The 288,358-nt window shown below is 49.9% G+C and overlaps 5 protein-coding genes across 13 annotated transcripts; 4 read left to right on the plus strand and 1 right to left on the minus strand.

Moving 5' to 3' along the window:
• The first annotated feature begins 1,060 nt into the window (after positions 1-1,060).
• LOC144735825 (uncharacterized) lies at positions 1,061-20,900 on the plus strand. 3 transcript variants are annotated; one of them, XM_078618354.1, is made up of 10 exons: positions 1,061-1,181; positions 2,338-2,649; positions 3,964-4,245; positions 5,683-5,742; positions 6,943-7,002; positions 7,932-8,038; positions 9,684-9,812; positions 12,312-12,450; positions 15,878-15,924; positions 18,809-20,900. In XM_078618354.1, the coding sequence occupies exons 1-10, from the start codon at positions 1,118-1,120 to the stop codon at positions 18,848-18,850; spliced, it is 1,242 nt and encodes a 413-aa protein (XP_078474480.1). In that variant the 5' UTR covers positions 1,061-1,117; the 3' UTR covers positions 18,851-20,900. The 3 variants fall into 3 exon arrangements, with proteins under 3 accessions (XP_078474480.1, XP_078474481.1, XP_078474482.1); XM_078618355.1 differs by lacking the exon at positions 6,943-7,002 and having other exon boundaries at positions 1,063-1,181; XM_078618356.1 differs by lacking the exons at positions 5,683-5,742; positions 6,943-7,002 and having other exon boundaries at positions 1,064-1,181.
• Positions 20,164-65,698, minus strand: HDX (highly divergent homeobox). 7 transcript variants are annotated; one of them, XM_078618346.1, is made up of 18 exons: positions 65,611-65,698; positions 61,450-61,555; positions 55,805-55,951; positions 54,929-55,372; positions 53,207-53,370; positions 51,392-51,609; positions 46,544-46,978; positions 45,494-45,597; positions 43,449-43,577; positions 40,353-40,415; positions 36,862-37,008; positions 35,127-35,918; positions 34,455-34,550; positions 31,535-31,624; positions 30,056-30,133; positions 27,740-27,829; positions 24,884-24,964; positions 20,164-23,774 (listed from the first exon to the last, which is right to left on the minus strand). In XM_078618346.1, the coding sequence occupies exons 2-18, from the start codon at positions 61,465-61,467 to the stop codon at positions 23,691-23,693; spliced, it is 3,180 nt and encodes a 1,059-aa protein (XP_078474472.1). In that variant the 5' UTR covers positions 61,468-61,555; positions 65,611-65,698; the 3' UTR covers positions 20,164-23,690. The 7 variants fall into 7 exon arrangements, with proteins under 7 accessions (XP_078474472.1, XP_078474471.1, XP_078474475.1 ...); XM_078618345.1 differs by lacking the exon at positions 65,611-65,698 and adding an exon at positions 64,098-64,333; XM_078618349.1 differs by lacking the exon at positions 65,611-65,698 and adding an exon at positions 64,098-64,333 and having other exon boundaries at positions 24,884-25,001.
• Positions 64,454-97,471, plus strand: LOC144735806 (connector enhancer of kinase suppressor of ras 3-like). Its single transcript, XM_078618327.1, has 10 exons — positions 64,454-65,004; positions 66,785-66,948; positions 71,225-71,412; positions 74,164-74,296; positions 77,155-77,196; positions 86,796-86,915; positions 91,632-91,691; positions 93,560-93,628; positions 95,703-96,029; positions 97,337-97,471. The coding sequence occupies exons 1-10, from the start codon at positions 64,881-64,883 to the stop codon at positions 97,469-97,471; spliced, it is 1,362 nt and encodes a 453-aa protein (XP_078474453.1). The 5' UTR covers positions 64,454-64,880.
• Positions 97,472-98,254: 783 nt separating this feature from the next.
• On the plus strand, positions 98,255-125,024 carry LOC144735826 (interactor protein for cytohesin exchange factors 1-like). The gene is made up of 15 exons (XM_078618357.1): positions 98,255-98,652; positions 99,135-99,200; positions 101,365-101,468; positions 102,792-102,826; positions 104,022-104,067; positions 111,281-111,331; positions 111,962-112,010; positions 114,587-114,753; positions 116,420-116,493; positions 118,097-118,168; positions 119,722-119,783; positions 120,469-120,560; positions 121,110-121,821; positions 122,792-122,976; positions 123,611-125,024. The coding sequence occupies exons 2-15, from the start codon at positions 99,173-99,175 to the stop codon at positions 123,821-123,823; spliced, it is 1,890 nt and encodes a 629-aa protein (XP_078474483.1). The 5' UTR covers positions 98,255-98,652; positions 99,135-99,172; the 3' UTR covers positions 123,824-125,024.
• Positions 125,025-186,992: 61,968 nt separating this feature from the next.
• Positions 186,993-188,093, plus strand: LOC144735854 (oligodendrocyte transcription factor 2-like). Its single transcript, XM_078618394.1, has one exon. The coding sequence runs from the start codon at positions 186,993-186,995 to the stop codon at positions 188,091-188,093; it is 1,101 nt and encodes a 366-aa protein (XP_078474520.1).
• The last annotated feature ends 100,265 nt before the right edge of the window (positions 188,094-288,358 follow it).

The raw sequence follows: 288,358 nt of genomic DNA on the forward strand, positions 1-288,358 counted from the left end.
ATTAAAAAAACGTATTAAATGCTGTGTGTAAAAATCCCAATGTGGTGCAATTCAACAATAGCAACCATAAGACAATTTAGATTAACCATATGCTTTCGAATCACCAAAATAAAGCTATAAAAACAATGTAACAACAGTATTCATAGGAACTGTGATTCAAAATTTAACAATAAACGATATAGATAGCACGTACGACCAAACTTGCAGCCTTAGCTGGCATCATGACACTCCCAGTGTATGATGTGTGAGTGAGTGGTAGTGTGAGTGAGTGTATGATGTGTGAGTCAGTGTATAATGTGTGAGTGAGTGTATGATGAGTGAGTCATTGTATGATGTGTGAGTGAGTCAGTGGTAGTGTGAGTGTATGATGTGTGAGTGAGTCAGTGTATGATGTGTGAGTGTATGATGAGTAAGTCAGTGTATGATGTGTGAGTGAGTCAGTGGTAGTGTGAGTGAGTGTATGATGTGTGAGTGAGTCAGTGGTAGTGTGAGTGAGTCAGTGGTAGTGTGAGTGAGTGTATGATGTGTGAGTGAGTCAGCCGCTGGGAGCGCGCACCTCAGGCGGCCATCTTTTTTTTCATCATCCGTCGCCCCCCCCCCCCCCCCGGCTCTGTCAGCCCCCCCTGGCTCCATCGGCCCCCCCGGCTCCGTCGCCCCCCCCCCCCCTCTGTCGGCCCCCCCGGCCCCCTCATGAACGGCCCCGCATGCCGCTAATAGGAGCGTGCCCCGGGAGCGCGCGCCTCAGGTGGCCATCTTGCTTTGGATGTGACCCTCCAGCCAGCAAACCAGCGAGCAAAACTTATTTGTGTGAGTGTTAATGCGACGCTCGGATTTGCGACGATCTGCGCTCCTGTCGACGAGATGATGAGCGCTCTATTTTCTCGCAGCCCAAGCGCACAGCACTTCGCGGTCGTAGGCTTCAGGTTCAGACGTCACGTGGAAAACACGTCGAGGAGGGAACCGCAAAACACGAGCACCCAAGCGAAAAACGTTCCGCGCAACACCACGATGGGGACGATGGGGAAGTTGAAGGGCCGACGTTTTGAATAAAACGGCACACGAGGAAGTGAGGGCTGAGCAGTTGGAGAAGAGGCTGTCGAGAGCGGTCTCCCTGGGCATGGCCGCGTCGTGCTCTTGGTCGCGTGCCGCCTGTCTCGTCGCTCTGTGGGCTGCTGTCGTGAGTGAGTAACTCCCGCTGACATGCCACTTTCTTTTCACGAACAACTCCGAGGTGGCCACGGGTTAACAGCTCGCAGAGCGCTTGGTCTGCACCCCAGAGATCCTGGGGTTCTAAATCCGCGCTACTGGCCGTGAGTTGATGGCCTCAGATCGGTCACCCATGCCTGCACTTAATTCTATTAATTCCAGCGCTGAGAATTTAAAAATAGGTGTTACTGGCAGGTGAGGACAATTACTAATACAAGGAGTGGGAAGAAAGGTACTACGGGTCAACTACGTGAACCAGGTCACTCAGAGGTAACTCTGTGAATTCCCTTTCTGTGGATCGTTCTCTAACGAGAGCAGGTGGCACTCCCTTGCGAGACATTCGAATGGATACTTCTCATGACACAACACCGATAGCACAATCGGGATAGCAATGACATATTTTATTGTATTAAATATATATTGAAAAAAAGGGCAGATGTGAAGTACGGGCGAAAATAATCAGTGGTGGGAACTTTGTTTTTGCCGATGAACGCATCTTGAGAGGAGTTATCCCGTGACGCTCGCAAGTTTGCTACGCCACCAACTCTCTCATGCACTCATCGCAAGGTGCCTAAGGGCAGACTGAGCCACCAGACAGCCAAATTTTGTGCAATAATCCAGCAGAGGAGGTGCTACCCGATGCCCGCTACCAACTGACATCTGAAATCCGTTCTGCCAGCGACAGCTTAAAGTAAATGTTTGTACTGACCTGTCCTACACATTGTTTGTTGTTGTTGTAACTTTCTGACACCGTAGCCCCTACTGGACTTTTGTGAAGACGAGCTTTATAGCTCTTCAGATTCCTCAATAATGAATAGAATGATCAGATTTCGCGGTGGGCAGAGGCAGGGGGGAAGTTAGCAACGTGCCCATTGTTCTAATCCTCGTGACATTGGATAGAACTGACAACCTCTGGATCAGCAGTCCCGTGCGCTATCCACATCACCAGAGTGGCACCCACTTAGTTTGATAATAGCAACAAATATGGATATGCTCACAAAGATTGGGCAATTTTTTTTAACGTTTATATTATTTATTAAATGTATCTTTAATTTAACATTGGACGTGTTTCTTAGCAGCATGTGCGTGATGTTAAATGTTGTCATTGTTGGTTTTTGTCACGCCCTGCAGGCAATGCCAACGCAATCCAAGAGTCCGCCATCGCGAAGCATCATCAAACTATCTTGCTGCCCTGTCGGACAGACTGCCGAGGAACTGTTAGCGATATTCAATGGACTATATTAATTAATGGTGCATATAAAGACATTGGTGATTCTCTTGAAAACATAATTGGCAACACCAAATACATTGACAACAAAAACGCTTCCATGACCGTCGAAAATCCTGACTGGGAAGGAGAGAGATGGCACAGATGTAAATGGTCATGTCCGAATCAACAATCTAGTGACATGTACACTGATACATATTTTGTCTTCATCGAAGGTACGGTACGGATTATGCAATTGAACACACGAATTTGACGCAGAATCTACTAAAAGGCACAGAAATTACCTCAAGTCACAACGCGTTTTCTTTATGAATCTATTTAACTGATGCAGATTCAATGAACATAAGCTGTAATCGTTACAACTCAGTAAGCTAAGATATACGATTGTTGTAGAAGTCGATTACTTCACCGATTATCAGTTGGAATACTCGACTAATCAGAAAACACTACAAGTTTGGAACAGAAAAGTCTCACCTCTGTCCACGCGTGTGCCCCTGGACGGGAGGTGATAGGCGAGGCCTGTGACGCCATTTGGCATCACCAGCATAGCTTGTAGGGAGTTTCCTGCCAAACGTCTTGTGCATGTCCTCTGCGATGAAGGGCTTTGGCATATTTAATGTTTATTTTTTACTATTTCAAATGTTAAAAAAGGCACTTGTGAATGCTCTTGTGACTCCACAATAAATATTTAATCAGTGCGTACCACCTGCTGTGACGTGGGTTGTAAACATGGTCAATAACAAAACAAGTGGAATAAAACCTGAAGAATGCACGGAAAGATGTATATACTAGGATTTACTTTTTAAAAACAGAAGGGGGAACGCATAGATTCGAGAACATACACAGGTTAGTGATGTTGTTCAAACTGTTAGGGACAGTAAGTAAGTGGACTTGGGCCGGACACGTCACGACCTAAACTATTTTATCTAAAATATTTTTTTTATTTTACTAGGTAATGTCCACTGAGCTATATAGCGCTTTTTCAGAAGTGACTTGGCCACAAATGATAGTGCAACAAAGTGGCTTATCATGCGGACATTTATAGAAGCTAACTACTCGAAATGGCTGTTGATTCGAAATGTGGAGGGAAAAACAGGAGGACAAGAGAAAAATTCACGGCACCACAAGGAAAGAGACATGCAAACTCTAAATATGCAGGCATCAAGGTCGTGATCGAACCCACGACCTCCTGTATACTAGGCGAGGTAGTTAACATCTTGCCACCAGAGCACTGGGTGGGGCTATTAGGGGTATGGGCGGGACGGCGTGAGTAGTGGGCAGGGCTACGTGAGCAGTGGGTGGAGGTGGAGGAGAGGGTGTGGCCAAGATCAGAAAGCATCACTGTGTGGGCGGGGCTAGTGGGTGAGTAGGCGTGGCTCTTGAAAAGTGGGCGGGGCTGATGGAGGGGCTGCCTGCCCACCAAGTGTCTGAGTTGAGCTTCGCAGGCATTTGGGCGCCTGAGACAAAGGGGCACATGGAGTTTGATTATTAAAGTAATGTTGGTGAAATGTACTTATGTATGTCTGCAGATGTTAAGACGAACAACATTATCGAGGCTGAAGTTGGTGAAAATATCTCGATTCCCTGCCGAGGCAATTCTGAAACCAAAATCACTGGACGCATTAAATGGCACTTTGCTCTACCAGCACAACCATACTTCCCTGTCAACACCGACAGTGGAAGAAAACACTCCATCGATGTTAACAAATCACTGCTCATTCACGATCTCCAGAGTGGAGATGCAGGCTTTTACCTGTGTAAGCTGGGCAATCGCAAGGATTTCTACGAGACGAAAGTAAACATAATCCAAGGTAATGCACGAAAATGAAGCTACATTACGACACGTGGACACAGCTTTAGGTTACGAATGATTATTAAAGTTTTTCTACACTTTCAGACTTCAGCACTAATATAAAAACCATAGAGGAGTATAAATCCACAAGTTTCCTGTTACACTCCTTCACAAGTGAAACACAGACGTGCTAGCGAGTCGCCTTTGGTGGAGCCAAGCCTCAAAAATGTCAAACGTCAAGTAAATGCCCCAATTGTGAGTGCATTCTTACGGTCATGGTTTCCACCATATGGAGATACTACGATCCATCATACAGTAGGAGATAGACAATTATTACATTGCTTGCAAAAATATCGTTACGTCCTGGTTATTTTGTCTCAATTGTCTGCAATTGCAATTGTAAATAAGCTATTAATTTATCATTCTGCTTCGTGGAACATTTTTTTGTAAAATAAATAATTGATAGTGTTCGGAATAAATGTAATTATTTTTGCGCGGAATAGGAAGTACGTGGATCGTAGAGATTATAGATTGTCAAGTTGGCATGATACGACTCGTGGCCGGCTTGTGTTTAGTGACCTGCAATTGGGGAGCGTTCACGTCATAAAGAAAGGCATAAATATATTCAATAAAATGTCAAATATATTTACAAGGTTACAAGAAACTATAGCATGATAATCGTCATATCGTGAACTTTTTTTGAAGCTGCAAACCTACTCATGAGTGGCAGAAGCTGAATTTACGACGTCGACATATATGAACCAATAGTCCGAGAGGAGGCGCTTTCCTCCAATAGGCAATGGAATCCAGCCTCACCCACTACACACCCAAGGCAATTTAAACTCGTATCTATAAACAAAAGTAAGAATACACAAATAATTTAGCAAATACCTTTGTCCATCACCAACTCCTCAACGTACCACGCGACACGCTCGACTCACCTGACACACACCTGACACTCAACTTATCGATGCAACTTGTGTTGAAATTGTTTTAACAATAGCGCTCCAAGAAATTATGTAAAGCACAATTACTACAACACGAACAACAACACAATTCAGACCTTTGCCAATCTACTGCTGGATGAAGGCCACCGCGCACCGTGTGATCGTGGGGGAAGTTTGACCATACTCTACCACGCTGGTCAGTGTGAGTTCTTGAAGCTGAGGGACCCGCGACTGATTTAGAAATTGCTTATCCCTGATCTTATCTATGGCTGGCATTGGAACTCGGGCTTCGCGGTTTATTAGCCAGTGTTCTAACCATCGTGCCGCCATTCTCATACCGCCCTTCAAATTGTTCCGGTTTTCAAAAACTGTTCAGATCGTTCCTGGCCCTAGCGCTTCAAACAAAATAGTGGACATGTACTGCACACTGCACATACCAATGCGAGTGCCACAACTGGATTAAGACCATGATATGTTTCAACATGAATTAAAAATGTATTATGCAATAGATCGTCCACGCGCCACCACTAAGTCAACTCTTGCTTCCCCCACGACTACAGCAAATGCAGGTAATTGTTTGTCTTTAACGAGTAAACTTTACACATTTTAGCATTCATACTAGTATGGTGTTTAAATAGAAATAGCCAGAGGAATATCATCATCATTATTAATCGTGTTATATCCATTGCTGGATGAATGTCATCCCAAATTGTCGTTACTTTCCCAATAATAATACTAATTCGAATGTATAATGCGCATTCCATCTTAGGATCCAAATGTGCAATGCATGAGAAGCAGGAAACAAAAACCGAACAAGGGCAATCGATCAAACTAAAGCGAAGGCCAGTTTAAAGAGATTGGTTTTCAAAAGAGGACTTAAATATATCTACCGAGGACTCGAGGTGCCACAATCCATCTCGTATCACACATTAGCTAATCTTATAGTTCCACCTCCGTGCTGGACATCTTATTAGGTGCGGTCAGTGCTGTGTGACCCCTTTCGTCGATTTTGTCCATTGGCAATCAGTCCTTCGACCTTAAATCACGACGAGGTCTCGGATTTTTTTTTTCTGTGATCCGCACGTTGCCACTGTGTCTCAGTGAAATTCCCAGCACTCTCCTCTCCGCGCTTCGTTCCGTAGTGTTCGGTGTCTGCTCAACTGTACTCATCAGTGTCCATCTCAGCCTTCATGATGATAATACTACTTTCATTTTATATAGCGGCGTCATTCGTGCTAACAGCATCCCACAACGTTTTTGTATTATTGCATATAGCAAATGGATCGAGCACATTGACAGTGTAAAGAAAACGTAGATATATATTACGCGTAAAACAAACGCAGTGCTGTATAATATTAAAACCCTTGATCCGACTTCTGGACAAAGCCCTCTCTACTCCACGGCATCGTGGCGGTCGCTTGAGCAGACTTCGCCGCGGTGATCAGCGCGGATTCGTGACAGGACCGTTTGGGACGTCGCTCGCCGCTGATGTTAGCCGTGGTTGAAATGTGTCACTCGTCTTCCCGGTTTCATCACAACCCCGTGCTCTCACAAATTGAGCCGTCGTTATCGTATACTGCCCCCCCTTACAAACAAAAAGAGTGACCGTAATAAATGCTCAGATGGTTCTTAACTATAATGCTTGAGCCAATATAGAGTAATAGACATGGGCTGGAGGCTGCATATGCCAGAAGCAGTACTGCAACAGGAATTATAGACCATGACGTGTGTTGATTATTATTATGATATTTAAAACTATTATGCAACAGATCGTCCATCGTACAGCACAACGCCATATTTTTCGTCAACCACGCCATCATCAAAAGAAGGTAATTCTATTCGATTTAAAGTGTAAACTTTACACATATACGCGTCCTTATAAGCTCATCCACGATGTCTGAAAGGTAAGAAACAACGCAAAGGAAAAAACATTATCAGCCTTGTTCCAAGTACCCACTGCTTGGATGAAGGGCCTTCCCACGTTTCCATTACTCCCCCAAGGCCCCAGAGATGCCACAATTCGTCTCGCCTCACGCACGAGCTGATCTCATTGTCCCCCCTCCTCTGGTGCATTGTCCTCTCATTACCACGGTAACCGCTGTGTCGTCAGTCGTGTCCACTGGCAGCAAAACAATTCCATCCTAAGTCACGAAAACCGATGTCCGTAAACGTGTTGGTGCTCCGATCCATGCGCGTTCTCTTCGTGTCAGTGGAATTGCCAGCAATCGCCCTAGACACAACTTCAACCGAGATGATGGATTCAAATTGAGCAATCATTGGAAAGATGTAATTAACCAAGTTAAATCTTCTTGGTTCTTTCGGTAAAGTCACGTAGAATGGAAATAATAAAATAATAAAAATAAAACATAATAAAATAATTGTTATTTTATTTTATTATATTATTTTATTATGTTATTATATTATTTTATTATGTTTTATTTGTATTACTTTATTATTTTAATTTTAATTTTTTACCTACGTGACTTTACCGAAAGAACCAAGAAGATGAATCCCTGCAGTCACGAAAGCTTTAAATCGAAATTTAACCAAGTTAAACTTTAGCTACCGTGCAGTTTACTGCTAGACAGCCAGTTTAGATTTATTTTCTTAAACATATCCATATTCCCACTCTGTTACCCCCAGCTCCACACACTTTCATCAACAATACCACACGTTTTTTAGCTTTTCACACGTTGTGTGCCTGCTTTGTAATTTTACCCACCTGGCAGCATGAGTTAGGATCTGCCCCTCTTTGCAGGACGATCTGGGGTGAACCTTATCCCGGTGTACATCTCCGTGTCGGTGGTGTGCACAGCGATCGCGTACGGGGCTGCCTGCTACGCCTGGAAGCAACGGAAGATCAGGGTCAGTGTCTCGTTCATTCGCAAAGCCACTCACGCTCACGTGGACGTATTGCGATGAAGCTGAAGGTTGAGAGAGTCCTGCAATGCTCACGCCACTGCTAGAGGTTGCTTGAGAGAACCGTTCAAGGGTATTTTGACCCCACTCTTGGACGTTTGTGGGAATGCTCACACGTGACTCCACCGCGCGGAAAACTGCCAATCAGATTCTTTATTTATACTGGCAGGAGAAGTCCGATGAGCTACAAAGTAATTGTTGGCAGCCTCCTCTTTTGGTATCTAAACAGCAACAACAACATCGACAACAACAACGCACGGCAAGTGACGTGCCCAGCTTCAACATCACAGCGAGCGAACTAAACAAAGACCCAGTCCTGTGGAGGTGGCTCTGAGTGTCGGAGCACAGAGCCTCGGTTTAAATCCAGGTTTCGGTCCACCTGTGATTAAAATTGGGTTCTCAATGTGTTGTGAGTTGATGATTTCAGCAACACACAAAATACTGTTAGGGTACATTTAGTTCCATTATTAAATTGGTAAAATTGCATCTCTGAGATAAAAAAAAAATCGATTTGACCGTCATCGTGGACATTACTACCATATGCAGTCTGGGTGGGAAAGTGCCACCCTCCACTTTGTGGTCCATAGGCCACTTAAGAATTTTTATTTATACTGTAGGAAGAATCCGATGAGCTATGAAGCTTTTTTTCACAAATGACCAGGAGGGGCACGGGGTCAGATCGTTACAAAAACAGACAATACAAAACGCTATAGGAGTGAAAAGTATAGGAAAGATAAACAAACCAATAAAAATATATACAAATAACATATTTTTGTTTATCCGGGTGTTGATAGGCGGGACATGACTGCCATCGTGTCATGGCTAGCACACGAGAATTACAATCCAGAGGTCGTCAGTTAAACATGTCCCGGCATGACAATTGAAAACAAATTCGCAAAATGTCATAAATCCCTCACCACTATCAACACAGAAGTACAAAAGGGTAACAACCACAGTTAGTGGATTGGCGGGTAGCGTGTGGTGGGGTAGAGTGTGCGTATTTCCACCTCTTTCAAGATGCAGGCCAACATTCCTCGAACTCCCTCTCGTAGACGCCCTTTCCCCAGCAGTAGCGTGAGCAAAGAAATGTCAGGGCCACCACCTTCGACTTCACCTTAAATCTGTACTTCCGCATTCTAACGTTGTATTCAGAAAGTGTTTTTATTGTATGGCCAGGTAAGGCCCACTGATCTATGGAGCTATTTTTCAAAAGCGACCTGGGCGGGGCTACCCGAGAAGTGGGCGGGGCTACCTGGGCAATGTACGTGGCCACGTGGCCACTCCCTGTAGACGGAGGGACTAGTGGTTGAGTGAGCGTGGTTTTGTGAAAGTGGGCAGAGCTGATGTGATGATGACCCATCACGATTGAATCAGAATCTTGATTTGTAACTGGAGGAATCCGATGAGCTATAAAGCTTTTTTTCACAGATATCCAGATGGATTGAAGCCCAATTCGTCGTCACATTCTTTGATAAATAGACGCTGATTTATAGATCAATAAACACGGGGCTAAATGCAATTAAGGTTGATTGACGAGATTGAAATGTGGCCCAATGTGTATGCGTATTAACACTTCGTGTTTAAACAACAGTGCGGCAACAAACCGGACTCAACCTCGAACAAAGGGAAGCACGCCTACAAGTCGGTGAAACTGCCTCCGGCTATTTACGAGTCTATCGATCCAACATCGGGACCAGAGCCCGAGCAGAAATATCTGGAGGTATCAGTACCCACACTCGATCGCGTCACATAGGCCCATTGCAGATGTGGTGGAGCCATTAGTAAGAGCTAGATCAGGGGGTAGGCAACGTGCCGCTCCAGAGCCGCACTCGGCTCTTCAAGGGGACTGCTTCGTGACACGTGATTCACGTCTGCATTGCGGCTCTTGAAATAGTTGAGTTTTTGTTACCGAATTCGAAACGAAGATGCCTCTGCTTGTTATCTCGGTTGTCGATCCCTGTGCTATATGGACAGAACTGGGGAGGGGGGGGTGGTTAAGATACTTGACCGTTCTTTCAACTGCCGCCCCGAGAGATCGAATTGAACAAGCGCTTTCCAAACACAGGAGCCGTCAATAAATTACGTCACGTGATTTTGGACGATTTTTGACCTCCCACCCCTTGCTTTAAATCGCTTTAAACTATTGTCATTGTAGTGCGTATTTAATGTGACGCTGCACTCTAATGTTGTAGGAGAAAACATTTATTAAAAAGTCTATTTAATTAGGTAGAACGTGTTGTCTGTATTTATTTAAAGTTGCGCATTCTGATGTGACGTCACATTTCTCAAACCCCCCCCCTCGTCACACATCGTCACAAATGTCTGACCCCCCCCCCCCTTAGGTACGTGACGTCATTTATGGACGGCCCCAAAGTCCAGTATATTAATGAATTCCACATTGGCAGCATTCCGCTTGCGGTGTACCATAAGACTAACTGTACACTGCATACACTATAAACACTAATAATGACTAAAACACGAGAAAGTTGACATTTGAATGATATTCAAAGCTTGCCGCTATTTTTATTAGCAATCAAACCTTATCAGCCAAAAGTACATACTCAAAAATGACTAGTCAACCCACAATTATCCAGGACAATGAAGGGAAGGAGTGGCAAAGATAAATCATACATGAATTATTAAAACAAAACCCTGTAATTTAAGGTATTGCAATATACATAGCATTACTATTATTATTTACATAGTATAATGTGAAGATGTAGAATGGGTCATCTGCGTTTTTGTCTCTTATACGTTATCCATTTCTTTGCCGACGTTTTGTGGTCACGTGGGCACTCGTAAACTGACCCCCTGAAAAGCGAGCCACCATTAATATATTTCAATTAAATTAGCTCGCGCACGTGAGTGTTGAACTTCTTTCGCATTGGTACGTAGGCAACCATGCTCATTGGAGGTGCAGTGGCCTGGACAACAAACTAAACAACAAGAAGCAGTTCTAAAGAAATGAGTTTGTCAACTAGATGATAATTTTAAAGTGCATAGCTCCCAGTGGCTTCTTAATATCGGAAGGGAGAGCGTTCCAGACGGCCGCAGAAGCGCATCTGAAAGCGCCACGCGATGCGGTGACCACCGTCTTTGTTCGACGGCTGAGCCAAAAGCTACTGCTGCGAGGATGACCGAAGTTCGCGTGATGGTTTAAGCTCCTTGACCAAACTCCAAGGAGCATGAACGCCTGAATGAGCGCAAATAATTGGCAATACAGATAACCCGGCCGCAGATAAATAACAATCAACTGTATTCATATTTATTCCAACAAATATTTTATTCTGGAGTATAACATTACTATCATACACCTTAACTGTAACTCTAAAACCTCAACATTATAACGCTATATTCCATATAACTTTTATATATAAATTTAGTTGCCAATTGTAAGGGCCAGATGCACATCTTGACCAATCAGTCGGAACACATTTCACTGGAAATTACCCCACTGTTGACGACTTAGGCAAATGCACTTTTTTACAAAGCATTTCACAAAAATAAATTTGCCACCACAACCACCACCACACGAACCTGGCTCTAAATTTACACATACGCTGCCATGACCTGAAGATGTCGCGAAATCAGCATATCCTGCTTCTATCTTTCCAAAAAAAGGTTCTGACCGTGTGCTTTGACCTCCACGATACGTTTCTACGGGCAGTGGGGTGAGGTTACCCGAGCGGTGGATGGAGTTGACACTGGGTGGGGGGGGGGCTTTTAGTAGTGGGTGGAGTCAAAATACGGTGGGAGGCGCTAGTGAGTGAGTGGGCGTGACCATGGGAAATATTGCAGCCTTATATGGAGCCACGTTTATGCGCTGACGAGTGTGTATTTTGCGCGCAGATTTTTTTTTGCGAAAATATGTTGATGTCTGATTAGCAGAGGTGTGGACTCGAGTCATGTGACTTGGACTCGAGTCAGACTCGAGTCATGAATTTGATGACTTGCGACTCGACTTGGACTTGCATAACAATGACTTTGTCCCACCTATGAGATGTGGACTCGAGTCATGTGACTTGGACTCGAGTCAGACTCGAGTCATGAATTTGATGACTTGCGACTCGACTTGGACTTGCATAACAATGACTTTGTCCCACCTCTGCTGATTAGCAAATACAAGGAGGGGGGGGGATATGTTTCGGCTGCTTATTCTTAAATTAAGCCCAACGTGTATGCCTATGAACGCCGCCACCAACGTGTTGTTTTCCAACAGAGGAGCAAAAATCAGCGCTCGAACACAAACAGCGCGGACGACGCCAGGAGTTCGGGGGACGTCCCTCCGATTGTTTACGACACTGTTGGTGCGGCGCAACCAGAAGCTGCGCTGACATGCGCAGACATCACAATCAATGGTAGCGCGCTCTCTCTCTCTCTATGTCTCTCTCTCTCTGTCTACAACGGTGGTTCCTCTTCTTCTTAGCCTGGGATGCACGCACGTCCAGTTGGGTGCCAGATGCCATTTCTGGGGGGGGGGGGGGGGGGTGCGTGCGAGACATGGCCACATTTTTATTTTTAGAAGGTAAATCATCGAAACACGATGTGAGCATGGGCACGTAGGGTCAACTTACTTTGTTTCACCAAACCTATATGTAGCTACGAACATTACACATGTTTTTCAACGATTCATAAACAAAGGGGTGCAATGCTGCAATAAAGGTGAAGATCCACTGGTCTACAATTTGAGCAAAGCTCTCAAATTCCAATGAGAGTTATGAGTGAAGATCTCAGCAATACCAGTACAGCTTAGGGGCCGTCCATAAATGACGTCATGCACCTAGGGGGGGGGGTCAGACATTTGTGACGATGTGTGACGAGGGGGGGGGGTTGAGAAATGTGACGTCACATCAAAATGCGCAACTTTAAATAAATATAGACAACACGTTTTACTTAATTAAATAGACTTTTAAATGTTTTCTCCTCCAACATCAGTGCAGCGCCACATTAAATACGCACTACAATGACAATAGTTTAAAGCGATTTGAAGCATGTTTTATTTTTGGGGAGGGGGGGGGGGCAGAGCTTTGTGACGTCATATTTGAGGGGGGTCAAAATCGCATGACGTCATTTATGGACGGCCCCTTACCACATTGCCAGTAAGGCTATTTGCCTTGTCAGGTAAACTACATTGCGAGTGATGATCTGTTTCGGTGTCAGCTATCGGCACGCCGTTTGTCAATCAGCTGCTGGATGGGAAGTTCTTTAACCATACTTCACCACACGGGTCACTGTGGGTTGGTGGGGATGCAGCTGTCCCATCAGATGTGACAACCGCCTGTTTATACACATACATAACATATCTAAAGATCTATTTTTTTATGTTCTCAGTTCTAAAACATGGAACACGTAAACATTATTCTGCATATGTATGTACATGCAGAGAAAGAAAACTAAAACATGTTCACAAATGTAGAGTGTTCCGAATCAAGCGATCAACTTCCTCTTTGCCACCGGAAAGCCCTTCAGGACCTGCGCGGTTTGTTGCTGGATAAGGAACTTACTTTTTGCAGCGGAAATAAAAACAAAATCAGATTGGAAGAAAACGATGTGTTAGGTAGCTCTGCGGTAAAAAAAAGCACCTGACAATTGGAAGGACATGAGTTCAAGTCCAGATGGGGGTTGGACTCGGCATATTCTTTCTCTGCAGTCGTTCATGGGTTAAGGGGAGACTCGCCTCCAACCATGGGAACGTGGGATTCCAGCCACTGGATCAGCTCTGTAAACGGCACGTGTTGCACCCCTCAATGCTCATTTAAGCAATAAATTACTTGTAGTTCATACACAGGGACTCCTCGTTCAGTTTCATTTCAGTTCCATTTATTAGGTATAACCCCGTGAGCCATGCGGCTCTTGACTCGGGTGCAACCGCAAAAAAAACAAAAACATGAACAAGAAACATCTTAAAGTGACTACACGCAACAGAAAAAAATCCTGGAAAGAACATCAAAGTCTTCCAGAAAAAAATACCGCATTTCAACGCTGCGTGCAAAAATCCCAGTGGGATGCAAGTCAAACAATAACAACCATAAGACGATGTAGATTTTTCTCTGGGCACTCAGGTTACTTAAATGTTAACTACCTCGCCAGGTGTACAGAAGGTCGTGGGGCAGATCTCGACCCTGATGCCAGCTGTATAATCGGAGCTTGTGTGTTCTCCCCGTGCTCGCGTGGATTTTTCTCAGGACACTCAGATGTATCCCTCCACATCCGTTAACAACACGCGTTTAGAGTATTTGGCTGCTTGTACATTTCCCCACGATAAGCCACTTCGTTGAGCTGTCATTTGTGGCCAGGTCGCTACTGAAAAAAGAGCTGTATAGCTCAGTGGGCCTTACCTGATGAAACAAACTAAAAATTTAAATAGTAAAATATTAAGACCAATATAGCAAATCCTGTTATACGCAGGATTATTTTTAATGTACACATCTTATCCATCGGCGGCAAACATTGAAGATAACCCGCGGATCGTATGATGAATTTGCCTCTCGACTTATGTGCAGCAACAACTACAAATCTCGAATAATAGGAGTGATTATGACGTTATACCCATTAATGACGGACAACCCAGGGGCGTATTGGGATGAATATTTGTTTTAAAGGCGACCCATTTTATCCGCAAAAAGCAGAGCGAGTGCGTTGGTCACCAATGCAAGCAACTATCCCAGACTCAAATCTCTGTAGCTTCCGAAATCTGGCGAAAGTGGGCACATTTTAGTAAATGATTCTTAAAATATATTTATAATATTTATTTTAACATGTAGGCTTTCGCGACCAATATCATCCATAATAGAGTTGTTTTGGGTTAGATCGCGTAAATATATAAATGTGTCGTTAAACCCGCCACCACCCACTCAGATTGTAAATGCTGTAGCTTGGCTCTCCAACACACAAGCGGTGTGCTGTACTCGTGACGAATTGGCACGTTCTGTTCACGTGACAACCCTTACTAGTTGGCTGTGTCGGGTGGTGACGGGTTTAACGAAACATTTATATATTTACGCGATCTAACCCAAAAATTCCTCTACTATGTATAACATTTATATTTACACTGAGTGTGTACTGCTGCTGCTATGTGCCCTGTACAGCGCTTTGAGATCCTTAATGAAAATTACATAAAATGTAATTTTCATTTTCGGGTCATTTAGTGTTCATGCTGTTGCCTGTTATCTATGTTTGCACAACAATGTGTACATCAGTAAAATATCTGACGTGTTTTTAATCGTACAATTAGGATTGCGGTTTTGGTGTAGATCATTCTACGATAGCCTTGTGACATTGTATTTTATATTTTTAAAAACATGTATATTAATAATTATGTTTGACCACACATAGAGTGGCATTCATTAATCTTTTTTATTCAATGATAAACATCGCTCTTGAATTTTTCCATAAGCTGATCGAACGTTAAAACAACAGCGATGTTTTCGTTCCGATCTTTTAGCGCCACGTCAATATCTTCATCGCAAATGTCGAATGTTCAATATTTTGATGTTTTTTTCTTTCAATGTCCCATCCCTAAGTGCTATGTATATATATATGAGAGACTAATGCCTCTTAAAAATGCATTAAATACAAGCTGATTTTAAAGGGCTTTGGATACGTGCGTACAATTGAGCGTGTAAGATGTATTTTCAATGTATGCGAATTATACGCTGTTACATTTTGGTTTTAAAGGGAGGGGTGGGCCAAAAAAAAATGACAACACCTGTACGCAAGAGCATTGCTTTTAAATGACACGAACTAGAATGAACTAAACCTGAAACGTCTCGTTTTCATTTCCAGATTTCGATGTAACTTACAGCGTCCCCTATCAACCTGCAGCTAGTGAGGTAAGCAATTACGACTGAACATGCCCCCCAGCCCTCCCCCCTTAGGAGCCGTCCATAAATGACGTCACGCACCTAGGGGGGGTGGGTCAGACATCTGTGACGATGTGTGGCGATGGGGGGGGGGGTTGAGAAATGTGACGTCATATCAAAATGCGCAACTTTCAATAAATATAGACAACACGTTCTACTTAATTAAATAGACGTTTTAATAAATGTTTTCTCCTACAACATCAGAGTGTAGCGCCACATTAAATACGCACTACAATGACAATAGTTGAAAGCGATTTGAAGCATGTTTCATTTTTTGTGGGGGGGGGGGCAGAGCTTTGTGACGTCATATTTGAGGGGGTGTCTGACTTTTTGTGACGCCGTGTGACGAGGGGGGGGGGTCAAAAATCGTCAAAAATCGCGTGACGTCATTTATGGACGCCCCCCTATGAACATTCTGCCCCCCCCCCCCTTAGGGGTGCCACGCTGGCGAGATGTTAACTACCTCGCATGGTATGCAAGAGGTCGTGGGTTCGATCCCGACCAAGACGCTTGCTGCTGTATTATTCGGAGTTTGCGTCTCTCTCTTCCTCTCCCCGTGGTCGAGTGGATTTGGTTTTTTCCCTTTCCGGGTCCTCGGGGTTTTTCTCTCCACATTTAGAAATCAGCATCACGCGTTTAAGAAGCTTTGGCCTCGATACATGTCAACACGATCAGCCCCTTTGGTGGGCAATCATTCGTGATAGCCAGGTCGCTTAAGCAAAAATAACTACATTGCTCAGTGGGCGTTACCTGGTAACAACACAAAAACATCTTCTAAAAGATCGTTTCATAGATTTATTTTGTTTAACACGTAGCAGGCTTTCGCGACCAGTATTATTCATAATAAACGTTATTGGGTTAGATCGAGTTATTTATAAATGTGTTGTAACCCTCCATCACCCGACACGGCCAGTCAGCAAAAAAGTGTCACGTTGACAAATTGTATTTACCTTTATATTCTTAGGTTTGTTCGGTAGCCACGGAGGTAAAAAATTTAAATTAATAATAGTAAAATAAAAATAAAAATCACGACGTTTCGGAGGCAACACAAGCTTCCGTCTTCAGGTGGAACCGTCACAGCCCGACAGCTGTATCAAGTAAATGAGAGATTACAAGAGCTACCACTCCGTATATATAGTGGTTGAGGAGGGGGGAAGGGCCAGGAACGGCTCACTTTTCATTATTATGTTAAGGTCCGGCTTGAGACTACGAATAGACTACATAACAAATGACTGAGCCTTTATTAATTTAATTTTTTCACCTACGTGACTTTACCGAAAAAACCTAAGAATATGAATCCTTGCAGTCACGAAAGCTTCAAATCTGTATTTATCTTGTCGGGTAAACTACATTGCGAGTAAGCAGCTTCCACGATGCGAGTAATGATCTCTAGCGGTGTCAGCTATCGGCACGCCGTTTGTCAATCGGCTGCTGGATGGGGAGTTATTTAACCATACTTCACCACACGAGTCACTGTTGGTTGGTGGGGATGCTGCTGGTTTCACCCTTTCTGTTGGTACCTTTCCCCATATACACAGGGAATACATGCTTTAGCAAAATGTACAAATACACAAGCAGATTGTATTATTTTTTGTAACTCATTCTGTTGAGCGTTTAGCATTTGTTAGAAATTAGTTTAAACATTGACTGCATGCGCGTTTCCCTATATATATACACGCCTTCTTGAAACGAGTTAGTTTTTGGGGAAATGTGTAAACGATTTATTTATTTTTCCTACTTTACTTTAGCAGAGGATGCTGCGGTGGTATAATGGTTAGCACACACTGTACAGTACTTGGAATCCAGATATTACAACCCAGTAAAAGTGCTACATTTGGTGGAGAATTAGTCTTACACATACTCAGCGTGAGGTAATGATCACCGGAAGTGATAACGTGAGCTAACATACACTCACTTATTACGTATTTGTAAAAATGGTTCCGTCCATTGCTATATTACAGGTAAGTATGCCACTTTAATTAAAATATAAGACAAAAAACAGTTGTACTTATTAATATTCTCTCGAGTTTTATTGCCAGAAAGGGTAAAACCTATTCTTATTTTTCATACTTTGATATTGCCAAAAAATGTGTGGCTATGTCGTTTTTGAAAAAGCAGGTAATAGCTCAGTGAGCTTTAAATGGTAAGATAAAACATCGTTTAGTTTTAATCTTGATTTGAAGCTTTCGCGACAGCAGCAATCCATACTCTTTGGTTCTTTCGGAAAAGTCACGTAGGTAGAAAATAAAATAAATCACGACGTTTCGATCGCAACACAAGCGGTCGTCCTCAGGCGGAATAAATATAATCCAACAGTGGAACTGCTGATCCAGCGAGAGAGCAGTTACAACTGCACCCCTATCGTGTTTTTATACTTTTTGTTGCAACGTTCTTACCCCGTGCCCCTACTGGACATGTGAAAAAGAGCTTTATAGCTCTTCGTATTTCTCCTGCAGTATAAATACATATTCTGAGGTGGCATATGGGCCACAAAGTAGAGGGTGGAATTTTCCCACCCACTCTGCATTTTATGGTAATGTCCCTGATGACGGTCAAATACGATTGACATTTCTCCGAGATGGAATTGAACCAATTTCATTACGGAATTAAATGTAACGTGAGTTTTTGGTTGTGGCTGAAACCATCAACTCACAACACCTTGAACAACCCAATCTTTCATCACAGGTGGACCGAAACATAGATTAGATACCACGATGTGCCTTGACCTCAGAGCCACCTCCAGAGAATGTTTGTTTTTATTGGGAAAGGGGGTGGTGTTAACTCGCTCGCCGTGATGTTGAAGCTGTGCGTGTCTCTTGCCGTGCGTTGTTGTCGTTGTCTGTTCCTGGTTCAGATGCCACCCAACGTCCACTACGCCGAGGTTGCCATTTATTGAAAACACAGCTGGTTGGTGGTGGGCATGGTCACATCTGTACACCCACCACGCTACGTCTTTCTGCGTTTACGAGTTTGCTCCACCACTCCAAATGAACTCGTGCCACGCCGCATGCGCGCCCGATTATTGTTAAACATGTGCCCACGTGACGAGCTTTGCAATTAACAACAAAAAAAAAGTTTTTTTCTGGCCTGGACTTTTGCAGCTGTTTTAGACTAATTTCAGGGTGCCGATTCCAAATCTGATCTCAGATTTGCTCCATCACATCTCATTTTATGCTATCGGCATACCCCATTTTCATTGATTTTACCCAAAATTAACTCTGTCACTTATGATTGCAAGTTGTTGCGAGTCAGTGACTGCTTTAGTGTTAAAATACGGTGCTGTATTTTTATGACATTGTTTATAATATCATTTTATGTAGATATCCACATTTATTTAATATTTTTCTTCTGCAGTTTTTATTGAAAATGCAATATTTGATATCTCAAAAACCTGATGTGATAGACAAAAACTGATGCCAGATTTGGAATCAGCACCCCAAAATTACCTTAAACCCGTTGGAATACCTTATGCCAGAAAGTGTGTTGACCAGTGTTATCGTTGCGAGTCATCGTTAAAATAACGAGGCTTCTAAAGATGATGAGGTTAAGAAAACCATCACCTCGATCACCCACTTATCAATCACATGATCATTCGCGATGTTGTCCATACCCTTGAACAAACCCCATCCTTCACCGTATAAAATACCACAGAAATAACAAAATGATGGCTCAACTGCCACACGCTGTGCCACGGGTGCTCTGAATGTACATGTATAGCCCACCGGTCAATTCACTGCTCGAGATGGTCTACTCACACTGGGCAGGCAGTGGGCATGCTTGCCGCTGGGCATTGTGGGTTGGTGAAGGTGAGCGCACGAGAGATTGAATATTTTTTTTCCTAGTGGTCCCTTGACTGCCCACAACCCACCGACGGCATTGCGTGGTGGTCACCCAAAACAAAGCTATTTCCCAGTTCAAAACTCTTGCGGAGCTTACGAATGTTATGGGAATGCCTGGTGATGTCTTTACAGGAACACTGCGCAAAGGGTCCATTTACTTACAATGTAATTTACAATATTATCTGTGATCAATATTATTTTCAATATTAATTTACAATATTATCAGGGTGACAAGGGTTTCTTTAACAGAACAGAAAGATACTTCTGCAGATGGGAATTGACGCGGAACTTTGTGGTGTATTGTGGCTTGCTTCCTTCACTTTAACAGTTGTGCCTGCGAATGAATGTCCAGGCACACACACTGCACAGGTTCACAACACAAATGTTCAATGTTTATTTTTTGAGTAGTTACGTGACAACGCGCTGCATAGTGGCTTCTACGATCCATGCTTCAGCGAGTGGAAATGTTTATTTCATAGAAGCATGCCGATGTTACAGAAACATACAAAAATCTGATTGGACTTCCATCACACTCATCGTACTTTCCGGCTATATATTTTAGTGTATTACAATGTCTACTTGTTACGTGTGTGTTTTTAGGATGCTTAGCATAAAGGCCTTTCGTTTTGGCAGCTTGACGCAATATGAAATTTATACAACCGACGCAATGCATATTAAGCACAGCCTTTCTTGTGTTCGTCAACTCTTCGATTATTCGGGATAATTGGGGAAGAGGTGGCCCACCTAAAACATGGATAATGCAAAAGGCATATGGGAAGTAGGTCAAAAAACACAATTTACCTACGTTGAATGGGATAAAGGTGCAGTGTGTCGCGTGTTTATTGCTTCTTAAAGTAACCTGTTTACTTGCTAACACGTTTGTGGTCACGTGGGCACCGAATTACTCGCAATGAGCGAGGAGCCGGTAATGTACACGAGCCCGCGCGCAAAGTTATTCCATTTATTTTTTCCCCGCAAGCAAGGTCAAATCACAATCTCGATAATCAACCCACGGATAATCGGGAGTTAACCGTATTGTAATTGTGTTTCAATGATAAGAAACTACGTGATCGATACGAGAACAAATAAACACTGTTCGTCATAAAAGCTTGTTTTTCGTCAATGCTCAACCAAAGTTCAACTTAGGCAAAGAATGCAAGAAATCAATACTGACTGTACTACTCAAATGTAAATGAAATCACTTCGAGCGAAAACGTTTGTAATGGGGTGTGACATTTCACATTTCTGTGCACGAATGGGCAAGTTGGTTAATCATTCAGGGGGCCCGAAACCCAACGTCAACCTATGGAACGAGCCCGGGACCACGGACTGTCGATGAATCAGCAGTGTGCGCACGCACGCGCGCGCGTCACCTGCTTGGTTACCAGTACCTAGCCTATGAATACTATTCAAACAATACCACTATCACATGGTACAAGGTGAGCACTAACAAGTACGTAAATATATCGACAGCTATTTACACACAAGTACACACAAGGACACACACGACTCTTCAATACTGCTCAATATCTGAAAATGTGAACACCATTTATCTAGATTACAGGTTTTTTGGGTTAGATCGCGTAAATGTGTCGTCAAACCCGCCACCACCCGGCAGCCAATTAGTAACGTTTGTCATGTAAACAGAACATGCCAATTCGTTTCTAGCACAGCACACCGGTGTGTTGGAGAGCCAACAACACATATATTTACGCGATCAAACCCCCCACCAAAAAAGCAGTATAGATATTGGTCGCGAAAGTCTACATGTTAAACCATTTATCTGGGTGCCAAAAATGTTAATTACAAATTCATTTAATACAAATTCGCTCTCCGTTTTTTAAAGAGCTCATGGCCCATTGAGACGCATTATTTAATTTGCCTAGGTCAGGGGTCGGCAACCTACGGCTCCGGAGCCGCATGCGGCTCTTTACGGGCTGCTTCTTGACGATATGTACGTATGTACATAGATGCATTGCGGCTCTTGAAATACTGAATTTTGTACCGAATTGGAAAGAAATGGCTCTTCTTGTTATTTTGGTTGCCGACCCCTGGCCTAGGTAGACCTTGGGTAACCATTTGGTGATACGTGCTTTAACAACGAAACCTACACTCGTGAATCGTGTCACAGGTTCGTAAAGAAATGCACGAGACGGACTTTGGTGGGAGTTACTCTGTTCTGTGGTTTTGTGGCGAAGATGCTTAAATCTTACTCTCGCAGGGGGAAAAGTTTACGCATGTGCATGTGTACAGTCCTTTGTTGAACCCACTGCAGGATGAAGACCTCTCCACACAGGGAACGTGATTTCGATGTTCAAATTAATCCCAAAATAAAGTGAGAAAAGTCAGCCTAGATGTGAAATGTCAGATGAATCCCTAATTGTTTTTTTTATTGATCTGAAAATCGGAAGTGACATTACCAGCTTCGTGCTTTCCCACCAAATTGGTGCCACTTGACACATTGTGATGGTCACCATTGCCAGCACGAAGACATTGTACGCGAGTACACAACGTGCACGGATCCAGGCATCCAAAGTAAATTGATAATTGTTCTTAAATTTAAAAAAATAAGCAATATCTGAAACACACCTACTCCCCACGCTGGCCAATGTTTGGTTAGTGAAGCCGGGGTCAGAAACAGTTCAGAGGTCATTCGCCACTGATGCCAACTATGACGGGAAATCGAATAGAACTCGTGTTGCCAGGTTCATTGTGCAGCATTAACAAAGGATGCAACACTGCACCTGACATGCGTAGAATTATGTGCGAGAATCCGCGGTTTCGATTCAAACAACAATACTTTGAATTAACACCATTCTAAAAACTAGGGGGTCAGGAACCTATGGCCTGCGATTGTTATCTTTTTCACACGACCGGCTGCCACACAAGGCCTACCCACTTCGAAATGGCCCCCCACGATTCATATCAGAGGTCGCAAACGGGTTTTGATTCCTTACCCGTACCCGGCCGCACCAGGGTCGCAAATGGGTACTCATACCCGTACCCGGCCGGGTACGGGTACCCGTTCCCTACCCGTACCCTACCCGAAATGAGTGACAAACGGCTACTCACCAGTGACTCACGGCCTGCCCGTACCCATACCACGCCGCAACAGGGTCGCAAACGGCTACCCGTACCCGGCCGGGTACGGGTACCCGGTTGCGAGCTCTGATTCATATCCATCGCCGCAAGCACCACCGTAGGGAAAATCGTTGATCTAATTAGGTAACGCGCTTAGTCACTTCGGTCACTCACTGGCAAGGGCCTCTCGTATACACGAGCGACCGAGCTGCGTGGTAACAAAGCGGCAGCACGACGGAATTTTTTAAAGTCCTATATGGCATCCATTGAAGGGTGGAGGGGATAGCTTGTTGCATCTCTCATATTTACACCTAGAGAGTTTAAAAAGGGCATACTTTCATTGGGAAATTGTGTTTGTGGTGGCATTATAGGAATTCGTAAGCATCTTGAGATAAACTCGTACCTGGATAGGTGCTTTATGAAAACGACTTGTATTGCGTTGTGAAATTACCAAAAATGAGCATGTATGTATAACCTATTACGCACCGTACGTATCCAACCGTGCTAATCTGCGGTGAAAATGCAGGAGTACAGGACTTGCATCTTCAGATACTGCAGCGCATGTGGTCACACGTTCTGTATAAAACATACTTATGCTAGATATGGGCACTGCAGTAATAAGACTAACATTATTATAACTTACAAAATCTCATAGATCTACCTCAATACTGTAACAAAGTAAATAGTGTACACAAGAATAACACGTTTAAATAATACTTTTTCAGAGTTACCAGTTTAACAGTTAAAACTGAAAGGCTGAATGGTTATGAGCACTTTTCATAATTTATAGCAACGCTTCGACGTTAAAGCACAGACTCATGTTCCAAGCTCGGGTTCGGCCACGGACATTGCAGCTGCGGCTCCAGAGCTCCGAGTATTGAGACACAGGTCTTGAGATTCCTAAAGGGAGACGCAGACAAAAGACACCCACACACGAATGCAATATTAATTGTTTCACAAGTGCAAGGCACCGTCAATCGTGCATAGCAACATCATGCACACCTACATGAAATTCCCCCTTTTTTGGCACTGGCATATCCGAGCCAACATGGGGGTCTCCTCACAGATACACGGATTTGTTTCCCCGCTGGCTATTTGCCGTGCCGAGCCAGAACCAATTACTGTACACGAAAAAAAACTCCGTAAGAACACAACGTAAATAAATTATGTTTTTATCTGTGTAAGTCTATTTCATCATGAAACATGCTTTGTTTGTAGGCATCTGAAATAAGGAACATGGAAAATGACACGCAAGGATTATAGTATTTCCCCATGCGGTGTTGTTCTCAGAAGTATTTATTTAGCAACTAGCTTTACTACCCGGCTTCGCCCGTTTCTTGGATTCTTGTCTTGGATTAATACACGGCCTACGCGGAGGGTAGGGGGGGGGGATGCGTGACGTCAGCAGGCACACTGCGTGACGCTGCCGCATGCGGGTGACATCACGGATGTGACGTCACCGCTCACTTCCCGTGCAAAATATATCCATTATTGCGCACCCCCCCCCCCCCCCCAATACAAAAGTCTATTTTATACTTTTTGCATTGTGTACAGTCTGGAAGCTACCCACATGCCAAATTTCAAGTTTGTTGCATGTCGGGAAGTATGCTAAACATTTCGAACAGACACACATTCACAAATTCCCTTTTATATATATCGATGAAAAGATGAGCGCTCAGCAAAGCAAGCAGGAAGGCGTAAGTGTGTAGTTTAGCAGCTCTGCCGGGCAACCTATCAATAACCTTTCCAGCTTTTCTCAGGGACGAGTCACCAATAGCGAAACAGCTCTGTACTGAAGTTGTATTCACATTGGTTAATTACAATAATTCCTGTTGCCTCCGTGTCACAAACAGAGACAAATGGAGCCGATGGAAAAGTTTTCGCAACCCCGAGCTGGACAGCGTTAAAAAGCCACGAGTCTATTCTTGAATTGATCCAAGCTCATCTGTGCAGTGATACAGTTCGGTGTGTTAGCACCGTGTGAACACGGACACGCCCAGACTAGGTACCTTTTCAGCTGCGTCATCAGGGAGCGGTTGCTCACTCACCAAAGACACATCTTCCTTTTCGGACAGCGAAGCATCCAGGTGCTGTGAAGAGTGACGCTAGAGTCATACCAAGCGTGCACTTAAGCACGGTGCAACAGAGACACCAAGGTTAGAGTCCTAAAGTAGTTTACGTGCGTCTCATGGGATTAATAGGCATGATTTGGGACGAAATTTTATCGCAAAAATTTTGTTCATCCGAGAAGGCATGTAAAAGGTCTTCCTCCGAAACTTATCTTACAAGTACTCAAGTTCAAGTACAAAAACTCGAGCCAATTTCACAGGTTTGCATTACTGCAATCGAGACGTTGACGCTTTGCTCTGCCGAAAATCGGATGAATTGGACCCAGCTTCGTGTCTCCATGCTCAAACAAACAACATTTGATACTCATTTACATTGGCGGCCTTTAGCCAATGACAACTTTCCATATATACATGTGGTGGGGATAAGGGATAATGGAATATAATTTTTTAGGATATGACATTGATCGCCATATTAGGTTTTCGTTACCTTGGAATTGTATTTCTTGTTTTTATAAGAACAGCATTTTTGCGCGTTGCTGCACTTCCAGTAGAAATGAATATCACTTACAACTGAATAAACTGCAGTTTACTCGACCTAAGCCGTGCTATAAGTCTCAAAAACATTGAAGATTTACAGAAGGAATTATGAACGTTGTGTAAAGCTGTACAGAGGCCCTCTGGAGGGCGCTTTGGCCTACGAAAGAGGGGAGTACCCACACTTTACTCTACCACAAGCACCTACCAATTGACTGTGATTGCACCCCTTTATACTCTTGGGTGGACAGAGATTTGGGATATATAAGAAACTTGCGCCGTTGTTTCAACCGTTGCGTCGGCTGATCGAACGCGCGACCTTTTGGGGCGGTCAACGTGGCCTAGCTGTAGCGCGATCGTTTATTTAAAAACATTTATAACCATCAATACATTTAGTTTATTTTACCAGGTAAAGCCCACTGAGCTATATAGCTCATTTTTAGAGGCGACGTGGCGACAAATGGTAGGTCAACAAAGTGGCTTATCATGTGGAAAGTTACAGCAGCCAAATAATCTAAATGCATGTTTCTAAATGTGGAGGGAAAAAACCAGAGGACATGGAAAAAAATCCACGCGACCACGGGGAGAATACGCAAACACCAAATATACAGACATCAAGGTTGGGATCACACCCACGACTTCCTGCATCCCAGGCTAGGCAGATAACATCTCACCACCGTGACACCCACGGTGGTGAGAGATTATCTTTTGTTGTGGAGGTTAAAAGAAACAAATCCAGCGGCCGCCCTGGTTATTACTGCGAGTCTATAGACAGCAATAATACGAACCATCTGCCTCACACTGAACATTAAAAAATCCTGTGACGTCTTTTGCAAGAGTAGGCCGTTGTGTGCCATGTCGTGGTCCTTATTTTCCAGATTTGAGAATCACCTACCAATGAATCAATTGGGATTGCGTGTGTCAAGCGTCGTCCTGTACTTGCAGACCACAGAGCGTGGGCAATTGTCGGCACCGGTTCTAACTTTCTCGCAGCCTTTGTCCGTGGTTTCCTACGTCTGCGGTCCAAAAGAACTGCGCAAGTGTAGTGATGTTAAATGGATTACTACGGCGCGTAGCGTCAAGTACCGGAGAAATGGGCGCAGAGGCTAACACACCGTGCAGTACCATGCAGTGGGTCACTTGGGGCATGGTACTGGGTGCGAGGAGAAGAGAGCCAGATGAATCCTACCGACAAAGTAGGGGATTCTAGATTTGAAGCTTTCGTGACTGCAAGGAACCATACTCTTTGGTTTTTTTCGGTAAAGTCACGTAGGTTAAAAAAGGAAAACAAATAAATTAAATCACGACGTTTCGGAGGCAACACAAGCCTCCGTCTTCAGGTGGAACCGTCACAGCAAAAATTACTGTACTAGTAATTTTTGCTGAGGCTTGTGTTGCCTCCGAAACGTCGTGATTTAATGTATTTGTTTTCCTTTTTTAACCTACCTTACTTTACAGAAAAAAACAAAGAGTAGAGTAGGGGATAGCAACCTCCGCCAGCGCCGCAGGTAATGGCCACAGAGTCGGTCACCGAGGGAGTGTGATGGGGACCAGTCACCCTGGCACCGGGTTAAGCACTTGATGGGCCAGGTCAAGGAATGTGGGCCAAAGGTGAACGAGGGGACACGGGAAGAGTAGATGAGAAACGTCTGGAGAGTTCCCGAAGGGTGCGTGGTTAAGGGCGGAGCCAGAGAGGGAACAGGTGTAACGTAGCCTGGAACCTTCGGGAATATTCCAGAGGAAGGCGCGGCCGAGGGTGGAGCCAGGCCGCGCCGAGAAGGATACAAGGGAAGCTCCGATCGAATATCAGGGCTGTCTGCGGGTGAAGTGGAACCCAAGTGCTACGTCTACGTCTCCGACATCGTGGGTCAGACAGCACGTTGGCTGCTCTGACCCGATTATAGTTATCCTGTATGCGTGAGAGATCGGTGTATTGTGGTCCCATGTGTAACAAGAGTGAGAGATCGGTGTAATTCGTCCCGTGTGTAACGGTGTTGCATAAGTGTAGAATAAACGTTGTTACCTCCTAAATAGTGTCTCTGAAATGACTCACGACGCAAGTAACAGAATTGTACACAGCGTTGTGAAAGGCGTTTTTTTCTTTCTTTCACGAGACGCAAAAAATAAAAGCATACACTCCACTGCAGCTTGTGCGCAAGGAAGTTGAGAGGGCTGCCGGTTACACCATCGCCACTGTATGATGTACACTGGAGGGGGGGGAGGGTGGGGGGAAACCTCTTTCTTCTGAAAGCTCGCACGTACCTCGTGAGCCTCTTCACTCGGAGGTGGGGACTGCTCAGGGGCGTCCCCCTGGTCGAAGCACAATTCCTCGGAGAGCGAAGCGACAAGGTTCTGCAAAGAACGGCGCGGTCACACGGGTGAACACGTGGGGGGGGGGGGGGGGGTCTTACAGCTAATGGTGCACCCCACACACAATGAGACAATTCATCCGGCCCAGCAATTTTGATGAATTGTCACGATTTTGAAATGGCGATTCACTGCGACAATCTCATCTGCTCTATCGTTTCTTGTTTGTTTATCCCCCCCAAGTTGTTCGAACAGTTTCTGTTAGCTCCACGAAATGACTATTCGAAGAATAATTACATATTAAGCGTTAATGAACGAACAAACCATTAAATCTTGACTTAAAGCTTTCGTGACTGCAGGAATTAATATTCTTTGGGTCTTTCGGTAAAGTCACTTAGATAGGTGAGAAAGAAACTAATAAAAAACTATGTTTCGATCACATCACTGATGACGATCGCTTGTGTTGTGATCGAAACGTCGTAGTTTGTTATTTTCTTTCAACGAAAGACCCACAGAATATGAACAAACCATTTTTCTGAAATACTTATGTCACCAGTGCTCTAGATCGTAACTTTAAATGCTGTCTCATTAGTAAAGTATCAAACTCATCACATAGGTTTTCACAGCCAATATTAAGATCCGTGTAAAAAAATGTTTGCGTTAAGCCACGCAATCCACATTCTAACTTTGTGTAATTTTATTATTCTGACTTCCTGGATTTTCCTGAAGATGGATGTAGCAGTTCGAAGCATAACGTCTTGTCCAATTGCTAAATTTGATGTGACAATTGTACTTCAACTCTACCGGTGAATGAGCTGAAAAAATTATAATTGGCGCACTAAACGCTGGTACACTAGAGAATGAAATTAGTTTGCCTGTCGGGTGGTGAAGGGTCTTCACAACACAAATTTGGCCAGATGATAGATCACGACGTGGCCTACCCCAAAAATCAACTAAGCTTCAAACTCATGGTGGACACCATAGGATGCCCCATCCTAGGTAACATATTGAGTTGTTTATTTCATTCATATTGTCTGGTCACAGGACATTTAAAAAAAAAAAGAGAAATAATGCAACAGTAAGTTTGCGTAGAGGGCGACATGACCGATGTGTTTTTTTTATCATACAATGGATCAGAATATCGCCATTTAGCAGCGGCAACCCTGTACCTCAACCCTGGGCTAGTCTAATAAAACACTGCCGCAAGCCCGACCGGGGGTGGAAACTGGTTGTTCTTTTTAAAATGTAACGCCGCACACCGAGGTTCCCAAACACACTGGGGGAACATTTAAACGATCAAGATAAGCGCAACTGTGTCGGTCTCTGTGGTTGTATTTCATATCTGGGAACTGAAGAGGCTGAAAGTTCACAGTATGTGGAACAAAAAAAAAAGAAAAAAACTCCGTAAGAACACAACGTAAATAAATTATGTTTTTATCTGTGTAAGTCTATTTCCTCATGAAACATGCTTTGTTTGTAGGCATCTGAAATAAGGAACATGGAAAATGACACGCAAGGATTATAGTATTTCCCCATGCGGTGTTGTTCTCAGAAGTATTTATTTAGCAACTAGCTTTACTACCCGGCTTCGCCCGTTTCTTGGATTCTTGTCTTGGATTAATACACGGCCTACGCGGAGGGTAGGGGGGGGGGGATGCGTGACGTCAGCATGCACACTGCGTGACGCTGCCGCATGCGGGTGACATCACGGATGTGACGTCACCGCTCACTTGCCGTGCAAAATATATCCATTATTGCGCACCCCCCCCCCCAATACAAAAGTCTATTTTTATACTTTTTGCATTGTGTACAGTCTGGAAGCTACCCACATGCCAAATTTCAAGTTTGTTGCATGTCGGGAAGTATGCTAAACATTTCGAACAGACACACATAATCACAAATTTCCCTTTTATATATATCGATGAAAAGATGAGCGCTCAGCAAAGCAAGCAGGAAGGCGTAAGTGTGTAGTTTAGCAGCTCTGCCGGGCAACCTATCAATAACCTTTCCAGCTTTTCTCAGGGACGAGTCACCAATAGCGAAACAGCTCTGTACTGAAGTTGTATTCACATTGGTTAATTACAATAATTCCTGTTGCCTCCGTGTCACAAACAGAGACAAATGGAGCCGATGGAAAAGTTTTCGCAACCCCGAGCTGGACAGCGTTAAAAAGCCACGAGTCTATTCTTGAATTGATCCAAGCTCATCTGTGCAGTGATACAGTTCGGTGTGCTAGCACCGTGTGAACACGGACACGCCCAGACTAGGTACCTTTTCAGCTGCGTCATCAGGGAGCGGTTGCTCACTCAAAGACGCATCTTCCTTTTCGGACAGCGAAGCATCCAGGTGCTGTGAAGAGTGACGCTAGAGTCATACCAAGCGTGCACTTAAGCACGGTGCAACAGAGACACGAAGGATAGCGTCCTAAAGTAGTTTCCGTGCGTCTCATGGGATTAATAGGCATGATTTGGGACGAAATCTTATCGCAAAAAATTTGTTCATCCAAGAAGGCATGTAAAAGATCTTCCTCCAAAACATACTTTACGAGTACTCAAGTTCAAGTAAATAACTCGAGCCAATTTCACATGTTAAATGAATGGCTGATAGGCATCACCTTCACGGTTTGCATTACTGCAATCGAGACGTTGACGCTTTGCTCTGCCGAAAATCGGACGAATTGGACCCAGCTTCGTGTCTCCATGCTCAAACAAACAACGGTTCTAGATTTGAAGCTTTCGTGAATGCAAGGATTCATACTCTTAGTTTTTTCGGTAAAGTCACGTAGGTAAAAAATGAAATTAAAATTAATAAAAATAAAATAATAAAATCACGACGTTTCGGAGGCAACACAAGCCTCTGTCTTCAGGTGGAACCGAGGCTTGTGTTGCCTCCGAAATGTTGTGATTTAATGTATTTGTTTTCCTTTCTTAACCTACCTTACTTTACAGAAAAAAACAAAGAGTAGAGTAGGGGATAGCAGCCTCCGCCAGCGCCGCAGGTAATGGCCACAGAGTCGGTCACCGAGGGAGTGTGGTGGGGACGAGTCACCCTGGCACCGGGTTAAGCACTTGATGGGCCAGGGTAAGGAATGTGGGCCAAAGGTGAACGAGGGGACACGGGAAGAATAGTTGAGAAACGTCTGGAGAGTTCCCGAAGGGTGCGTGGTTAAGGGCGGAGCCAGAGAGGGAACAGGTGTAACGTAGCCTGGAACCTTCGGGAATATTCCAGAGGAAGGCGCGGCCGAGGGTGGAGCCAGGCCGCGCCGAGAAGGATACAAGGGAAGCTCCGATCGAATATCAGGGCTGTCTGCGGGTGAAGTGGAACCCAAGTGCTACATCTACGTCTCCGACATCGTGGGTCAGACAGCACGTTGGCTGCTCTGACCCGACTATAGTTATCCTGTATGCGTGAGAGATCGGTGTATTGTGGTCCCATGTGTAACAAGAGTGAGAGATCGGTGTAATTCGTCCCGTGTGTAACGGTGTTGCATAAGTGTAGAATAAACGTTGTTACCTCCTAAAGTGTCTCTGAAATGACTCACGACGCAAGTAACAGAATTGTACACAGTGTTGTGAAAGGCATTTTTCTTTCTTTCACGAGACGCAAAAAATAAAAGCATACACTCCACTGCAGCTTGTGCGCAAGGAAGTTGAGAGGGCTGCCGGTTACACCATCGCCACTGTATGATGTACACTGGAGAGGGGGGGAGGGTGGGGGGGAAACCTCTTTCTTCTGAAAGCTCGCACGTACCTCGTGAGCCTCTTCACTCGGAGGTGGGGACTGCTCAGGGGCGTCCCCCTGGTCGAAGCACAATTCCTCGGAGAGCGAAGCGACAAGGTTCTGCAAAGAACGGCGCGGTCACACGGATGAACACGTGGGGGGGGGGGGGGGTCTTACAGCTAATGGTGCACCCCACACACAATGAGACAATTCATCCGGCCCAGCAATTTTGATGAATTGTCACGATTTTGATATGGCGATTCACTGCGACAATCTCATCTGCTCTATCGTTTCTTGTTTGTTTATCCCCCCCAAGTTGTTCGAACAGTTTCTGTTAGCTCCACGAAATGACTATTCGAAGAATAATTACATATTAAGCGTTAATGAACGAACAAACCATTCAATCTTGACTTAAAGCTTTCGTGACTGCAGGAATTAATATTCTTTGGGTCTTTCGGTAAAGTCACTTAGATAGGTGAGAAAGAAACTAATAAAAAACTATGTTTCGATCACAACACTGATGACGATCGCTTGTGTTGTGATCGAAACGTCGTAGTTTGCTATTTTCTTTCAACGAAAGACCCACAGAATATGAACAAACCATTTTTCTGAAATACTTATGTCACCAGTGCTCTTGATCGTAACTTTAAATGCTGTCTCATTAGTAAAGTATCAAACTCATCACATAGGTTTTCACAGCCAATATTAAGATCCGTGTAAAAAAATGTTTGAGTTAAGCCACGCAATCCACATTCTAACTTTGCGTAATTTTATTATTCTGACTTCCTGGATTTTCCTGAAGATGGATGTAGCAGTTCGAAGCATAACGTCTTGTCCAATTGCTAAATTTGATGTGACAATTGTACTTCAACTCTACCGGTGAATGAGCTGAAAAAATTATAATTGGCGCACTAAACGCTGGTACACTAGAGAATGAAATTAGTTTGCCTGTCGGGTGGTGAAGGGTCTTCACAACACAAATTTGGCCAGATGATAGATCACGACGTGGCCTACCCCAAAAATCAACTAAGCTTCAAACTCATGGTGGACACCATAGGATGCCCCATCCTAGGTAACATATTGAGTTGTTTATTTCATTCATATTGTCTGGTCACAGGACATTTAAAAAAAAAAAGAGAAATAATGCAACAGTAAGTTTGCGTAGAGGGCGACATGACCGATGTGTTTTTTTTTATCATACAATGGATCAGAATATCGCCATTTAGCAGCGGCAACCCTGTACCTCAACCCTGGGCTAGTCTAATAAAACACTGCCGCAAGCCCGACCGGGGGTGGAAACTGGTTGTTCTTTTTAAAATGTAACGCCGCACACCGAGGTTCCCAAACACACTGGGGGAACATTTAAACGATCAAGATAAGCGCAACTGTGTCGGTCTCTGTGGTTGTATTTCATATCTGGGAACTGAAGAGGCTGAAAGTTCACATTATGTGGAACAAAGTAAACATGGCATGGAACAACACACAGATACACCGCAAAAACATTAGAGGGCAGAGATAAGAGCCCTACAGTTTTTTGTTTGGGTTGCGTCTCCCATTAAAGAGGAATTGTACAGTAATATTTTTTTTATTTTCATGAAAAAATAAACAAAATATGTAATTTTTACTTACACCACATTTTGGTAAATATAATGAAACTAGTTTAGTGTGTTGTACTTCCCCGCACCTCCGATTAGCATAGTTGGCTACGTACGGTGCAAAAGAAGTTCAAACATACATACGTACAAAACTCATATGTTCCTATAGTGCATTACGAGCTGTCATGCAATGGCTTCGTTATTAATCTGGCTCAGTAGGCATCGGAGAAACTTGATGTCTTTTTCCTATGCCAATGCCTCTAACACCAAACAATTATTACCTCCGATTAGCACGGTTGGCTATATACGGTGCGAAATAAGTTCAGCATACTTACATACATTACTTTGTTAAAAAGCACAGATTTAGTTGAAGTTGGAATAATCCTGCTGTCGTGTCTGGGATGGAGCACCCAATTGCTACCTCACCGCACTTGACAGAATTTAGAGTAAAGCAGCAGTGAGGGGGATTGATGGTCCATCACTCACCGAGTCACACTAGTCACTCGCTTACTTCCTATTACTCTTCTATTGCGACCGGCATTATTGGGGCACCACATTGGCGAGATGTTAACCACCTCGCCTGGTATACAGGTCATGGGTTCAATCCGAGTCCTCCAGTTTTTCCCTCCACATTTAGAAACACGTGTTTAGAGTATTTGGTTGCACTAAATTTCCAGATGATGATAATCCACTTCGTTGAGCTATCATCTATGATAGCCTGGTCGCTCATAAAAAAGGAGCTATATAGCTCAGTGAGCCTTACCTGCTAGACTAAAAATAGATTAGTTTTAGTTTCGATGATTACCGTTGTAATGAACTTCACCCATTGACTGCTCCACCCATGTAGAGAACTCAAGTCTAAAGAAGAACAGGGCTGTCGGAAAGACAGCCCTGTTCTTCACCTGAGGACGGCTGCTTGCGTTGTGGTCGAAAGGTCGTGAGAATTGTATTTTAATGTTTTATTTTTATTATTTTATTATTTCCCTTCTACGTGACTTTACCGAAAGAACCAAGAAGATGAATCCGTGCAGTCACGAAAGCTTTAAATCGAAATTTAAAGGTTTCTGTTACTCAATAGCTACTATTAGGCATTAACACATACCAATTAAATAAACTTGTCACCAGCAAACATTTTCTAGATTTCATTCTTGGTGAAGTGCAATCTCCAACTCCGACCCAGTCCTCTCTGGCCTCTCTATCCATGCGCTACGATGAAGGGACGTTTCCAGCAATGTCACACATTGCACATTTTTGCTTTCGAGGCCACACGCCGTCGTTATTATTGACGAATGCGTCGAGTCCTTTCCATGTCCGTGCACCGCTGCCAACGCAGCGTCACCAAGTGAAACGGGTACCTCGCAAGCTGCTTTGCCAGTTGGCGGGTGCTCACTGCCAGAATTCTCCTCTCCCTCGGTGAATGTCGCGTGCTCGGGCAGCGACGCGACCAGGTTCTGTGTGGAACAGAGCTGTTGTCAAGACCCGAGTGTCGTCCGGCACAGCTTGCGTGCGGAATGGAAACACGTATGTATGTGTACTGTATGTTTGACTTCTTTCGCACCGTACGTCGCCAACCGTGCTATTCAGATAAGGAAACACGACCAGAAGCAAAATTTTCTCTGCGTTATGAATACTGCACACATTGAAGTTTTATGTAAACAATGCGTCACGACCGAGCACTTTACGTGCTTAATGTGTATCGCAAGGTTTACTAATGTGTGTTAATTTGCAAGTAAATACTATCGATTTTAGTAACCTGCAGAAGAAAATGTAAGTTAACATATTTCAACATCAAAATTATCTCTCAACAAGCTTCATTTCACTGTCATGGAACACTGATTTATCAATACAGATTTATTTGAATTTGGATGTTTTTCTAACATTAAGAATTCCTAACGCAACAAAAAAAGGCACATTATCTGTGATACATATTTCTCAGATTTTTTCCAATTCTCCATTTTCTTGTCCTTGAACTGTGCCCCCGATAGCGATCATACAGCAGTTGATAGACACCTGGCAGCAGTCATTACCTGTAGCCCTTGCCAGTCTTCATCCTGGACGTGCGACTCCACGTCCGCCAGAAGCCTTCGGAGGAACAAGTTCTCCTCCCTCTGTCTCTGCACCTCACCCTGCAGCTCCTCGATCATCGACGTCTTCTGCGAGGAGTAATCGTCCTCCTCTTGGCATCGACTCCGCGCGTCGTCGCTGTCGCCCGCCTGCTCCGGGGACACCGCGCCCTCCCGGTCCTGGTACCCGTCGCTGTTTTGCTCCTCCCCGGGAATTTCGTACGCGTCGCCGGGGAGGTGGTTTCGATCGGCGGAGGCTCGCCCTCCCGGCGACGACGCCTTGTCCTCGGACGAGCCGCAGCTCTCGTTGTCGAGGTGGCGGCCGCGGCGGCGGCGGCTCCCGTCCTTGGGCCCGGCATCGTACATCATCTCGCCCTGTGTGTGCTCCAGGTGCTGCGCGTCCATGCTGTCCGTCGAGTCAGCGTCTTCCAGTTCGCCCATCAGGCAGCCGTCCTCGTCGTTCTCGCCGTCGTCGTGACCCCGCAGGCCGCTCGCAATCCCGTTGCTGTCAATGTCGTAGCAGCTGCCCTCGCGGCTCCCGGGGCTCTGTGCGATATCGCAGTCCTGTTGGCCGTGGCCATCCAGGGAGATGTCCTGCATCCCTCGGCCCAGGTACTGCGAGGTGATCTCAGTGAGGTGGTGATGGGACCCCTGGTTCTCCTTGGGGTACCTGGGGAAGTCAGGAGGGCCGCCATGGGGCTGAGGTGGCTCCATGCCTTGCTGCCTGCACCTTCGCCGCTGGTTTCCTATCCAGTTCTGCAAACAGGGAATTAGTTGGACTCAATAATGGAAATGTTACGTGCTCAGGAGGGCATCGCCGACTGCGTGCCAACACTCATTTCAAATGAGGATCCCGCATTGGGGTGATTGATGCATTGCACGAGTACAAGTACAGCCCTTGTGCCAATCCACTGCTGGATGAGGGCCTCCACACGCTATGCGTCACGGGGGTCATTTGACCATGCTTGATCACCACATTGGTGGGCGCGGGTTAATGAAGTCGGCGAGCATAGTTGTGCGAGCATATAAGTACGGCGTGATTTTGTTGTACTGCTCTCTGCCAACTGTTTGTGCATGGTGGTCACTCACCCAAGCACTAACAACAGGCTGCAACCTGCTTAGCTTTAAAATGTTGGTATCTTATGCGTGTAAATACGTGCTTGCTATGTGGAAATTGACACCATTGCCAACGATACGTTCAATCTCGAGGGATTTACGAGACAAACGAATTTAATGAGATCAACAAAAAATTTCTTCCGAGACGTGATGAAACTGGGGGCCTACAGGAAGTGTTCACCGTAGGCAATGATTCATTCATTAACGTGTAACAACTCGAACATTTATTTTTTTACAGAAGTTTGTCAATCCACTGCTGGACAAAGGCCAGCCCACGGTGCAATCGGTCATGGGGGATTGTTTGACCTTACTTCACCATGCCGGTCAGTGCGGGTTAGTGAAGGTGGGGGAGCCACTGGTTTAGCCATGGACCGGAATTAAACTCAGGTCAACAGGTTGATAAGAGATGGCTTTTTAAATCACTGCAAAACCACTCCACCTCCCGAGCACCGAAAACGGTGGACTTCACATGGATGGACTTTGTATGAAAACATAATAACGTAGGGGATGGGCACGCGATTCAAAATTGCACTCCATTTCAATTGTCAGATGCACCGTGAGATTGAGGCTCCACCGGTCTCACCTTGACGATCTCAAAGTCAATGTTGAGTTCGTTGGCCACAGACTCGATCTTCTCACGGCACACAGTGCCCAGGCTGGTCATACCACTATCCCAGTAGCGTTTCAGCAGCACCAGATCTCGGGGGCTGAACTGCGTGCGGTCCTGCATCTGGATAAAAAAGGGCGCCGTGGTGGCGAGATATTAACTACCTCGCCTGGCATACAGATCGTTGGTTCGATCCCAACCCCGCAGCCAGTCCTCTGGTATTTCCCTCCACATTTAGAAACGTGCGTTTAAATTATTTGGCTGCTATGAATTTCCACATGATAAGCCACTTGTGGTCATGTCGCTTCTGAAAAAGAGCTATGGAGTTCAGTGGGCCTTACCTGTACATTTTTTTTAAGTCGGTAATATAAATGAATGGGTCCCATTTAAATGTGGGTGCGAGAATTGTACTCCAAAGTAGCAGTTAGCTGAAACAATAATGATTGTAGTTGTTTATATTTGTATTGTTTACTTTTACTTGTGTTTCTATACACAGCACTTTTGAGTTTAAATGCCATGAAGGAACTTTATAAATTAAAGACTAATGTTATGGTTATAATTGCCACGTGAACTGCTTGTGCACGAGACAGTGAAATTTGTTTGTCTGTTAAGTCAGGCGGTGGAGGGACTTTTCTACTGAAATTTGGGTAGATAATTACGTGGCCTTCCACAAAAGTGTATGACAAAGCGTACATTTGTTCAGCGTTTTCTGTTAGTCTAGTCGACGGCATCTCTCAATCCACTGAACTAAACCAGTCAAAACTATAGTCCACTCATAGTTATTAAATGTTGGGTGTGAGGGGAAACAATTTCACCCCACCATAATATTATCAAGTCAGCAACTCAGTATTTATTTCTCTACACAAGTCAAGCCAATAAACATATTTGGCCTTCCTTAGTCTACTGCAGTCTCTACGAACATTACAAATTCATCTTAGGTCTGCGTCTGCATTTTTAGACCAGTTGATTTAATCTCTCTGAGTGATAATTAAGTCTTATGTCGATAGCCAATCATTATCGTGCTTGATGATTTTCATTCATTCAGTGAAAATAAAAAAACACACAAAGACACTTTGTTGATGAATATTTCCATCACAACCACCATGGTGTTTCCCAGTGCTCTCTGTGACTGGCAAAGTTTTCATTCACATGGTTCAGGCATTTATTGATATCTGAAAGCCGCAGTAAGTATCAAGAACCTCTTTCAGGCAAATATTGCATTGGGAGGTTTGGCCATGAGCATTTTTTTGGTTAGATCGCGTAAATATAAATGTGTCTGTCGTTAAACCCACCACAACCAGACACAGCCAATTAGTAAGGTTCGTCACGTAAACAAAACATGGCAATTCTTTACGAGTACAGCACACCGGTATTTTGCGAGTAATTACAACTAGCATCAGGCGACTGCCAGAGTTGTGGAGAAATCCTCTTGTTTCAGTATTAATTAGAGGGATAAATGAGATGTTATCACTCGTGAGCAAATCAGGTGTGAAGACCAGAGGGGGGTGGTTAATGTATGCACATAAATTACAATCGATAATCCATTAATGGTTGGGTTATTCATAGGTTTGGCCAATTTCATTTTGGAGGGTGTTTTCAGAGCGGGACTAAACGAGGGTACGCAGAGGAAACCCACGCATACAAGAAGAGTTGGCACAGCCATCTCCCGACCACCTACCAACCCCTTGCCTCCAAAAGTGCTGGATATTTTAGGCATGAAACCGGTGCGCGTTATGAACAGTCTAAATAAATCAGCGGTGAAGCTATCGAGCGAGTAGACGGTACGACTACAGCAGGGCCCACCAGCCGGAGGAGCCAAGGAACCAGGCTACATAGGAGCAGGAAATTTGAGTGCCCCCCCCTAGACGCTCCACCAGAAGGAGGATATGCATCACGAGGTCTTGCAAAAGAAGGAACATGTTTTCGAAGTAATTTTCAGAGCAAGGTGTGAGGTGCCAAAATAAATGGAAAATTGGAAAATGTGGCAATGATGACAGATTGCAGAAAGAGAAAGAGACAGCTAGTCATAAGAAAAGGAGAAGACGATATTTTCTCTCTTTGACTGCCTATGTAAACTAAATGTCTCTCAAAGAGAAACATCTAGTCATAGACATAGCAGAATAGGATAGTCTAAAGATTAGACTTGAGCATAATAAATACATTCTTTCTTGGCCTTAATAATAAAAAGCATAAAACAGTTAACACATTTTCTCTCGGGAGGATCCTGCAAAGGGATGTTTGGCCGATGTGTATCTTTTGTTGGACATATTTAGGTGACAGAGAAAATCGGAGAAAACCCACATGAGAGTATTTATGTTCAAGGACCAAAGAGATAGGTCAGTAACCTACTTAATATACTACCTCTTACAGAGACCCCCCACCCCCATCTTGACCCTGCAAGAGGCAATCTCATTCAAATGATGGTTTCATCTTTGTGAGGTCCACCAAACCAACATGCAAGCCGATGCATTACAATCATTCTCCATAGTCACTGCCATCCACGGCGTTCAGCGGACACCTCAATTTTCCATTAAATACAAGTGCATAAAAAACCTAAGCTGCGCCGATAAAGAACACAACTACCGCTATAACGGAAGATTTATGTTTGATGTCATTATGCCTGTAATCCCGTCATGCATGGGCTAGAGCAGATAGGACCGACCCGCTGTGCGATGCTAATCCCATTAGAAAGCCGTTGCGGGCTTAGCGAGCTCAGCTTAACTGCCTCACCTATGGAACCCCGTAACGGGGATGAAAATGTATTTTGACAGGGCGACTTAAACCGTGCACTCTAATGCCATTGCAGAACAATAGGTATCAGGCTCAGCTCGAAGCCCTCTGTGTCACGTGTTGCGTGAAATGGCCTGCATACGATCTAATCGGTGCACCAGATGAACACGTACGGTCATGAGGGGAGGGTGGGTGGAATATATGGGGAATCGTGCGCCAAATCTGTCCCGAGTCCTCGTTTCATAAGAGCACCATCGATTCGGAACGGCCCACACATGATATTTATCCATCACTGAAATTAGCTCGGCTGCACTAAAGGTGTACAAGAGGAGAAAATGTAAAGCTGGCCACAACACTGCCTTTCTGCATTTCGCATGCTCAGCCGTCACCTGCAAAGGTCAGCCACGAGAATATTTAGCAGAAAATTTTTGAAAATGCTAATGTGTGTGCTAATGTGCGATTGCTCGCCAAAGATATTTAAAAGGCTTATTACACCCCCATTAATGTTAAATAACTATTTTTACTTTACGAGGTAAGGCCAACTGAGCAATATAGCTCTTTACCAGAAGCGATGCGGCCTCAAGTGATAACCCACTGAAGTGGCTTATCATGTGAAAATGTATAGCAGCTAAATAATCTAAACACACGTTTAGAAATGTTCCCAGCCCATGACATATAAACTAACGTGCAGGTGCAGTGATGTAGAGATTGTGGCAAGTTGTACAATGTATCCTTACCACTCTCTTTCTTCCAGGTGACAGATAGGGCATTCCACCCAAGCCAACATTCAGCAGGTATGGCTGTTGAAACACGTCAAACTTTCATTCAAGGCAATTACAACACAATTTTGATTGATATAGCATCTACAAGCGACTGGATCTCAAGACGTGGTATTTTTTTTCTTTATCAAGGATATCATTATGCTCAACCAAGAGTACAACAGTGTTTTTTTCACTTTAAAAAAATCCGTGTCATGTGTGTTATATATCAATGCACCCTTTCGTCAAAGTGGTGTTTCACGCAATGTTCATCTGCTGTCCACATTCCTTAGCCAGTGTTAGAAATTATACATTCCTATGCTGGGGATAATTGAATACAAAGAGGATCACTGCTGAATTATCTTACAGTAATCATTGTAACAATAATTTCTAGTTATTGCTCTGCATCTACATTAGCCATACGAAAGAAGAAGATTGTATCAACCGTGCAGGGATGATATACTTAGTCGACCTCTATCCACTGCAACATATGCTACCATTACATCACCATTGTCAGCAGAGGTCGCAAACGGGTTTTGATTCTTTACCCGTACCCGGCCGCACCAGGGTCGCAAACGGATACCCTACCCGATACCCGGCCGGGTACGGGTAGCCGGGGATCGGGTAGAGTACGGGTATCGGGTACCCGGTTGCGACCTCTGGGATGAAGCCATGTTGCAGGCGCGGGTGGGTTGATTCTAGGAACTTGAATTGTGAGAAGAGACAAGACGTTGGGAAATGAGTGACAAATGGTTACTTTCCAGTGACTCACGGCCTTTCACTCATTGGTTGGGGTGAGTCACGTGCGGCTACCCGTACCCGGCCGGGTACCCGGCCGGGTACGGGTAGCCGGGTATCGGGTAAGGTACGGGTATCGGGTACCCGATTTCGACCTCTGATTGTCAGTCATGGTAAATTCACTGCTGGATGAAGGCCTCCGCAAGTCTCCTCTTCCCTCCCTCCCAAGGTCACCCTTGAAAATTTTTTTTTTAGCCAAATGGGCATTAACACAGGTGAACATTGTACTAGCTCCTGCACATTAGCTGATTTCATTACTCCATCTCCACGGTGGAAGTCTTTCTCAGGCGTCTCTTCCATCCTTTGCCTGCCACGCCATCATTAGTCTCGACCATCTAGTTTGGCGAAGGGTCCTGCCCAAGCCAACTTCACTTTCTCATGATGTCTAAAACCCGCGTACATTCTCCAATCCACATGTTGCTCTTTCTGTCTCTCAATATATTTCACGCAACTTCTGCACTTTCTTTGCCTTTCTATAATTTGATTTGTAATTTTTCCTTGTTTATGACCCATGGGTCACAGCAGGAAGTGCTCTTTTCTTCTTTAGGCACATTGCCATGCTGCTTTTCATGATTCAAGTTCAGCTTTTGTAAAAGCAATCCAATGTGCTCTCAACGACTTTCAAGGGTTTTAATTGGGAGGATCCTACATTATGATGTTTGGTCTATTTAAGATGTATTTTGTTACATGGAAGGAAAGCAAAGTAGCCGGGGGAAAAACCAACCACGTAAATTATGGGATTCAGCTTTTGACCAAATCACCCGCAATGTGCCCAGGTCTGCTCAGATCTCGCAAGCTACGCAGGGTTGAGCCCGGATAGTGCTTGGATAGGCCACTGCTATGCACAACAGTTGTTATCGTCTACCATGGGCCTACGTTGCATTTACCAACCCGGAATGACCAGCATGGTGAAGTATGGTGATAACTCCCATAACCCGCACAGCGTGGGTAGGCCCTCATGCAGAATTGAGGATAACACTAAAGAGTCCATACAAATGATGGGGTCACATCCCATTTTCTACGCTCACGTCTCCTGCCACCTTACAGCCCGGTGGATTTGAGAGTTGTAGAAATCTCTCCATCATCTAACAACCCTTGCCCTCCAAGGCGTTTGGCCACGGGCATTTGGTGGAGTGCCTCCACTCGGTGGACTCAGCCTAAAATGAGGGTACCGATTCAGTCACTGTGCCCGGTTTAATGGCATTTGCTTCGTCACTGAGATTGCAAAATAATGAAGTAAAATGAGAACAAACACAAAAATAAACGTGTGAACCCCTTGGGAATAAAAATAAACAAGTTATCTTTCTCAACAGCAGGAAGCTAAAGTTCCTTCGCATGTCTCAATACTGTTCTGAGACACGTAACCTTGTTTCTCAAACATCTAGTTTTAGTTTTACCAAAAAGGAAAAACGTCCGGTTTGAGTAAAAGGTTTTTTTTTTCTTCTGCTTGCATTGCTACTTCCTCCACACCCAGGCAATTTTTAACTCACGAATGGCAAAATGTTTGGTTTTTGCCGTACAACTGTACAATACAAAAAAAACTGCTTAACTTTTTAGACTAGGTAATGTTTCCACTTTTCCCTAAAATATATATCAACAAAAGTTAACATTTAAGAGGGTACAAAAAGTACAATACCGGGCCCGTAAATAAGCAAATAAATCACAGCGTGTGCACACCTATTGCGGAATTCCTAAAATAGGTGAAACCAAACTGTACCTTAATTGGGGCTCCACCTGACATTGGGAGTCAAAAATAAGTTAGAGGAGGCTGAGTGGTCTAAAAGAGGGGGGGGGGGAATATCATGTTCGAGCACTGCAACTGGCACCTTTAAGACCCCGAGTTCAGCTCTATACTCTCTGGTTCTTTCGGTAAAGTCACATGACTTTACCGAAAGAACCAGAGTATGGATACTTGCAGTAACGAAAACTTCAAATCTCGAATTTAGTTCCACCGCTCGCGATGAAACTGCATTCCCAAGCGTTGGGAGTAGTTCACAACCTGGCAGAGGTCGCAAACGTACCCGTACCCGGCCGCAACAGGATCGCAAATGGGTACCCGTACCCGTGCCCGGCCGGGTACGGGTACGGGTTACCCATACCCTACCCGATACCCGGCCGGGTACGGGTAGCCGGGTATCGGGTAGGGTACGGGTATCGGGTACCCGATTGCGACCTCTGGGATGAAGCCATGTTGCAGGCGCAGGTGGTTTGATTCTAGGAACTTGAATTGTGAGAAGAGACAAGACGTTGGGAAATGAGTGACAAACGGTTACTCACCAGTGACTCACGGCCTACCCGTACCCGGCCGCACCAGGGTCGCAAACGGGTACCCATACCCGGCTGGGTACGGGTAGCGTACGGGTATCGGGTACCCGATTGCAACCTCTGCAACCTGGTCACCAATAACTGCAGAAGAAACCCCCGAAATAAATCATTTTACTTAATTCAATGCATTACATAAATTATATATAATAGATTTTTTTTGGTGATGCCATGCAATGATCTGGCCTATTTTGTGTCGTTAAGACCCTCCCACTAGCTGATATAGCCAAAATAAAATTAACCGTCACATATACACGTGCCTAATTCGCCAATTATTATTGTTTAAACTCACCAGTGAAATGAAGAATTATCATCATAAAATGTAGCAATTAGATACGATTTTTGTAGACAATAACGTGGCCTAACCCAACAATCAATTGTGAATCATATTGGCTGGAATTCTGTAGGCCTTGGCAGTTCCCAGTATTCACCATATATTCTCTGGGTAACCACGAGGCTGTGCGGAGCACGTTCTCTAGCCTCCAAACAATCCCCTCCCTGCTGTACCGCTCAACCAACGTCACTTCAAGGACAGACCAGAGAGATATACACGTGTCCATAAATATGTAGCTTACAGGTTATATACATCACTTAAGACAGTTCAAAAACATGTCTAGTCAGAGCAGTTTGTCAATCAAAGTCTCGTCCTTCCTCCTGGAAGGACTAGACTTTGAGTAGGGAAAGGATGGAGTTAAGGGAGGGACCTTTAATCCCTCAATTCCCTACTATTCATGGGAGTGAATGGGCGGGAGTCTTGCCATTGGAAATGTGGTCTCTGCAAGTGTCCTAAGTAATCAGCAGGGACCACACATTGGCAATCGGTCAGAAGAACAACCTTTCTGCATGTGCTCTCCACAATTTAAAAATAATTCTAAAAAAATATATATGTTCAACGAATAGACAGTGCACACGAGTCTCTTTCATGGGCCAAAGTGAGGTCAGTCCAGCCCTGTCCACTCTTTAAAAGTACAGTAGGCAGGTGAAATGCCTGAATGTATTTACTCCGTGCATTATCTGGTGGTCACCCAGAAGAAACACCTGTCAATAAAAGCCGTGGGTCTTGCCAGGCCACAATACATTTTACATCTGGGCTCGATTGACATGCAACAAAGCAAGTTTAATTTCAAAAGTGTGCTCTCACATTGGTAAATACGTATCTGTAAACCCCTTATCAGTGCCTACCTTATTACAGACCAATTCAGACCTTTTTGGTGACCTTATAAATCTCAAAGTCCCATCACAAGCGAGAAACACAAACAAAGACATTTTTTTTTCTCGTATTGAAACGGCTGTACGTCATATGGACCTGAAAACCTAATTTCCTTGCACACGGATACGGGTAAACCGTATGAGTTGACAGGTATGTAATCAAGTCAAACTGAAGTGACTTAAGAAGTCGTTCTGTGCCGTTGTCTTCCGGGACCGCTCTCCACCACAAGGTGGCGCACCACTAGCTGCACGGATAAATAGACAAAAATAAATATCCTTCTGTATAAAGTTACTGCTTTTACTATACCGTACATGCCACTCCAATCTCGAAGACTGCATGGGGTGATGTACGTACTACTCTTGTTTCAATATCGTTTGACAATCGCCTGACTGATGCAGCCTTAACATGCACTTTTCACCAGATTGCACTGTATATTTAGTTTTTTTATCACTGTAGTTATTTGTGATGAAACATGTATATACGTGCAGTATTGTTATGTCGTGTATAATGTATTGTATGTAATATTTGACACTAAAATCAAACATATGTAATTTTTTTAAATCACGCACATGGTGCCAATCGCCCGACTGGTTCAGGCCTTTGGAGCGGTTTTGCCGGCTTCGCAGGATCGGGCCGGGATCGCCGGATAATGTTGGAAGCCGGATAATCGTGCACCGGATAATCAATAATGATTGTTCACAGGCACGGTTAATCCAACATTTGTCCACGGACATTCAACCCTTACATGTACACTCCAGAATTAGCCTAAGCTTTGCTGGTGTTCTGGTACCTGGTGCTGTCCTGGGCTCTGTGTTCCAATGGGCAGGAATCCTTGAGTGAACGAGGTAATAGGCGACACGGACTGGTGCGGCGTACTTCCGGACACGGCAACACCTGCAAGACAGCCGCACACGACGTGGGGATTCACTGTGAGGCACTAAATCATTATACTGTCATAATGCAGTACAACTAGGATTAAAAAAAAACATAAATATATTTTATCTTTTACTAGGTAAAGCCCACTGAGCTTTATAGCCTTTTCAGAAGCGACCTGGCCACATACGATAGCTCAACAAAGTGGATGATCTTGCGAAAATATATAGCAGCCAATTAAACACATTCCTGCGGAGGGAGCTGGTAGGAACGTTGGGTTGCTCGGTCAATGGCCAGGGTCAACGGCGGCATGGTGTATTCCGCAAATATGCCCGACTGTGAGGGCAGGCACAAGCCGGCGTGAGTAGGTTAAACGTTGAGTTTTATAAGGGCACCACAGGGTGACCAGCCCCTCCCCACCCTACCCAGCCCCACCCTCCTCACCCAGCCCCTCCCCAACCAGCCCCTCCCCACCCAGCCCCTCCCTGCACGACGGACACAATAATCCCCTGTGGGCTGGTGTAACCAGGAGGTTCCGACCAGTACCAAATCGCATGTTTCTAAATGTGAAGGGAAAAACCGTAGGAGCCGTAAAAAATGCACGCAACCACAGGGAGAGAGAGATACATGCAAACTCCAAATACACAACAGGAGTCAGGGCCGGGACCAAACCCACAGCCTCCTGTATGCCAGGCGAGTGAGATAACAGCTCTTCACTGCAGCACTCCAAATGCTATTCACCTAGTATGCAAATGCCACTGCATCTCATTCAAGGTGGCGGAGGCTTTTAATTTGAAACTCATTTGTTTTGAAATATTTTGTGTTTAGATTGTTGTCTTTCCCCTGCACCTCCGATTAGCAAAGTTGGCTATGTACGGTGTGAAAGAAGTCCAACGTACATATACACAAAGGAACAATCGTTGCCATCAACAACGGCGAGCGCCTCCGACGCAACGGGCGTCCTCACCGTCGCTCTTGGCGGCGTGCACGGAGGGGGAGCCGATGCGGCTCACGGACTCCGAGAGGCACACGAGGGACTTGGCCGCGCGCACCACACGGTCCTGCGCGGGGGAGAAGGGCTGCACGCGCGGGCCCGCTTCGCCCGTCTCGGCGGTACCACCACCACCGCCGCCGCCGCCAACGGCGCCACCACCGCCGCCGGCACCACCGTCCCCTGGCTCCATCTTGGCGTCGTCGCCAGCGTCGTTGCCGTTGCGTTTGTCGGCGGCGTCCTCCTGCGCCCCGGCGTCACCCTCCTCATCCTCCTCCTCATCCTCCTCCAGGTCGATGTACTCCATGAAGCTCTCCTGAAGTTGGCAGCCTGATTGGGCCATCTCCTCCTCTCGCGAGTACTCATCCAAGTCGCCAGTCTCCATGGCGATGGAGAAGCTGTTGCCATTGCCTTGGGATCAGGGTTGTTAATTTCTTATAGAGCGTTGTCGATAATCGCATGCGCAAAAAAACTGCCAAATATTTTTTTTTTTTCAGCACGTAGTTTACTGAAATGTCTAACAATAAAAATGTACGTCCAGGTGCGTGTTTTTGTCTGTTTCAATGTACCATGCACCGACTGGCAAGCCGTGCCACTGCTGCTTTATGATGGCTGTCGCACGCCGTGTGATTTGAACGTTCTCACGTAATGCCAATCGGTTCAATCCTTGCTGAAATTTTACCAAATTCGATTATCAATTCCATGACTTTGGAATAGATCATTGATTCCAAAAAATAATCACCAAAAAGTGATAACTGATGAACAACAGGACTTGATAGTGAGCAGATGTGGTCATTTTCGTGGCCCATAGCGGGCAGAGCTGGTCATGCAGCCTTTTCAATTATATCTACAAAACTTTGCAAGAATACATTTTTCGTGATAATATGCGATTCAAATATTGCTACGTTGAAGAGTTTAATTTTAAAAAGTTATATTTATCTGTGCTTGCTACGTGCCACTTGATGAGTAATGGCCTTAACGAGACTTTAAGTTAATTGAGGTTAATGAATGTATTAAATATTTAAGTTATTTGATCTGTTAGGTCATATCACCGACGAGTGATATTTGTGCTTGGAGATGACTATGTACGATTGTCGTTCATGCTTTATAAAAAATACATGGCTAATGATGGCGAAATCCTGGACTTAGGAGGCAAGGGTTTGTGGATCACACATCTAGAAAACATTGCCAAATCTTCTGGACCGCAAGGAGGCCAAGGAATTCTCAGTTGGACGTTAACCCTTTGTACACACTATGGATTGTCCACAGAGAGTTGTGTCTATCTCAGATCGATTACAATGAAATGGACCAAACTTCAACAATGTAGGCCCCGGACAAAAAAATAGTAAGTTGAGACTCAGCGAGGCTTTCCTGAATAATAGAACGTGACGTTACTATAATTTACAGTCACCTGTTAATCATTTTACTTTTCACATCCGCGGGTGGCGAACGCAACGAGAGCTTTTGAGTGCAGGAAAATAAAACCGATTTAGTTAACCATTTTGACTAAAACCCTCAAAAGTAAGTCGAGGTTAAACTCCTATTTTCTCAAAAATGGAACATTATAACGCACCTCAAGGAGGTGGCTTGATTTTTCAATGTTGTTTGATAAAAATGGTCAATTTAAACCAACTCGAATCATTTAACGTGCATAGAGCCAATCGACTTTTTGGTCACGGAGGCTGTTTAACTTTAAGTTTATCAACTCACTGCTGCCCTCTGCTGGGCTATTCTCAAGGACATGGTAGCACTGATAATTAATAATTATCGGCACGTAAAATAAACATGGATTGATTATAATCAATCAATCCATTATTATAATCCAATCCATCTTTATTTTACGTGCCAATATCGCCCTCCATAAAGTTGGCATCAGCACACATTACAGCAGAACGGGAACGGTATGGGGGGGGGGGCCCTCAGCTGCTAACACCGACTGAGCAAAGGGGATTGCAAACCGCACACAAAATAAAGCACAACCGGGCACAACAAATGGTATTCCATAACGAATCTACGTGCAACCGCATCCTTTACATATCTGTTTCAGGCAAGCACGACATAATGTGCATTTCTATTCATTAAACTATGTTCATTGTTAGATTGAAATTATTCAGCTGTGCACGTGATGGGCACAACGGTGGCCCATTTTCATGCACTAACCAATGTACGCTTCCTCGTCAATGCGCTCGCAAAAGACGCTCCCTCGTGCACATACAAAAATCTGAGTGTGGGAATTGCGCATAGAAGAATTGCGATTCCGGCAGGAATCATCCAGGGTAGAATCATAGATACATAATATTATTGCATTGAGTGTCCAGCTTCAGTTTACATAAGGCTTTAGTTCAAATGCAACGAGTTGCATTTGCATTAATAAAGCGTGGCTTATGACCAAATCACCCAACTTGCCCCAATCTCATCAGCACACGGCAGCAAAGCTGGGATGAGCCTTCATCGTGTTTGGATGGGTGAGCGCATGACTGCATGGCTACGTAGTGGGCAGCAGAGGGCAGTGCACAAAATTCACATCTGTTTTGTACTTCTACACTACCACATTTATGCTCCCCACTTTCACCAGCCCGCAATTTATCAGCGTGGTGAAGTATAGTCAAACAACACCCCGCATCTCACATGGAGTGTGGAGACCCGAATCCTGCAGTAAGACTTAAAATTAGCATAAGGCTGTACATACAAAGGTATAAAAATACATTATATTTAAAACGTAACGATTAAATAGCACGATTGCTATTTTATACGTAATCATACTGCTTTTAAAAATAATCTGCCTCAAGTTTTATGGCTGGCTGCTGGCTGGACTACTTTTCCACACCACCAAGAACGCTGTTGTTAGTGGCTGTGGCCCGTTGCCACCACAACTAGCAGGGTAACTGGCTACATGGGCTTTTAAGTGTAACAAAAAAACACATTCCTGCTGAGGGAGCTGGTAGGAACGTTGGGTTGCTCGGCCAATGGCCAGGGTCAACGGCGGCGTGGTGTATTCCGCAAATATGACCGACTTTGAGTGCGGGCACAAGCCGGCGTGAGTAGGTTAAACGTTGAGTTTTATAAGGGCACCATGGGGTGACCAGCCCCTCCCCACCCAGCCCCTCCCCACATAGCCCCTCCCCTCCCCACCCCTCCCTCCCCTCCCTGCACGACGGACGGACACAATAATCCCCTGTGGGCTGGTGAAACCAGAGGTTCCTACTCGTAACATTGAGTTTGAACGGTGGAAGACGTTTGGAAGACGTAATAATATCGTGACATCGAAAAAGTGTGAGAAACGAATACAAAAGAATGACATGGATAATTTCAAATTCTGTAACTTTCCAGTGTCATCATATTAATGTAAATATATTTACAGAATATTCTTTGAATCCTAGAGAATATAAAAAGCATCACAATATATTTTATCTTGCCATTTTATTACTCTTATTTTCCAATGCAAAGCAACAGATTCTCTAGTTGCAAAGAATAAGTTTACAAAAAATGTAGTCACAGGAATGATAGTAACATTTTATGTATAATTCTTGTGATTAATTTTTTTTTAATAATAAAATAACATGATATATAATAGAGCAGTGCATGTAAAATGCATGCTACGTAAATTGTTGATATTATTTAAGTTCCATTTTACATTTTCTTTTCACTTATAAAATAGCAATACTGATTTTTTTAAAGTTAAAAGTATGATATTTGTCTAACACGGTGGTTGTGTTTATTTTAAGATGTACTTTAAAAAAATACACGAACAATTTCCAATGCGCTAAGCTCCAAAGAGGATTTATCTGTGATATAACTAAATCGCAAGGGACTCCACAGTGTGAAGACAGCCAGCCTCACGTGGCTATGTGGTCTTGTAGAGGCACGCTTGCTGTTGAACACAAGCCTGTACCAGTTCACAACCTCATCCGAAGATTATTGTCTGTTACAGACAACAAGGTGACAACAAAGACGCTCTCAATAAATATTGCCAACCTAGTATTAATAATTGCCAACCACGTGTACAAAGAGCCTTCTGTGAACACATTTCTAAAATCCATAACGGGTTTTTTTGTTTATAAAATCACACACGCGCACGGATTACATAACGCCTTCCGAAATGCGTTTGTCTTCAGAATAATTGTTAAAAATTTAATTAAGAGCAGGGCAGAGCTGATCCTTATCTGTCAGGGAAAAATGAGTTTGCATATTTGATAATAGAGTAGTCACTTTGGCTCCAGTTTGAGTTACCATATTATAGGGAACCATTTGATGAATACGACCAGGTTTTAACAATTTAATCATGTAAATTCCTAATAGCAAAACAACTTTGCACTAAAATTGCATTAGTTACAAGTGTAGTGTCACCCCCCCCCCCCCCAATTCCAATTCAGTAACGACTGCACAGCAAATGCTTCACTACACCTCCAGACCAAGTGCTCACATTTTTGTTTTAACTCACATTAGCATTGTACGTTATTTCTTTAATCAACATATACATTTTTGAGCCCTCAACATTTTCCTGTATATGGGACAACGTATTCTTTAAAGATATGACTGGGGTTTCGTTACTAAAACTGCTATACCGGGGCACTCCGTCCCTGAATCAGTTCAGCAGTTCCACTGCTGAATTCTATTTTTTCCGCCGGAGGACGACCGCTTGTGTTGCGATCGAAACGTCGTCATTTATTTTATTGTATGTCTACGTGACTTTACCGAAAGAACCAAAGAGTATGGATTCCTGCAGTCACGAAAGCTTCAAATCAAGATTGAATTAGCCTGTTATTGAGGACGAGGAAACAAGTGTACTTCTGTCATTACCCACAAGGGCCCTTTCCCACTCACCAGAGGTCGAGTTAGCTGATGGCTTGGTCTGCGCCACTTGTTTGTAGTAGGAAGAGGCCGCTTTGCTGGTGGAGGGCCCGGCACCCAGCGACACGACGTTCTGGATCTCCAGGTCGTACGGACCGTAGGACGATGCGCCGGGCAGCTTGGGCTGACCGGGCTCGCGCGGGCCGCTGTTCCGGCCGCCCAGCAGCTCGGCACCCCACTGCCTCGGCGAACTGTCCGGGCAGCGGCAGCAATAACGACGTGGGTTTGAAACCGCAACGGTGACATCCAAATCAAACCTCAAAGCATTATGAGTGGGCTACAGGAGCTATGAACAAGAGCTATGAACACGAGGCACAAACACCGACCCCCACTGAGACTCCTCTGTCATGCGACTCGTTGTTGAAGGGCCCCTGGCTCCCCATAGATGTCCTGTGACTCGTCGGATCTGCCCTGGCTGTGCCTAGGAGTTCGGGGTTATTGGTGCTGGGCCCTGGCTACACTTTTCCCTGGGCTGTGCTTTAGTGTTGCTCTTTTATTTCATTTCTTCAATGTTTCCTCACCCTGGAACAGCCCCCCTAATCACTGCTGGATGAAGGCTTCCCCCCCCCCGAGCTGCCACCTCTCACGATCCCACAATGTAATAATACACCAATGTCAAAGATCCCCCGTATAGCCTCTTGCATACTCTAGGGGCAAGTTCTGTTGCCCCAAGACGGATTACGGTACTCTTAATAATCATTCAGCCGGCACTTTGACTCTGCAGGATAATTTAAAAAATTACATAGCAGTGTAGGGGCAAATACTCTATGCAGAGAAGTAGATGTATTGAGTCACCACTACACTTTAAGAAAGGGGTAAGTGCCCCTGTTGGCCAAAGGCTAACATTAATAACCGAGGTCTCTCTAAGACATTTGCATGACATTAACGGTGCCCATTACACTTGCATTGTTTTAATATTTATTTCTATATAATTGATTGGTGTAACGCCTGCCACTCAAGATAATAACAGCCGGGATCTTAATTGCACCCAAGGTCCCGAGACAGTGGCCGTGTCAAATGTAAGGTCGTGGTACAACAATGCAATCGCAAGACGACTCAAGGCAGGCATTCTATGCTCATAATCCCATTAGACTATGAAATGACTGCCTCTGTAAACAGTAAGGGACTTTATACTCTACTTAATCAAAGGCAATGATCTCTTGTATATCAATCTAGATTTAAGTAAGTCATGTTCACACACCACACCAGATACTCATTTCAGGCTGAATCGACCTAGGATGGCCAGGATCATTTCAAATATCTTTAAAAAAACCGAATGTTCTCTGTGGGCTGGAATTCAACCCAGGTCGTCATGTTTGCAGGGCAGTGTGCTAACCACCTCTCCCCTCATGCTTTATAGTGCAAAGACAAAAACACGCTATATAGCTTTAATAAACTTTGGGGGTAAGTGCTGCGAGTGAGCACCTATGAAGGCTGACAACAAACGAGGGGGTGTGTGGAGAGCACCAAGCTTGGTCGCCTTCGTCTCCCTGGTGGCAATGTTTACACACTGCACCAGGTACATATTTGAGGCCGAGTTAACCTAGGAGAGACCCATGATCGGATCAGATAATCGTCACTAGCATTGACTGAGCAGGAAATAAACTCTGGTAGCTGGGTTTATAGCACAGTCCATTAACCACAACATTACCGCTCCCTATACTTTGGAATACAACCGCACGCACACACACACTCCCCCCCCCCACACACTGACAAAGGCCCAATTATTTGATCGCACAAATTAATGAAAGGTTTACTTTAACAGATGTGACAACAAACAGCACTCACCTTACGCTCTCAGCCAGCTGCTCCACCTTTGGCTGTACGCCAGGAAACTTGACCCGTTGGGAATTGTTGTGGTCCAGAAACCCAATGGGATACACTTTGCTCGGACGACTTTGCAAAGGGACCTCAACCTTTACACTTCGGCATATCTGTCCAATGCCACTGCCCTGAAAAGGATTGAACATTCGCAAGAGGAATTTTTGGTACACATCGCTGACAAACCGAGTCATTAGGTATGTTAACAATAAAAACCCCCACCTCCTCACACAATGATTCAATTGTCACAATTCAGGGTTACGATATCATTGTACTGTCGTCTTGTCTGCATATATTAATACTAACCAAAACACAATGGTCCAGGAGCATACGCTATTTTAATCAATGCATCGTTTCATGTCTACTAATAGGGAATAGACGAATAGGGTCAAGGACAGATAATGAACAGTATATCTGAATCATACCATATAGTATTGAGGCTAATACAAAGAAGCAACATTTTATACTATTTTCATGCACATTTCCTAACCATGCACGCAAGTTAAATAATATACAATATTGCATACATTTGAAATATAAGAAGATTTGCTCGATATAAAGCAAATATTACCTTGCCGCACTTTTAACATAGCATCAGCAGTGACCTTTCTAAAAAGAAAACATTCTCGCGAGACTTGTTTACGGACAGATTTTTATTTATTTCCCAGCTCGCCCGCACACGAACGTGCATTTGAAGAACAAGCACGACAATTGAACAAAGCCTGGCAGGCAGGACAGTCATAGATTGAACAGCAGAGATCATCACTACTCTGAAAGTGTATTTGTCATAAAGCTCCCTCGAAGCCAAATGAAATCTGTACTTGAATCAAGAAACAAATGCCAGAGGGTCGACACTACGTAAGGCCTGTGAGGGTGGTGGGCACACACGTGACTAATGGGCATATGCGACTAGGCAGACGGAATTTTCAACACACATCCACGGTTTGAACAGTAACAAATGTTGGCAGAGCCTGCTCTATGCTTACTTCCGAGCATGTGGCCTCCTAAACTATTTTACCGTGGGTACTGCCCCGATAAAAACTGATTCAATATAATGAAACAGAAACAATGCAATCACCTGGAATGCACCCAATTTCGTCCAAATCCCAAGCAGGATGGAGCCTAAAAAGTGTTCGGAAGAGTGGCCACCATGCACACGCATGGCTGATCAAGGGATACGCAGTGAGCAGCAGATGGCACTGCAGCAAAATCAATTGTTGTACTGTATGCTATCTTGCTTCAACGAAGCTTTACCGACCTGGGTGATAAGTATGATCCATAATACAGTTTTTTTTGGATTAGATCGCGTAAATATGTGTCGTTAAAGCCGCCACCACCCGACACAGCCAATTGGTAAGGTTTGTCACGTAAACAGAAAATGCCAATTCTTGAATAAAACCTGGAAAAAAACCCCCTGTATTATGGATGATATTGGTTGCGAAAGCCGACATGATAAGTATGGTTAAACAAACCCCACAATGGGCTAAATATGATCTTTGTGGAAATAATCAGAGGACACCCTACCCATGGCTTAGCTAAGTATTTCAACAATACAGTGTAGTTTTGGCTTCCTCCTGTGATATAGCACAGAAATGAAGGAACGTCAAGTTCACAGACGCACACACCTCACCGTGCACTCTGACGCGTGCGCACACACACGTCCACACACCCTCTCCAAAGCTCCCTCACCTGGCCGTGCGACACCATTCGCTGCATGTGCCCCACGTGGAAGCTCCCGCGGTCCGCCACTCCGCCCGGCATAGCCATCCCAGGGCTGGTGCCTCCCATCCGCGGCGTGGCCACCGACAGTAGCTTGGACTGGCAGCTCTGGGAAAGCTGAGACATTGGCGTTTTTGGCAGGATGCGGACCAGCGGCGAGCCTTGCGGAAAATGCTGCTGCCTCGACTGCGGCAGCTGCATCGGCGACGATGCCAGTGCCAAGCTGGCCGGCACGGGAGAAAGCGAGGGCTCCGTCTTCACGATGGCCCTGCCAAGCGGAGGCGGGTGGTGAGCGGGTTGGTGCTGGTAATGCAGCGTCTGGTGCTGGTGGTGCTCTGAATGCAGCTGCTCTTCCGCCTTCATTCCCTTCACGGCTTCTTGCATCAGCTTTCTCCTTTTGTTGCCGATCCAAGCCTGGGACATTGGAATGAGTAAGCACCGGTCAATTACCGTGTCCATCGTTGGTTAGGGAAACGTGAAACCCAACAAAAAAAACGAATTGCACTTACAGTCCACTCTAGATTATGTGGGGGGCAAGGGTGACCTACATACACAAAATCAAATACTGTAGTGCCAAAACAGGTGTAATTTAGGTACATGTATTATTGTTTACCTACGTAGAATGTCTATTGCTTCTAAAAGCAATCCGTTTGCAAAAACCACGGCATCATAACGATTGTCAAAACAGATGATAGAATTCTAGTGGTTTATTATATCGTACGATAAGAGCCTAGCATCGCCATATCGCAACAACCCTACTATATGTGGCCCAGCTGCCATGGCAGCTGCTGACAGGAGAATAACATGGGGATTCACTGTGGTGGGGGGAGGCCTTGGCGTTTTTACCCGAACGACGTTGTAGTCGAGACCCGTCTGCTGCGAGCAGTCCATGATGAGACCAAAGCACTGCACGCTCTGGTTGGTCATCCCGACGTCGTAAAAGTGCTGCAGAATCTGGTGCTGTTCCGGTGAGATCACGGACCTCCTGTACATCTGCGAGACCCAAACACGGCAACACGGACACACAATTCACTGGTAATAATCTTCAACGAGGTGGCATTCTTCCATTGGCGGCGGCAGGCGGCAGCAGGAAATCGGTCAAAACGGGCTTCAATTAAACTTCACTCCGTGAAACCTTCGATGGAAAAACAGAGCTCTTGCAATCCAGAGCACACTTGTCATATGTGGGTCAAGCTTTAAGGACTACTCATCGAAATCACAGAGGTCGTTGAAATTACTGTTTAAAAATGAAATAATAACAAGTGGCCGGTTGACTCACTGAGCCATCCCTGTTGAGATCATGCATTTGAATCTGAGATTTTTTGTATATTCTCTAGGATTTAAAGAATATTCTAGCAAAAAAAATTGCACAAATTGAAAAAAATAGAACAATTTTAAATGCACCGTGTCAGTCTTCTGTATGCACTGCTCCCACCTCTTCTGTGTTGCTCTCTATTCTACGTCTTCTGAACTTCTTCTGCAGTTTCAATTTGATTAAATATGTATTTGTTACACGGTAAAATCAGCCAGTTACCCAGCTAGTTTTGGTGGCACTAAGTTGTTGTTGGAGTAGAGAAGAGCCCAGTCAGCAGCCAGCCAGGAAACACGAGGCAAGATTATTTTAATAATATTATGACAACAAATAATTGTCTAAACAATAGGCTAGAACTCAGTTATAGTGCATGGCAGGCTTCAGTTAAAGTAAAGAGAATAGTAAATGACTGTAAGATACACTTACTTAACTAGAATCTCAAACACCCAAGCTGCCAAAATGATAGTGTATTAATAAATAAGTGTCAAACATACCAGCCGCTTTTGAAAAAAACACAGACAATAGCTCACAAGCAGTGTTGACATCCCTAACATGTCACAATGCATTACCATGTATAACTCAGGTACACAATTGCTGTGTAATGAGTTCACACGTCCCACCCGGCATTTACCAGTAAAAATTGTTTTTTAATTAAGCACTTCAACTCCTCCCCTTCCTCACCACCATCCTCGTAGGCTATCAACTCCTCTCAGCAAGGTAAAGTGATGTTAAATAAAATTTTTATTTCAATTTATTTTAATTTATTTATGCATTGATTTTAATTAATGTATGCATTTTAGTAATAAGTAGTGTCAAAATTATTTTATACAACCCCATTAATGTATAATATGCCATATAAAATATCATTTCTTATAGTGTGGAACAGATTATTTCCTTTCCCTTTATTTCTTATGGGAAAAATTAGTTTGGTATACGTCATTTTCGGTATAAGTCCTCCCTTCTGGAACGAATTAACGACGTATACCGAGGTACCACTGTATTTCAAAAGATGTTTGAATTTCCAGAGTTCACTGTTGGTCGATGGTCTGGTGGGTATTTTCCGTAATGGCATGGCGGGTTTTCTCAAATCTCTTCATTGTGAAGACAGTGGTGGGTGGGTCTGTAATGAGACGTGTGGTTCTGATGTATGTGGACCCTTGTTTCTAAGGTAGAAAATTAACTGTGGTAATAATCCAAGCACTGCCATGTTCGTTCACATTTTTGACGACAGTGACTCCCTAAAGCAGGGCGTTGCGAGAAACTCACCCAAGCAGGCTTTGAGAAAAACCTACGGCAAAAGCCACTGTGGTTGCTCGTAGAATTTAATTAAACAAAAATGAATAAATCAAGTGGTGTTTTTATTTATCAATGTGAAGTCGTAAAGCGCTCTCGCAAACTGTAAAACAAAAACGGTAAATCCTGCATAATGGTGGTTGCATAATAATCCCCAGGAGTGTTGAACAAAACACACAATTCACGTGTAACTATGCATAGCAATAAACGGTCCACCTATTAGAAAATGTCCATAACCTTGCATTTATACACTAATTATGGCATTAAAGAGCATAAATACAAAAATAGCTCAAGAGGCTTATTTCCATAAAACACTCAAAGATGGATGTTGATTATTAATAGCTCCCCATTGTTGATGCGTTTGATATGTTTTCTATATTCAGTGGCCTTTATTAATAATGTGGTCACACGGGAGGTTTTAAGGGAGTAGAGTGTGGGCTGGTTTTTAATCTCTACAATGGCATAAATTCAAGTGGTAATTTAGTAGACATGTTAACTTGGTTATTAAATTTTAAACAAAGGAGACTAACACCTAATTTTGAGTACATGCTTCTCCGGTAGATGCGTTCCAATAAAAAAAAACTGTCTGCCGAGTAGCGCATACTGGACACACCAGGTTGTATCACACCTGACCGCATAGCCACAAAAGAGTGAATTCAAACCATATACTACTTACGATGGAGATGCGTTACGACGACCCCATTGTAAGTCAAAAATATCGTAAGTCGAAGATGGCCTAGCCCACCCAGGAGTCTTAAAGAATGGTGATAATTTACCAAAACAGAGCAATTCACCGTACCGTACTGTATAAACTATATACTGTATGTATTGATTAATTACAATACTGTATTGCACAGTAAAATGTTGAGTAAAAAAAACAAGGTAAATTCTTAGCCTACCTATATGAACTGCAATTTAATTTCAGGAAACAATCCTATCTGCTATAAAAACTTTCAACATGCATTGAACGTATCGTATCGTGGTAACCCTAAAATGAAATCGCTAAAGCTACGTATCATACATACAATTTTGTCGTATCGCTATCGCCATCGTAAGATCGAAATATCGTAAGTCGGACCATCGTAACTCGGTGACTATCTGTACAGACAATCCCTGGGTTGCGGCAGACCTGACTTATGGAAATCCGACCTTACGGAAATACTCCCATAAATCATGTAAAAAAAACGTCAACGTGCGGAACTTTTTGCATTAGTTACATAAGCGGAAGTAGTGCAGTGCGGTGAGGTTGCGGATGAATACCGCAGAGCGAGGTGTAACGCCTAAAGTCTAGGCCTAGCTTAATGCACAGTAAATTAAACATTCACAAGCGACACCTTATTGTTAACAATTAATATAAAAATGTTTCGTGGTATCCATCAACAATTGGATACAGTAGATGTTCCATTAGTTTAATTATGATGGGTAGTGTTAGGTTAGATATTCCATGAAATGAAAGACTCATAGGAAGTGCAGAGCGTATGTACAGCGATACCATACAGGTAGCAATAGAAAACGGACGACAGCGCGGTAGAATACGCAGATAAACAGAACTCGTAATCGGATAGGGGAGGCGCAAATATTTCCAGCAATGGGATTTTTTCTTGGTTTTGGGGGAAAATTGTTCAGTTTCTGACATACGGAAAATTCGGGATACGGATTTTTCTTGGGAACCTAATCCTTCCGTAACCCGGGGACTGCCTGTCTAGCGAATTTTGGGCAGAAATGTTTGCCGCATATACAGCTTGAAATCGCACAAACCGAACGAACACGTATAAGGCGAGGCAAACCTGTATATGTTGCCACAGTTTAAACAAGTATATATGTCTAACGTGTACCCAGGGAAGCATCACTGAACCTCAGGTGTATATTTCAAGGTCCCACTTTGGATGTTTTGCTTATTATTTTTAGTCATATTCTTGGTTATTTCGGTAAAGTCACGTAGAAGGGAAATAATAAAATAATAAAAATAAAACATAATAAAATTCTCACGTTTCGGCCACAACGCAAGCAGCCGTCCTCAGGTTTACTCCTGTAAACTCCTTGAAAACTCCTTGACAAAGGAGTTTACTCCTGTAAACTCCTTTGTCAAGGCGCTCTCCTCCTCCCACCCAGCTTAAAATACGCTGTCAAGCTTAGCAGTGTTCATCAGGATGCTGTCTTTCCGACAGCTCTGTTCTTCATCTGAGGATGGCTGCTTGCGTTGTGGCCAAAACGTCGTGAGAATTTTATTATGTTTTATTTTGATCATTTCCCTTCTACGTGACTTTACCGAAAGAACCAAGAATATGAATCCCTGCAGTCACGAAAGCTTTAAATCGAAATTAATTTTTAGTTACTAAAGGTCAAAAGCTAACTCCAGACGAGTTTCAATAAGTATATTTATGTCAATGCCCTGCACAATCAATTGTCTTGTAGAAGCTGGGATAAAGCAGGTAGGGCATCTACCCATACCGTCTCATGTCAAAGATTGATCCGTTAAACTAAGTTGCAAACGCATTCATATTCATCAAAACGCAGCTGGAACCCGGTATAATAAAGTGAGAGAATAGTTATGTCATGCACGCGCGACCGCTTACACTCAGTAAATATATATTAAAGTCATGTATACACAATGATGTCATGTGCTCCATGTGAATATTCATTAACTACTTAGCATACTGCATGATTTTAATGAAGATTCTTAGTTGGCGGTGTCCAGGACTCGCATAGCCAAGCGACATGTAAATTAAGTGGGAGAAATGTAATTAGCCAGTCTGATTTACTATATTGTTGACATTTTTGTATGCAGGTTACAACAGGAAAGCAAGGTACAAAACCCACACGCAAGAATCAACATTTGAATTAAATGGGACATGGGTCATGTTTGTCTATGGGCCCTATGTAAAATACATACATATGACGGGCCTATGTAAGTACAGTACAACGTCGCATGTCCGACACACTGGGGACTGAGGTCTAGACGGATATATGACAAGATCAGACCTGTGAAGTTCTACTGAACATGACAATTGTGCAGTGCACAAATACTGCACTGGGGGTGGGTGGTTACTTGGTCAGAGTGGATATGTGATGCTTGGATATGTGTATGTGGGTCCACTGTTATTCTATGGGACCTATGTAACAATGATTTAAATGTGCTGGAAATAAACCTGTGTTTTATGAAACTTTAAGTACATACAATGCTATTTTCATGAATGGTATCTCCGTATGGGAAAGCTTAAACGTATCTTTCAAAGGTATGAAATGTGATCAAACATGCTTCTGTGTGCTCACAAGCACACAAAACCAGACTTTGTGATGCTATTTTCGACAGCAGGCTGTAAACACCTTGCACACCTTCCTCGGGGAGTTGAGACACGGGGTGCAGGTCACAAGTTATTCGAGCCCGCTGGTGAAACTGGTTGAAAAAGGGAAGTCTGAAGCTGGCATTTTCTGCTTCTGTAGTGGCCAGAAGCACATGCCAACATTGTATCTGATGCCGTGTCCTAGATTGTTTTCACACGAAATGGCCGTCACAGATCCGGCTACGTGGGCCCACTTTGCAAACAACGGTCATGCCAGCGTCATGATAATTGTCAGAGGGTGCAATTAAGCCAATTATGCGATTGAAATAAAACAATTTGCAGTTAGAAAACACCACGGACTTGCGTCACGCGCGACACGTCGCAAAACAAGGGTGGGTGGGCGCACGTCATCCTGCACTGTCGCTGCACATCAAATTATCCAAATTATGGAGGCTGAAAATTAAACAAAGGGCCCAACACACACCCACGAGTGGAAAGAAAGGCCGTGGGTTGGAACATAACTAGCACATGGCCTTGACATAAACATATACGACAGTGCAATGGCAGCAATTTAAATCGCAAAACAATTCTTGCATACACACCATCCATTTCGAGTTCATTGTGGGCAGATGTTCCTTATCGTGTCCTCATGAAAGATTGCCGATGCCCGGGATCGCAATGCGGCGCTCTTCCCAGTGGTGTCTTGAACTGGATGTGAACGGAAACACGCGCAAAGAGATGTACAACCTCGTAAAAAAAACACAAGAAACATTTGCGTGATATGGTCATTTAAAGAGCAAACAGCCGAGTTAGGCAGTGCACAGTATTTAACACAGTAAAAAAAGGCCCTTTATACGTTTAGGAAAACCTGCCCAATGCTTAAGACTATTCTTTCGGAGGGTCTTACATTGTGTTTGGCTTTGTGTGGAAATAAATCGAGGTACTCCGAGGTAACCCACACATATAATGGAATAATGCTAAAAGCTCTGCACAGATTCAATCAATTGCTGTACTGCCATATTCTTCCCACCTCAGTCCAGGGCTACCTAACCTGGCATTCCCACAAAGTCTGCCATACGACGTCTAATGAGGCTTAGTTAGCCCTGCTTGGCCTCAGAGATCTGACGAGAACGGTGCATTGAGGGCGATTTGAATCATCCCCCCCACCCCAAATAAAACAGTGAATCAGTGAGTTTTACCTTGTAATAGTTACTGTTATATGAATTCTCAACGACACAGATGAATAGAACCGTGGGTCTTTCTAAAAATTAAGTGTTTTCGGTAAGACATGTCCAGCTGCAGACTGGCAGAGAACCAATTGTATTCGCCGACTCTAGATTATCTGAGATATTGGGTGGAGGCCCAGATTTAATACAATTACAAAACATAAATGAATGAAGCTACAACACACATTGGGACCGTTTTGCCAGTATGACAGAATAATAGGCTTTACCCTTTTTCTGGAAATAAAACTGGTGGCTCGTGTAGGCAAATCAGTTTCAAATACAATGCACATTATCAGAGCATGTTCACCACAAGTACGTGTGGTTGGTGCAGACACGATTCCTTGCAACCGGTTTCTGTTTGAACATCTAAACGCCTGCATTATTGCCAGAAAGGGTAAACCCTAAATGTTTTATAACACACATTGTTTACCTATGTAGAATGGGGTTGAAGACATGGCGTGTCATGCTGTTATTTGCTCAAAACGGAGCTTCAAAGCCCATCCGCATTTCTCCCGGATAAAATACGAGATTTTGATTCAAAAAGTAATCGGTTTACTTGCAGGCATGTTTGCGATCACGTAGCTGGCCACTGACCCTCGATGAGTAAGGAGCAACTCCGAATTAAATTGAGCACGGATTTAGTTTAAATTCCCAGCGAACGGCGAATATCCAAGCCGGATAATCTGTTCGTGGATAACACAACCAAGGGCAATCCTAGTCAACAGCATATTGGGATCATCAGTGAGGCATATCGAGTTCCATACAGTCCTGTCAAATCACCAAGAATTATCTAATCAACCGAAGTGCATCCGACATCTTCAGTTCTCAGAGGCAAAGCGGCATTTTGTACCGGGAAAGTACATAGTTGGGTCACCACACAGCACAAGCTAGGCGCTTTTGATTGCAACATTACACTATACTATGCTCCCATGTCTGTTGCCTACACCGTACCGACATACCACACACAAAAACCCGCACAGACCAGCGTGGTTTAAAGTACACACTTAAACACGCGCCCACACTTTCTCTGCTCAGGAGAACCGATGTGGTGTTTTACCTTGGCTCCAACCTTCATTCATAAGCGCTCACCAGCCAGACGTGCCCCCCCCCTCAATCTCCGGCTACACTTACCGCTGTTGCTACCCCCCCCCCCCCCAGTACGTACACGAACGTTCAAAAACGAAGACTTTTACACCGCCCCCCTGCTGTCACTCAACTACTGAATGAGGACCTCACAAGCCACGCAGTTCGCAGGGTTTATTGGACCGTACTTGGCCCAACGGGGTTTGGTGAATGCGGGCAGCATAGACGTTTTGTTAAGGCGGTTTGGCGAGGGGAGGGGAGGGGGGGTATAGAAGTACAGTACAATAGAGTTCCCTGTGTCGCCCTCTGTTGCGAAAACAGCATCGCGGCATCCTACAGCGCCTGGTTAATAAAATACAGCCGCGGTCACCCATCCGAGCACTATCTCAGGCTCGATTTGCCCAACGTCGCAAGCCACACCACCCCGCTTTGTTTCCGAGACAAAAACGCAATCTCCGAGGCGATATCTTGGTTCGGCGTGAAATCTCGCAGACGGTGTAACAAAAAAAAACCCACCCCGTAACAAAAATCGCGTACGAATTCGCAAGCCGGCAAAAACAGTTTCAACGCGGGATAATATTTTATGTTAATGATGCTTTGTGTGAGAAAGCTTATTAGCATAATTTATTACGCCGTTGCAAAGAGCCTGCATCATTAAGGACCCTATCAGGAACGCGAGAAAAACACGTCTTTTTAAAAAAAAAATCACCACACGACAAAAGTTAACGCGTTAACATCACCACCACCACCAGCAACCACGCCGCTTTAAAAAAAGAAACCCCGAGATTACTCGTAAACGCGGCGAAATCATTTCGGATTTTCACGGCGGTGTGAGGGGTAGTGGTGGTGATAGTAGTAGTGGTGGTGTTGTGTGTGTGTGTGGTCGTGTGCGTACAATGGGGGCCCACCGAACCCACCGAACCCACGCCACCCAGCAATACCTGTGTCAAATCACGCGCGGAGATTTCTCTGATTTCTCCCAAAAGTGGTCCAAACCCCCGGCTCAGAGGCCCCAAACAAACAAAAAATCTCGCGGCGGAAACAGGAAAGATCAGAAATCAGCGCGAAATCAGCGGAGAGATTTGTCGGCGCCGTCACGGGGGGCGGGGAAAGGGCGCGGCGGAGCCCCCCCCGATCTCGCGGAGGGAGATCATGATCGTGACGTCATGGCCGCTTGGGGGTGGGAGGGGGTGAGGGGGGGGTTGAGGGGTGGGGGGTTGCTTGGATCGCGACGGCGAGCGGCGAGGGGCCGCGCGAAACGCGTTTCGTATTTAGTCGCCACCACCCCCCCCCTTAACTCACCAACCCGCGATTGAAAAGTGTTGGGGCGGGTTTGGTGGTGGGGGAAGTGGTGCGAGCGAGTGAAGTGACGAAGTAAATAATTAAATAAATCGCCGTGCCCTTCTTGCTTGCTTGCGCGTGTGTGTGGTAGTTAAATTAATAATGAACGCCGCGCTCATTCCTGTTTGCTGGTGGGGCTTGCCTGGGCTGCTCCACGTTTATTTTCAACTGATGGTGGCATTGGTGGTGGTGGTGTTGCAATGAGGTTGTCATTCCTGGCGACGTGATTGTTACTCACATCGGCGTGGGCTCGCGATTGGCACTCGATTTCTGGCTTCGCTATGGATTGCCCCATAGTCTGCCCCGCTTGTGTGCATTTAAAGCGTCGTTCCGTTCGTTTTTGGTCGGTGCGATGAGGATGCACATCGTCTGCGCGGGGCTTGATGCGGATCACATTCATTGGAGTTCATTGCAATCGAATATTTTATCTCTCAAAAATTAACATCTTGGAAACAATGGAGCCCGTCTCGAGATGGACAATGGATCAGGTGTTACTGTGGATTCAAGGTGAGATTAAATCATTTGCGTTCACTCATTCGTTTATTCATTCACCCCCCCCCTCCAATCTAATCACCTCCAATCATATTTACGCAACCCCATTCAGGAAGTCGCCCGCTCATTTATACATTAGCACATCAATTAAGTTATTTGCCGTTATTGATTGCGACGTTGAAACGTTAATTTGCGCGTGAATTTATGCATGCCTCGGTTCACGAATGTTTTTTTTCTTTCAATAAAAAAACTACAGTAAACAATACATTAACGAATCGATCAAAGTTATGAAGTCATTCACAAGTGCCCGTTCAGTTGATGCATCATTTTTTCATTCATTAATGTATTAGTACATTCACTCGCAGCAATTAATGGATTTCACGCACATGCACCATTCCCCCATGGTATCACATTAAACTTTTCATTCATCTGCTCATCGATCATTGCCCCCAGGCCATCGTCTTTCACTGCATTCGCGGTCCATTTCATTCCTTCACTCACCCATTCGTCTATCGCCAGCCGCCACGATCGATATACTGCTAGATGAAGGCTTCCCCAAGTCATCCCACCACCCTCCCATCATCCCCTCTTTTGAGACACGCGTATTGCCATTGATCTTACCATCCTCAAGATGCCATCCATGCAGGATTCTGGAGGCACGGGCTGTGGGAACAAGGTGACTGTGAGGACAGGGTGTGGTGGCATCAAATACAAAGGTCACCTCGTATCACCGAAACAGACTGTTGTGACAAGTGCTGTTGGCGAGCACCAGTAAAGGCCAGCATGGAACACGAGGGAGTGGGTGACCGGCACCACGCCTGGCCGCCTTTGTCTCGCCAGCGCTGAAGTGTTTATACACAACGAGTTGACCTCGGGGAGGGCCGTGACCGTTTAGAATATTCGTCACTGTCGCCGTTCGTGAGTGGGAATCGAAACTCGGGCTGCCGGGTTCGTAGCGCAGTGCGATAACCACTGCCGTCACCTGGGGTGGCACAGGAGGATTATGACAAAAATGACACGTGGGCATAGATAGATTTGGTAACATTCGAATAAAAAAAATCGTACGCGAATTGTCATGCCTGGAACAAACCCACACAGGCCATGGACACTCGCTCAAAAGACATCCGCACGGACAGATCGCAACCCAACTTGCTGTATTACCTTCTGTAGGGTCACCACCACCACTGTGTTGGCGGGGAGTTTCGTGCGTCCGATGGTTCCATCGCTTGCGTGATGTGCCCACCTAGGCCCGCGTGCGATTTCAGTTCCACGGAACACTTCCCACGGCATTGCGGGCCTCCAGGGCTGGGGGAAGTGGTTGTGGAACTGGTGACTCAATTCACAATAATCACTTGGCGTCGTTAACTCGGACTCGTATCTTACATGGAGCGGTCCTTGCCTTTAATATCCGGCAGTTCACCGGCATTGGTTCAAATCACGCACAATGGACTGATGGCACACTGTGTGTCAAAACCGATCAAGAGTTTTGCTTTGACTGAAACAGTGCTGCTGAAATCTCGCACTCCCATAAGGGTGTAGAGACGATGGGTTGTGTAACGAATACGTTTAAATGTCCTCAAAAACAATAAAAAAAATTCGACTTTTATATTTTGCGTGCTGACACATATGAAGGAATCGGTGACTGCTGATCTATTTCATATTTTCTTTACGACATGGTGGACTCTCTTTGGTGAACACAAGTGTTAGAACAACAACAATAATCGTACAAACTTCGCCACCGGCAGATAACTACACGATTTCATGACTCTCGTAATGAACGTTGTGAGTGGCGCAGGCTTGGAGTCGGGCCTGCAGCAGTACGCTCCGGCCTTCCTGGAGCACCGTGTGGACGGCGAGGCCCTGCTGGCCATGAGCGCCGAGCAGCTCGAGGTGATGGGCATCGGGCGCCTGGGCCACCAGGAGCTGCTGCTGCATGCGACCGGCTTGCTTCACTCCCTGGTGCGACGAGACGCACTCCATCTCCCCTCGGCTCTCTCCACTCCTCTCCACGGCTCTCACTCCGCTCTCCCTCCTCCCCTTAGCTCTCTCAACCTCTCCTCTCCATGGTTCTCAACCCTCTTCTATCCATAGTTCTCTCAACTCTCCTTTTCATGGCTCTTCACTCTCCTCACCACGGCTCTCTCCTCTCCTCACCACGGCTCTCTCCACTTTCTCTCCTCCCCTTAGCTCTCTCCACTCTCTCTCCTCCGCTTATCTCTCTCCTTCCTTCTCCATGACTCTCTACATCCTCCTCTTCTTGATTCTCTCCTTCTCTCCTAACCATGGCTTCCTGCACTCACCTGCCCCCATGGCTCTCTGCTCTCTTTTGCCCAGACAATGCTCTCAGCCACCTGAGCTGACACCCCATTGCTAAGCTTCATCCTGGTCTGTCTGGTGACCCAGAAAACATTTCCGTACGTGGCACACCACATCCAGTATACCTCTCAGGATGTTAGTGGAAGCTGGGGATCACATCTAGGCTCGCTGGGTTCATGGTGCAGTGCACGAGCCACTGCCGCATTGCTCTACTCCGAGATTAATCATCCTGGGAACCACTCGACGGGGATGATACATTGCCTGTGAATTATTCGAGACATTAACGTGTCGGGTAAAATACCTTACAAACTTTCGAAAGCTCGCGGGCAGTTTTCAATTTTTGGTCGTAAACGAGCGGAAGCGTGCAGTGTCCCGCTGCTCAATTTGCACTTTCATTGCGATCATTAGCAAATATTAAAATAGCGCTCAGCACACGGTACGGGAGGTGACTTCCACGTGCGGGGAGTGGTGAAGTATGGCGTGTCGTGAACTACACCACCACCACCACCATCAGCATCCCAGCGAGCCGGGTTACACTCCTCGCCGTAGTGCAGGGGCACAGCAGCTGAGGGTGCCCTCGGAGTGAACGTTTTCCGGTGGATCCTGCGTCGATTACTGACGGGATCAGCCAAGTTTGCCCCCCCCCACCTCCCGTGCCCACAGATAAAGAGGATAGTTCTACTGCTGCTAGAGTTTTGCTAAATTGCTGGCTGCTGACTCAGTACTGAGCCTGCCTTTCATGTGCCACTGTGTATCGAACGGTTCTGTCACCGGGCAAAGTCGGCATCTATGTTGCCTCCTTGTCGAAGGGAGACTAACGAAAAAAAACGAGACTCGGCAAAAGAAAAATCTATAATCTTCTGAGCTTTTTGGGTTAATATCGTAGCCACATCTTTACGCGCAGTTTTAGTTAGTGCACAGCCTAAGTTCATAGTGCAATGTGACACTGACTTGTTCGGCTGTGCCTCGCTGCGTGCCTAGCAGCCATCAGAACTGGCAAGGCAAAGGTCGCCCGGTGGGTCAGAGGTCAGAGCGTTGAGCTTTGCACCGTTGTGATATCCTGGCTTTTGAGTCGCGGGGTTGTGTAGCGTCGTGCGAGTTCATTGGCCTTAGCCTGGTCAAAGTCGGAGTCTCTTTTTCACGGAGCAAAGTAGTGGGCAGACTCCAGCTCGTTCAGAATGCAGCTGCTAGAGTGCTTACACGTACACCATTCCATCAGCACATTACAGCAGTCCTCTTATCCCTTCATTGGCTACCAATCGAATTCCGAGTGGATTTTAAGATACTGCTATTAACCTTTCAGGCTTTAAAAGGGCTAACCCCACATTACTTGCAGGAACTAATGCATTTGTATATCCCATCAAGGTCCTTAAGATCTGCTGATCTCCAACGGCTCAACACTCCCAGGGTCTCGGTTGCACTCTTTTAGCGATCAGTGCTTTTGTTCGTGTGGCACCTAAGCTATGAAACGCCACGACACTTGGAATCGGGAAATCGAAGTCGGTAGATAGATTCAAGTCTGCTTTGAAAACCCCGTCTCTTTAAAGTGACCTTCCCTCTCGAGTTTGGTCGGTTGCCCTGGTTCTGTTTTTGTTTCCTGCTTTTTATGCATTGCGCATTGGGATCCTAGGATGGAATCCCACATTATACATTTGAATAATAATTATTTTTATGGCGAGTAGTGGTAGGTCGTAAAGTTACAACAAATAATAATGCAAAAACACGATAGGAGTGCAAAGTATAGGGAAATGTAAGCTAATCACACCACTCCTTCATTTGTTACGGTGGTATTAACGCGGCGCTTGCTAACAGCACATGCCCGTCAGTCCATTCGGTTGAGTGGGGTGATATTTGGCAACGCGTTTTTAAGTCCTGGATGTGTACTCGCCCGTGTATCGACGCGTACAAGCGTCATTACGATAACAGGGTTGAAGTTCTCAGGTGTGCTGAGTTGATGGTCTCGGCTTGGTGACTAATGACCGCACAGAGGAGACGGCGCATTACGCTGAGATTATGAACAAAATCGCCTCGTCATACGAAGCCGACGGCACGGATGGCATAGGCTGTCCTCGGGCGTGATCGATCGACTGCTGGATGAGGGTTTTGACCAAGCGCCGTCGCCATCTCTCTCGCGATCCCTGCGGCGATCCCCCTGCTGCGCTTGGAGCCGATGCCATAGCTCCGTGTTGCGCGTAGGTGGCTTCATTATTTCAAGAATGTTGATGTCGTGGCGAGGCAGGTGTTGCGTTCAGGTGGGAAGTGAGATGTGCTTTTTAGCGCGTTGACATTTTAAGTAGGTTTCGCGAGCTGCGGTGACGACGCCGGCGGTGGCGACGTACGTGTGGTTGGTGTGATGCGTAGGTGTGAAGCACGGCAATGCCTCCACGAACACATTTTCACTTGAAAAATATAATTTGCAGCGTAAAAATACTCTGGCGTGCGTGTGTCTAACACGCGTCTTAAAATAACGGCGTACTGCTCTCTGCGATTGCCCGTGGGGGTTGTGCCGAGTGTCGTTCGGAATGACGTCCGACGTTTCGCTCCACGTGCTGGGAGCTTCTTGAGGAACTGGAGTTGAAGATGACCCCCCCCTCCCCCCCCGGCGCTTCTGCTAAAGCGCTCCGTACCACGACGGGTACGGAGCGCTTTCATGTGATGCGAATAATAAATATACAAATATAGAATTTACGTACCTGCAATTAGCACGGTTGGCTACGTACGATGCAAAAGAAGTTCAACGTACATTCATACGCGCGTACGTACGAGAGCATTGACAGTTGAATTAATTGCGTGAATTTCACATGCAGGTCTTTCGTGACCAATGTTACGATTCGTCATAGATTTTTTATTGTGTCGGTAGCGAAAGTAAAATGTGGTGAAGAGGAATGCACCGTTCTCCCAACACCACCGCCTGTGCTGGCGAAGCAGCAGGTTTGTTCATCACGTGACAATTTTATTAAGTGGCCGTCTTAGGTGGAGGGGAGCATGGGTATGTGTATGTGCGTATGTTGAAATTCTTTCGCACCGTACGTAGCCAACCGTGCTCGTCGGAGGTGCGCGGGAAGGACAACACATCTTACTCGTGATTCGTGAAGTTAATTTCAAACCTGCGCCGTTCTCGCACACGCGAGGTTTTAGCGAAGGCGCCGTCTTTCACAGATGGGGTGCAGTCGGCCGTCGGGGGCGAGTTTGACGCTTATTTGCTCGGAATCCAGCTGAGCGATCGGCGGATACATTTCTTCGCAGTTTTATTTTCTGTTTTTTTTTTAAGATAAACTTGTGACGCGCGGCCTACTTTTTCGAACGACGTCACGGGAATCGTCGACGTCCACTGGAAAAGGGACGCGGCGCCCTACTTTACAGTTCATGCTACCCTGCGGAATTAACCAGGGTGGCCGTGGGCTTCGAACCGTGAACCCCCTGCAACAACCTGTGAATGGGCCGCTGCTGCTTGGCCGAAACAAACAAAAACAAACTATTTTTATTTTTACCAGGTAAGGCCGACTGACCTATGTAGAAGCGACTTGATAGCTCAACAAAGTGGCTCATCATCATCGTTGGAATTTATATACTCTAAACGCATGATGTCAATTCTAAATGTGAAGGGGAAAAATCGTAGGACCCGGAGAAAAATCCACATTGCCCCGGGGAGAACATGCGAACTCCTATTATGTTAGCGTCAGGGTCAGGATGTGAACCCACGACCTCCTGTACACCAGGCGAGGTAGTTAACATCCCGCCACCGGGGCGCCCAATGTCCTACATGTGGCGTCACATGTGAGACCGTGACGCTCGTTTTTCTCGAGAGTAAACACGTGCGGCAGGCATCGCCAGGGTCGCGATCGTACCCCACGACCTCCTGCGTACCAGGCGAGGCCGGTAACACCTCGCGGACGCTTTGCTGTTTGTCACGACGCAGCACTACGGCCTGGAGACGGACAGCGTGGCGGCGTTCGCACGCAAGCTTATCGCCGCCGCGCGCGACCTGCAGGCCGTCGTGGGTCGCCGTCAGCGCAGAGACGACGCGGGGCCCGCCTCGTCGGAGCTGCTCGCCGCCGTGCTGCAGCTCATCGCCGTGGCCAAGGCTCTCCTCTCGTGGCTCGACAGGCGAGTGGCGGCGGCGTCACGCGCGGTGGGGGTGGGGGGGGCAGTTGTGGTGCGCGGCGCGCATGGCGGCGGGAGCCTTGGACAGCTCTGTCATGCGTTCCGGGCCGGTCGGCGCGAACGAAGGATTCGCGGAAGCCGTTGAAGATACCTCACGACGTCACCACTTCACCCCCGCATGCTGCAACTCCCTGCACGCTCCACTCCCCTGCACGCTGCAACCCATTGCGCATTGCATCCCTCCTGCGGAAGCCGAGAGGTCCAGCGGAAGCAGTGACCTCTCGATGACCCCGTAACCTCTCGATGACCCCGTAACCTCTCGATGACCCCGTAACCTCGCCCAGTGATGGAGCTATAGGCCCGGCTGTGGGCCCCTGGATGATCCGCCCTCCCCTGCCTGGTCTTTTTTTTTTTTGGGAACTCACGCAGACGAGGAGGGGGGGCGGGGGGGGGGGTAAGGGCATTGCCCTGCAATTTCTTGGCTCGCGCCAATGCTATTAGAAGCGCCAGCTCCAGAGGGAGAGCCCCTCTCGAGGGAATTTGGCCTACTCTTCCACACAGGCTCAGGTGTCCTTTGAAGAGGTGCGAATGCCCGCACTTTAACCCACCATTGCACTGCTCTGGACGGGGGTAGGGATTGCAGAATCATGCGGCGTCGGGAGATGGAGTCGAACCAATGACCTCTGGATCACGACTCCGGTGTGTGTGTGGCACTAAACAATTATTGCTCGGCCGTGACAGCATCAAGCGGTGGGTAAGGCAGCTTAAATCCTCGACATCTGGGCTCGCGCGGAACAACCGCCGTGAAATTTAATTTCCGTTGCCCCGTCGTTGGCGGTGCGGTGTGCCCCGTGGGCATTGTGGGCGGCTCGTGGAGTCGCCTCGACAACAACGACAATAACGACAACAACGACCGCCACCACCACTGCAGCAGTCACGTGAGCAGTTTCCGTTAAGTCCGTGGGCATCAGCACCACCACGTGATCAGTGACCGCCGACCGGACGTCTGTGAGCAAGAGCTTCCAGCCTAAATAAACATTCCGATTAATTTTGGTGCAAATAAATAATGTTCTATCCAGTATTATATTTTAGTTTTAAGTTTGGCTGGCTGGCTGGAGGGACGGACAGACGGTCACGTCCAAAGGATGCGCGCTGCTAGTTGAATGGATATGATAAAATAAATAAATAAAAGCTCTGCTCATTTAATTACAGTGCAGATTAATTAACCCCACACCCTAACCCTCCCATGGGGCGGCGGAGGTGAGTAATCTTGGCGAGTTTGGTGCAGGATTTGCAAGCGGAGGCCAGTTTTTTAAAATGCAATTACAGTCAACTCGATGGGGGTTGTTGGCCAAACATCCCATGCTGGAAAATTACACTCCAAATAACGGAGTGAGGCTTTCCTGGGTAATCAAGCATACAAATATATATATAAATGTCCTTTTATTATATAAATACGCATGGTTAGATAATGTGTTTCGCGTGCGTAGCGTTATTGCCCATCATTAAGAACTTGAGATTCCAGAATATATTTTTTTTTACAAAGGGTGAGCACTTTGACGTGAAGTGCACGTAGTTTCCCTTGTTCTGCGCGGTAGTAGGAGTAGATGATGCCTTCCAAAAAACAGGGGCGCACAAAGCGAACCCACTCGGCATCATGGAGCGCACAGTCACCCAACCCACAATGCACCGCACAAGGTGACGGCTTCCTGCCGAGGAATGCACACAGTACACACACAATGCTGTATTTATGTCTTCATGGCTGGATGTATCTGTGCACGTGTGTCTTTGTGTAGTGGGGAGCGGTGGTGTAGCGGTTAGCACGCTGCACTAGGAACCCGGCGACCCGAGTTCGATTCCCGCTCATGGTCAACACCAGTGATGACTATCTGAACCGGTCCTGGGCCTCCCCTAGTGCACACATTACAGTATGCACACAATGTTGTCCCACGCCCGATCGCATAGCCGCCGCACGCGAGTGAATTAAAACGGCACGGTAGAGCGAATTTTGGATAGAAATCGGTTCGCCGCATATAATCGGAGCGAAATCGCACAAACCGAACCCGCGCAGCGCGAGGGGAAACCTGCCCTCCGTCAGCGTTGATGTCGTTCTCGTACCCTTGTGCAACTCCATCCTTCACATTGTCACAACCCTGAGCCCTACGATTGCAGTTCCTTGTGCGCGGGCGCGTTTATTTCACCGAGTGATCCGGCAGCACATTTTTTTCTTCTTTTAACGCAAAGACTGCCACGCTCCGGGAGTCGACGGCCCTTCTTCCAAACACAACGACGACTGAGTCTCATCTCGAAGAGTCAAAGCTTTTTTGCCGATTTCCATTATCACTTGGTGCGTCGCAATTAATCCTTACATTTTTTTATTAATTATATCCGAATTTTTTAAATGGCCCCTGTCTGGTTTGTATCGCGACTGAGAGAGGTATTAAGCGATTCACGCGTGATACCCGTCTGAGTGATCGTGAAGGGATGGCGGCGTGGGATGGTTATTATAGCGTTGCGAAAAAAAAATGTGCGCTTTCAATCTTCGAAAAGCGCATCGCGGCTTTATTTCGCGTGATCGCTCTGAGCCGGAACCGTGCCGTTCGATGTAATCGGTCCCGGTGCATTGTGGGATGCGGCGGTGGCACAGCCATTGCACTACGAACCCGACGACCTGAGTTTGGATTCCCGGCCACAGCTAGCATCAGTGGTGTATGTGCGTATGTTGAACCTTGCGACCCGCCCGTGTCTCCGCAGGTTTTCTGAGGCCGAGGAGTTCGCGGCAGCGCACAACGCCGTCGTGCAGCTCTGCCTGCAGCTCTCCAAGGTCACACGCCAGGTCAGCGCTTCCAAAACGCCCAGCGGCCAGCAACAAACGGCACCATTGAAGGTGGAGTAGAGAAGAGTGCATTGCGGTGACGCGTTTCTTGAATCGAGCAAGGTTGTTTATCACATGAGCTTTGGGGTGGAGGGTGGGGGCTGGGCAAAGAGACGATGGTGGGGGTGGTGATGATGGAAGTGGAATTTCATAGTGGAGTGGTGAGAGGGTAGAAGCAGAAAGATAAGTGGTGTCACCTGCAGTGTGATGAGCGGATGGGTGAGCGAGTGAGTGTTTTGTTTGTGACCTGCAGTGTGGTGATTGGGTGGGTGAGCAAGTGAGTGTTTTGTTTGTGACCTGCAGTGTGGTGATTGGGTGAGCGAGTGAGTGTGTTGTTGTTACCTGCAGTGTGGTGAGTGAGCAAGCAAGCGAGCGAGTGGGTGAGTGTGTTGTTGTGACCTGCAGCCTGGTGAGGTGAGTGGGTGAGTGAGTGGGTGAGTTTCCCTTGCAGTTAAGCATGATGGCTTTGTTGGCCATTGGAAAAAAATAGAACAACGCACGTGTGTGGGTTGCGTTCCAGTTTAATATTCAGCGTTCTCGCTGCGCCACTGTTCCAAAGGTCCACGGTGAGTCTGCCTCCACATTCCCAGCCCGTCCTTCCGTTCTCGCGCCGTGGCGTTCGGGGTGAATTATCAATAAATCCTCCCTCCTCGCGGGAGCCGTTAAGTCGGCCACCCCCCCCACCCACTCCATTTATATCTCGAGCGGACATAAAATATTCCATGACAGCGTGTTTTTGTGCGAGAGCGGGCGGTTGCACACTGCTGTCGAAGGATATATTTCCTCATAAATATTTTCTGCAGTGCGGTAGGAAGTGAAAGTAAAACGTAGGGGATGAGTTTTGGATGAAAAAAAAATCTGATTTTTTTTTTAAAGGATCGCCACAAAAAGCCGAGCGTCATGGTCTCATGTGTGACGCCACATCTTGTCCATGGGGCGCCACGGTGGCGAGATGTTAACTACCTCACCCAGTGTACAGGTGGTCGTGGGTTCGATCCTGATCATGACGCCTGCTGTATCTTTGGTGTTTGCATGTCTCTCTCTCTCTCTCGTGGATTTCTCACGGGCTCTTCCGGTTTTTCCTCCACACTGAGAATCGGTATTTGGCTGCCACTATAAATTTCCACGCGATAAGCCACTTTGTTGAGCGATCCTTTGTAGCCAGGTCACTTGTGAAAAAGAACTATATTAGCTCAGTGGCCCTTACGTGGTAGAATAAAAATAGTGTATAGCCTTTTGTAGTTTACATTTCTCGGTCAATTGATTTCATCACACGATCGTCAAAAGAGCCCTGAATAGAAATAAACAGCGGGTGAAATGCACCAGCATAAACAAACTTCCCCCCCACCCCACGACCCTCCTCGGTGCATTACGAATTCCAACCGCCGCTTCAGTTGAAAAGTCGCGTTTCAAATTCCCAGCGCTAATTACGGAAGCGCGGTTTGATAGGGGCGGCGGGGAGCAAGTCGCTTTGTTTTATAACGAGATTCAAAACGATGACCCCCCCCCCCCTTGCGCCCCGTCGCAGAGGCCCAGTGCATTACTGCGAACCGTCCATTGGGCTCGCGATCAAAATTCAATGCGGGAGTTTTTAACGAGCATCCGCCGAGGTAGCTGCCGTTTTTTGTGTTTTGTTTTGTGCGTGGGTGCGTGCGTGCATATGAGCAGGCGCGTCTGCGCGCCCGTGTGTTTGAACGACGTATTTTCATTCGCCGCGTTATGCTGGGTTGAAGCTTCCTGGGAGCGGAGGCGCAGCGGTTAGCGTCGCTGTGCTACAAACCCGGTGATCCAAGTTGGTTTACCGCTCATGGCCAACACCTGACAATTATCTTGAACCCATCCTAGGCCTTCCTTAGGCCGACTCGGCCTCAAGTTAATACCTGATGTGGTTTGTAAATATCGCCACTATGGAGACAAAGGCGGCCAGGCGTGGTGCTGGCCACCCACCCACCCCCTCGTGCGCCGTGCTGGCCTGGGCGAGGGATCTTTGTGTGTGAGCGTATAATTTTTGAGATGCTGCCAGTATTATTATTTATTTGTACATGTAGTTTTTTGGCCAGATGGTGTCACGATGAATTAACGCAGAGACCTGCCTGGGCAGCCACCGACGCTCATCAATGATAATGAATGCACAGCCTGCACTTATCTCCGAGTGCCTCTTGACACACACGGGGAAAGCGTGATTCACTCGCCCGCGCTGGCTATAGCGGGCGCGGATAATTAAGGTCACTGAATGAGCGGCGACACATCCGCTGATTGAAAGTAAAACGGGACCCGTTAGTGAAATTAAGATTTTAAAACGCTGGAGGTGTGTCATTTATTTATTCATTGGTACAGCATGTCTTTCTAAAAATTACATCCGGGGTGCACGGTCAAAGTCAGAAGTTATTTCCCGCCGACTTGAGCACCAAGCTATTGGTGTTCGACCCCCATTAACAGCCCCGCGGATCCAGTTGATGGAAATTCCACATTCCTATGGTAGGGACAGGTCTATCCAAGCAACAATCACCGCTGACTTCCCCGCAAAGTGGTACTCATTTTATTGGCACCACTGATGCGCGATGTATTTATGTTGTTGAACTTTTTTCGCACCGTACGTAGTCAACCGTGCTAATCGGAGGTGCGGGGGAAAGACAACAAACTAAACCCAAAAAGCGATGTCGCTAGGTCGGGCGGCGGCAGGCTACTATTGAACGCAGCGCTTGAGTTAAATCTGCGAGCACGCGACCTCTGAGCCGGTTCTGTCAAAGTGAAACGCGTGGTCGCATCGAGCCGGGAGAAAAGCTCCTTTCACTCCGGAGCCTCCCATTCCCCGATAAGTTGACGTCGTTTCAGAAACCAACGTTGCCTGCCTCTCGTTTTGTGTGCAGAACTGCACGATTGAAGAAATCGAAGAGAAGATTTTACACGTGGTGAGTGCCTTGTTCTGGACCGAACAGTTGCTCGCAGCGTCACACTGCCGCGCGTTAAACGAGATTTTTTTTTTATTCTCTACAATTTCCTGAAGAATCCTGTCCAACAAAAGCCACAAATGAACCACAATTCCTTGCTGATCTCGTCAAGGAACAAAAACGATCAAACTCTGGTCTTCCTCGTAGCGGCCTTTGGCTAACCATCCACTGGAGCTCTCTGTACTTTTAAATCTGGATTGAAAACTAATTTCTTAAGAACTGCTTTTTTTGTTTACTTTGTTGTTCTTTCCTCGCACCTCCGATTAGCACGTTTTGCTACATATTGCGTGAAAGAAATGTAACATACTGCACAGGTACGATAACTGCTGTCGTGCCGACGAAGAAATACAATCTGAGTTTGGTGTACAGTGGGACAGATGGCAAACCCGAAGGCTCAATGCAACGGTGGCGCCATGCTGGCGAGATGTTAACTACCTCGCCAGGTATACAGGAGGGCGTGGGTTCGATCCCAACCCTGACGCCTGCTGCTGTATATTTGGAGTTTTGCGTGTCTCTCTCCCTGTGTTCACGTGGATTTTTATAGTCTTTGGTTCTTTCGGTAAAGTTACGTAGATGAAAAATATTATTTTTATTATTCATCTACGTGACTTTACCGAAAGAACCAAAGAGTATGGATCCTTGCAGTCACGAAAACTTCAAATCTAGAACGTGGATTTTTCTCTGGGTCCTCTGGTTTTCCCCTGCACATTCAAAATCACCGTTGCGCGTTTAGAGTGTTTGGCCGCGATAGGATGTCCACGCGATGATGATGAGCCACTTTGTTGAGCCATCGTTTGCGATGGCTGGGGTCGCTTCTGAAAAAGAGCTACGTAGCTCAGTGTGAGGCCTCGCCTGGATAAATATAAAAACATATTTTGACTTAAAACTGTCGTGACTGCAGGAATTCATATCCTTGGTTCTTTTGGTAACGTCACATAGATAGAAAATAAAAAATATTATTTTCAATCTATTATTTTTATTTTAAAATTTATTTTATTATTATGATTATTTTCTATCTACGTGACTTTACTGAAAGAACCGAGAATACAAAAAAACAGTTGTATAGTTAAAAAATAATTTACAGTCAACGTTCTGGCAGGGGCCTGTCTGTGCTGTGACCATGGCTGAAGGCTGCAGCGGCGCCGGTTAGGATGATATATCGGCACGCCGTCGCTCGTCTCATCGTCGGTAAAGAGCACAGCGGGTAGAGGAGTCGCACGGGCCACAACATTGTTGGTCACGGCCGAGTGAAATGATTGCCTGCGGGCTACGCACTGAGCCTTTATTTATCTCAGCCGGGCTGCATCAATACCGGCCATCCCACGCTGCAGCGTCGCCCCGTGCAGCTGCTTTATGCACCGGGTATTGACTAAACCGATTGGCTTTTGAGTAATAGGAGGTTTTTCAGCTGACACAGGCCATTGCGTACGTGTGTGTCTGTGTGTGTTTGTGTGTGCGTTACTGGGAGTGGTGGTGCAGCGGTTAGTGCCGCTGCGCTATGAACCGGACGACCCGGGTTCGATTCCCGCTCACGGCCGCCACCAAGACCCAGTGACGATTATCTGAACCGGTCCTGGGCCTCTCTCCTAGGTCGGCTCAGCCTCAAATGAGTACCTGGTGCTCCACTCGGGAGACAAAGGTGGCCGGGCGTGGAGCTGGCCACCCACCCCCTCGTGCCACGCTGGTTTTCATAGGTGCTCGCTAACAGCACTTGCCCTAACAGTTTGTTAAAGCTACACAGCGGTGGCCGGGAGGCGGGGGGGGGGGGTATTTTTTGGTTGGCATAGGCATCCATCTTGATACCTCTCAGCGTATCTGAGAGGTATTGGGCACGGCGATGGCTAGGAGATGTTAACTCCCTCGCCTTGGATGCAGGAGGTCGTGGGTTTCCATCCAGACCCTGACGCCTGCTGCTGTATATTTGGAGCTTGCGTGTCTCTCTCTCCCTGTGGTCGTGTGGATTTTTCTCCGGGTCTTCCGCTATGATAAGCCACCTCATCGAGCTATTATTTGTGATGACCAGGTCGCTTCTGAAAAAGAGCTATATTGCTCAGTGGGCCTTGCCTTGGAAAATAACAATTGTTTAGATTATATTATCATTTGCATTGCAACGCGCAGCCAGCTACATTGGAAACGGCGCGTATGTATGTATCACGCAAAATTGAACGGAGTGGTTGTGGCAGTTGTGCACAAAGGAATGCAGCAGACTTGCTGAGGGGTATATTTTATTACTCTCCGCTGTGCATCAATCCATTGTGCCTTCACGCCGATTCATGAGCACTCGAACTCAACGAGCCATTGAGCCGCAGCGGATGGGCCCTCGTCTCCTTGAGAGGCCTACGACAACGGCCGTGGATGCAGCGGCGGCCCCACTTCGAGACCCGGCGTCTCGATGCTGAAGCGGATTCGCCGGCACTGCGGATCAGAGGTCGCAACCGGGTATCCGATACCCATACCTTACCCGATACCCGGCTACCCGTACCCGGCCGGGTACGGGTACGGGTACCCGTTTGCGACCCTGGTGCGGCCGGGTACGGGTAGACCGTGAGTCACTGGTGAGTAACTGTTTGTCACTCATTTCCCAACGTCTTGTCTCTTCTCACAATTCAAGTTCCTAGAATCAACCCACCCACGCCTGCAACATGGCTTCATCCCAGAGGTCGCAATCAGGTACCCGATACCCGTACCTGGCCGGGTACGGGTACCCGTTTGCGACCCTGGTGCGGCCGGGTATGGGTAAGGAATTAAAACCCATTTGCGACCTCTGCTGCGGATTCCGCTCCCGCGTGGGACCGCGTGCCCTCGTCGGTGCCCAATGATCTGCGGGTCCAGAATTGGACTCCTCGGCAGCCTGAAGAGCCACCGCTGAAACCCGATGGACGCGTCGTCCTCGAGCCCCGAGGGACCGGCGACGTGCGGCGAGCGACACAGTGGCGGGTTTGGGGGGTGGGCGGATTTGGTTCCATTCGGTGATGACTCACCGCACACCTGCCACCAGATTAAAAACGAAGGGGTTCAGGGGACTTGCATTGGCAAGTGTTGCGCACGGAGGAGTACAAAACGCTGCAGCGGAATCTTTGTCATCGCCGGCGCTCGGCACAAGAGGAGTTCCGCGGTCGGTTGGATCTTTCTATTGTCGGCACGCGCGCGAGGCCGTTGGGACTTTCCTTTCCAAGGGAGAAGCTGGGATGGTGTCACGCGAAAATATTGACGAAACAACATACGTTAAAGACATCTCAATGGCAGAACGCAAGCACAGGGCAAAGCAGCGTGGACGCGGTGTTAAAGCAACGTCTTTAATTTAGTGATCTGAATAAAGGAATCTGATAGGAGTAAATGAAAAAAGTAAATAACAAAAATATGACATCACGATGATGAAATGATAATAAATGTGTTTACCCTTTCTAGCAATAACATAGGAGACGTTCAGATGTTCAAATACCAAACAGACACCTATTGCAAGGCATCAAGTCTGCGTTAACCACACATTCTTGTGGCAAAACATGCAAACAATCATGCTGTGGCTGTCCTACCTGATGACGGAGGCTTGTGTTGCTTCCGAAACGTCGTGATTTAATTTAGTTATTTTCATTTTTTTATTTTTTTATTTTTATTATTATTTTTATTTTCACCTACGTGACTTTACCGAAAGAACCAAAGAGTATGGATCCTTGCAGTCACGAAAACTTCAAATCTAGAATGCTCCGATAATTGATGCGTTGTTTTTTTTACAATGATTGGCCTACCACCAAAGACAGTGGCCTTCCCTATGGCCTAGTCTCACCACCAGTGTTAGACCATAGAACGCGAAAAGGTGACAAACAGTACAAAGGAAATGCAAATATAAAAACGTTCCTAGCTCCGGTTGAGCAGATTTATCTACGGGAGCAGGAAGGGTAAAGCCTATTCTTATTATTTCATCAATTTGAAACTGACAAAAAAAGTCCCTGTAAACAGATATCACATTTGAGATATTATGGGTTGGTGTAGTAGGGGAGGTGCAGTGGTGCAGTGAATTAGCTGCATCAAGTGAGGCAATGATTCAAGATGTAATCCCTTATAAGCAAGTTTAAGGGGGAGGAGAGGGGGGGGGAGCTCCCGATACGTTCCATTCATTGGCTACCACATTCTGATGAGCTCCCCCCCCCCTCTCCTCCCCCTTCAACTTGCTTATAAGGGATTACATCTTGAATCAAAGCCTCACTTGATGCAGCTAATTCGGCTGTGACGGTCCCACCTGATGACGGAGACTTGTGTTGCCTCCGAAACGTCGTGATTTTTGTTTTATTTTATTTTCATTAATTTTGATGTTTTACCTACGTGACTTTACCGAAAAAACCTAAGAATATGAATCCTTGCAGTCACGAAAGCTTCAAATCTAGAATTATTGTTGTTGTTTGTTCAGCTGGCGTAGTAAACCAATAGGGATCACTTTGCCGCTTGAACTTGCAGCACAGACACACGCCGATGCCTTCTCTTAAGTGCCTGTTACGTCAAAATGTATTAGACGGCTGTGCAAAGAATTCGCATGTAAGTGCACAGCTCCCAAATGTCTGGGAGGTTCAACCCGGGAACACAGCCCCTCCCTCAGCCCTGCCCACTTTTTGATAACCACGCCCACTCAACCACTAGCCCCCACAGCGAGTGGCTCTTTTCTGACGGATGCCCCACCCACCGCTCAGGTATCCCCGCCCACTGCTCAGGTAGCCCCGCCCACTGATCAGGTAACCCCGCCCACTGCTTAACCCCGCCCACTGCTCACTAGCTCCGCCCACTGCTCAGGTAGCCCCACCCACTGCTCAGGTAGCCCCACCCACTGCTCAGGTAGACCCACCCACTACTCAGGTAGCCCCGCCCACTACTCAGGTAGCCCCGCCCACAGCTCAGGTAGCCCTGCCCACTGCTCAGGTATCCCCGCCCACTGCTCAGGTAACCCCGCCCACTGCTTAGCCCCACCCACTGCTCAGGTAGCCCCGCCCACAGCTCAGCCCCACCCACTACTCAGGTAGCCCCGCCCACTGCTCAGGTAACCCCGCCCACTGCTCAGGTAACCCCGCCCACTGCTCAGATCGCCCTTCAGAGTGCGAAATTCTTCGTACTCTCAGCCCTTTGGAAATCCACTGCTGGACGAAGGCCTCCCCGTGCCGTGCAAGTCATGGGTATTGTTTGATCATACTTCACTGCGCTGGTCACTGCAGGGTTAGTGAAGGGTGGGGGGGCTAGCCTAGAATCGGTTCAGAATTCAGATATCATCTGCGACTGTTGGCCGTGGCCGGGAATCGAACTCTGCTCGCCAGGTGCGTAGCGCCGTACTGCCCTCACCGCCCTCACCAATGCAATGTGGAATTTCCGTCACTGACCACCAAACCTTGTTTGAGCTGCAAACCACTTTGACCTTTCATTTCCCGCCGGCTCTGCTTCAAAGCGTGACCCAGTGTCGCACCGAGCACTGGGTCACCGATTCATCGAACAACTTTAAATGGCCATTACGAAATCGCGAACAGAGTATATATATCTCTCTATATATCGGCTATGCTAACACGTGGAACAAAAGATGAAAAGCGGCAACAAAGTAACGCACGCTCGGGAAGAGAAATCGTCGAGGAACGGAGAGAGAAACGTGAATTGGAGAACATGCACATTTTTTGTATAATTTTTATTTTACCAGGTAAAGCCCACCGAGCTCTACAGCTCTTTTTCAGAAGTGACCTGGCCACAAATTATAGCCCATCAAAGTGTGGCTTATCATCATGTGGACATTGATAGCAGCAGCCAAATGCGCAAAACGCGTGCTCGTTATAAATGTGGAGGGGAAAACCCGGAGGACCTGGAAGAAAAACCCACGCGACCACGGGGAGAGAGAGACACGCAAACTCCAAATATACAGCAGCAGGCATCAGGGTCTGGATCGAACCCACGACCTCCTGTATACCAGGCGAGGTAGTTAACATCTCCTAGCCACTGTGATGATGATGGTGAGAGAGAGACACGCAAACTCCAAATATACAGCAGCAGGCGTCAGGGTCGTGATCGAACCCGCGACCTCCTGTATACCAGGCGAGGTAGTTAACATCTCCTAGCTACCGTGATGATGAGAAAGAGAGACACGCAAACTCCAGATATACAGCAGCAGGCGTCAGGGTCTCGATCGAACCCACGACCTCCTGCATACCAGGCGAGGGAGATAACATCGTCGAGTTAGAGGCATCACGTGGACTCAATTAAAGTCGATGGACTTGGGGTCCAGGCTAATGATCGTGGCAGCCAACAGCAAAGCCACACGCGCTCAAATAGGGGGATCACCGTGGAGACGGAGCAATGAAATCAGCTTGTGCGCAGATACAAGATTAGATTGGGGGAGGACTTCATCCGCCAGTGGATTGATCATGCCTGCAGACGACGACCACGATGATGATCACGATGATGATCGCGATGGTGTCACCTTGTGTGGTTAAAAAGCCATGAAATTGGAAGCGGTTGCCTATGTGCGTGTTAACCGCCTTCCATTCAAGGCCATTTTCACACCCCGCCAGTTTGACACACAGCTGTATTAGTTCTCCCCCGACGACGAGAGAGAGAGAGCGAAACAACTGTGTGGGCGGCCAATGGTGGTGGCGTGCAGCGGTGCCTCACGGCAAGGTGCACCTCGGTTTGATTCCTCACCCCCAGTGCGCAGTGTCTCGAGTATTTTCGCCTCCCCCCCCCCCCTCTTGCGCTGCACGGGAATCCTCGGGGTTCTGTGGTTACCTCCCATTGCTAAAAACCGTGCGCAGTGTCATTGAGCATGTCGGTGACTATTGAGAGAACTCATCAGGGCGGAAAGCCGCAAGTTTCAAACGGCCACGCAACAACAAAAAATTTAGACACAAAAGCACACTGCAAAAAAAAAGCATTAGAAAGTTCCCGACGAACTGTATTGTGGTCCGCCTGCGAGTCGCATTTGCTGAATGTTATTTTGACGGTGACCTTAGAGAAAGCAGTTCTTCAGGAACCGCTGATGGTGGTGGGGGGGGTTTGTTGTTGTGAAACGCTTCTCAACGGCGCTGGTGATCTTTGCGTGCACGTGTTTGCCTGTCGCTTGAAACACAACATCGATGATGTTGCTGTGGTTGTTTCTTTCCCCCCGTCTTTGAAGACCGCGGGATAGATCGACGATCGATGTTCGGTCGCCCCGTTGGTGCCATCCGTGCCGATTTTCTCACTTGACAGGGCGGGTAACGTGCGAAGGCTGCTACCACCTTCCACACAGGGAAAGGAAAAAAGGAAATACATTTTCCGGTCGCGTGTATGCGACTGTGATAATACAGAACAAGAGCGTACGACGTATGACGAACGCGATGCCCCCGATCCACAAAGCGCCACCATCCATCGTCGTCGCTTGAAGTCACGCCAAGGCCCTTTTTTTGGGGGTGACCCATGGGCTTCACCACGAACGACACGAGCTCAACCCAGCCCCGACGAAGCCCGGAGAACTGAGTGGAGTTCATCGAGAACTCGCGAACCAACACCTCGCTGTGAAAGTCCCGAACGCAGAAAAACCCCCGGGGCTTTGTTCTCCCACGAAGATGCTCATGGTCCACCCCTAAACCGCGTCCACCGCACAAACCATAGCAGTAGCAGCAGATGCGGATAACCTGAAATCTATTTTTTTTCCAGGAGTAGTGGTGCGACTGTGGTCATCCAGAACAGACCCGTAACACCGTGCAGCGACGCAATGCCCCGATCCACAAATTCGAAGGAGGAGACATCCTGACGCTGCTATCTGGGCTTGTACCCACCCGAATGAGGAATTTGTAGTCGTGACCTTCTGCATCTTCGCCAGCCCAGCCGTACGTCGTGTTGGTCAGACATCCCAACGGAAGCGGGGTCCCTCTTGAGAAAAAAAAACAAGATTCTGCGTGGCGTTCATGTTGGAGTGGTAATACTAATTATTGTAGCGCCGGTTCCCGTAACTCGATTCCATCCCGTGCTTTCCAAGTGAAAAACGGGCCCCTTGCCATTAAAGTAGAAGACAGTGCGGAGAGGCAGGGGTGTGCACGCATTCCACGCGTGCTTGTGAGCCAGCTCTCCCCCACCTACCAACACCACGCCGTGCCACTCCTGATCGGCAAATGATACGAGGTAGGGTTTTTCGTTTGTAACCGGGTGGTGGCGGTTGAACACCACAATACACACGCAGGTCGGTGTGTGTGGTGTGTCTGTGTGTGTGTCATTAGTGAATTTAGTTAAAGGACATTCTCGTTTGTTGTTGTTGTTGCAGTTTTCCTTCCCCCGTGAAATGTAAAACTTGCCGGCGTACTGTTTTAGCAAATGAGTCTGGCTGTGGAACCGTGGGTGGTGCTGGTGTGATGCGGTGAACGCGAGAGGGATTTTCACTCGCTCTCCCGCTATTGTTATTAAGACGAGGCCGGCGGGGGGGGGGTTGGATGGCGCGAGTGGGAAAAGGGAAGAGTGGACAAACTCGTTTGATGTGACCATGAATGGGTCGGGAGGGCTGGGTGCGGTGGTGTGCGCACTGTTCGCTGGCGCCGGGGGAACGCGGAGCGAATGACGACCCCTGAGCCAAGTCGCGCCGTCTCTCTCACAAGATGAGAAGGCGATCATCCTGGCGCTTGAGCCGAACGCCTCCGTGCCGCGGCGGATGATGCTTGCTTAAGGGTAGGTTCATACTCGCGTAATGTCACGCACACGCTGTTACAAAGACAAGAATCCCCCCCCCACACACGTCACCGCCGTGTAGCCTTAACAGGCTGTTGGGGCAAGTGCTGTTAGCGAGCGCCTATGAAGGCCGGCACGGCACACGATGGGGTTGGGTGGCCAGCACCACGCCCGGCCGCCTTTGGCTTCCGAGTGGCGATGCTGGCACACACCTGCACCAGGTACTGCACTCATTTCTTGAGGCTGAGTCGACCTAGGGGAGGCGCAAGACCGGTTCAGGTAAATCGTCACCGGTGTTGGTGGCCGTGAGCGGGGAATCCAACTCGGATCGTCCGGGTTCGTAGTGCAGCGGCGCGCTAACCACTGCACCACCGCTCCCCCACTACACTGCGTCACACACACACGCGCGCGCGCACTATTATTGACGATTGTTTCGTGAGTTGTGTTGGTGACCGTGAGGGTGTTTGTGGGTTAAACACCGTGACGAGTGACGAGGTGACAGGTTGAGGTTCGTGGTTTTTTTTAAGTGTTGCCACCACGCATAACCAAGTGTTATAGGCTGCTGCGGGGCTACGCTGCGGGCAACTTGAGAGTCCATTGTTGTGCTGTACTTCGATGCTTCCACGTCTACGCCCCGCGCAACCCGCACAGAGTGGCCGCTGTAAGCTTCCACGTGATAAGCCGCTTCATTTGGGCATGTCACTTGTGCCCAGGTCACTTTGAAAAAAAAAAACCGCTATCCAGTGGCCCCCTTACCATACCTGGTCAAATAAAAAATATCCAGAAAATAAGTGTTCAACAGTTTAGTTTGACGTTTTGCATTTCTCATAACGACGACTCGTCCCGCTTACACACACACACACGCACGTGTCCTCCGCGTGCATTGTGCGTCCTGTCCGCAGGGCTCCAGGCTGCAGCAGGTTTGCGAGAAGACGATCCTGCAGTCGACGCACCGCGACCTGCAGAGGGGAGCCCGGCTCGTGGCCGCCAGGCTGGACGTGCGAAGTCCCGAGGAGGGCCTGGTAATTGCCACCGGGGACGACCGGTCCCCGTGCGTCGTCCCGTTTCACGCTCGCATGCCGTCCGCCAATCGCCCAGAGTTCATCTCATTCCATCTCCCCTCCTCCTCCGCCACCCCTCCTCCGCCACCCCTCCACCGCCGTTGGGGCACGGGGTAGGTTAAGCAGGACGGTGAGGTGGTCAAGCCAGATAACCGCGTCACGAGTAAGCGGAGTAGTGTATCGCCGTGATGTCTCCGACGTGTTTGAGGATCGGCACGTTGCGTCGTTGTGCCAGTCTCTTCCCGGATGACCGCGGTCGCACCACTGCTGGAGAGTTTTTTTTATTTTTTCCGCGTGCGCATCGGGTGTCTGCATACGCCGTGGTTTGTGCGGCGGATGCGGTTTTAGGGGTGGACCACGAACTCCTTTGTGGAAGATCAAACCCCAGCTTGCTTCTGCGTTGGGTCTTTCACAACAATGTCGGTGCTCGCTTGCGAGTTCTCTTGAACTCCGTTCGGCGCTCTCTCCAAGCTTCGGTTGGGTTGAACTCGCGACGTTGAGGGCCAAGAGCATGGGTCCAAAGAGAGGGTGGGGGGTGGATGTACTTGGCGTGATTTCGAGCAACGACGAGGGACGTCGTTTGGTGGGTGGACACGGGGGCCTTCCCGTGAGCCCGGGCACCGCTCGCACGCCCCGGGCACCGCTCGTGCGCGTCACGGAGCCGGCGCTTGGCGCCGGTGGACAAAGGCACCAGCGGCTGTACAGGTGGCACGGTGGCACGGCTGCTGCGCGGTGCCTCCCACCCCGCATCGTGAGTTTGGCGTTCCGGCAGCTCGGATTGGAGTGGATGCTTCTGCTGATGGAAATTATTGAGTGGCATTGGTCGGTGGGCAGGCTTAATGCTTGCTTCGTTGTGGCGATGTTAAATGACCCTCCGTTTGTTGTTTTATTTCATCGTTCAATTGCCCAAAGTCCACTCAGGGCAACGTGTGAATGATCGCGTCCAAGTTTTGGTGCACTTTGCCAAATTGCCACGGTATTTTCTTGCCTGTGAACTCCAGGCGACCGTGCAGCGTTTGTTTGAATGTTTGTTTTGTGCTGATGAGCACGAGAGATGACGGAACCCATCCCAAGGTTTGCCCCTGCTTTAACAAATGCAGCTGAAAAACATAGGTGGTCGCTCGCGCTCTTCTGCTGTTCCCATTGTCTGGACCCCCCCCCCTCACAGCCATCTGTGCTGTGGACTCCCTGCCCCTGTTCAAGCCCAGACTCGAAATCTTTCTCTTCTTCTCCGCCTTTGACCAAACTGCTTCTCTCTCTATAATATAAATATGCCCCACAACATATGTACATTCAATTCCAAATTGGTTTTGTACCAGTCTACGTAGCCCAATGGCCACGTAGACTGGTGGGTCGGAATAACAATAGAGTCTTGTTTGTTTTTATTTTGATTGAGCTTGTATGTCAAGCTTGTATTAGTGTAGGTACAGCAAGAAGTCGAGGAAGATGAAACTAAACTAAACGGTTTTTTTCTTTTACCAGGTGAGGCCCACTGAGCTATATATCTCTTTTTAAGAAACGACCTCGCCACAAATGATAGCTCAATGAAGTGGCTTATTACGTGGAAACGTATAGCAGCCAAAAGTCTAAACGCATGTCAATTCTAAATGTGTGTGGAGGGAAAAACCGGAGGACTCGGAGAAACATCCACTTAACCACAGGGAGAGAGACATACAAACTCCAATGAGACAGGTCACTGGGTCGGAATCGAACCCACGACCTCCTCCATACCAGGCGAGGTGGTTAACATCATGTAGCCACTGTTGCATGAAACTGGGAGGATAATCTAATGGCGAGTTCTGAGTAAATGTCATGGACAGAGCTGAACGGTAGAAAGGCGATGATTTTCCAACGTCTTTCAGAAAGGACACGGGGCACCCACAGAGAGTGAAAGAGAAATATACGATTTAGAATTCGTATGGCACATTTAAAAAACTAGAACTGAAATACAGTAGTAGGCCTTCGCGACCAATATCAACAATGGAGGGGTTTTATTTTGGGGTTAGATTGTAAAATCAGGCGACTATCAATGGAGTTTATGGTATTGGGCATCGGTGGTGACACAGTCAAGGGAAGGAATTGAATGTACAAAGTGCCCCCCCCCCCCCCCAATATTACAACAGCCCCCAGGCCCTCATCAAACTTAATCCGGCCCTGATCGTGACAAGAGCGATAAAACAGATAATCTGACAAATGCGTGTGTCCTTCGTATATATATCCGTCTTGCCGCATAAAAAAACATGACGGTGTTTCTTACACTACCCGTGACAGCCCCACGGCCTTCTGCGAGTACGTAATTTTGGCAGCATTGATCCACGGACAAGCAAAACCTCTGGACCGGTTTCAACGTGACAGTGTCTCATCAGCAGAGTCCATAGTGAGCGAATGTTTAATATTTGTTATTATTTCTACACCGACGGAAAGCGACAAATAACACTGGTCAACACACTTTTTCTGGCATAAGGTATTCCAACGGTTTTAAGGTAATTTTGGGGTGCTTATTCCAAATCTGGCATCAGTTTTGCCTATCACATCAGGTTTTTGAGATATCAAATATTGCATTTTCAATAAAAACTGCGGAAGAAAAATATTAAATAAATGTGGATATCTACATAAAAGTATATTATAAACACACTATCCTAAAAATACAGCACCATATTTTAACACTAAAGCAGTCACTGACTCGCAACAACTTGCAATCATAAGTGACAGAGTTAATTTCGGGTAAAATCAATGAAATTGGGGTATGCCGATAGCATAAAAATGAGATGTGATAGAGCAAATCTGAGATCAGATTTGGAATCAGCACCCTGAAATTAGTCTAGAACAGCTGCAAAAGTCCAGGCCAGAAAAAAATGTTTTTTTTGTTGTTGACCAGTGTCATTTTCCCCATGCCACAGTGGCGTGGCATGGCGAGCAGCGTGCCATTGGTTTGTTGGCACAGTGTCACGTTTCGACAATAGGTTTTTCAAGTTTGAGCAAAGGCTGGTGAGTTTGTTTGATAGTTACATTTTTGGGGGGAGGCCGGTCCCCGTGTGGCAATTTCCACGTCCCAGCTGCCAGCAGGCACCAAGCAGATACAGCACTCGTCATCAACGATCACCGGACCCAGACGGTGCTACACATTGGGTGTCACAAGCACGGGTGACACACACAGGAGCGTCACGTACGGGCAACGTTACAAAAAAAAATCTGATCCCGACGCTGGTGCACAGGAACGTGGCGCGCGCGGAGCGAGCTGCCCACGGGCGGAGAGAACTGCCCGCCGGTTCGTACGCAACGAGAGCGGTCGGTCCACAGCGGCCCTCGGGCAGCAGCTGCTGAGCTGAAGACGTGGCCATGCGGAACGGCACGCGAGTGACGCTTCTCATGGTGTACTGCCCCCCCCCACACCCGCGTACCCTCCCCCCCTCATCCCCACCCCCCCACCGCTTCCCAACTTTTGTATTGACGACTCGCTGCATGAATTTTGTGGCGCGGTATGAATCGGGAATTGTTATTATTGTTGCTATTGCTGTCGTTGTTGTTGTTGGCGCTCGTAAGCCGCTGCAGCACGAGCAAGCGCATTCACGCGCGGGCTGCTCTTTCTGGTGGGCAGGCGAAGCTGTCTGGGCTTGTTGCCGTGTCGACGTCGGTGGCATTGCGAGCGAAGCGTGTCGGGTGTCCGCCAGCCGTTCTATAATCGGCATCGCGGCCCCGCCTGCCCCGTACCGTGGGTGACCTTTACGCGGAGGTCACTGTATCTTCGCCCATCGTCGTCGTCATCGTTATCATCATCATCATCGTCGTCATCGTGTACCCATGCCCAACCGCTGCCTGCGTCGGCGTTCAAAGGAGATTGCGCGCTGCTCCCCCCGTCAAAGCTCTTCCAATAATAACCTTGCTGCTCCGTTCATGAGAATCGTGCGTCCCAATCTTTATCCGTCGCGCACTTTAGGAACAGTGTCGCTTTGTCGCCGGCCCCTTGACGTGTGCTTGGGACTCTGGGCGACTGTGCTCGGCGACTAATGTTGTCGCTCTCTCTCTCTCTGTCCCGCGGTGGTTCGCTCGCGTGGATTGCTCTCCTGTTGTTCCCTCTTTCCGGTTTCGCCATCCCCCTCCTCGGCATTTATAAACGCCACGCGGCATTTCGATTATTCGGCCGCTGCTTCCTGTAAATCTCCACGTGTAGAGATGATGGTGGTGGTGGTGATATCAGCCACTTTAATGAGCTATCACGTGGGGCCAGGTCACCTCTGATAAATAGCTAATGGTTTAGGCTGAGTCGACCTAGGGGTGGCCCAAGAACCTCTCCAGATAATCTTCACCGCCAACGACTAAACTACCGCTCGCTCCCACTCACGGATAACGATAGTTGATCTTCTTGGTTCTTTCGGTAAAGTCACGTAGAAGGGAAATAATAAAATAATAAAAATTAAACATAATAAAATAAAATTCTCACGACGTTTCGGCCACAACGCAAGCAGCCGTCCTCAGGTGAAGAACAGGGCTGTGACTTTACCGAAAGAACCAAGAAGATGAATCCCTGCAGTCACGAAAGCTTTAAATCGAAACGATAGTTGAGTTTAGTTATTCCATTTTAACATTGCCACCAGTTTACGTTTTGTTGACAACAACCGCAGCTCGGTGCCAGCATTTGCCCGCCCGGGCTGCTCACCCTGTTCTGTCCCCTCCCAGGGCCTCTACCTGAAAACAACCCCGGAAGGCATGCACGTGGTCACGGGAGTGGTGGAGAATGTGAGTAGACGAAAACAGCCGACGACACACACACGCGCTCGCACAAAGACGAAGATCTCACCCCCCCCCCCGTACCGCCTTAACAGGCGTGTTGGGGCAGGCGCTGTTCGCGAGTGGCGCCTACGAAGGCCGGCGCGGCACTCGATGACGATGTTTACACACCGTAGCAGGGTGTTCATTTGAGGCCGAGTCGACCTAGGGAAGGCCCAGGACCGGTTCAGATAATCGTCACCGGTCTTGGCCTTGAGCGGGGGTATGAACTGAGGTTGCTGGGTTCATCGAGCAGCATGCTAACCACTTCACTGCCACTCCCTACACACTCATACGCGCACACACTCACTCACTCATACACGCCCACACACACATTAATACACTCATACACTCCCGCACACAGAGACATAAGCTCATACGCACAAGCACACATTTATGGACCCATACACTCACTCATAAACGCATGCACACACACACGAACACTAAAACATACACTCATACACCACGCACAGACATGCGCTCATACACCCACGCGCACACACACAAATAAACGTTCGAATCGTCCTAAATGCCACCTCTGGGCCAGATTTTGAGCATTTATGTTTTAGTATCAAGATTCATCTGAACTTTGGGAAGCCCTTCCCCCTCTGACCATTTTAGGAACCTGTCTGGGAGCGTTGCGGTTCGTGGTGCCCTAGTTGGTACCACTCTGTGGACTCCGACCCGAGTCATTGTCTGGAAGTCCACGCTCCTTGTCAACACTCGCCTGGACTTTGCCCACCTCCGATTGCCTTGGGGTTTCCACGGTTCGGGAATCGCAATCTTTAATTGGCCCGGAGAAATATCGATGCGCTGGGAAGCTCTCTCTTTCACAGGCGCCCGGTTTGTTCCGCGAATGGCTCTGCCTAGGGAGCGGTGGTGCAGCGGTTAGCGCTACGCTGCGCTGAGAACCTTGGCGACCCGAGTTCGATTTTCGCTCACGGCCAACATCCAGTGGCGATTATCTGAACCGGTCCTGGGCCTCCCCTAGGTCAGCCTAAAATGAGTACCTAGTGCGGAGTGTAAACATCGCCACTTGAGAGACAAAGGCGTCAGGGCGTGATGCTGGTCACCCACCCCTCTGCGTGCTGTGCCGGCCTTCATAGGTGTTCGCTAACAGCACTTGCCCGACAGTCTGTGAATAGGTTACACGGGATTCTTTGTCTATTGTTGCGCTGTGCTGTGTACTGTATGTCCTGCGTGTGTTGTGTTATGTGGTGTTACGTACGTTGCTCTTTGCTGTGTATGTTCTGTGATTAATTTTCGCGCTATGTATATTGCTCCGTGTTGCGTATGTGCTGTGTATGATTTGGTGTGTGTCTGTGTTGCGCATGTGTGCATCGTACGCCCTGCGTGTAATTTGTCGTGCTACGTGCAGCCGCTCCGCGTTGTGTACGTCCCACGTGCAATAATTCGCGAGTACGTTAGCCCGCGGTGCGTCGTGTGTCCTGTTTGCGAGGGCCGCAGGGCTCTCCTGCGCTCTCGTGGTCGTTCATCACGAGGAGTGCGTCTGTGTGTACGCACGTCGCCGTACGTTTTGCGCGCTCGCAGCTCCATACTGGAGAGCCGCTAATGTTCGTTTTAACACGTCGTAGTAGTGGCCTTTCGCGACCGATATTAACGACGGTAAAGGTTGTTGTTTTTTTCAGGTTAGATCGCGTGAAGTCGGTTACTTCAGCACGCCGGTTGTGTGTTGCAGAGTAAACCCGCAACATTCACAGTTCTGAGTACCGAGACGTCGCGCTGGCGGTGATCACAGCCGGCTTCATCGGGCGATTTGCCAGCATTAACTCGTCTCGCTGCGCTGTTCCTCTCCCGCACCTTGCCCCTGTGCCCAGTCCCCAGCTGACCTCTCCGGCGACATTCACGACGGCGATGAATTAATCGCGGTCGACCGGCAGACGGTGGTGAGTGAGTAACCCCGCACGCGAAACTTCCTGCTCCTCGCGTCCGTGTCGCCACGGCGATCGCGACCGGTGGGGGAGCGGGGGGTTGCCACGGTGATAATATTCGAACGGCACGGTGACGATAATGCAACCAAAAGTCCTCCCGCAGTGACGTGAAAAAGTGTCGGGGCAGGCCGGGAGACGCGGCCAGGAGGCCTCACAACAGAAGCAGGTGTATAAAGAGCACTCGGGGCATTACGCAGAAACCATCAACAGTTCTTGAAGAACAATCCTCTTCTATTTTTGTGTTTTTTTTAAGCACCTTTCACCAAGGCGCTTGACGATGCTTACCGACCGCGGTACGAAATGGCAAAAGTAAGGTGACGGGGTGGGATAGCACGGCCCTTTATCGATCGGGTTTGGAAAAGGATTGAGACGTGGCAGCAGGGGAAGGAGGCGACGGGCATGTTGGGGGGGGGGGGGAGTTGAAGGAAGAATGGGTGGAGCGTGATGGTGGATGGGTTAGGTATGAAGTGAGCGCACGGTTCGTGATGTTTACTCGCGGCGCTTCAGAAATAGAAATGTGACGCCCGTTGTTTATTTCTCCTGCCGCGTTTACGACGCCGACGGTGAGACGCAATCGCGGTCCCCTCCTTTTGCGTGAAGTCGGCCGGCCCCACCCTTTACCCCCCCGCCCCCCCCCCCCCCGTATAAAATTCCCTTTGCGCTCGGTGTGTCCCGATTCGGTGAGCGAGGTGGTGGGATCTACAATCTTCGGCCCCTTATTAATCCCCCGCCTGCGCACTTGTAAAGTTGAGGTGGGTGAGGAGGTGGGTGGGGGGGTTGGGGTGTGTGGTGGGGGGGTTGGGGTGTGTGGTGGAGGGGTTGGGGGGTGTGGTGGGGGGGTTGGGGTGTGTGGTGGAGGGGTTGGGGGGTGTGGTGGGGGGGTTGGGGTGTGTGGGCGGCACTCTGGACTGCTTCACCCTCATTGTTTTGCCTGACTGGTAGATAACTGACGGTGACGCTGACGCAGTCACCGCGACCGCATCGAGCCACGGTGGCTCGGTGATCATTTCCGAGCGCTCCCCGAGAGGTGGCCCTCTGACTCCACCAGCAGGGCGGCACTCGGCACTAACCGCGCCGACAACGCCGTACAGGGCGATCAGCTTCGAGATTCTCCGTTTATTTCCCTACGGCCCCAGTGTGGCTCCGTACGTAGCCAGCCGTGCTAATCATGTGTGCGGGGAAGGACAAACACAGTAAACGCAGAAAGCCGTTAGAAAGAAATTCGTTTTCAGTTTAGTAGAGTAGCGTAGTGTACAGTGTTGTGTAGTATGTAGTGTTTAGCGTAGTGTGTATTTTAGTGTATAGTGTAGTGTATGGATGTTGACCTTCTTTCGCACCGTACGTAGCCAACCGTGCTCATCAGAGATCCGGGGGAAGTACAAACAACCTAAACACAGAAAGCAGTTCTAAAGAAAAGAGTTTTCAATCTAGATTATTCAAAAGTGCAGACCTCCAGTGTCTTCCTAATATCGGAAGACAGAGACCCATAGAGTCCCACATAGATGCAGAGACTCATATAGACCCACAGAGACCCACAGAAACCCATAGAGACACATACTCATTGGTAAGCATATATGTACATATGTTGAATCTTGATTTGAAGCTTTCGTGACTGTAGGTTATGATTATTTTTCTACCTACGTGACTTTACCGAAAGATCCAAAGAGTATGTATGTTGAACTTCTTTAGCACCGTACATAGCCAACCATGCTAATCGGAGGTGCGGGCAAGGACAAACAAACCAAGCATAGCACGGTTATTCTTCTTGTTATTATGATATTTTTTCCGTATAGCGGGAGGGAAAAGCGACAGCGTTGAGAAGCTTACGTCATCGGAATGGAACGGGAAGAACAAACCGTTGACGTGCACACGTCAGTGCGTCGCCGGAATGGTAAAGGGTTAGATTGTTGGGCTGTATCGGACCCAAAAAAAATCAAATCTTAGGTCGGATCATTACGTGACATCAACTCGAAAGAACAAAAATCGATGACTGAATCGTGTACCATCCTGGGCTCGTGGTGTGACGCAGGTCGGCTGGGAGATGCAGAACGTGGTGAGGGTCTTGAAGCAGGACCCGAGTGGCGTAGAGGTCACCCTCAAGACTCATCCCCCCTTCGCCGGCGAGCCGCAACCGCCGCAACCGCCGCAACCGCCGCAACCGGCAACCGCCACCGCCGATCAACAGCACGCGACCTCCGACCCGGCCGCCCCCGCCGCCGTGACCTCCGACCCGGCGGCGTGTCCACACAAGGGCCAGAGGATCAGAAGACAAAAGCCGTTGGATCGCAATGCACGTACCGTTGTTCCCGCTCGTTGTTGTGGGGTGTGTGTCTTCGTGTGCCGTGGGGGTGGCTGCGTGCATTCCGTCGATGGGGAAGACAAAGGGGGGTGGGAGGGGGGGTCGTCCCCTTATTCTTTACGGGTGTGGAGTAGTTGATAAGCGGCATCGTTATTGGGCCCTTTTCTGTCAGTGTCAAGATGATGAACAATGATACAAGAGACCAGTCACCGAGAACAAGGCATGAAGTCTGCGTTGACCGCACATGTTTTGGCATATGCATGCTTTTATGCTGAACTTCTTTTGCACCGTACGTAGCCAACCATGCTAGTGCGGTTTTTACTTTTTTTGTTTTCCGAGGGCCACCGTGACCCACTCATTCTGGACAGCCACACACAGAGGGTTGTTGACACGACGCAAGGAAAGCCGCTCCCCGTGCTCGTATCGTCGAAAAAACAAAGGCCAGTGTTGATGGTCAGGCAAGATGTCAGTGTCAAAGTCCCAGCGGTTTATGGTTGCAGACATTTCAGCCGTTGACTGGAGGATCGCTGTTGTTGTGGCTCAGAGGTCCGGTGACAATAAAGCCACGAGATCTGTGGAGCTGCGAGAGTGGATTGAGGAGGATTGAGACAATGACATCTCCCGGGGCGGGGATTAAAACCTTGGGACATTGATGATGATGATGATGAAGATAATCACGATGATGGTGACGATAATAATGATGGAGATAACGATGGTAATAACAATGGTGACGACGATGGTGATGACGATGGTGACGACGATGATGATGATGATAGAGCAACTATACCCGAACATCCAGTGGACCACGTAGACAAATAACCATCAAGGCCACTAATTTCTTTCGATGTCAACCCGCTGTGTGGGTGTCTGCGTGTACAGTCTTTCTGAAGTGGCTGGGTGGGTCAGAGGTCAGATCACATGATCCGGCACTACCCGAATCCTGGGTTCGAGTCCTGGTGCAGCGTGTTAACAGTTTCGTCCCGATTTTGTGTTTAAGTTTATTTAGACTTGTTGCGCAGATGACTATCCACGTGTCGCAAGTTTCCCCAGCTCGTTCACAAGGGAAAGCCACGGCACGTGATCGCACGATCTCAACGCCGACTGTCGCGCGACAGACACAGACACACGGGTGGCGCTAAATAAGCGGCGACATTTTCACGTTCTGTTCACATGACAAAAGCTGCACTAATTGGCCGTGTCGGGTGGAGGTTGGTTTACGACACGGTTTTGCATTTATGCGATATGATATCCCCCCCCCCCAAAAAAACAACTTAGCTTGAACAACATCGGTCGTGGGGAAGCCCTTTTGGATCACGACTGGCGTGCTGGCGTGTGTCCGTTCCCGCGTTGCTGTGTCCCCGCAGGCCAAGGTGAAGGTCGTGGTCGATCCCGCTCACCACGCGCAGCCCGAGGGGGGGGGCGGAGGGGGGCGGGGCGATGACGACACACCCGTGGACGCTCTCCCGCCGCCGCTGCCGCGTCTCCCTCCGTGCTCGTAAGTGCGAGCGCCTCCCCTGCGACAACCAAAACAAAAAGCGCGTTTGGGAACTGTTTTAAAATGAATTGTTTAAAGAAACGCTTGCAGTTGTTTTGTTAATAGCGGGCTCCGTTGAGATTGTGGGTTCAAATGCAGGCAATTGCCTGTAATGAAACTTAGCGACGCTTGCCGTATATATTCGGAGCTTGCATGTCTCTCCCCCCCGTGGTCACGTGGATTTTTCTCCGGGTTTTTCCCTCCCCACATTTAGAATCAACGTCGCGCGTTCAGACTCTTTTGCAGCTGCTGCTGTAAATTTCCACGCGACGATGATGATAAGCCACTGTCGTTGAACTTCCATCTGCGATAGCCAGGTCGCTTCTGAAGAATAAAGCTCTATAGCTCAGTGGGGCCTTACCTGGTACAATAAAAATAGTTTATAGTTTAATAGTGAATCAATGATCTGAGCCCAGTTACGAATGGCGGGCGCAGGAGCAATGGAGCTGACGGAGACCCACGGGCGGGGACGACGGTGCGGGACGGCGACGCGGCAGTGACCGCCGTCACCGCCACCGTCACTGCCACCCCCACCGCCACCCCCACCGCCATCGTCACTGCCACCCCCACCGCCACCCCCCACCGCCACCATCACTGCCACCCCCCACCGCCATCGTCACTGCTATCCCCACCGCCACCGCCACCGTCACTGCCATCGTCACTGCTACCCCCCACCGCCATCGTTGCTGCCATCCCCACCGCCCCCCCCACCGCCATCGTCACTGCCACCCCCACTGCCATCGTCACTGCTATCCCCACCGCCACCCCCCACCGCCACCGTCGCCGCCACCATCACTGCCATCCCCACCGTCACTGCCACCGCCACTGTTGCTGCCACCGCCACTGTTGCTGCCACCGCCACCTCCACCGCCACCCCCACCGTCACTGTCATCCCCACCACCACCCTCTCCCCCACTGCCAACCTCACCCCCACCGCCACCGTCACCGCGGGGGTTCCTGCTCACCCGCCAAGTCCGCCGAGGGCCGACCGAAAGCGGTGCCGGCACGAGCGCGGCCGGAGTCGCTCGTTCAGCCGCGGCGCTGCGCCGGACGGAGCGTCTACTGGGGCCCGGGATGGAGACCGGGGAGGGGGCGTCGGCTGCGGAGGCTGCGGCGGCGACGGTGGCGGTAGTGCCCGTGACCACGGTACGGTGAACGGCGGTGAATGGTGGTATTGGTGAATGCTGGTGAAGGCTGGTGAATGGTGGTGAATGGTGGAGAATGGTGGTTTTGTGAACTGGTACGGTGAATGATGGTGGTTCGGTAGAACGGTGGTGTATGATGGTGAACGACGGTGTTTTCTTGAATTACCTAATTGGCGATGATGGCTGCCCTACTGCGACAACTTGCCAGGACCCCCCTTGTGAAAGAGCTGCCTAACTCATTGGGCCTAACCAGCTGAGATAATAAAGTCTAAATAAAGCATTCCTGGGCAAGCTAGCGTAAACAAGGCGGCCCATGCAATCGATATTATTCGACAATAAATTTGGAGCTTCTGGTTGCAATGTGGATGACGCAGGCTGAAATGGCTTGGGGAAACATCCCACTTGGAATAAAAGCCATTTCCATGTCGAGCGAGGTGCAGTTCATCAGAGATGCAATCTAAAACGTGTCCCGTGTCTATTCAGGCCTCATCCACCACCAGTCACTGCCAGCTGACTTCAGGATGCCGGAGAAAATTCTCGAACACGAAGGTATGTCGTCTCACTGAGTGGTCGCACCAGCAGCAGCAGCACCAACTCTCCAAGACCATGGTTCAAGCAGAGCAAAGGAATAGCATGCCAAGATGTTAACTACCTCGGCTGGTATACAGGAGGTCGTGGGTTCGATCTCAACCCTGACAATGCCTGCTGTATATTTGGAGTTTGCGTGTCTCTCTCTCATCATCATCACGGTGGCTAGGAGATGTTAACTACCTCGCTTGGTATACAGGAGGTCGTGGGTTCGATCACGACCCTGACAATGCCTGCTGTATATTTGGAGTTTGCGTGTCTCTCTCTCATCATCATCACGGTGGCTAGGAGATGTGAACTACCTCGCCTGGTATACAGGAGGTCGTGGATTCGATCACGATCCTGACGCCTGCTGTATATTTTGAGTTTGCGTGTCTCTCTCTCATCATCATCACGGTGGCTAGGAGATGTTAACTACCTCGGCTGGTATACTGGAGGTCGTGGGTTCGATCACGACCCTGACGCCTGCTGTATATTTGGAGTTTGCGTGTCTCTCTCTCATCATCATCACGGTGGCTAGGAGATGTTAACTACCTCGCCTGGTATACAGGAGGTCGTGGGTTCGATCACGACCCTGACGATGCCTGCTGTATATTTGGAGTTTGCGTGTCTCTCTCTCATCATCATCACGGTGGCTAGGAGATGTTAACTACCTCGCCTGGTATACAGGAGGTCGTGGGTTCGATCACGACCCTGACACCTGCTGCTGTATATTTGGAGTTTGCGTGTATCTCTCTCATCATCATCACGGTGGCTAGGAGATGTTAACTACCTCGCCTGGTATACAGGAGGTCGTGGATTCGATCACGATCCTGACGCCTGCTGTATATTTTGAGTTTGCGTGTCTCTCTCTCATCATCATCATCACGGTGGCTAGGAGATGTCAACTACCTCGCCTGGTATACAGGAGGCCGTGGGTTCGATCACGACCCTGACGCCTGCTGTATATTTGGAGTTTGCGTGTCTCTCTCTCATCATCATCACGGTGGCTAGGAGATGTTAACCACCTCGCCTGGTATACAGGAGGTCGTGGGTTTGATCTCAACCCTGACGATGCCTGCTGTATATTTAGAGTTTGCGTGTTTTCCCCCGTGGTCGCGTTGATTTTCCTCCGGGTCCTCCCGTTTTTCCCTCCACATTAAGAATCAACGTGCGTTTAGAGTATTTGGCTGCTATAAATTTTCAAATGATGATAAGCCACTTCATTGGGTTATTGCTTGTGGCCAGGTTGCTTCTGAAAAAGAGCTATATTGCTCGGTGGGCCTTACCTGATCAAATAAAAAAAATAGTGTTTTGTTTAATCTTATCTAATTTATAGAGCGCCTTCACTCAAGGCGCTTGACAAAGCTTACAAAAACCAAACGATAAAGTACGCACAAACAATCTCCACCACTGACACGACACACAGAGGGCATTCATTCAGCAGTTCATTGACAAAGGGCTGTAAATTGCTATTATTAGTATTATTATGATAACCGTTGTTTATAATATAGGTTTTTGGGTTAGATCGCGTAAGTATAAATGTGTCGTAACCCTCCACCGCCCGCCACAGCCAGTAAGGTTTGTCACGTAAACAACGCGCCGATTAGTTGACTACTTAAGCCCACCGGTGTGTTGGAGAGTAAATCCACAACATTTACAATCTGAGTGGTACGACGTTTCGCTGGTAATTACATTCAGCATCATCGGGCGATTTGCTAGAATAGTGAAGCCATCCACCTACTTCCGGTCTTAAATATAGCAAGACGATGTCATCACTGTGAACCCATCATGAATAACATTGGTCGCGAAAGCCTACGTATTAAAGCTCTTGTTATTGTTTCAAACACTTTCAGGTTAAATTGAAGGGCAAAAATTCGTTTACATCCGTAGCTGTCTGCGGGACGTCGCTTCTTCCGGAACATTAAGTCAGGGCCGGCCGTTGGTGGTCGTGCAACGTGGAATTCACTGGGGGGCAGGGAGGAGCATCGGCAAACCGCGCCACCGCCCGCACCTCCGCCCCCCAGCCCAGCTCAGTTAGCCTCGGCGAAGGCGCGGTGTGAATTTAAACTAAGACGAGGTGAGATCTCGCCGATGACGTAATGCCCCAGCGGGCACTGACAGCGCTGATGCCTTCTGTTGCCAGGAGCTTCAGACGGCACGAGACCCGGGCCCGCGGAACGCCACGGCGCGGTCGCCCCGGGCCTAGCGTCGGAGGCGTCCGTCGGCCCTGAAGGGCGAGGAACGACGGTGGGTACTTTCAGGACCGAACCCAAAACTTGAGCGTCGTGGGTTTTTCACCGACGCCGCACCGACCGGCGCGGCGATGTTTGGTCACGTGTGCACGTACGTACGTTTGGCTTCTTCTTCCGCGCCGCACGTGGCCAGCCGTGCTAATCGGAGATGCCGGGGGGAAGGAAAATGAACGAAAGACAAAAAGCAGTTCTACAGAAATTAGTGTTTCAAAATGAGTTTTCGAGTCACCCCCACGAGCCATAAGGCGTGGGGAGGTCCTCATCCAGCAGTGGATTGACAAACGCCTCTGCTTGTACGTGCATGCACCACAAGCATTGCACAAGCGCCATGATGATGTCACCGCCACTTAGTGGTTGACGGCGGTTATTTGGTGCAATGGGGAGGTCTGCACCTTGTATTAAAATTTTTTAAACACTTCTCTCTCTCTATGATTATTCTCTTGTTCCACTGCTACACTTTTCAATTCCCTCTTCCCATCGTTGTCATCATCTCTTTCCGCTGGAGCTCTTATTATTCTGAAAATATCACGACGTTTCGATCGCAACACAAGCAATCGTCATCAGATGCTGCGATCAAAAGTCGTGATATTTTTATTATTTTTTCTATCTAACGTGGCTTTACCGAAAGACCCAAAGAATATGAATATCTGCAGTCACGAAAGCTTTAAGTCAAGATTCTTAAAGTAATCATAATAATAACCTTAAGTCGATTCAAGAAACGTGCAATCAGTCTTATCTTTCACAAACTTTTATTGTGCCGTTTGTCGCTGGTTTTGGGCCATCGGGCCTATCTATAATTACCCAGGAAGGCCACAGTGAGCCTCGTAGACTCTTTTTCAGCAGGGTTCTGCTTCATGGGGGACGGGGGGCGACAATTGCCGTGTCGCTTCCGATTGAGTGACTTGCGGTGTGGTTCTTCAAACTTGAAGAATCGGTGGTGGCCGACACACATCGGCCGACTCTTGCGAAATAGCATAGTTCCGTTTTATTTGTATATATATATAAATATTATTTGATTATTTGCTTACCTTTCCTATACTTTGCACCCCTGTCCTGTTTTTGTATTGCCTGTTGTAAATGTTCTGACCCTGTGCCCCTCATCTGGACGTCTGTAAAAAAGAGCTTCATGGTTCATCGAATTCTTCCTGCAGTATAAATAAATATTCTGATTTTGACTTCACAAGGTCCCTGACGTACCAAAGTGAAACAGGCCGTGCGTAGCATTTCTACGGTTAACGCACCCGTGGTTGAGAAACTGTACTTAAAATATATAATTATTCTTTTCTAAATGCAATGTTTCCTGTTTCGTGTGTGGCAGGATGAAACTGCCGGAGCTGACAACGATCGTTCAGTGTGAGTAAACCACATGATGCCATCGTGCCAGACATCGCATGTGTGTACACGTACGTTGAACTTCTTTGGCACTGCATTGTAGCAATCGGAGGTGCGGGGACAGACATGAAACATTGCTTTTCCTTTCTCCGTAGATTGCCCCCATTCACGTTTACATGACACGTGGTAGCTACCAACAATAAACTAAACTCAAAAAATGTTTTATTTGACCAGGTAAGGCCCATTGAGCTCAGGAGCGACCTTGCTGTCGCAAGTGACAGCCCAACGAGAAGTGGCTTATCGCGTGGACATCTGTAGCAGCCAAAATTACTCCTAAACGCGCGGCGTCCATTCTAAACGTGGGAGGGAAAAAAAAACACCGGAGGACCCGGAGAAAAATCCATGCGACCACGGTGGGGGGAGAGAGAGAGACACACCGCAAACTCCACCGGGGACGGGATGGAGCTCATTTTCGCGTCGCACTCAACGGCGTGTGGCCTTTCCTTTGCGGTTTCTGCGACGAGTCTGCGGTGGTGGTGGCGGAGTCGTCGTCGCTGTCTGTGCGGCGGTGGCGACGGCAACGTGGAAGTTCCCGCATTCTTGCCTGGAGAGGAAACGAGAGCCGATGGGGTGTCGAATTACTGTAAAACCCACATTTTTTTGCAGAATAAAATTGTTCCCTTTATGATTACATTTGTTATTATTTTACAGTACCGTGCTTTTGAGACTTAGGGGGAACTGCTGTTGGGTGCTACTCGTTGCGAGCGAATGAGCTGCCTTGACATGGCTTGTGTGAGTTTCCCCCCTCAAACCCCCCCCCCCCCCAACACAGACAAAGATCCCCCCCGTATAGCCTCAACATACTTTTGGGGCAAGCGCTGTTAGCGAGCACCTACGAAAGCCGGCGTGTCCTGGCCTCCTTCCCGAGTGGCGACGTTTACACACCGTACCAAATTTTCATTTTTAGGCCAAGTCGACCTAGGAGGAGGCCCAGGTCCGGTTCATACAATAGCCACTGGTGTTGGCCGTGAGCGCGAATGGAACTCGGGTCGCTGGGTTTGTGGCGCAGCGCTAACCGCTACGCTACCGCTACCTCGCACGCACGCACACAACACGCGCGGCGCTCACACACATTGCAAACATAAAGGCTTGATGGCTTCCTGTCTTGGCTCGAACAACCTGAATACCGGCTTGTCCTCGTTTGTTTGTTTTACAGGTCACGGCAAAACGCGGAGAGAACACCGAAGACACCGGCGGCAGCGGTGAGTCGGGCCAATCTCTGGTGAAACAGTGTGATCGAAAATAAGAAGTGATGATGACGCATTTTTAGTTTTTTTAAAGAAAGTTCACGTATTTTCTGTGGTGGAAACTGGCCGGCGGACGGCTCACCGGTACGCCGCACCGGCAACGTCTCCGTGCTCGCGGCATTTGCCGTGGGGTTGCCTCTCCGTTTGTTTGCGCGACACTATTTGGCCAATCGTTTTCCCTTTTTTCGGCGAATCGCGGACAAATCCCCCCCGGAATGGACGTTTTGTGTGTGTGAGCGTTTGTGTGAGCGTGTGTGTGTGTGAGCGTGTGCGTCAGCGGAGCGGTAGCGTCTCGGTCAGCGCTACGCTGCGCTTTGGAACCCGGCCACGCGAGCTCGGTTCCCACTCGCGGCCAACACAACAGTGGCGATTATCTGAACCGGTCCTGGGCTTCCCCTAGGCCGACTCAACCTCAAATGAGTACCTGGGTGCGGTGTGTTAACATCGCCATTAGGGGAGACAAAGGCGGCCGGGCGTGGTGCTGGCCACCCACCCCCTCGCGTGCCTGTACCGGCCTTCATAGGTGCTGCTACTCGCTAACGGCACTTGTCCGTGAATCTCCACCCATGCTGCCACCCACCCACCCACCACCTTCCCATTGCTCTGCTCCGCTGTGAGACCCGCCCGTACTCTTGGACACGTGGGGAAAAGAGCTTCATAGCTCATCGGATTCACTCCTCCAGTCCAAATGAAGATTCTGGATCCCATAGAGATGCGGAGCGATCGCTTTAACAACGCTCGCTCTCACCCTCCCCCTTGCTGAGAGAGTCAGAGGAGCAGTGGGGTATTTATAAACGGATCACTGTATATTGCTCATATAACTATTTTATTGATCACGTTATGTGCACGTAAACACTTGTAGACTACCGCTGTAAAAAACGATATAGCTGTTTTTTTCGTAGAAACGAGCTGGCCACAAATTGTAGCCCAATTAAAGTGGCTTTTCATTGTGTGGAAATGTATAGCAGCCAAATACTCTAAAACGCATGTTTCTAAGTGTGGAGGGAAAAACCGGCGGACCCGGAGAAAAATCCACGCTACCACAGGCAGAGAAAGACACGCAAACTCCCAATATACAGCAGCATGCGTCAGGGTCGGGATCGAACCCATGGCCTCCTGCATACCAGGCGAGCTAGTTAACATCTCCTAGCCACCGTGACATCCAAAATAGTGGTAGCTCCCACCCTCCAGACAGCGCGAGGCAGCACACCTGATAGCGGTGTTGCCATTACAAAGAGAGGATGCAGGAGGTGTGGGGGGTGTGGTGTGGGGGGGAGGGAGGGAGGGTGGGCGTGGAATTGCAGGGCTCGGCTGTAAAAGACCGCTGTGAGACCCGCAAACCGGTTGGTGTCTCCGGGGCTTTTATTGCCACGGCAAGGTGCAGGGGCACAGATCAGCCAGCGGCGTCCAGAGTTCAACAGGCCCCGTGCATCGGCATTCGATTGAAAGCCGGGGGGCCGTAAAAATACCTGTTTGACGAAAATATCACCGCAGCCCAACGACCGGGCAAAGTCCACCTCTTGACCACCAAAGCGAGAGAACTCCCAGGGTAGGGAAGCTGTCGCACACCACCCACCCCCCCACCCCCCCCACCACTACGATGTACCGCGGCGAGCCCCAGGGGCTTGTGAGCAAACGCTCGACCTCCGCTGCAACGTTCCGCGACCCGTCGTGGGCGAGCGGCGAGGGCGGTCTCCCGTTCCGCGATCTCGTGACGAGGTTCCGTGGCTGGGGGTGCGAACGCGACGTCGTCGTAGTCGTCGTCGTTGTCTTCGGTGAAGAAGAAGACGACTCGGGTTCAGAATGTACAGCCTCCGCGAGCATCACGTCAGCCAGGTTTGTGTTGCCTTTCGCGACCGCCCGACCGGCCATGTGCGTGCGTGTCTGTGGGGGTCATGTAGCCCCCACGTGCCCAGCCACCGCATACCCAAGCAGCTTCTGTTGAGCTGGATAGAGGGTGCTAAGTGGGTGCGGCACAGGCTTAGGAAGAGATGGACTGAGGTTGTTCGGGAGGATGCGGAGCTGAGTGGACTTTCCGAAGACCGGTACCAGCGGCCTCTTTGGAGGAGGTTCTTGAAGCACACTCCTGGGCAGTTGGAGGCAGTCGGCCTTTAACAACAGCGGTGGGTAGAGGAGTGATGCTCACAACAATGAGCGGAGCGCCGGGCAGCTAACATGCGGCAAGTTGGCACAGTAGGGGGCACAGCTGCTGCATCTGCCCAGTCATCTTAGTCAACCCATGGCACCTGCTGGGTCTGTCCCGTGACCTATCACGTGGCCTCAAAGTGCACCTGGCCTGGCACAAGCGCCGTGGTGGCATCACCGCTACTTAGTGGCGAATGGCGGCTGCTGCTGCGCTGGTGCGTCCCCCCCCCCTCCGTTTGTTTTCGCCAGTTTTATTTCCCGTGTCATTTCCCGTGACTGAACGGATGTTTAGGATAAGTGCAGGCGGTCTCCGGCTTACGACGACCCGCGTTTTACGACGTTTGCTATCATGCCACCGTGGATCGATTCACGACGCAGCTTCCCGAAGTTGCTCCGAACACATTTTTTCGAGTGGAGAGAGTTCGCTCCCTACCGATGTGACTTGGGGTTAAGCGTTTTTGTTATTTTTCGAGTGTTTGCGTTGATGTTCACCTATGACACCCTGTTCGATACGGCCGATGAAAGGAAGAAGAAGATAAAACACATCGGCAAGCGACGTTTCGAACTGTCTATCGGAAAATACGATCCGATTCACTCCGACGACGATCCGATTTGTACGACGATGGAATTTCCAGGAATGCATTAGCACGGCTGGCTTCGTACGGTGCGAAAGAAGTTCAACATACGTACGTGACGTCGTGAAAGCGAGGACCCGCACTGCACCGCAATGCGTTTTCCTCTTCAAGTAGTTTCGCCGTAATTTTTTCGTTTTTCAATATTTCATTTCTCTGCGTCCTCCTTCAACCCCCTCCACCCCTCCGCAACCCCCCCCACCCCCCACCAGCCCCCACCGGGGTCACTTGCTAAAGAGCTCGAGCTCAATGCGGCCCCCACCCCCTGGGTCAACAAAATAAATAAATAAAACACACCCAATTTTTGTTTTTGTTTGGGTCCATAATTGTTACAATTAAAGAGCGTCCGCAGTGAACGCTCCGTTTATTGATCCACTGCTGGATGAAGGCTTGCCCCCCCCCCCCCCCCGTGCCGCGTCGGTCGTGGTGTTTGTCTGACCATACTTCACCACATTGACCGGTGTTGGTAGATGAAGGAAGGGGAAGTGGTGGGGAGGGTGGTGGGGGGGGGGTGGGCGGGTTGGGGATGGGGGCCGGCCAGATCCAGATATCGCTCGCCACCGATGTTAATCGTGGCCTGGAATCGAACTCGGGCTTCCGAGTCCAAGGCGCGCTGTGTGAAAGTTCATGTGCAGCGCTGCGCTCGTGCGGTTTTTCGCACGTAATAGCCGCGTGAACATTGCACCCTTTTTAAAACGCCGCTGTCGTTCTGCACGCCATCAGATTCACATGAGTACTTATTGTGGCGTGTAAACGTAGCCACTAGGGAGACAAAGGCGAACGGGCGTGGTGCTTGGCCATCCCACCCCCTTCGTGTGCCGTGCCGGCCTTCGTAGGTGCCGCTCGCTAACAGCACTTGCCCCAAGAGTCCGTTAAGGCTACACGGGGAAGAAATTTATCTTGGTCGTAGCCTAGAGTTGCCACCTGCCCGGGGTTAACCGGGTCGGTCCAGTCCGGCAATCGGCGGAGTCATCGGAGTTCATGTGGCGGCAGCAGCAGCAGCAGGAATCGAGCTGTAACCGGGATCCGGTGGTTTATAGCATTGGACTTTATCGCGGTAAACTGCATGGTGTCGATAGGCCGAGGCTGAAGCAGAGCTATGTCTGGGGTTAGGTTTGCGGGGACAGGTGGCGGGCCCAGCCGCTCGCCGGCCGTTAGAAAGGGAGCGGACCCCGGACAGATGCGATCGTAGAGGGCGCGGCGCGTGAACCGTGGCGGTCGTGACGGCCGGGCCAGGAACGACGGAATCCATGAACCTCCCAAGGGATGCTGCGTGCAGGGCGGGGAACCCAACATTTCAGACTTTTTTTGTATAAATAAAGCCCTCCGTTAATTACAGCAACAAAAGATTCAATATATTTCTCTCAGGTCGATATTAATAATGTAGACAGTCGAACTCCTCTTAACGACCACACCTGTTAACGATTAATCGCTTAACAATGGTCCTCCACGGAGCGCAATGTATAGTGTAGTGTATAGTGTAGTGTAGTGCCTCCATAGAACCCAATGTGTTCGCTTACCGACCATTCCCCTGTTAACGACGGGCTGTTGTAGGCACAGCAAATATGAACTAACGCATCGATGAATCGCGTTTCGATTAATATTTCGTGTTTATAATGTTCTTGTTATCTTTATTTAATAATATCCATTGTTCAAATATTATAAAGTACATTTTTTAGGGTGAAAAAGGGGAACTTCCGATGCTATCGGAACGCATCAAGCCTTTCACGTGCATTTGCTGTACTCGCCTAACGACCGGTTTCTTGGAACCAAAAACCTTCGAGGGGTTCCGCTGCGCAATTTTGGGGGGTTCTTAAGTTAGGGGTGCGAGGGGGCGATCACCCACATCGGCCCCCACCACTCCCCTTAGCCGCCTCCTCCCTCGGGGCCGCCGGCCAGACTGAACTTTGAACTCTGGGAGTGCTCTGCAGAAAGGGGAGGCCATTGAGCAACACGAAAACCCCAGGGCTCACAGAATGGCAGGAAGCTCCACTGCAGTGCACCTTTGGGGGTTCTCTTCGGGGGGAGGGGGGGGGGGTTTGTCACCCCACTCCAAAGAGGAAGGAGGCCAGGCCGTGACCTCTGCTGTGTGTGTCTGTGTGTGTGTGTCTGTGTGTGTGATTGTGTGTGTGTTTGTGTGTGTGTCTGTGTGTGTGTCTGTGTGTGTGATTGTGTGTGTCTGTGTGTGTGATTGTGTGTGTGTGGGGGGCGGTAGTGTTGCAAACAAAAAACATGCTCTGATAATGTTCGGTGCATTGTCTTTGAAACGGATTGGTCCACACCAGAGACCGGGCGCAACACAAGCGTCCGTCATTCATTTTAATTTTTCTACCTACGTGACTTTACCGAAAGAACCAAAGAGTATGGATTCCTGCATTTCACGAAAGCTTCAAATCAAGAAAAGAATGCATATATTATCAAAACACGTTTTTTTTGTTTGCGTGTTCACCACAAAGTACCGTGTGTGGTTAACGCAGACAGGATTCCGTGAAACAGGTTTCTGTTTGGAGTTTTAACATCTTAACATTTGTTTAATTTGCCAGAAAACGTAAAAACCTATTCTTTTATTTTGATACAGGCAAGAAACGTCCCATGCCTCGTCCGTTAGTCTGCGCGACGTCCCTTTTAAAGGACTCTCGCTCCACTCGTTCTCTGCAGAATTCACGTTTTTGTTTTGTCGTCCGTCATCCCTCGGTGCTGCTGCTACGGCAGCCAAGGCCGCCACCGCAAATCTCTCCGTGTGGTAACGGCCGGCCCATCGGCTGAACGGGAATGCGCGCTGTCCACGCAAGCAAATCAAATATAAACATAACCTCTCTCGCGAACCCCGCTTTGTATGCGTGCATGTGTCGAGCTTCTTTCGCACTGCCAACCGTGCTTATCGGGAGGTGCGGTGGGGCGGGTGGGGGGTTAAGGACAAGAAACTAAACACAACAACAAGCAGTTCTGAAGACATGAGCTTTCAATCCGGATGATTTAAAAGTGCCACAACCTCCCAGTGGCTTGCCCCGAGCCCAGCTCGTGGGCCAGGCCATCGTTACATTAACACCCACCTACCCACCCACACACCCACCTACTCACACACCCACCTACCCACACACCCACCCACACACCCACCTACCCACACACCCACCCACACACCCACCTACCCACACCCACCCACACACACTCACCCACACACCCACACACACACCCACCCACACATCCACCTACCCACCCACACACACACACACCCACCCACCAACACACACCCACACCGACCCATCCACACACCCACCCACACACCCACCTACCCACACCCACCCACACACACCCACCCACACACCCACACACACACCCACCCACACATCCACCTACCCACCCACCCACCCAAACACACACACACCCACCCACCCACCCACCAACACACACCCACACCCACCCATCCACACACCCACCCACCCACACACCCACACACCCACCCACCCACACACACACCCACATACCCACCCACACACACACCCACATACCCACACACCCACCCACACACCCACCCACACACCCACCCACACACATCCACCCACCCACACATACACACCCCCATGGGGGCGGGTGAGAGAGCCGGATATTGTCGCGGTGATTTGACCGCTGCCGCCGCCCGTTGACGCTGCGCTGCAAGTGGCGCCGTGCGGAGCCCCGCGCGTGTGCCGATGTGCCGTGCCGCGGAGCCGTCGTCGTCGCCGCGGGTTTCGGTGGAACGGCCGAGGGGTGTGAGCGCCGGGGAGCGTTCGTGCGGCTGTCTGGCCGTGCCGCATGCCCGTTTCGCGTGAGTACGCGGCAGCAGAGCATCGCGAAGTGCCCGTGCAGTTTTTTTTACATTTCCCCTCGTTGCGTCACGGTGTGAGTTGTTGGCACTCGTTTCTCTTTGCTTCGGTGCTGCACTTTTTTTCTTACTTTTGTCATGTTGGTGACGTGCTCGCCCCCAGCCACCACCAACACCCACCACCACCAGATCACTCTTGCAAATGAGACTCCTCCTCTATCCTGGTCTCTTTGAGAGTAGTTCTCACCTTGCTGAGCAAAGTCAACCCGCCTCGTAGCGTGCAGAGCGACAGTATATAACACCCCTCCCTCCCCCCCCCCCCCCCCCGATTAGCACGGCTGGCCCGGTACTGTGCGAAAGAAGTTCAGCATGCAGACGTGCAAAGCCAAACGCAGAGCTGCTGTGTTATTACCAGCCAAATGCGGATCGAACGCTGGGTAAAGTCTGATTACCGTGTGGCTGTGCTGGTAATCTCTCCCCACTCCCAGCTGGCCTTAGTGCCGGCTCAACGCGGTGATGGTCGGTTGCGATTGCAAATGGTTTACTTTTTGTCGTTGCGTTTTTGTTGTTGTTGCGCTTTCTTCCGCAGGAAATCTTGCCCTCGGTCCTGCGGCCTCTCTCTGGAACCGCCGAAGCCTTTGTAAGAAACCTCGCCGTCCATCGGTCGTCGTCGTCGTCATCGTCGCCGTCGTCATCGTCGCCGTCATCGTCGTCATCATCATCATCATCATTATTCTTCATCTTCATCATCGTCGCCGTCATCATCATCGTCGTCATCGTCATCATCGTCGTCATCGTCGTCATCATCATTGTCACCATCATCATCGTCATTCTTCATCATCATCATCGTCGCCATCATCATTGTCGTCACCGTCATCGTTGTTCTTCATCATCGTCGTTCATCGTCGTTCATCGTCATCATCATCGTCATCATCATAGTTATGATAATTATTATTCACGGCAAAGCCTCGGATTGGAATGCGACCGAATGTGACTCAGGCTCTTCAGTGATCGTTAAGAGTAACATTGCTCGAGATGAAATTACACGTCAATGAAAGCCACGTGGAAATTTTATTTTCGCTGCTATTGTTGTTGTTGCTGCGGCTGTTGTTGCTGCTATTGTTGTTGTTGCTGCGGCTGTTGTTGTTGTTGCTGCTATTGCTGCTGTTGCGAAAATACCACCCGGTAGATTTTAGCCAAAAACGCGCCCTCTCTGCTGTCGGTGATGGCGCGTCGTGGTTTATAACCTTTTGTTGTTGTTGTGTCGCAGGCTGCCAACAATGTTCACATGAGGAACAAGAACCACATCAAGGGAAAAGGTGAGCGTGGATGTATGTACGTACGTGTGTACACGGACTCCTCAACTTACGAACGAGTTAGGTTCCAGAGGTCTTGTTCGTAAGTCGATTTGTTCGTAAGTCCAACTATACTCCGGTCGATTGCAAACACGTTGTACGGCGTGTACACTAATGGCTTTAAAAGTTGTACAATCTCCTGTAGATGTAGATGCCACTGGTTCTCCATGTTCTGCAGATGTAGATGCCACCACCGCCATCTATTGCGCGGCGGTTGAACGTACGACTCTCGGTCCAAACAGGCGACTGGACATACGGGTTTGTTCGTATCTCTGAAAGTTCGTAAGTCGAAACGTTCGTAAGTAGAGGAGTCCCTGTACGTTGAACTTCTTCTGCCGCTATACGTAGCCGACCGTGCTAATCGGAGGTGCCATGTTGTTAATGCACGCTTTGCAATTACGTTGCGAAGTGACCGATAGGGGAGCGCGGGGGTCGGAGGGCGCGACGCGTCGGTGAATGACATCGGCAGGACGCGCATCGTGGCTGGCAGGGACGGTGGCCGATGTTGGGAAATAACGCGCCGGAGTTACAGCCAGGGTGGATTGGGGCGCCACGGTGTGCGAGATGTTAACTACCTCGCCTGGTATGCAGGAGGTCGTGGGTTCGATCCCGACCCTGACGCCTGCTGCTGTATATTTGGAGCTTGCGTGTTCTCTCTCTCTATCTCTCTCTCCCCGTGGTCGTGTGGGTTTTTCTCCGGGTCCTGCGGTTTGTTTCTCCCCGCCACGTTTAGGTCGGCGTCACGCGTTTCAGAGTATTTGGCTGCCACCAGCGACGGTGCCCCGGCGGACAGGTCAACATCGCGTGCGACGGATGCGACTTTTAGAAAGCACAACTCCCCCACCCCCCCCCACGACCGCCCCCTCCACCCCCCCCCCCCCCGTGGCGCCCCCTCCTTCCCCATCATTTCCCCAACACACCTTCCTGTGCGCAAAAACATCATCATCCTCCTCCTCCTCACTTGTCGACAAGCCCTCGCGAGCAAGCCAGCTCAACGTTTCGCGTCGAGCTTGGCTGCTCGCGCCTTCCGTCGCGCAAGGAGGCGAAGGCGCAGCCCCTGCAATTTCCCCCGCTCGCGGCCACCGCCGGTCAGAGGGAGCTCTGGTGGCAAAGCCCCCGCCGAGGTTATTTGGTCCCAACGTTGGACAGGCGGTCGGTCCTTGGACGAGGTGGGAGTGACCCGCGCGACCTGCCGATTGACCGGCTGCGGTGTTCACGCTTGGATTCTGCTGGGTGCGGTGGGGTCCGGGGGTAGGGGTGGTGTGGGCAGGGGGGGGGGCTGTGAAGAAACTCGCCCCGTTGTTTCCAACAACCAAGCCCTTCGGAACCGCAAGGGTAGCGTGTGATCGCCGTCGCCGTTTCACCGCGGTCCCAGGTTGTCTCGGTCGCCCGGGCCGCAAAGTAACGTGGCGGTACTATTTGTTTAGGCCGGTTTTTTTTTCTATCTTGGTTTTTTTTTGGTGGAAAGAAACAAAACGAGCTGTGTGTTGTTGTTGTTGTTGGTGTGAACTTGTTGACCCCTGTGCCCATACTGGAGATCTGTGGATCGAATTCCTTCTGCAGGATTAATAAAGATTCTTATTTTGCATATGTTCAGATTAACGTAATCCACGCTATGTCGGTTAACTGTGACAGACCCAACCGGTAATATGTACTGCATATTCTCAGATTAACATAATCCTTTGCGTGTTGATTAACTGCACATACTTGTCAACCCCTTATCTGTGCCCTACCTTATTACAGCCAAATTCAGACCTTATTGGTTACCCCGTGCCCTTATAAATCTTTTTTATCCTACAAAATCCCATCACAAGGGAGAAATACAAACAAATTAGACTTATTTTTTTGCCCCTATTGAAACGGCTGTACGCCGTATGGACCTGAACTCAATTTCCCCCGTACAAGAATGCGGGTAAACAGTATGGGTTGACAGGTATGTTCACTGTGACTAACCCAACCGGTAATAGGAACTGCATATTCTCACATTATCATGATCTGTTGCATGTTGATTAACTGTGACTAACCCAGCAGGTAATAGGAACTGCATGTTCTCAGATTAACATGACGCAGTGTAATTTATGTGATTACATTAACCACCACCCTCTGGTCTTCGCACCTGATAGGCTCACAGTGATGACATCACCTTGCGCCATTTAAGACCAGAGGCTTCTTCGCAATCCCTGGCAAATCGCCTGATGCAGCTGGTTGTTGTTGTCATCACCGGCGAAACGTCGCCCTACTCGAATTGTCAACGTCGTGGCTTTGCTCTCCAACGCGCACATGACCGGTGTGCTGAAGTATCAACTGGCTGGCACTTTTCGTTTTCGTGACGGACCGTAAACTAATTGGCTGTGTCGCGCGGTGGTGGCGGGTTTAACGACGTATTAATATCCAACGCGATATAACACCCCTCCCCCGCCTTCCCTCCCCCCCCCCCTTCGTGATGGATATTGGTCTCGTGAGCCTACCGCGCGTCAAACCAATTCTGATCCCGCGCGCGTGCGCTGTCCCCGTTTGTGGTCGTCGTGTAAACCGGTCAGCCACCAAGATGAGCAGGCGCCGCATTTCCTGCAAGGACCTCGGGGCGGGCGACCTGGAGGGCTGGGTGTGGAAAAAGAAGCAGATCAAGAGCTTCTTCAAGCCGTCCTGGAACAGGTTCTGGTTCGTGCTGCAGCGGTCGTCCGTCTACTGGTACACGCACCGCAACGTGAGTCGCCCGCGAGTCGTCCGTGAGTCGTCCGTGAGACCGTGAGTCCGCGCGCGTAGGCAACCGTGCCAGGTGAGGTAGTTGTTGACCAGGAAAGATAGTTGTTGACCAGGCGAGATAGTTGTTGACCAGGTGAGGTAGTTGTTGACCAGGAAAGATAGTTGTTGACCAGGCGAGATAGTTGTTGACCAGGTGAGGTAGTTGTTGACCAGGAAAGATAGTTGTTGACCAGGCAAGATAGTTGTTGATCAGGCAAGATAGTTGTTGACCAGGCGAGGTAGTTGTTGACCATGTGAGGTAGTTGTTGACCAGGAAAGATAGTTGTTGACCAGGCAAGATAGTTGTTGATCAGGCAAGATAGTTGTTGACCAGGCGAGGTAGTTGTTGACCAGGTGAGGTAGTTGTTGACCAGGAAGGATAGTTGTTGACCAGGCCAGATAGTTGTTGATCAGGCAAGATAGTTGTTGACCAGGCGAGGTAGTTGTTGACCAGGAAAGATAGTTGTTGACCAGGCGAGATAGTTGTTGACCAGGCGAGATAGTTGTTGATCAGGCGAGGTAGTTGTTGACCAGGTGAGGTAGTTGTTGACCAGGCGAGATAGTTGTTGACCAGGAAAGATAGTTGTTGACCAGGTGAGGTAGTTGTTGATCAGGCGAGGTAGTTGTTGACCAGGCAAGATAGTTGTTGATCAGGTGAGGTAGTTGTTGACCAGGCGAGATAGTTGTTGACCAGGAAAGATAGTTGTTGACCAGGTGAGGTAGTTGTTGACCAGGCAAGATAGTTGTTGATCAGGCGAGGTAGTTGTTGACCAGGCGAGATAGTTGTTGACCAGGCAAGATAGTTGTTGACCAGGTGAGGTAGTTGTTGACCAGGCAAGATAGTTGTTGATCAGGCGAGGTGGTTGTTGACCAGGCGAGGTAGTTGTTGACCAGTCTAGATAGTTGTTGACCAGGCGAGGTAATTGTTGACCAGGCGAGGTAGTTGTTGACCAGTCTAGATAGTTGTTGACCAGGCGAGATAGTTGTTGACCAGCCTAGATGGTTGTTGACCAGGCGAGATAGTTGTTGACCATGCGAGGTAGTTGTTGACCAGGCGAGGTAGTTGTTGACCAGCCTAGATGGTTGTTGACCAGGCGAGGTAGTTGTTGACCAGGCGAGATAGTTGTTGACCAGGCAGGTGGTTGTTGACCAGGCGAGGTAGTTGTTGACCAGGCGAGGTAGTTGTTGACCAGTCTAGATGGTTGTTGACCAGGCCAGGTAGTTGACATCTCGCCACCGTTGCATTGACCCTTCGGGTTTGCCACCTGACCCACTGTAGACCAAAACCCCGGGTTGCGTTTCTTGGCACGAAGGCGGTTAGCGTACCTGTGCGCGACGTACGTAGCCAACCGTGCCAATCGGAGGTGCAGGTGGGGGTGGGGACAATGAACTCAACGCACAAAGTAGTTCTACAGAAATTAGTGTTTTTTCAATCTTGGATGATTTAAAAGTGCGTAGCTCCCAGTCGGCTTCCTCACATCGAAAGGAAGAGCGTTCCAGACGGCGCGACGCTGTGGCCGGTCTTTGTTCGCCGCGGCGGTTTACGCCCCTCGACGTTCGCGCGCGGCGAGCGCTCTCGGTGCGTGACGAGTGAATCGCCGTCGCGTCTTGCGCTCTTGTCTTGGCAGGACCTGAAGGCCGACGGGTACGTCAACCTGCAGGGCTTCAAGGTCGAGCGGGCGTTGGAGAGCCGCAGGAAGTTGTGAGTATCCCGAGCGAGGGTCGCGCGCCGGTTCGGGCGATGCACAAGTCGGGCGGACCGGGGCCGCTTCTCGCTTAAAGACGCCAAATCGCAGGGAGAAAAATAACAAAAGTCAGTCTCATCTCAACGGTGCCACGTGGTTGTAACGAGCAGTGCCCAGCTCTTCTCACGCAGCTGATAGTCCCGTCCGGGCGTGGAGTTCTTTCCAGCGAGTCCTCGTTTAGCACGATAAAGTTCGGCAAGATGAGATGTACTGCCGCTACGACGGACACACCACGCGGTGAGGTGGCGGGACAGGAGACTTTGAGGGTACGCCGCTGCTGCGTTGCCGTATCGCTCCGCTCATCCACGCGGCTCAAGAAAGTACTTCGTCGTCGTTCGCTCACGTTGTAGTGGCCCGCGCGCTCCACGTTGTAACGGTGCACGTTCTACATTACAACGGTGCATGCGCTCTACGTTGTAACGGCTCACGCGTTCTGCGTTGTGCGCACAAGTTTTCTCGAACGGGGAGATCTGCATTGCAGCGTAAACCCGGCGTACTGGGAATGGCGCCCACGCTCTAAGAAGCGAGGGCCCACGTACCGTCGCGCCTATACCTCGACCGCCCCCCCCCCCCTCGCACTCGTAACGCCGATGCAGCCGTCCGATGTTTCGCGACGGGTCCGCTCGCGGGGGCCGCACTCGAAGAGTTTGAGCGGCGGCGGCGGCGACTGCATCAGATAGCGGTGAGGTTTTCCCCGCATCCGGAGGAAGCGGAGAGAGAGGGCGCGCGCGGTGCGATCGGGAGTTGGATACGAACGGAAAACACAGCAACGGCCGATCGGCGCGGCAATCTGCGCAGGTGACCGTTACCGGCGTTCAAGACTCGACTGCTATTTTGAACTATTTTTCATTTTACCAACTTGAGCTGTTTTTTTTAAAGAAACGACCTGGCCGTAAATGATAGCGCAACAAAGTGGCTGACCACGTGGAAATTTACAGCAGCTAAGCACTCTAAACGCACGTCGATTCTAAATGTGGAGGGAAAAACCGGAGGCAAATCCACGCGGCCACAGGGAGAGAGAGAGAGAGACACACGCAAACTCCAAATATATAACAGGCGTCAGGGTCAGGATCGAACCCACGACCTCCTGTATACCAGGCGAGGTAGTTAACATCTCCTAGCCATCGTGATGATGATGAGAGAGAGACACGCAAACTCCAAATATACAGCAACAGGCGTCAGGGTCAGGATCGAACCCACGACCTCCTGTATACCAGGCGAGGTAGTTAACATCTCTTAGCCGTCGTGATGATGATGAGAGAGAGACACGCAAACTCCAAATATACAGCAGCAGGCGTCAGGGTCATGATCGAACCCACGACCTCCTGTATATAAGGCGAGGTAGTTAACATCTCATAGCCACCCGCGACAGTTGTGAAGGAGGGAAACGCGCCGGAGGGAGCGCGTCCGCCCGCGGAGACGGAGCGGTGTCACCTGCATCGCGTCGCGCGGATTTCTCCGTCGTGGGAGTCGCGAGATGTGTACGACGGCTTGGGGAGGGAGGGAGGCCCTCGTCCGGCAGCGGATTGATCTTTGCTCCTCCCTCCCCTGTCCGCGCAGTGCATTCAAGGCCACCCACCCGAGCATCATGCCCCTGTACTTCGCCACCGACAGCGCCGAGGATATGTACAGGTGAAGTCGGGTGGAGATGTTGGAGGTCGCCACCTGTCCTGGTTTTACCCAGGATCCCCCCCCCACCCCCGTTCGGCAGGCAGTTGCTCTCCTTGGCAAAAGCTTTTGAGGTCTTCTCCAGTGGCGTTAAACGCCCTCGTTTTCTGCCATTTGCAGAAGAGTAGCAGTAATGGCACGACACTCACTCTGGACAGCATGTAGTGTCTGGGTGAGTGGATCAGTGGATGGGTGAGTGAGTGAGTGGATCAGTGGATGGGTGAGTGAGTGGGTCAGTGGATGGGTGAGTGAGTGGATCAGTGGATGGGTGAGTGAGTGGGTCAGTGGATGGGTGAGGTGAGTGGGTCAGTGGATGGGTGAGGTTAGTGAGTGGGTGGAAGGATGGTTGACTGGATGCTTGAGAGGATGGTTGAGAGGATGGGTGAATGAACGATTTGGTGAGTGGATGCGTGAGTAAGTGAGTGGGTCTGTTGATGGTTGAGTGAGTGAGTCTGGATGGTTGAGTGAGTGGGTCAGTGGATGGTTGAGTGAGTGAGTCTGTGGATGGAGGGGTGAGTGGGTGAGAGGATGGGTGAATGAACAATTTTGTGAGTGAATGTGCGAGTGGGCGAGTGAGTGGGTCAGTGCATGCGAGTTGTGAGTGGGTGAGATGTAAAAAAGTCAAATGTTTTGTCAGTTGCGTAACAGTATGTTTCATAAACCTCTCGAGACAATGCCTTTGCATGCAGTTTCTCCCCTCTCTCTTCTGGTATTGTGAAATATTCGTCTTCCCGTGATGTGCCCTTGGCTTCTTGGGAGCGTCTCACGACCACGCATGACGATGGGTTCGTTTGGTTGCACTCGAGTCTACATTTTGAGGAACAAAAAATATCAACCCTCAACATTTTACAAACAACGCATCGGTGCCTGCAAACCGAGTGTTTCTGAAACAAGTCAGGAAAAAAAATTTCTGAGTGCGTACGAAACGCGTGGTGCTTTCTCCTTGTCCTCCCGTCTTCGGTGTTATTTGATGAGCGGAACACAAGCCAGCGGGGGCAGCTGACAGGGCTTTTCAAAATCGTCCTCTGCCCCTCTGGATTACGCCTCCCAATTTCTGGGAAACCCTTGGCAGCGATTTGGCCGGTTTTCTGCCCGGCGGATCCTTTGCGGCAACAACGGCGCTCCGCTAAAGTTCCCTTCAAATTGGAACGACTTGTACGTGTGTGTGTTGAACTTCTTTCACACCGTACGTAGCAAACCACCATGCTGTGTGTGTGTATGTTGAACTTCTTTCGCACCGTACGAAGCCAAACCGTGCTGGTCTAGTTTTTGTTTAGTGTTTTTTTTTTACGAGAGCTACCATGAGAGACACCCACGACATACGGACGGGCACGTGGGGATAAGTCCCTGCGAAGAGCAGCACAACCTTGTACGGCGTTTCTAACCATTTTCGGTGACGACCCAGGCGTCTCTTGCAATATGAGACTCTATCCCCTGGTCCCCCACCTTGGTTACACCCCCCCCCCCCCCTGCCCGGGTAGGCTCGGCAGTAACGGCCGCTGTGCTCTTTCCCCCAGGTGGATGGAGAAGCTCCGCATCGTGGCCATCGCCAGCCCGTCCACGGAGAGGCACGACCAAGGTGGGCGCAGGATCACGTGGGCGGGGGGTGGAAGGGTGTGAGGTAGGGTGGGTGGAGTTGGGTGAGTGGGTGGGTGAGTGGATGGGTGAATGGGTGGGTGGGTGAGTTGGTGGGTGGGTGGGTGAGTGGGTGGGTGGGTGAATAGGTGGGTGGCAGTGAGGGTCTCCATCAGTTGCAGGGAGGGGGTGGGGGCATGCCTGGGTAAGAGACATTCAACCAGCATCCTCGGAGGTCCTGGGTTGAACCCCCGGGAAAGGGCATCTTTAAAAAGTCTGGGTCGTGGAAGTAGCTCCATTGCAAGCGTGGGCTTTGAGCTCTCCACCCTGGGGTTAACCTTGGATTTTAAGAACCTTTGACAACCTTGGTTCGAACCCTGGGGTAGGGTGTCATTTACATGACTGGGTCATGGAGCCAACAGCTTTGCAAGCCTGAGTTTGAGTCCTGCATCTGGATATCCCTCAGGACATTAAATACATATTTTTGAGAGCCTGGGTTCAAGCCCTGGGACAGGTCGTCTCTTGAAATGGCGGCTCATCGAGCCCAGTACCTGGGTGTATCTGATGGCTTTAGGCCAGTGCCTTCGGAGGGCCTGGGTTCGAGCCCTGGGACAGGCGATCTCTAATGGCGTTGCTGCGCTCTGTCCAAATGGCCCGGCGCGTCTTCTCCCGATGACCCGTGCACACAGCCGCGGACGTGAGCGAGAGCGAGGACGACTCCGAGGAAGGCTCTGCCTACGGCTCCCTCCGCAGCTCCTCCTCCGTCCTGCGCGCCCCCTCCGTACGTAGACGCACGTACGCGTCCGTCTGTCTGTCCGTCTGTCCGTGCGTCTGTCTGTGCGTCTGTCTGTGCGCGTGCGTTAATCGAGGTTGTTGGGTTAGGTCGCGTAAATATAAACGTGTCGTTAAACCCGCCACCACCTGACACGGCCAATTGGTAAGGTTTGTCACGAAACACAAAACGTGCCAATTTGTTACTGGTACAGCACACAGGTGTGCTGGAGAGTAAAACCACACACAATGGCACAAGTGCGGTGGTTACGTCACCGCCACTTGGTGGTGAACGCCGGTTGTTATGTTATGCCTGTAACCTCGATCCCTGGACTGGGAACCTCTCCCTCACTGAGGGCCCTGCTGGGTTTCACGACTCCTTTGCAGGAGGGCCCTGCCCAAGCATTTGCTGTGTGGGGCCGGGGGGGGAGTGACGATTTTCATCGAGCCAACCCCGTGTGGAAATGTGCGATTAAAACACAGACGTGTACTGCTCCTTCCCCCCCCCCCCCCACGCTGCCCCCCTCCTCCCCCACTGCCCCCCCTCTTGCCCACACAGCTGCCTGTGCTCAATATGCCCACGGGCCCCGTCAAGATCCGGCACCCGTCGTGCGAGAGGCTGTGCCCCCTAGCATCCCCGGTGCCCAGCCTCTCCTGCCAGCAGCTGCAGTGGGATTCGCCGCCAGCTGCCCCAGCCAGCAACGTCACCACCACCGGCACCGCCACCACCGGCACCGCCGAGGCCCTGCGTTCCCCGGCCGCCGACCGCCGCTCGCTCGCCGTTTCCTCGACGCCGTCGTTCCTCCGCCGCTCCTGGCAGGCGCTCTTCGGCGGCCACTGTGAACCGGAGCTTGCCGGCGTCGGGGCCGGCGCCACACAGAACGACCACGGCGGCGGCGGCGGCCCCGGCGACGAGCAGAAGCGGCAGCGGCAGCAGCAGCGGCAGCAGGGCCACGCGCGGTCGGCTAGCGACGCGGAGCCGACGCCGAAGGCGGGCGCCGGGCGGACGGACGACGACGACGAAGGCGGAGAGAGGCCGATCGGCGCCCGCCGGAATTCCTGGCAGGGCCACGGGCCGGGGGCGGCCGCGGGGGCCGGGGTCACCCGCGGGCGGCCGGAGATCGACGCCGCGGCGGGTGGAGGAGGAGGCTGGAGGGTGGGCTCGCTGCCGGATCTTCAGTCGCGGCATTCCGCGGCGTCGCGCGACGGAGGACGCCGATCGTGCGCCGCCGCCGCCGCCGCCGAGGTCGCGTCGCCGGTCGGGGACGAAGGTGAGCGGAGCCCCGGGCGGCCGCGATGGAGCGGCACGGCGGGGGGGAGGTTAGGAGGGCGGGGGTGGGGTGGTGGAGCCCCCTGGTGAGCATTGCCTCGGTGACAGGCGCACCGCGACCCGCTCGGCAATGGACAGAATCGGAATCTTTATTTAGACTGCAGTGCGAGTGGGTCGGCAAGCTACAACGGCATGAAGGCAAAGGTGTCCCAGCCCTGCGATTGGAGGACGGCTGGTTGTACCCACTCTGTGCTCCGCCGCACGTGAGCTGCCGATCGCGTTGCCCGGTGCCGGTAGCTCGTTCGCCGCCCGCGGCAAATTCCTCGCGAAAAACTCGGCAGCAGGGCCCCAAAAGCAGAATCTCGAGGATTTCCTCGGCGAGGCTGCGCGGAAAACGGCACCGGAGTCAAACCCAGGGCCCCTCCCCCCCCACTCTCACTGGTCAACGCTGATCACCGCCGGTATTCGCGCCACGGTGGCGAGATGTTAGCTACCTCACCTGGTATACAGGAGGTCGTGGGTTTGACCCCAACCCCCGACGCCTGTTGTATATTTCGAGTTTGCATGTTCTCTCTTCCCGGGGTTAGCGTCGACTTTCACCGGGTCCTCTGGTTTTTCCCTCCACGTTTAGAATCAACAATGTGCGTGCAGAGTATTTGGCCACTATAAATGTCCACGTGACGATAAGCCACTTCCTTGAGCTGTCATTTGTGATAGTCAGGTCGCTTCTGAAAAAGAGCTGCATAGCTCAGTTGGCCTTAACCGCTAAAATGAAAATAGTAAAAAAATGCTTTTATAGTTTTCAATGAAAGTCAAATAAATCATTTCATAATGCGAGCCACTCGTAGACTGAGTGCTACAAAGTTCCACGAAGTTCAGTGGGCCTTACCTGCCCACCCCCCCTCGCCCGCCCCCCCTCACGCCCCCCTCCACCCCCCCTCTACCCTCCCTCGCCACGTGCCCCCCACCAGTGGCGGGCGACGACAGCTGGGACGAGCTGTACCACTCGCTGTCGCGGGCGCACCTCTTCCCGCACGGCGCCGAGCGCAAGGATCGCAGCGCCAGCCAGCTGCGGCAGTCCTTCACTCGCCGCTGCCGCAACCCCGACATCAACCAGAGGCTGCTGAGGCTGCAGGCGCTGCACCGCACGCTGCAGGTCAGAGGGGGGCCCGCATCCCCTGCCCGCATCCCGTGTCCCACGTCCCACGCCCCATGCCCGCGTCCCACATCCCACGTCCCGTGCCCACGTTCCGTGTCCCCCGCGCCCATGACCTGTGCCCACGTCCTGTGCCTGCTCGTCAATTAAATCGCGGGGTCTTGCCAGCCGATGCCGTGAGCCGGATTTTATGTTGGGCTAGGCCAGCGGTCGGCAACCTTGCGGCACCATCTCGTGTTCACCACGTGGCATTGCGGCTCTTGAGATATTGAAGAAAAATGGCTCTTTTTGTTATTTTGGTTGCCAAGCCCTGGGTTAGGCCCACGCGGCGCTCGTGGTTGTCGTTAAGCCCCCTCCGCTGCACGATGAGGTTGGCGCGACGAGGTTGGTGCGTCGCACCGAATTGTGACCGGTAAAGCTCCTCGGATTGTTGCCGTGGTGACGGCGGCCGTCGCGGCGGGTCGTGTCGGTTCCTGATGCTCGTGCGGTGGTGTTGACGCTTGTGCTTGTGGGTGGCGATGGGCGGCGGTGGCGGTCATGGTGATGTTTGTGATGGTGGCGGTGATGCTCGCGGTTGAGATTGACTGTGGCGGTCGTTACGTCCACTGCTGCTCCTGCTGTGGCGTCGGTGCAGGCCCGGGAGGCGGAGCTGCGCACGATCGAGACGCTGCTGAGCGCGGGCGCCGAGATGAGCGCCGGCGGCTTCCGCGAGTGGAAGGAGCAGCACGGGGAGCACATCCTGTCGCCGGAGCCCGCCGACACGGCCAACTGGCTCAGCGTCATCGAGGGCCAGACGCGGCCTACCTCCCCCGGGCCTTCGCGGACCATCACCGAGACGGAAATCTAGACTGCTCCGTCGGCCGCGTGCCGCGTGCCACCCCCTGGCGCCCTCCCGTCCGATGCTGCGGCTTTCGACACGTGTGCGTGTATATATTTGTTTGTCCCTGCGTACGCATTGTACCACGCAGGGACAGCTTCTACTGGGAGGGGGGGGGAGGGGCGGTCGGATAAGTGGCGTTGTGCTGTATGACTAGAACCCCCTCCGTGAAGCGGCTCAGCGGATGTGCAGCATCCAGGTGAATAACGGACAACGCCCGCCCACCCCGTAATGTGTCCATTTGGAGTTTGGACATCTTAAGCACCTCCTGTATTCTATGCCGGAAAAAGGGTGGAGCCTTTTTTTTTATTTTTTCAATTTTTAAACCATTCAATTAATGAAAGTCGCGAACAATTCAGTCCATCTGGTATTCACACCTGGCGCTTGTGCCGCGCGTGGCTCTCGCAAAATCAGGCCGCTGCCGTGTTTACGCACCTCCTAATAGCACGGTTGGTTGGCCATGTACGGTGTGAAAGAAGTTCAACCTACGTACGTACGTTTAACAGACGTAGGCTGCAGTAGTGGAGGGGAGCGATGCTGCTGCTGCTACTGCTGCTACTGCTGCCGCGTGTGTGCGATCCCGGTGGAGTAATTTGCAGTGTAATCTTTTTTATTTGGGGGGGGGGGGGGGGCGGGAGGCATTTGCCAAATCTGGACTGTCACGCCGGGACACTCAACGAATGACGTAGCGCGACCTTTAGCCTCCGTCTGTACGGTCAACACACACACCGCGCGGTTAACCGGGGGTGGCCCGCCGGATTCGAGCCGCGTCACCGCCGCCACCAGCAACGATCGAGGAGCGGCGCGACTCCCGGACTCGACGCGGCGTCGTTGGTGCGGCGACGCGCGACGGATGCCGTCGCCCATCTCAAATCACGGACTGGGCGGTGGGGCGGAAGGGCGGGGGGGGGACGACGATGACGACGATGACGACGATGACGACGATGACGACTGCGCCGCTCTACGACGACTGGCGGCGTCGTCTCAACGCGACGCGCCTCGCCGCTGTCGGCGGAAGGAAGGGGGGGGGGGACAGCTCCAGAGCTGTTGTTGCTGTGAAGCCTTTTGAAAATGTTTTTATTGTATTATTATTAATATTTACCATCAGATCTTCCGTATTCAGGTTGACGTCGCCACTGATAAATTCAAGCCTCGAGCACGATGTACCGTTGTTTTTTTGTTTATGTTTTTGTTCTTTGGAGAGACTGCACTGAGAATTTGTTTTTGCTGTTTGCGTGCCGAGGTTTTTTTGATGCGCGTTGGTGACTTGCTTCCCCGCCTCTAAGAAGTCGTTCTTAGAACGTCAAAAAAAAGAAGACTCCCATCCATCTCGACGATTTTGTGGCAAATGTTTTATTACAATTTTTATTTTTAAAAATATCCCCCCATTGATTTTATCCCCAATTGTGCTGTCGGCATCGCGCCACGTGACAAAGAAAACATTCGGACCTCTCTCGCGGAGCCGTGTTCGAAAACGGGGCCCCGCTGAAGCGGATGTCAAGGAGCTACCGCTCGATATCCCTTCAAGTAGGCCTCTGGTCCGTGCAGCAGAGGGCAGCACTTTCCAACTGTGCCACTGAGCAGTGAAATGTTCATCACACGATGCTCAAACCGATATTTAGGTTTTTTGTATATATATATTTTTTAGAGCTGCCATTTACCAAGTGTTAATATTGTAACGAAAATTCTATTCGGTTGATTTTATTTCTCGCGCCCCCATCGTTGACCAGGCTAAAAGGCCGCCATCGGCTCGCTACGCCCGAGAACGCGGGTCGACCGCGGGCGACTGCCCGGAGTTCGAACCCAGAATTCCAGCGGCTAAAGGCTCGGCGCTCTGACCTCCGATCCAGCCGGCCGCCTCTCTTCCACTGGACAAATGTCACCGTGCACACGGCAAACCCACGCAGCGCCCTTGCAAGACCTGCGGCGTGGCCGTCCCCTCTCACCTTAGGTGCTCAATCGAGCCGCAATAAGGTCCAAGCGTCTTCCACTTGAGGAGGAGGAGTGCAGAACGCTACGCTGTTATAAATCCGCGGGTGGGTGACGTAACGAACCTCTCCGTGGGTTTTATTTATGAAATGTCATGTTCCTCCGAAACGTTGCCCCCTCCCCCCCCTGCTCCCCCCCCCCCCCCCCCCTCGTGCATCGTTGTAGGATCTTTAGCGTCATCGCAAGATTTCGCAGCAGCGGGAGCAGCTGATGCATTTCTCGTGAAGCCAATGAAGACAAGAATTGTGTTCGATGCTTCGGCCCCGGGGGGTTGGGGGGAGGGAGGGGCGGGGGAGGGGGCAATCCGTTTCGTAAAAAAAGATTTTGGTCGTCATCACCGCGAGCTCTCAACTGGTCCCTGAATAAAGGGGCTTTAACTGTGCGATCATCGGCGTGTGTAATCTCAATGGCAAACTCCTCGTGGATTAGAGCCGAGGCAGGGCCGTTACTTTGTAAGCTGAAGGTGGAGCCCCACACACATTGCTGACGCAGCTACTCGTGAAAGTAGAAGGAGCTGTACCCCCCCCCCCCCCCCCCCCCCCCAAGACGTTGTTTGGCCTACTCTTCCACGCTGGCCCCGACGTCCGTCACGGAAGAGTTGGGAGTACCCACGGTTTACCCCACCACTGGAAACTGTCCACAGCCATTTGTGTTTGGGCGTTGACACGGCCCTGTCCGAAGTGCATCAGCCGCTCGTTGCAGAAGTTCGCCGTTCGACTGTCCTGGTGAATACCGCGACGTCATTCGAAGACGAGTCGGCCGCTGTATGACTGCGTCGTGGTCTAAATTTTAAAATAATAATAATACCGCAAACCACTTGTATGTATGTATGTTTAACTTATTATTTCGTATCGTACGTAACCAACCGTGCTAATCGTAAAGCGGGGGGAAGGAGAGCAAAAAAAAAAATCTAAGCAGCTCTGAAGAAATTCGCTTTCAACGCTGATGATTTGAAAGTGCACGGCTCCAGTGGCTTCTTAATATCGGAAGGCAGAGCGCGCCAGACGGCCGCAGAAGCGCACCACGGCGCGGCTGTCTTTGTTCGACGGCCGAGCCGAGGCTGCGTGTACGGTGCGAGAGAAGTTCAACGCGCTCACGTACGCACGAGTGTAGAAACGTAGCAAGTGTCGCCCCCCCTCCTCCCCAGACTGCAAGCAGCAAAAACAAAAAAACTTGGCTGGGAGGCCCTCCTGAAAAAAACGTCCGTTACTCAGGCTTTCCTGGTTCACACAAGCGTGTTAATACAAATCATCATCACCATACTGCTCAGGTAGGCACAGAAGGCGCGGGTTTGATTTTAAACACACATCGGGTTGTGTTTCGAGCGCAACCAAAACCGCGTGGCGCCTAACGGCACCGCAGCGTTTTGCCGGATCGCGCGAATTCGCCGCTCCCGCCAGGCCCTAGTCTCTGAGACGGAGAACTTCGCGAGCCTCATCGGGTTCGTTCGGTGCGGGTTTAAAATGAGATTCCGATTCTGGGAAAATGAGAAATAACAAAATAACCGGCGTATCGAACGACGCCGCGATTTAAGTGAGCAGGTAAAACGCTCATCCCCGCACAGTGCGGGCGAGCGGGCGCGAGGGAAATCTCTGCAAATGTAAGGAGCTCTGAATATTTAATTTTTTTTTCATACAGCCGGCCCAAATGGGCCCTCCCAACCCACAGGGCCCTCCCAGCCCGTCGGCCGCACTGCGCCCATTCGCTTGCGATTATTTGGCCGCACACAAAACGGCAGAAACGTTTGAATAAAAGCAACTACTACTTTCTGTTTCGTGCCATTGAGATGCTAAGCAGCGGCAAATCCAGCTATTGGAGTTTTAAAACGATCTCTCGCTTTTTTTGGGGCGGTGGGGGGGGGGAAGGAGGAGGCGGCGGGGGGGCTGTGTGGGGGGGCGTGGGGGGTGGAGATCTCTGCGAAGAAGTAGGCGGTCTGGAGTGTAAAGGGTTTGTGTTGGGATTAGGGTTAGTGAGACATATGTTCCCAAGCGGCGGCTATGAACACAGACACAAAACATCAGACTCTTCCCCCTGGGAAGCAGATGAATTCATGGCACTGCACGGCCCACCCACGTTCTTGTGTGGTGGCGAATTTGTGTTTTTTTCTTCTTTTACGTGGGCGCTGGGACAGATTCCACGGGCGAGATGAGATTGTGCCACCCTCGGGTTTTCCTTCAGTGGGGTTCGCCGTTCGTGATGTCGGGGGGGGGGGGGGGGTGCCAGCCGGCGTGTCGAGAAAATGGGGCGGCGGGGGCTGGGGAGGTAGAAACTGGACCGGGAACTCAAAAATTCAGTCACCCACCAACCCTCCCTCCATCCTTCCATCCCCCAAAAAATTACAAAGCAGATATGTATGTCCTATTTGTGGGAAATGCCCATGTGGAGGTGTGTGTGTGTATGCGGCCACCCACCCCCTCGTGTGCTGTGATGGACTTCATGGTGATCGCTAACAGCACTTGCCCCAAGTCTGTTAAGGCGATAATGGGGATGTTTGTCTTAGTGGGGAGCGGTGGTGTAGCGGTTAGCGCGCTATGCTACGAACCTGTCCACCCGATTTCGATTCCCGCTCACTGTTAACAGCAGTGACGATTATCTTGGGCCTCCTCTAAGTCAACTCAGCCTCAAATGAGTACCCGGTGCGGTGTGGAAAACATCGCCACTCGGGAGACAAAGGCTGCCGGGCGTGGTGTAAGCCACCCACCCCCTCGTGTGCCGTGATGGCCTTCATAGGTGCTCGTTAACAGCACTTGACCCAACAGCCTGTTCAGGCTGTACGGGGGGGGGGGGTCTTTGTGTGTATGTGGAGGAGGCTCGTGAAGGACGCTGCTGGGCAGTTTAGGCAGTCGCCCTCCAGCAACAACGGAGGGCAGAGGAGCGATGCTCACAACAACGAGCGGAGCGCCGGGTGACTAAAACACAGTAAGGGGCACAGGTGGTGCATCGGCCAATCCTCTCAGTCAGTCAACCCATGGCACCTGGGTCTGTCCTGTGACCTCCTGCCAGCGAGCGTTCGACACTTCACGTGGTCTTAACGTGCACACAGCCTGGCACAAGCGCAGTCACCGCCACTTTGTGCTAAATAGCGGTTGTGTGTGTATGTATCAGAGGTGTGGACTCGAGTCATGTGACTTGGACTCGAGTCAGACTCGAGTCATGAATTTGATGACTTGCGACTCGACTTGGACTTGCATAACAATGACTTTGTCCCACCTATGAGATGTGGACTCGAGTCATGTGACTTGGACTCGAGTCAGACTCGAGTCATGAATTTGATGACTTGCGACTCGACTTGGACTTGCATAACAATGACTTTGTCCCACCTCTGGTATGTATGTGTGTATGTGGTGTTGGCCACCCACCCCCTCGTGTGTCGTACCGGCCTTCATATGTGCTCGCTAACAGCACTTAGCCCAACAGGCTATTAAGGCTACACGGCGGGGGATCTTTGTCTTTGTACGGCTAACAGCACAAGGTGGTAATCAATGGACTTCCTCTCGAGTGCGGCGTTCCATCCCTTGACTGCCGCTCCGTCCCTCGTCCACCGGCTCCCGTGCCTTTGAGCGACGCTGGCCAGGTCCTAACACGCCAACATTACGTCGGTAGCCTACGTATCGCGTGTGTGTGTACGTTGAACTTCTTTCGCGCCGTACGTAACCAACCGTGGTCGTTCGGAGGTGCGGGGGTCCCCTGGGGTCGGGTGATGGAAGAGGACGCCAAACTCAACGCACAAATCTTGATCTGAAGCTTTTCGTGACTGCAGGAATCCATACTCTTTGGTTTTTTCGGTAAAGTCACGTAGGTAGAAGAATAAAAATTAATAACCGAAAGAAGCAAAGAGTATGAACGGAAAAAAACAGCAGTTCTGGAGTTGAGTTGGTCGATCTCGATGATTGACAAACGTGCACGGCTCCCAGTGGGCTTCCCGACATCGGAGAGAAGACGCGTTCCAGACGGCCGCATGGCTCCTCCACCTCGGCGCCCCCCCCTCGCCGCCCCCACCCCCTGGCCGCCCTCATCCCCTCGCCTCCCACCCAACGTCGCCTCTCGTCACAAATCCCCGCACAATGCGCACGACGCACGGACGGAGGCTCGCGGAGATCGAGACGGATGGTGACGACACGGGACATTTTGTTGTTGTTGCCAGTATCAAAGTACGATTATATTAAACAAAATCAGAATTGGTGTTCACACCTTTCTCGCAACGAAACAGGAGGGCCATCAAGATGCTCCAACACGGAAATTAAGAAACCCTTTGATGGGTGACGACTCCGGGAGGGGTTCAGCCAGCATGGCCGACGACGACGACGGCGACGATGATGATGATGACGATGGTGAAAGTGTGCGGTTTTTTTGTGTTGTTGTTGCTGTTAATGCCGAGGGCATCCAACGGATTTTGGTGGCCAGAAGGCTCTGCACGCAGGGACGATTGTCCGCTGCGACTCGGGGGATTTTGTAATCCCCCCCCACCACCATTCACACCCCCCCACCTCCATCCCCCACCCCACCAACCCCCCCCCCCCCCCCCGTATTAGCCCATCAAGCGACGGGCGATCCCCCACCCCCCCCACCCATCACCACCCTCCCTCCCCCCCTCGCCCCAATCTGACTGCGTCATTGTACGCCAGTTAATTAAACTGCAAGGTCCGGTGCCCTGGATCGAGCTCGCGACAAAATCCCCCCGGCATTGTGGCGCGGAGTGCCCGGGCCGTCCTTCCTCCTCCTCCTCTTCTGCTGCTGCTGCTGAGAGGAGAGAGCGACGCCTCGCCGTGAATGACGACGAGGAGGCCCCGACTCTGAGCGCCTGTTGCCCATGCCACTGAAACTCGTCCGCGTACCTCCCCCCCCCTGCGAGCGAAGGGGTGTTCAAGAGGTTCATTGGCTCGCTGAACGACTGCCTGGCCTCGGATGATTGACCGATCAACTGGCTGGCTGGCGGGCTTGATCAGCCGGTAGACTTACTGAGTGACCAGTTGACCGAATGGCTGGCTTACTAACTGGCTGAGCAATTGTCTGGTTGACTGATTGTCCGAGGGGCTGACTGACTGATCAGTTGGTACTATCAGACAGTGGTTAGGACTGGTACTATTGATTCGTGAGTGATAGGCTGCTCCTCGTTCTATTGGCTGGTTGGTTGGGGTGAGTGCGAGTGACTGGCGATCGAGGCTGGGAGTTTACTCGTGGTAGGTGCTCGGCTTGTACTAGGGGGCCGTCCATAAATGACGTCACGAACCTAGGGGGGGTGGGGGTCAGACATTTGTGACGGTGTGTGACGAGGGGGGGTGGGTGTTGAGAAATGTGACGTCACATGAAAATGCACAACTTTAAATAAATATAGAAAACACGTTCTACTTAATTAAATATACTTTTTAATAAATGTTTTCTCCTACAATGACAATAGTTTAAAGCGATTTGAAGCATGTTTTAGTTTTTTTTTTGTGGGGGGGGGGGGGGGGGCAGAGCTTTGTGACGTCATATTTGAGGGGGGGTTCTGACTTTTTGTGACGTCGTGTGACGAAGCGTTGGGGGGGGGGTCAAAAATCTTCCAAAATCGCGTGACGTCATTTATGGACGGCCCCCTAGTGGCTGGTTGTAAGGGCTAGTAACTGTGGTAGTGGCTGGTGGGGCTGGGCTAGTGACTGTGGTAGTGGCTAGTGACTGTGGTAGTGGCTAGTGACTGTGGTAGTGGCTGTGGTAGTGGCTAGTGACTGTGGTAGTGGCTAGAGGGGCGCGTTGACTTTCGCCATCTCACGAAGTCGTCGCTCCGCCAACAGAGGGCGCCGCGAGCTTTACAACCCCCTGCCCCCCGCTCCCCCGCCCCCGCGTGCCTCGACCCCCCCCGTAAAGATCGATTCGTTCTGCGGTGGCAATTCATCAGCCAGGGTCAACTTAACCCCCCTCCCCCAGCATATGCTGACATAGCGCTCGTGGGGGGCACTGCCCCCCCCAAAAACCACCCCATCCCACCTTTTGTTGGCACGCGTGGAAGCAACAAAGACAAAGATCACCCGTATAGCCTTCAAGAGGCTGTTGGGGCAAGTGCTGTCAGCGAGTAGCAGCAGACGTTGCCTGGTAGGATGGGGATGGCTTTCGTGTTTTATCTTGGCATGTATCTGGGTGATTGAATCTTGATTTGAAGCTTTCGTGACTGCATGAATCCATATACTCTTTGGTTCGTTCGGTAAAGTCACGTGGGTAGAAATTAAATAAAACACATCACGACCGCTTGTGTTGCGATCGAAACGTCTTTTTCAGAAGCGACCTGGCCACAAATGATAGCTCAACGAAGTGTTACGTGACACGGCTTGCTAATTGGCCGTGTCGGGTGGCGGCGGGTTTAACGACACACTTTGAGATTTACGCGATATCACCCCAAAATAAGAAGAAAAAACCCCACCTCTATTATGGATGTAGCGAGATGTTCAAGATGTGAATGTGTACGTGTGCATGCTGAACTTCTTTCGCACCGTGCGTAGCCGACCCGTTCATTCTCGCCTCCCTCGAAGCGTCGAGGATTTCCCGTGGGGCAGCGTCGTCCCACGCCGGTGCAGCACGTGGGCGAATCGCCATCTGTTTCCATCTGTACGGGGATGCTGTTGCTATATTCTTAGGTTTTTTCGGTAAAGTCACGTAGGTAAAAACATTAAAAAGTAAGCAGTCATTGGAAAGATGTGATTAACCATGCAAAAAAGATTTAACTACACTTATTTGCCAATCTTATTTGACAGACAACCATTACTGTTTTACCATGTTTAGTGGTGGCCTTCTTGTTACAGGTTGAGTCACAAACCGCACCTCTCCATAACAAAGTCTCAGCCTTTGTTATGCAGTCCTTGCCGCACCAACTCCAACCATTATATAAACGCAGTGGTAACTCCTGCAATCTCTCATTTACTTGATACAGCTGTCGTGGCTGTGACGGTACCACCTGAAGACGGAAGCTTGTGTTGCCTCCGAAACGTCGTGATTTTTATTTTTATTTTATTTTACTTTTTAATGTTTTTACCTACGTGACTTTACCGATAAAACCTAAGAATATGAATCATTGCAGTCACGAAAGCTTCAAATCTAGAATTGATGCTGTTGCTGTTGTTGCAGCCGGACCTCGCGCTCCGGTTACCCGCCGCTCATCCGAACGGCTGAAAACTTCTCCAAATAGAATACGCGACGTGGTGGCGGTAGGACCGCTGCTGAGTTCAAGTTCAAGTTCATTGATTAGGTATAGCCCTGTGAGCCATTCGGCTCTTGAATCGGGTGCAACCGCAACAAACAAAAAAACTAAAACCTGAACAAGAAAACATCTCAATGAGACATCTCCTTTACCAGTGGCAAAATATAGTAATAGGTTTTTACCCTTTCAACTGGTACAAAAACTGACACCTTTATACAAGGCATCATGTTTGCAATAACCACAACAGAAGCAGTCAAAATGCAAACAAAAAGAAACAATTCTGATGATGACAGTGCATACCATTATCATGCTTGTGTTGTGGTTATTGCAAACATGATGCCTTGTATAAAAGGTGTCAGTTTTTGTACCCGTTGAAAGGGTAAAAATGTATTACTATAAGAAAACATCTTAAAGTGACTATGTGCAAACAGAAAATCCAAGAAAAGAGCTAAATATTGCAGAAAAAGCATCGCACACCAACACTGAGACAGTCACGCCCGTGGGGCTGCCTGCGGCAAAAAACTGGGCAACCAAAGGGAGGAAGGTGGGACGGAGTTAATAATCATAATTAATAATGATTACAATTTATAAAGCGCCCTTAAGCAATCGTTCGCAGGGCGCTTCGTCCGACGTTGTTTGCTCTGCAAGTTCTCTCCCCTTGCTCCTTGCAGTCCACTTGAGATCCACCAATCAATCCCCTGTTTGTTTTGGCTGGCTGGCTGGTTTGTTTGTTTGATGTTGTTGTTGTGTCCCCCCCCTTCCCCCTCGTCATTGTCTGCCCGCGCTCGGGGGGTGTCCATCGCGGAATGCGAATCGCGGGATCGAGGAGCCGTGCCCGGGAGCTCGTGGGTCAAGTGTTGGCAAACCGAGCGGCCACATCGCCGCTCGACGTCATTCTTCTCTTTCCTCTCGCGACGTTCCCCTCCTCCTCCCCACGCGCGCGCGCAATCGTCACCTCTCACCCGTGTCACCCTCCACCCGTGTCACCCCCAACCGTGTCACCCCCCAACCGTGTCACCCCCCACCCGTGTCAACCTCCACACGTGTCACCCCCCAACCGTGTCACCCCCCAACCGTGTCACCCCCCACCCGTGTCAACCTCCACCCGTGTCACTCCCCAACCGTGTCACCCCCCACCCGTGTCAACTTCCACCCGTGTCACCCCCAAACCGTGTCACCCCCAAACCGTGTCACCTCACCCGTAGCAGTCATCAGCAGCAGCAATCAGCAGCAGTCAGCAGCAGCATCGACGGTTGGTGGATCACCGCACACCGATGTTTGCGAAACTCCCTCCCCCGTGAGTGGAGCGTCGAGGAGGTGCAGTACCCTGGTTTCACCACGAGACGGCGGTAAAGCACGTGGAAGAATCGCCATCTGTTTCCATCTGTACAGGCATTGTGTTGTTGTTGCAGCCGCGCCTCGCGCAAGCCGTGGGCTCGCTCCGGGTGCTCCGGTTTCCTGCCGCTCATTCATCGGCTGAAAACATCTCGAAATAAAATCCGCAACGTAACGGCAGGACCATACTGACACAGAGCCATACAACTCGGTGTATGTTCGTTTGTTGAACTTCTTTCGCACCGTACGTAGCCAACAGCGCTATGTCGAGTTGTCCGGGGGGGTGGGGGGGGAAGGACAACAAACCGAACACAAAGGACAGTTCTAAAGAAATGAGTTTTCAATCGAGATGATTGAAAAGTGCATATAGCTCCAGTGGCTTCCGAATATCGGAAGGAAGTGGTGACACTCGTGGATAGATGGATAGATCGATAAGTACACGGATGCTCTGTCTGTGACACCTGCGGTAGCTTTGTGAGGGTGTGTTGGGGGGGGGGACGCTAGACGCGCCACTAAGACGCAGTCTGTTCTACAGCACTGGCACGTGAAGGATATGGCTCACCGCACCGATTGTTTGTGGTGATGCAGTTCGACCCGAAAATCCATCGCCGAGCTTTCGAATCGCGTTCGACAGGTAGCCTCGTGCCCTACACAGCTGACCCACAATTCCCGTTCCATGTTCCCGGCAGCTTAATTGCAATGTGTAAGCTCCGATCAGTCGAAGTATACCGTAATCTTGCCCGAGATGACTTGCGCACTACGGGACATTTATAAATTAACATTTTATTTATGCTTGTGAAATTTGTCTTGTTATCATGTGAGATTTTTTTTTGCCAGTATCAATGTATAAAGAAATTAGAATATATTTGACCCTTTACTGCCAATAAAACAGGAGTTGTTAAGATGTTCAAACGCCAAAGAGAAACGTTTTGCAAGGAATGAAGTCTGTATTAACCACACGTTATCGTGGTGAACATGCAAACACAAGGTGCTGTAATAATATATGATGCACTGTCGTTGAAACTGATATTATTCGCGTTCTCTGGCCTCACATTAGTAGTAAGACTGGGCCATGAAGAGGTCTATCTCTGATGGAGGCCAATCAGTTTCAAATGCAGTGCGTATATTATGAGATGATGTCTGTTTGCATGTTCACCTAAAAGTACATGTGGTTAATGCACTACTTGATTCCTTTAAAAAGGTATCTATTTGGTGATATCTTAACACCTTTGGAACCTCCTTTGCCAGTAGCAAAATATGATCATTGTTTTTTTACCCTTTTATCTGGCAACTTACCCCGAGCTCTCATACTCTGATGGTGCATTGTCTTTGAGTTGTGCGCCTTTTGGCGTCATCTGGTCCAACACCATGCGAGACTTAGAAAAGCTGTCTCGGGTGTGGACCAATCAATTTCAAGGACAGTGCATACATCATCAGAATTGCGTTTTTGTTTGCATTCCGACCGCAGGTATTGTGGTCAATGCAAACATGACTCCTTGTAAAAAAAAGGTGTCAGTTTTGTTGCCAGATAAAAGGGTAAAAAAACAATTAACATCTTAACACCTGTTTGTTGCCAGAACAAAGGGGAAAAACTATTCTCATATTGTGGTACTGGCAAAGGAGGTCCCATGATGTAGTTGGAGGTTATTCGGAAAATGTATGAGCATTGTCAGGCTATGCGCAAAATCATGCACGTCCTATATATATTGACAGATAAATGCGTTCGGAATGCGGTGAATGAGTTTTGAAGGGATAAGATTAAACTGACACACAGTGTAATCATCATCATCACAGTGTCTCCGCTTGTACATGCTGTTGTACATCAGTAGCATCATCAGCAGTAGCAGCATCAGCAGCATTAGCATCATCAGCAGTAGCAGCATCAGCAGTAGCAGCAGCATCAGCAACTACTGCAACAGCGTTGGGAGCCAATGGTGAATAAGCACAGCCAATAAACGCAACTCAGCACACTCGACAACACCACCACCACCGCTGTGTGTGGACTTAAAATAACCAAAAACCGTACATCGAAGGCGACGTTTCTGGCCAATCGTGGTCCTTATTAATCGAGGCGAGGGCCACTATTGCCCTCAACCAACCACAGTCTGGGGGTTGTTTGGGTAATTCTGTGGTGGAGCTGGGATGAGCAAGTGAAGGATGAGCAGAAGGAGGATGAGGCAGAGGAGGTGGAGGAGGAGGAGGATGAGTTGGGACTTTGGGGCCAGACGCGGCACCCATCGAGTCCGCGCGGCTGTCTGCTCGCAGTGTCACTCTCTCTCTCTGCATCTCGAGCCCGAGTTTGTTTTTCTAATTCGTTCCACTCACGTGGGGGGGTATGAGTGGGGGGGGGCACGGGAGGGTCTGGAGTCCGGGGTGGGTGGGGGGAGATGGGGGATGTGGGCGGGGTGGTTGTGATGGTGAGTGGGGGGTAGAGACAGAGTTTTTTGAACGGCAGTGGGATGCCCTCCTAGGCCGTGTCCCAGTGCCGCTGAGTGCCCGGCTACTTGGGCGCGTGAGCAGTCTCACCGGTCGATCGTCAGTGGTGCGACTGTGGTCATCCACAACACGACGGCGTGGGACGGCGCAATCGTCCTCGCATCCACAAACACGAACGGGACGGCAATCACGGCGATTGCGCTCGGCTCACTACCGACGCGGTTTAATCTCGGCCTGGCTGTGAATTTGAAAAGAATCGAGATCGGAATGTGTATCATTACTGGAGGAATCCGATGAGCTATGAAGCTCTTTGTTCACAGATGTTCAGTAAAGGGCACGGAGTACGAACGTTACAACAACAAGCAGTACAGAAACTCGATAGGGGTGCAAAGTACACGAAAGGTGAACGAATCAATCTTGAATTTAGATTTAAAGCTATTCGTGACTGCAGGGATTCATATTCTTGGTTCTTTCGGTAAAGTCACGTAGAAGGGAAATAATAAAATAATAAAAATATAAAACAATAAAAATTCTCACGACGTTTTTCCTGGAAAAACCGCCACTTTTTTCAAAATTTCTTGCTGTGGATTTCACACCTGATGATGATTGCTTGTGTTGCAGTCGAAACGTCGTAATAATTTTTATTGTTTTATATTTTTATTATTTTATTATTTCCCTTCTACGTGACTTTACCGAAAGAACCAAGAATATGCTTCAAATCGCTTTAAACTATTGCCATTGTAGTGCGTATTTAATGTGGCGCTGCACTCTGATGTTGTAGGAGTGCTGTTATAACAATTAGTGTTATAACAATTCTATATTTATTAAAGTTGCGCATTTTGATGTGACGTCACATTTTTCAAACCCCCCCCCACTCGTCACCCATCGTCACAAATGTCTGATCCCCCCCTAAGTGCGTGACGTCATTTATGGACGGCCCCTTGGGGGGGGGGGGAGTGGATCTTTGTCTTTGTAGCACATTAACAGGTTGCTTCCTGCCGCTCATTCATCGGCTGAAAACTTCTCGAAAATAAATCCGCAACGTAGCGGCAGGACCCTACTGAGAAAGAGCCATGCCACTTGGTGTATGTGCGTTTTTGTTGGACTTCTTTCGCGCCGTACGTAGCCAACCGCGCTCAGGACAACAAACCGAACACAAATGACAGTTCTAAAGAAATGACTTTTCAATCGAGATTATTTAAAAGTGCATGTAGCTCCAGTAGCTTCTGAATATCGCAAGGAAGCGGTGACTCTCCTGGCTAGATCGATAGATCGATACGTGCTCGGATACGTTCCCACTCGGCTGGTGACGGGAGCTTTGTCTGTGACACCTGTGGTAGCTATGTGAGGGTAGGGAGGGAGGGGGACGCCAGCCTGTTGATGCTATACGGGGCACCTTTGTCTTTGTGCGTGTCCGCGACTGGCCCCCTGAACCGCGCACGTTATCACTGCGTCACGGCGCGTAACACAAGCGCATCATTATTCATTCCAAATCATCTATGCCGGCATCCGGCTCAGCGGCAAACAATCTGCACATTATCTCTGGCCGGGTTGGGATGACAATAAAAGCTTAGCGAGCGAGCGAGAGATGAGAGGAGAGAGGTTGCTCATTATTCCGCATGTACCGCTTGTACCCCCCCCCCCTCTTTGTAAACCATCGCTAAATGTGTGTGTGGGGGGGGGGGGGGGTCTTAGCACTGCCAATCCGATTAAAGCTGCCCCCTACAAGCAGCAGGAGACGAATGATTGTGGCGGGGGTGTGTGTGGGTGTGTGGGTGTGTGTGGGCGTGTGTGTGAGTGTGTGTGTGGGTGTGTGTGTGGGCGTGTGTGTGGGTGTGTGTGGGCGTGTGTGTGGGTGTGTGTGGGCGTGTGTGTGGGTGTGTGTGTGGGCGTGTGTGTGGGTGTGTGGGTGTGTGTGTGGGTGTGTGTGGGTGTGTGTGTATGTGTGGGTGTGTGTGTGGGTGTGTGTGGGTGTGTGTGTGGGTGTGTGTGTGGGTGTGTGTGTGGGTGTGGGTGTGTGTGGGTGTGTGTGGGTGTGTGTGGGCGTGTGTGTGGGTGTGTGTGTGGGCGTGTGTGTGGGTGTGTGTGTGGGTGTGTGTGTGGATGTGTGTGGGTGTGTGTGTATGTGTGGGTGTGTGTGGGTGGGTGTGTGTGTGTTGGTGGGTGGGTGTGTGTGTGGGTGGGTGTGTATGTGTGGGTGGGGGTGTATGTGTGGGTGTGTGTGTATGGGTGTGTGTGGGTGTCTGTGGGTGTGTGTCATCTCAGTCATCTCAGTCAGGCGACCCGTGGCACCTGGGTCTGCCCCGTGACCTCCTGCCAGCAGGCGTTCGACACTTCACGTGGCCTCAAGGTGCACATGGCCTGGCACAAGCGTCGTGGTGACGTCACCGCCACTTAGTGGCGAATGGCGGTTGTTGTTGTGTGTGTGGGAGCCAGCGGTGTTTTAGCGAACTGCCAAGGGGACACCACAGGGACGACAGAGCCGCCACAGATTATAAGCCCCGCCCCTCCCCACAGTGTGCGCGTCAAACCGTGACCCCCAAAGGTCACGGTCAACAGACGCCGGTCATCGGCTCCGCGCGAGCGTCCCGCGCGCGTGCTCAGCGGCGGTAGAGGCACCGCGACTCATCGCGTGGCATGGGTGGTCGGGAGCTCAAATTCTCATCGGTTGCGGTGCGAAAGAAGTTCCACGTAAAATACATGGCACGCGAATCATATTGGACGTCATTTGTAAACTCAATCCAGCAGTGGAGAGACGACGGTTACCCATGACGACGATGGTTTTAAACGGCTATGAAAGCGTCGAGTGTAAAATTGTTGCATAATCGTCGTTGCATTGTTTTCTCTTCTGGATGGGAGTGGAGCGGTGGCGCAGTGGTTAGCACACTGCACCACGCAGCCGGCACGGCTTCAATGTGCCACTTAGCCCGAACTCAACTTGCACCGGCCCCGACTAAGCTCCTTCACCTACCCATTACTCATCACAGAACCCGGTGAAGTATGGTCAAACACCCCTCCCACTCTTCTTCAACCACCGCCACGCTTTGGAAGAGGGGCCTTCATCTAGCAGTGGATAAATCAGCGGCTGTACGCCTTGCTGCTATTGTGTTGCACCATTGAGGTGAGTTTCTGGACGAGGGAGAGTGATCTTAATTTGGAGCTTTCGTGACTGCAGGAATTAATCTTTGGTTCTTTCGGTAAAGTCATGTATAAAGATAAAATAATAAGTTTAACACGTAGGCTTTCGCGACCAATGTTATTCATAATCAGCGTTTTTGGGTTTAGATCGCGTTATTTATAAATGTGTCGTAACCCTCCACCACCCGACACGGCCAATCAGTAAAAATGTGTCACGTTGACAAAACACACCGGTGGGCTAAAGCAGTGAACTATTTGTCTTTTGTCAACGTGACACATTTTTGCTGATTGGCCGTGTCGGGTGGTGGAGGGTTACGACACATTTATAAATAACGCGATCTAAACCCAAAAACGCTGATTATGAATAAAATAATAAATTAAATACTAGCATATGACGTTTCGATTGCATCACAAGGCTTCGATACAGAGACGTTGCTTTCTCTGTGTGCCTATGTTTATTCTCTCTCTATGTATCTCTGTGATATCTGTCTGCTTATATGTCTGTCTATATGTTTCTGGTTCTGTGTTCTACCTCTCTCTCAAATTTAGCATTCTCAGGAAGAACGTAATCAACCAGGTAGGGTGTTGACTGTTATGTTATCCGACTCTCTGTTGTATTACATTCCATTTCTAAGTATACTAGATTTGTGTTTCTATTTTATTTATACCTGATGATGATTGCTTGTGTTGCAATCGAAACGTCGTATGCTAGTATTTAATTTATTATTTTATCTTTATACGTCACTTTACCGAAAGAACCAAAGATTGAGGGAGAGTGAGTTTACGAGTGAGAGGGAGAGAGGGAGCCGCCAGCCTCTTCCGCCTCTGACATCTCTTCTTCATCATCGCCATCAATTGATGTCGCTTTTTTTTGTTTTGGCAAATTCCCTCCCTTTGCCCGGGTGCTGCCCTCGATTTCACCCCAGCCGCGTGCAGTGTGAGCCTGGGGTCTCACAGCGTGCTGAGAGGCAGGCAGGCTGGGGAAGGAGGGGAGGGAGAGAGGGGAGGGAGGGGAGGGAGGTAAGGGAACGAGAGAGGTAGGAAGAGAGGGAGTCGGGGGCGGAGGCGAGATGAGACGCAGACATTCCTGCTGGTGACAGAGATGAAGTCGGCGCACGCCACCGTGGATGCGTCCGTGACGTCAGCGACTTGCGGAGATTTCGTCGCGAGAGAGAAGAACAATACAACTTCCCCAAGACGAACTCCAAGAAGCAAACCAGGAAAATCACGCAGCGAATGTTCCTCGACGGAGTTTGTTTGCTCCGCTGCTGCTGCCACGACGTAGCGGCCGGAAGATGGCAGTACAGCAAGTGGGTTTTACGACTTCAAACTTTCGTGGCTGCAGGAATTCATATTCTTTGGTTCTTTCGGTAAAGTCACGTAGATCGAAAAATAAAAAAGAATAAAAATGTAAATGATTTAAAAAGTGAGTGTACTGGCAGTGGATAATGTAGACTGTAGCCTGGTTCTTAATCGGAGTGAGTGTACTGGCAGTCTATAATGTAGACTGTAGCCTGGTTCTTAACCTCGGTGAGCGTACTGGCAGTCTATAATGTAGACTGTAGCCTGGTTCTTAACTGGCAGTCTATAGAAGGATTTCTGCCCGTTGGGCAGGAATCCTTCCTGCTGAAATGAATACGAACTAAATCTCAGATAATACTATCGATAATTCGTCACACTGTATATATTTCCCAGGACAGTGGCGTGTTCGACAACAAAAGTGTTCCCACAGAAACCCATGCATATGCATGATTTTAATAGTAATACTATGAAACCCATGCATATGCATGATTTTAATAGTAATACTATGAAACCCATGCATATGCATGATTTTAATAGTAATACTATGAAACCCATGCATATGCATGATTTTAATAGTAATACTATGAAAAATAAGAATACATTTTTACCCTTTCTGGAAATACAACAGGCGTTAAGATGTTAAAACACCAAAAATAAACACCCTTTTCAAGGAATAAAATCTGCGTTAACCATACGTACTCGTGGTAAACATGCAAACCAACATGCTCTGATAATAAACCTCTTCTTATTTTTCATACATCGATACTGGCAATTAAAAAAAGACCCCATGCATATGCATGATTTTTCTTCCTCATTTAAAACGCGTTTTGTCCGCGTTACTTTCAACCCCCTCTTGTGTTCTGCTCGACGAGGATGCTTGAGCATCGGGGCTTGGGTAAGCCTTGGGTAAGCTATGCGAATGAAGAGGGATGGGGGTGGGGGGTAAGAAGGGGGAGGAGGGAGGTTAGATTGTGTTCCCACGCCAATGATTGTCATTTTTCTAGCCAGAGAGCCGGGAAACATTTGCCGCTGCGAGACCACGAGCGACAACAGACGGGCGGCGACGTCTGTGCGGGTTTTCATTCAGCTGCGTGCACGCCACACGCATGAATCCAGAGAGAGAGAGAGCGAGCAGGAGACTTTTGACTTTTTAAACAACTTTTATTGCCGCCAGCAGCAACAGCACTAGAGGTGGCGATTTCGATATTAAATACACAAAATCACCAGCAAACAAATTAAAATAAACGCTACAAATCCACGCGCTGTGGCGCTAAAAGAACCGCGCACAACACGAAATAAAAGTCACGTGGTGATGGTGGTGGTCATCGCGCACGCCACGGTGACGAGCGAGCGCTTCAGAAGGTGAACACCACGAGGGTGCCGTCCACGCTGGTACAGAGAGGGGCTTGTCCGTCTCCCCAGCGTTCGAAGAAGACGCACACATCACCGACATGTGTGTGGTACGCGTGCTTCAGCCGGAGCCGCGCCTTAAGCAGGCCTCTGAACACTGGAAGCACAGAGCAGCCGTCAGTGTCACCTTGCAGCATCTTTTTTCTCGTTCTGTAGAGCAGGAGAGAGAGATAGGACTTGCGAGGAGTGCTGGGTGCAGATGCAGCACTTGTCGTAGTTTAAAAATAATAATAATACAATTACATAGAAAACAGGGGGGACATAGATTGAGAGAGAGTCGGGAGAGGGGGGGTAGAGAGAGAGAGGGGGGGTAGACTTTATATAAGTGTATTCACCAGCGGCAAATTGCCCTGGAATTTTGCAATATTCAAGCCTTCATGGCGACACCAAAAAGCACAGCTCACCATCCCACCGCCGCCCCGCGACGCGCAACGCCGGCACCACACTCCCCACGCACCGGCCGCGCAACAGCATCCGACGCGCTGTGTCATTTCGAGTTTTGGTACCTCTTTGCTTGGCAGGCCCCCCCGCTTATTCCACACTTCCTCCCCTGATGGTTCGAGGTCACAGTCATCGGTAACATCACCACCGCTAGACAACGCGGCCCGTGCGCCACGCCACCGCGCGAGCCACCCCGCCACGTGCACATTCATCCATGTCATGTGTGCCACACCGCTGCGCGCGCACCACCACCCCGCGAGATTCCCACGACACGTGTCACACCACCGCGTGTACCATACTGCGACGCGCACGTCACGCCGCAGGTACGCGTGCCACAACGCCCTGCGCCACACCGCGGCACGTGCGCCGCACCGCCTGGTGCGACACACCGCCGCGCACGTGCGCACATTTTCGGTCCGCCGCGTGCGCCACGCCTCAGCACATGTGCCGCGCCGCCAAGTGCGTCACACCGCTGAGTGAGTGCCGCACCGCCGCGCGCGCTACACCATGCCACGAGAGAGGGGGTAGAGAGAGGGGGTAGAGAGAGGGGGTAGAGAGAGGGGGTAGAGAGAGGGGGTAGAGAGAGGAGATAGAGAGATAGGGCAGGGGTAAGGAGGAAGAGGAGCAGAGCGTGCTTCTTCGTGTTGATGTTTGTGTCTACGAAGAAAGTTGCACAGAATACGTAAAATATTTCACTTAAAAGCAAAGCAAAGCAATTGGAAAAACTAACAAAAACCCGAAATGATGAACGAAGCAAAAGTGCCGACTAAACCGAACATCTTTTTGCTTCCTCTGATCGTAAAAAAAAGAACTAGAGTAGGAGAGAGGCTCGCAGAGTCGATGAGGCTCAAGGACGACGACGCCGCTGCTGCTGCTGCTGGCTACACGACTCGTGCGTGGAGGATGACCTGCCAAGCCTCACACGAGCGTCCCGAAGAGACCATTCCACCACGGGGTTCCGTCTCTCGCCAAATGTGTAGCCTGAGCCACGCGCTTTGAGTTGCACGTTTAAAAGCGGTGTCCTGTGTGCTTTAACGAGATATGTTTTTAGTTTTTCATTTCTACAGTCAGATTCAGAGAGTCATTTCGTCGCTGGGACAATTTTTTGCAGACTTGATGCCTTGCGATGGGAGCCTACTTGGTGTTCGAACATCTTAATAAATCTTTTTTTGTTGTATTGCCGGAAGAGGTATTTTGCATGATTTCATTATTTTATTTTCCCTTATTTTCTTTAATTCCTCTATCGTTCTCCCATTTTCCCCCCAAAAAATTAATTCCCTTTTCATTCGCTTTTCATTCTCTTTTCATTCTCTTGTCTTCTTCTTATTCTTCCTTTCCTCCCTCTCATTCTCATTATTCTTCTTCTTGGAAGAGAACACTCCTTCGAAGGCACCTGGCGTGACCGCCAACCGCGTCAGGACATCGACACCAGGCCGATGGGCACGGCACGGCTCCGTCGCCAATGGGAAAGAAAAACAAATGAGAGACGCGCCACGGGTAGAGCGAGCGTGGCAATGCGACCCACATTGTACCGCAGAGAAAACAAAAACAAAGATCCCCCGTGTAGACTTTAATAGACTGCAGGGGCAAGTGCTGTTAGCGAGCACCCACGAAGGCCGGAACGGCACACCAGGGGGTGGGTGGCCAGCACCACGCCCGGCCGCCTTTTTCTCCCCAATGGCGACGTTTAACACACCGCATCGGGTACCCATTTGAGGCTGAGTCGACCTAGGCGATGCCCAGGACCGATTCAGATAATCGTCACTGGGTGTTGGCCGTGAGCCGGGAATCGAACTCGGGTCCCCGAATTCGCAGCGCGGTGCGTTGACCGGCAGGAAGATTGTGAGGGGTGCACAAACGACCCTGCCGTCATGACATACTTGGTCAGCGACACGTTTGTTAGCAAACAAAAGCGGGCCGCAAAACGTTGCGCGCAAAGATGCATCGCAGAGAAGTGGTGTAGCGGTTAGCGCTACGCTGTTAGATATTTATATATTTATGGGGGGGGGGGGAAGTTTTGGCGGCTGGCGTGCAGGGGGACGTTACCGCGCACATCTGCGTGATGACGTCGCCCGCATCCCAGAGCGTCGAGCCGGGTTCGTGCGTCTTTACGTCACGCCTCCCCACCCAGCCAGCCACCCATCCAGCCACCCACCCAGCCACCCACCCACCCAGACACCCACCTACCCAGCCACCCACCTATCCAGCCACCCACCCACCCACCTACCCAGCCACCCAGACACCCACCTACCCAGCCACCCACCTATCCACCCACCCGCCCAGCCACCCACCCAGCCACCCACCCATCCACCACCCACCCAGCCACCCACCCAGCCACCCACTCACCCAGCCACCCACCCACGCAGCCACCCAGCCACCCACCCACCCAGCCACCCACCCACCCAGACACCCACCTACCCAGCCACCCACCTATCCAGCCACCCACCCACCCACCTACCCAGCCACCCACCCACCCACCTACCCAGCCACCCAGCCACCCACCCACCCAGACACCCACCTACCCAGCCACCCACCTATCCAGCCACCCACCCACCTACCCAGCCACCCACCCAGCCACCCACCCACCCACCCACTCACCCACCCAGCCACCCACCCGCCCAGCCACCCACCCAGCCACCCACCCACCCACCCACTCACCCACCCAGCCACCCACCCGCCCAGCCACCCATCCAGCCACCCACCCAGCCACCCACCCACCCAGCCACCCACCTATCCAGCCACCCACCCACCCACCTACCCAGCCACCCACCCAGCCACCCACCCATCCACCCACTCACCCACCCAGCCACCCACCCATCCACCCACTCACCCACCCAGCCACCCACCCACCCAGCCACCCACCCATCCACCACCCGTGGCCGTGTATCCTTCGCAAATGCGCGGGCAGCGCTGGTTCTAATGAATAATAAACTCCCCCCCCCCCCTCCCCCGCTGCATTCGCGGTGAAGTTCACAGCCACGAGAGCGAGGCACGGGTGAGCACGGCTTACACGCGGTCAGAATGATATACACAAATACACACACACATATATATAGAGAGAGAGACAGACAACAGGAACACGTGGATTGAAGGACCTTGACAGGTTAGTGACAACTGCTGGGAAAAGTAAGTGCTGCTTGGGCAGGGCACGGCCGCTGCTAGAAGGGACGATGGCAGATGGTCACGACGTTAGTTACAGTGGCATCCGAGGAACGGAATGTGCCCGACAGTGACATCCTGCGGTGGAGATGGAGCGATGAAATCAGCTCGTGGGCAGAGGTGCTCGGCGGTCGATTGCATCACGGTACCGTGACAGATGGCAACCGTTTGAGGGAAGCCTTCGATTGACCGACGATGATGATGATGTAGTTTTGCTTAATTTCTATGCGTGCCAACAAGCCAACAAATCTCTTTCTCATATTTTTATAATTTTGTTGTTGTTGTTTGTGTTTTGTTAACCAGAAAGTTGCCAACTGGGAAGCCGGACTGCCCGTGTTGGCATCGCTGCCGCCCCCCCCCGCCGGCTCGTAATGCCCCATGCAAATCGCAGGGGCAGCATATTGCAGCCACGGCGAGTTGGCATTTGCTTGGCGGTGCGGAGCGGACAGAAGGCTGGCAGATGGCGAGACACAGAGGTCCGAGTCCAGAGCGGGCATTACGCGTTCTCTAATCGAACAAATAGGGCGAGCTCGCCACAAGTCAATGTTCGCCAGCGGTTAGCGCAACAAACACAAAAAAACTTACTGCCAAAAAATCGGTGAGTGCATCGGCGGGGCCGTGCGGCAGTTGATAGGCGCGTGCGTCTGCGTGTGGGTGAGTGTGTGTGGGTGAGTGTGGGTGAGTGTGGGTGGGTGTGTGTGGGTGGGTGTGTGTGGGTGGGTGTGTGTGTGTGGGTGGGTGTGTGTGGGTGAGTGTGGGTGTGTGTGGGTGTGTGTGGGTGTGTGTGTGTGTGGGTGAGTGTGGGTGTGTGTGTGGGTGAGTGTGGGTTAGTGTGGGTGTGTGTGGGTGTGTGTGGGTGGGTGTGTGTGTCTGTGTGTGTGGGTGAGTGTGTGTGGGTGAGTGTGGGTGTGTGTGGGTGTGTGTGGGTGAGTGAGTGTGGGTGTATGTGGGTGTGTGTGTGTGGGTGTGTGGGTGAGTGTGTGTGGGTAGCGGTAGTGTAGCGGTCAGCGTGCTGCACTACGAACCCGGCGACCCGAGTTCGATTCCCGATCACGGCCACCAGCACCGGTTGAGATTATCTCAACCGGTCCTTGGCCTCCCCCTAGGCCGACTCAGCCTCAAATGAGTACCTGGTGCGGTGTGTAAACATCGCTACTAGGGAGACAAAGGCGGTCGGGCGTGGTGCTGCCCACCCACCCCCTCGTGTACTGTTCCGGCCTTCATAGTTGCTCGCGAACAGCACTTGCCCGAACATTATGTTAAGGCTTTAAGGGGGGATTTTTATCTTTTGTATATATCAAGATACAGAAAATGTATAAAAGGTAATTGATTAACGTTCAATTATTACACCAGTAAGCTTAATAATAAGAAGAATTCCAAAAATAGTCCTTAATTAACTTCCAAAGATAATTAATTCGGGCGTGGTGAAGACCACCGCGACCCTCGCCGCATGCGGCCGTGCCAGCCTCAATAATGCTCGCTGCTAACGGCACTTGCCTCAGCAGTCTATTAAGGCTATACGGGGGATCTTTGTCTTTGTTGGCATATCGTGGGAAGCGGTAGTGTGTCATGCTGCACTACGAACCCAGTATCCCGGGTTGGATTGCCTCTCACAGACAATACCAGTGACGATTATCTGAACCGGTCTTGGGCATCTCCTAGGTCGACTCAGCCTCAAATAAGTACCTGGCGCGGTGCGTATAAACATCGTCACTGGGGACACAAAGGCGACCGTGCGTGGTGCTGGCCACCCACGCGTGCCGTGCCAGCCTTCATAGGTGCTCGCTAACAGCACTTGCCCCTTCAATCTGTTAAGGCTACACGGGGGATCTTTTCCTTTTTTAAATTTCAGGACAGTCCAAAGTAGCTGCGCGCGGACTTAAGCGATACACTTCGGCGTGGCAGCACCGACGGTCCGAGGCAGTCGGATCTGCCGGCAGCAATTCTCGTCTCGGCCGCGTGCCTCGCGTCTGGGTTGCCTTCGTCATCGTCGTCGTCATCGCCATTGCCGTGACGTCACAGCCGTCGAGCGACGTAGCGGTCCGATGCAGCACCGCCCGCTCGTTCTGGTTGTGTCGCCTGGCGCGTGTAGATGCAGAGGGCAACGGCTGCAGTTCCACTTCGGCGTGGTCAAGCCCCAGCTCACCGCGGTGAAGTTTGTATCGCTGCGGCGATGTCTCCCTCCTGAGTGTTTGCGCATCGGGGGCTTTGCGTCACTGCACGGTCCGACGCACTGCTGCTACTGGAGAGTTGTTTTAATCCTTTATATTAAGTTCACTTGCGCGCTTGCTTGCGACCGTGCAAATCTTTCGGTCGTTTTTTAACCCACTTCCCGTGATCCAATCGAGCTGACATTTTCCACACAGACTCGTTGTGCGTGACAATTAATGTTCGTGAAAAAAAAAATTCCCAAAATTTTACACTTTTTAGGACAAAAATATAATATTTAATTACCAATTGCTTAATGGTGCCATGCAATCATCTGACCCATAGGTGGCAGCCATCTCAAGCCAGAGGACGAGAGGACTCTTGCCGCCACGCATATAAAGGATTTATAGTGAAAAACTTTGTTTTTACGGGTTATACTTGTTACATTTTACATTTGTGAATCAGCAGGTATGCGCGTCTGCTGCCGTCATTGTTTGGCGTAGAAGTGGGGGACCATGAACAGCTTTCGTGGGAGATCAAACCCTCCTCGGAGGGGGATCGTCGGCCTTGTGTTGTTTGTGCGCCTCTTTAGAACTCCACTCAGCTCTCTCCAAGCTTCATCGAGGGGGGATTGAATTCGCACCGTTGCAGGTTCAGCGCACGAGGTCCTCACCACCAGCCATGCAACCCAAGCTACGGAACCCGCAGTACCACCGCTGTGTCCTTCACCGGAGTGGTGTGGAACGGCACATCTACGTACACCAGCGGTCCCCAAGATTTTTGTCACCAGGGACCGGTTTCGTGGAAGGCAATTTCTTCACGGACCGGGGGGGGGGGGGGTTCATCATTGAGTCTTTCCCCCTTTTCAAAGAAGCTCTCCAGCGACGTTTGTTTTTGACTCATTGTGGCTACTAGGGGTCAGAGCTTGTGGGCTTACCAACACTGTGACTGCTGAGACAAGTGCGCGGTGCGGGAAAGAGGCGCGGACGGAAGTGGTCAATAACACTGGTCAACAAAAAAAAAACCATTTTTTTCTGGCCTGTACTTTTGCAGCTGTTTTAGACTAATTTCAGGGTGCTGATTCCAAATCTGATCTCAGATTTGCTCTATCACATCTCATTTTTATGCTATCGGCATACCCCATTTTCATTGATTTTACCCGAAATTAACTCTGTCACTTATGATTGCAAGTTGTTGCGAGTCAGTGACTGCTTTAGTGTTAAAATATGGTGCTGTATTTTTAGGATAGTGTGTTTATAATATAATTTTATGTAGATATCCATATTTATTTAATATTTTTCTTCTGCAGTTTTTATTGAAAACGCAATATTGATATCTCAAAAACCTGATGTGATAGACAAAAACTGATGCCAGATTTGGAATCAGCACCACAGAATTACATTAAAAGCGTTGGAATACCTTATGGCAGAAAAAGTGTGTTGACCAGCGTCATAAAACAATGGGGGCGGGTTCCACTCGCGGACTCACCGCCCTCACCTCCTGCTGCTGTGCGGCCCGGTTCCTAACAGGCCACGGACCGGTGCCGGTCCGCGGCCCGGGGGTTGGGGACCCCTGACGTACACGATCTCTCTCTCTCTGTCTCCCTCGTCGTGGCGAGCAGACTTCGACACGGACACCGCATTGGCGAAAATGCGCAACGCGATTTTTCTGAACTTGATGAGTGGTTAGGCGCGGCGCTCATCTTCCGTTCACAGCTCTGAACAAAGTGGTGGAAACTCCACATTCCCGTGATGGGGTCGAGTCATTCCACGCGACGACCACTGCTGACTTCCCCACAAATTGTTATCTATTTTACCGACCCACATGGGGGATGATGGGCCGAGTAAACACCCCCACCGCAACCAGGATTTGAACTCCCGATTGATTGCGAGACACGTGGCCTACGATCATCGCGTCGTCTTCACCGTCCAGAAATTCCAAAGTTGGCTCGGACAGAGGGGATGATGACGACGACGATGATGACGATGATGAGGACAATGATGACGACGACGATGACGACGGCCGATTGGACGAGACTAAGAGCGGAGTGGCAGCCGAACGAGGGAGCGCGTCGGCAGAGGATGTGGCCACGCGCAGGAGACGGAGCGCGATTGTGAGCTCAGGTCGTGGCCACGCGCAGGAGCTGTATCAGGACACAGGATATGTGAGTCGTAGTCGAGGAATCCGATGATCTATGAAGCTCTTTTCCACAAATGCGTTGTTGCGTCACGAGAACGTACATGGCGGTCTCGTGGGTGGGTGGGGGAGGGTGGAGGGGGGGGGCTTCATCGACCAGTGGATAGAGCACGACAGCTGATGATCGTTGACATCAAGTAGGTGACCACGATGGCTATAGGGGGACCGCGCTGTGAATCTGGCCCATCCTGAGTTCGACTCCCGGCCAGGACTCTGACCGTCAGTGGCCACGTGGTTATGTCTGCCGGCCACGTGGCGTACCGTTCTACCAAACCCGCACTGACCAGCGAGGTGAAGTATGGTCACACCCCCCCCCCCCGTGACACGACACGACGTTCAGGAGGCGGTCATCCAGCGGTGGATCGACAAAAGGAGATCGAAGATTTATCTTGCACGAGTTCGTAGCGCAGTGCGCTCACTCGCTACGCCCACCGCTCCCACACACAGACACGCACCCACGTACAGCCTATAACATGCTGTTGGGGCAAGTGCTGTTAGCGAGCACCTATGAAGGCCAGAAACGGCACACGAGTGGGTGGGTGGCCAGCACCACGCCCGGCCGCCTTTGTCTCCCCAGTGACGATGTTTTTACGCACAGCACCAGGTAATCATTTGAGGCTGAATCGACCTAGCGGAGGCCCAGGACCGGTTCAAATAATCGTCACTTGGTGTTGGCCGTGAGCGGGAATTTAACTCGGGTTGCCGGGTTCGTAGTGCCTCGCGCTAACAGGTACACGACCTCTCCGCATGCGCGAAACAACGCACACGACGCACACGCTCCCACGTTGGCACTCAATCACAGAGGCGACGCTCCCCCTACAGCCAACGAGACGCTGTTGCGGCAAGGGATGTTAGCGGCCGCACCCGTGATGAGGAACGCATTCGTTACATCCTCCTACATCATCATCATCATCCTCCTCCATCCTCCTCCACCCTCCTCTCCTGTCCTCCATCCTCCTTCATCATCCTCCTCCATCCTCCCCCATGACCCATACGAGGCCCATGGTCACGAGTTCTGCGGTGGCCTTCATTGACAACAACCAGCGTGCATTGATCTCGCGAGGTAGAGCGCTCAGATTCATCAGTGCCCTGGCTTTTGTCTGGGTTAATATAGAATATATAGCTGTACACACATCTATATACATCGTATCATCGTAATGGTATTAAGAGGAAAAAACATCCGGCGCGGTGGGGATAATGGGGATAAGCGTCCGAATCCACAGACGCACGTGTTATCCGTTTCGTTCGCGTCTCGTCACCGCATCTCTAAATCCACTACCGCGATGACGTCACCCGCCGTGACGTCACAATGCATCCGTGATTATGACGTCGGCCGATCACGTGCAGGACTGTGAGTGGTGGCGGCGGCGGCGGCTGTGCGGGTGAAAGGCCTTCATCCAGCAGTAGATGATCGTGGCTGATGATGATGATGATGATCAATGATTTATCTTTGGAATTCGTTATGTGTGGTGGGTGTACGTCGTGAAATTTCACGTCAAAGGGGATTCAGCGTTAAGCAAAATTCTCTTTGGATTTTCTGGACAACGATGTTGGGAGCACACCAACGAATAAGAAGAATGCATATGAATGATTTAAAGCTTTCGCGACTGCAGGGATTCATATTCTTGGTTCTTTCGGTAAAGTCACGTAGAAGGGAAATAATAAAATAATATAAATATTAAGCAATACAAATTCTCACGACGTTTTTCCTGGAAAAACCGCCACTTTTTTAAAATTTTCTTTCTGTGAATTTCACACCTGATGATGATTGCTTGTGTTGCAGTCGAAACGTCGTGATAATTTTTATTGTTTTATATTTATATGATTTTATTATTTCCCTTCTACGTGACTTTACCGAAAGAACCAAGAATATAAATGCATATGAAGATGAGCCATTCCCCGAAACGTCGCCAATTGACGTTCTGATGAACAAAGAAGAATTGGTGTTTTCCTTTCTGGCAATTAAACAGGAGGTGTTCATATGCTGAAACACCAATTAGATAGACTTTTGTCAGGTACCAAGTCTGTTAGGTGTTTGAATATCTGAACACACATTACCAGAAATGCTTAAACCTATCATTATTTTTCATTATTTTTTATGCTGGAAAAAAAAGTTGCCACAGCTATAACTGCTCTAACACGAGCTATAAATGCTCTGACACGTGCATTGTCTTTGTATCGGTCGCCTTTTGTCGTTCTCTGGTCTAAGGGGCCGTCCATAAATGACGTCACGCGATTTTGGAAGATTTTTGACCCCCCCCTCCTCGTCACACGGCGTCACAAAAAGTCAGACCCCCCCTCAAATATGACGTCACAAAGCTCTGCCCCCCCCCCCCCAAAACCATATTTCCATTTTGAAAATAAAACATGCTTCAAATCGCTTTAAACTATTGTCATTGTAGTGCATATTTAATGTGGCGCTGCACTGATGTTGTAGGAGTGTTGTTATAACAATTAGTGCTGTTATAACAATTCGATATTTATTTAAAGTTGCGCATTTTGACGTGACGTCACATTTCTCAACCACCCCCCCCCTCGTCACACATCGTCACAAATGTCTGACCCTCCCCCCCACCCCCTAGGTGCGTGGCGTCATTTATGAACGGCCCCTAACACTGGTGGTGAGACTAGGCCATGAAGAAGGCTGTTTCTGATATTAAGGATGACATTGGTCGCAAAAGCCTACGCGTTAAACTGCCACTGGTGAAGGCCAACCAGTCTCAAACACAATGCCATACGTCATCATCAGAGCGCGTTTATTTGCATGTTTTGCCGCAAGTAACGTGTGGGTAATGCAGACTTGATGCCTTGCAATCGGTGCATATTTGGTGTTCGACCATCTTAACACAACTCCTGTTTTAGCGCCAGCAAGGGTAAAACATATGCTTATGTTTCATCATTTTTAATAACTGGCAAAAAGGTCCCGTGAATATTTACGTTTCCTCGTGAAGGCAGCGACGTCGCCAGGCCTTTTTCCCCAACGTTAGAATCCAGAGTCCAACGCAGCGATTTTAAACTTCATCTCAGGGCAGTGCATCCATCACGCGTTGTCTGAGCAGAGTCCGTGGAAGCGGTTATCAGAGAACTACTTCTGGGATCCCTTCAGGGAACCTCTTGTTATCGACACGCGAGGAGCGGCGTGCGTTCCCGTAGACCTCGCTGTCCAGAAATATTTATCGTCGCAAGCAAGGCCGTAATTATAATATATATTGGGGGGGGAGTGGACACATCCCCCCCCCAATATATTGCTATCAAAATATTTAAAAATAATTGCTATGCTATGTAAATAAAATTAACAATTCGCTAAATCTTGGCCACAATATCTGGACTTGTCTTCATATAGCAATGCATAGATTTATGTTGAATTTATTGTGGTTATGGTTGTACATTATTAATCCCTAATCTCTGCCATTACATAAAATGAGACAAGAAAAGGAAAACAACAGAGCAATGTAATACAATACACCATTAGACATTAATGTAAAAGAAAAAAATCCATCCCATGTGTTAGTGAATTTTAAAATATTTTATGCGGGAAATGAGTTTTCAAATTTTGATTTTTTTTTCTGACGGGGAGGACCCCCAGACCCCCTGGAAAATTTGGTCCCCTCCAATGTTGACTCCATGGCTACGGCCTTGGTCGCACGCCAGTCAAAGGGACATTTGCGGTGGCACATTCGTGAGCAGCACTGCCTTCAAAAGAGAGAGAGAGAGCGAGAGAAAAGTTAAATAATATAGGCGACCTTTTGAGTAATGGCCCTTCCACACAGCACGCAGAGAGAGACCGGGGAGGACGATCCCTGAGTGTCATTGACATCGCTGGAATTTGCCCAAAATTCTACAACACAATTTTAATGCGGTGGCATTTGTTGCTGTTGTTTGTTGTTGTTGTTGTGCATTCGGTGGTGTTGACTCGGCCCCGAGCCCCGCATCAACTCGCCACGTTAGAGAGCCACCCCTCCCCCCACCCCAGTTTAATCACCGGCGGATAAAATCCCAACCCGGATTCGAACCGAGGCGGCTTTCGCAGCGTTGCCGGCTCAGCGCTGTGACCCGTGAGCCAGACGCTCGCCCTGAAGAGTCGCCACCGCTGTGAGTTAATATCCACGCGACCGCCAGCTCCGTCGCTGCTGCTGCTGCTGCCAGGAGATGGTGAGGTGGGTGGATGGGTGGTGGTGAGGTGGGTGGATGGGTGGTGGTGAGGTTGAAGGAGGAGGGGGTGGTGGGGGGGGGGGTGAGACGCGGTTGATCAGAAGGAGCAAGCGGAGCAGGAGAAACAGATGGGGCTGTGGGTCAGCACCACTCCGCCCGTCCACTACGCCCGGTTGCTCAAAGTCCGACTCGTACGACGAGATGAGAGCCGATGCTAAGGGAAAGCGGCAGCCGTGAAGGATTTGAAAGCGCGAGGGGGGAGGAAGAAGGGGGGGGCAGTTCGGGGGGGAGGACGACGCAGCAATGGGGGGGGGCACACGAGGGCGGAGGAGACGCAGCAGATGATGTTTCCATTATCGGACAAATGATTTGGTGATGGCTACTGCGCGTTGGCATTGGCGGGGCGATAAGAACGAATGATAATCAGATTAACGCGTTCCTTGTCGATAACACTCACTCGGTGTGGGTGTCCGTGGAGGAGGGGGGCGGATTAAAATGACAACTGTGTAATAGGCGACGTTTCGGGTATTTGTCCTCCTTCACAAGACAAATACAAAGATCCCCCGCGTAGCCTTAACGTATTGTTGGGGCAAGTGCTGTTAGCGAGCATCTGTGAAGGCCGGCACGGCACACGAGGGCGATGCGTGGCCAACACCACGCCCGGCCGCCTTTGTCTCCCCAGTGATGACGTTTTACACACCGCACCAGGTAGTCATTTGAGGTTGAGTCGACCTTGGGTAGGAGGCCCAGGACCCGTTTCAGATAATCGTCACTGGGTGTTGTTAGCCGTGAGCGGGAATCGAACTCAGGTCGCAGGAGTTCTCAGCGCAGGTTGCTAACGGCTACATGCACACACACGCACGCACACACGTGTCGAGTTATTTGGCACAGAATGTTCGTTCTATAGTTGAGATGACTATTGGAACATTCATACCACCAGCAGAATGAGACCCCCTTCCCCATCCCTCCCTACCCGCCGTGGCTTCGTGAGCAGTCGGTGGAAGCTGTGCGGTGTGGACCCGCGAACGGTTCGGCGAGGTGGTGAATCCGCGCGCGAGAGAGTTGTGCCAACGCAACTCACAGTGATCGACAACGAAGCGAACGAAACGCAACACGCTGGCTATGCGTGCGTGACCTTAAAATGCGTCAAAGGGCCCTTCTTTCTTGCACGTCAATTATTGATGATGATGATTTTTTATTTCAAAATTTAATATTTATTACGCAAGGAGCGATTTGTTAAACAATCACCGGTGATTGCTAAACAAATGGTGTGTTGGCTGTTGTGTTGGCCGACTCTCTGGTTGTATTGTATTGTATTTCTGATTTTAGATTTGAAGCTTTCGTGACTGCAAGGATTCATATTCTTGGATTTTTTCGGTAAAGTCACGTAGGTAAAAAATAAAAATAAAAATTAATAAAATAAAAATAAATAAAAATCACGACGTTTCGGAGGCAACACAAGCATCCGTCTTCAGGTGGAACCGTCACAGCACGCTCGCTGTATCAAGTAAATGAGAAATTCCAAGAGATCCGACCCCGTATATATACTGGTTGAGGGGGGAGGTTCCACCTGAAGACGGAGGCTTGTGTTGCCTCCGAAACGTCGTGATTTTTTATTTTATTTTTTATTTTACTTTTATTAATTTAAATTGTTTTACCTATGTGACTTTACCGAAAAACCCCAAGAATTTGTATTTCTGAGTTTACTATGTTTGTTTTTTTCTCATTCATTCGTACCTCATGATGGTTGCTTGTGTTGCAATCGAAGCGTCGTATTCTATTATTATTTCATTTATTTTCTTTCGACGTGACTTTACCGAAAGAACCAAAGAGCAATTCCTGCAGTCACGAAAGTTTCGAATCTTGTTTGAAAAGCTTAGAATCTAGTTTAATCACTGGCTTTTGATAAGTCAGGGTCTAAACTAATTTAAATTATTTGTGTATTTTACCAGGTACAAGTGATAGTTAAACGAAGTTGCTTATCACGTGGACATTTATTGCAGCCAAATACTCTCGAAATAAATCCACGCGAACACGGGGAGAGCACACAAACTCCAAATATACAGCAGGAATCAGGGTAGAGATCGAACCCACGACCTCCTGCACACAAGGCGAGGTAGTTAACATCTCATAGCCACCATGGCGCCCTAGTCCAAACGAGCGATTCATGGAATTCACCAAACATCACTGATGCTTGACCCTCCTGAATAAGAGTCTATAGATTCCGTGAGGCTTTGCTTTGTAAATTATTTGATTGTAATTTCTTGTGCCAGGCTTGTGAAAACAACACAAAAATACGGAGCGGTGGCGCAGTGATTAGCATTTCACTGCGTTCTGATTCCGGCTAGATGAGTTCCATTCCCGGTCACGGCTAACGCCAGTGGCGAGTACATTGGTCGTTGATATTACTCCAACGATGGAAGATGACGATAACAACAACCAAGGATGAAGATGATAGTCACGATGATGATAGACCTGATGATGTTGACGATGAAAGCCATGATGATGATGATGATAGTCATGGTGATGATAGTCTTGATGATGATGATGATGATAATGACGATGATGATGATGATAGTCATGGTGATGATAGTCTTGATGATGATGATGATAGTCACCATGATGATGATAGTCCTGGCGATGGTGACCATGATGACATTCATGATGATGAAAGTTGTGATGATGATAGTCCCGATGATGATGTTGATAATGATGATAAGAGTCATGATAATGATAGTCATAACGACGACAACGATGATTGTGATGATGCAGACTTCTGTTGCGTTTAGGTGGCATTTCCCCTCCTGTTCATGCCAATTGTGATAGCAAAAGCGACGACGACGATGATAGGCACGATGATGATGATGATGCATGATGCTCGGGTTTGAGATAAAGCCTTCTCTCATTTGCACCCTAATCTCTCTGACCCACGTTGCTCTTCCACACCGTCTGTATGCCCGGCACAGCCAGAGGGTCCCGCTTAAAGAACCCCGACACTTTGCTCTCCCTCCCTCCCTCTCTCGGCACCACACAAAACCACGCTCGCGCAATAGGCCCTCTTTAATCCCCGGCATCAAGGCCCGATTGGCCAAGCCAAGCCGACAGCATCTTTTGTGGAAGAGTTAATGAAAGTTAGCGCTTTATCGCCCATATCCCAGATGATCGCATGCCGGTAAAGCCGCTCATTGTCCGCAGATTAGGTGAGCCCAATATGATGGAGTCCCGTAGTGAAACAAAGCAAAACAAACCGCCCCCCCCCCGCTCCCCCCCCCCTCCCCCACAGCCCCCACCGCCCCTCCCCCCACCTCCGCCCTGCAATCAAACCTATGAAAATACTCCACATAACAAGAGCGCCTATGGAGAAAACTATTCCATTCACAAGATTATCGCTTTGCGTTGCGCGCTTAATATTTTACGAAGTCAGTGGCTGGTTGTGAAGCTGATGCTGCGGCTGCTGCTGCTGCTGCGATCAGCGATTTCAACTGCTGGGTTGAGATCTACTTACTCACTCGCTAACTCACCCATTCAATCACCACACTGCATGACACAACGACACACTCACTCCCCTACCAGCTCACTCACCCACCCACCAAATAACCCATAGACTCACTCACCCCCTTCGACCATTGACTTGCTGCTCACTCGCCCACTTACTCACCGACTCACTCACTCACTCAACACACCAGGTCACACCACCGCTCTGTCGGCTTCGCTCCACTGTGGAGTCTACCAACATCGTCGTCGTCAAATGCGTCGCGCACTTTCAGACGCGCTTCTGCGGCTGTCTGGAACGTTCTTGCTGCCGACATTCGGAAACCACTGGAGCTATGCACCTTTAAATCATCATCATCATCATCATCCTAGATTGGCAAACTCATATTCTTGGTTCTTTCGGTAAAGTCACGTAGAAGGGAAATAAAAAAATATAAAACTATTCAATTCTCACGACGTTTCGACTACAACACAAGCAATCATCATCAGTCGAAACGTCGTGAGAATTTAATTGTTTAATCTTTTTAATATTTTTATTATTTTATTGTTTCCCTTCTACGTGACTTTACAGAAAGAACCAAGAATATGAATCCCTGCAGTCACGAAAGATTTAAATCAAAATGTAAACTCATTTCTGTTAGAACGGCTTTGTGTGTTTTAGTTGGTTGTGCTCCCCCCCCCCGCACCTCTCTCTATGCCCGCACGCTCTAATAAAGGCGCAGCCCTGCAGTGTCCCGCTCATGCCACCTGCTACTTGCGGCAGGGGCTTCTGCTGTAGAGGACGCTGGGACACAGGATAGTGTCAACTATTTTTAATTTTTTCCAAGTATAATGCCCCACTGAGCTACGTCGATCTATTTTTCAGAAGCGAGCTTGCTTTCGCAAATGATAACTCAACGAAGTGGCTTATCACGTGGAAATGTATAGCAGCTGCCATAATTACTCCAAACGCGTGGATGTTGACTCAAAACATGTGGAGGGAGGAAAACAATCGGAGGACCGGGAGAAAAGTCCACGCGACCGCGGGGAGAGAGACACGCAAACTCCAAACATACAGCAGGCGTCAGGATCGGGATCGAACCCACGACCTCTTGTACACCAGACGAGGTAGTAAACATCTCTGCAAAGCGGCCAGCTGCAGCGAGGTGTCGTCCTAAACTTGCTCGATCAACGACATTCAGCAGCAGCAGCAGTGGCGACTAAAAAAAGTTAAATCTTTCATTTAAACAAGAGGGGGGGGGGGGGGCACATAAAGCAAAGCATTGAAAAAAAAATAAAAAAACGAAATGATGAACGAAGCAAAGTGCCGACTACACCGAGCATCTTCTTGTTTCCTCTGATCGTAAAAAAAAAGAGTAGAGCAGCAACTGAGATTCGCTCTCTCTCTCCCTCTCGCTCTCCATCTCTCTCTCACTCTCTATCTCTCTCACACTCTCTCTCTCTCACCCAGGCTGGGCCAAACGCCACACGGACGACACCACGCACAGGCGGAGCGAGCGGCCGGCGCTAATCTCACTACAGCTGTCGCGGGGACTCAACGGCGATGCTGACAAAACGTCCGGCAGATGCCCTGATAACAGCCCCGCCCCCCACCCCCCACACACTCACCCCCCTCGCCCCCCCCCCAACACTCACCCCCCTCCGCGCCCTCCCCTACACAAACCCACACTCCACCCACCCACCCACCTCCCCCCTCCTTCTCTCTTTCGCATCTCCAGCCGTCTCCTCATTGCCCCCCCCCCAACCCCCGCCCCCTCAACCCCCACCACTTTACGGGACACCCGGATAGAGCCCCTGTTCAGTCGTCATTATAGTCATGGGTATCGTCACTGTCATCATCACAATAGTATCATTATCACCATCACACTCATCATCATCATTATCACCATCACACTCATCATCATCATTATCGCCATCACACTCATCATCATCATTATCACCATTATCACCATCACACTAATCATCATCATTATCACCATCACACTCATCATCATTATCACCATCACACTCATCATCATCATTATCACCATCACACTCATCATCATCATTATCACCATCACACTCATCATCATCATTATCACCATCACACTCATCATCATCATTATCACCATCACACTCATCATCATCATTATCACCATCACACTCATCATCATCATTATCACCATCAGACGCATCATCATCATCACAATCCGTCAACATCATGGCTATCGTCACAATCATCATCACTGTCATCATCACTTTCATCATCACGATCATCATCATCATCACGATCATCATCATCATCATCACTATCATCACTATCATCGTCACTGTCATCATCACAATAGTATCATTATCACCATCACACTCATCATCATCATCACTATCATCATTATCATCATCATCATTATCACAATCCATCATCATCATGGCTATCATCACTATCATCATCACGATCATCATCATCACTATCATCACTTTCATCATAATCATTATCACCGGTGTTGGACAAACATCCCAATGCAGTAGCAGGACCCTCCTGGAAACCAGGGCCCGGACTCAGCGTGGCTATCTTAGTAAATCAGTCGTTATTTCATGATATTTGTGTATATATATGTATCGGTTATGCAAACAAAGATCCACGTATAGTCGTAACAGACCGTTGGGGCAAGTGCTGTTAGCGAGCACGTATGAAGGCCGGGACGGAACACGAAGGGCTGGGTGGCCAGCACCACGCCCGACCGCCTTTGTCTCCCCAGTGACGATGTTTTTACACACCGTACCAGAGACTAATTTGAGGCTGAGTCGACCTCGGAGAGGCCCATGATCGGATAGGATAATCGTCACTGGTGGTGGCCGTGCGCTGGAATCGAACTCGGGGGACAGCAGGTCTGTAGCGCAGCGCGCTAACCGCTACACTACCGCACCCCGCGTTGTACAAACAAAGACAAAGGTCTCCCGCATAGGCTAAACAGACTGTTGGGGCAAGTGCAATGAGCAGCCAGAATTATTGACGCTGACACGGGGGCACGAGGTTCGGGGGTGGTCTTCACTACGGCCGGAACAATTAACCTTTGAAGTGAATTAATTAAGGACTATTTAATTTTTTATTAGGATTACGGGTGTAATCGTTGAACATTCATCAATTATATTTCGTCTCAATTCAGTAATTTGAAAAGGAAGGAGTCAAATGGATATTAACAATAAGAATCGACGCAATAAGAACTTAAATAATTCAACTGTTTTCAGTCCAGTGTTAAGATAAATGAAACAAGCCTGCGTGTCCTGACCTTCGGCCCAACTTGTCTAAATCGACTGATTTCGCCAAGGAGCAGCACATAAACCATCATCACGAAAGTTCGGGTCACCATCGCAGCAGCAGCAGCAGCGGCGGCTTTTGGCAATGGCCATCGAGCAAAGACGGTGATCACCTCTTTCAGATGCGCCTCTGCGGCCGTCTGGAACGCTCTTTTCTTCCGACATTGGGATGCCCACTGGAGCTACGGCACTTTCAACTCGAGATCGAAAGCTCATTTCTTTCGAACTGATTTTTTGCCCTTAGTTTTGTGCCCTCCGATTTAGCACGGTTGGTGACGTACGGTGCGAAAGAAGTTCAACATACGGTACATAAACAGCACATTCGGTAGAAATAGTCACACGGGCAGGAGTCTGTACTCGCTTACACGTTGATGTGTGTGGGGTAGGAGGAGGGGTTGTGTTTGCTGTCGGAATGAAACTTTAAAAAAAATTATTTTCTGATAACCATTGTGTTCATGAGCCACGTGAAGCTGCTCTAACAGGCGCACTATATTCTGCAACAACAACAACAAATCTTTGCTGGCTGGCTGGCTGGACGGACAGACGAACGCGTCCTAAGGATGTGCGCGTTGTGGTAGTAGCTAAGTGTGGGAGGCAGTGGGAGGGGGGGGGGGTGTGGGCTGGGGGGGGAGGAGGAGGGATGGTGGAGGGGTGGGGGGGGGTTTGCGAGTTGCTCACGGAAACCCAAGTGTCGCGACAAACTCGCGATGAGCCGCTTCCGTTGAGAAGCGAAATGAATCGCGACGTCGTTCATCCACCACCCCCGCCCCTCCTTTGTGGCGACGGCAATTATTGCCCAGTGCGGCAGTTTCATTGTTTCCACTTAAAATGCGACGTAGCGTTTCCTGACGGACGTCGCCGTTCGCGAAAAAAAAGAGAGAAAAAAATAAAAAAATAAAAAAATTTAAAACTAGCAAAATAAAAATAAAAATTCTAAAATATAACAAAATTTTCCCCGGCGAAGGAGCGGTGGCGCAGCGGTTAGCGCACTCTGCCGTCACGAACCGAAAGCGGCACTTCCGCAGCGCCCTAACGGTCGGTTCGACTCGATCTCCCGGCGCGGCAGTCGCAGACGCTGGGTCCAAGCTCCTTAAGTTCGCCCCCACCGTCTCCCTTGGCCCCTTCTGTCCACTCGGCAGTGTGCGCAGATTCACCGCAGTCAGTCTATGGCCGGCAGGTCCGCGGCGTGTGGTGGGGGGGTAGAGTCGGGGTTCACTCCCGACACTCTCACGCCTCTTCTGGTCAGCGTGGAAGAGTAGACCAAAGGCACCGGTGGTGGCGTGAGGATGCACTTGCAGGGGCTGCGCGTTGTATCGTTTGGCTGAGCTACGCGGGCAAGATTGCCACGCGGTGACTTGGGCCCGATGCCGTGTGTAGGTCGTGTGGAGGTCGTGTGTAGGTCGTGTGGAGGTCGTGTGTAGGTCGTGTGTAGGTCGTGTGGAGGTCGTGTGTAGGTCGTGTGGAGGTCGTGTGTAGGTCGTGTGTAGGTCGTGTGGAGGTCGTGTGGAGGTCGTGTGGAGGTCGGTATTGGACCTCACATTGTATACGATGGGCCGGGAGCGAGCAGTGGAGATGGTCACGGGAAGCCAGCTCTAGACTGTGGGAGCAGCACCAGAGAAGGAAGCGACCACCTATAAAGCCGTGGTTGCTGCAGCAGAGAGTCTATGGAACGGGAGAGGGGAGTGTGGTGAGAGGGAAGAGGCAGGAGAGTGCGTGGAGGGGATAAGAGTGAGATGAGAGAGGAGAGGTAGGAGAGTGCGTGGAGGGGAGTAGAGTGAGATGAGAGGGGAGAGGTAGGAGAGTGCGTGGAGGGGAGAAGAGTGAGATAAGAGGGGAGAGGTAGGAGAGTGCGTGGAGGGGAGAAGAGTGAGATGAGAGGGGAGAGGTAGGAGAGTGCGTGGAGGGGAGTAGAGTGAGATGAGAGGGGAGAGGTAGGAGAGTGCGTGGAGGGGAGAAGAGTGAGATGAGAGGGGAGAGGTAGGAGAGTGCGTGGAGGGGAGTAGAGTGAGATGAGAGGTAGGAGAGTGTGCGGAGGGGAGTAGAGTGAAATGATAGGGGAGAGGTAGGAGAGTGCGTGGAGGGGAGTAGAGTGAGATGAGAGGGGAGAGGTAGGAGAGTGCGTGGAGGGGAGTAGAGTGAGGTGAGAGGGGAGAGGTAGGAGAGTGCGTGGAGGGGAGTAGAGTGAGGTGAGAGGGGAGAGGTAGGAGAGTGCGTGGAGGGGAGTAGAGTGAGGTGAGAGGGGAGAGGTAGGAGAGCGCGTGGAGGGGAGTAGAGTGATATGAGAGGGGAGAGGTAGGAGAGCGCGTGGAGGGGAGTAGAGTGAGATGAGAGGAGAAAGGTAGGAGAGTGCGTGGAGGGGAGTAGAGTGAGGTGAGAGGGGAGAGGTAGGAGAGTGCGTGGAGGGGAGTAGAGTGAGGTGAGAGGGGAGAGGTAGGAGAGTGCGTGGAGGGGAGTAGAGTTAGATGAGGGGGATAGGTAGGAGAGTGCGTGGAGGGGAGTAGAGTGAGGTGAGAGGGGAGAAGTAGGAGAGTGCGTGGAGGGGAGAAGAGTGAGATGAGAGGGGAGAGGTAGGAGAGTGCGTGGAGGGGAGTAGAGTGAGGTGAGAGGGGAGAGGTAGGAGAGTGCGTGGAGGGGAGTAGAGTGAGATGAGAGGGGAGAGGTAGGAGAGTGCGTGGAGGGGAGTAGAGTTAGATGAGGGGGAGAAGAGTGCGTGGAGGGGAGTAGAGTGAGATGAGAGGGGAGAGGTAGGAAGGAGAGAGTGCCGAGGGGAACCCAGGAATCAAAGCGTCTCTCAGATGAAGAAGAGGAAGAGGAGGAAATAGGAAGGAGGGTTTAGACGTCACACTCGAAGGAGCAACCTCTGAGCGTCACAGCACGAGACGAAGGGCGGGAGGAGCTCCTGGTCCAGATGGTACAGCTGTGGACAACATCAAAGAAGCGGGGACCAGTTGTTGGAACAACAATTGCGCAACGCGTTCACATAAAATGTGCACGAGCAAACGTAATGCCATTGCAAATCGTGTTGATCCCCTCGTCATTCTGGTCAAGCGGCGAGACTTGAAAAGACTCAATTTGTCTGCTATAAATGTCCACGCTATGAGTCACTTCATTACGCTATCATTTGTGATATGTCGCTTCTGAAGAAAAGCTGCTTAGCTCGGTGAGCCTCAGCTGGTAATACTGAAAAATAGAGTTTATTCCTAATAGAGGCTTTTGTGAGTATAAATGTGTCGTTAAACCCGCCACCACCCGACATGGCCAATTGGTAAGGGGTTGCCGCGTAAACAGAACGTGCCAATTCGTTACTAGTACAGTACACCGGTGATGGAAAATAAAACACACAACATTTACAATTCGAGTACGACGTTTCACCGGTAATTACAACCAGCATCATCAGGCGACAGTCAGAGTTGTAGTTTAACGGCACATTCATGTTCCACGGTGTCTCTGAGATGTTAACTCCCTCGCCTGGTATGGAGGAGGTCGTGGGTTCGATCCCGACCCTGACGCCTGCTGGTTTTCCCTCCACATTTAGAATCAAAGTGCGTTTCGAGTATGTGGCTGCTAGAGATTTCCACGTGATGATAAGCCGCTTCGTTAAGCTATCATGAAGCTTATTCCTTTCTCATCAACATTCTAAAACATGTAATTCTCACCAATCCCCCGCGGTGTAAACACAGATGCCGTCTGGTACTCATATTATTGTTACCCGCTCTGTCTCTCTACTGGCTTCTTTATTTTACGTGCTACCAAGAAGGGCCATTGCCCGAAACGTCGCCTATTGTGCACATGTTTTATTTTAAGGCCACATACACAGTGTTTGTTATAGACGGACATGCTGGGTGTGTATTGACCTTACGGCCGAGCAGTGTAAAATGCAATGCTGAACACGCACCACCTGTGCGCAGCAGTGAGCAAGCGAGCACCTGGATGACGCCAGATGAACACGTATAGCCAGATGAACACGCACCACCAGATGAACACGCACCACTGTGCGCAGCAGTGAGCGAGTGAGCGAGTGGATGTTGTCAGGTGAACACGCACCATCAGATGAACACGTATAGCCAGGAAAAACACGCCCCACCAGATGAACACGGACCACTGTGCGCAGCAGTGAGCAAGCGAGCACCTGGATGACGCCAGATGAACACGTACCACCAGATGAACACGTACCACCAGATGAACACGCACCACCAGATGAACACGTACCACCAGATGAACACGCACCACCAGATGAACACCTACCACGTGTGCGCAGCAGTGAGCGTGCGAGCAAGTGGATGACGCCAGATGAACACGCACCGCCAGATGAACACGTACCACCAGATGAACACGTACCATCAGATGAACACGTACCACGTGTGCGCAGCAGTGAGCGAGCGAGTGGATGATGCCAGATGATTCGACTCTCTTGTTTAACAATTGCTGAGCAATCTTGATTTGAAGCTTGCGTGACTGCAGGGATCCATACTCTTTGGTTCTTTCGGTAAAGTCACGTAGGTAGAAAAATAAAATAAATCACGACGTTTCGATCGCAGCACAAGAAATCGTCATCAGGTGGGACAACCACAGCAAGAAAAAACTGCTGAAGTAGTTGTAACAATAACACAAAAAATGACGAGCATTGTTGTCAGATGCAAAACTGCATTTGACAACGCTGCACAAGACAACAGCAATACAATCAACGTCGATACAGCAGCATCGCATGCACCTCGTGTGATGCAGAGCGCATCCACACCAAAGTCAACTCAATTAAAGGCCGACGGAAAAAAAATATAATGAAGTTGATACGAATTTAAAATTGGGAGTCAAAGAGTGGAAGGGACTTCATGTGTCAGCCAAACGACAAGGGGCCAGCCACAAGCGGCACAACTAAAGTTGTAATGAAACGTACGCTGGACTTTTTTCGCACCGTACGTAGCACAACCGTGGTCATCGAAGGTGCGGCGGGGCAGCAAACTAAACGCAACAATCAGGGTATGTATTGTACGTTCAAATATTTAAGCACGCAATACGGAAACTTTCATATGTCCGCCTCCCCAACGCGAACACACAAACCGCGTCGCTGCACGTGTCGTCTGCACCCACGGCCTTCTGGGAGCGCGCACATTCCAGCGGCAATTGGTTCAGCGCAAAGCAAAAGTGTGCGTCGGGTTTCGACTCACGGTGTGTGATCAGCAGTGCCAGGCTTGCTTGAATCAACGCTGGCGACCTTGCCAGATGGAAGAGGCAAGGATTAGCTTCCCTCTCATTTTCAAGATGCGGGTACAAGTTCGACGCTAAATTATACAATACGCAAAACAACGTGATAATTACGGTGGTTTGGAGAATATTTAAAGCCAAGATAAATGTAAGTTTCTCCATATCGACGATACGTATTAGTAATTTGTTTGAAAGTTGCGATCGATAAGAGTTAACACGATCTTCTTTATTTGAGCGAGGCTATTGTGACATCTGTGGATATCCTTGAAAAAGAGCTTCCTAGCTCATCGGATTCCTCCAGTCGAAATACCGAGTCAGAATCTGATGATAGTTTTGGAATATAGACGAGGGGAAGGGAATTATAAAGGGGCGCAGTGAGAGGTAAGGGAAGTGTTGGGGTCTGCAGTCGCGTTAGTGAGTGAGTGATTGATTGGACGTATCGGTAAATTAGTGAGTGGGTGAGCGAGTGGTTCAGCGAGTGGATGGGTGAGTGAGTGGATAGGTGGGTGAGTGGGAAGCTGGGTGAGAGGATGGATGGGTTGGGTGGGAAGGTAAGGGGATAAGGAGCTGGGTGAGTGGGTGGGTGAGTGGGTGGGTGAGTAGCTGAGTGGGTGAGTGAGTGAGAAGCTGGGTGAGAGGGTGGATGGGGTGGGTGGGAAAGGGGATGAGAGGCTGGGTGAGTGGGTGGGTGAGTGGGAGGGTGAGTAGCTGAGCGGGTGGGTGAGTGAAAAGCTGGGTGAGAGGGTGGATGGGTTGGATGGGTTAGGGCAGGGGTCGGCAACCAAAATAACAAGAAGAGCCATTTCTTTCCAATTCGGTACAAAATTCAGTATTTCAAGAGCCGCAATGCATCTGAGTACATACTGTACTCACGTACATATCGTCAAGAAGCAGCCCGTAAAGAGCCGCATGCGGCTCCGGAGCCGTAGGTTGCCGACCCCTGGGTTAGGGGATGAGTAGCTGGGTGAGTGGGTGGGTGAGTGGGAGGGTGAGTAGCTGAGTGGGTGGGCGAGTGAGAAGCTGGGTGAGAGGGTGGATGGGTTGGGTGGGTGGGTAAGGGGATCAGGAGCTGGGTGAGTGGGTGGTTGAGCAGCTGAGCGGGTGGGTGAGTGAGAACCTTGCTGTTGGCATGTATTGTAGTGGTGGTGGTTGAATACGGTGCAGTCAGTCTGGAGTCCTCAACCCATTCAGACGCTGTCTTTCTGACAGACCTGTTCTTCACCTGAGGACGGCTGCTTGAGTTGTGGCCGAAACGTCGTGAGAATTATTTTACTATGTTTTATTTTTATTATTTTATTACTTCCCTTCTACGTGACTTTACCGAAAGAACCAAGAGGATGAATCCCTGCAGTCGCTAAAGCTTTAAATCGAAATAGGTGGAGGAGTCAACGAGTGAGGTTGACGTGGACTGTAGTAGCGGTAGCCGCGTGATAAGTAGACGCCTGACCCTCCCGCCGGATGCGCGAGACGAGCCGCTGGAGTGAATCACTGAGTGCCCGAGTCACCGATGGCGAGACGTGGATTATCCTTTACTCCTGGCAAGGTGGCTGGCTGAGACGGTAGAGAATTGAACTACTGTCGAGGGGGGCTGGGGGAGGGGGCGACTGGGGGGGGGGGGCTGAGGGGGGGTTCTGCCAAACGTCTCGGCGGTGGCTGTTTAAGTGGAATTGAGATCTCTCTACCCCACCCTACCCCCCCCCCCCAGGGAGATCCCTGCGACGCGAGTCGCCCTGAGAATGTGAATGGGATTCGCGAGAGAGTCCAGCAGGTCGCAACATAAATCTCAATGGCAGCGTTGGATTGTGTGGCGCGCATAAAGCCCTTTCGATTCTACTCTAACAGATATATTGCTCTCAATCCATTCTTTCTTTCTCTCTCCCCCTCAAGCCTCCACCCCTCCTCCTCCTCCACCTTCCTCGACACCACCACCACAACCACCACCACCACCACAACCACCACCACCACCACCACAACCACCACTCTCCCTTCTTTCTTTATTTCTCAGAAGCAGCAGCACCACTACCGCAACCACCGCCACCACTTACACACTGCACTCACCACCTCGCCCAACCACCCTCTCACGCGCAATATACACAACACACACTAACTACTATAACATACACACCAATAACTACTATAACACACACTAACTACTATAACATACACACCACTAACTACTATAACACACACCACACTAACTACTATAACATACACACCACTAACTACTATAACACACACCACACTAACTACTATAACATACACATCACTAACTACTATAACACACACCACACTAACTACTATAACATACACACCACTAACTACTATAACACACACCACACTAACTACTATAACATACACATCACTAACTACTATAACACACACCACACTAACTACTATAACATACACACCACTAACTACTATAACACACACCACACTAACTACTATAACATACACATCACTAACTACTATAACATACACACCACTAACTACTATAACATACACATCACTAACTACTATAACACACACACCACTAACTACTATAACATACACACCAATAACTACTATAACACACACTAACTACTATAACATACACACCAATAACTACTATAACACACACTAACTACTATAACATACACACCAATAACTACTATAACACACACTAACTACTATAACATACACACCAATAACTACTATAACACACACTAACTACTATAACATACACACCAATAACTACTATAACACACACTAACTACTATAACATACACACACCACTAACTACTATAACACACACTAACTACTATAACATACACACATCACTAACTACTATAACACACACACATCACTAACTACTATAACATACACACCACTAACTACTATAACATACACATCACTAACTACTATAACACACACCACACTAACTACTATAACACACACACACATCACTAACTACTATAACATACACAACACTAACTACTATAACACACACTACAACCACTATAACACACACACTCCAACAACCACTACAACACACATACACACCACTAACTACTACAACACACACACCAACAACAACCACTACAACACATACACACACCAACAATCAATACAACATACACAAACACCCCAAATGATTCTTGATTTGAAGCTTTCGTGACTGCAAGGCATCATATTCTTAGGTTTTTTCGGTAAAGTCACGTAGGTAAAACATCAAAATTAATGAAAATAAAATAAAGATAAAAAAAATCACGACGTTTCGGATGCAGCTAATTCGGCTGTGACGGTCCCACCTGATGACGGAGACTTGTGTTGCCTCCGAAACGTCGTGATTTTTTTTATTTTTATTTTATTTTCATTAATTTTGATGTTTTACCTACGTGACTTTACCGAAAAAACCTAAGAATATGACCCCAAATGATCATTTTTACCACCGATTTCCCCCTACACCGCCTCCTTCCCTCCCTCCCCCTGTCCCTCCCTCCCAGAATAAATCCCATCACCCCAGGACTACGGGTGGGGGGGGGGGGCTAGAGAGTAAATGGATGCTTGGGTGGTCAAAATTAAAATCTCCTGGGAAGTCTCAACTTTGAAACTCATAAAGACGCGCGTGCACTCCGAGCGTGAGCGGTGGCGCAGCGGTTAGCAGCACGTCTCGCACGTGTAAACCTCGGCCGGCCCTGCTCGTTTGACATTCCCGTTTGTGGCGGACAGCGCCTGGTTACAGACACTGAGCGACGCGCGAGCGATATCCGAACCTATTGCCGGACGCAGTGCCGGATTAAGCTGGTGTGGGGCCCGTAGCATACGTAAAAAAAAAACCCACGTAAATATTAAAACACGTTTTTTTTACTTGCATAGTAGAGTTCTTGTCATTTTTCATTTGCTATACAGACAGATAATAGGACGAATCGCTAACCTTAAACACCCGGTCGTTCATAAAAGTTGAAGGCATTATAGTACTATAGTAATGGAGCAAGTGCAGAATCACTGAACCAGAATTGATACATTTCGACTGAAAACTTTCGTGACGTAATTGATCGCTTGAAAGCATTTAGCGCGGGGCCCTTGAAAGTGCGGGGCACGTAGCATCATATTGCTGCTACTTGTGCTACTACTACGAGAATTCGGCACTGGCTCTACGCACTGGATCACCTTTTGGTGAAGTTCGTTCGAATAACCCGCACAACGCCATTCACGTCGTGCTCCATGCACTCATTTTGTGCCACCACCACCAACCCCACCCAACCAACTACCGACCCACCCCACCACCCCAATTACCGATGTTATGCACACCGCGTCGTAAGGCTGAGTCGACCTAGGGGAGGCCCTGGGACCGGTTAAAATTGGTCGTTAGCGGGAATCGAACTCGGGTGGTCGGGTTTGTGGCGCAGTGCTCCCAAAAAATCTTACGAAATACAAAGACCCCCCCACACACACGTGTAGCATTAACAGACTGTTGGGGCAAGTGCTGTTAGCTAGCACCTATGAAGGCCGGCACGGCACACGAGGGCGTGGTTGACCAGCACCACACCCGGCCGCCTTTGTCTCCCCAGCCGCGAAGTTTACACATCGGCACGGCACACGAGGGCGTGGTTGACCAGCACCACACCCGGCCGCCTTTGTCTCCCCAGCCGCGAAGTTTACACATCGTACCAGGTACTAATTTGAGGCTGAATCGACCTAGGGGAGGCCCAGGGACCAGTTCAGATAATCGTCATCGGTGTTGTCGGTGAGCGGGAATCGAACCCGGGTGGCCGGGTTCGTAGCGCAGCGCGCTAACCGCTACACTACCGCTACCACGCACACCCACACATGCACATTAGTGTGGTGAAGTATGGTCAACAACCCTACAAGACTCACACATCGTGGGAGGGGGGGGGATGGCTGTCATCCAGCAGTAGATTGACACACGAGGGGCTATACGCTCATCGAGTGTGCGCGGAGCTGAAGTTATGAAGAATCGCGCAGATTATATACTTATTTTAACGCCACAGTGTCGGTGTGGTCGAGTGTGTTGAGTGCTATGAACGCACCATTCATTGTGCTCGTGCACGGTTAACCAACGCAGCAGCAGCATCACCAACATGATGCGATTCTCGAGAAATGTTTAATGTATGCATTGTATGTTGAACTTCTTTCGCACCGTACGTAGCCAACCATGCTAATCGGAGGCGCGAAACAACACACACGCGATAGAACGTGTGCAAGTGAACATTTATATATATATATATATTTTGGGGGTGGGTGATATATTGAATCATTTGATGGGGGTATGGTGGGAGAAGAGGGGGGGGGGAATAGGTGGACGGCTAAACGATGACATTTCACCGAGCATTTTCAATCAGATTCAGAGAGTAATTTCTTCGGCTTAACGTAGTGAACTATTTGTCTTTTGTCAACGTGACACTTTTTTGCTGATTGGCCGTGTCGGGTGGTGGAGGGTTACGACACATTTATAAATAACACGATCTAACCCAAAAACGTTTATTATGAGTCATTTCTTCATTGAAACCACTTTTTGCAGACTTGATGCCTTGCGATGGGAGTCTATTCGGTGTTTAAACGTCTTAAGAAATCGCGTTTTATTGCCGGAAGAGGTATTTTGCACGATTTCCTTCTTTTCATTTCCCCTTCTTTTCCTTATTTTACCGTTCTTCCCTTTTCCCTATTTTTCATTCTCTTTTCATTCTCTTGTCCTCTCCTTCAGCTTCCTCTTCCTCCTCTTGTCGCACGGCGATCGCCCTCGCTGCTGCCCGTACGCGGCGTCCATCAGCCGGCGCGGGGGCGAGATGTCAACTCCGTCGCCTGGTATTCGTGTGATCGTGGTCGCTCAATCCCGACCCTGACGCCTGTAGACTTGCAGTGTGCGTGTCTCTCTCTCTCTGTGCTTCCAGTGTTCAGAGGCCTGCTCAAGGCGCGGCTCCGGCTGGAGCACGCGTACCACACACATGCCGGTGATGTGCACGTCTTCTTCGAACGCTGGGGAGCCGGACAAGCCCCTCTCTGTACCAGCGTGGACGCCACCCTCGTGTTCACCTTCTGAAGCGCTCGCTCGTCACCGTGGCGTGTGCGATGACCACCACCACAACGTGACTTTTATTTCGTGTTGTGCGCGGTGCTTTTAGCGCCACAGCGCCTGGATTTATAGCGATTATTTGTTTGCTGGTGACTTTGTGTATTTCATATCTAAATCGCCTCCAGTGCTGTTGCTGCTGGCGGCAATAAAAGTTATTTAAAAGTCAAAAGTCTCCGTGGTCGCGTGGATTTTTTTCCGGGTCCTCCGGTTTTTCCCTCCGGATTTACAAACACGCGTTAGGAGTATGCTGCTGCTGCTGCTGCTACAAACGTTCACGCGATAATAAACCACTTCGTTGGGATATCATTTGAGATGGCCAGGTCGCTTCTAAAAAAAGAGATATACAGCTCAATGGGCCTTACCTGGTAATATTAAAAAAATTGTTTCTAATTTTTGTTTAAACCAGATCACTCGGGGATGCCACTGCTGTTGCGGCCTTGGCAGTGGTGCACAAGCACAATTAATAAGAAAAACAATTATTGTTAGAAAAAAATACTCAACACATTCATCAAGGGACATAAACCATTACGTGAATTCCGCTCATCGTCAAAGCAGCAGCAGCGAGGGCTTTTGGGCTGAGCCGTCGAACAAAGGCGGTGGTCACCGTATCGTCACACGGCGCTTTCAGATGCGCTTCTGCGGCCGTCTGGAACGCTCTTCCCTTCCGATATTAGAAAGCCACTAGGAGCTGTGGAACTTTGAAACCATCGATGTGGAAAACGAATTTTGTTCGAACTACTTTTTGTGTTTAGTTTGTTGTCCTTCCCCCGGGCAACTCCGATTAGCGCGGTTGCCTGCGTATGGTGCGAGAGAAGTTCAACCTACATAAAATATACATGCGTACAATAACATCACGGTGGCCTTGAAAGAAAACCAATACATAATAGGCGACGTTTCGGGTAATAGCCCTTCTTCATGGCACGTAAAGGGGAGATGATGACAACCCGCACGTGGTCTCCCTGTGGGTGCTTGTCCGCTGAGAAATTCCCAGCTGATGTCACCGAGATGACGTCCGAACGCGCCCGACAAATCGCCTCCAGGTCTGAAAAGCGACAAAGCAGCCCAAACGCAACGTGTCAAACAAAAAAAAGGTCATTTCCAGGCCCAAACCAACCAGGACAACCGTCCTAGAACTTCGTGTTAGTCACCTATCCGGGGCGAAATGTGAGACCTGTTCAACATCACCTAGCGAATTCTACCTCTCTGGCTCAGTGACACGTGTCCGAATGTTGTTATTTTGTTGCTGCTCGTTTGCAACAACTTATTGAGGTGTGACCACCGTTCTAAGCGACGACATTAACACGGCCCGCACACGTGCAGTTCCTTCGAGCTCGGTGGTCTGGACAAGGCCAAGGGGCTTTCTGCGCGCCCTTCATTGAGTCGTTAAAATCTGGCGGTGAATGATCCCACAAGCCCCCCCCCCTCCCTTGTATAACACGGCGAGTGGCACAATGCCGCGCGCCTTTGTGCTGATCCTTATCGGTGCGATCGGCACTCGGCAACCACTCCACGCGGCTCTGCGTGGGGCACGGAGTGGTGGAGGCGGGGGGAGATTGGTGGCTGTGGGCACGCGGCCCAGGTTGTATGTGACCGCCGCCACCACCATCCTAACCTTCGACATCACAGTGTGCTCGCCTGCCTGGCTCTTAGTGAGCCATTGGCCCTCGTCTCATGTGAGCAGTCCTCACGTGGCGGTTGGAACTTCATCTCCAAGGTTGCAGCGGTGGCGAGATGTTAACTACCTCGCCTGGTATACAGGAGGTCGTGGGTTCGATCCCGATCCCGACTCTGACGCCTGTTGTGTTTTTGGAGTTTGCGTCTCTCTCTCTCTCATCATCATCATGGTGGCTGGGAGATGTTAACTACCTCGCCTGCTATACAGGAGATCGTGGGTTCGATCCCGACCCTGACTCCGGCTGTATATTTGTAGTTTGCGTGTTTCTTTCCCCGTGGTCGCGTGGATTTTTTCTCTGGGTCTTCCGGTTTTTTCCTCCACATTTAAAATCAACATCACGCGCTTAGAGTATTTTGGCTGCTCTACATTTTCACGTTGATAAGCCACTTCGTCGAGATATCATTTGTGACATCTACGTAGCCCAGTGAGCCATACCCGTCACAGAAAAAAAAGTTATTTATGTTCACATGGCAGGGGCGGCGAATCTTTAAAATCTGACAACCTCTGTTGTTAACTTTCGCACGAAAGTGGTGGAAAATGTTGTCGCCTCCTAAAGCACGATGAGATTGAGTCAACCCCCTCTCTCTGCGCGTGCACTCGCGAAGCGCGCAACACACCACACCGTGGTCGGGAGGCAGAATGGTGAGACGTGAATTGGGATACAGCTGGCGAGGAGTAGCAGCAGGGACGTGCGGTCAGGGTAGGCAGGGGATGCACATCCTCACCTGTTTAACTCCAATAAAAAATGCTGTTACGAAAAGTAACCAAAATACAAAAAAAAAATTACAAAAAATTCCACTGATCGGTGCCATGTCATTTCTGTACGATTCCAATCATTTTAAGGTCAAAATCGCCAAATTTGCGGAGCTCCGCTGCAAATGCAGAGAGAGAGACGAAGGCGAGAGGCAGCGACGAGCTCAGCCTCCCCTCTGATTGCGCAACCACTCAGACACTGGATGGAGCGCGGGCCACATGCGCGTGCCCGTTACTATCTCTCTGTGATGATTAGAATCATACAGAAGTGACATTTATAACACAGATCAGTGGAAATAAATCTTTCTTTTTTACTTTTCGAAACAGCTATTTTCATTGGAGTGTCACAGGTGATGCTTTGCCTACCCTGACCGAACGTCCCTGCGGAGTACGTATGGTATGTTGCACTTTTTTCGCACCGTACGTAGCCAATCGTGCTAATCGAGATGCTGAGTGTTGAGTCGATGGGCAGTGTTGAGTTTATGGTGCAGTGTTGAGACTATGGTGCAGTGTTGAGTCTATGGTGCAGTGATGAGTATTTGGGCAGTGTTGAGTCTATGGTGTAGTGGTGAGTCTGTGGGCAGTGTTGAGTCTGTGAGCAGTGTTGAGTCTATGGGCAGTGTTGAGTCTATGGGCAGTGTTGAGTCTGTGAGCAGTGTTGAGTCTATGGGCAGTGTTGAGTCAGTGGTCATTGTTGAGTCTATGGGCAGTGTTGAGTCTGTGGGCAGTGTTGAGTCTATGGGAGTGTTGAGTCTATGGGCAGTGTTGAGTCTATGGGCAGTGTTGAGTCTATGGGCAGTGTTGAGTCTGTGAGCAGTGTTGAGTCTATGGGCAGTGTTGAGTCTGTGTGCAGTGTTGAGTCTATGGGCAGTGTTGAGTCTGTGAGCAGTGTTGAGTCTATGGGCAGTGTTGAGTCTGTGTGCAGTGTTGAGTCTGTGGGCAGTGTTGAGTCTATGGGCAGTGTTGAGTCTATGGGCAGTGTTGAGTCTATAGGCAGTGTTGAGTCTATGGGCAGTGTTGAGTCTATGGGCAGTGTTGAGTCTGTGAGCAGTGTTGAGTCTATGGGCAGTGTTGAGTCTGTGTGCAGTGTTGAGTCTATGGGCAGTGTTGAGTCTGTGAGCAGTGTTGAGTCTATGGGCAGTGTTGAGTCTGTGGGCAGTGTTGAGTCTATGGGCAGTGTTGAGTCTGTGTGCAGTGTTGAGTCTATGGGCAGTGTTGAGTCTGTGAGCAGTGTTGAGTCTATGGGCAGTGTTGAGTCTGTGAGCAGTGTTGAGTCTATGGGCAGTGTTGAGTCTGTGTGCAGTGTTGAGTCTGTGGGCAGTGTTGAGTCTATGGGCAGTGTTGAGTCTGTGGGCAGTGTTGAGTCTATGGGCATTGTTGAGTCTATGGGCAGTGTTGAGTCTATGGGCAGTGTGTATGTTGAACTTCTTTCTCGCCGTACGTAGCCAACCGTGCTAATCGGAGCTGCTCGTCAACTGCAACGTGATGGAACGCGTTCTGGAGGTCCCCCGACCGTGGAGGAGATGGAGCGATGAAACCAGCTCGTGCGCAAGATTCTCGGGCGGCTTGGTGGATCATTGCATTGAAATATTCGCGAGAGATGATGGGGGTGGGGGGGTGGGTAGGGGGCTTCATCTAGCAGTGGATTGACCATGGCTGCTGCTGCTGCGTCACGGTGAAAGTTTTAAGATTCATTCTCTGCCCCCTCTTTGTCTCAGGCGCCCATCGACTCCTCATTAATTCCCTCTGCTGCTCCGTCCACCCACCCACCCACGCAGCCTGCATCCCTATCCTCCCATTCCGTCCCCAATCCCTCCCTCCCTCCCCAAATCTCCCACTCTGTGTTCGGGTGGCATCGGTTCATATAATGGGGCAAACCGGTGCGTCGCTCCGACACACACACACGTGCGTACGAGTGCGTGCGTGTGTGTGTGCGTACACGTGCGTGTGTGTGTGCGTGTACGTGTGTGCGTGCGCGTACGTGAGTGTGTGTGCGTGTACGTGTGTGCGTGCGCGTGCGTGAGTGTACGCGCGCGGTAAGTGTCGCGGTTAGCGCCACGCTGCGCTACGAACCCGGCGAGCGGAGTTCGATTCCCGCTCACGACCACCAACACCAGTGGCGATTATCCGAACTGGTCCTGAGCCTCGTCTGAGTCGGCTTAGCATAAAACGAGTACCTGGTGCGGTGTGTAAACTTCGCCACTGGGGAGACAAAGGCGACAGGGCGTGTTGTTGGCCACCCCACTCCCTCGTGTGCCGTACCGGCCTTCGTACGTGTTCGCAAACAGCACTTGCCCTCGCATTCTATTAAAGGTTATACGGGGGATTTTTGTCTTTGTGTTTGCCTGCATGTTTGCGCGTGTATGTGTTCTCTTGTGTGCGTGCGTGTATGTATGTGTGTGTATGTCTGTGTGTATGTCTGTGTATATGTATGTGTGTGTATATATGCGTGTATGTGTGTGTATGTCTGTATGTCTGTGTGCGCGCGCGCGCGCGGCGAATGGAAAAGATTCGGCTCCGAGGAGCACTTTGAGGCCGCGCCGTTTGAAGTCGGATTAGGGCCTCGCCGCTAAGCGCGTTCGCGACTCGCGACCGCGTGGTGGCAGCGATCACGGGCGAGCTGACGGGCCCCCAGCGCACAGCTGTGCGAGTCACTTCTCAAATCTGCCACCGGCCAATCAATAGGCAGATCATCTTTCTTCTACCCAGCAGCACCAAACACATGCGCCATTTACGACGGATTATTATGGACATTTGTTTTTTTTTTGCAGCCCATCTCGGACAGACTTCGTCTCTCTCTCTCCCTCTCTTCTCTGCACCCCCCCCGCCCGCATCCACGCCTTACTGCTTCACTGCTTTGCATTCTCCCTGCCTCCTTCCTCACTGCCTCCATGCTTCCCTGCGTCCCCGTATCCCTGCCTTCCTGCGTGCCTGCGTCCCTGACTCACCGCCTCACTACTTCCCTGCTTACATGCTCTCTGCAACGCTGCGTTCCTGCATCCCGGCTTTCCTGATTCCCTGCTCCCCTCTCTCCCAGCTTCGAATGCGTTGAACGCGCCTTTGCTCGGTGAATGAATCTGTATGGTATATGACAGAAGATTGATGGTCTTTGTGGTCGTGATGACGGCGGTGATGATGATGGTGGTGGTAGTCGTGGTGATAATGAGGCTATACGGGGGATCTTTGTTTTGGTGGTGATGATGTTGATGGATCACGTGAACTTTCGGAGACATGTGATGAAGATATGATGATGACGATGATGGTAATTACGATGCACATCCTTTCAATTATCGAGTAAAAGCATCACCGAGTCTCGAGATAATTTGTCAGGGGGGTCCTGCCGCGGAATGTTTGACCAGCTCGTGTCGTTCGTTTGTCCTTGGACCGTTGTCTTGTGGGAGGCAGCTGGAAAAGTCGGAGTAGGCTGCTGCTGCTGGTCTACGTAGTGGTCGGCAGAGCGCACAGCAGAACAAAAATAGAGAGGCATTGTAATACGCAGGGTTCCCTCGCTTTATGCGGGTTCGGTTCGGCCGAGGTTCCGCAGTATATTCGGCGATAGATATTTCTATACTCTTTGGTTCTTTCGGTAAAGTCACGTAGGTGTAAAATCAATAAAAAATCACGACGTTTCGGGCGCAACACAAGCGCCCATCATCCATATCACGCGGTTTGAATTCACTCACGCGCAGTTATGCGGTCGGACTTGAGTTAACACTGCGACTGTTTACTTTGCACGTTTATAAATATTTAATTTTCATTTACACGTGGGGTTATTTATTTATTTTGTTTTACACATCTCATCAGCCACTTAGCCGTCCTTCTCGGAGTGCCTCGGTGCAACAACGTGTCGAGATTCAATGTCTCGTCGGCAGAGTGTAAAACATCGCCACTTCCGCAACGCGAGCCGCGAGATGAGAGAAATATTCTTAGTTTTTTTCGGTAAAGTCACGTAGGTAAAAAATTTAAATTAATAAAAGTAAAATAAAAATAAAATAAAAATCACGACGTTTCGGAAGCAACACGAGCCTCCGTCTTCAGGTGGAACAGTCACAGCACGACAGCTATCGTGCTGTGACTGTTCCACCTGAAGACGGAGGCTTGTATTGCTTCCGTGTTGCTTCCGAAACGTCGTGATTTTATTTTACTTTTATTAATTTTAATTTTTTACCTACGTGACTTTACCGAAAAAAACCTAAGAATATGAATCCTTGCAGTCACGAAAGCTTCAAATCTAGAAGAAAAAAAAAGATGAGAGAAAATTTGTCCTCGCGAAGCCGAGCGAGACGCGGCCACGCTGCCACTCCCCGCGGCCGCGAGCGCACAAGGCAGGCGACGTTGTACGCGGGGTCTTTATGCTGTCGGTGGCTGGAGCGGTGGCGCAGCGGTTAGCGCACTGTGGCCACGAACTGTAGCCACGAATTATCTGCGCGACCATGGGGCAACGTCAACTTGACATTGGACGGGCCCGCGTTAGACGTACGTGTCGACGCGCCTGGTTACACCAAAGACAAAGGTTCCCCGTATAGCCTTTAACAGGCTGTTGGAGCAAGTGCTGTTAGTGTGCGCCTATGAAGACCGGAACGGCACACGAGGGGGGTTGGGTGGCCAGCACCAGGCCCGGTCGCCTTTGTCTTCCCAACGCCGATGAGTTTACACACCGCACCAGGTGCTCATTTAAGGCTGAGTCGACCTAGGGGAGGCCGCCGACCGGTTCAGATAATCGTCACCTGGTGCTGTTGGTGGCCGTGAGCGCGAATCGAACTCGGGTTGCCGATGGGTTCGTAGCGAAGCGCGCTAACCGCCACCGCTCCCCACCACCACCACGACCACGACCACCACCACCACGACCACCACCACCACCACGACCACCACCACCACCACGACCACCACCACCACCACGACCACCACCACCACCACGACCACCACCACCACCACGACCACCACACCACGACCACCACACCACGACCACCACGACCACCACCACCACGACCACCACCACCACGACCACCACCACCACCACGACCACCACACCACGACCACCACACCACGACCACCACGACCACCACCACCACGACCACCACCACCACGACCACCACCACCACGACCACCACCACCACGACCACCACCACCACCGCGCGCTCTCTCCACAAAACTCGGGCGAGACGCGCGAAATTTGCGGCACTCCACACGTGACGCAAGGGGGGGTGGAGCGGTGGTGCAGTGGTTAGCGCTGTGCAGTGGTTAACGCGCTGCGCTACGAACCCGATAACAGCCACATCAACGTCGGCGACGAATTTCTGAACCGGTCCTGGGTCTCCCCTAGGTCGACTCAGCCTCGAGTGAGTAACGCTGGCGGGACGATGTGTCAGCATCGCCACTCGGGAACAAACGCAGGCGGGTCCGGAGTGGTGCTGGCATCCGCGCCGGCCTACGAAGGTGCTACTCGCGAACAACACCTGCACCACGAACCTGTTAAGGCTACTCGGGGCGTCTTTGTCTTTGCATTCCGTAAGAGTGCGGGGAGCGGGGTCACGCCGGTCAGCGGCACTGCGCTACGAACCCGGCCACCCGAGTTCGATTCCCGCTCAAGAACAAGAGCAGTGGCGAAGACATTAACCGGTCCTGGGGTCCTCCCTTAGGTCGACTCAGTGTGTGGTGCTCGCTATCAGCACTTGCCCTGACAGTGTGTTAAAAGGCTATACTATAAAAGGCTATACTGGGGCGTCTTTGCATTTGTGTGGACTTTCGGTAAAGTGACTTTCGGTAAAGTGACTTTACCGAAAGTCATCAGGTGGGAAAGCTTTCCCACCTGATGACGGACGCTTGTGTTGCGCCCGAAACGTCGTGATCTATTTTATTTTATACCTACGTGGACTTTACCGAAAGAACCAATGAGTATGGATTCCTGCAGTCACGAAAGCTTCAAATCAAGATTGTGTTGACTTGTATAGAAAGTAAGTTTATTTCTTTGACCAGGCGAAAACTTAAGAGGGATTCGGGATCGATTCTCGTGACCTGGGTCAGAAAATATTCGAAAGCAAAAAAAAAGTACTGCAGAGTCATGAAGTTAAGAGCAATAACGACAAAAACAACTGCGCCACATGATATGTCGATCAATATTTTAAATCTTAAATTCGTGATATCTACACAAACACACGTACACACGCACTAATGTTTGTGTGCACACTTGTACACACAGACATGTGTAAACTTGTACACACGTGTACCAATATGCACACGTACACATCTGTGTGTACACGTGTACAAACATATACATATATCCGTGTGTACACTTGTATAGATGCACTTATGTGAGTTTTTGTACTTGCACAGATATTTGTACACGTTTCAATCTGTGTGTGCACACTGCGTGTTTGCACTTCAGAATTTGAATGTTTATTTATACTGGTGGAACCCGATGATCTATAAAGCTCTTTATCATAAACGAGTTAAATTCCCACTTGACGAGGCAACAACACGTGGGTCCTTCGAGAGGGTGCGTGCTCGAATCGTCTGTACTGGCAAATGTTGGCGTTTTAAAAATACGCAATTTGAGTTGGCAGAAAGTAATGCAATAACTAAACAAATACCTCCTCGAAACGAGCTAAGTTTGACTCATCTTCTTACCGTCTTTTATTTTTACAAACGTTATATTGCAAATTAAAATATGTAAACAACAACAACATTGCTAAACTATTCAGTGCGAGTTGAATCATATAAATATATGTTAATATATATATTTTTTATTGGGGATCGATTTTATAAAGACGCGTTGCATGTTGTTTCTTCACTAACCCGCATGGACCAACGTGGTGAAGTATGGTCAAATCATCCAGCAGTGGAATTTGACAAAATCGCCGCAAGGAGGTTCAGATGTTTTTGTAAATGGTTTCTATTCTAACGAAATGTGAGTCGTCCCGGCAAATAAATCAATACATATAATTTTTTTAAATAGTTTTATAATAATAAACATTATCGCCATCGTCATCGTGACATCTTTGAAACGAGTCCAACTTATTCTTAACGCAACTTTGATTCCACTAAATGTCTGTGTGTGTGTCAAGTTATAATTGCTTAAATAGCAGTGCTAATGACTTGCTCTGCCAGACGCATTAGCCCTATCATGGATTCGCTGTTCATAGTCCACGATCTCTTAAACTCCAGTTCTCGCAAACCACCCAACACCTCCAAGCCGCATTTCTTTCCCCGTTAACCAATTTATTCTCTATTCGAATACAAATTAACTCGTTCCACGCACGCTGCACGCGCCTGGAATACGTGTGCACGCACACACACTCACACAGTACACGTGTACACACACACGTGGAACACGAGAAGCACAAGCACACGTGGAACACGTGTACACACACACGACACGTGGAAAAAGTGCACACACATGGAACACGAGTCCACACACGTGGAACACGTGTACGCACACACACACACGTGGAACACGAGTACACACACGTGGGACACGTGTACGCACACACACACACGTGGAACACGCGTACACACACGTGGAACACGTGTACATGCACACGTGGAACACGAGAACACACACGTGGAACACGTGTACGCACACACACACACACACGTGGAACACGTGTGCACACGCACGCAGAACATGTGCACACACAAACATGGAACACGAGTACACACAAGCGGACACTGAGATCTCGATCTTAATTGGAATCGGCTCTATTAGCGCAGACGGCGGCGTCAATTGCTTAGCGCGTCACGTTGGACGTTTTTACCAAGCATCAGGCGCGTGCAACGTGGATCAAATGAAATTGTGTTCTAAAGGGGCGTAAAGTAAATGTATGAACGTATAAAGACGTGGTGTGGTCGTGTGCTGCGAAGACTGGAGTTTGCGAACACCCAGGTTTATACAAAACCCTCGCTCAAAACTAATTAGTTATCCGACACTAAGTGTGAATTCTCCCATGCATTGGAAATGTCCTCTATTAGTGCTGCTGCACTCATTAACTCGAATTGAATTACCTTCCCGCGCGAAAAACAGTCGATCTACTCGTGTGTACGCACACCACATCGAGGAGATCATTCTGCCATTCACACGCGTATACATCTAAACACACTCGTACACAGTCAAAGATCCCCCATATAGCCGTAAACAGACTGTCGGGGCAAGTGCAGTTAGCGAGCACGTATGAAGGCCGGCACGGCGCACGAGCGGGAAGGGTGGCCAAAATCACTCCCGGCCGCCTTTGTCTCCCCAATATTGATGTTTACACACGGCTGCAAGTTCTTATTTTAGGCCAAGTCGACCTAGGGGATGCACCAGGACCGGTTAAAATGTTCGCCACTGTTATTGCTCGTGAACGGAAATCGAACCCCGGGGGGCCGGGTTCGTAGCGCTGTGCGACAACCACTGCACCACCGCTCCTCTTGATACACACAAACACGCGCACATAGGCGTTCAGACATCGGGGCATGCCCTGGTAGCGACCACTTACGCGTACACACACACTAATACTTACACACGCACATGCATGCATACGCAAATGCATTGCACTACCACACAAAAGACAAAGATCCCCCGGTATAGCCTAAACAATCTGTCGGGGCAAGTGCTGTTAGCGAGCACCTATGAAGGTTAACTCGGCCTCAAATGAGTATACCTGGTGGAGTGTGTAAACATCGCCACTAGGGAGACAAAGGCGGCCGGGCGTGGTGTTGGTCATCCACCACCGCGTGTGCCTTGCCGGCGTTTATAGGTGCTCGCTAACAGCACTTGCCCCCACAGTGTGTTGAAGGCTATACGGGAAATCTTTGTCTTTGACACTAACACACACACCGGAACGCACACGCATGTAACCATTACAAATACAAAGACCCCCGTATAGCCTGCATATACTGTTGGGGACAAGTGTTATTACCGTGCACCTATTAAAGACCGACACGAATGAGTAGGTGTAACAAGCACCATCCTCGCCCGCCTTTGTCTTTCTAGTAGGCCACGGACATGTTACATACCGCAACACGTGCTCATTTAAGGCTGAGTCGACCTATAAGGCATACTTCCAAAACCGCTCAGATTTGGATCTATTTCCGCCACTGATGTTAGACGTGGCTTCGGAATCCATCTCGGTTGGGAAGAATCGTTTCGCGTTAACAAGTATATGTTGTATACATTATTCTAATGAAGTCAAATATATTATAATCACAAAAAAATAATCACCGAGCGCCCTGGTCGCAGCATTGCGGATAACGCGCGAACTAAAATGACATTTGCGTGCCACCGATCCTCGTCGTAAGCCCGTGCGGCATTCTGCAAAAATCTACCGGCTGCGTCGCGCCGCCAGATTAACGGGGACCGGCAACGCGGTGCGCGATGGAAGCGTCCGAGAGAAAGCGAAGAAGCTGGGAACTTTTTCGCCCCGAGAGACGGAACGAGCGACGGCGCGGGCGCGTGCGCATCGGAGAGCGCACCGCTCCTCTGCGTGAGTTCCCCCACGCGCGCGTGCGCCGTCACTCGGCGCAAGGCTCCGTGCGTTTCGCACTTTCTCCCCAACGTCACGGAACGTCGTCCGTTTGGGAGAAAATAAAAAGCGAGTGGGACTATTTGGGGGTTAGGACGCGTCGCGGCTTGCAGGGAACTTATATGACCGCTGGTCGATACTGGTGACGGAGTGGGGCAGCGAAGGTGACGAGCCACAGCGGAGACGGAGCTATGAAATCAGCTCTCGTGTGTGTGTGTGTGTCCAGATGTCCCCGGGTGGATTGTTACACGCGCAGGAATCGTCAGAGATGGTGGCGGTTGGGGAAGCCTTCATCCAGCAGTGGACTGATCATGGCTGCCGCTGCTGCTGCTGATGATAGGAACGAGAATGATCATTTCTTTAGCGAATCGCGTAAAGATATTTTAATACAAGACGATGCTAACTTTAGCTCGTTTTTTCAAAGGCATCACCGCCAACGCAGTCGCCTGCTAACACAAATCTCCTACAACCGCAACTACTTTGATTTATTTACCGGATGAAGCCCTCTGAGCTCGTAGCCGCTTCACCAGAGCCGACCTGGACACACGTTATGATAGCCCATCGCAGTGGCTGATAGCCATCGTCATCATCGCCATCATCGCCAACATCGCCGTCACCACACGGTGCAACTGATAGCAGCAGCCAAATGATCTAAACTCCGCTTGTTGAGTGTCAATGCGGAGGAGGGCAATAACCGAAGTCACCCAGAGAACAAATCACGCCGCCACCACCACGGAGAGAGAGAGACACGCGGACTTTGAAAATACCACAGGCATTGCCAGGGTCCGGATTCGAACCCATGCCCTCCGGCGAACCAGGCGAGAGAAGATAGTATTGCGCCACCGCGGCGCTTAACTCCAGCCACGACTACAACCTCCGATGAACACGGCTGCCGAAAGACGTTCAACATACAGACACGAACGATGGTGGGATTCACCAGCAGCACTCAGGGACTCGAACTCGGGTTGGCGCAGTTGCGAGAATCACGACGCGCGTCCAAGTTGACTCCACACGCACGAGACAAATCAACGCTCCCCCCCGTGTTGCCTTTAACAGATTGTTGGGGCAAGTGCTGTTAGCGGGCACCTGTGAAGGCCGGCACGGTACACGAGGAGGTTGTGTGGCCAACACCACGTCCGACCGCCTTTGTCTTCCTAGTGGCGATATTTACGCATCGCACCAGGTACTCATTTGAGGTTGAGTCGACTTAGGGGAGGCCCAGAACCGGTTAAGATAATCATCACTGGCCGATGTCGACCGTGAGCGGGAATCGAACTCGGGGCGCCGGGTTCGTAGCGCAGCGTAGCGCTCACCGCTGTACTACGGCTCCCCACGGACACACACACACACACACCGACACACACAGACAGACAGGCACTCACCCGTTACACCTCATACCTTAACGTATTATCCCCAAGCCCCGCTCTGCGTGCATGTGTGTGTGTGTGGGTGTGTGCATGTGTGTGTGTGGGTGTGTGCATGTGTGTGTGGGTGTGCGTGTGTGGGTGTGTGCATGTGTGTGTGGGTGTGTGCGTGTGGGTGAGTGAGTGCGTGTGTGGGTGGGTGGGTGTGTGCGTGTGTGATTGACCCCACCCCACGCGCACACACGCACACGCACACACACTCACGGTCCATTGTTACATACGCACAAGGTCATAAACGCGTATATATAGGACCGGGCGGTGTTGGACCATTCTCATTAATTAAAGACAAAACCACCACGAAGCGTAACAGGGTGTGTGGGGTGGTGGTCAGTGACAAGGGGGTTTTCTCTAACTCATCACAAACGATAGACACGTACACACACATACACGCGCGCGCGCAGATAGGCAGCTAGACGTACACTCTGCATGTACACGCACCTGCTTAGTCCACACAGAGGAAACGACAACGTCCGAGACCGCGTTGTGTTCATAGCGAGATATTGTAATACTCACCACAGCGAGCACAACACACATCACACACACACCACACAACACACACAGACAGACACGTGCGAGAATTCGCAATACGATTTGGCAAAGTTGCGCGCCGCATAAAAGGTCCTCCCCACCCTCCCCACCCTCACCACGAAAAAAAAACACGCAGATACAATTCTAAGAACTATCAGCAGCATCATCATCATCACCACCAGCAGTCGTATCATCATCATCAGCAGCAGCAGCAAAGTCGGAGAAGTCTCAAAAGCCGCACCAGCGTTGCCGAGATCCGGCGCGTCTGTCTCCGGCGACGTTTCGTGACGGAAGACGAAGCCGGCTGCTCGACATCGCCGCATGGATTCAGACGCGAGCTCCGTCACGTCGAGTCGCGCTTCCTCGCCGGAGGTGGACGTCTACCTGCGAGCCTCGGGCCAGATGCTGGGACTGGGCGGCCGAGTCAGCTCCACCACCATCTCGTCGTCGGGCCCGTGCGGGGCCGACTCCTTCCCGGGATCGCTCAGCGAACGGGAGCTTCTGCTGCAGCAGATGCATGGAATCGGCGTCGGAGTGGGGAGCGGCGGCCTTGGTGCTGCAGGGATGACAGCGGCGTCGGCGGCCGGAACAGCGGCGATGCTGCTCATGAGCAGCGGCAGTAGCAGCAGCAGCAGCAGCAGCGAGGATCGAGCCCACGCGGCCACCCTCGCCAAGTTGCACAAGGACAAGAAGAACCTGAGCGAACACGACCTCCAGTCGCTGCGTCTCAAGATCAACAGCCGCGAGCGCAAGCGCATGCACGACCTCAACCTGGCCATGGACGGCCTGCGCGAGGTGATGCCCTACGCACACGGACCCTCGGTGAGGAAGCTCTCCAAGATCGCCACGCTGCTGCTCGCCAGAAACTACATCCTCATGCTGAGCAGCTCCCTCGAGGAGATGAAGAGGCTCGTGGGCGAGATATACGGCAGCCACCACTCGGCGTTCCACCCCAGCGCGCACGCGTGCGCAGCCGCAGCCGCGGCAGCAGCCGCAGCCGCCGCGCCGCTGAGCCACGCGGCGGCAGCAGCGGCAGCAGCGGCCGGAGCTCCTCCGTCTCTAGCCGCGCACCACCACCATCACCACCACCACAACAACAGCAGCAGCAGCAGCAGCCACCACCCGCTGCACCCACACCACCAGCATCACCAGGCCGTGCTGGGCGCATCGCTTCACTCCGCGGGGTCGCCGGCCGGAAGATCTGCCGCTCATCCCGCGGCGAGCAAAGCGTCCCAGCAGCAGCAGCAGCAACACTCCGGCCCTCCCGTCGCGCTCGGAACGGCAGCGGCTGCGGCTGCCGCGGCTTTCCATCAGTGGGGAGCCGTGCCGTGTCCGTGCGCGATGTGCCAGCTGCCGACTCATCACCTCCCCATCAGCGTCTCCACTGCTGTGCTGCCGCGGCTGTCGACCGATGCTAAGTGAGATGCACCACCACCACCACCACCATCGCCACCACCAACGCCACCACCACCGCGGCCACCGCAGTCTCCTGGCATCCACGACTCTCTCGTCCGACCATGGCCGCACCCCGTGCAAGGCAATGCGCTCCGGAAGATGCGCAATGACACGCGGGCGGGCATCGACCACCGCTGGCTGATGGGACGAGATGATCGCGGTAGTAGCAGAGCAGCAGCTAGTTGCTAACTTATCCCACCCTCCCTGGATCCTGGTGGTTCTTTGCGCGTGTGTGTGTGTGTTAGATGTACATAGCCAGAGAGACGCAGAGAGAGAGAGACGGAGTGAACGATGATTGTGCTGTAGATTGCGACTACAACGAGGCGCGCGCGAGCTGTCAGTGCGATGCTCGCAAAAAGCTACGCTGAGCACGTGGAGCAGCAGACAGTCTACACAGACTGTCGCGATGTGACTTTTACAACAAGCGCGCGTGTTTGTCGGTGCTCGCGGACCAGAGTCGTCTTGTTGCAGCGGAACTTTGCTCGCCTGTGTACTCACGTGCACAGACATACGTGGAGCGCAGCGGTGGTGTGCGCTTGGAGTGCGCGTGGAGAGCGGTGGCGCAGCGGTTAGCGCTGCTAACACCCAGAGACGATTTTACGAACCGGTCCTGGACCTCCCCTAGGTCAAATGAGTACGTGGTGCGGCGTGTAAATATCGCCACGGGGGAGGGGGGGGAGACAAAGGCGGCCGGGCGTGGTGCTGGCCACTCACCGCCTTCGTGTGCCGTGCCGACTTTCATGAGGTGCTCGCTAACAGCACTTGCTCCCAACAGTCTGTTCAGGCTATACGGGGGATCTTTGCCTTTGTACTGCACCTAGCATGGCACAAGCCGTCACCACCACGTTGTTGTTGCTGTTGTTGTCGTTATTGTTGCTGTTGTTGTCGTTGTTGCTGTTGCTGCAGTGGTTAGCGCCCTGCGCTATGCACCTGGCCACGTGAGTTCGACACCTGGCCACGTGAGTTCGACACCTGGCCACGGCGAGTGATTCCTTAAACGGCCCTGCGGCCCCTTCCGCTGTTCAGCTCGTACTGAGCAGCATTGCTGAGGCGTGCTCAAACGACCCCCCCCCCCCCCCATGATTGTTTGCCCTCTAGCAGTCGATTGACAAATGGATGTAAATAATGTTGACGATTGCTATACTAATAATCATTATTATTCAATACACATGTGTACATACGAAGAGAGTCATACACGCGAACATAACAGTTGTATAGTTTTATAAACTATTGGAGGGATGTTTGGGGGGGTAGGTACCACCTTGTACACAGGTCTGGGTGTTAAGAGAAGCCACGCGCGTCCGCCTTTGTATCCCCAGTACTGACATTCGATGTTTTTTTTTAGCTAAACCGAACCTAGTGAGAAATCTGCTCGCACTCACTCACTCATACACACACACAGATCCCCGTATAGCCTTAAGAGACTGTTGGGGCAAGTGCTGTTAGCGAGTAGCACCTGTGAAGGCCGGCACGGCACACGAGGGGGTGGGTGGTCAGCACCACGCCCGGCCGCCTTTGTATCCCCAGTGGCGATGCTCACACATCACACCAGGTACTCATTTGAGGCTACGTCGACCTAGGGGAGGCCCAGGACCGGTTCAGATAATCGTCACCGGTGTTGGCCCGTGAGCGGGAATCGAACTCGGGTCGCCAGGTTCGTTGTTCTAACCGCTACACTACCGCTCCCCACACACTCACACACACTGCTCATGGCTAACCACTACACTACCGCTCCCCACACTCACACACACACTGCTCATGGCAGGCGTTAATTTTTACCGTGGCCTGGGATTCTAACTGGAGATTTGTGTTTGGTTTTGGAACACTGATGGATTGATGCATTCCACTTTTGCACTCGAAGCACCCATCACACGATCTGTGATCTTTCAATCGGTAGAGGAAAAAAAACCCAACGTTCTCTCCGCTCGTACTTTCTCAAGACACCTGTTAACCGCTGGCTTGCACGGAACACGTTGTTATATACCTTACATACACATATACATAACGCAAATAGTCATTAAAAAAGGCAATGAAGTGAGTACAATTGGCGAACGACTCTCGGACGTTCGTTGGAGTGGAGAGATAGAGAACACAATCACGAGAAGTAAGTTTACGCGACGAAAACTTCGGGACTTTTTCTGAAGCATTTGCCCCGCTCCCTTGCGACTAACCGCTTCGTGTCACATTGAACTGCTCCGTTTACACGGTAATGTCAGCCAGTGTCATGCGAAACGGTCTTAGCCTAATGCAATTGGTCACGCACACACACATATATATACAAACATACAGACACACGCACCATAACAAAGGCGAAGATCCCCGCCCCCAGACTTTTGGGGGCAAGTGCTGTTAGCGAGCACCTATGAAGGCCGGAACGGTACACGAGGGGGTGGGTGGCCAGCACCACGCCCGACCGCCTTTGTCTTCGCAGTGGCGATGTTTACACACCGCACCAGGTTCTAATTTGAGGCTGAGTCGACTTTGGGGAGGCCCAGAACCGGTTAAGATAATCGTCACTGGGTGTTGGCCGTGAGCGGGAATCGAACCCGGGTTGCCGGGTTTGGAGCGCAACGCGCTTACCGCTCCACTACCACGTACATAAACATACATCTACACGCACATAATTCTCTCTATGTGTGTAGACACGTAGACAAACATTACGGAAACACGCACACACATACGCACACACACCAACACAAAACAACATGGGTTGAACATATACACACATATACACAGACGAACTCACACGTGCGGTAATAGAGACGAACAAAACGCACGCACACATAAACACATGCGACAATATACCGACATAAACACGCACGTACGAACAGAAACACACATTCCCCGTGTAGCCTTAATAGACTTTTGGGGCAAGTGCTGTTAGCGAGCAGCACGGCACAAGAAAGTGTGGTGGCCAGCACCACGCCCGACCACCTTTGTCTCCCTTGTAGCGAGTGTTGACACACCGCACCAGGTACTCATCGGAGTCAACCCAGGGACAGGATCCGTTTAAATATTCAAATCATCGTCACTGATGCTTGCCGTGAGCGGGAATCGAGCTTGTGTCGCAGGGTTCTTAGTGCAGCGCGCTAACTGTTACACTACTGCTCCATACACACACAAACACACACACACAAACTAACACACAGACACACAAACACACAGACACACAGACAAATTAACACAGACAAATTAACACACAAACTAACACACGAACACACATACACACACAAATTAACACACATACAAAGACCTCCCGTATAGCCTTAACAGGCGGTAGGGGCAAGTGCTGTTAGCGAGCACCTATAAAGGCCGGCACGGCACACGAGGGGGTGGGTTGCCAGCACCACGCCCGGCCGCCTTTGTCTCCCGAGCGGCGATGTTTACACATCGTACCAGGTACTCATTTGAGGCTGAGTCGACACACGCACACACACAAATACAGATGCACACTGTCGGATGGATTTCGTGCAGAGAACGAGAGAGGAGAGAGAAAACAAGAACGCTGGCGGAAACCTGACGGAGTTGCTATCGTTATGTTCTTCCAGATATGAAGCAGGGTTCGGCTCACACGGAACTCACACGTTGCTCACACGAAGCTCACACACGGCTCACACGCAGAGCGGAGTCGCGATGCACAAATCACTTTTCAAATGGCACAAACGTTGTTCATTGCTCATTGAATGTTTTTTTTTTCTACAAAAGGTGTAAGTTACCTTTTCTGCCATAAGAGGTTCAGACACCAATATATCGCTATTATTACAAGGCATCATCGAGTCTGCATTGCACACGCGTCGTCGTGGTGAAACACGCGAAACAAATGCGCTTTGGTGTATGTATGTCGAACTTATTTCGCACCGTACCTCGCCAGCCGTGCGAATCGGAGGTGCGTTGCACTGTCCTTCAAATTGCATCGATTATAATCTCAAGTGTGTGTGGTAAATGCAGACTTTGTGTTGCCGTGTGACAAGGTGACCATTTGGTGTCTGGACATCTTCACACATTCATCAGCTCGACACCACACTGCCAAACAAACGCAAAATGAATCCCGACAGATCGAATTGCTCCTCGACCTTAACGTCGATTCACGTTCATTTGGGAGCCTGTGACCTCGTGCGCTGAGGCTCACGGCCCCCGCTTGTTGACGCACGTGGCCCACCTTTACCACAGAGGTCACAGAGGTCACAGTCACACAGCAGTGGGAGATAGGACGCGAGACGGAGGATGTCACGCCGTGCGAGTTGTGACGTTGATGTGGTGGTGGTGGTGGTGGTGGTTGTTCGTGGTGCTCACCAATCGCGACTCGGTATCGAACCGCCGAACTGCTGTTAGCACAGGTGGCCTGCACAGCAGCAGCGGACTGTTCATCAGCAGAACGCCAGCAACATTGCACATCAGCGGACTGTGCAGCATCAGAATATCACCAGCAACTTTGCACACCAGTAAAGGACTGAGCAGCAGCAGCATACCACCGGCAACTTTTCTCAGCAGCAGGGGACTGCGCAGCAGTAGCATAACACAAGCAACTTTTCACAGCAGCGGCGGACCGTGCAGCATCAGCAGCAGCACACCACCGGCAGCATCAACATTGCCCTGCAGCAGCAAACGAGTGCAGCAGCAGCATCAGCAGCGTGGATCCGTGCAGTAGCAGCAGCAGCATCAGCAGATATCAAGGTTGCGGGAATCTGCAATCTGAGTGTGCGAGCGCGCGTTGTGATGATGTTTTGGAAGCGGGACCCCCCCCTCCCCGATTGACCCCCCGTCCCTCCTCCGACCCCGCTTTCCATGCTCGTCGTCGTGTTAGCGCTGTCGACGTTGAGCGACACACGGGAGGCGGAATCGTCGGGCAAGGGGAGACGTTCGTAATTTAATTTCAGCTTGCGCGCGATGAGCTTATACGTTTGTTTTTTTACGTTTGTTTTTTGGTTTGCGCGAGAAGCTACAGATTAATATAATGAGAATAAAAGCCGTCGCCGATCGAATGCCCGCCTCGTGTTGGCGCGTCTGTGTGCGGGAGGGAGAGTGGTGGGGTGCTGGGAGAATCATTCGCGGTGATTTGATGCGGAGAACGCGCCGCGCCAAGAACCCGCCACAAACCCCGGGCCGAGTTCGATTCACGCTCACGGCCAACGACGTCACTGTCCGAGTGTCTGAACGAATGAAACCGGTGCCCTGGGGCTATCCCCGTAGGTCGGCTCGGCCGCGAATGACGTGACGCGTTGTGAGCATCGCGACTTGGCAGACGCAAAAGACGGCATCGGCGTGGGTGGTTGGCCAACCCACGATTCGTGCGTCGTGCCGGACTTCATCGGCGCTGCTCCGCCCGTAGAACTCGGCCTCCGACAGCCTGTTGAGGCTATACGGGGGATCTTTGTCTTTGCTTTGGCGGAATTCAAATTGACCAACATTGGATCCAAATTAGTTTCATTCGACAGTTAAACAAAAGTTGATCGGATGATGACAGCAAGAACCATCATCATCATCTTTTGAATCGGACATGGGCAATCCACTGCTGTTTGAATACCCTCCTCTGAGAAGCCGAAGCAATCTACATCTCTCGATCAAGCAAGATGCAACAAGGCTCAAGCTATATATCTTCTCGTTCCTTCTGTAACTTTATTATAATTTTAACATCATATGGTGATGGCCTACATATATATACTGTATTTATAAAACACGATATGTGAAATGTGTTGCGCAAAAAACTAACGATCGTTGTGAAATTAAAGCACCAATCTTCGTGAACTTTATATATTATATATATAAAACACAATTACATAATTCCAGATAAAAAAGGTCTATCCATTAATTGTAAGTATTCATCAACAAATATATGTATGAACTTTAAAGTCAACGTCTTGATAATTAGTTGAGCCAATGGGCAATCACATTGAGACGATTGGTAGCAATATGTTAACTACCTCGCCTAGTATACAGGAGGTCGTTGCTCCAACCCTGACGCCTGATGTATATTTGAGTTTGCGTGTCTCTCTCCCCGTGGTCGCGTAGATTTTTTTCTCTTCGGGTCCTCCGATTTTTCCCGCCACATTTTGAATTGTTTAAGTTTCATTACAAATCTCTAAACAGGACTCAAATCGCCAACACGATAGCGTCCGTGATACGTGCAGAGACTTCCCAAAAAACTTCCGCACGGAAAAATCTCGCGACACGACACCGCACGTAGCAGCTCGAACAGCAACAATTATTCAAATGTATAACGCGCATTCCATCACAGGATCCTAATACGCAATGCATGAAAAGCAGTGAAATAACAAAAACAGAACCAGGGCAAACGGTACCAAACTAAAGAAGGAAGGCCACTTTAAAGAGACGAGTTTTTCAAAGCGGACTCAAATAAATCTTGACAAAGCTTTTGTGACTGCAGGAATTAATATTCTTTTGGTATTTCGGTAAAGTCACGTAGACAGGTTCAAACCTATCTACGTTACTATACCCAAAGATTAAAACCTACCTACGTGAATTTACCGAAAGAATACGGACTTATATATATATAATCTACCGACTCCGATTGCCCTGATTTCGAGTGGCAAGGCGTTTCCCATCGTTTTGCGGTGCCACGCGATCCAAAGTCCCGTCACCAACAAGAGCGCTACCTCGACCCTGGAGCGCGCTGAGAAGTCGCAGATCGGAGTATCTTCGGGACATGATCGATATCATCGATATCATCGATATAAATGTGACCGCCGTAACATGCGCACCCTGGCTTACTCTCGCTGGACTTTAGCGTCGCACTCCGCCGCGGGCGAAGTACATGGACGCACATGTTGGGGCAAAGCGAGACTCGGAGAGCAACACATCGCAAACGCTCAGACCCTTCGCCGCCCGTCACATTGTTTGTGGGTCAATATTTAAAGTTAGAAAGCAGTTCGATATGTGTGTGGGGGGCGGGGGGTTGCGTGTGTATGTTGGGGTAAATTTCAAGATAAATCTACGCGTAAACGTGACGATGTATTTGTGTTTTGCCAAATTCCAGCTAGAATACCGGTAGAGTTCATTCGAGTCAATCACTATCGCTGCCACGGAAATAACAACAACAACAATAAAATAGTATTCATGCGTAGGAAGTAGTTAATTGATCGCACGTTAATCGCGGCTTAATGTGTCCCACGGAATGTTGTTGTTGGTAGGCCGGAGTAAAGCCACATCCGTAGCCGGAGATTCGTGCATACCTGATGTGGTGTGCCGGGATAACACAACTGCGCCCCGAGAAATACAAAAATAATTATCAATTAATTATTTCGCGGACTGTTACCGTGGGTGCGGATAAGCATGGGTAGCGGTACCATGTGGGTGTTTTGACCGGCAGCATTCTTGATTGGTCTCGAATTGCAATCTCATTTTAAGTTATTGCGGCTGATTAGATCGCGTCGTTTGTGGGCACGCAATTTAACCCCGCGTGCAAGTAGCAGACTGTTGGGGCGAGTGCTGTTAGCGAGTAGCACCTACGAAGGCCGACACGGCACACGAGGGGTTGGGTGGCCAGAACCACGCCCGGCCGCCTTTGTCTCCCCAGTCGCGATGCTTACACACCGCACCAGGTACTCATTTGAGGCTGAGCCGACCTAGGGGGAGGCCCAGGAGCCGTTTCAGATCATCGTTCACTGGTGTTGGTCGTGAGCGGGACTCGATCTGAGGTCACTGACCGGGTTTTTTAGCGCGGTGAGCTAACCGCTGCACCACCGCTCCCCACACACACAGAACTTGTGTACACATATCAGAGACCCCCCGTGTAGCCTGTAACAGACTGTTGGGGAAAGTTCTGTTGGCGAGTAGCGCCTATGAAGGCCGACACGGCACACGAGGGGTTGGGTGGCCAGCACCACGCCCGGCCGCCTTTGTCTCCCCAGTAACAATGCTTACACACCGCACCAAATACTAATTTGAGGCTGAGCCGACCAGCAGCTGTTCCACACACCCTGCGTGAGACAACGCTCACGATTTCCGTGTACTTTGTTGAGTCCATTTCATTTGTGGATATTTACAGCGGGTTTTTTTCTTGTTGCGTTACGTGAATTGTATACAAAGTGGACGCATTTAATCATTGTTGATTTTAAGCTTTCGTGACTGCAGGAATCCATACTGTTTGGTTCTTTCGGTAAAGTCACGTAGGTAGAAATAAAATATTTGTTAAATTTTATTATTTGTTTTATTTTATATTATTTCATTTCTACCGACGTGACTTTACCAAAAGAACTAAATAGTACATTTGATCATTGCGACTTAATTCTAAATGATACTGGCGACTTAAATCAGCTGTGGGCAACTTAATACGGAGAACGACGACTTAATACGGATCATACCGACAACTTAATGCGGATTATATACAACTTAATACGGATCATGCAGACAATTTAACACAGAGATAGACAACTCAATACGGATGACACCAACAACTTAATACGGAGATAGACAACTTAATACACAAACAGACAGCATAATACGGCTGCAGGCAACTTAATACAGACGATGCAGACAACTTCATACAGCTTCACGCGTATATAACGTGTATATATATATACAGAGAGAGTTGTGTGTGTGTGTAATTGACAAATATAAGCATCGTGTAGAGTGTTAACACGATCTAAGTAGACACATTAACTATTACTGGTAAGAAACTCCTGATTACACCAGCCCACAGGGGATTATTGTGTCCGTCCGTCCGTCGTGGATCAAAAAATGGGAGGGGTGGGGTTGGGTGGAGAGGGGAGGGTGGGGAGGGGCTGGGTGGGAAGGGGCTGGGTGGGGAGGGTGGGGCTGGGTGGGGGGTGGGAGGGGTGGGGCTGGGTGGGGAGGGGCTGGTCACCCCGTGGTGCCCTTATAAAACTCAACGTTTAACCTACTCACGCCGGCTTGTGCCCGCCCTCACAGTCGGGCATATTTGCGGAATACACCACGCCGCCGTTGCCCCTGGCCATTGACCGAGCAACCCAACGTTCCTACCAGCTCCCTCCGCAGGAATGTGTTACACGCATTACGACTGCACCGAGTTGCAACTCAAGCGACGTGTGTATCTATGCGAGTCTGTGATGTGTGTTACCTAGACCGTCTTTGTTTCACAGTCCACTGCTGGATGAGGAATCTCTCATCACATCGTGGAGATATTTGCGGGGTGGTGAGTGGGGGCGGGGGGAGGGGGATATTTGGCCATACTTCACCACGCTGGTCAGTGCGGCTTTGTGAAAATCCAAACATAGCAGGTAAAAAAAGACATCGCTTCTTACAGCGTTGGCTTATTTTATTATTATTTTTGAGAGGGAAGAAATATTTCGACGTTTCGGCCGACTACCATTTTTTTATATTCCATTTACATTTACTGAGAGATGGCTCAGTGGTTAGGGCGCTGCGCTTTTCACCCCAGAACCAGATTTCCAATCTCGGACACGGCTAACAACAGTGGCAAGTGGTATCAGAACACGTGTACAAAAACAAAGACAAAAATCCCCCGTGTAGCCTGCAACAGACTGTTGGGGCAAGTGCCGTTAGTGAGACGCCGAAACACGAGGTGGTTGGTGGTCAGCATCACTCCAAGGCCGCCTTTATCTCCCCAGTAGCGATGCTTACACATCTCACCAGGTACTCATTTGAGACTGAGTCGACCTAGGGGAGGCCCAGGACCCGTTTCAAATAATCGTCACTGGTGTTTACCGTGAGCGGAAATCGAACCGCTACACTACCGCTCTACCCACACACACACACACACGGAACACGTGAACACACACACACGGAACACGTGAACACACACACACACACGTTGATAGCTCAATTCGAATCGGCACTTCACGCAGACAGCGTGAATTGTTGAAGCGCGTGTCACGTGGGACTTGTTTAACAATCATCGGGTGCGTGCAGCGTGGAACGAGTTAATTTGTATTTGAATAGGTGGGGAGGGGCGAGGGGTGGGGAGGGGGAGGAAGAGGGGGGTAAACTGGTAAACGCGTGCTGGTGGAGAGTTTGGTAAACCCTGAGCGCTAACCCAAATAATTCAAACCAAGCGTGTACGATGAGAGCTGGGGGCGCCTGGACGTGACGTCTCTATCGCGCGCACGTGGTCGCCTGCGAGCAATCGACGTCATTAATTACCGCTCGTTTCGCCGTTAATTGCGGTAATCGCGTAAAGATTATCACTTACGAAAAAAAATGATACTAAAGCAATCCAAACGTTGGGAAGCGCTTTTAAAGTGCCTGCGTATAGTTTTGTGGCTTTTTAAAAGAAAAAAATGTCATCTGTTTTGTGAGTTACGCACGTACATCTCGATTATAAAAAGTGGCATGTTTTATTCCAGCGCGAAGGTTGATGGGACCCACCTTGACCTCGTGTCGACGGGGAAGCGGTGGGGTGGGTGGCAAGGCCATCCGAGAAGCAGATTCCCCTTCTCCGAAGCATCGAACCCCCATGCGCATCCTTACTCAATTTGAAAGCAAGCATATGTACTACCAAAAAAGGAAATAAACGTGTGGAATGCGACGTTTCGAGCCACGCCCCTTATTCATAGAAACCCCGAAGGCTCCTGAGAAATGTGGTGATTGTCTGTTCACGTAAAGCTGGATTTTATGTGTTATGAAGAAGGGCCATTGACTGAAACGTTGCCTATTATATCGTTTTATTTGTACGGTCACAGGATATTATTGACGAATGTGGTGAGGGTTTATTTATTTATTAATTGTGCTTATGCCAATGCAGCACCATCATCATCACCAAATATCGTACAGGTATAGGGCAGTGGTCCAGATGTGTTGTGACCCCCCTCCCCAAATAATTGACGCCTACCATGTTTTTAGACTTTGCATAGTCATTGTTGTTTTAAGTAAACCTTACTTTACAAAGTAATTGTTCAGCTGTAAAGTATTGAATAGGGGTTACAATACATATGGATCACCATGTATAATTATATTGTTTTGAGTAAGAGATGAGGCATGTGTGTATATATCCTGCACAGTGTGATTAGTAAGAAGCCTATGAGATTACCATAATGATGGTGATTACAATGATTATGCTGATGATGGATATGACGATAATAGATAGGATTTCGATGGTAATAATGAATGCAATGAAAGTCATTTTGATCATGTGTCATCATCCGTGATGATGACAGCAGGGTAGGTGTAGATACTAGCGATGTTAGTCATCGAAAAACTTAAGAGTATGAATCTTTGCAGTCACGAAAGCTTCAAATCTAGAATTAGACATCGTTATCGGCCGCCCTCGTTTCCTTCGTGACGATGTTTACACACCGCACCAGCTATTCATTTTGAGGCTGAGTCGACCTAGGGGAGGCCCAGGACCGGTTCATATCATCGTCGCTGCAAAATCGGTCGTGAGCGGGAATCGAATTCGGCTCACCGAGTTTTCCAGCGCAGTGCGCGAACCACTGCACCACCGCTCCCGCCCCTCCTCCACCTACATTTCATACAACAGCAGACAAAAAAACAACAACAACAATAATGGCTTGACTCGGGTGCGTTATTGACATCCCTTAAACACAGATTAAGCGGACGCATCTGGCCCCCTGATTGCGGCCCATGTGGTGGCGACGGCGCAGGCGACGCACCCGGAGGACCGCTCGCCATTTTCAGGATGATTTAGCACTAAATGGACTGTCATAACTCAATCTGGCACCGCTGGGAAGAGGGGCTGGGAGGGTGGGTGGGTGGGGAGGGTTGTGGTTGTGGTGGTGGCAGGTGGAAGAGGAGAGCGGCAGGCGCAGTGGTGAGCGCACTGCGCTACAAACCTGGACCTAGCCGAGTTCCATTCCCGCTCACGACCAATGTGCACGCATTTTGAACGCATTTCGCACGTATGTTGAACTTATTTTGCGCCATGCGTAGCTAACCGTGCTAATCAGACGTGGCGGTGGGTGGGGAGGGTGACAATAAACTAAACACAAGAAGCAGATTTAAAGAAATTAGTTTTTAATTTCAGATTTAAAAGTTCACAGCTCCCAGTGGCCTCCTGGTATTGTCAAGAAGAGACCCACAGAGATCCAGAGACTCAAATAGAACCATGAAGACCGACAGAGACCCACAGAGACCCAGAGAGACCCATACTTGTACGTACGTATGGATGGTGAACTTCTTTAGCACCGTACGTAGCCAATCGTGCTAACGGGAGGTGCACGACGATTCACTGAACCGGTCCTGGGCCTCTCATTCAGGTCAACTTACCCTTTAATGAGTACCTGTTGCGTTGTGTGCAAGCATCGCCACGTGGGAGACAAAGGCCTTCCGGGGGTGTGGTGCCGTGCCGGCCTTAGCACCTGGCCCAGCAGTCTGCTCAAAGCTATACGGGGGATCTTTGTCTTTGGTGGCTGGAGGTGAGGGACAGCAGCTGAGACGGCGGGTAGCAGATGACCGACCAAAAACAAAGATCCCCCCGTGTAGCCGTTTATGTTTTAACAGACTGTCGGGGCAAGTGCTTGTGTATGCAACCGTCAAGATGGGTTCGAGTCGTGATCACGGGTGACATCGCTTCGCAAACTCGCATTGACCGGCGTGGTTCAGTAATTGGTGAAGCAACTCCCATGGCGAAGGCTGCAAATGGGGAAGCCGAGCAGGATGACGTCTTCACAATTTTGGCTAATCGCCTGATGATGCTGGTTGTTGGAATCACCAGCGACACGTCACGGGACTCGAGAATGAGTGAGTGGGTGGGTTAATGAGATGGTGAATGGTTGAGTGAGTGAGTGGATTTAACACGGAGACTTTCACCACCTTAATTATCCATAATAGAGGATTTTTTTTTGGTTTAGATGAATACAAATGTGTCGGTAAACCCGCCACCACCCGACACAGCCAACACACCGGTGTGCTGAACTAGCAACGAATTTGCACATTTTGTTTACGTTACAATCGAATTGGTTTCGTCACGTGGTGGTGGGTTTAACGAGACATTTATATTTACACAATCTAACAAAAAAAAACCTTAATTTAGAAAGGGGCCATAAGTTATTATGCTTTTTGTCCTCGAAATTAAAGTGTGTTCATGTGGAGTGGAACAACATTTGGGATAATTATAGTCAGAATAGATGTTTTTCGGTCAAATCGCGTGAATGAAATCTGTGTCATGCACCCTCCACCACCCGACGCATCAGGGTTTATCGATCGGCAGGGCGCGTGCGGTGGGGTAAAGCGTGGGCACTCTCACCTCCCTCCAGCAGCGTAGCGAGCAAAGCAATTTGCAGAGCTGCGTCTTCATCCGCGTATGGATGTATCGTCACGCAAGCTAAGGGGATATCAACTCAGCTAAGTAGGCGAGTACGCGTGATGCATCGTTAGCGCTACGTGGCCGCGGCGAGTTCAGTGACGTGGCCGCCGAGTGCGCAGGCGGTGCAACTGCGCCGGGTCCCACGGGGCCAAAAGGCCTTACCAACACCCCATACCACCACCCCCATTTAAATGATATCCCTCGCACCCAGGGGCACCGTGCCAACCACGACTTATACCGCCACTGGCTAAGTTTATATAAGGTACATTTAAATATATATATATTTTTATCAACGCTGATTAATCAATTTCGGTTGGAGTCGTTCCGTCTCCTGACGCCGCCACTCCGTGGTCCCCCCAGCCCCCACTAGCCCCCACCAGCCCCCCCCACCCCCCAGCTCCCCCCAGCCCCCCCCACCCTCCAGCCCCCCCCTCCACCGCCCCATCCGCCCTCCATCGGCTGCCGTCCCCTTTCCAGCGACGCGTTCAGCTGCTGCACGCGAGGATTTCTTTAGCCGTTTTAAAATTTTATAAACGTAAAATATATAAACGTAACATATATGTACATAAAATATATGAACATGAAACATCGATGAATCTTTGTCACGCGTTGTCTTTATTGGAACAATGTAACTTTTGTTTGCGCGATCAAATATCGGCGGGGGCGGGGAAGCAACTCATTGATCAATTAGTTTATCAATCGGGCCGTGCGAAACCGGTGCAGCGATTCGAGTGCATCGCGGGAAAATATCGCGACGAATAAAGCAAATCGCTCCTCGTTTTTTCCCCCTTCTTCAGTGAGCGCTTATGAACACATTTGCACGAAGTTTTTTGTTAAACCCTCATTGTAGCAGAATGCTTCGACTTTAATTGTTTTTTTTTAAAACCGCACAAATTCAGCATGGAACGGCGACTCTTGCGGCAACGCTGCGTTCCGAGATGACGGCGAATGCGACAGACGAAAGCGACCGATCATTGTCCCGCTCACGACACAAGCTGACGCGCGGCTGTCCATCAGTGGCCGCGCGTTAAACAAAACCCGTGGCAAGTGGGCAAATACGCCGTGGTACGGTATTTACTTTAAATGTGACAACACCGCCACTCAACGGGCGGGGGAAGGGGGGAACGGGGTGCCATCAAAACATTGCACGCTAAAATAAACTGCGAAGGCAATCAAAACGAATGTTTAAGTTAAAGACCATGAAAAAAACAAGTAGTGAGTCTCCACGCACTCCCTCCTGAGCACACAAATGGTCAAAGCAAGTCGACACGCTCTCCATAGGGCCGTGAGTCGAGCGGTGGAGTGCGGAGGGGAGAGAGGAAGGCGATGATCCACATGTGCCCAATAAATTGCAAAAGTACCTTTCCCCGAGTAAGCAAATACGTCCATAATATCTTGAACAAATAAATAAATAAGTCACCCTTTCTCCTGCTCCCCCCTAACCCCCCCCCCCCCCGACTTACTCCCCCCCTCCCCCCCGCCACCTAACCCACCCCCACCACCTTCTCGAGTGGGGGTCTCCCTTGCTTTTATTCCCAGAGACTTCCCTTCCGGATGATTGGACCTGTCCTAGAAACCACCGCGGCTTAAATGTCTTTCCAACACCCTCCTCCCCCTCCAACCCAGACCCCCCAACCACCAAACCCACGCGCGCCCTCCCTCCCTGCACCGTCAACCCCCAACCCCCAACCCCCAACCCCCAACCCCCAACCCCCAACCCCCAACCCCCAACCCCCCCTAACCCGCCTCTCGACATTCGTGGGCGAACTATTGGCATCCAGCGGACGCTGCACGGGCAATGCCCTCCACGCTGGGACCATTGTCATAATTCATTTCATTTTTTTGTTGTTTCTGCTTCGCTCTTTCATTCAATCGGGGCGCTCTTTTCTTCTCGCTGTTCCCCTCCCCCCCTTTCTCTCTTCTTTTTTTTGGGGGGCGGGGTGGGGGTGTGGGGGTAGTGGTTGTTGTCGTGCCGTCCCCAACACGTGTGACCCTCCGTTGCACAAAGGGGGCCTTGGTTGCTCCCCGTTCTCTTCTGCAGGCCACGTGTAATAGTAACAAAAAAACCCCTAACAACAACAGAAAAAAACCGTGGCCTTTCAAGAATGAAGGGTTGGTGACAGCCAGTTGTTTCAATTCTATGTATATATAACAATACGCAACATCCAAAGGATATGTATAATTGATAGCGGGCGATTGTTCCATTGCTATTGTTATCGGCGATGGTGATCATATGAATTATTTTCTTTCGGGGAAAATTGTGATATATATTCATAGGTTTATAACATAATAAAAAAAAATGGGCAAAATAATTTCTGGAAGACGTTGATATTTTGGTAACAAAAAAAAGTGTTCCGTTAAGTTGCTCCATCATAACGAGAGTCAGGCCGCCGATCCAGCATGGCATGCTTAGTGTTTGCTTAAGGCGGCTCTTATTATGGCATTGCGCCTGTGCACCACTTCCAACGCTTCAAATCAAATAATGCGTCTCATTATGAGAAGTTAGTTGCAGTGGAGTTCCACGCGTCAGTCATTTGCGGTGTCATTATTGTCACCTCGTAAAATGTGAGCCCTGACACGGGCACACAGGCCTACCCTTGCGAATGACTTCAGGATGATCTTTCACGTTCCCTCCGACGCATGAACTGCGTGTAGTGGTCGCGATATCATTACGGTCCTTGCACACTACCAAAGTGTTAATCAGGGCGGCGGCTGAACACGAACCATGAACCTCTGCCTCCACGTGAGTTGTTCGTGAGCGTCACTCGAGTTAGTTAACAGATGAAGTGTTTGCAATGTTACCTCCCTCTTGTGATTAACGAAGATTCACACTCACGCGGGGAATCCCATGTGTTGGATGAAGGCGCAGCCCTGCAATTGCCTGCACACGTCACTGCCGGTGATAGGGCCTCGATGAGAGCGGAGATCGAGATCTATTTTGAGATCTCCGGAGAGGCTCTCCAGAGGAGGGTGTATACTTGGCCTTCTCTTCCACGCTGCACACAGACGTCTCGGTAGAGCTGCGAGTACCGACACTTGAACCCTTCCACACGCGCGAGCTGCCGATAGGATCGCTGTGGGGCAAGGCCGTAGCCATGGAGTCAACATTGGGGGGGACCAAATCTTCCAGGGGGTCTGGGGGTCTCCCCCCCCCCCCCCCAGAAAAAAAAAATGTAAATTTGAAAACTAATTTCCTGCCTAAAATGGAAAAAATCACTAACACGTAGGATGGAATTTTTATTTATTATTTACAATAATATGTAATAGTGTATTATATTATATTGCTCTGTTTTTTCTGTTGTACCTTTTCTTCTTTCATTGTGATGTAATCGCAGAGATTAGGGATTTATAAAGTACAACCATAACCACAATCAAATGAAGAGAAATCTATTTTATAGCGATATATTGGGGGGGGGGACATTTTGAGCATATTTGAATATTGGGGGGGATGTGGGGGGAGATGTGCCCCCCCCCTCCCCAATATATATTATAATTACGGCCTTGCCGTGGCGTGTGAGCGATTGCACCACTGGTTGGACATCGACGCCGGGCGTTTGGGGGTTTAAGATCTAGCCGCGCCAGGAGACATCGAGCCGATTGCTGTATCGCAAGTCCAGCGTTACTGACCCCGTTACACCATTGCGGCAGCGGTCTGATATAAATTATTAGTATTAATAAAGATGTACATTGCTTTTAAACTATTCGTTTGATTTTCGTCTCTGAAATTATAGTGATAATCGGTTTAACACGTAGACTTTCGCGACCAGAATTATCCATAATAGAGGTTTTTGGGTTAGATCGTGTAAATATGAATGTGTCATATTTCGATGTAAAGCTTTCGTGACTGCAGGGATTCATCTTCTTGGTTCTTTCGGTAAAGTCACGTAGAAGGGAAGTAATAAAATAATAAAAATAAAACATAATAAAATAATATAAAATAATGTGTCGTTGAATTGTTAAATCGTTAAAGGTGTCGCAAATATGAACGTGTTTTTTGAAGAACGAAACAAGAGGATGTCTGCACAGATCTGGCTGTCGCCTGATGATGCCGGTTGTAATTACTGGCGAAACGTCGTACTCAGATTGTAAATGTCGTGGCTTTGCTCTCCAAAACACACCGGTGTGCTGTACTAGTAACGAATTGGCACGTTCTGTTCACGTGACGAACTTTACTAATTGGCTATGTCGGGTGGTGGCGGGTTTAACGACACATTTATATGAAAACGATCTAACCCAAAAACCTCTATTATGGATAATAGTGATAATATTGAATGCATTTTTTCCCTACAAACGGCTCGCAGCTTTTGTTTAGTCAGTAAAGTTCTCACAGGCAATCCCATCGAATGATTAACTTCATATAGCGGTGTCGTTCGTGCAAATCTCATCTCGCAATCGCCGCGTAGGAACCAGAGACGCGAGCTGAAAGGCGGCCAGGCAGTGAGCCGGCGCTCCCGACAACTCGCTCTGCGGTTCTCCACATATCAAGATGTTTTCGGCCAATTGGCGAGCGTTCATTGCGCTACAACGTGGGAATGAACCCCGAGACCCCGAAGTAAAACCCGCGCACGCGAGGGCGCAGCACTCTATCCCCCCGTACAGAAGGCACAGTTTACATCAGTCCACACTTTGCTGCCCCGCATTCTGCGGGCAGTGAACCCCAGGCAATTGCAACCACCCCGATGCACCAACGGTGAAGGGAGTCTCGCAAAAAAACTAATGTTTTCATCAACAATAACCAACGTCTGTGGATTTCTGTGCAACCAGCGCCGTGCGCTCGCTCGCTCGCTCGCTCTCCTTTCAAGAGAGACGCACGTGCCTCCGCTTTGTGCCGCATGGACCCAGGCCCTTCAAAGGGGCCACGATATTGTTTTGCAGAGGGCACGGGGGGTGGGTGGGGGGGGGGGCCGCTGGCAGGAAGGGGGGGGAGGGCCGGTACGGGGGTAGTGACCGCTTACTGAAAGAAGGGGGATCCTAAAATTATTTCAGCCGGCCATAAATACAATACCCAAGATAGGTCCCTTTATCCCGGGTTGGGGCAGTGGGGGGCAATTGTGGTTCGCGATTTTTTTTATGGGGGACGGCGACGGCGGCGGGGGGGGGGGTAAGATGAGGGGGGGGGGGTGGCGGCTGTCTAATTTTTCACGAGCCTAACTGTGTCACGTTCCGCAACAACAAAAGCAAGGAGGGGGTGGGTGGGTGGGTGGGGTGATGGATACAAAAAAAGAGAAAACAACCAACCAGCCACCCCCCCCCACACCCCACAGGTCCAACCCATCCCATCGGCTCGTGAGTGAACCCAGAGCGAAGTGGCCATCCCATCTTGTTAGGCGAGCGGTTGATGTGCCAGGGCTCCCGTGTGTGCCGCGCGGCGCGCACCACCACCACCACCCCCAACCCTCACTCCCACACCTGTCAACTCTCTGTCCTTCGCAGCACTAACTGGCTGTAACTGACAGTGTCCTGCCCATATGCTCGCCTTTTCTCCCGTCTTCCCTGGGGTTTCCCTGCTGCTGCCACGCGCTCATCTCGCGAAAACATTTTTTTTTTACACCCAACAACATTTTTTTTTGCCAAGCAAGCTTGCTGCGCTACCGCTTATCTCTCACTTTTTACACGCAAATTTACATAGTGTATTTTTTTTCTTGTCCATCATTTACAACAATCACCAAAAACTTGATTAAACCGGGGTTGCAAGCGTGTTGGGTTGATGGGCTGCTTACAACAACAGCAAAAACCCCGTATAACTTCAATTTGGTTCTGCGCTCGATTTGGATAAATTACAATTTCTGAAAATTAAAATTTAAATATTGGTTTGACTGTCACGCGATAGACATTACTCTCTTTGGCAGGGCGGGTGGGAAAGTCGTGCCCACCACTGCGTGGATCAGGGGTCACTTGAAGTGAGCTCAGAAGTAGTTCTGTGGTGTCCACTTCCACGGACCGTTTTCTAACAAACACTTTCGTCGTGTGAGAGTAACAAATGGGATAGGTGTCATGATTACAACAACAACAACATCCATTCGCCACTAAGTGGCGGTGACGTCACCACGACGCTTGTGCCAGGCCATGTGCACCTTGAGGCCACACACACACAAACACTGATGTACCCCATTACACTGGTTAAGAATACAAATCATTATAAACATGGTCCAGACGTATTCATATTGAACTTCTTTCGCACAGTACGTAGCCAACGGGAGACGGCTTATACCGATTAAAGTGTTCGCTGTGATGCTACATACACCGCGCAGATGGAGTGATGAAATCAGCACGTGCATAACGGGATCTCTGTATTGCAGGGGCGGGTGGGAGGGCGTTCATCCAGCAGTGGATCTATCATTGGCTGATGACCATGGCGAGGAGGAGGTGGAGGAGGAGGAGGAGGCGCTGACTGCGGCGGTAACGGCATGCGGGATACCACTACACCGTGGCAGATGTGGCACTTAAGACTCAGTTGTTAATGGTGCACCTCCAGAGTGAATGAACAGGCATCGCGATTGCGTTAAACACTCGCGCGCTGACGGGCGCGAGAATTACTGCTCGACGCCGCAAGAGTAGCCGCGTGAACGTCCGTACCTTGGGCAAGCTCCTGATACGCATTACATTTCGTTGTGGTGGTGGGGTGGGGAGGGGGCAATCATATGCGAAACGGTGTCTTGGAGATGTTATCTCCCTCGCCTGGTATGAAGGAAGGCGTGGGTTCGATCCCGACCCTGAGACGCCTGTTGTATCATGGTAGGTTTTTACCCTTTTAACTGGTACAAAACTGACACCTTTATTCAAGGCATCATGTTTGCAATGACCACAACACAAGTAGTCAATAAAGCAAACAAAAAGAAGCAACTCTGATAAGGATAATAATATGCACTAGGCTCTAAGAAAAGCTGTCTCGGGTGTGGGCCAATCAACTTCAAGGACAGTGCATATTATTATCCTTATCAGAGTTGATTCTTTTTGTTTGCTTTATTGACTACTTGTGTTGTGGTCATTGCAAACATGATGCCTTGAATAAAGGTGTCAGTTTTGTACCAGTTAAAAGGGTAAAAACCTACCATTATATTTTGCCACTGGTAAAAGAGATCTCATAGTGTAGCCTGTTGTATTTTTGGAGGTTGCGTGTTTGTCTCGTGGATTATTTTACATTTTTCTCCGGATCCTCCGGTTTTTCCCTCCGGATCAATAAACACGCGTTTCGAGTGTATAGCTACCGCTATACATTTCCACGTGACGATAAGCCACTTCGTTGAGCTATCATTTGTTGATTGACAGGTCTCTTCTGAAAAAAAGAGTCGTATAGCAGCTCAGAGGGCCCTTACTCACCGTGGCCGCGTGAATTTTTTCCTCCGGGACCTCTCTGTGACACTTTACGTTTGGGCTTTGTCGCTTTTCAGACCGGGAGGGAGATTTGTCGGGCGCGTTCAGACGTCTCCTCTTGGTGACATCGGTGGACGAGCACGAACGGGGAGGCCACGTGGAGTTTGTCATCATCTCTCCTCTATGTGCCATTAAGAAGAGCCATTGCCCGGAACGTCGCCTATTATATGTTGGTTTTCTTTCAAGGTCGAATGTGTTGAGTATTTTTGTTCCTGATGATTTTGATTATCTGGGCTTGTGCACCACCGCCAACGCAGCAGCAGCAGCCCCGAGTGATCTGATTTCAACAAACATTTATTTTTATCATCCCAGGTAAGGCCCATTGAGCTATATAGATATTTTTTTTCACAAGCGACATGGCTATCACAAATGATAGGCTCAACGAAATGCATGTGGAATCGTATAGCATCCAAATGCGCTGAACGCACTGGATGACCCGGAGAAAATGCCATTCGGCCACGGGAAGAGAGACACGAAAACTCCAAATATATACAGGGTGCTTCAACAAAATGTGAACACTTTTGAGAATTTGCAACGATACCACGAGAAATGTGCCGCCTCCAGGCTCTTGAGACCACCCGGAGAAGATTCCAGGCACGCGTTGACAACGATGGCGAACAAGTGAAGACTCTTTGACTTAATAATAATAATATAGGGTTTTTCCATTTTTTTTTTCTGGCAACAAAACTGGAACCTTTTTACGAGGATTCATGTCTGCATTAACCACAATACTTGCAGTCAAAATGCAAAAAAAAAACCACTATACTAATATATGCATTGTCCTTGAAACCGATTTGTCCACACCAAGGGACGGCTTTCTTTTGAGCCTCGACCCAATTGGTGCTCGGCCAGAGGACGCCAAAAGGCGTCCACAGCTCAAAGACAATGCCACTATCAAAGTAATGAGGGCTCGGGGTGAGCATCTACATCATTAGACCTCCTTTGCCAGTACCAACATATAATACTAGGGTTTTCCCCCTTTTTTATGGCAACAAAACTGAAACCTTTGACTTTTTGAAGTTATTAACATACATTCGCTATCATTCTAGATTTGAAGCTTTCGTGACTGCAAGGATTCATACTCTTAGGTTTTTTCGGTAATGTCACGTAGGTAAAAAATGATAGAAATAAAATAATAAATATTTTATTTCTATAATTATTTCTATTATTTAATTTCTATTATTATTCATTTCTATTTTTTTTTTACCTACGTGACTTTACCGATAAAACCTAAGAGTATTCGTTATCATGTTACTGTGCATTATTATTTAAAAAAATCCATTAATAACGATAGTCCCATATCAGTGTCAAAATTGTTTGAAGCACCTTGTATAGGTGTCAGGGTTGGGATCGAATCCACGACCTCCTCCATTCCAGGCCCAGGTAGTTAACATCTCGCCAGCTTGACACCACATTGCAGCTATTCCTTTGACCCTCTCCAACCTCCACCGTCGGAATGCTTTCAAAATTTATCCGGTGTTTGTTCGTAAACCGAATCGATCTGCAAATCATTTGCCCATGATGCAACAACTTCATTAAATTGTCTGTGTTGTGTGGTGGAGGGTCCATAGGTAAAATAAACACAACTATATAAAGGTGACAGTAAACCAACTGCACGACGATCTAACCCACAAGAAACCAATTGTGACATTAGTGGAATGCGCCACGCAAAAATAAATCATTATTATTATTATTAATCTGGAGCGGTGCTTTGGCCTACTCTTTACGTTGACGAGACGCGTTAGAAGAAGTGGCCTGGTGTGTCCACACTTGACCCCACCCCACGCCTCTCGCTGCGTTCACATTTGACGCTGCCCGGTGTGCAGGCAGGGACATTTGGGGGAGGGATTTTTTGTTTGTTTTAAATCAAAGTTGAAGCATCGTTTTGACTGCGTTGCTCTGCCAGCCTGCGGCCGCCGCAGAGATGCGGAATCGAACCGGTGAACCTCGAGATAGCAGGTCCAGCGGGCATCACCGTGACAAAACCGAGCCGGTCTAAGTTGCAGGTGGCCATCGGCGGATACACTCACGAAACGAGTCCTTGCCGAGGCAAAGGCGGGCACCGCCAAGGATTTCGGAGATTGTAAATTGTCAGACAGATGGGCGGTTTGTGTCCAGTTGCTGGACATCGGCTTGTGTGTGCGTGTGTGGTAACAGCGTCAGGCAGGACCATTTGTAACGCAAAGCTGTCTCATTATAGCCCCCCCCCACCCCCGGCTCGACCACGCTACCCCTAAACCCCCTTGAAAAGAAAAAAAAATTAAAAGTGGAGACAGACTAATGGGCCGACTGATTGCCTTGATGGAAAGATGTAACGCTAAATGATGTGGATTGATTATCGGAAGCGTCGCCATTAGGTGCGGTCTTTAACGGCGCAGTTAGCGCAGTAGTCGCCGTGGAAGGGCGCGCATTTGGCTGCGTTACGGTTCGCGCTTTTGCTCGGGTGGCTGCCGTCCGAATTGAAAATGTTGGGCGCATCAGTGACCCTGCAAGTGCGGTAAGTTGAAGAGCCATGCATTGTTGACGTGCCGACACTGCTGCGTTTGGTAGCCGTGGTGCGCAAACAACAACAGCAACTCGGCCAAGTCGTCAATAGCACCGCGTGGCCTAGGCGAGGGAAATACGGGAGGATATTTAATAGGCGACGTTTCGGGCAACGGGCCTTTTTTCACATCGCTTTATGTATCCGTTGCAATCACGTGGGTGCGTGAGGGTGTCCCTTAGATGAAGCCGCTCCCCTAGTACAGGAACACCGGTTGTGTGTTGGAGAGTAAACCCACAACATTTGCAATACGAGTAGGCTTTTACTCTCGAACACTCCGGTGTGCTGTACTCGTAACGAATATGGTACGTTGTGTTTCGATGTAAACTTTTCGTGACTGCAGGGATTCATCTTCTTGGTTCTTTCGTATGTGACTTTACCGAAAGAACCAAGAAGATGGCACGTTGTGTTTTGGCTGTGTGGGCGAATATAACGACACGTTCATATGTACGCGATATAACCCCCAAAAAGCCTCTATAATTGATAATGTTGGTGGTGAAAGCCTACTGCTAATACTACTATCACGTGTTAAACTGAGCAACACTCCCTACTTGCAATTCAGAAGTCGCCGGCTCACGTCCGATCACCCGGAGCGGCAACTTCTGACAAGAGGACGGTGCGAGGATGTCGAAAATCCCTTCTCCCCGACCTCGATCGCGCTCGCTGCTCCTACTACGAGCGGTGGACGTGGGCACAGCACAGCTCGTCGATTGGGGGGGTCGGGTGTGGTGAAATATGGGTATTCCCACCTCTGCAGTGCTTCCAATCCCACCGCCCCCCCCCTTATTTTTTTCTGGAGCCGCGAAAACAACTCCCGAGTGGGTAAGGGGCGGGGGGGGGGCTTTTGTGTAACCCGCTGTGCAAGATTACAATATTGTTTTTCTATAAATATAAAAAAAAAAATGAAATTTCTCAAAAATTTCAATCTTGATTTGAAGCTTTCGTGACTGCAGGAATCCACACTCTTTGATTATTTCGGTAAACTCACGTGAGGTAGAATAAAATAATAGATCACGACGTTTCGATCACAAGCGATCCTCATCAGGTCTCACCTGATGACGATTGATTGTGTTGCGATCGAAACGTCGTGATCTATTATTTTTTCTACCTACATCCTCTACATTGGTCACACCGACAACAGCAGCTCCTCCACGGAACGCTGCCCAAGGCCACGTGGCCCACCACGGATCCGCCGATCGCTGTGCACGTGGCTGAAAAAACAGCGACTGTCACCAGCAGCGGCGCAGGAGCCAGACCTTGCAGGGCTGCGCTTCTACCTTTTCACATCGATCACTTAAACAATTATTGGATCACGCCGAGCCACTGGTTTAAGGCGTTTCACGTAAACAGTCGCCCTCTTTTTCAATCCCCTCGAAGGTCCAGATCCGTGCTCGCAGTCTCACCACCCCCCCCCCCTCGGGTCCCCCGTTCCCCCCCACCCCCTCTCTCCCCCCGTCCTCCCTCCCCCCTCCCCTCCTCTCTGCTCCCCCGCCGGAGTGGCCGTAACACTGGAGGAACAGGCACAGGTTTGCCTTGCGGGGGATGGGAAGGTGACAGATGGCCGAGTCAGCATGCGGCTCTGGGCGCCCAGATTGAGGCTCTGGCGCGCGGGGCGGGCTGCAGCCTCGCGCATGCTGGCAATGTCACGCTCGTCAGAGCCGCGCTGACGGGCGGGCAGGCGGGCGGGCGGGCGGGCAGGCGGGCTCGCTCGAGGGCTGGCGGGATGGAGGGCTAGAGGGCTTGTGGGATGGAGGGCTAAATGGCTTGTGGGATATTGGGCTAGAAGGCTTGTGGGATGGAGGGCTAGAGGGATGGAGGGCTAGAGGGCTTGTGGGATGGAGGGCTAGAGTGCTTGTGGGATGGAGGGCTAAATGGCTTGTGGGATGGTGGGCTAGAGGGCTTGTGGGATGGAGGGCTAGAGGGCTTGTGGGATGGTGGACTAGAGGGCTTGTGGGATGGAGGGCTAGAGGGCTTGTGGGATGGAGGGCTAGAGGGCTTGTGGGATGGTGGACTAGAGGGCTGGTGGGATGGTGGACTAGAGGGCTTGTGGGATGGAGGGCTAGAGGGCTGGTGGGATGGTGGACTAGAGGGCTTGTGGGATGGTGGACTAGAGGGCTTGTGGGATGGTGGACTAGAGGGCTGGTGGGATGGTGGACTAGAGGGCTTGTGGGATAGAGGGCTAGAGGGCTGGTGGGATGGTGGACTAGAGGGCTTGTGGGATGGAGGGCTAGAGGGCTTGTGGGATGGTGGGCTAGAGGGCTGGTGGGATGGACGCCAAACATCAGTAGTACGCATGTATATGTATTTATAATTCACAGTACACACTCAGAATTCTGAGCATAACTGTGTGAAAGCGTCATCATCGACGGCTCAAATATTATGGTAGGTTTTTACCCTTTTAACTGGTACAAAACTGACACCTTTATTCAAGGCATCATGTTTGCAATGACCACAACACAAGTAGTCAATAAAGCAAACAAAAAGAAGCAACTCTGATAAGGATAATAATATGCACTGTCCTTGAAGTTGATTGGCCCACACCCGAGACGGCTTTCTTTAGAGCCTAGTCCCCATTGGTGTAGGGCCAGATGACACCAGAAGGCGTACGCCTTCTGGTGGGGACTAGGCTCTAAAGAAAGCCGTCTCGGGTGTGGGCCAATCAACTTCAAGGACAGTGCATATTATTATCCTTATCAGAGTTGCTTCTTTTTGTTTGCTTTATTGACTACTTGTGTTGTGGTCATTGCAAACATGATGCCTTGAATAAAGGTGTCAGTTTTGTACCAGTTAAAAGGGTAAAAACCTACCATTATATTTTGCCACTGGTAAAAGAGATCTCATAGTGTAAAGGCTCAAATATTGACTTAAAGCTTTCGTGACTGCAGGAATTCATATTCTTGGGTCTGTCGGTAAAATAACGGAGATATCATATTTCATTATTTATACCCACGTGATTTTACCAAAAGAACCAAAGAGTATGGATTCCTGCAGTCACAAAAGCTTCAAATCAAGATTTTCACGTAGATAGGTTAAAAGAAAATAACTAAAAATATCAAATGTTTTTTTCTTTGACCCTATCTACGTGACTTTACCGAAAGACCCGAGAATACATATATGGCTCATTACAACACAAATCAGTGGGTGCTGAGGAATAGCAAAACGACGCGAACTCTCTCTGTCTCTCACTGCAGAAGCCCTCTCGGCGTGGCTTTGCAGACCATGGCAATGACATTGAGCTGCCGACGCCACGCACCGGCCTCAATACCCAAGAAGGTAATGGCATCTTTAGTTGGTTGCATCGTTTTTGAGTTGGTAAAATGAATGGGGACGCGTGCCCGTTGCGTGCTGCGTCCGATGGGTCTCGTGGGGTCAGAGGTCTACGATGTTGTCGCGTCTGCTGCTGCCTCTACTGCTGCTGCTCCTACTGCTGCTGCTGCTTCTGCTTCTACTGCGTCTACTGCTGCTGCTTCCACCGCTGCTGGTTCTATCGCTGCTGCTGCTCCTACTTCTGCTCCTGCTTCGACTGCTGCTGCGTCTACTGCTGCTACTGCTCCTACTTTTGCTGTTGCATTAGCTTCTAACCGCTGCTGCTGCTGCGTCTACTGCTGCTGCCCCTACTGCTTCTGCTTCTACTGCGTCTACTGCTGCTGCTCCTACTTTTGCTGTTGCATCTGCTTCTAACCGCTGCTGCTGCTGCTACTGCTGCTACTTGCACTGCTGCTGCTTCTACTGCTACTGCTGCGTCTACTGCTGCTGCTGCTTCCACCGCTGCTGCTTCTACTGCTGCGTCTGCTTCTCCCGCTACTGCCGCGTCTCGCTCTGACTCGCAGCGGCAAACGTCACGTGGGCCCCAAGACCACGTGTCACCCGCGGGTGCCAACATCGCGCGCGCCTCCATCTCGACCCGCAGAGGAGGCCCTGCACTGCTGCCACGTTCACATCTGTGCATCGAGATCCCACATAAGCCAGCCCATAATTTACGCAGCATGCCCAACTGTTTGTTTTTGGGTTAAGTATTATTATTTATTATTTTGCTGTTGTTGTTTAAATGTATTTACCGTGGAAAATTACACCCTCTCGCCCCGAACACCAAGATTGCGTGGTTGACGATCCTCTCCTGTCCAACACCACCACCACCATCTCGGAATCGCAATCGTTCTTTAGACTGCAGGAGGAATCCGATGAGCTATGAAGCTCTTATATTTATCTCGTATTTATTAAATATAAACACAGACTCAGCACAACCGCGATAATATACGCGGGCAAGTTTATGGATTAATTTAATCGCAAGCAAACAAACTGATAACGCAAATAGACATTCTGAAAGGTAAGCAGACGGGGCGACAGACGACGCCAATATATTTTTTTTGCGTGGCATACAAAGTCAATTGTAGCGTTTAATTGAACCGGATTTAAGTTGCGACGCGAGGTCACGCGGGGTCTTGGCTTCACTTGATCAGCAGGTGTTGCCCAGAGGTTGAGAGGAGACGGCTGGATTGTCAAGGGCGGGTGGTGGGAGGGGGGCGCCTGGTGGGATGATCTTTCACTATTTATTCTTATTTTACCAGGTACGGCCCACTGGGGATGTAATGGGTTCGATCCAAACCCTGACGCCTGTTGTATATTTGGAGTGTGCATATGTCTCTCCCCGAGGCCGCGTGGATTTTTTTTTTCCCGGGTCCTCCAGTTATTCCCTCCACGTTTAGAATCAACGTTCGTTTAGAGAATAGTTGGTCGCTATAAATCCCCACATGATGATAAGCCACTTCGTTGAGCTAGTATTTGTGATAGTCAGGTCGCTTTTGAAAATGAGCTGCAAAGCTCAGTGGGGGCCTGACCAGGTAAAATAAAAATCTTTATTTTATGTCGTGGTTGAATGATGTCAGCTCCACTTCCAGTCTGCATGTCTCTGCGAGCGCACTGTCGCTGGGCCGTGTCACCGGTGGGTGACCTCAACGCACAGGGAGGCTGCCATAGGGCAGCTGGGCAGCTGGGCCCCGTTGTGGGCAGCAGAGGGCAGTACTATCAGAATCCGTTGCTGTGCTGTGCTTCTGTGCCGCCGTATCCGCTTCACCAACCAGCAACTGAACGCCCGTCGTAAATGGCAAGCAGTCCATCATCATTGTCATCTTCGGCGTTGTCAATCCACTGCTGGATGACAGCCTCTCCAACCAGTCAGCATCTCGCGTGCCCCCATCAATGTAGACATTCACAGAGGACCGAGATGACTTCCCCTGCCCGGGAATCCACCGGACATCTCCCCCGGATATCTCCTCGGTGGATGTGCTCCCAGATGCGTTCCATCCCTGGCCTGCTGCTCCATCGCTATTCATAACCATCTAAAATAATAATAATAATAATAACTTAATGATTCGTTTACTATATTTTGCGCCGTTTGTGCAAATTGCTTCTCACAGTCGCTGAGTTGGAACCGCGGACGAGCAGGAAGTCTGCCAGGCATTGAGCCGGCGCCACAACAACAATTATCCAAGCTCTGTGGTCCCCTATGTATCGATATGTTGTCAGCCACTATCCTGAGTATTGTGTTTGTCATATGTGGGAGAAAACCGAAGCACCCGGAGAATACCCCACGCACGCGAGGGGGCAATGCTCGATCCCATGCAGAGAGGGGGGGGGGGCACAGGCGATACTCATCCACACTTTGCTGTGCTGCATTCTGCTCGCAAGCCATGGTACGGCTCCTCGTCGACGCCCAAGGGAAGAGAGTTTCACAACAGCTGTATGTGTATGTGCGATGACCCACCATCACTCGCCGATTGATCTACAGTGCTGTGTAGCGTAAGTAGCCACCACCGCCGCTAGGCTGTCATTCTAAAATGTAGGAGAGCGTCCTGCCCAAGACCCCCACGACTTATTTATCTTGAAAAATGTGAACGACGTCACTGCCGTGCACGCGTTCTCTCATCCACGTGCCCCTCTGTCTGTGAATGAAATTCCAAGCGAGCATGCATCTCGACGTTTCTTGGCGCAATGGTTATACTTTCATCCGTGGGTTTGTTGTTGTTGTTTGTCAATGACACCTCGCTCTCTGAACCATATTGTCTGTACACGCACTGGTTAAACAACAACAACAATCCCACCAGAAGTCTTGCAACCACAACCGCACCGGTGCTAATAACCTCCGCCTTTTGGGCTGCAAGAAAAAAAAGAAAGCGCACGCAGCGAGTGCAAGTCAGTGGTGATCGTGTGCCAATCTCACAAATCTCACCCCAATGGAAAGCAGGGAGGGGGTGGTGGAAAGGAAAAAAATTATGATGATAATAATAATAAAATGTACCATCTTTGTTTACACGTGATAGATAAACAGCCCCCCACCCACCCCCTCCTGCTCTTCCACCCCGTGATGATGTTATGGAGCAGAGGCGTAATTTTCCCAACCACTACCAGGAGAGCCAAGCACGGATTCAGCTTGGCAGCGTCTGCGGCCAGAGAAGTAAACACACACGCGCCCACTCACTCACTCACTCTCTCTCAACACACATTTTTTTTTGGCGCTTAGCTTTGCATGGTTAATATAGCGTGCTGCGGACCCTTTACAATTTATGGAAAGCAAAAACATGCTAATTTGAAGGGAAGAGGAGAGGGGCGAAAGAAAAAAAACAACCACGGCATAATTTACTCGTTTTGAAACGGCAGAGCAAAATAAATTATAATTTTGCATTCGCAACCGTTGGAAATAATTGCGTGTTGACCGATATACAGACACGAGGACGCGGTTGGTGGGGGGTTGTTGTGCTTTTTGATTGGGTGCGGGAATAGTTTGTGGCTTTCACTCGGACACCAATTAATGACTGCAATGCATTGTGGGGGCTTCGAACGTGTGTGTGGGGGGGTGGGGGGCAGACAATTGTAACTATCTACGTGTCTTCATTTTAAGACGAAACAAAAATAAACGAGAGTCTTAATTTGAAGTCGCAATTGTAAAATAATCAATTGGGATTTAGATTTAAATTCCACTCAGGCGGCTAGAGGGACGTGTGGTTAGGGTCAGGGGTTCGTGGTGACCATCTCAGACTCGCTGAGAGGAATTCCACTCAGGCAGCTAGAGGGACGTGAGGTTAGGGTTAGGGGTTCGTGATGAGCACCTGAAAGGAAGTCTACTCAGCTGGCCAGGGGCAAGCGTCATTACAATAGACAATCGTTCGTTTCTTTCGGTGTTTATGCGATTGGCCAGGTCGCAGGAACGGGTGAAGGCACCAGCAAAACCCGCCTCACTGCTTGCCGTGCTGGGGCCTGGTGCGGTCTCCATCCCATGCCGCGCGGTGGTGGCGGTTGTGGCCATGCTGCACGTGGCCTGGATGCATGTAAATTGACTTCTGTAAAACAAACACGTAAAAAAGGCTTCATAGCTCATCGGATGCCTCTATTACTGATATTCAGATTCTGTAGCACCACCACTGTGGAGGCAGCAGCGAGGGCTGGTGGGTCACCACGCGCGCACGCACACAAGGACACAGAAAATGTCGTGGAACTCCCTTCCCATTGGGTAGGGCGTCGAGGAGGAAGGCGTGCCCCTGGCTCGCCAGGAGAAGGCAGTACAGCCAGTGTGGACTAATCGCCATCTGTTCCCATCTGTGCGGTGGCAGAGCGTTGTCACTGCCCCTCTCACGTGGCGTGGGCTTTCCTCCGGGGTGCTCCGCTTTCCTCCCCACGTGGTATAACGAGCACTCAGGGTTACCAATTAGCAGCAAAATAATTATCATTAAATAAAGAGGCAATGCAGCAGCAGCAGCAGCAATTCCCTCTTGAAAAAAAGAGGGGTTCGACTCAGTGCGGCTATCTTGAAAAGATAAATAAGTCAATTATTTTGTTTAATAATTATTATTATAATTAGCCCCTTTGTGACGTCGCCCCGGGGACGGCCGGCCCAGGGTCACGTGGGCCGTGAGACAGACGTCACCGGTGTGGAACTTTGTAAATCGACGCGGCCTGCAGAGCGCCGCCACCGGACGCAACCATCCTCATCGACCTCACCAATCTGATGATGATGGTGATGATGATGGTGATGATGGTGGTGATGGTGATGATGATCGTGATGATGATGGTGATAATGGTAATGATGATGTTAATGATGATGGTGGTGGTGATGGTGATGATGATGATCATCATCTCGATGATGATGATCTCGATTATTATGATAATGATGGTGATGATGGTGATGGTGATGATGATCTCGATGATGGTGATGATGAGGACGTCGAAAACTGGATTTGAACCCAGAATCCCAGTAGCGGCTCTGCTCCCTGCCATTCGCCCTAGCAACGTGGAATTTCCACCAATAGCTCTTTCAACGCCACCAACTCCGAGCATCTTCTGTGCTCATCAGAAAGCCTGAACCTGAGTTCGATTCCGAGCCACGGCTCACAACGCCAGAGGCTGGGGGAGTTGAACTCTTCATCGGGCCTGCTGTGCCCGAGTCAAACAAACCTCCGATGACTGACGAAGAGGCGAGGGGAAGGGGGGAAGGAGGGGGCGGTCGTCATCCATCAGCGGGACAGACCCAGATGAATTTAATCCCTGGCTGAAGCTTTCATCCCACTTTGATCAGCACGGTTAGAGCCTTAAGCTGTTGGTGATGGGCTGGGACGATAGGGGAGGAGATGGTTGTGCGTGGGGAGTGCGGTGTGCTGGGGGGGTGGGGGGAGGGGGGAGGAGACGGCGGGGGTAGTCCTGGCTGGATGGATGGATGCTCAAGCAGCCAGCCGTGTCTGTCCTCAGCGGGGAGTCCAAGCAACTCCTTTTCTCCGGTCTGCACGACATCAATTCTGGCCGTTTAAGGCAACAAAGCGGTTCCCGGCTCCCTCCCTCGGCACCACCACCACCACCACCATGGGCAACTGGCGAAGGCGGACGGGGAAGCGTGGGGGAAAGGAGGCGTGAAACGCGCATTGTTGGCCCGGCTTTCTCTTCTTGTGCTTGTTGTTTTTTGTTGTTGTTGTTGTAGAGGCCGGACTCATACGCCCAGCACATACACACTCGCACGAAGACAAAGGTCCCCCGTATAGCCCTATCAGGCTGTTGAGGCAAGTGCTGTTTGTTAGCTATACTCGACTGTGAAGTCACGGCACGGTGCACACACGATAGCGTGGGGTTGCCAGCACCACGCCGGGCCGTCTTTGCCTCCCTAGTGGCGGTGTTTGCTCTACACCGCACCACGTACGCGTTTGAGGCTGAGTCGACCTAGGGGAGGCGTATGACCGGTTCAGATAATCGTCACTGGTGTTGGCCGTGAGCGAGACTCGAACCCGGGTGGCCTGGGTTCACAGCGCTGCGCGCTAACCGTTGTGCCACCGCTCCTCACCCCAGCAAAGACAAAGATCCTCGTTATAGCAGTGACAAACAATTGGGGCAAGTGCTGTTAGCGAGCACCTTTGAATGCCGGAAAAAAACACACGAGGCGGTGGGTGGTCAGCACAAAGCCCGGCCGCCTTTGTCTTCCCGGTGACGATGTATACACACCGCACCAGGTACTCATTTGAGGCTGAGTCGACCTAGGGGAGGCCCAGGACCAGTTCCTATAAGGATCACTTGTGCCGAAGATCGTGAACGGGAATCGAACCCCGGTTAACCGAGTTTCGTAGCCTCGCGCACGAACCCGCTAACCGTTGCGCCACCGTTCCCCACCCACAGCACACAAAGATCCCCTGTATAGTCTTAACAGACTGTAGGAGCAAGTGCTGTTAGCGAGCACCTATGAAGGCCGGAACGATACACGAGGAGGTGGGTGGCCAGCACCACGCCCGACCGCCTTTGTCTCCCCAGTGGCGATGTTTGCACACTGCACCAAGTACTCATTTCAGGCTGAGTCGACTTAGGGGAGGCGCAGGACCGGTTCAGATAATCGTCACTGGGTGTTGGCCGTGAGCGGGAATCGAACCCGGGTCGCCGGGTTCGTAGCGCAGCGCGCTAACCGCTACACTACCACTCCCCACAGCACACACACACAGACACACACACAGACACACACACAGACACACACACACATACACACGCGGCTCCCCGTAACCCTCCCTGCCTTGCTCAAGAATTGCGTTTATGGCCCCATAAATGTCCTGTTGCTCTGTGGGCATTCAAACTGTGGGGGCAACACCCGGGGAATTCTTAATGGCCCCGGGCGTGGTGCAGCGTTGTCCGATAGGTGTTGCTGACTTCTCTGTCCATTCGCTGTGCGCTGCCCGTTGACAATAGGGGAGGTCACGGTGTCGCAGTGCTAATACAGGCGCTGGGCGTTACTCGTCTCCCTAGGAGGTCCTGGTACCCACTCGCCCATACATTCCACACTGCTATGACAGGGCCCAGCTAAGTCCTGGGCTATGCCGTGAAAAAGAAGGGAAATCGCGTGGGCGTGTTGAGCAGCATGTAAAAAAAAACGGACATCTGTCCCACAAATACAATTTCTGCGCACAAATACAATAATGTTGAGTCCATCGGCCTATGGGATTTTGCGGAACAATATGATCCAGCAGGATTTGTTTAAGCCGGCGAACTCTGGGTCGGTTTTGACCTTCGGGATTCCCACATCAGCAGGCACACACAGGGCTTGTTGGGCAAGCTGCTGCTGCTGGGTTGCCGGATTCTATCAGCAAGAGCACTCCGTCTTAACGGTGGGGCCCTGTTCAATGGGAATACATTTGTTTACAACAATGCATAAGACGATTCTATATCTCGGATACAAACTCGGAGTTGGGAGCTGTGGCTCGGATATGTTAACTACCTCGCCTGGTATACAGGAGGTTGTGGGTCTGATCCCGATCCTGACGCCTGCTGTATATTTGGGGTTTGCGTGTCTCTCTCTCCGGATCCTCCGGTTTCTCCCTCCAAATTTAGAATCAACATCACCATGCGTTTAGAGTGTTTGGCCGCTGTAAATGTCCACACGATGATAAGGCCACTTCGTTGGGCTATCATTTGTGGCCAGGTGGTAAAATAAAAGAGAGTTTGAGCAGTTTTATTGAGTTATGAGTGAGTGACATCATGCATCTTGGATGTGAGAGCTTAATGAAGTAAATGGGTTCGTGCTGCTGCTGCATTGACAGTCGTGCACAAGCACAAATAACAACAACAACAACAACAACAAACTCAACACATTCGTCATTAACATACAAATATAAACTGATATGAGAATATGTGCCATGAAGAAGGGCCATTGTGCGAAACGTCGCCTATTATATATTGTATATGTTTTTGTCTTATAAGGTCACGTGTGTGTTGAGTTATAAGCTGAATAAAGCAATATTTGAACTTCAGCTTTTTCCCATTATAAGAGGTGCTCTCAAACCGCACTTGCTCGCACCAACAAACTTAAACGGAGATATTTGTTCCGTGGCCCAAGAGAGTGTGTGTGTGTGTGTCTGAGTGGGCAATTGAATGATTGGGTTTGTGAGAATGCGTGGGTGAGTGTGATAGTGAGTGCGTGGGTGAGTGAGATCGTGAGTGAATGGTTTGAGTCGGTGTGTGGGTGAGTGAATGATTGAGTGGGTGAGTGAGATCGTGAGTGAATAGTTGAGTCGGTGTGTGGATGAGTGGGTGATTGAGTGGGTGAGTGAGATCGTGAGTGAATAGTTGAGTCGGTGTGTGGATGAGTGGGTGATTGAGTGGGTGAGTGAGATCGTGAGTGAATGGTTTGAGTCGGTGTGTGGGTGAGTGAGTGATTGTGTGGGTGAGTGAGATCGTGAGTGAAAGGTTTGAGTCGGTGTGTGGGTGAGTGAATGATTGAGTGGGTGAGTGAGATCGTGAGTGAATAGTTGAGTCGGTGTGTGGATGAGTGGGTGATTGAGTGGGTGAGTGAGATCGTGAGTGAATGGTTTGAGTCGGTGTGTGGGTGAGTTAGTGATTGTGTGGGTGAGTGAGATCGTGAGTGAATGGTTTGAGTCGGTGTGTGGGTGAGTGAGTGATTGAGTGGGTGAGTGAGTGAGTGAATGGTTTGAGTCGGTGTGTGGGTGAGTGAGTGAGTGATTGAGTGGGTGAGTGAGTGAGTGAGTGAATGGTTTGAGTCGGTGTGTGGGTGAGTGAGTGATTGAGTGGGTGAGTGCGATCGTGAGTGAATGATTGAGTCGGTGTGTTGGTTGAGTGGGTGGGTGAGTACATTCATGAGTGAGTCATCGAGTTGGTGAGTGCGTGGGCGAGTGAGTGCCTGAGTGGGTGAGTGTGCCATGGCGGCCTTCATAGGCGCTCACTAACAGCACTTGCCCCAACAGTCTGTTTAGACTATACGGGGGATCTTTGTTTAGTGTTGGCAATAGACGTGCATCTATGCATATGCCTGCACTTATAGGGAGCGGTAGTGCAACAGTTAGCGCGCTGCGCTACAAACTCGGCGACCTAGGTTCAATTCCCAATCACGGCTAGCAACACTAGTGACGATTATCTAAACCGGTCACGGGCATCCTTTAGGCCGACTCAGCCTCAAATGAGTACCTGGTGCGATGCGTAAATTGCCAATGGGGAGACAAAGGCGACCGGGCACAGTGCTAGCTACCCATCCCCTCGTCTTCCGTTCCGGCCTTCATAGGTGCTCGCTAACAGCATTTGCCCCAGCAGTCTGTTAAAGCTATGAAGGGAATCTTTGTCTTCGTAGGTGTAAACAATAGTAGGGGGAGCCGTGGTGCTATGGTTGGCGCACTGCGCTGTGAACTCAGCGATCTCGGGGTCAATTCCCGGCCAGGGCCATCATCGGCGGCGAGTGGGGTTCTGAAGCGGTCATTAGTGCCCTCTGCAAGCCGCTGTAGCAACCCGCCACTGACCAGCGTGGTGAAGCATGGTCAATCAACCACCACGACCAACAGGGAATGGGGGGGCTTGACAATTCGTTAACAATATGTGTGCGCCGTTGTGAAGGATTATTTTCAATATTGATAAATCAATGCATAAGTATACAAGACACTTTTTCTCAACCTAAAACAACCTTTTCTGTGTGGTCAGTTTTTTTTTTATTTGTTTGGTTTTAACCAGGCAATATAGTTAGTTTTCAGAAGCGACCTATCACAAATGATGGCTCAACGAAGTGGTTTATCACCACGTGAAAATGTATTGCAGCCAAATACTCTAAAGGGGTGACTTGGATGAAAAATGTCGAAGGAAAATCCGGAGCACCCGGAGAAAAATCCACGCGACCACATGGAGAGAGAACTTGCACACTGCAAATATACAGGGTGTCAAAGTCGGGATCTAACCTACGGACCTCCTGTATACCAGGCGAGGTAGTTAACATCTGGTAAGGTCAAAACGTAACAACAACAAACAATGCACACGCAAAAAAAACACGAGAGGAGTGCAAAGTACAGGAAAGGTAAATATATCGCTTCGAAAATATACACAAATAAAATTAAGCTAATTTCTATCTCAGCAGATGAAGCCCACTGAGCTGCAAACTTCTTATTATAGCCACCGTGATGATGATGTCGTGATCTATTATTTTTCTATCTACGTGACTTTACCGAAAGACCCAAAGAGTATGAATTCCTGCAGTCACGAAAGCTTCAAATCAAGATTAATCTTTTTGATAATTTTTATTTACAGAAGCGACCTGGCCCACTGCAGAGTTTTCTCTCGCGTTGAGGCTTGTCCGACAACGGTGGCCTTGAGTGCGTCACTTGCATCGACGCTGCCGACACACCAGACGACGCCGGTCGGCAAGACGGCCAACAGCCGAGCCTGCCGACATACACACACGTACACAACAACAACAACCGCCATTCGCCACTAAGTGGCGGTGACGTCACCACGACGCTTGTGCCAGGCTATGTGCACCTTGAGGCCACGTGAGGTGTCGAACACACGCTGGCAGGAGGTCACGGGGCAGACCCAGCAGGTGCCACGGGTCGACTGACTGAGACGAGTGGCTGATGCACCACCTGTGCCCCCTACTGTGCCAACTTGCTGTGCTTTAGCCACCCGGCGATCCGCTCGTTGTTGTGAGCGTCGCTCCACCGCCATCCGTTGTTGTCGGAGGGCGACTGCCTCCAACTGCCCAGTAGCGTCCTTCACAATCCGACATTTACACACACACATACACATATATTAACCGTGGCGTCGACTTTTTAATGAACACGAAATAAAAGAGAGAGAGATAAAAAAAAAATCCTGCGCGCGAACATCGGCCACGGACCATTGCGCTCTTGGCTGGATCTGCGGTGGAATTATGTTCGGCAAGAGTGGTCGATGGGGGGGGGGGGGTGATGATGTGTGAGGACACGAAATTCCATCACACCAACTCGCCCGGCCCGCTCCCAAACGCTCGCCCTGAATGCATCGTTACACTTGCATTTATTCTGCAAAGGGTTGTCCGGCAATAAAGTAGGTCGGAATATTCTTAGGTTTTTCGGTAAAGTCACGTAAAAAAAAAAAACGACGTTTCGGAGGCAACACAAGCTTCCGTCTTCAGGTGGAACCGTCACAGCACAATAGCTGTATCAAGTGGGAATAGTTGAAGCGTTATTCGAGACGCTGGCATGAATTCGATGTGAAGACGCGTGTTGGACTCGGAAGGTTTAGATTTGATTGCCACGTCCTTTCTGTTTCAGGAGAGACCCCCGTCTCAGAGTTGGAACGCCGAATGAGATTGATGACAGTGAATGATGGACTGCATGTGGAAGTTTATTACGAATTTGAGAATATCTAATCAATGTCATAAAAAAGCATATTACGTGTATTCATGTAATACATTTATGTCAGTATCTCCAAATAACAATTAAACTAGTGAATGTTCCGATTTAAAGCTTTCGTGACTGCAGGGATTCATCTTCATGGTTCTTTCGGTAAAGTCACGTAGAAGGGAAATGATAAAAATAAAACATAATAAAATACAATTCGGACGCTGTCTTTCCGACAGACCTTTTCTTCACCTGAGGACGGCTGCTTGCGTTGTGGCCGAAACGTCGTCAGAATTGTATTTTATTACGTTTTATTTTCATTATTTTATTATTTCCCTTCTACGTGACTTTACCGAAAGAACCAAGAAGATAGTGAATGTTCTTTTTGGTATATTCATTTTCGAACACCCTGTATTTTGTTTGCACATGAGATCCATACCGATGTATTACCATTACCGTTGTAATAATGATGATGCTTAGTATTATGATTATTCAACAATTTACGTGCTCGTCATTTTGGCTGTGGTGCACAATGTCACATCTGCCGGCTGTCGTCACCACCGCGACTCATCGTGGCTCTGTTGGGGTCAGATCGAGCAAAAACTGTGTGTCGTGGTTCCCTCATCCACCTGACCGCGGACAACACAGCCAAGGCCTCAACATTCGCGAGGTTTCGTTCTCTTGAAGATCTGCTAGAAACAAACTAACAATAATTGACATTTATCTGCTAAGGTGCCTTTCACTGATGACTGAAAAACATTGTACAAAAAAATAATAGATTGATAATAATATCAACAAAATTTGACGCAAATTATACAACAAAATTAAACAAATGAAATAAAACATGAATACATTATACCATGATAAAGTTGTCACGTTAAACGAGCGTACACGTTTGTACGAGACAAATTCGATCAACTAAACTTTCTATTTTTTTATTTAAAGCTTTTGTGACTGCAGGGATTCATATTCTTGGTTCTTTCGGTAAAGGCACGTAGAAGGGAAATAATAAAAAAATAAAAATATGATTTCTCTTCTACGTGACTTTATCGAAAGAACCAAGAATATAAACTTTCTATTTTCATTTTACCAGGTAAGGCCCACTGAGATACATAGTTCTTTATCGATACTGCTGCTGCCGAAGCAATATTGTGTGAGACAAATAACCTGAGCACTTTCTTTCCGCTGTAGCAACAACAACAACAACAACAACAACGACGACACCAACAACACCAACAACAACACTAATCGAATTATCTGCTCCACAAGTTTTTGGGGCAAAGTTACCCAACACTCTGGGACAGCGGCAGTTGTCAAAGGTGCGGGTGAGGATGTCTTGGGGTTGCTGGGTGAAGTCTTTTTGTCTGGCCGGGAGGGGAGGGTGGTGCGGGTGGGGGGAGGGGATGGGGGTCGCGGGGGTGGGGGGGGGACAATTCCGCCTTTGTCTCCCCAACCCCGACCGCGTTTTCCCATCGCGTCTCGTCCGCTGCCAGGGGGACACGTGGTGCGATCGGCGCTCACGGTCGAGCGGACGGGTCTCGGGAGGGGCGTTTGAAGCGTTTCTGATTTCCAAGATGCGGCCACTTTTTCAGCGACGCAATTCTGCCTGGAACGGCCCCAGCTCGAGAGGGGACGTTTATTTGAGGCCGCAAACCAACCGGCCACCACCACTACCGCCACCACTACCACTACTACCACCACCACCACTACCACCACTACTACCACCACCACTTCCACCACCACCACTACCACTACCTCTACCACCACTACCACCACCACCACTACTACCACCACTACCACCACCACTACTACCACCACTACCACCACTACCACCACCACTACCACCACCACTACCACTACTACCACCACTACTACAACCACCACTACCACCACTACCACCACCACCGTCGGTCGGGCGGCCAAACATGTCGTTTTTTCAAGGCAACTCGCGGGAAACGAGCCGCCGGGAAGAGTGGGCGCAAGTCGGTGTTTGGGTAGGGATGGTGGGAGAGGAGTTGAGGTGACAGGAGGTGAGGTGAGGTGAGAGGAGGTGAGGGGAGGTGAGAGGAGGTGAGGCGAGGGGAGGAAGGAGAGGAGAGGAAGGGGAGGGGAGGAAGGGGAGGGGAGAAAGACAAGGTCCAGAGAGGCCCACGACAATAAAAAATAACAACATTATTTATGACATAAGAAAAGTAGAACTGGTTATATATATTTATCCGTCGGTGCCAGGCCACGGGACGAAGGATTAATTCGAATTTTCTGATAGCTCACAGCAGCGCCACCCATCGTGTTCGGGAACGGCCCGCGAAAGCGGGCGTCAAGGAGCTGCCTCTGAAAATCCGTCCACGTGACCTGTGGCCCTGCACGCATCAACAGTTGCTGGGGGGCAGCATTTCCCCCACTTGCTCTGCCATATGAGAGGCATGCTCGTTCGCACGACAGTCACATTTACGCGTGCGCATTCGTGCGATTGGCGAGATGTTAACTCCCTCGCCTGCTGTACAGGAGGTCGTGGGTTCGATCCCGACCATGACGCCCGCTGTGCATTTTGCGTTTGCATGTCTCTCTCTCTTTCTCTCTCCCCGCCCCTCAGTGGAAACAAATGTACAAGTCTCCCGTAGCCAAACGCTGCGGTGACCTCAGGTGGAGGTTGGCACACTGCACGTTGCCATCGGCCGTGTGGCTCAGCCGAATCTCGCCAGGGGTAACAGACTTGTGCATTTCCTGCGGTGCCAGCGGCTAAAACTAATGTTCTGACTTTTGGGGGACATCTTCAGGAAACTGGGGGTGCCCTTCTACAACAGCAGCTTCGTATATGGGGTGCCTTACCTGGCTAACAAGCGCAATGACCTCGCCAACTTCGCCTGTGCTCAGGCGAAGATGGCGGTGTACAGAACGAGGAAAAATATGCTGCAAGGTGACACTGACGGCTGCTCTGTGCTTCCAGTGTTCAGGGGCCTGCTCAAGGCGCGGCTCCGGCTGGAGCACGCCATGTACCACACACATGCCGGTGATGTGCACGTCTTCTTCGAACGCTGGGGATCCGGAAAAGCCCCTCTCTGTACCAGCGTGGACGGCACCCTCGTGGTGTTCACCTTCTGAAGCGCTCGCTCGTCACCGTGGCGTGCGCGATGACCACCACCACAACGTGACTTTTTTTTCGTGTTGTGCGCGGTGCATTTAGCGTCACAGGGCGTGGATTTATAGCGATTATTTATTTGCTGGTGACTTTGTGTATTTCAAATCGGAATCGCCTCCAGTGCTGTTGCTGCTGGCGGCAATAAAAGTTATTTAAAGTCAAAGTCTCCCCGTGAGAACGTGGATTTCTTTACGGGGTTTCCGCTTTCTCACTCGACATTTTAGAATCAACTTTACGCTTTGAGTGTATTTGGCTGCTATACATTTCCACTGCAATAAGCCACGTCGTTGAGCTCGCATTTGTGTCCAGATGGCTTCTGAAAAAAGAGCTACATTGCTCAGAGGAAGTAAAAAAAAAACATAGTTTATAGTTTACACGAAGAGAGGAACTCCCAAATTGATTAACCTTCATTTAATTCGCTGTAGACGGGTGGGAGGCAGGGAGGGCGGACGGTGGCTGAGGCCTACGCTTTGTCGGGACATGCCGAGTTACCGCATTTTTTTCTTGTAGCTGTTTTTTTTTTCTTGTTGCTGTTCTCCTTGGGTTCCGGCGATTGACAGAGACCATGGGAAACCAGGTCACGTCGAGGGGGACTGCCGCGGCGACACAAAGACTCCTTGTGGGCTTCTGATTGAGGTTACTCTCAATCAGAAGAAAACACTCTCGCACTCTCTCTCTCTCTCACCACTCTCTCTCTCTCACTCTCTCTCTCACATTCTCTTTCTCTCACCCCTCCCCACCCCGCTCCTATCCCTCTCTCTTCACATAAAGGAATCTGCACGCTCGACTCGTTATATTTTACAGGTGACTTACAGCGGCGGCGTTTTTTTGTTTTTTGCCAATGGGTCCATCACGCCGTTGCGTTCCGCGTGTTCCTCTCTGTCACGGCGGGTGGTTGCGGTGGTCCGCGTCAAACTGCGCTCGCAGTGCAGAAGTCGCGGGGTCTATTCTATCTCCCGGTGCGGCATTCGAAATAACGGTGCGTTTTTTTTAAATCCTTTATATTAAGTTCACTTGCTTGCTTGCTTGCTTCGGAACGTGCAAATCTTTCGGGCGTTTTTTAACCCACTTCCAGTGATCCAATCGAGCTGACATTTTGCACACAAACTCGTTGTGCGTGACAATTAATGTTCGTGAAATTTTTTTCCAAAAAATTTCCACTTTTTAGGGGAAAAAAAGCATATTTAATTTAAAATACCAATGTGATAAAAATGAAACTCTTACTCAAGAAACACAGAAATGAATAATAAAATAAAACCGATGCCACGCATATAAAGGATTTATAGTGAAAAACTTTGTTTTTACGGGTTAATTTTTTAAATCACTCACCTCCACCCCCCCCGCCTCTGTCCAACGAGCCGTATAATAAATGGGTTCAACACGTAATAATAGGGAGTTTCACCTTTTTCTGGCAACAAAATTGAAACCTTTTTACAAGGAATTATGTGTGCATTAACCACAATACTTGTGGTCAAAATGCAAACAAAAAACTAATTGCTTTGATAGTGCATTGTCTTTGAGTTGTACACCTTTTGGCGTCTTCTAGTCAAACACCAATTGAGACGAGGCTCAAAAGAAAGCCGTCTCTGGTGTGAACCAATCAGTTTCAAGGACTATGCCACAGATATTATCAGAGTGTGTTTTTTTGTTTGCATTTTGACTGCAAGTATTGTGGTTAATGCAGACATGAATCCTTGTAAAAAGGTTTCAGATTTGTTGCCAGAAAAAATGGGAAAACCCCTATTATCATATTTTGGTACTGGCAAAGGAGGTCTAATGATGTGGGTTCAACACAATAAATGACCATGATAAAATCGCGTAAATATGTGTCATTAAAACCCGCCACCACCACCAGACACAGCCAATTAGTGAGGTTTGTCACGTAGACAAAAGGTGACAATTAGTGACTACTTCAGCACTCACCGGTGTGGTGTTGGAGAGTAAATGCACAGCGTTTATAATTCGAGTACGACCTTTCAGTTAAGAATATTTATATCCTTCTGAAATGGCCATCGATGCATCTCTTGTTTATCCAGTGGTGGAAATTCCACATTTCTATGACGGGGGGTTGAGCATTCCATAGGGCAGCAACTGGTGACTTGCCCACAAAGCGGTAGTAATTTTATCGACTCCGGAGTGAACCACCCCACTCCACCCCAAATCAGAATTCGATTTCTTAGCATTCCGATGTCGACGACCAAGCCAACCGGCCCCACGGTGGGGTAAAGTGTGGGTATCGGCATTTCTTCCAAGACGTCTGGTCACCGTGGACGATATGGCCAGACTGCCTGTCTAGAGCTCCCTCTCCAGAGCCTCATCTAGTCGGAGACGCTTCCATCGGCAGTGGGGCGAGCAAGCACTTGCAGGACTGCGCCTTAGCCTTCTTACGCCCCAGATGAATGATCTGCTGCGCTTGTAGTAGTTAACAATTGCCTCCTTGCAACGAGTGGAAGAGCATTATTTTTTTTGGCAACTCCAGCGCCATTACAATTCACGTATTCGTAACGGGACCGCCTGTTCCTTCTCATGAATGTCATTATCGCTGACTGCCATTCTTATTATCATCAGCATCATCATCGCCGCCACCATCATTACAGCGCTGATGCGCGCGGGGCGGAGGAGCGGTGGTGCAGCGGTTAGCGCGCCCGTGCCATGAATCCTGGCCACCCGAGATCGATGCATGGTCAAGGTTAACATCAGTGGCAGCGAGTGGTGAGTGATATCACCTCGCTTATAACGCGCATGCTCTGAGTGACACTAAACTAAATGAGCATATGCTTCAACTCACCACGGCGTCCATTACTAAGTTTTGCAAAGCCACTCACAAACCGACGGATATTGATTGATTCAGACCTTTAATCACCGTGTCTTTGGTCATTCATAAAGTTTTTTGTCTGTTTATAAAACAGTTTAGGAAAAAATAAACACGTAAAACGAGGATCGATAATCACGATCCAGTGATATATATCGTACTATATACGATAATCGTACTGTCGCCAGCATGTGGAGGATGATTTCAGCAATACGACGACACCACAATATATACACATATCATATCTACCGTACGATATACGATCCGGGATAATCTTACGGTCGCTAGTATCAGCATGTGGGTGAACATCAGAGCCTCTACGGTAGAGCGATACCACGATCTATACCGTGCGATATAGGATCCACGATTATCGCGCGGTTGCCACCATCAGCAAAGTGCGTGAATCACAGTCTCTACGATAGAGCAATACTACGATACAAAGATCCCCCATATAACCTTAACAGACTGTAGGGGCAAGTGCTGTTAGCGAGCACCTATGAATGCCGGAACGGTACACGAGGGGGTGGGTGGCCAGCACCACGCCCGACCGCCTTTGTCTCCCCAGTGGTGATATTTACGCACCTCACCAAATACTCATTTGAGGCTGAGTCGACCTAGGGGAGGCCAGGGACCGGTTCAGATAATCGTCACTGGTGTTGGCCGTGAGCGGGAATCGAACTCGGGTCGCAGGGTTCATAGCGCAGCGCGCTAACCGCTGCACCACCGCTCCCCACACACACGCACACACGCCCATGGTACGAGGGGAGAGAGGCAGGCGAGCGGCAGCAGAAGCAGCGTGGGGCACCTCGAGCGGTGCGGTCTCGCGGGGCCGTTGGTTGATTGACGCTGCCAACGGTTCGGGGGAGGGGGCAGGAGCTCTCTGCATTGAGAAAGGTCCTATTCGTATTCTTTGTTTTTTTTCGGTAAAGTCACGTAGATAGGAAATAAAAATAAAATATAATTAAATATTTGTTTTAATAAAATTAACATTAAATTACAATTAAAATAAATGTCAAATAAAATTAAAATAAATATTAAATTACATTAAAATAAAATCATAGTAAAAACATCTATGCCATAATAATATGATAATAAAACAAAAGATGAGAATAGGTTGTCCCCTTCTTCTGGCAACAAAACAGGTGTTAAAACACAAATATGAAACCTTAAACAAGGAATCGTGTCTGCATTAACCACAATACTTGTGGTCATAATGCAAACAAAAAACATAGTGCAATAAAAAAAAATGCATTGTCTTTGAAACTGATTGGTCCACACCAGAGACATCTTTATTTCGAGCCTATTTTCAAACGGTGCTCGACCAAAGGACGCCAAGAGACGGGGGGGGGGGGGTGGTTAGATCACGTAAATATGTGTCGTTAAACTGGCCGTCACCCGACGCAGCCAACTTCGTTATAAAGTCTGTCACGTTACACCAAAACGTGCCAATTCGTGACTGGGAGGAGACCCACGACATTTACGATTCGGCTTCCGGTTGTTATCACCAGCGAGACGTCATGCACCACGGCTGGCCGCCTTTGTCTTCCCAGTGCTGATAATGCTACACCGTATGGGGGGGGGGGAGAGGCTTAGTTTCGTGGTGGCATTACGTGGTTCGTGGTCAAAATCGCCATTAATGTTCGCCGTGGCCGGGAAGCCAACTCACAAACTCAGGGTGGCAGGGGTTTTGTTGCGCAGCGCGCTAACCACTGCGCCACCGCTCCACTACCACCACCACCCCCCGGCCCCCCACCCTCGCTCAGCCCCCCCGCCCCCCCCCCACTGTACACACGGCACGTCCATCTGCCCATCTCCTTCCCGATTTGCATGCTAATGACCCCTAATGGGTAACAAGTGATGGGCAGGTTGGATCACAACCCGCCAAATGTAACCACAGGCATTGGACACATTTTGCCAAGTTTGTATTTTTTTTGGGCGGTGGGGGGGGGGGGTTGAATTCTTAAAATAAACATGGACAAAAAAAATTAAAATGATTGCACGGTTTTTTCTTTCTACTTATTTCTGCAAGCATCTGATGACCGCTGCAACGTATGATCTTGTGTTCTGATTTAGTGTGCTGATTTTAAAGGTGCATTTGAAAAATTGTGATACTCCTACTGATGCTCCTGCTGTTGTGGAGTGACTCATGCAGCCAGCTATGGCTACAGGGTTTTTGGTGGTACATGTTGTTTATGTCGTTTATTGTGAAATTTCGGTCACAGTTCCTATGATCACTGTTACATTGCTTATGGCTTTATTTTGGTGATTTCGAAAAGTTTTTTGGTTTGGCAATGTGTGTTTGTTGTGGTAGAATGATGGTTTTAATCTAAGTTGTCTTGTTGTTGTTGTTGTTGTTTGACTTGCATCCCACTGGGATGTTTGCACACAGCGTTGGCGTACGGTGCTTTTTTCTGGAAGACTTTGCAGTTTTTTTCCTGGATTTTTCTGTTTGCGCATAGTCACTTTGAGATGTTTTCTTGTTCATGTTTTTTGTTTGTTGCGGTTGCACCCGATTCAAGAGCAGAATGGCTCACCGGGCTATACCTAATGAATGAAACTGAAAAATGAAATTGAAAATGACAACTGACCGCCACCATGTCTTGGGGTTTCGTGGTGGCGCCCTCCATAACAAACATCGTTATCGCCATGGTCAATCCACTGCTGGATGGTTGATGCATCGGCAAAACCGCCGGTCATCGGTCACGATCCTGCATCGTAGTAAGTCTACCTAGCACCTGCTGCAAGCCACGAGCTGATTCCATCGCTCCATCTCCACGGCTGCGGGTCTAAATATCCTCGGCGATGCGTTCCATTCTTTGGCTGCCACTCCATCATTACCCTTGACCGTCCGTCATCATCACCGTCGTCGTCGTCATCATCACCACCATACCTTGTAGCAACGTGTTTTCGCACCTCCGATTAGCACGGTTGGCTACGTACGGTGCAAAAGAAGTTCAACATACAGTGCACATACAAAACGTGTTCTGTCGAAGCCCCAATGACCATTTTGAGTGATGCCACCTGACGATGCGTCTGGTTTCTAATCCACACTTTCCTCTTTCGTCTCAATGTAGTTCAAAGACGCATCTCCTACATTCCTATTTTGGGAATTCTTCAGTTTTCATGTTCCACGTTTTTTTTAGTTGTTCGTTATTGACCATTATTTCCGAAGCATGCATATCACAGCAGATCAGTACGCACGTATAAATTATATTTAGTACATCTCTCCACAAATTGTATCTCAGATTGTGCTCTCCGTGTCACTCGTCACGGGACGAAGAATCTGTTCGGATATCGCGCAGAGCAATGTGAGCCTCCGTGTCTGAGAACGGCCCGTGGAGCAGATGTCACAGAGCCACCTCTGAGATCCTTTCAAGTGATCTCTGGCCCACACACATGAACCGTAATGTGGAGGAATCCCACATTGGAGAATGGGATCTTGGACCGAGCTCTGTGATGTCTGCAGGGAGCTCAACTGAACAGATCCCTGGAGGAATCCCACATTGGAGAATGGTATCTCAGGCCTACCTCTGTGATATCCCCAGGGGAGCTCAACTGAACGGATACCTGAAGGAATTCCATCTTGGAGAATGGCATCTCGGATCTAGCTCTGTGATATCCCCAGGGGAGCTCAACTGAACTGATACCTGGAGGAATCCCACATTGGAAAATGGAATATCGGACCTACCTCTGTGATATCCCCTGGGGAGCTCAACTGAACTGATACCTGGAGGAATTCCATCTTGGAGAATGGGATCTCAGACCTCGCTCTGTGATATCTGCAGGGAGTTCAACTGAATTGATACCTAGAGGAATTCCATCTTGGAGAATGGCATCTCGGATCTAGCTCTGTGATATCCCCAGGGGAGCTCAACTGAACTGATACCTGGAGGAATCCCACATTGGAGAATGGAATATCGGACCTACCTCTGTGATATCCCCTGGGGAGCTCAACTGAACTGATACCTGGAGGAATTCCATCTTGGAGAATGGGATCTCAGACCTCGCTCTGTGATATCTGCAGGGAGCTCAACTGAACTGATACCTGGAGGAATTCCATCTTGGAGAATGGCATCTCGGATCTAGCTCTGTGATATCCCCAGGGAGCCGAACCGAACCGGAACCCCTCTTCGGAGTGACACCCAGGGTATGTTTTGTGGCGGCTCCGCATTGCTCGGGAGATGCCCTCCTTCTCGCCGCGTAGCTCGGACAAGCGGTGGCGGCGTTCTCCATTCACCGTGGAACAATGTCCGACTGGCGGGCGAGGTCAGGCCTCCTAATTAATGTCAGGCATCTTTGTCAAGGGTCCCCCTTTCCCAGCTGCCACTTAGCGTCGTGTGAGGAAGGTGTTGGAGAGGGTGAAGGTGCCACGGGATGGAGTTTTCGCGGGCGGCTACTGATCAGATAGAGGCACCGCGGTGGCTAGGAGATGTTAACTACCTCGCTTGCTCTACAGGAGGTCGTGGATCTGATCCCGACCCGGACGCCTGCTGCTGTATATTTGGAGTTTGCGTGTCTCTCTCATCATCATTATTATCACGGTGGCTATGAGATGTTAACTACCTCGTCTGGTATACAGGAGGTCGTGGGTTCGATCCCGACCCTGACGCCTGATGCTGTATATTTGGAGTTTGCGTGTCTCTCTCTCTCATCATCATCATCATCACGGTGGCTATGAGATGTTATCTACCTCGCCTGGTCTACAGGAGGTCGTGGATCTGACCCGGACGCCTGCTGCTGTATATTTGGAGTTTGCGTGTCTATTCCCCTGTGGTCGCGTGGATAGTTCTCCGAGTCCTCCGGTTTTTCCCTCCACATTTAGAAATACGCGGATTTGGCTGCTCTGAATTTCCATGTGATGATAAGCCGCTTCGTTGAGCTATCATTTGCGATAGCCTGGTCGCTTCTAAAAAAGAGCTGCGTTGCTCAGTTGGCCTTACCTGGTAAAATAAAAGTAGTTCAGGGCTTATAGTTTAGTTAAGCTTCTTTACACCGAGTAAACTCACAATTCTCGGATAATTGCTTTTCACTGCTGATCCAAGAGAGAGGGCCCATCATGTACTAATTTTTGGGTCAGATCGCGAAAATAAAATGTGTGTCGTACACTCTCCTCCACCCGACACAGCCAATGAATAAATTCGTGGCGTGACGAATCAATTACTTCGTCAGCAGCACCACCGGTAGTGTTTGGAGGGCGATCTCACAAGCACCTGAATTATTTATGTACTCGGGACTCGAAAAGAACATGAGGAATGCATCATAATATTGCTCATGTACGCCCACGAGTTAGAGAGAGGGTCCTTGAATTCGAGCAAGCCTGACTGCCGACGAGACCCTGAATATCGAAAGTGGTCCAGAGTCTTTTTTTTTGCTTGTCTTGAACCAACGCTGCAGAGAGTGTTGCCGAGTGGCTGAAGAGATGTGTTTAAAATGAATAAATAATTATACTTTGGGGACAGATTAGGGAAGGAAGCGTTTTGATTGTTCGTGTATCGTCTTAATTCGCGTTGGATCACCTCTAACTCTTTCAACTTCGGTGGCAAAGATGAAAAACAAAATAAAAAGCACTGAGTATGCTTTTGTCTTTTGTGCGGTGAGCGGTGATGTAGTGTGCTGAGCACAATACGCTCCGAACCTGGCGACCCGAGTTGGATTCCCTTTGGCCCAAAATTGACCCAACGTTTCACGTTTCCTGGTAAGTCATTGGTTTATTTTTTGAGTCGCGGGTGCTGTACGTCTGTATAACGTTGTGAAAGTGATTTCGGGACGTTGTTACACCCCCCCCCCCCCAACAATAATCCCACACACGTCTTTGTACGCACGGCCATTGTATCAATGTGCGTGCGCGCGAGGTTGCGTGCGTCCAAGTGGGTCCGAGTGGCAAGCCACTTAATTACTGTCTGTCAAAAGCCACCGGCGCTCTCGAGCGAAGGTGGCACAGAAAAGGGGAACGATCAACAGTGCGCACAATAACTCCCACGTCACCGCCATGTGAAGTCGTTTCAATCAAAAGACAAAGATTTCCATCACCCCTTCCACAAGCCTCCTCCTTCCTCCTCCCCACCCGTATAGCCAGCGAGAAAAGACAAAGATGCACACAGACAGACAGACAGACGACATGTACGAACGCGCAGGGCCCCACACGCACAACAGAGGGCACGCTGCTGCTGCTGCTGCCGCCGCCGCGAGCAAGATATAAAACAAACCGGTGGAGGCTCAGGGGACAAAGAGAAGAGAAATGGCAGGTAGCAACAAGCCGAACAGTGTTCGCTCATTGTGAGCGGCGAGCGGGAACTGGCAATCGAGGACGCGGATCTCGGTGTGTGGCCCCCCTAACTAATTTGACGTTTGGACAATTATTGTGCTAATTCCCTTTTCTCAGGGAACCCGGCGGGTTTTTTTTTTTTTGGAGCATAAAGGCAAAAAGGGAGCCCTGCAATGCGGCGTTAGTTGTGCGGAGAGAGTCCTAAACAATGCCCGTGGGTTGTATTCCCCTCCTTCCACCCCCCGTGCCCTCGACCCCGTCACACACTCCCCGCCCTGACCCCTCCGCCACCCAAAAACCTGGCCGTGAAAAAAAAATAAAGTTTTGGCTCCATTTCCACCCCCCTCCCCTGCACACAACTACTTCACTCCACACCACCCCTCAGCCTCCACCTAAGCCCCCCTCCACCCAGCCCCTCCCCCCTTTCCCCCCCCCACCGCCTGCCCGCTTTCTTCACACCACCCTCAAAAAAATGCTCCTTGCCCACTTCTCACTTTTCAAATAATCGTCACGAATTGCAAAGAAGAGAGACCGCGTGGTTGGTTTCTCGTCTTCTCGCGGGCTAACGAACAAAGCAGCACGAAGCTTTTCGTGAAGAGCGCTGTGTGGCCTTCAGAGTGGGGGGAGAGGGGGCTCTATTATAATAGGCGACGTTTCGGGCAACTGCCCTTCTTCATAGCACTTAAACGGGGAGGTCAGAGAGATGCGGAGTGGATAATCAGGGATGGAGACTGCATCAGAAAATATTGTTTTATAATTATTTGAATAACGTCCAACAATTTGAGATGGTTTGAAGCTTTCGTGACTGCAGGAATCCATACTCTTTGGTTCTTTCGGTAAAGTACGAATTTTAGATGGGGCACAAATTTTTTGTTCCGTATTTGTGCTCTGGATAAGGAGGGCCATTGCCTGAAACGTCCACTAATACTATTTTACCTCGTTCTACTTTATTTAAGACGACAGCTCCTGTTGACGAATGCGTTGAGTCTTTTTGTGCGTGTTAATTGTGCCTGAGCACCGCTGTCAAACGTAGCAGCAGCAGCAGAAGCAGCGGCAGCATCACCAACATAACTTGTTTAATCTCGCGAGATACGTGCACCTGAAGAATCGTGTATGTAGGAAGCTTCGCGTGGTGGAATGGCTTCATCGTCGAAGTGAAGCGACATCGTTGAACACGTCGCAGGCTTTTTCGCGACCAATATTATTCGTAATAAAAGTTTCTGGGTTAGATCGCGTAAGTATATTAATGTGACGTCGTCCTGCTATTTTTAAGACGGGAAGCAGGTGGATGGCTTCACTATTCTAGCAAACTGCCCGATGATGCTGAATGTAATTACCAGCGACACGTCGTACCACTCAGATTGTAAATGTTGTGGATTTACTCTCCAACACTCCGGTGGGCTGAAGTAGTCAACTAATCGGCGCGTTGTTCACGTGACGAACCTTGTTGGCTGTGTCGGGTGATGGAGGGTTACGACACTTTTATACTTATGCGATATAACCCAAAAACCATTATTATGAAGCGATATCGTGTTCGGACTGAATGTGTGTGTGCGTGTGTCGCATTGGCCTTCATAGGTGCTCGCTAACAGCACTTGCCCCTACAGTATGTTAAGGCTATACAGGGGATCTTTGTCTTTGTAGCATGGGGGGGGGTATACAAGACAAAGTTCCCCCGTATAGCCTTCACAGCCATTCTGGGCAAGTGCTGTTAGGGAGTAGCACCTATGAAGGCCGGCACGGCACACGAGGGGGTGGGTGGCCAGTGCCACTGCGAGTCGCATTTGTCTCCCCAGTGGCGATGTTTACTACACACCCAACCAGATCCTCGTTTGAGGCTGAGTCGAGAGGACGCGAACACCCACGGCGTCTGTGCCAGGCCAGGTGCACTTTGAGGCCACCACGTGAAGTGTCGAAGGCTCGCCGATAGGAGGTCACGGGACAGACCCAGCAGGTGCCATGGGTTGACTGACTTGAGATGACTGGGATTTGCACCGCCTGTGTCCCCCGATTGTGCCAACTTGCTGCGTTTTTGCTGTGGTTGTCCCACCTGATGACGATTGCCTGTGTTGCGATCGAGAACGTTGTGATCGATTATTTTTCTACCTACGTGACTTTACCGAAAGAACCAAAGAGTACAGCTCCAGAGGTGTTTGTTGTTTTTATTATTCACGCAGCTCCCCTCTTCGTCTGCCACGCGGTATGTATTTTACACGTGGCTTCTCAAATATAGGGCCACTGATAAATGACGAGCGACATCGCGTGCAGGCTCTGGTCTGACACGGGTGGGAGGAGGCCATCAAGAAGGCTGCTGTTTCTGGTGTAGGCCAATGGGTTGTAAAAGACAATTCGAACATTTATCTAAAGCAAGTTTGCATGTTCATCACAAGTATCGTGTGTGGTTAATGCGGTGCTTGATTCCAAAAGGTTTCTATTTGGTGTTTGAACATCTTAACACCTCCTGTGTTATTGCCACGAAGGGTAAAACACATTCTTGTTTTTTTTTTTCTCACGTGCATGCTGATTACGATGTGTGTACACATCACAGGTATGAATTTTGTTATAAAAAAAACCCACTCAGAATGTTCGAAGGAAATCTGCATCATTTAAGAAGGAGACAACATATCTCCTGGCCTAGACAAGCCCCCGCCTCCACTGGCAGCGGTGGACATTCCACATCCCCGTGACAGGGTCCCGTCACGTGATCGCCACCAACTGTTGACGTCCCCATGGCGGTGAGGCGCTCACGTTAAAGACGCTGCGCGGCACATTTGGCGCTGGGTCGAAACGGCTCCTTGCATCGCATCTCATCGCAACCATTCCGATGCCCCGCTGCGGCCTAGACAGAGAGGGACCCCCAACTTCCCGGGAAGCAGCTGCCCCCCACCCCCCCGATCTCCCCCCCCCCCCCGCCACACGAGCTGTACCCGGCACCGATCCCCTAACGGGCGATGTGCCTCCCCGTTGTTTCTCGAGATGGGTAACTTGCGAGACATTCGGAAGGGATCTTTAGCAAACACCGCAGTATTAACCAGGGCGGCCACTCTGGGCCGAACCGCGCACCTCTGCAACCAGGAGCGAGCAACGTTCCCACCTCGACTTCATCACCGCCGCTGTTGAGGATTAAGAAGAGGCCGAGTTGACTCTGAACCTGGGTTCGAACTTGCGTCCTTACGTCTGCGAGCAGCAATGAAGCTACAAGGCAATGCGTGCGTGCATGTGTGTGTGTAATCGATTATCTGAACCGGTCCTGGGCCTCACCTAGGTCGACTCAGCCTCAAAAGGAGTACCTGGTGCGGTGCGTAAAACATCGCGACTGGGGAGACAAAGGCGGCCGTGCGTGGTGCTGGTCACTCCACCCCCTCGTGTGCCAAAGTGCCGGACTAGGAGCACCTGCCCCAACTGTCTGGTGAAGGCTCGACGGGACATCTTTGTCTGTGTGATCCATCAACCCCACCCGCTCCTGCCTCCACAGTTGCTGGAGATAACAACCCACGGAAGAGAGCAATGGGAATTCGTAACTCTGCAATAATGCTCTGATTGACCCTAATCGCAATCGCGGCAGGACGTCGTGTTGTTATTTGTGTTGTTGTTGTTGTGTGTGTGTGTGAGACGTTAAATTGCGAGCGTGGCAGCGTTTTGGCCCAAAAGCCTCCACCAGACGGAGCGAGACGACGGGGGAGATGTAGGCGAGTCGTAGGAGATGTAGCGAGTCAGAGGAGATGTAGCGAGTTAACGGGGGAGATGTAGGCGAGGCATGGAGATGTAGTAAGTTGACGGGGGAGATGTAGGCGAGTCGTAGGAGATGTAGCGAGTTGATGGGGGAGATGTAGGCGAGTCAGAGATGTAGCGAGTTGACGGGGGAGATGTAGGCGAGGCATGGAGATGAGATGTAGTGAGATAACGGGGGAGATATAGGCGAGGCATGGAGATGTAGCGAGTTGACAGGGGAGATGTAGGCGAGTCAGAGGAGTTGGAGCGAGTTGACAGGGGAGATGTAGGCGATGCATGGAGATGTAGCGAGAGGAGAGGGGAGATCTAGGCGAGTCGTAGGAGATGTAGCGAGTTGATGGGGGAGATGGAGGCGAGTCAGAAATGTAGCGAGTTGACGGGGGAGATGTAGGCGAGGCATGTAGATGTAGCGAGTTGAGAGGGGAGATGTCAACAGGAGATGTAGCGAGGTGAGAGAGATTTAGACACAAATAGAGACAATAGCAGGGGCATACAGATAAGACAGATGATAATTTATTTGGGCTTTCATGTTATGCGTATTCATTTAAAATATACATTCATAAATAGTGTCAACTTGGAGCGCCGGTGCCCAGCATCCGTTCGCTCTCGAAGAGAGAGAGAGGACGACTCAGGCGCGCGTGGAGGAACCCACGCGTTCCCTCCGCAGTTTCCGCGACCCCCTCGCTGTACTAAAACGTTGGGCACCGAATTCAGGAGTACGTCTCCACGTGGGAGAAAACCCCTCCCCAGCCCTCCCCAACCACCCCGCGCCTGCCACGCAACAGCGACAACTCCATCCACGTGGTGACTGCGGACGGAACGGTGGAGTGCGCACTTTGCTGTTGCCGCCTTCTCCTGGCGAGACGGGGGAACGGCTCCTTCTCGTCACCCCAGCAGGCAAAGGGGGGTGTGCAGGTTTCACGCCGTCACTGGTAGCCTGTGTTTGTGTGCGCGTGAGTGGGGAGCGGTGGTGTCGTGGGTTAGCGCTAGTGCCGGATTAAGCTAGTGCGGGCCTGTAGCTTATGTTATAAAGGGGACTTAAATTACAAACAAAAACACGTAAATGTTAAAATACACATTTTTTACTTGCATAGTAAGGTCATTGTATTTTTTCATTTGCTATACAGCCAGATAATACGACAAATCGCTAACCTTAAACACCCGGTCGTTCATAAAAGTTGAAGGCGGTATAGTACTATAGTAATAGAGCAAGTGCAGAATCACTGAACCGGAATTTATAGCGTGAAAGCATTTAGTGCGGGGCCCTTGAAAGTGCGGGGCGCGTAGCATCATATGTTGCTACTACATATGTAGCAGCTACATATGGAGCTACTGCATGTGCAGCTACTACACGTGCAGCTACTACATATGTAGCGTAGTAGCTACATGTGTAGTAGCTACATGTGTAGCTACATGTGTAGCTACTACATATGTAGCTACTACATATGCAGCTACTACATATGCAGCCTATTTTGCTACTGGGATAATCCGGCACTGGTTAGCGCGCTGCGCTACACACCCGGCGGCCCGAGTTCGATTCCCACTCACGGTGAACACCAGTGACGATTATCTGAACCGGTCATGGACCTTCCCCTAGGTCGACTCAGCCTCAAATGACTACCTGGTGAGATGTGTAAACATCGCCAATATGGAGACAGAGGTGGTCGGGCATGGTGCTGGCCACCCGCCCCCTCGTGTGCCGTGCAGGCCTTCAAAGGTGCTCGCTAACAGCACTTGCCCCAAGTCTGTTAAGGCTTTACGGGGGATCTTTGTCTTTGCTTTTTTGTGTGGTCCACCAACACCATCTACCTTCACCCAGTGCTGGGGATTGCAGACCACGTGCCTGGAAAAACCCTTTGCTGAGTCTCATGACTCGTTTTCAAGAGCGTCTTGCCAAGTTTGTTGCATTTTCGGGGGGGGGGGGGAGGGGAGCGATAATTTTCTTTGTAGATTCCAACTGAGTTATTGAGCAGTGCAATGTTTTCAAATTCAGATTCACGAGGGCTCGCTCAGAGGGGCCCATCGCGGTGGCTATTTAACGTCCCTACGGTGAAGCGGGCGGCGCGTTTGTTCAGGTCGTAAATACACAGACGCGGCGTTTACCAGGGCCGGCTGCGGGATTCGAACCGTGGCGCTCTGCAGCGAGTGTGTCACCCCGCCCCCCGTTAATTCGCTTCCGGTGCTCGCTCAAGAATTGTCACCGTATATGGGCTATGAAGAAGGGTCATTGCCCGAAACGACGTCTATATACTATATTTATATATATTTATACCCCTTTAAGACCACGGTGTTGTTGATGGAAATGTAGATCACAAATGCACTTTCAGAATCAGGATCAGAATATTTATACTTCAGGAGAAATCCGATGAGCTATGAAGGTCTTTTTCACAGATTGTCCAGTAAAGGCCAAGGGCTCAGAACGTTGCAACAACGAATGCGAAAATACGATAGGAGTGAAAATTATAGGAAAGGTAAACAAATCACAACACAATCTACAAAAACATTATTTTTTTTAGTAAGATACATTAATTATTCCATTGGTACCTCATTTGCCAGTAAAACATATGATAATTTGTTTTTTACCCTTTTATCTGGCAACAAAACTGACACCTTTTTTACGAGGAGTCATGTTTGCATAGACCACAATACCTGTAGTCAGAATGCAAACAAAAAACATAACTCTGATGCAAACATGACTCCTCGTAAAAAAGGTGTCAGTTTTGTTGCCAGATAAAAGGGTAAAAAACAAATTATCACATGAATTATTATCAACCACGAATTCAACATGATAATTGTTAGCACCGATTTTTTTTTTTACAAATCCCGGAGGGGGGGGGGGGGGCTGCGGGGGGGGGGGCTGGCTACCCCCCCCCCCATCTCCCTTCAATTGATCCGCTTGGGACCCCTTAAGCCGTGCGCTGGGCTGCCGCGTGTGACAGGCGGCTTGCAGTGGTGTGCGGTGTCGGTCCGCGCCGGGCAGCAGCGCCCCGTTCGCGTGATCCCGGATTTGGAGGCGCGGAGTTTATATTTTTTTTGGCGGGGGGGGGGGGGGGTATTTCTTTCGTCTGTCGTCCCCATCTGTGGCTTCGCGTCCGTGCCACTGACAACAGCGCTCGTGTAGCCCAACCAGCGGTTACACCGTCCGTCTATATTTAAACAAAACCAAAAACATTTGTGTAATAATATATATCAGTAGTAGCGACGCCGTGGAATGACTTGCATAACAACGTAAATAAATACAGCAGACAATCCTCATCCCCTTACCACGTCGCCGATCGGAAGGGCGTTCTGCGGTCGCTGCAGAGGGTTCACGGTTCGACATCGAGCGGCCGCCCTGGTTAATGCCGCACGTGCGATAATTGTAAACACATGCGGCGTCTGATCGACAGCACCGTACTGATGAGTCTTAATTCAAACGAATGCCGGTCCGCGGTTGTCCGTCTCTGTGTCAGTTGCGTTGCCGAAGGTCGGTCACGGAGACCGAAGACACGGCGCAGTTAGTCAGGAAACGTTGATGGTTGTCTGCCTAATGCGCAAAGGGGCGAGCGATTTGGTTCACACCATGAACCGGCGCGCGATGTGAAACATTTTATTCCGACCCTGCTTCCAGTCAGCCAGCCAGCGAGCCAAAGTTTGATTGACCGGATGTGATATTCAATGTATAGAAGCACATACTCTATATATGTTACAGTAAAACGTGTGTTTGTGTGTGTATGTGGCATTACGTATGTGCTTTGTATGTGAGATCGTGAGCATGTAAGCGAGCGTGCGCGTGGAACGGTACCGTGTAGCGGGTTAGCGCTCTGCGCTGCGAACCCGGCGACCAGAGTTCGATTCCCCGCTCACGGCCAACACCGGCGACGATTGCCTGACCCAGTTTTGGTCCTCCTCGTTTCAACCTCAGGTGAGTCCGATGGTGCGGGATTTTGAACGTCACTCGGGAGACAAAGGCGGCCGGGCGTGGTTGTGGCCACGCATGCCCCTCCCTCGTGTGCTGTGCAAGGCAATCATGAGTTGCCACTCGCGAACTGCACTTGCCCCAACAGTCTGTTGAGGCTACACGGGGGAGGGGGGGGGGGGGACTTTGTCTTTGTGAATAGTTGCATGAGGCATCGTCACGTATTTGCCGCGTCGCCACGTGGCTACACCCTGGATCGCGCCTCGCAAGCGAGACGTCTCGGGACCTCGGGCAGGTGAGATGCGTTCGCGTGAAGAAATAAAACAAGTTTTAAAATATTTAACTTTGGAAAAGGATGTGGAGGTGGTGGGGTGGGTGGAAAAGTCGGAGGAGTGGGGGCGTTCGGCGGCGGGGGGGGGAGGGGGGGGTCCCGTGGCGTCGGGGGCAGGGAGGGGAGCGGTAGGGGTTCTCCGTTTGAACAAACAAAAAGAATCACCACTTCAGTCGCGTCCACGCGTCTCGCCCTCGCGCGCGTCTCGGTGCGCGCACCCCCACAAAAGGGAGTTGAGGGGGGGGGGTGGCAGTGCCCCCCCCCCACCACCACCACCCCCCACGAGCGCAAATGTCAGCATATGTTCGCGGTTAAGTTGACCCTGGCTGATAAATTGCCATCGCGGAACGAGGCGCGACGAATCGATTGCAATGCGGGCGGGGGGCGGGGTGGGTTAGTGGAGAGGGGGGCGGGTGGTAGTTGGAGTTGGGGGGGGGCGTGAGGGTGGGGGGGGCGTGAGGGTGGGGGGGGGTTGCCCGAGGAGAGAAAGGGAAAAGCGAGCGATGCCGCCTGTTGGTGGCCTGACGCCGACTGCCATTGTGCGGCTCAGCCTTGGGTGATGGGGGTGAAAATGGGGCGATTGGTGACGGCCCGCAGGGGGGCTGCGGGGGGGGCAGAGGGGGGGGGGTAACTTTCCTCTAAAGTAGAGAGTGGAGGAGAAGAAAGATGGGGGGAGAGAGGGAGTCGAGAGAGAGAGATATCACAGGGAGAGAGATTTCGTGCCACCGGTGTCACAAGACTGATTTGGTTCGACCTGCGATGACACCAATAATGACGTCAAAAACCATGGCATTCAATTGGGAGCAGCAACCCAGAAGTGTAGGTGCGTGCTCGCTAACAGCACTTGCCCCAAAGTTTGTTGAGGCTATACGGGAGATCTTTGTCTTTGCATGTAATAATGATGATGATTTGTTTGTGGACGTCTCATAGCGATTATCAACACTTGCTTTGGGATGGCACCCCCAGCGGCAGCTATAACTCTGTGGGCGAGCGGTGACGCTTTCCCTGTGTGGGCACGCGGTTCTGTCGAGAACTGCACTTAATGAACAGCGACAAACTCCGTCCACGCAGCCTGTCAAAACTAAACGTACGTGGACACGCCACGGGAACGTGGAATTACCACTGTTGACTCGCCTCCCTCCCCCCCAAACTAAAGTGAACGTGTACGGAGGCAAATTGACTTACCTTTAAAAATCTTATTCACGCCGGATGGATTTGTATCCAGGTCCTCCGGTGTTTTTCCCTCCACATTCAGAATCCAACATGCATTTTATTTGTTTGGCTGCTATAAATGTCCACATAGTAAGCCACTTCGTTGACCTATAATTTGTGGTCGCGTCTGCAAAAGGGCTCTATAATTCAGTGGGGCTTACCTGCTAAAATAGCAAATAAAATAGTTAAGTTTAGTTTTAATCGGCTTGTCTTTCATTTCCATCCATGAAGGAGATGTGCACATTCGCCTATTGATGGTGTGAAGCGGTTGACCGTTCCACCAGGAGGAGGAGGAGAGAGGAGAGAGGAGGGAGGAGGAGGAATAGGAAGGATGATGCAGGAGGAGGAGGGAAGAGGAGGTATGAGGAGGGAGGAGGAGGAGGGAGGAGTGAGGAGGAGGAGGGAGGAGGAGGGAGGAGGGAGGAGGAGAGGAGGAGGTGGGAGAAGGAGGAGGAGGGAGGAGGAGGGAGGAGGGGGAGGAGGGGGAGGAGGAGGAGGGAGGAGGGGGAGGAGGAGGAGGAAGAGGAGGGAGGAGGAGGGAGGAGGAGGAGGAAGAGGAGGGAGCAGGAGGGAGTGGGAGGAGGGAGTGTCAACACCAGGATGGTGCGGTGCGACAATGTCTGGGTCTCTAATGAGGCTGTGTTTATTCTGGATGTGCGGGTTGTTCCACTCTATCCGCACAGCAGCAGCAGCAGCAGCGTTCCTCCGGATCCGCGTAAAATTCTAGAACGAGTGACAGCGCCGCCGCAGGAGGGAGGTCGGGACTTGGCTCAGTGGCGAGGTCGATTTTTTTTGGTTTTGTTTTAATAAAGAAACCACCGCCCCTCACGTTCACCGCGCGTGTAATTTTCTCGCTTGTTTGCCTTCTTAAATTGGGTTTCTTAACCCTTCCGAGAGCCTACCGCCCTTTTGTCATTTCTCTCAGCGGTAATGACCACTCGGCGTCCGTAAAGTCGCTCTCATAAGCTCATTGATCGCTCCCGATGAAATCCCGCACGGGCGACACGCTCATGCACTTCACGGGGGAATTGCCACGCTGCTGGTCATCGATTGCTCGGTCACATGCCGCTGTGCTGGCACGTTCTGCGGCTGGCGGCAAGGAACACAGTTTGGTCACCACGAAGCCAACACACACACACACAAATATATTTTAATTTCCTCCAGGTTAGACCCACTGAACTACGTAGCTCTCTTTTTCAGATGCGACCGGGCCACAACGAATTAGAGCGGCAACGAAGTGGCTCATAGCGTGGAAATGTATTGCAGCAAAGTCCTCTAAACGCGTGATGTCAATCCTAAATGCGGAGGGGCAAAAAAAAAAACGGAGGACCCTGAGAACAAAAATCCACGCGACCACGGGGAGAGAGAAACGCAAACTCCAAACATACAGCAGGCGTCAGGGTCGGGATCGAATCTACGACTTCCTGTATACCAGGCGAAGTAGTTAACATCTCGCTACCGTGGCGCCCACAGTGGTGCACTTATCCGGGGCAGCGGTTGTGGTGGTGGTGGTGGTGGTGGTGATGGTGGTGGTGATGATGGTGGTGGTGGTGGTGATGGTGGTGGTGGTGATGGTGGTGGTGGTGGTGATGGTGGTGATAGTGGTGCTGGTGGTGATGGTGGTGGTGATGGTGGTGGTGATGGTGGTGGTGATGGTGGTGATGGTGGTGGTGATGGTGATGGTGGTGGTGGTGATGGTGGTGATGATGGTGATGGTGGTGGTGATGGTGGTGATGATGGTGATGGTGGTGATGGTGGTGGTGGTGATGGTGGTGGTGATGATGGTGGTGGTGGTGATGGTGGTGATGGTGGTGATGGTGGTGGTGGTGGTGATGGTGGTGGTGATGATGGTGGTGGTGGTGATGGTGGTGGTGATGGTGGTGGTGGTGGTGATGGTGATGGTGGTGGTGGTGATGGTGGTGGTGGTGGTGGTGATGGTGGTGATGGTGATGGTGGTGGTGATGGTGGTGGTGATGATGGTGGTGGTGGTGGTGGTGATGGTGGTGGTGGTGATGGTGGTGGTGGTGATGGTGATGGTGGTGATGGTGGTGGTGGTGGTGATGGTGGTGGTGATGATGGTGGTGGTGGTGATGGTGGTGATGGTGGTGATGGTGGTGGTGGTGATGGTGGTGGTGATGATGGTGGTGGTGGTGATGGTGGTGGTGATGGTGATGGTGGTGGTGATGGTGATGGTGGTGGTGGTGATGGTGGTGGTGGTGGTGATGGTGGTGATGGTGATGGTGGTGGTGATGGTGGTGGTGGGTGTCGAGAATGAGCCGTGCCCCTGGCTCGCCGTGAGAAGGCGGAACAGGAAACATGTGGACGAACATCGTCCGTCTCTTGTCTGTGGATATCGAGCGTTGCCCCCTCGCGCAAGGCATGGGTTGTCTCCGGGCGCTCCAGTTGTTTCCTCGCACACGCTTATGAAAAGATCTCGATAAATAGAGGACAGCAGAGCTTGCGGGAGACTGTGAGGGGGGCTGTTGCTGCTGCCCTTCCCCACTCGTCAGCGGTTCATCATCGCCTCTCTTTGAGTCTCGCTCTCTCTGTCTCTCTCCACGAGTTCGCACTCGTTGCACACAAAGTGCTCGCCGCACATGAAGCGCGATTCCTTGCAGATGTCGTCAAGGAGCACCAGCCAATCACGTGGACTCCGGTCATCCTCGCAGCGGCGGCTTTTGGCTGAGCCATCGAACAACGATGATTACCGCATCCACGTCGCGCTTTCCGATGCGCTTCCGAGCCCGTCTGGAACGCTCTTCGTCTGGAACGCCCCGTGTAGCACAATCATCAGCAGCAAGCCCCGTGCAGCAGCATCAGCAGCATCAGCAGCAAGCCCCGTGCAGCAGCATCAGCAGCATCAGCAGCATCAGCAGCATCAGCAGCATCAGCAGCATCAGCAGCATCAGCAGCATCAGCAGCATCAGCAGCATCAGCAGCATCAGCAGCATCAGCAGCATCAGCAGCATCAGCAGCATCAGCAGCATCAGCAGCATCAGCAGCATCAGCAGCATCAGCAGCATCAGCAGCATCAGCAGCATCAGCAGCATCAGCAGCATCAGCAGCATCAGCAGCATCAGCAGCATCAGCAGCATCAGCAGCATCAGCAGCATCAGCAGCATCAGCAGCATCAGCAGCATCAGCAGCATCAGCAGCATCAGCAGCATCAGCAGCATCAGCAGCATCAGCAGCATCAGCAGCATCAGCAGCATCAGCAGCATCAGCAGCATCAGCAGCAAGCGCCGAGCAGTAGCAGAAGCAGCAGCAACAGCAGCAAGCCCCGAGCAGCATCAGCAGCATCAGCAGCAAGCCCCGAGCAGCATCAGCAGCAGCAGCAGCAGCAAGACCCGAGCAGTAGCAGCAGCAGCATCAGCAGCAAGCGCCGAGCAGTAGCATCAGCAGCAGCAGCATCAGCAGCAAGCCCCGAGCAGTAGCAGCAGCATCAGCAGCAAGCCCCGAGCAGCAGCATCAGCAGCATCAGCAGCAAGCGCCGTTGCCCACGAGAGCCTCCGGCAGCATCGCCAACTCGCCGCGGCGTCACTCGCGCGCGTCGCCGAAATCTTCGATGTTTGATCGAAACTCGTTGGAGCATTGGCGCAGTAGCGCGGCACTGAATATCCACTCCCCTCTCACCCACCGTGAGAAATCGACGAAAGGGTTAAAGGGGGGGAGAGGAGCGAGAGGGGGGTGGGTGGGGAGTAAATCTGCCGACCGACTTTAATTTCGCGACGGTGCAACTGGTCAGGTATTCGCAATGCCTGTTTGGCAGCATATTGAGATTCGCGTGCGACAATGAGGCGCTATTGCCGTGCTGGGCTGGTGCCGGCTATAATCTGGGGCGTCAATGACTCCCTCGGCTTTTATCGTTGTAACCCACAACACACCCCACCCACCGCTCACGCTTTCATCCGACACCGCCTATCGTTGTAGTGACTTTTGGGACTATCGGCCCTCGTTTAATTGACTCTGGGTCCAAAAAGCTGCTGTCACATCGGGTCATCCTCATCGTCACGTGATGCCCCCTTGATGAAAGAGGGAGATGGGGGGGGGCGGAGGGGTCGGCCCCCACTCCCCCCACCCCACGCCCCCCACCACGCCCCCACTCCCAGCCTCCCGCATTTTCTTTTCAAGTTTTGGACAACTTTCCGTCCCTGGAGACGCGACGAGTGGTTCTCAACGGGCGTGCCACGGAAGCCCCGAGCCGGACAGATGGAATTCCACATCCCTATGGCTCCGCAGATAAGGGCACATTATCGGAATTGCACGCAATGGGTACAACTGTAAAAAAAAAAAAAATAGACGTGGAGAAACGAATACGTGAAATATGCATTGCTGATGTATTTTTGCGATACATTTCGATTTTGTTAAATTATTGTTTTGTTTACAATTTCATTTTGCTTCGAACTAGGACCCCATATATCTTAAAGAGATGGTTCATTCCTCTAACATCCGGCATTTCACCAGCATTGATTCAAGCAGTTCTGACTCTGCTGATGAGACACTGAATGACAAAACCAGTCCTTCCCAATAAACATCTGACATTTCACCGGCTTTGATTCAAACAAGCCCGAATCTGCTGCTGATGAGACCATAGAATGTCGAAACCGGTCCAAATAACGCATTCCCAGAATGCCGTGTGTGCAGCTGATGGGCTGTGTCACAGAATCTTTATTTTGAATGTGGAGAGCGCCCCGATATTTCAAGGAGACATTGCCTGCTCATCTAATTCGGTATATTCCAGCTGTAGCGCTGGGAGGCGAGATGGAATCGAACCTGCGACTTCTCGATCTCAAGCCCAGCGTCCTCACCTACCGTGGGGTTTAACTTGCAAGCACGTGATGCGCATGGCTAGCCGTTTGTACACGTTTAGAAACACAGTGGGCGTCGAGAAGAAACCCATACCCCGGCTCACCAGGAGAAGGCGGCACAGCAAAAACGCGGACTAATCTCCATCTGTCCCAACTGTACGGGATAGAGTGTTGCTCCCTCACACGCATGTTTATTTTTTTTTATTTTCGGGCACTCCGGTTTCCTTCCACATGTTAACACTCTCACCCATTAATTGACCGATAACACCTTAATACATACGGGACCGCAGAGCTTGGTTGGGGTATGGAGGGGGGCTTGTCACGTGGCTGCTGGTGCTGCTACCTTCCCACTCGTCTGCAGTTCGGCCCCCTGGCACCTCTGAGTTGTCCTCTCTCTCTCGCTCTCTACGAGAGCAAGCGAACACTGTGCAGTGGCGAGTTACGAGTTCAAATCATCATCGTCATGGTTATATGTACGGTCATTGTTGATACACTTATTTGCATGCATCTCGTATGCACGCTCGGTGGGGAGATGCTAGCTACCTCGCCTAGTATGCAGTAGGTTCGTGGGTTCGATCCCGACCCTGACGCCTGTATATTAATAATATTTACATTAAATAGCCTTTTTCATGAAGGATCTCAAAACGATGTATAGTACACAGCAGAAGAAGAACACTCAGTATTAAAATCGTATAAATACATTTTAACAATCGTTTACTAAATTAACTGAAATTTTAATGAGCGGAAGCATATGCATTGGTGTTAAAGCGGATTAAAAAAATGTCCACAAACTCAGAGATTCTAAAATCTCGTGGAAGAGCGTTCCATAACCTTGGGGCGTTCACCCATAGGCCAAAACCTCAACCTGGCACTGCAGAGAAGATCTGCAATCCCAGATCTTAGGGACCTCGTGGGGACACATGGGTGTAGCGTGTCAACGAGCAAGTTGGTTCACTGCTTTGTAAGTTAACAAAATGATTTTAAACTGTATTCCATGTGAAACTGGAAGCCAGTGCAGGGAGGACAAAACTGGTGTAATATGATGTGAAGGTGGTGTTCTGGTTAACACCCTCGGAGCCGCATTATGATAATGCTGCTAATTGATCAGCACCTTCGTAGCCACGTCAGGGAGTAGTAAGACATCACCATCGTCTATGAGTTTGCGCGTTTCTCTCTCCCCGTGGTCGCGTTGATTTTTCTCCGGGTCCTCCATCCACATTTTGAATCGACGTCACGCGTTTTTAGAGTGTTTGGCTGCTGCTGTAAGATTCCACACGACAAAGCTTCTGAAAAAGAGTTACATAGCTCAGTGGGCCGTACCTGGTCAAATTAAAAATTCAATATTAAACCATATGTAAAAAATAAAAAACATATTTTTCAATTATTAATAAATATACGCTTCAGCTTCAATGCACATTGCACTGACACTTTAATCTCCGTGCAAACAAATGCAGTTGTTCATAAAACTCAAAGGGTCCCCCCTCTCCTCCCCTGTTTTTTTCACGTTGTAGGTGCAGAGATAGGGGGTAGGTAGGGCGATAGGATCTAAGTGATGGAGAGTTGTGGGGGAGTTCATCTCGGCGCCGATACGAATAATGAGAGTGGGGTTAACAAAAACACACGCACGCACACACACGCAAAAAATCATACCGCCGCCAGCCCCAAGTCTTCGTTGGTGGCTCTGTGGCGGCAATACATCGCTTTGCTGAATGAGCAGGGACCGACAAAAGGAGAGAGTGAAAGAGGTGTTAGGTAAATCCCTCCCCCCACCACCACCACCACCCATAATCTCAGTACAAACTCCATCCACCCATTGACTCAAAATAAAACTGCCAGTTCATTCTTTGGTGGGGGGCGATCTCCAATTTTAACAGAGAGCATGTTGCGCGCGTGCGTGTGTGTATGTGTGCCAATGTGAGTGTGTTGTTCATGTGAGTGTGTGTTAATGTGAGTGTGTTCATGTGAGCGTGTGCCAATGTGAGTGTGTGTTCATGTGAGTGTGTGTTCATGTGAGCGTGTGCCAATGTGAGCGTGTGTTCATGTGAGTGTGTGTTCATGTGAGTGTGTGTTCATGTGAGCGTGTGTTCATGTGAGCGTGTGCCAATGTGAGTGTGTGTTCATGTGAGTGTGTGTTCATGTGAGCGTGTGCCAATGTGAGCGTGTGTTCATGTGAGTGTGTGTTCATGTGAGTGTGTGTTCATGTGAGCGTGTGCCAATGTGAGTGTGTTCATGTGAGCATGCATAAGTGCGCATGTGTGTGCATGCATGTGAGTGTGTGCCAATGTGAGGAGCGGTGGCGCAGTGGTTAGCACGCCGCGCTACGAGCCCGGCGACACAGCGACGAATATTTGAACCGGTCCTGGGCCTCCCCTAAGTCACAGTGAGTACCTGGCGCGATGTGTAAACACATCCGCATTTTAGAGACAAAGGCGGCCGAGCGTATTATTTAGACACCCAACCCCTATCGTTTGGCGCCCGGGCCTTCACATCTGTTAATCGCCAAACAGCATTGGACCCAAACAGCCTGTCGAAGTCTATACGGGACAGCTTTGCCTTTGTCTCAGTCTCACGAGCTCGTTGCAAGGGTGCGATGGCCCAGGAAGTAGGAGGAGGTTTTAGAGTCGCTGTGTGGCACCGTTTCTCATCCTGGGAATGGTCGCGAACAGCACTTGCCCCAACAACATGTCGAAGGCTATACGGGGGAGCTTTGCCTTTGCTAGGGTGGCGATGGCTCAGGAGGATGAGGCTTTAGAGTCGCTGTGTGGCCCCGTTCCCCATCGCGGGTGTGGTCGCAAAGCAGCACTTGCCCCAACAACCTGTCGAAGGCTATACGGGGGAGCTTTGCCTTTGTTAGAGTCGCTGTGGCCCCCCCTACCCTGCCCCCCCCCTCGTTTCCGCCGCCCGTTTTGTCGGAGCTCCCCCCGAGTGGCGAGGCCGCTTTGTGACGCCCTCCGTGGCCCCGCGCGGAGTTCGCTTCACCTCGCCAGCCCAGCGGGGCTCACGCGGCCACAGATTACACGTTCGCCCGGCAGACCTCCCCTGAGATGTGTGCGCCTGTGTGCGTGTGTGGGTACGTGCGTGTGTTTGTCTGGACCACTGGACGGGTTCCACAGGATTGGAAGGGTGCCCTGGTGGTCCCACTCTTTAAGAAGGGGGACCGCACAGACTGTAACAACTACAGGGGCATCTCACTCCTCAGTGTGCCGGGAAAGGTCCTGGCAAGGATTATTCAACATCGCCTTACTAGGCACGCTGAGGAGAGGCTTGCGGAGCCCCAATGCGATTTCAGGAAAGGGTGGTCTTGCACAGATGCCGTATTTTCTGTCCGTCTGCTACAGCAGAGGTGTAGGGAATTCCAACAAGACCTACATCTCTGCTTGATTGACCTGGTCAAGGCCAATGATACCATCAGTAGGCCTGGGCTCTGGGTTGTTCTTCGTGCTTTCAGAGTCCCTGATCCCCTCTGCTCACGATCATTAAGGACCTTCATGATGGTGAGCGGGCCCGGGTAAAACTACGTGGCCGGGAGTCAGAGCCATTCCCTGTACACCTTGGGTGCGACAGGGATGTCCTCTGGCTCCCACATTATTTAACATCTATTTTGACCGCGTAGTTCGTGAAGCCTTCAATAGCTGTACCAGGGGAATTTCTATGTGGTACAGATATAATGGGAGGAGGCTCGTGAAGGACGCTACTGGGCAGTTGGAGACAGTCGCCCTCCAACAACAACGGAGGGCGGAGGAGCGACGCTCACAACATCAGGCGGAGCGCCGGGTGGCTAAAGCACAGCAAGTTGGTACAGTAGGGGGCACAGGTGGTGCATCAGCCAGTAATCTCGGTCATCTCGGTCAGTCGACCCGTGGCACCTGCTGGGTCTGCCCCGTGACCTCCTGCCAGCGGGCGTTCGCCTCAAGGTGCACTTGGCCTGGCACAAGCGTCGTGGTGACGTCACCGCCACTTAGTGGCGAATGGCGGTTGTTGTTGTGTGTGGGTACGTGCGTGTGTGCCTGTGTGTGTGTGGGTACGTGCGTGTGTGCCTGTGTGTGTGTGAATGTGGGGAGTGGTGGGGAATGCGATTAGCTCGCTGTGCTATGAACCCGGCAACACCCATTCGATTCCCGCTCACGACGAAAATCGGTGACGATTATCTGAACAGGTCCTGTGCCTCCCCTAGGTCGACTCAGCCTCAAATGAGTACCTGGTGCGGTGCGTAAAAACATCGCCACTGGGGAGACAAAGGCGGTCGGGCGTGGTGCTGGCCACCCATCCCCTCGTGCGCCTGTGAGTGTGGGTACGTGGGTCTCTGGGTAGTAGTGAGCGGTGGCGCAGTGGGTTAGCACGCTGCGCTACCAACCCGGTGAAGACCCGAGTTCGATTCCCGCTCACGGCCAACCGGGTTTGAGCCTCCCATAAGTTGACTCAGCCTAAAATCCGTACCTCGTGCAGCATTGGGGGAGACTGGTGCTGGCTACCCACCCCCTCGTGTGCCGTGCCTGGCCTTCATAGGTGCTCGCTAACAGCACTTGCCCCAACAGCATGTTATAGGCTATACGGGGGATATTTTCCTTATGTGTGTGTTTAGGGAGCGGTGGGCGAAGTGGATAGCGCATTTCTGGCAGCAGCGGCGGGGGCGAGCAATTGCAGGGCTGGCGCCTTCAGCTTGTACGAGCGCACGTCGGAAAGGCTGTAAAACAAAAACGCGCACTTAAGCACATTCCCTCGGTCCTGCATTTTGCCAAAGCGGTTTCAGGCGAATGGCACCGCTTCAAAAAAAAAAACCAGCACAGCCAAGGCCCCAGCTCCGATAATGGGGGCGATGGGGCCTCCTCCGGAGCAACATCTTCGCTCTTGAGCGGTTCAAATGCTAGGATGGGGGCCCCCCTTGGCCAAAGTCGGTACGATCACTGCCCACAGCAACTGGTGGAATCGCTGTCCAAGGTCCTGGCCTCTGCCCATAAAGGCGATGTTAGTGCTTGCCGCACGGTTAGCTGTTGGGTTCATCCACCCACCGCCTATAATTCTTTAAAAGGCGGCCAATTTAGGCTGCTCATTGCGAAGCTAAGGAATGGTTGTTGTTGTTGTTTTTGTGTCTGTTTGTCCATCTGTCCGTCCGAACGTGCGTTTGTCCGTGCGTTCGTCCATTTGAGGACACTCGCCCCAACACGTGTTCTCGGAAATGATCTCAAAACCCATAAAAACCCATACAAACCCATACAAACCCATAAAAACCCATATAGAAGTTCACTGCGACTTCGGCGCACAGCTCTGCCATGTGCGTGTTGTCGGGTTGGTGTCGCGTGGAGTGTGTTGTAAGGGAATTTGTTTCCATTGGTGGCGTAGTAACTACATTATCAGTGGTGTAGTAACTACATTATCAGTGGTGTAGTAACTACATTATCAGTGGCGTAGTAACTACATTATTAGTGGCGTAGTAACTACATTATCAGTGGTGTAGTGACTACATTATCAGTGGTGTAGTAACTACATTATCAGTGGCGGAGTGACTACATTATCAGTGGCGTAGCAACTACATTATCAGTGGCATAGTAACTACATTATTAGTGGTGTAGTGACTACATTATCAGTGGCATAGTAACTACATTATCAGTGGTGTAGTGACTACATTATCAGTGGTGTAGTGACTACATTATCAGTGGCATAGTAACTACATTATTAGTGGTGTAGTGACTACATTTTCAGTGGTGTAGTGACTACATTATCAGTGGCATAGTAACTACATTATCAGTGGCATAGTAACTACATTATCAGTGGCATAGTAACTACATTATCAGTGGCATAGTAACTACATTATCAGTGGCGTAGTAACTATATTATCAGTGGCGTAGTAACTACATTATCAGAGGCGTAGTAACTACATTATCAGTGTCGTAGTGACTACATTATCAGTGGTGTAGTAACTACATTATCAGTGGTGTAGTAACTACATTATCAGTGGCGTAGTGACTACATTATCAATGGCGTAGTAACTACATTATCAGTGTCGTAGTAACTACATTATCAGTGGCGTAGTGACTACATTATCAGTGGCGTAGTAACTACATTATCAGTGGCGTAGTGACTACATTATCAATGGCGTAGTAACTACATTATCAGTGTCGTAGTAACTACATCATCAGTGGCGTAGTGACTACATCATCAGTGGCGTAGTAACTACATTATCAGTGGCGTAGTAACTACATTATCAATGGCGTAGTAACTACATTATCAGTGGCGTAGTAACTACATTATCAGTGGCGTAGTAACTATATTATCAGTGGCGTAGTAACTATATTATCAGTGGCGTAGTAACTACATTATCAGAGGCGTAATAACTACATTATCAGTGTCGTAGTAACTATATTATCAATAAATGTGTCGTTAAAACCCGCCACCACCCGACATAGCCAAATAGTAGGGGTTGTCACGTAAACAGAACGTGCCAATTCGTCACTGGTACAGCAACACCGGTGTGTTGGAGAGCCAAGCCACAACATTTACAATCTGAGTACGACGTTTCGCCAATAATTACAACTAGCTTCACCAGGCGATTTGTGGAGAAGTCCACCTGTTTCGTTCCTTGTATAGAGGCGTTGATGTGGTGACCACGCTTTTACGCTCTTGCGCAGACGTGTGATGGGCCTCCAAATCGTCGCTTTGGCGACACGCGGAAGGTGGGGGGGGGGTGAAAGGTGGCTGGGCAAGGCACCCCCTGCCCCCACGATAATCACGCTGCTGGTTTGCATCCTTCAAAGCTGCGTTTCGGTTTGTTCGACACTGAATTAGCCTGGCGGTGGTGTCTGTGCACGTGTCTGTTTGTACTCGTGCAGACCCGTGGAGGCAGCAGCAGCAGTAGCAGCGAGGGTTGTTGGATCACAGCACACGGATGATCTTGTGAAACTCCCTTCCCGTAGGCGTCGAGGTGGTGCTTTGCCATGGCTTGTCCAGGAGACGGCAGTTACAGCAAGTGTGGACTAATGGCCATCTGTTTCCATCTGCACTGGGATAGAGCGTTGCCCCGTTGCGCAACGCGAGAGTGTTTTTCTCGCGCACTCAGTCAGGCTCTTTGCCACTTCTGTAATCAACACAACCCATCGTCATTAATTGGCTGAAAATATCTTTAAATTAAATAAAAAATCAGCGTAGCAGCACGCATTTCCCTCCTGACGAAACAGTCATAGGACTCAGCGTGGCTCTTCCGGGATAATCTTGATGTGAAGCTTTCGTGACTGCAGGAATCCATACTCTTTAGTTCTTTCGGTAAAGTCACGTAGGTAGAAAATACTGGGAGGGTTTCCACACATTTATAAAACAGTCTGCCTCAGCAGCAGACCATGCTTTCCCACATGATGATAGACGCTTGTGTTGCGCCCGAAACGTCGTGATTTATTAGATTTTATACCCACGTGACTTTACCGAAAGAACCAAAGAGTGTATCTCCCGGGATAATTAAGTAAATTGTTATTCTTACTATTATTATTTTCCCGGAGAAGCTTCCAAAGCACGTGGAGTGAAACGTTGATCATCACTTGCATAACAACACGTGGTGGTCTTCTTGGTTCTTTCGGTAAAGTCACGTAGAAGGGAAATAATAAAATAATAAAAATAAAACATAATAAAATAATTCTCACGACGTTTCGGCCACAACGCAAGCAGCCGTCCTCAGGTGAAGAACAGGTCTGTCGGAAAGACAGCGTCTGTCGGAAAGACAGCATATGTACGCGTGTGTGTGTGTGTACCTATAAAGGCTGGCACTGCACACGAGGAGGTGAATGGCCAACACCAGGCCCGGCCGCCTTTGTCTCCCTAGTGGCGATGCTCGCGAACAGCACTTGCCTCAACAGTCTGTTCAGGCTATACGGAAAATCTTTGTTTGTGTATGTACACGTGTGTGTATGTACACGTGTGTGTATGTACACGTGTGTGCAGGTACACGTGTGTGTAGGTACACGTGTGTGTATGTACACGTGTGTGTATGTACACGTGTGTGCATGTACACGTGTGTGCATGTGTAATGCGGGCGTAAGCGACCTTCCGGATGTGACGTCACGGGGGGTGGAGTCGTGTGATGTGGGGGGAAGGTTCGGGGCCTTAAGCGGGTAAACCGGAAGGGGAAGGCAGTCGGGGTGTGAGCGGAAAAGAGTGAGGCCACGCGGGCGAGTGTGGAGAGGGGGGGGCGCCGACGGCCATCGGGAGCCAACCCCGAAGATAAGAGGAGCTGCGGAGAGAGAGAGAGAGGGGGCTGCTTGTTGGAGGCAGCGGTGTGGCTGCCAGGAGGAGAGAGAGAGAGAGAGCAAGAAGCTGTCAGAGCTGCGGAGGGAGAAGAGCAGCAGCGAGTACAGCCAAGGGGGGCTGTGTGAGAGAAACAGCAGCGGAGCTGCTGTTGTGGATCGGGCCGACATTGGAGTCAGCACCGTGGAGAAGCTACAGAGTAAAGACAGCCGTGTGGGTGTACAGCACGAACCGAATAATAAAGGACACTGAGCCAGACATCGTGGTCCAGTCGTTTATTACACTGGTGTCGGAAGTGCAACGGCATGTCGAAACAAGTGAGGAAGAAAGTTAATCCGGCGCCTGCATCGGCTTCTTCGTCCGACGACGACGAACTCCCTCCAACCACGGATCCTGTTGGGGTGGTGGAGGAGAGCCCGGCTGAGGCGACCACGGGAACGGGAGTGGAGGATGTTGGCGCGGTGGCGGGTCCGTCGACATCATCAGACGCGGATCAACGATGGCAAGCGATGGCGGTACAACTGGAGGCACTTAAGGACGTCCTGGCGCATCTATGCCATCTCGTCGCGCCAGGGACGATGGATGATGCAAGTGGTGCTCCGCGGGCCGCCACGTTGCCTGTCCTGCCGCCGCCATTGCCCACGCGGCAAGAGGCCGCCATTTTGCGCGCTCCGTGGCGCCAAACCGCCATCTTGGCCACGCCGCGGGCCGACGCCATTTTGAATTTGCCATCACAACCACCACCATTGGAAGACGGCGGGAAGAGGAGTCGGAGTCGCCACCTTACAACGGTTAAAGAATTTTCCGTCGGTGGGGACTGGAGCGCGTTCGCCTGCCGCTTCTTGGCGGCGGTACGCACAGCAAGATGGACCGATGCGGAGGCTTTGGAGGTGTTGCCGACTCTCCTGGACGACGAATCTGTCCGATTCTTCCGTTCCATAACGACCGATAAGAAGGCAACTTTATGTGGTGTTTTTCAAGAAATGGCCGATGCTTATGAGCCACCAGATGATGCGCATCGGCGATTCGCTCAACGACAACGAGCACCAGAGGAGTCGCCCGTGGCGTTCAGGGGTGCGGTGCTGGAGCTGGCCATGGCAGCTTATCCTGAGACGCCACAGGACCTGCTCGAGCCTCTCATATTAGGGAAAATGTTGGAGCTGTCTCGGGATCTAGGGATCCCCATGCCTGTGTGTGGGCATGAGAAGCTAACTTCCCGGACGGCTGCTAAGTGTCTCGATGCGCAATTCAACCTCCGTCGCTGGAAACAAGTGACGGCGTGGACGGGGGGGCCCGTCAAAGAAGGGGATGCGCTGGGGTGGAACCCTGCGCAGGCCGTCTATGTTCCAGATGACCGGGGCCCTCAACAACTGACGGCCGCCTCCGCTCCATGGACGGGACGCGGCGGGCCGAGACCGCGCGCGGTGCTACCAGAACGGGGCCGTCAGGAGGTGAGGCCTGCGCTTCGGCGCAACGAGGCCGAATGTTTCCGCTGCGGGCGTAGGGGCCACTACGCCAGGGACTGCTGGGCCCGCTTCCCGGCTCCGCCTCAGCAGGAGGCCTCGGCACCGGTCAAGTCGGCTAAAGATCCTCCGAAACAGGCATGTCGGCACGCACCAGACACTCGGCAAGGCTTTCCACCTCACCCACCACCTGTGTTGCGCGATCCTATTGTTGTTGTTAAAGAAAGGCCATCGACGGGGCCTTGTCATTCAGTTACGCAGTGGCGCAAATTGGCACGGAGAGTTGTCGCGGCCGCTACGGGTTCGTCCACTGTACCGGGGTCCATACAAGGTGTGGACGTGCGCATTTTGGTCGACTCGGGGGCGTCTGCGACTATTATATCGGATGTCATTTTCCATCTGTTGGGCATTCCGTCGGGGGCTGTGCGTCCGGTTTATGGGTCGTGCGTCGCTGCGAACGGGGGTAGCATGGGTATCGTGGGTCAGGTGGATGCTAAGATATCTATTGGGGATGTGTCGGCCTCGGGTGTTGTGTTGATATCGAGATCTTTGGCGGTTCCTTGTTTGTTAGGCACCGATTTTTTGGCTAAGATGCCCATTTTGATCAAAGTCAATGAGAATTGTATTGAACTGCCGGGGGGCCGTCAAATCTCGTTTCTGCCGTCGCCCTGGGGGCGACCTGCTTCGGCCGTACAAGTGCAGGCGCTGTCCGTCGCATCTGTGGACATCCCACCTGGTACACAGATGCTTATACCCTTGCGGTATCGGAAGCCCCTGCCTGATCGGCTAGGAGCAGTAGGGGTCTTGTTGTCACCGTCCGCCACGATAACAACCGGGTTGGCGTTAGTGGGGGCACAGAGCATCGTCCGGCCGGATCAATTACCGTTTTTACAGGTGCTTAATGCGGGGGGAGAAAACGTCCGTGTCCCGGCCGGTACGGTTGTGGCACATGCCACTACGGCGTTTGCGACCCATGATTGTCCACATAGCCGGGGAGTTGTTGCTGGGGTTTCCGAGCCAAGGAGTTCGGATGATCGTTGGGTTGCTCATTTATGTGACGAAAATTCTTCCCTGTCCATGGAGCAACGTGGTGCGCTGCGTAAATTGTTGTTGACATATTCCGATGTGTTCAGCTCCGATGATTTGGATTTGGGCCGCACTTCCTTGCTTTACCATCACATTGAGACGGGCGATGCTGCCCCTATTCGATTAAATTCGCATCGGATGAGTCCTGCGGAGCGAGAACACGTACGGGGGGCAGTGGAAGACATGTTGGCTGCGGACATTATATCGCCATCTAACAGCCCATGGGGCGCTCCAGTCGTCTTGGTTAAGAAGAAGGATGGCAAATTGCGATTTTGTGTTGATTTCCGCAAATTGAATAAGATATCGGTGGCAGATGCGTACCCCCTGCCGCGTATGGATGACTCCCTCGACGCATTGTCGGGGGCTAAGTTCTTTTCCACACTGGACCTCTCTTCGGGATTTTGGCAGCTTCCCCTTGACGAGTCCTCACGGGAGAAAACCGCATTCCGTACGCCGCAGGGGTTATTTCAATTCAACTGTCTCCCGATGGGATTGAATGCGGCCCCTGCTACATTTCAAAGATTGATGGAGCTCGTTTTGACGGGGTTGCAGTGGGAGACATGTCTTATATATTTGGACGATATCATTGTCTTCAGCCGCACATTCGATGAACATTTGACGCGGCTGGAGACAGTGTTCACGAGGATGCGTTCTGCCAAATTGAAATTCAAACCAAAGAAATGTCACCTACTGCAACGGTCCGTCCGCTATTTGGGGCACATTGTGAGCGCTGAGGGAGTGTCCACGGATCCGGAAAAGACGGCGTGCGTCCGGGATTGGCCGACTCCGGCCACCGTGGGGGATGTTCGGCGGTTTTTGGGATTTGCCTCGTATTACCGAAGATTCGTGCCGGGTTTTGCGACGATTGCGAGGCCTTTGCATCTCCTTACGGGTAAAGGACGGAAGTTTGTTTGGGGACAGCCGGAGGAGGCGGCCTTTCGGAGTCTGCGTGATCTATTGGCCACGGCCCCAACATTGGATTATCCCGATTTCGATCACCCATTCATTCTTGATACGGACGCGAGTGACACAGGTATTGGGGCGGTGTTATCACAGTCTAAAGGGGGTGTAGAGCGTGTCGTGGCGTATGGTAGCCGAGTCTTGTCTCCTGCGGAGACCCGCTACTGTGTCACTCGCAGAGAACTATTGGCGGTTGTTTTTTTCCTACGGCAATTTCGACCATACCTCTACGGTCGTTCTTTTATTGTGCGTACGGATCATGCGGCCTTGCAATATGCCCTTAAAATTGACCAGCCATCCGGACAGTTGGCACGTTGGTTGGACACGCTACAGGAATTTTCCTTCCAAATTCAACATCGGAAGGGAGTGCGCCATGCGAACGCTGACGCACTTTCCAGATTACCGCGGCGCGCCCCTTGTAAATGTGAGTCGGGGACGCATAGGTGTTCGCCGATTCCAAACCCCCCTCAGCCGCTCACGTTGGCCGTCGAGAAGTCGGACACTCCGATGGAACCGGGACCGGCTGACGGGGTTTTGAATCTGCCGCGGTCTGTCTGGATCCGGGAACAGATGATGGATGAGTCATTGGTGTCCTTGCGGAAGCGGTCTGCTAAGGACAATGGGAGTCCGAGTACGGCTGTGGGGCCGCAAACTGCTCTCCGAGATGGTCTGCTTATGTGGCGGGAGGGGTTCCAGGAACGTTGGCGCCTGGTGGTACCAACGTCCTTGCGGTTCGAGTTGATTAGAACCCTCCATTGTGACACTCTCTTACATTTAGGGGTGCAGAAGACCTTGTTGACGTTGCAACGTCATTATTTTTGGCACGGCATGGCGACAGATGTCGTAGGGCACGTGCGCGCGTGCCCTGCGTGTGCACAACGTAAGCCGCCGAAACATCCTTACGTGCCGCCTCTCCAGTCGATTCAGGTGTCTCGAGTCAATGAATTGGTGGCACTGGACATATTGGGACCTTTTCCACCATCGGCGAGGGGTAATAAATATTTGCTGGTAGGGGTTGAGTACCTCTCCCGTTGGCCGATGGCCTGGCCGTTGCCCGATCAGTCGGCCGCGGCCATTACCGACGCCTTTTTGTTTGGGTATATTATGGATAAGGGGGCGCCTGAGAGACTCCTCACGGACCAGGGCAGGAATTTCTCTTCTAAATTATTGGCGGAAGTGTGCGCGGGCCTTGGGACTAAGAAAGTACGGACATCCCCATACCATCCGCAGACGGATGGTATGGTTGAACGGCTGAACAGGACACTGTCTGCCATGCTTTGCCATACCGTGAGTGAACAACAATCAGATTGGGATCTGCACATCCCCGGGGTGCTTTCGGCGTACAGGATGACGCCTCATGCGGCTACAGGATATTCGCCGTTTTACCTTATGTATGGTCGGGAAAACGTGCCGCCGGTGGATGTGCAATTGGGAACTGGGGTGAAGGGACCTCGGAAACCACTTCCTGAATACATTCAGGACACGGTTCGCCGAGTCACGGAGGCGCGGGAGAATGCCCGCGTGGCTACGGTCAAAGCCCAGGCCCGGAACGAGCGATATGCGCGACGGTCTGAGGGGGAGTGCCCTTGGAAGGTTGGGGACCTAGCCTGGCTTCATTGTCCACAGGTACGTCCGGGGACCTCGCCGAAATTGCACAAACCCTGGCATGGTCCCGTACGCCTCATTGCGGTTCCCAACACACAGTCAGCACGCGTCCAGATTGGGTCTCGTCGCTGGGTTGTGCATACGTCGCGCTTGAAACCATATGTTGCTCCCTTACATGATGCGTCATCCCCCAATGTTGCCTTGCCGGGGTCTGTTGCTGCTGACTCTCCCCTGCCTGCGTCCATTGATCTTGCTCGAGCGCCTGTCGTACCTGTTCCAGACAGGCCGGCCGTGACATTGCGGGGGACGAGGGGCCCTGCTCGGAGGACGCCTGCCAGGTCTGCGGGACCTTCGAGCCCTGCAGCCCTTCCGACCCAGCTGCGGGCACGGTCACAGGACAAGCCCAAGACTAACTCTTTAGAGACACGGGACGGCGGTGGACTTCCAGCTGCGACAGGGGGATTACCCCCTGTCATTCCTCGACTTTCATCGCGTTCCCGTTCTGCGAGTGGGCCGCCGACCGTCCGGGACGGGCCGGCGACCCGCACACGTTCCAAATCGCTTACGTTTCGTTGATTGTTGTTGTCTTGTTATTTTTTTCTTACAGTTGTATTTATTGCATGCTTTTTGTATGTTCGGTGATGTTAATTGCGTTGTTGTTGTTGTTCTTGCTGTTACATTGTATGCTTAGTGTCCTTTAGGGGGGGAAGCTCGGTTCGCCGCATTACGATTTGCTATTGGTCAGCCGAGGTCGGCTGGGATTTTTCTACGGGGGAGGGTGGTGTAATGCGGGCGTAAGCGACCTTCCGGATGTGACGTCACGGGGGGTGGAGTCGTGTGATGTGGGGGGAAGGTTCGGGGCCTTAAGCGGGTAAACCGGAAGGGGAAGGCAGTCGGGGTGTGAGCGGAAAAGAGTGAGGCCACGCGGGCGAGTGTGGAGAGGGGGGGGCGCCGACGGCCATCGGGAGCCAACCCCGAAGATAAGAGGAGCTGCGGAGAGAGAGAGAGAGGGGGCTGCTTGTTGGAGGCAGCGGTGTGGCTGCCAGGAGGAGCTGCGGAGAGAGAGAGAGAGAGCAAGAAGCTGTCAGAGCTGCGGAGGGAGAAGAGCAGCAGCGAGTACAGCCAAGGGGGGCTGTGTGAGAGAAACAGCAGCGGAGCTGCTGTTGTGGATCGGGCCGACATTGGAGTCAGCACCGTGGAGAAGCTACAGAGTAAAGACAGCCGTGTGGGTGTACAGCACGAACCGAATAATAAAGGACACTGAGCCAGACATCGTGGTCCAGTCGTTTATTACACATGTACACGTGTGTGTGTGTACACGTGTGTGTATGTACACGTGTGTGTATGTACACGTGTGTGTATGTACACGTGTGTGTAGGTACACGTGTGTGTATGTACACGTGTGTGTCTGTACACTTGTGTGCATGTACACGTGTGTGTATGTACACGTGTGTGCATGTACACGTGTGTGTATGTACACGTGTGTGTATGTACACGTGTGTGTATGTACACGTGTGTGTGTGTGTACACGTGTGTGTATGTACACGTGTGTGTATGTACACGTGTGTGTCTGTACACGTGTGTGCATGTACACGTGTGTGTATGTACACGTGTGTGTCTGTACACGTGTGTGTCTGTACACGTGCGTGTATGTACACGTGCGTGTATGTACACGTGTGTATGTACACGTGTGTGTATGTACACGTGTGTGTAGGTACACGTGTGTGTATGTACACGTGTGTGTCTGTACACGTGTGTGCATGTACACGTGTGTGTCTGTACACGTGTGTGCATGTACACGTGTGTGCATGTACACGTGTGTGCATGTACACGTGTGTGTATGTACACGTGTGTGCATGTACACGTGTGTGCATGTACACGTGTGTGCATGTACACGTGTGTGTTCAGGAATGGTGGTGCGGTGCATGGTTGGTTCAAGGACTCAGATGTCGACCTGGGTTCAATTCCTGCTATCGATGCACAGAGAGATAAACTCAAAGGAAATATAACATAACTTTCCCGAAGTTATGGTTAAGGTTTAGCTGATTTATTAATATTGTTATTTAAATTTTATAGATTTTTTTGTTTTGTTGAAGGATCGTAATTTATGCACAGGCGCCTTGGTTTCAGCAAGGGGCCTTTAAACTAATACAAGTTTCGAACGAATAGACTTTACCATTAACAACTCTCTCACACATATCCTGATAAAATATATATTTGTGTGTGTGTACTTAGAGTGTGCGGGGAGCGGTAGTGTAGCGGTTAGTGCGCTGCGCTACGAACTCGGCGACCCGGGTTCGATTCCCTCTTACGGCCACCAAATCATAGACCTCCTCTAGGTAGACTCAGCCTCAAATTAGTACCTGCTACGGTGTCTAAACATCGCCACCGTTGGAGACAAAGGCTGCCGGGCGGAGTTTGTTGGTCACCCACCCCCTCGTGTGTCGTTCTGGCCTTCATAGGTGCTATTCGCGAACAGAACTTGCCCTCACAGTCTATTCAAGGCTTCCTGGGGGATTTTTGCCTTTATTATTGTACATCGTGTTGTTTTTGTAAATTACGGAAACGTGACCTTTTTTAACATTGATGGACATCACCAAACGTTGGAACGGGCAGGCAAATTACAGGAAACAGCAGCAGCAGCAGCTACGGCACTGCAATTACACAGGGCACGCCGATGCTGCTGCTGCTACATGCCGGCTGACGATATTTCCCCAAATGCCATTGCAACGATAACACATCATTAGGGTCTCCCGCAATCCGTGTATTAATAATGAGATTATAATCGTCCCGGGGAGAAAAGGTTAAATGGATAATTATGAACTGGTGCGGGAAAACGACCCCGGGCCTTTCTCCGCGTATCGCCACTTAAATGCGGGGACGCAAATTTTCAAGAAAAAAAAAATCCACCACCAACAAATGACACACACGCGCGCTCGGCTATTAAAATGCCAACTGTGTAGGGTTATTTTTTCTCCCACTGCCATTTAGATGCTTCGTTAGTTTTGTTGTTGTTGTTGTTGCTAAATACATTATTCCTGGCGAGATGCAGCAGTGCTCCCCATGCTGCACACTACGCAAATTCCCAGCGGGGCGAGCGCTTGTGTGTGTGTATGTGCGTGTGTGTGTATGTGCGTGTGTATGTGTGTATGTGCGTGTGTGTGTTTGTGTGTGTGTGTTTGCACTCCTGGTTAGCGCACTGCGCTATGAACCCGGCGACACGAGTCCGATTCACGTTCACGGCCAACAACAGTGACGATTATCTGAACCGGTCCCGGGCCTCCTCTAGGTCGACTCAGCCTCAAATGAGTACCTGGTGCGATGTGTAAACATTGCCACTAGGGAGACAAAGGCGGTCGGGCGTGGTGCTGGCCACCCACCCCCTCGTGTGCCGTTCCGGCCTTCATAGGTGCTCGCTAACAGCACTTGCCCCTACAGTCTGTTAAGGCTATATGGGGGATCTTTATCTTTGTGTTTGTGTGGGGAGCGGTAGTGTAGAGGTTAGCTATGAACCTGGCGACCCGGGTTCGATTCCCGCTCACGGCTAACACCAGTGACAATTATCTGAACCGGTCCTGGGCCTCCCCTAGGTCGACTCATGCCTTAAATGAGTACCTGGTGCGGTGTGTAAACATCGCCACTGGGGAGACAAAGGCGGTCGGGCGTGGTGCTGGCCACCCACCCCTCGTGTACCGTTCCGGCCTTCATTGGTGCTCGCTAACAGCACTTGCCCCTACAGCTTGTTAAGGCTATACGGGGGGATCTTTATCTTTGTGTGTTTGTGCGTGTGTGTTTTACTCACAACCCTGCACCACGCACAAGAAGACAAACTAAATACATCCCATCATTAAACCGCCAATTAATGGTGTGAATCGCAGCAAATGTTATGCCGGCAATGCGCGAGCCGACGGTTTTGAGCTAAGCAAAGGGAAAACTACGGCAAGTGGAATGTTTTATGAGCTGTGTAAGGTTATGTTTGTTAGTCTCGACGATTATAAAAGGTCACGAGAGAAAAAAACAACAGTGGGAGTGGGGGCGGGCAGACGGAGGAGTGAGACGAGCGAGCGAACGAAGTTTTGCCCAGGCCAAATCTTTTTTGCAGCGAGTCTCGCCTTCAGATCGGATTGGTGCGCCAAGCAATGCAAGTCGGCGTGTCGTTGTTCTTGTTTGTTAAAATCGTTTTACTTTTGCATTAATATATATGGGAAAGTTATCAGACATGTTTTGTCCGTGTTACATTTTTACGTAGTTTTGTCGAGTATTTAGTTTTTTTTGTCTGCAAGAGAAAATCCACCCACAATGACCGTCAAATCTCAAAAGTTAAGCGGAGATAAGCCTGGATCGTTACATGGATGGGGCGACCAGCAAAAATAGGTGCTATAGGCTCTCCCGGGAGCAACGTTATGGGCAGCAGTTGCAACCAAAAAAATCGAACGTTGTATTGTACTATGCTCCAACATCTATGTTACCCCTCGTGACTTCACCAATCCGCTCTGACCAGCGTGGTGAAGTATGGTCAAACAACTCACAGAGGGGCCCACATACCCTTATCTAATACAACAGATCAGATGAAGTAATTTGATTGAGTAATATAATATGTTACAATAGATAAATTGTAACGAGGGTTGCATCGCCAGTAAAAAAAACTAAGTTATGGGCGTGTGGATCAGTGGTGCAGTGGGCCGTATTGACATCTGCGAAATAGAGCTTCATAGCTCATCGGATTCCTCCAGTATAAATACATATTCTGATTCTGTATGTGCTAATCGGAGGTGCGGTAAACTGCTCGCAATTGGAAGGTTGCGAGTTCCACTCCTGGTTACGGGGGGGGGGGAGGTGGACCCAGCCCCATCATCCCTCCGGGGCCGCTAAAACGAGTACCACTTTGTGGCGAAGTCAACCAGTGGGTAATCGTGTGGATAGACTCACCCCCGCTATACGTGTGAGTAATTACCCTTCGCTGGCTCTGTGGGGTGGGCTGTGAATAGAAGATGATCACCAACACCACACAGTAGGAACTCCCCACGTGGTTTTGTCGCGGGAGAGGGGTGCGGAGTGAGGAGCGGGAGTTACGGAGTTGGTCTCTCGAGACGGGGGATTGGGGGAGCGCGAGAAGTCCGCGGCGATATGGAGAGGCGAAGACGAGATCGTACACGACGTGTGGAGATCCACGACCGTCGACTCGTACGTTGAGTCAAAAAACTTTGCATCGTTACGTTGGGCTGGACACTCGGACGGGCGGAGCAATTAGCACGGTTGGCTACGCACGCTGCGATAGAAGTTCAACACACACACACACAGACAGACGTACACACACACATACAGATGTACACACACATACAGACGTACACACACACACAGATGTACACACACACACATACAGACGTACACACACACACACATACAGACGTACACACACATACAGACGTACACACACACACACAGACGTACACACACACACATACAGACGCCGTTGGACATACGCTGGAAGGCAGCGCGCATACGCCAGAGGAGCGTTGTGTTTCAGCAGGCGCCGATATAAATCACGCGCAACGAGATGGTCCCCTACCCTCGCCGCTGTGGTGATGGCGGTGGTGGTGATGATGTAGATCCGTGGTCGAGGCAGGTGCCACCCCCTGTGGCCTCCTCCAGACGGGATGGTTGTGGTGGGGGGCGGCGGTGGTGCGGAGCGGAGCGGCTGGACAATAAATCAGGCCACGTTACATCCCATTTACAGTTCTGGCGAGTAGGAGGATTTAGGGCACTTTGTTGCTGCGAGATGAAGCGTCCCAGTCGCGGCCACTGTGTTCGCAACCATCGCAAGCGCAGCCTCTCCACGTGCCTAGGGGAGGCGCGCGCCGTGTGTGTGTGTCTGTGTAGGGTACACGTGTGCACTGTACACGTGTGTCTGTGTAGGGTACACGTGTTGGAGAGCGTCGGTGCAGCGGCTAGCGCGCTGCGCTATGAACCCGGCCACCCGAGTTCGATTCGCGATCACGGCCAACATCCAGTGACGATTATCTGAACCCGGTCCTGAGCCTCCCCTAGGTCGACTCAGATTAAAATTAGTACCTGGTACGGTCTGTGAATATCATTGGGGAGACAAAAGCAGCCGGGCGTGGTGTTGGCCACCCACCCCCTCGTGTTCCGTTCTGGCCTTCATAGGTGCTACTCGCTAAAAGCACTTGCCCCAACAGTCTGTTCAGGCTATACGGGGGATCATTGTTTTTTTTGAGCATGTACACGCGTGGGGGAGCGGTAGTTTAGCGGTTAGCGCGCTGCGCTATAAACCCGGCCACCCGAGTTCGATTCCCGCTCACGGCCAACACCCAGTGACGATTATCTGAACCCGGTCCTGGGCCTCCCCTAGGTCGACTCCGGCTAAAGTGAGTACCTGGTGTGATGTGTAAACGTCGCCACTGGGGAGACAAAGGCAGCCAACCCCCCTCTTCCCCCCCCGTCCCGGCCTTCTTAGGTGCTCGCTAACAGCACTTGCCCCAAACCTCCTGCACACCAGGCGAGGGAGTTAACACCTCGCCACCGCAGGCGCTCACATTGAACCGAACAGAAATATTCTCGCTCTCAACTGAGCGCTGTGTGGTCTCAATGGGCACCACCGAAGCCAAGTCGCTGGACGTATTAGCAGAACGATGCATCGAATTGTTTTCATCAATCTTGATTTGAAGCTTTCGTGACTGCGGGAATCCATACGCTTTGGTTCTTTCGGTAAAGTCACGTGGTTATAATTTAGTTTTATTTCATTAAATTTCGAACTGCGTGACTTTACCGAAAGAACCAAAGAGTTTTGTTATCATCATCATCATCATTATTATCGTCACGCTTGTTCACCCGCGTCTCAACACTCGTGTCTGTCCGCAGTCACGCTCGTTCACGCTGTGGTCTGTGGTGGGGCAGCAATCGCAAACATCGTCAGCGCACGATGATTGTCATCCATGCGTGGTCATCGTTCAGTGAAAAATTATATTATAAAAAAACACCAACTACATCCCTTGGAAGAAAAAAAGGCCTAGGCAATATTTGCAATATTTCGTCTTTAACTTCCTTTTCGCAAAAAAAAACACAATTATACTTTCTCACAGCCCACAGTGCGCAGATCCATGTGCGGCTCCCATCCACCGATAGCCATGTTTGTTTGTTGAAGTACAGAGTTAGCCTGATAACTTTAATCAAAATTGTCTTATGGTTGTTATTGTTTGACTTGCATCCCACTGGGATTTTTGCACACAGCGTTGATATACGGTGCTTATTTCTAGAAGATTTTGCTGTTTTTTTCCTGGATTTTTCTGTTGCGCTTTGTCACTTCAAGATGTTTCTTTGTTCACGTTTTTGTTTGCTGCGGTTGCACCCGAGTCAAGAGCCGCATGGCTCACAGGGCTCCACCTAATAAATGCAACTGAAACCTCCTGGCACGGCGCTCGAACGCTAGGTGGCAGAAACGCAGCGACGAAACGAGACCGAGGCGGCTGAGACGACGGAGGAGGAGGAGAGGGGCGCTCCTCCTCCTGCTGCTGCCGCTGTGCGCCCCGTTCAGAGCCAATTTCACGCTCCTGTCTCTCGCCTTAAGGGGGTGGAACGCGGCCGGGCGGCGGGGTGGGGGGGGGGTGTCAGCTCGCGACACCACGCGCGACACAATCGACACAAAGGCCCCCATTATCGCAGCCTCATTCAGATTTATTTACCGTGGCAAATTACGCGCGGTCATCTTTCTGGCATTACGTACGGACGGGGGACAATAAATCAAGTCCATTAGTGCCAAGATGGAGTGGGGGGGGCATGGGGGGCGGGGGGGGTGACGGATTGCCCCCCCCCCCCCGCTACGGGAGAGTGGAGGGCGGGGCAAGATGCCGCACTTCAAAGGCGCCGCCCGGTGATTCTCCCTCGGCGCTTACCCCCCATGGACCGGCGACAATGGGGCCCTTTCGCTCGGGATGTCAGCATATGTTCGGGGTTAAGTTGACCCTCGTTGATAAATTGCCGCCGTGAACGAGTCCAGAGAGAAAAAGATCGATTAATAACGGTGGGGGCCGTGCGGTGGTGGTGGTGGCTGTGGTGGTTGCGGTGGTGGCGGTGGTGGTGGTGGTGGCAGTGGTGGTGGCGGTTGTGGCGGTGGTGGCGGTGGTGGTGTTGGGGGAATAGAGGAGATGGGGTCGGCGTGCGTTTAGGGTTGCCACCTGTCCGGGTTTTTGTTTTCCATGAATCGTCACCCTTTGTTGATGTGGCTATCGCGGGATATCTCTAAGTGACAGTGCAAGTTCAGCTTGCGTCACAGCAACAACAATACTAGGGGGGGGGCGGCTGCCTTCCTCAAAGATCGCTGAGTGTTCCCGAGACGTTTAAATCTCGAGGTTTAGTTGTTGTTGTTGTTGTAAGTGGCGTAGCAATGAGGCGCTCGTGACAACGCATCCACGTGCAGCTCTCTCCCCACCCGCACGAGTATGACAAGATGTCCTTCTCCCCCTTCGCGTCGATGCGTCCCGGATTCTTGCACTTGAGAGGTGGCAACCCTGTGTGTGGAGGGTGAAGAGAGAGGGGGGAGGGCGGAGGCCCCCACCTCCCCCACCCGCCCCCGTCAGCACCCCCACAGCCCCCACCCCCGCCACCCCCCCCCCACCCCTCTCACTGTTGGCCCATCAGCAGCGGTGAATATCCCGTCAGTGGCCATTGTGCGCCGTGGAAAATCAGAGATGAAAGTCGGAACGGGACGCTTAGCGTGCCGAACAAAGAGCGCGCACGACCCGTGGGGGGTGCCCACTGCCCGTGCCCCCCCCATAACCCCCCCCCACCACCACCACCACCCCCCCCATTGTGCAGCGACATCCAGACGGTAACGGAGCTGGGTTTTGTCCGATGGGTCTTGACACAACTTGACGCCCCAGCGCGAACCGCAGGGACAGGCGTGCGGGTTTGCGGGAGAATGGCTCCCCTTTCATTCCCATGACAGGTTGCGTTGCGCGGTGCCGGCGGAGAGAACAAAGACGCGAGGCTACAAATGAAACTTGGAAGTACGTGGGAAATAAAGAGGATATAATTAAGACATTAGGGGGCAATTAGAGGGGGGCGGGCGGGCGCGGGGGGGAAGTTTCGCGCATAACCGCGGCTCGAGCGAGCGAGCGAGTTTGGTGAATGTTGAAATTAAGATCGGACGCCTGGAAGGGCACTCGCGCTTAATACATAACTTCTCAAGCCCTCGCCGTGATTATTGGCACCGCCATCCTTTTGACTCGGACATCAGAAGAGATGAAGAAGGATAAGGAGAAATAAAAAACTAAACGGGAGCCAACTCAACAAAAACTCCCAAAACCACGTGTCACTCTGCTCCTCTGGGCCCACGTGGCTTCGCTGCAAGCCATCTCTGTGCCAGGGCGCTCTTTCTCTATCGTGCTGTGACGGTTCCACCTGAAGACGGAAGCTTGTGTTGCCTCCGAAATGTCGTGATTTTTATTTTATTTTTATTTTACTTTTATTAATTTTAATTTTTTACCTACGTGACTTTACCGAAAAAAACCTAAGAATATGAATACTTGCAGTCACGAAAGTTTCAAATCTAGAACTTTCTCTATCTCTCTGTGTCTCTCAAGGTCTCTCTACCGCACCTCTCCTCCAACCTTCGTACTACGGAGTTCATCTAACGACTTGCTGCTGCTGCTCGTACCGTGCACGACTAAGGCTGTCCACTCAGGCTGAGATGAGCGTTTTTCTCCTTAGCAGACGCAGTAGCAGCCGTCTGGACCCCCGCCCCCTCTCTCTCTAACACTGCTGCACCCAGGCACAATCATCCACATTCAAGTGACAGCTCATTATTCTATGACCTGTACAGGCTCTTAGATGTCCAGGCCTTCACCTATTTTAGCTCTCAGCTGTTCAGTATCTCACCTGCTCAGGCCCTCACCTGTTCACACTGTCACCTGCTCAGTCTCTCACCTGTTCACGCTCTCACGTGTTCATCCTCTGACCTGTTCAGCCTCTCATCTGTTCATGCTCTTACTTGTTCAGCCTCTGACCTTTTCAGCCTCTCACCTGTTCACGCACTCACCTGTTCAACTTGGCGTACGAGCAACTCGTCGTTATTTCGTGGTTATCGTTCGGTCATTTAACAAATATATGAATAATTGCTGAGATATTTTTTTTTTACATATAAAACCCACTAATTAAATTCCGCAATAAATAGCGATCACCCGTTTCATTAGTGCTTAGCAATGACGAGTCTTTGGTAGGAAATGAAGGTCTCGCAAGGCGTCATGACATCATCGTTTTCGCGTGTCTCCTGTAATTGATGTTCTTAATAGAGTGTCGTGAGTGGGCGTGCGTGCGTGTGTGACTGGGAGCACGTGCGTTGGAGGTGCTACAGAGTGTAAACAATGTGCATTGGACATCTGTGGAGCTAAGGCACGTTGCAGAGTGCAAGAGCATCGAGTGTGGATTAATAGTCGGTGGGACAAATGAGAAATTGGTGCCACCTAAGGTAGCAAAACGTTAATAACAACGACGCGCCCTCCCTCCCTCCCTCTCTTTTTTTTTACGAACAGAGGAAACAAGAAGATGCTCGGTGTAGTCGGCACTTTGCTTCGTTCATCATTTCGGTTTTTTTTCAATGCTTTGCTTTATGTGCCCCGCCCCCCTTTTTAAATGAAATATTTCACGAAAGATTTCAAGCTCTGCTCCTTCTTCTTACCCTTACCCCTCTCTCTCTCACCCCCCCCCCCCTCTCTACCCCCCCTCTTTTTCTACCCCCTCTCTCCCTACTCTATGTCTATGTCCCCCCTGTTTTCTATGTACATATTTTTGTACTACGACAAGTGCTGCATCTGCACCCAGCCCTCCTCGCAGTCCTACGGCCTCATATCTCCCTCCCTCTCTCCCTCCCCTCAACTTTGCACCTCCGATTAGCACGGTAGGCCGCGTACGGTGCGAACAAAGTTCAACAGACACAACATGCGCAACGCGCCGTCGCACAGTAAAGCCTCACTGGAAGAGAGAAAGATGGGGGGGGGAGAGATGGTGATGATGATGAAGCAGACACGGAGCCGTCCAGAGGGTCCGTCGAATCGGGGGCGACTACGTGGGCATCTGCCCCCCCCCACTTATGTAGCAGCAGCAAAACAAAAAGTCCATAGTTGTACTGTACTACGTTCCAGGTAAGGCCCCCACACTGAGCTACGTTACTCTTTTTTTTGGAAGCCACATGGCCATCACAAATGACAGCTCAACGAAGGGGCTCGTGCTCACGTGGACATTACTAGCGACAAGCCACATTGCTCCAAAAAACGCACGCTGATTCTAAATGTCGAGCTGGGGCAAAAACGAAAACATCCAACAAATAAAACGGAGGAAATATCCACGCGACCCACCCGTTCGTAGAATCGAAGCGACCGTCCCGGGCCCTGAGAGCCCCCTATGTAGCGGCAGCCACGTGGTCAGCCGGCGTCAAAGCCCGCCCCCACCAAACTTAATTTGGAGCTTTCGTGACTGCAGGAATTACTCCTTGGTTCTTTCGGTAAAGTCACGTATAAAGATAAAATAATAAATGAGATACTAGCATACGACGTTCCGATTGCAACACAAGCAATCTTCATCAGGTATAAATGAAATAGAAACACTAATCTAGTATGCTTAGAAATGTAATGTAATACAACAGAGTCGGATCAACACCCTACCTGGTTGATTACGTTCTTCCTGAGAATGCTAAATTTGAGAGAGATATACAACACAGAACCAGAGACATATAGACAGACATATAAGCAGACAGATATCACAGAGATACATAGAGAGAGAGACAAACATAGGCACATAGAGAAACCACGCCTCTGTGTCGTCAGATCTCATAGGCTAAGCAGGATTGAGCCTGGTTAGTTACATGGATGGAGCGACGAACAAAAGAGGTGCTTTAGGCTACTCGCAGACCACGTTGTGGGCAGCAATGCAGCAAAAATAAATCCATCGTTGGACTGTACTATGCTCCAAGATCTATGCTCCCCACCAGCACGACCACGCCTTCACCAATCCGCTCTCACCAGCGTGGTGAAGTATGGTCAAACGGCCCACGTGACGACGTGCAAGGCATGAAGAGGCCCGCATACCCTCATCGATTACAATCGATCATATTGAGCAATTTGCTTGAGTACAGTAATTGGTTTCAATGGTTAAACGGTAATGAGGGTTGCGATGCGCGTGTGTTTTATGCTCTGCGGTCCTCTATATATGAAGGTGTTATCGGGCAATCAGTAAGTAATGAATGGGTGTTTACATCTTCTTGGTTCTTTCGGTAAAGTCACGTAGAAGGAAATAATACAATAATAAAAATAAAACATAATAATGTTTCCTTCTACGTGACTTTACCGAAAGAACCAAGAAGATGAATCCCTGCAGTCACGAAAGCTTTAGATCGGGTGTTTACATGTTTAAGTAAAGAGGAGGATAAACAGAGGAGGGGGGGGAGGAGAATAAGGGAGCGGAGGGGGAGGGAGGAGGAGGTTAAAGAGACGAGGAGGAGGAGGGAGGAGGAGTGGATGAATATCTCACGCGAAGAGCCACAATTTAATTATCACGTGGCCGCAATCTCGAGGCACAGCATCACATTCCAAAGGCTCGCTCGCTAACACGGGGGGAGGGGGGCGTGGGGGGGGGCTCCTACAGAGCCATCGCGCGGAGCCACGGAGAGCATTCCTGTACGATCGCCTTCCCATATAACACCCCCCATGCCCCCCCCCTCCAACCATGCCCCCTTACCATGCACCCCCCCCCCCCATTATGCCCCCCACCATGCCATGCCCCACCCACCAAGTCCCCCGCCCACCATACCCCCCCACCATGCCCCCCCGGCACCATGCCCCCCCCCCCCACCATGCGCCCTTCCCCCACCACCTCCCCCCCACCATGCCCCCCCCCACCATGCCCCCCCCCCCACCATGCCCCCCCCACCACCATGCCCCCCCCCCCCCCACCATGCCCCCCCACCAGGCTGGACCTTTCCCCTCGACGTAATTTAAAAAAATAGACCGCAACAGCTGCCAGGGGAATGCCCGAAGCGAGTGACAAAGTGTGACGTCGAATGGGAGTCTGGCTAGAAGAGGGCGATTGCACTCTGCACGCGTGGTGCGTCGTTGTTGTTGTTGTTCCTGCAAAGAAACACTCAAAAGGCAACTCTTTGTAACCAAATCCAGCATTTGTTGGCACCAGCTGTGGGCGGCAGAGATGCTACCCGAGTTTGAATCCCGGTAAATTTCAGCGGTTGACACTAAACTTAACAATTTTTTTAGTAACTTAACTACTTTTTTTGTTTAAAGCCCACTGAGCTATATCGCTCAATTCCAGAAGCGGACTGGCTATCTCGACCGAAATGATTCATCATCACGTGGACATTCATAACAGCCAAATGCTCTAAAAGCCTGACGTGGATTCTAAATGCGGAGAACTAACCACGCCACCACGGAAAGAGCGAGAAAGAAAGAGACATGCACCCTCCAAATACACAGCAGGCGTCATGGTCGGGATGTTACCCACGACCCCCTGTATACCGGGCGAGGTAGTTGACATCTCACCAACTGCAGTGGAAACGCGACTGGTATACTCAATGCAGGCCACGACGGGCACTGTTCAGGGCGCTTCCTCTCCCCATTCTCCGCGCTATCCGCCGAGGGGCAGTGAGTGAACGTGGGCGGCCGCTACCGCCGCTGCTGCCACATGGCGAACCGGGTTCACACCAAACACAAAGACCCCCCCCCCTCCCCCGTGTAGCGTTAACAGACTGTTGGGGCAAGCGCTGTTTGGCGAGCACCTCTGAAGGCCAGCATGACACACGAGGTGGTGGGTGGCCAGCACCACGCCCGTCCGCCTTTGTCTCCCGAGCGGCGATGTTCACACACCGCACCAGGTACTCATTTGAGGCTGAGTCGACCTAGGGGAGGCCCAGGACCGGTTTAGATCATTGCAATCGTCACCGCTGTTAGCCGTGAGCAAGAGTCGAACTCGGCTCGCCGGGTTCGAAGCGCAGCGCCCCCTAACCGCTCCACCACCGCTCCCCACAGGGCTCACAATGGGTCACTTTCCACGTTCGCATTTGCACCACTAGGGGCTGAGTGTTGAACTACTTTTGTTGGAGAGCGCTCTGCAGTATCGGTGCAGACCGAGGCTGGCTGGGGAAATTCCTCCGCGTTTGGTGTGTCCAGTGGGAGGAGATGTGATGTCCCTCGCACGATTACGTAGGGGGACTTTGGTTCGATCCTAGACCCTGGCGATGCCTGTTGTATATTTGTAGTGCGCGTGTTCTCTCTCGCTCTCTCTCTCTCTCTCCCCGCGGTGGTCGCGTGGTTTGTTCTCTGGGTTCCTCTGCTCTCGCTCTCCTCCTCCTCCACATGGAAAATCAACACGCGGTCAGATGATTTGGCTGCTGCTATAAATTCCCCACGTGATGACGACGATGATATCAGCCGCTTGGATGATGAGCTCAGCTATGAATCGCGCGTGGACAGGTAGCCTCTGAAAAAAAGCTCATAGCTCAGTGGGCTTTAACCGGTAAATAATAAAAAATAGTTTACCTAACCCCCCCACCCCAACCAAACACACGCGTTTCTTCAAGGAATGCAGTTTGGCCAAACATCCAAATGTATAGGACCACAGAACTTGGGCAACTGTTGACGTCAGTTCCGCATTGTGATTCTCGCACGGAGGTGCAAATGCACAATGAACGACGACGCGGTACAAAAGCAATTTCGCAATTACAATCAACAACGTTGGCATTTATTATTCACCGGAGTTAAGTTTGGTCCCCCGAAGGGCTTAATCTACATCGTTATTATTTCATGGGCCAAGAGTGAAGTGAAATTCAAAGACACGGGCACGCGTGCATTTATTTGCCAGTTGGCATGTAACACGTGGGCCCTCTCTCTCTCGCTGGTAAAATGTTTCCATCTGTAGGGGGGGGGGGGCAAGCAGGCAGAGGGCTGTGGGGGGGGGTTACCATATTCAAACAGCTTTTGTAAGAGCATTTTTCAGTGATGACGATAGTTGCAATACACCTGAGGGTGATCTTTGAATGTTCACTAAAAGTCCCCTTGACGTTTATCAAGTGAATAGCCCTTCATCAATCCACTGCTGGATGAAGCCCCTCCCTGCCCCGCCGTCTCCCCCCCCCGCTCCACCCCGCCACCACCAACCCCCAACACCTCCCCCCCCCCCAACAACCATACTTCACCCCACGCCAGTCAGTACAGGATGGGGAAGAAGGGGGGGGGGCGATGATCGGTTACGAGATCGAAACGCCGAGATCAGATCTCGGCGTACAAACCAATGGCGAGGATTGAGGAACCGGTGACGGCCGTAAGAGGGGTAACACGTGGGGGTTAGGGGAGGGACGGGGAGGAGCGAGGAGAGAGAAGAGGATGAGTGAGCAATGCAGACAAGGCGAGGCTTCAAGAGAGGAACGGAAAGAGATTAAGGGGCCGTCCATAAATGACGTCACGCGATTTTGGACGATTTTTGACCCTCCCTCCTCGTCACTCGGCGTCACAAAAAGTCAGACCCCCCCCTCAAATAAGACGTCAAAAAGTTCTGCCCCCCCCCACAAAAAATAAAAAAAAACATGCTTCAAATCGCTTTAAACTATTGTCATTGTAGTGCGTATTTAATGTGGCACTGCACTCTGATGTTGTAGGAGAAAACATTTATAAAAAAGTCTATTTTATTAAGTAGAACGTGTTGTCCATATGTATTTAAAGTTGCGCATTTTGATGTGACGTCACATTTCTCAAACCGTCACACATCGTCACAAATGTCTGACCTCCCCCACCTAGGTGCGTGACGTCATTTATGGACGGCCCCTAAAGAGGATAAGGAGGGGAGACTGCGTTAGTACATTTCTCAGTCTAGGTCTACCAACACTCTGAAGGAGACTGCGGGGATGTTCAACACAGCCACGCCCGTGTCAGATCTCGGTTACAAATCAATTCCTGCTCCTGCTGCTGCTGTTGCGGCTGCCACCCGATCACAGATGAGAAGGCCTTATCCTAGACGGTCAGGGTTCAATCACGGACAGTTGACAACCAGAGTCACGTGACGATGCTTTATGCATCGGATGAGAGAAAATACGGAGCGACCATTTACTCTGAGATTTGCAACTAAAAACGTGTACCCTCGTCCAGTGATATTTTGTTTACAAGAATAACATTACCATAAACAACCGGGCCACGGCATTGGCGAGATGTTAACTACCTCGCCTGATATACAGGAGGTAGTGGGTTCTATCCCGACCCTGACGCCTACAGTATATTTGAAGTTTGCGTCTCTCTCTCTCATCATCATCACTGTGGCTAGGAGATGTTAATTACCTCGCCTGGTATACAGGAGGTCGTGGGTTTTATCCCGACCCTGACGCCTGCTGCTGTGTATTTGGAGTTTGCGTCTCTTTCTTCCCGTGACCGCGTGGACTTTTCTCCGGGCCCCACCGGGTTTCCCCCCTCCACATTCAGAAACAACGTCGCGCGTTTGGAGTATTTGTCCGCTATGAGTTTCCACGTGATAATCCACTCCGTTGAGCTATCATCTGTGATAGCCAGGTCGCTTCTGAAACAACAAAAAATAAACATCAGTGGGCCTTACCTGCTAATATCAAAACAATAGTTTAAAATAATTTTTAGCAACTCAGCGGCTTCCTTCTCCTATGTAATGATGCAATCTTCACAAGAGGATGCATTCGTGTGCCTGTGTAACGGTGGGAGGAGGAGGAGGAGTAGGATGGGGCCTGGAGAGAGATGGCTTACGCAGGACAAAGGCTGCCACTGTTCCCTCCCGTATCAAGAAGGCAGCTCGCTTTTCGGGGGACTGACTTGGCTCGGCTCAGTTGACAAGACGTGCTTCAATAATGCATTCCAGAGACCAAGATCCCCACGTATAGCCTGAACAGGACGTTTGGGCAGCCTGTTAAGGATAATTAGAATTCATTGTCGTTTTACAGAGGAAATGCATTGCACCGTTCAGTTATTTTTTTCGTTCGTAAAGGATGATGGCAGTGCAGAACAACAACTAAAATTTCACATTTAGGTGGTTCAAGCCAGAAGTATTTTTTTCAAGTATCATTCAAGTAAGGTGCTCACCCGAGTCAGGAGTGGAGCCCAGGACCCCCTCGCTATGAGGACACACGTGTTAGCACTGCGTGTCATATCGCTTATCGCTATCGCACCAATTTGTGTTAATTTTTTGTCCAATAATCTCTGTTGCATGTGGCGCAACTGTCATGTTCTATGTATATATAAACAATTCGATTAGATGTTCTGTAAATGTTCACTTATCTTCCTTGATAGTCTTCAGGCTCCAGAGCGAGTCTGTTATGCTGCGTTGTAGCAGGCAAGTGAGTGGACGCTGCTGGGGCTGAACGATTAATCGATTTCAAATCGAAATCGCAATTTGAAACAATGCAATTATCAAATCACAAAGGCTGCGATTTTTTTTTATTTAAAAAGTTTTATAACTTTCTTATTGGAATTTTTTAAAAATATTATAACTTTATATTTTTTACTTAACAATCGTTCTATGTTTGATTGTAATATTTCGTTTAAAACATTTTAATAAATACATGTTGGAAACAATGCATATATTTTAAGTTTCTCATTCCTTGCATTAGAATATATAGAGCAGTTCATATTGTGATGGTATCATGTGGTAATTCTCCACCACATGTTTTAAATCAATTACACAGTGAATATTGAGCTGAAGCTTGACTTAAACAAATGTAATCGCAAATCAAATCGCAATATCTGCCGCGGTGTTAACGGTCGCTACGCTGGACACTGAAATCCAGAGGTCACCAGTACGACCTCCCGGCGCGGCACATTGAAACAAAACGTGTGCAGGTGTCACGTACAAACATGTGTACCCCATCACACTGTGGTCGATGGGCACGTCTCAGTGTGGTGGGGAGGGTTTCAATGTGGTTACCCGGACCTTGTCAACAAGACTCTGAGTCTGGCCCAGTGTGGAAGAGCAGGCCACGTGGTATTCGATCCGCTCAGAATATCCACAATCGCCTCGTTGACCTCTCTCAGAGCGCCTCCACAGACCTCCTTTCTACAGGGGGGATCTGTCTGCCAAGGCATTGGCTTGAGCAAGACATCATTGCAAGGGGGCTGTAATTGTACCTCGGCTTGTACTCTGCAGCCAACTCCAGGCGACGGTGCGTCCGAGGGCGAACGTGTTTTGTTATTTAACCCGAAATGAACTCCTGCGGCGCCGACTGCACACTCAGCATCGCCCTGCGGCATTGCTCGCGGCGCGGTTCAGAGTCGTAATCTCAGAGCAGTGTTTCAAAGAATCGGAATAAAAAAAATGTATTCATGCTGAAAAAATCCGATGAGCTATGAAGCTCATTATTTTTCAAAAAGAGATGTCCAGTAAGGGCGGGTCAGAAAGTTATGACAACAAAAAATAAAAAAACACGCTCGGGGTACAACGTATAGGAAAAGTAATCAAATAACTTTAAAAAAGTATAAACATGAAACGAAACGATTATATTTTACCAGGTAAAGCCCACTGAGCTATTTGCTTATTTTTCAGAAGCGACCTGGCTATACTTACGAACGAGTTCGGTTCCAGAGGTCTGTTCGTAAGTCGATTTATTCGTAAGTTCAACTTTACTCCTGTCGATCCCAAACATGTTGCACGGCATCTAGACTGAATACGGGGATGGTTTTAAAAGTTGTAGGATCTCGTGTAGATGATGATCCCACTGGTTCTTAACGTTCTGTAGATGTAGATGCCACTGGTTCTTCACGATCTCCAGATGCAGATGCCCCCACCGCCGTCTATTGCGCTGCCGTTGAACTTACGACTCTCAGTCCGAACAGGCAACTGGACATACGGACCAGGTTTGTTCGTATCTCTGAAAGTTCGTAAGTCGAGTGTTCGTAAGTAGAGGAGTCTCCATTATCTAAACAAATGTTTGCCGACGAAAACATTTCCCCGGACTACACAGCGCCCCTCCTCCGTCCCACCATCCCTGGTGACAAAACACATTCAATTTTCTCTCTAAATAGCAGTCATACAAAATGAGTCATATTCTCGCAACATTAAAAAAATACATTGTAAACGCAGTTTAAAGTTTTTTTTTCTTTTTTCAGGGGGAAGGCTTTTATAACTTAGGGTTAGGATAATTCAACCAGGGTAGTTTACCAATTTTTTATATTATTATTAATTAAATAAATATAATGAGTACAAATATTAATTTACGTCCGAATCAAAAGCCATCGATAAACGTCGTCATTATTGTCCGGATCAGCCTGCAGGAACCGTCGCGAACCACCACCGCCACCACCACCACCTCGGTGATCTGGAGACCACATTGAGAACCACTGGACTCGAGTGAATGGAACGTGGTGGGGGGGGGGGCAGAGAGAGAGGGGAGGGTTTGTGGGGGAGGAGGTTGCCTGGCAGTCATCGAAACCCTCTCCGTGGCATATCGGGACGTGCACGTGTGTGGTGTAGGGTGTGTGTAGGGCGGGGGGGGGGTCTGGGTGCCAACCCACGCTCACCCCTTCCTCGCTCGGCCACTGTGGAGTCCAGCCTCTTGCTGCTCTGGCTGCTGCTGGCTGCTAGGGCAGAGGCGTGTGGTTTACATTAAGTCTAATTGCTTCCAAAAGCAGGAATGTTTTGTCACAAAAAGTCCACCGTGGCTGGCTTTGCTTTTGGGTTTGGTGCCTTGGGTTACTTTTCTCTCTCTCTCTCTCGCTCTCTCGCTCTGCCGGAAGCGATTTGGGAAACGTGACCTACGTCAGTGCCTACCCCGTCGTTTGCTGTTGCTGCGTTTGCGGATAATTATTTGTTTCATGGAGTGGTTTTGTTTACGTAACGAGATTTTTTAAAAAAATGCATGCGGTGGAACTCGGCGAGTTCATTTATCCGAAGCGTGATCTTCTCGCGCTAAAGAAACTCAACGCACCGCGTGGCCTTTGAACTATATATAATCGACGACGTTTCGGGCAAAAGCCCTTCTTCGTAGCACATCATGTGCCCCTCTAAAGGGTATTTATGAGAATGATACATTTTAATGCTGAACAACAAATCGCATTTCTGAAAGGTGCTCGAAGCGCTTTGCATCACGAAGAAGCGAACAGAATCCAAATATAGTACTTTGCCTCCTCTTCCACGCTGACCACATGTGATATAAGAGCTGTTTGTACCCATACCTCCCCCCCCACCACCACGTGATGTGCCATGAAGATTGGTCATTGCCCGAAACATATCCGATAATACATTTTTTGGGGTTAAATCGCGTAAATAGAAATGTATCGTTCAACCCACCACCACCGACAAGGCCAATTAGTAAGGGTTGTGATGCTGTGGGTTTACTTTCCATCACATCTGCGCGCTGAACTCGACACGAAATTTGCCACGTGTTGTTGACGTGACAGACCTCACTGATCCGCTGTGTCGGGTGGTGGCGGGTGCAACGACACATTTTTTTCACGAACGCGATCTAACCCCACGAATCTGAATCAGAATACTTATTTATCCGATGAGCCACGAAGCCCTTGCTCACAGATGTCCAGCCGGGGCCACGGGGTAAGAACGTTACGACAGCAAACAAAACCACGATACAGGAAAGGTAAACAAATCGCCCAAACACATGCCAATGAAACGAAACCATCCCCCATCCTACCAGGATAGTATCGGTCGCGACAACCTGCAACGCGTTAAACCAATAATACATTTTGTGCGTTGCCTGCTGTTGTCATTTCAAGGCCGCAGCTTTCGCGACCCGCGTGTGTGGCCGCTCGTGGTATTGTTGGCTGCGTCTGTGCACCCATTGCCAACTCAGCAGCAACAGCAACAACAGAACGGAAAGACGTTGCTCAGCATAACAGGGGGGGGGGGTGGGTGGGATGAGTGGGGACGCTATCGCGGTATAACGGTCAGCACGCTGCACTTTGCAGATTTACAGATCGCCGGTTTGATCTGCGGGGAAACGGCAGTCGAAAAGCAACGGGGCCGGATCTCGAAAGTCCAACCCAAGCGGTTCGGAATTTATGCGTGCATCCGTCGCTACGGTCGATTGGCACGTGGTTTGTGTGCGCGCGTGTGTGTGTGAGTGCGTGTGGTGGGGTGGTGTAGCGGTGATAGCCACGCTGCGCTATGAACCCGGCGACCCGAGATTGACTCCCGCTCACGGCCAACACCCGTGACGATGATCTGAACCGAATCTGGACCTTCACTAGGTCGACTCGGCCTCAAACGAGTACCTGGTGCGGTGTGTAAACATCGCTACTAGGGAGATAAAGGCGGTCGGGCGTGATGCTGGCCACCCAATTCCTCGTGTGCCGTTCCAGGCCTTCATAGGTGCTCGCTAACATCACTTGCCCCAACAGCATATTCAGGCTATACGGGGGATCTTTGTCTTTGCGTGGTGTGGTAAAGGGTAGGGCTACGACCACCTCTTACAACACATCTGGCCAACGTGGAAGTGTAGTGTATGTATGTTGAACTTCCTTCACCGTTAGTTAGCCAACGGCGCTCATCGGAGGAGTGGGGAAGAACAACAAACCCGACACAAGACAAGGCAGTCGTGATAGCTACATTCGTAAGGCGGATTTCACCGAGGGATCTGAAAACGAAAGAAATACAATCTTGATTTGAAGCTTTCGTGATTTCAGGAATCCATACTCTTTGGTTCTTTCGGTAAAGTCACGTAGGTGTGAAATAAAATAAATCACGACGTCTCGGGCGCAACACAAGCGTCCCACCTGATGACGGACGCTTGTTCATCGCGCACGAAGCGTCGTGATTTATTTTATATCTACGTACGAAAGAATTTCGTTTTCAAAAGTAGGGCCAAACACCCTCTTAGGAGGGGGGGGGGCCTCTGTGGATCTTCCTCCGCGAGTGTGTGCAAGTCACCTTCCGCCATCAGTGGCGTGAGCGAGCAATTGCAGGGGCCGCGCCTTTAGCCTTCATCTCATTGCGGGCATTGGCACGGACAAAGTTGTCTGCGTGAGGTTTAAATTCTTCTTCCCCCGCCCCAATTGCCTCTGTGTTTACTTGACTTCCACGTAACAAACGACTGCGTGGCCTCCCCCACCCCACCCACCCCCAGCCCCCCTCCAATTCACTGTAAAATAAAATCCACTCGACGAGATTACGCCACTGACTCGGGGCAGCAGCAGCAACAATAACAACAGATCCGTTGAGTTTCAACAGATATGTTCAGCGAGACGCGCGGTCGTGTTTCGGTCCGATTCCATTTCCTTTCACCGCGGCTGTCATCTCGATCCCATGTAAAGTAGTGAAATGAAGCCAGCAGGAATGTCTGCTGCATGTTGTTTTACGGAGGAGGTGGTGGTGGGGTAGATGTAAGGGGGGGGGGAGTGCGGTTTATATATATTTATATTATTCGGCTGGATTCCAGAACAGTTGGGAAATTCCTTCACATTTCACGGCGGAACACGGAAGAATGCGTCCTAGCGTGTGCATCTTCCCGAGTTTCGAATGGTTGCTCAACGCGCACACAGAGATTGTCTCCCCATTCAGCTGACGCACCCACAGCCGACGCACCACGTGTGGATTATCACCATCGGTACCTTTAATAACAACGAACATTCGTGATGATTTTGTTGTTTTCTTGGTTCTTTCGGTAAAGTCACGTAGAAGGGAAATAATAAAATAATAAAAATAAAACATAATAAAATACAATTCTCACGACGTTTCGGCCACAACGCAAGCAGCCGTCCTCAGGTGAAGAACAGGTCTGTCGGAAATACAGAGTCAGAATGAGTTGAATGAGTTCAGACGCTGTCTTTACGACAGACCTGTTCACCACCTGAGGACGGCTGCTTGCGTTGTGGCCGAAACGTCGTGAGAATTATTTTATTATGTTTTATTTTTATTATTTCCCTTCTACGTGACTTTACCGAAAGAACCAAGAAGATGAATCCGTGCAGTC

This window comes from Lampetra planeri, chromosome 57 (assembly GCF_965212315.1).
Source record: "Lampetra planeri chromosome 57, kcLamPlan1.2.h2, whole genome shotgun sequence".
NCBI classification, from domain to species: domain Eukaryota; kingdom Metazoa; phylum Chordata; class Hyperoartia; order Petromyzontiformes; family Petromyzontidae; genus Lampetra; species Lampetra planeri.

Coding starts and splice junctions, on each gene's coding strand:
- LOC144735825 (XM_078618354.1), top strand. CDS start 1,118: ATGGCCGCGTCGTGCTCTTGGTCGCGTGCCGCCTGTCTCGTCGCTCTG. Junction 8,039..9,683: donor GGAAGCAACGGAAGATCAGG/GTCAGTGTCTCG, acceptor TTTAAACAACAG/TGCGGCAACAAACCGGACTC. Junction 15,925..18,808: donor ATCAACCTGCAGCTAGTGAG/GTAAGCAATTAC, acceptor TTCCTGGTTCAG/ATGCCACCCAACGTCCACTA.
- HDX (XM_078618346.1), bottom strand. Junction 53,371..54,928: donor GAATGGTGTCGCACGGCCAG/GTGAGGGAGCTT, acceptor AATCCTTTTCAG/GGCAGTGGCATTGGACAGAT. Junction 46,979..51,391: donor ATCAGCTAACTCGACCTCTG/GTGAGTGGGAAA, acceptor CCTGATCCCAAG/GCAATGGCAACAGCTTCTCC.
- LOC144735806 (XM_078618327.1), top strand. CDS start 64,881: ATGCGGATCACATTCATTGGAGTTCATTGCAATCGAATATTTTATCTC. Junction 91,692..93,559: donor TCACGGGAGTGGTGGAGAAT/GTGAGTAGACGA, acceptor CCCTGTGCCCAG/TCCCCAGCTGACCTCTCCGG. Junction 93,629..95,702: donor CGGTCGACCGGCAGACGGTG/GTGAGTGAGTAA, acceptor GGTGTGACGCAG/GTCGGCTGGGAGATGCAGAA.
- LOC144735826 (XM_078618357.1), top strand. CDS start 99,173: ATGCCGGAGAAAATTCTCGAACACGAAG. Junction 111,332..111,961: donor CTGGAACCGCCGAAGCCTTT/GTAAGAAACCTC, acceptor GTTGTGTCGCAG/GCTGCCAACAATGTTCACAT. Junction 114,754..116,419: donor ACTGGTACACGCACCGCAAC/GTGAGTCGCCCG, acceptor TTGTCTTGGCAG/GACCTGAAGGCCGACGGGTA.
- LOC144735854 (XM_078618394.1), top strand. CDS start 186,993: ATGGATTCAGACGCGAGCTCCGTCACGTCGAGTCGCGCTTCCTCGCCG.